This window comes from Drosophila persimilis, unplaced genomic scaffold (assembly GCF_003286085.1).
Source record: "Drosophila persimilis strain 14011-0111.01,24,50 unplaced genomic scaffold, DperRS2 tig00000000-arrow-pilon, whole genome shotgun sequence".
In the NCBI taxonomy this organism is placed as follows: domain Eukaryota; kingdom Metazoa; phylum Arthropoda; class Insecta; order Diptera; family Drosophilidae; genus Drosophila; species Drosophila persimilis.
Genome location: NW_020825288.1, coordinates 18,279,076 through 18,506,843, shown reverse-complemented (window position 1 = coordinate 18,506,843; position 227,768 = coordinate 18,279,076). Strand labels below are relative to the sequence as shown.

The 227,768-nt window shown below is 41.6% G+C and overlaps 29 protein-coding genes and 1 pseudogene across 44 annotated transcripts; 16 read left to right on the top strand and 14 right to left on the bottom strand.

Moving 5' to 3' along the window:
* Positions 1–4,686: 4,686 nt before the first annotated feature.
* On the top strand, positions 4,687–14,647 carry LOC6591611 (cadherin-86C). 3 transcript variants are annotated; one of them, XM_026992412.1, is made up of 11 exons: positions 4,687–5,349; positions 5,791–5,874; positions 5,932–6,057; positions 6,111–6,260; positions 6,351–6,465; positions 7,449–7,641; positions 7,728–9,054; positions 9,125–9,255; positions 11,266–11,356; positions 11,618–11,802; positions 11,869–14,647. In XM_026992412.1, exons 1-11 carry the CDS (start codon positions 4,687–4,689, stop codon positions 14,519–14,521), a joined length of 5,718 nt encoding a protein of 1,905 aa, XP_026848213.1. In that variant the 3' UTR covers positions 14,522–14,647. The 3 variants fall into 3 exon arrangements, with proteins under 3 accessions (XP_026848213.1, XP_026848219.1, XP_026848207.1); XM_026992418.1 differs by lacking the exons at positions 11,266–11,356; positions 11,869–14,647 and having other exon boundaries at positions 11,618–11,796; XM_026992406.1 differs by lacking the exons at positions 4,687–5,349; positions 5,791–5,874; positions 5,932–6,057; ... (3 more) ...; positions 7,728–9,054; positions 11,266–11,356 and having other exon boundaries at positions 9,168–9,255.
* Positions 14,648–16,683: 2,036 nt separating this feature from the next.
* Positions 16,684–20,991, top strand: LOC113566708 (protein midgut expression 1). Its single transcript, XM_026993525.1, has 3 exons — positions 16,684–16,763; positions 20,484–20,700; positions 20,767–20,991. Exons 1-2 carry the CDS (start codon positions 16,729–16,731, stop codon positions 20,677–20,679), a joined length of 231 nt encoding a protein of 76 aa, XP_026849326.1. The 5' UTR covers positions 16,684–16,728; the 3' UTR covers positions 20,680–20,700; positions 20,767–20,991.
* A 3,224-nt stretch (positions 20,992–24,215) lies between these two features.
* On the top strand, positions 24,216–26,268 carry LOC113565689 (formin-like protein 20). Its single transcript, XM_026988515.1, has 3 exons — positions 24,216–24,246; positions 24,319–24,915; positions 25,124–26,268. The coding sequence occupies exons 1-3, from the start codon at positions 24,216–24,218 to the stop codon at positions 26,266–26,268; spliced, it is 1,773 nt and encodes a 590-aa protein (XP_026844316.1).
* A 3,198-nt stretch (positions 26,269–29,466) lies between these two features.
* Positions 29,467–30,386, top strand: LOC6592004 (histone-lysine N-methyltransferase SETMAR). The gene is made up of 2 exons (XM_002016694.2): positions 29,467–30,144; positions 30,229–30,386. The coding sequence occupies exons 1-2, from the start codon at positions 29,475–29,477 to the stop codon at positions 30,384–30,386; spliced, it is 828 nt and encodes a 275-aa protein (XP_002016730.2). The 5' UTR covers positions 29,467–29,474.
* On the bottom strand, positions 30,305–31,260 carry LOC6591434 (lysophospholipase-like protein 1). The gene is made up of 3 exons (XM_002016693.2): positions 31,256–31,260; positions 30,427–31,150; positions 30,305–30,372 (listed from the first exon to the last, which is right to left on the bottom strand). The coding sequence occupies exon 2, from the start codon at positions 31,135–31,137 to the stop codon at positions 30,430–30,432; it is 708 nt and encodes a 235-aa protein (XP_002016729.2). The 5' UTR covers positions 31,138–31,150; positions 31,256–31,260; the 3' UTR covers positions 30,305–30,372; positions 30,427–30,429.
* Positions 31,261–32,318: 1,058 nt separating this feature from the next.
* On the top strand, positions 32,319–37,708 carry LOC6592092 (kelch-like ECH-associated protein 1). 3 transcript variants are annotated; one of them, XM_002016692.2, is made up of 6 exons: positions 32,319–32,342; positions 34,700–35,016; positions 35,091–35,348; positions 35,437–36,119; positions 36,184–36,389; positions 36,451–37,708. In XM_002016692.2, exons 2-6 carry the CDS (start codon positions 34,708–34,710, stop codon positions 37,230–37,232), a joined length of 2,238 nt encoding a protein of 745 aa, XP_002016728.1. In that variant the 5' UTR covers positions 32,319–32,342; positions 34,700–34,707; the 3' UTR covers positions 37,233–37,708. The 3 variants fall into 3 exon arrangements, with proteins under 3 accessions (XP_002016728.1, XP_026843357.1, XP_026843350.1); XM_026987556.1 differs by lacking the exon at positions 32,319–32,342 and adding an exon at positions 32,499–32,521; XM_026987549.1 differs by lacking the exon at positions 32,319–32,342 and adding an exon at positions 33,809–33,932.
* Positions 37,709–37,726: 18 nt separating this feature from the next.
* On the bottom strand, positions 37,727–38,669 carry LOC6592083 (28S ribosomal protein S11, mitochondrial). Its single transcript, XM_002016691.2, has 5 exons — positions 38,450–38,669; positions 38,260–38,390; positions 38,108–38,208; positions 37,960–38,025; positions 37,727–37,898 (listed from the first exon to the last, which is right to left on the bottom strand). The coding sequence occupies exons 1-5, from the start codon at positions 38,653–38,655 to the stop codon at positions 37,791–37,793; spliced, it is 612 nt and encodes a 203-aa protein (XP_002016727.1). The 5' UTR covers positions 38,656–38,669; the 3' UTR covers positions 37,727–37,790.
* A 152-nt stretch (positions 38,670–38,821) lies between these two features.
* LOC6592082 (guanine nucleotide-binding protein-like 3 homolog) lies at positions 38,822–40,903 on the top strand. Its single transcript, XM_002016690.2, has 5 exons — positions 38,822–38,874; positions 38,933–39,818; positions 39,884–40,134; positions 40,186–40,596; positions 40,668–40,903. The coding sequence occupies exons 1-5, from the start codon at positions 38,853–38,855 to the stop codon at positions 40,847–40,849; spliced, it is 1,752 nt and encodes a 583-aa protein (XP_002016726.1). The 5' UTR covers positions 38,822–38,852; the 3' UTR covers positions 40,850–40,903.
* A 1,075-nt stretch (positions 40,904–41,978) lies between these two features.
* Positions 41,979–58,535, bottom strand: LOC6591322 (mothers against decapentaplegic homolog 6). Of its 2 annotated transcripts, none has more exons than XM_026989788.1 (7): positions 57,378–58,535; positions 52,131–53,464; positions 44,916–44,972; positions 44,705–44,848; positions 43,153–43,371; positions 42,931–43,081; positions 41,979–42,869 (listed from the first exon to the last, which is right to left on the bottom strand). In XM_026989788.1, exons 2-7 carry the CDS (start codon positions 53,140–53,142, stop codon positions 42,704–42,706), a joined length of 1,749 nt encoding a protein of 582 aa, XP_026845589.1. In that variant the 5' UTR covers positions 53,143–53,464; positions 57,378–58,535; the 3' UTR covers positions 41,979–42,703. The 2 variants fall into 2 exon arrangements, with proteins under 2 accessions (XP_026845589.1, XP_026845585.1); XM_026989784.1 differs by having other exon boundaries at positions 44,705–44,854; positions 57,378–58,533.
* Positions 58,536–72,595: 14,060 nt separating this feature from the next.
* Positions 72,596–76,272, bottom strand: LOC6587360 (protein PAT1 homolog 1). 2 transcript variants are annotated; one of them, XM_026993788.1, is made up of 5 exons: positions 76,196–76,272; positions 75,153–75,909; positions 73,486–75,092; positions 73,168–73,413; positions 72,596–73,102 (listed from the first exon to the last, which is right to left on the bottom strand). In XM_026993788.1, exons 1-5 carry the CDS (start codon positions 76,232–76,234, stop codon positions 72,824–72,826), a joined length of 2,928 nt encoding a protein of 975 aa, XP_026849589.1. In that variant the 5' UTR covers positions 76,235–76,272; the 3' UTR covers positions 72,596–72,823. The 2 variants fall into 2 exon arrangements, with proteins under 2 accessions (XP_026849589.1, XP_026849585.1); XM_026993784.1 differs by having other exon boundaries at positions 73,486–75,909.
* Positions 76,273–77,618: 1,346 nt separating this feature from the next.
* On the top strand, positions 77,619–78,746 carry LOC6587363. Its single transcript, XM_002014159.2, has 2 exons — positions 77,619–78,038; positions 78,093–78,746. The coding sequence occupies exons 1-2, from the start codon at positions 77,643–77,645 to the stop codon at positions 78,654–78,656; spliced, it is 960 nt and encodes a 319-aa protein (XP_002014195.1). The 5' UTR covers positions 77,619–77,642; the 3' UTR covers positions 78,657–78,746.
* A 179-nt stretch (positions 78,747–78,925) lies between these two features.
* LOC6587356 (putative tRNA (cytidine(32)/guanosine(34)-2'-O)-methyltransferase 1) lies at positions 78,926–80,132 on the bottom strand. The gene is made up of 3 exons (XM_002014158.2): positions 79,886–80,132; positions 79,131–79,819; positions 78,926–79,076 (listed from the first exon to the last, which is right to left on the bottom strand). The coding sequence occupies exons 1-3, from the start codon at positions 80,004–80,006 to the stop codon at positions 78,972–78,974; spliced, it is 915 nt and encodes a 304-aa protein (XP_002014194.1). The 5' UTR covers positions 80,007–80,132; the 3' UTR covers positions 78,926–78,971.
* Positions 80,133–82,746: 2,614 nt separating this feature from the next.
* On the top strand, positions 82,747–88,452 carry LOC6587330. Its single transcript, XM_026988401.1, has 13 exons — positions 82,747–82,841; positions 83,435–83,570; positions 83,821–83,931; positions 84,560–84,719; positions 85,033–85,062; positions 85,615–85,780; positions 85,841–86,179; positions 86,243–87,079; positions 87,135–87,324; positions 87,389–87,521; positions 87,594–87,725; positions 87,973–88,114; positions 88,170–88,452. The coding sequence occupies exons 1-13, from the start codon at positions 82,747–82,749 to the stop codon at positions 88,399–88,401; spliced, it is 2,703 nt and encodes a 900-aa protein (XP_026844202.1). The 3' UTR covers positions 88,402–88,452.
* A 536-nt stretch (positions 88,453–88,988) lies between these two features.
* On the top strand, positions 88,989–91,361 carry LOC6587317 (peroxidase). The gene is made up of 5 exons (XM_026988351.1): positions 88,989–90,283; positions 90,351–90,690; positions 90,750–90,945; positions 91,006–91,111; positions 91,182–91,361. Exons 1-5 carry the CDS (start codon positions 88,989–88,991, stop codon positions 91,246–91,248), a joined length of 2,004 nt encoding a protein of 667 aa, XP_026844152.1. The 3' UTR covers positions 91,249–91,361.
* Positions 91,362–96,300: 4,939 nt separating this feature from the next.
* Positions 96,301–98,327, bottom strand: LOC6591610 (leucine-rich repeat extensin-like protein 3). The gene is made up of 3 exons (XM_002016695.2): positions 98,297–98,327; positions 97,622–98,224; positions 96,301–97,412 (listed from the first exon to the last, which is right to left on the bottom strand). The coding sequence occupies exons 1-3, from the start codon at positions 98,325–98,327 to the stop codon at positions 96,301–96,303; spliced, it is 1,746 nt and encodes a 581-aa protein (XP_002016731.2).
* A 976-nt stretch (positions 98,328–99,303) lies between these two features.
* On the bottom strand, positions 99,304–112,110 carry LOC6587318 (peroxidase). Of its 3 annotated transcripts, none has more exons than XM_026994663.1 (10): positions 112,024–112,110; positions 111,701–111,954; positions 102,130–102,284; positions 101,832–102,053; positions 101,569–101,780; positions 100,754–101,498; positions 100,179–100,335; positions 99,751–100,120; positions 99,579–99,684; positions 99,304–99,520 (listed from the first exon to the last, which is right to left on the bottom strand). In XM_026994663.1, the coding sequence occupies exons 2-10, from the start codon at positions 111,701–111,703 to the stop codon at positions 99,412–99,414; spliced, it is 2,079 nt and encodes a 692-aa protein (XP_026850464.1). In that variant the 5' UTR covers positions 111,704–111,954; positions 112,024–112,110; the 3' UTR covers positions 99,304–99,411. The 3 variants fall into 3 exon arrangements, with proteins under 3 accessions (XP_026850464.1, XP_026850465.1, XP_002014189.2); XM_026994664.1 differs by having other exon boundaries at positions 111,701–111,961; positions 112,024–112,034; XM_002014153.2 differs by having other exon boundaries at positions 111,701–112,110.
* Positions 105,691–107,358, top strand: LOC6587301 (adenylosuccinate lyase). Its single transcript, XM_002014152.2, has one exon. The coding sequence runs from the start codon at positions 105,842–105,844 to the stop codon at positions 107,285–107,287; it is 1,446 nt and encodes a 481-aa protein (XP_002014188.1). The 5' UTR covers positions 105,691–105,841; the 3' UTR covers positions 107,288–107,358.
* Positions 112,111–114,907: 2,797 nt separating the features above from the next.
* LOC6587307 (epidermal growth factor receptor kinase substrate 8) lies at positions 114,908–119,320 on the bottom strand. Of its 2 annotated transcripts, none has more exons than XM_002014151.2 (7): positions 119,159–119,320; positions 118,048–118,441; positions 117,933–117,977; positions 116,173–117,054; positions 115,718–116,099; positions 115,295–115,635; positions 114,908–115,220 (listed from the first exon to the last, which is right to left on the bottom strand). In XM_002014151.2, exons 2-7 carry the CDS (start codon positions 118,438–118,440, stop codon positions 115,113–115,115), a joined length of 2,151 nt encoding a protein of 716 aa, XP_002014187.1. In that variant the 5' UTR covers position 118,441; positions 119,159–119,320; the 3' UTR covers positions 114,908–115,112. The 2 variants fall into 2 exon arrangements, with proteins under 2 accessions (XP_002014187.1, XP_026840633.1); XM_026984832.1 differs by lacking the exon at positions 119,159–119,320 and adding an exon at positions 118,557–118,615.
* Positions 119,321–120,092: 772 nt separating this feature from the next.
* On the bottom strand, positions 120,093–124,512 carry LOC6587303 (peroxidase). Its single transcript, XM_002014150.2, has 11 exons — positions 124,226–124,512; positions 123,098–123,206; positions 122,514–122,844; positions 122,274–122,457; positions 121,961–122,145; positions 121,313–121,896; positions 121,114–121,261; positions 120,893–121,060; positions 120,683–120,800; positions 120,457–120,625; positions 120,093–120,261 (listed from the first exon to the last, which is right to left on the bottom strand). The coding sequence occupies exons 1-11, from the start codon at positions 124,311–124,313 to the stop codon at positions 120,228–120,230; spliced, it is 2,118 nt and encodes a 705-aa protein (XP_002014186.1). The 5' UTR covers positions 124,314–124,512; the 3' UTR covers positions 120,093–120,227.
* Positions 124,513–125,636: 1,124 nt separating this feature from the next.
* LOC6587296 (splicing factor 3A subunit 1) lies at positions 125,637–128,781 on the top strand. Of its 2 annotated transcripts, XM_026985096.1 has the most exons (7): positions 125,637–125,773; positions 125,893–126,057; positions 126,115–126,280; positions 126,340–127,814; positions 127,873–128,051; positions 128,319–128,489; positions 128,548–128,781. In XM_026985096.1, exons 1-7 carry the CDS (start codon positions 125,665–125,667, stop codon positions 128,647–128,649), a joined length of 2,367 nt encoding a protein of 788 aa, XP_026840897.1. In that variant the 5' UTR covers positions 125,637–125,664; the 3' UTR covers positions 128,650–128,781. The 2 variants fall into 2 exon arrangements, with proteins under 2 accessions (XP_026840897.1, XP_002014184.2); XM_002014148.2 differs by having other exon boundaries at positions 125,893–126,280.
* On the bottom strand, positions 128,739–131,364 carry LOC6588569 (xylulose kinase). 2 transcript variants are annotated; one of them, XM_002014147.2, is made up of 6 exons: positions 131,186–131,364; positions 130,699–130,820; positions 129,805–130,632; positions 129,532–129,753; positions 129,184–129,373; positions 128,739–129,131 (listed from the first exon to the last, which is right to left on the bottom strand). In XM_002014147.2, the coding sequence occupies exons 1-6, from the start codon at positions 131,240–131,242 to the stop codon at positions 128,898–128,900; spliced, it is 1,653 nt and encodes a 550-aa protein (XP_002014183.1). In that variant the 5' UTR covers positions 131,243–131,364; the 3' UTR covers positions 128,739–128,897. The 2 variants fall into 2 exon arrangements, with proteins under 2 accessions (XP_002014183.1, XP_026840911.1); XM_026985110.1 differs by lacking the exon at positions 131,186–131,364 and having other exon boundaries at positions 129,805–130,619; positions 130,699–130,750.
* A 1,341-nt stretch (positions 131,365–132,705) lies between these two features.
* On the top strand, positions 132,706–134,124 carry LOC6588563 (ER membrane protein complex subunit 2). The gene is made up of 4 exons (XM_002014146.2): positions 132,706–132,789; positions 132,980–133,388; positions 133,448–133,604; positions 133,664–134,124. Exons 1-4 carry the CDS (start codon positions 132,756–132,758, stop codon positions 133,943–133,945), a joined length of 882 nt encoding a protein of 293 aa, XP_002014182.1. The 5' UTR covers positions 132,706–132,755; the 3' UTR covers positions 133,946–134,124.
* Positions 134,125–134,896: 772 nt separating this feature from the next.
* On the bottom strand, positions 134,897–136,467 carry LOC6588595. 3 transcript variants are annotated; one of them, XM_026995004.1, is made up of 3 exons: positions 136,196–136,467; positions 135,706–136,131; positions 134,897–135,644 (listed from the first exon to the last, which is right to left on the bottom strand). In XM_026995004.1, exons 1-3 carry the CDS (start codon positions 136,237–136,239, stop codon positions 135,227–135,229), a joined length of 888 nt encoding a protein of 295 aa, XP_026850805.1. In that variant the 5' UTR covers positions 136,240–136,467; the 3' UTR covers positions 134,897–135,226. The 3 variants fall into 3 exon arrangements, with proteins under 3 accessions (XP_026850805.1, XP_026850803.1, XP_002014181.1); XM_026995002.1 differs by having other exon boundaries at positions 134,898–135,644; positions 135,703–136,131; positions 136,196–136,465; XM_002014145.2 differs by having other exon boundaries at positions 134,898–135,644; positions 135,703–136,128; positions 136,196–136,464.
* Positions 136,468–138,173: 1,706 nt separating this feature from the next.
* Positions 138,174–143,061, top strand: LOC6587896. Of its 2 annotated transcripts, none has more exons than XM_002014144.2 (3): positions 138,174–138,364; positions 142,276–142,322; positions 142,459–143,061. In XM_002014144.2, the coding sequence occupies exons 2-3, from the start codon at positions 142,310–142,312 to the stop codon at positions 142,728–142,730; spliced, it is 285 nt and encodes a 94-aa protein (XP_002014180.1). In that variant the 5' UTR covers positions 138,174–138,364; positions 142,276–142,309; the 3' UTR covers positions 142,731–143,061. The 2 variants fall into 2 exon arrangements, with proteins under 2 accessions (XP_002014180.1, XP_026850806.1); XM_026995005.1 differs by lacking the exon at positions 138,174–138,364 and adding an exon at positions 138,690–139,216.
* Positions 143,062–146,793: 3,732 nt separating this feature from the next.
* LOC6588553 (pheromone receptor transcription factor) lies at positions 146,794–149,032 on the bottom strand. The gene is made up of 3 exons (XM_026988247.1): positions 149,009–149,032; positions 146,971–148,523; positions 146,794–146,906 (listed from the first exon to the last, which is right to left on the bottom strand). Exons 1-2 carry the CDS (start codon positions 149,030–149,032, stop codon positions 148,179–148,181), a joined length of 369 nt encoding a protein of 122 aa, XP_026844048.1. The 3' UTR covers positions 146,794–146,906; positions 146,971–148,178.
* A 1,111-nt stretch (positions 149,033–150,143) lies between these two features.
* On the bottom strand, positions 150,144–152,410 carry LOC6588544. 2 transcript variants are annotated; one of them, XR_003409262.1, is made up of 5 exons: positions 151,775–152,410; positions 151,557–151,723; positions 151,023–151,498; positions 150,499–150,954; positions 150,144–150,438 (listed from the first exon to the last, which is right to left on the bottom strand). XR_003409262.1 is itself a non-coding variant. In XM_026994043.1 (2 exons), exons 1-2 carry the CDS (start codon positions 152,045–152,047, stop codon positions 151,652–151,654), a joined length of 345 nt encoding a protein of 114 aa, XP_026849844.1. In that variant the 5' UTR covers positions 152,048–152,410; the 3' UTR covers positions 151,557–151,651. The 2 variants fall into 2 exon arrangements, 1 of the variants encoding a protein (XP_026849844.1); XM_026994043.1 differs by lacking the exons at positions 150,144–150,438; positions 150,499–150,954; positions 151,023–151,498.
* A 334-nt stretch (positions 152,411–152,744) lies between these two features.
* On the top strand, positions 152,745–155,151 carry LOC6587279 (annotated as a pseudogene).
* Positions 155,152–155,723: 572 nt separating this feature from the next.
* Positions 155,724–156,385, top strand: LOC6588547. Its single transcript, XM_002014136.2, has 2 exons — positions 155,724–156,029; positions 156,097–156,385. Exons 1-2 carry the CDS (start codon positions 155,849–155,851, stop codon positions 156,252–156,254), a joined length of 339 nt encoding a protein of 112 aa, XP_002014172.1. The 5' UTR covers positions 155,724–155,848; the 3' UTR covers positions 156,255–156,385.
* Positions 156,386–160,960: 4,575 nt separating this feature from the next.
* On the bottom strand, positions 160,961–161,412 carry LOC6588189 (V-type proton ATPase subunit e 2). Its single transcript, XM_002014134.2, has one exon. The coding sequence runs from the start codon at positions 161,382–161,384 to the stop codon at positions 161,118–161,120; it is 267 nt and encodes an 88-aa protein (XP_002014170.1). The 5' UTR covers positions 161,385–161,412; the 3' UTR covers positions 160,961–161,117.
* A 35,903-nt stretch (positions 161,413–197,315) lies between these two features.
* On the top strand, positions 197,316–213,499 carry LOC6588271 (homeobox protein abdominal-B). Its single transcript, XM_026995444.1, is given in 7 exon segments — positions 197,316–197,777; positions 198,203–198,258; positions 206,221–206,389; positions 210,938–211,158; positions 211,255–211,462; positions 212,405–212,613; positions 212,686–213,499. Coding segments are annotated over 4 exon segments (981 nt in total). The 5' UTR covers positions 197,316–197,777; positions 198,203–198,258; positions 206,221–206,389; positions 210,938–210,945; the 3' UTR covers positions 213,037–213,499.
* The last annotated feature ends 14,269 nt before the right edge of the window (positions 213,500–227,768 follow it).

The window sequence follows — 227,768 nt, the reverse complement described above, 5'->3', positions numbered from 1 at the left end:
CGAAAAGGAGGCAAAAAAGGGCTGTCAGAGGTATAAAATCCCATATAACATCATATTTTGATCGTTTTTCATTTAAATGACCTATGTAGAAGCCCTGCACACTCGCTTTGCTCGCTCGATTTTTATATAGTGGGGAGATACTTATCTGTTGTCGGAGATCTGTTTAAAATAAGAGCAGAATACTCATTTAATAGAATCCTATATGGTCGTACATCAGAGTCGATAAAATCGTCAAACACCAAACAAAACCCACGAAATGGTATCTTACTGTTTGCCTAATAGCTCTGCGAATACTAATCAAATTCTAATGACAATATTGTGTATTTAAAGAATAACATTGATGGCACCGGAGTCAGCAAGTGCGTGGTCTCAAACTGGAGATACATCGTAAAAAGATTCTGTTCTTCGCTTTCATCTTTACTCTGCGTTTACTGTACTGTCCTTTGCCCTGTAGGTGCGGTGCGATGGAAGCTATGGAAAAAAGAGACCACAAAGAGAAACGTTGATAGCTAACCGCTTGGAGTTCTTGCAAAGAAACACATAGTTTTTCCGCGGCTTCGATTATAATGAGAAAATGTGTGGGAAAATTCTTACATCTTACTTATTTAGATGCATTTGAATTTTTTGCAGTTGGAAAAATGCATCTGCAATATTTATCTCGAGTTTATTCTCATTGGTTTCCTATGCGGTCCTTTTAAATACACACCCATATGCGATCTTCTGTTCGCTACAAATTCTTACCAACTTTATAGAATCAATTAATTTGAGGATATGGGGTAACGACTTGGCAACACTTCTACAACGACTTCGACACCTATCGAATTGTCAAATTCTATCTTGACCAGATCTAATCGAAAGAAATGTTAGGTTTATTATATAATAGCTACCATCGATCTGCAAGCTCGACCTAGCGACCGACCCCTGAAGCAAGCCTCCCTCAAATATTTCTACTTATAATTCATATATAACCCAACCAAATAAGATCAAAATTCGATTACTTAGCTTATACCTACCTATAAAACTGGCTAATCCGCACAGACATACATATTTATGTACATATGTAACTACTACGTACTTATAGTATGAAAAGAATTGTAATTGTACGATTTTTCAGTTTATTTCCTTGTAGGTTTCAGGTTAATTCAATTAGATATGTGGTGTACATGCAATGCATATTGCATGTTTATTTAACCTACCTAGGCGCACCCAAAAACACGCCCGCAGCTGCGACTACGTATGCAGATGTATATACATAAATATATGTACATATTTATGCTTGTAGGTACTGTGCAAAAATTGACTACAGACACATACATACAGATAGACTGGCGAACAAACTAAGCTAAGAGGCGCCCAGCAAAGGGGGTGAACGAGCAAGCAAGCCAAGTACCGGACCCAGACCCAGCCCCAGCCCCGGCCCCGGCCCCAGCCCCAGCCCCATTAAGACAAAAAACAGGAAAGGATAGACGGGCTTCCAGCATGGTGAAGGACGGTCGCATGGGTAACCGAACGAATCGCCAATAAAAAAAAAAAAAAAGTGATTACGAGTCTGCGATGCTGGCTGCCTATGAGGCTAGGCTTTTTGCTGTCTGGCAGCGAGGTCTATTGTCGTAAGCAGATTAGTTTGCCATCAGGTTCAACTTTATTTGCAACACAAATTTTCATTCTACTAGTATGTACTCGTAGTTGTGTGCTGCCTGAACGCAGTCAATGCAATGCCTGTTGCAGCCAGCCGAACCCGTATTCGAAAAAAGACAAAACATCCACAGCTCACGAATCTGCGTGCTAGGAGCAGCCATATCCCAACCAAGCCAGCCCAAAAAAACTGAACAACGCCCAAAATCTTGTTTCGGTCTCGACTGGACTCACGAACTGCAGCGCGCCTGCAACGGAGTGCAGACTAGACTATGACTAAGCTCAATATTGGTTTGGGGTCGAAGTTTACATACCCTTTAGCAAGGGTAGTTTATCTAAGAAATTCAATTGATATCATTCAACATATGCTTTTCGATTTTGTAAAGCAACTGTTTGATTTAATAAATCTATTAATTTTTGGTTCCTAATATATGTAGACCGTTTTTGTTGAGTATTACAACAAAATCCTTGAGTTGAATTAATAAGTTCATTTCTGAATGTGTGTGAACGATTCATCATAACTGTAACACTGTAAGGCGGTGGCTTATTTGCCGAATGGCTGACTGGAGTGGCCAGATTGTCCCAGTAGTTGGGACAAAAAACTGTCAGACTTCCGCGCCAAACGACCATGCCCATACGCGTATATGTGTGAAGAGAAATTCGGTCCAATGGCACAAATATTGTGTGCTGTGTTTTACAATTGTTGCGCAATATGAGAGCTGAACCAGTGAACGCGAATCGCGAATCGCGGCGCTCTACAGAGACGGCCCAGACGGAATTGGGAACTTGCTTTTGACTAGAAAATGAATGCATTACCGGGCATATGCTCATATACTTGTATGCTTGTACCCCCTGTGCACATACAAATTCGATATATATCCGAAGCCTTTCTAAGCCAAATGCGGGCAAAGGCAAACCGAATATATTGCAACACACTGCGAGCAAAAGCGAGGGTGTCGGGTAGCCAGAGCGCGCTTGCCTCGCCTCAGCTCTGTTAATCCGGTCTGTATGAGATTCGACTGACATAACTGGTCATTGGCTTGTAACTGCAGCTAAGGACTCGACGATGGCACTTAGATGCAGCTGCACAAACTGGAAATTGGCAAATACAGCTAGCACGAACAACAGACGATCGCTTGGACGGGACGATGCATAAAAAACCGGATTGGCAATAGCTCACCAGAGTGGCTTACAAAAAGTCTGAGTTTGCAGCTTAAGCAGCATCAGGCCAAGACAAGACAAAAAGGAGCTGCTGTCTCTTGGCTCTAATTACATCGAGAACTTTCCTGAGCGCTAAGGGCCTACAACTTCAGTTGATTTCTTATTAATAGTTGGCTTTAAGTTTCAGTGTAGATTTAGTTGGCTCGGACCAACACTCATCAGAGTGTAAGATCTCATTGTCATGTCGATTACGACAATTTGACAAGATCAAGTTATCTGCAATTTGCAATTATCTTTAAGTTATCATAATTTCAATGGAAATGGGCGGTATGATAGAATAATATTCGAATCCTCAGGCACAAATTTTGTACGTAATTGGTAATCCCACAACCCTAACCCAAGTTATAACACTAAAAGGGTTTGTATACCCTATTACTAGTACATTTTCGAGTACAAGTCTCGCTAGAAGAGATCTAGCGGGGTAGCGAGACTTCAGGAATTTTCAAGCGAAACCAGCACACAAAATACGGATACTTTAGTCTAGATTAGTGGTCGGCACGCATGCATTGCAGTGCGTTTGTGTGCGTGGAGTGGACAGCTGGCAAAACGGAACAGTACACGACGGAAATAAATATGTTATTGCTTTGCAGCTGCTGATCAGTGATCACTGATCACTTTTTCTATGGTCACGTCACAGGACCGTGCCCACCACTGCAGTCTCGGAGGTCTTGGCGTTACACGCGACGGACAGACAGACATGGTTATATCGACTCGACTTAGGTCTACACGAATCTAATATACTCCTATACCTTCTGAGTACAGGGTATAAAGAGTGATAGAAGACCTTTTCTTGATTTAAAGCTAGTCTGAAGGAAATTTTAATCAAATGAGCCGATTCAATTCGTATAGTATAAAATATCACCTCGAGAATTTATTCATGAATCAGACAGCCGTGTATTTAAGAATGTAAGTGCAAAATTGATTCAATTTTGGTACTTTAAAAGGATTACGAAAATTTGAAACTAAATTAGTTTTCGTATGCCTCAAACAAGAGGGCTAGCTGTGTTGGTATTGAAATGTTCATTCAAAATAATCAAGTGGATAGTAGCTCTGTTGAGGTTATTTATTAGTCTGCATATTTTAAATCGTGGATCCACTAGCCTTTATTGTTTTTTTGGGATCAGAAAAGAGCGTGGGAAAAGTTTTAAGCAAACTTAGTCTGATTGGAATTTTCAATAGTTGCTCTACCTCCTATAATTTCGAATATCTAGGCAATATAAGTATCTCCGATCCCATAAATTTAATATGCGTATTTCCAACCTGCTGTGCCGATATACGCCACGACAAAATATTAAAAAATATAACGTAAAAGTCTACATTTTTAATAGTTTTTTGCCATTTTCATAGTAAATGCGTTCGTAAGAGCTTTGAAGGCACAAATAAATTATGGTGGAGTTTTTTGTGTAAATACCGGTATCACAATCCTGATCAGCAAGAATAGAGGAGTCGATCTAGCGATTCCTTAACTTAAGGATTCTCAGCGACATTTTTAATTTAGTATTCTTTTATGTATATGCGGATCATGGACCATTATATCAAGCTATCTGATAATAAGAAGGAACGAAACAGATATGGTTGGGTGTGTTTGTGATGGAAGGAAATGTATTGGTTAGTTTGCTTGAAAGATATTGTTGATATTGTTTGTCTTCTAGCTTCTAGGGTATACATATAAGCTTCAGCGCGCTTAAGTTAGCTAAGGTAGCTTAATAATATTTTGAAAGATAACCAAAAGAAATTAATCGACCGTGAGATAACTATATTTTTTATTTTAAAAACAACACCTCAAAAAAAGGAAGACTGATTTTAAAGTTACCTGTTTTCATTACAGAAATGGCTTCCAATAGTAGCAGTCAATCTGTAAAGAACAAAACAGTCATACCGCTACGCCACATGGGAAAGGAAGAGAACGGCTTAACTTCAAATGCGGGACCGATACTCCAAAAGGAATGCTACTACTACACCCCAACTACCTCCCAGCAACATCAACAGATTCAACAAGGCTGGCAATCTCTATGGGCTTTTTTTGGGCCCTGGCTGAGTGCAATGACCGCCTATCGATTGCTGACAATCAGCCTTCTAATTGGTATTCTGTGTCCACATCACATTCAAGGCGTGGATCCTAAATTCGATCCTTCGACGCGCATGCGACTGGTGCTGGTACCGGCAGACGCGCAAGTAAACTCAGTTATCTACAGATTGCGTGCAACTGACGAGGAGTTCGACTATCCATTGACCTTTGAATTTGTGGGTGATGCATTTTCGTCCACCGTTAAAGTGGATTCGCTTCCATGCACCAAGTACAATTCGGTTTGCCAAGCAAACATCGTGCTTCAGCGTCGCTTGGAGCCTGGGCGCTATTACGACTTCCAGGTTTCAGTGAAGGACTCAAAAGGTGGCATGGCCACTCAATTGTGCTCAATTACAGCAACCAATTTTACCACACCTCATGACCTCATATTTCCACACAAGCCCGGTATTATAATGATACCTGAGGTGAGAATATTTGTAATATGTTATTTCATAGCTCTACTCAAAACGGATCAAATTCCAATTATAAATAATATCCTTCGATATGTTTCTTAATAGTGGTACAATATTGCTGAGACAGGGGATAAACGTGTCCGTCCGTCAACATTTTAATTCCATTTACTAGCTCTACAATATCCCCGAGCAAGACTTGTACTAAAATATCTGAATTATAAACCTCATATTATACCCTACCGGGTAAACCAGAGTACAAGTCGAAGACAGTACAAGCATAAATACATTTTATGGTCCATCCGTTTGTGACTAAGCCAGAAACTAGCAAATATCCAATGAGACGATCCTAAAATGAAGAGCACCATTATTACAACCAGAAGAAATAAGGGACCCGGACTTTGCTATTTTCATACACTCAAATTACAAACTATTGTTTTTCTGCTCTTTTCAAAGGATGCTAAACGCGGCACGGAATTAAATTACGTAATTGCGCGAAAGAATCCACTGTTTCAAAAACCAGTCTACCTCGAGTTATGGGTAAGTTTAATGTTAACAGATGCATTAGGCAGACATTCTGAGCTTTTTCCTCCCCAGGGTTCTCCGCTTTTTGCGATAAGACAAAAAATTGTATCGTCCGAAACAACAGAAGGTACAGTTTTTCTTTTGGGACCATTGGACTTCGAAAAGCAAGCCATGTACCATCTAACTATACTTGCCAATGTGAGTAAAAGCCAAATCGATTCGCTCCTTTGTTTAGCATTACCTTCGTATAGGATGCTTACGCCGAACCTGGCCAAGATAGTCGCAACATCGCTGGCATGGAAATTGTAGTCATCGTCCAGGATGTTCAAGACCAACCTCCTGTTTTCACTTCGGCGCCGCCAGTTACCAAACTGCCTACTGGCATTCTACCAGGCGATAAGGTACATTTTAGAGCTCTCCTATTAAGATATATATATATATATGTATATACATTTATGTATTAACAATCATTTGATTTGATTCAAACGAAGATATTGCAAGTACATGCGGAGGATGGCGACAAAGGAAACCCGCGGGAGATTCGATTTGGATTGGTCTCGGAAAACAACCCATTTACTTCGTTTTTTGACATCAATGACACAAGCGGTATATATCACCAGTACATATGGTTTTTCATATAATTATTATTTTAATTTGAGAACATTGGATACTCAGTTTGTTTAGGATAAAATTATAAAAAACAAAACAAAAAAGATTTTCGTCTTGCATAGATAGACTAGCTCCTCCGACTATCTGTGTCTCAGAGACTAAAAACCTTTTTCTGCATATGTGCGACATTCGAAGAACATAGGGCACAAGTAGGCAAGCAAAATAAATTGGACAAAAATCCAAAACCACAACAATGATTCTGTTCAAGCAAGAAAATAGCAGCAGCGCAACATCAGGTAACCGATATTAACATAACTACTGGGGAACACCAATAGGGGGAGCGAACGGCAACCCTCTTTGTAGTTAGACTCGTTAGATTACACAGACCATCTTCACCTCTTCTCTCTTTGTCTCACCACAACCAACTTTTCCCGACCATAGTAGTAATACCCGTTCGGGGCGGCCAAGTTCTTTGCCGCAATTCTACCCGCCTCTTCATTTCCCGCACCCATAACCCATCAATGGATCCACTGCAGTGGACTTCCTTGTTTCGTGCTAGTCCCGTAGCTACTCGACTCGAATCGTCTGTGCTTCCCAGTAGCAGTTTGATGGCTTTTGCTCTGAAGCCGCATTCGGAATGCTGCGGCAGGCTCTTGAATATAATGACAAGCCGTCTACCTCATCACCTTCTCGTCATCGATGTGCATGTGTGTACATATGTATGTACTCGTACTACCTTCATTGCAATGGGAAGCATATTTTTGTTGAACTGTCGTTTGTGGCGACCCTTCCATGAAGATCTTCAGTATACTTATTCATTGCAAGGTATATTTCGAATATAAGACCTGTGTCTATGTGGTAATAAATATTAGGATTTCAGCTCAACCCAGTAGCGGCATGGCCGAATACTTAATTACATTAGGCATCAAAATTTAGCTTTTTATTTACGCTTCTGTTTAATGAATTATGTTTTTTTGTAGGTGAAATATTTTTAATGCGACCTCTTGAAGATATTGCTTTTATAACGCATGTGGGTGATCCAGTACTGCTTACGGTAATTGCGGAAGAAGTTAAAGTTGGTCGTGACGAACCGCCAGCATTGGCATCTACTGTGCAATTGGCGTTCTTTCTGCCAGATCGTACCAATTCACCTCCATACTTCGAAAACGATCAGTAAGTATTCTTAGGCATCCACTGGAATTCCTCGAGGCCTTCCAACCTTTTCTTTATCTAACTCAATCGCTGTTTCTTTGCTGCAGCTACGTTTCGAGGGTAGACGAAAATGCACCGCAAGGCACAGCACTAATATTCGTTGACCCATATGTACCGCGCATCTATGACGACGACACTGGAAAAAATGGAGTTTTCTCGCTGACGTTGCTAAACAATAATGGAACATTTGAGATAACACCAAATGTAGCAGAGCGCAGTGCATCGTTTCTAGTGCGCGTACGAGATAATACACTGTTAGACTACGAAATGCGGCACTCTGTACAGTTTCAGGTGATGGCTCAGGAAGTGGGTCCGGCTACAAATCTCACAGCCGTTGTAAACGTCACCGTCTACATCAATGACGTTAATGATAATGCTCCCGTCTTTGACCAGCCCTCCTACACAGTGGAGCTTCCCGAGAATATGACAGTGGGAACTAAGGTGGTTCAAGTGCATGCCACTGACTTAGACTCGGGATTGGGTGGCAAAGTACGATATACTGCCATTCTGGGGTATCTAAATACATCTGTTAACCTCGATGCAGAGAATGGATTAATCACAATATCGACAAATAATCATGGCTATGATCGCGAGGTAATGCCGGAATATCACCTGTACGTAGAGGCTCGGGACATGGATGGTGAAGGTAATCGAGCACAAGTCCCTCTAATCATTAAGCTAATAGATGTTAACGATGAGACGCCAATATTTGACAAGGATCTGTATGAGTTTATTTTGACGCCGGATCTCTTGAGCTTCACCACCACGGCCGTAATTAATGCGGAAGACAAAGATGCAACGGCACCCAACAACGAAGTGCGGTACGAACTGATCAGTGGCAACTATGAAAACAAATTTAAGCTGGACAAGGTCACCGGGGAATTAACAATACAGGATAAGATTCACCTGCGGTCCATGACGGACGCCAGTGAACGAAGACTTCGGGATCCAAGTACATCTTCCAGTTCTGACGATGGCAACGAAGTGTTTATTTTAACTGCTCGTGCTTACGACCTAGGGGTGCCTGTGCGATTTTCGACAACAACAATTCGCATCTACCCACCTGAAAGTCGGAAGCGCATGGTGACTTTTGTGGTACCTGGTCACAACCCAGATAAGGCTAAAACTGAAGAAACGCTGTCTGCCATAACCGGCGGAAAGGTGTTAATTCACTCAATACGACCGCTGCGACCTGATGAGCCAGGTGCCAAAGACATTCCAGTAAATAATCCAGGTATCAAGGACCGAAGTGTCGTCACCGCTACAGTGCTATATGGCAGCACGTCATTAGTTGACATATCGGATATACAGCAGCGTCTGTCCCAGCACAATAATTCCTATGCAATTATGCCGCAAGACTCATTACAGACGAACGTAAGTTTTTGAAATGGTTGAACCAATGATTAGCCATACACTACCTTAATAGAATCTAACACCACTGCAGACTCAATATAAGGCTGAAAATAAGGTGCTGTTCTGGCTGCTTATACTTCTGGCCACACTGGTCGCATTTACCGTCCTCATCCTACTTCTTTGCTGCATATGCTCGTGGTGCCCTCTGTACGGTGCAGCAACGTAAGTAGCAAACTTGGAGACTATACAGGCTCTAACTTATTGAATTATATCATTTTATATGACGTGTTAAAGGCTTAGTCTCATGAGTTGACTTAACTTTACGGTATACATGTATATTGTATTAATGCGTTTTTACTGTTGACTGTCTCATTAGTTAAACAGTTTAAGTAGATAATAATAACGCTTAGATAATAAGGCCTAGGTTAGGTTAGGTTAAGGCGGTAGCCGGGAGGGGGGGATAAGAGCCTCCCGCCCCCAAGCTCACTTGGACCTATAAACAGGTCCGTTGTGTTGCCGCATGGGCATGTGCCCCTTCGCGTTGCCCGAACCGTGAGAGCATACTACTGCAGGTTAAGGGCAGTCCCATCCGGTGGCTTGCCTAAGGCCTAAGTTTTATTAAAATATATATGTATATAAAGAATCATTGTGCATTGATTTTATCACGACTTAATTTTAAAGCGATCATTCATATTAATGTTATAAAGTAATGTCTAACAAATAATATAGCTATGTCTGTCTATCCGTCCCTCCGTCCGTCCATCCACCCTTTTTTTTTTTGACGCCTAGTTCATTGAATCCAGTTTGTCTTCCAATTTTACTACGCTTCCTTCTGCGTCCGTAAAAGCCGAAAATCTCTGGCAACCAAAATTTTAAAAATAATAACATTGTATGACTATATCTACCAGATCGGATCATTATAATAGCCAGAATTAACAAATCAATTTGCCATGACTTCGCTACCCCTTCCACGCTACCGCTTACTCATTTTCTCTCACACATTCTTCCTCATGCATTGTGCGCCCTCTGGCGTAGGGGAGCAAGAAAGCCTGTTGGTGGAGAGAGATGGAGAGATGTAGCGGAAAAATGCAAACAGATAACCTATTTTACAATTTTTATAAAATAGTTCAGTAGGTGGAAAGGAGACAAACGAAATGCAATAATTAACACTGGTTGCACTCTTGTTTCCTCTGTTTTTACCTTCTCTCATGACAAGTTTGACCCAAATTTAGTTATATTGCGGTCTAAATTGGTGGTCCTACCACAACAGCTGTAATACTGGACAAAATTAGAAATCTCTAAAAGAGATACAAATAAAATTATACTGTAGATTATTAAAACTAGGCGTATCGTTACCTTCAAAGCTTCGGTGCAAAGAGAGCTAAGGTTTGAAATTTTGAAGGTTTGACTATAGAAAACATAAAAAGATATCAACTAAAAACAAGTCTTTATGAATGAATGTTTTTATTTATGCCAAGATAATTTTTCTAGATAGAATGACTCGTATTACTCGGGTCACCAAAAATTAAAATCGATTTAAGAACAGACGGTCAAAGAAAAAACAAAAAAAATGTTTAAGAGTATTTGACTAGAGTATTTGGAAAATTAAGTTTAATAACTCACAATCAAAATCGAATGAAACTGATTGATCTGGCAGCTTCGGTACCCGAAGCCAGACTTCGTTTTCTTGTATATGGAAATATGTATGTACATATGTGCACGGTACTCAAAGAGTGTAAGGGTGTATTGCGGCAGTGAAAATGTAATATGTAACGGCCAGAAGGAAACGTTTCTGATACCATATATAAAGTTCCGATTCAATACAGCCATGTTCTTCTGTCCGTCATAATGACCCTCGATCTCTGAGGCCAAGAAGCTACCAAGGACAAAGTTATCCGTTTTTGTTCCAATTCGACTTAGCTGTAAAAAAAAACTTTTAGTTTTAGATAGTCCAACCAACTGGATTGACAATTTATAGAAACCATTCGAATTGTTCCTCAATAAAGTTGGTTAGCACGAACGTTTTCTCGGCATTTGTGGTGATACCATAATTACATAATACATTTATTCGAATTAAAAAATCATATATTACTTCATTAGAGACTATGTGTTAAGTTCAACATCTTGTCTTAGATCAAATAGTGAAAAAGTATTTATACAATTCTGAGAGAAAGTTTTTAATAATCAACATCAAAACAATTCTATGTATTATCTTTTATTTTTCTCTTGTAGCAAAAGAATAGTTAATATCAGTAAAGCTGAAGACGATGTGCATCTAGTGCATAGGGAAATGGCAAATGGAAAACATACAAAATCTGTTCAGGTAGATTTTGATCTTTTTAGAATTCAATGGTAGTAGTTAACGTAAAGAAAACGCACTTACCAATGGCAAAATGTAAAAGCTCTCAATTGCAATTTCATGTTTTTTTTTACATTTTTTGATTTGAACTACGAGTATAAACAAAAATCGGTAAACAAAATCTGCACCTAATACGAGTGTAACTCATTCGAGTTAATAGAAAGCAGCAGTATTGAAATATATTATAGCACACTTATTAAAAAATTACTTTTGTATGATTTTCAGGTCGCAGAGTGGATGGGAAGACGCGATGCCTGGTCAGCGGAGAAGCCCCCGAATACCAGAACGAAACCTACCCGATGGGAGTTCCATGACGGTCGTGAACATCCTAGCGAAAACGTAGGGAGATTTCAGGACAACCGAGAGAAACATCATGTACAATCAGCTGAGGAGCAACAGGGACGCATTAGGTATTGACTTTAATATTCCGCGAAATGCTATCTATCATACATTAATATTGTTTATTCTGGTTTCAGAAAACAACGTACAGCCAAAGACGATCTTCATCTTAGTTTTCATAACTCTAGAACTAATCTTATTAATGACCGCGACGTATACATGGAAGACTTAGTTGAAAATCGAGATATAGTGGATGACATTACCCGAAACCGAGAAATTAAACAATTGGACTATGCGCAAAGACAGCGCTGTGAAACCGAAACCCACCAAATTGACGACGACTCTATGCGTAGACACGAAATAGATCGCGGTAGCGACATGGACTTCCCCGTTGCCCAAAACAGTATGAAGAGCAAACGCGAACTGTTTATAAAAGAAGGAAACGTGGAAATTCTTCAACTGATGACTAGAGATAAAATTCACGATGGTGCTGCACTAGACGATGACAACATATATGTAAACGTGCCACTAAAGCCCTTAGGAAACCTTTCACATCCACAGCTTCTAATGGTGGACAATACGGGTAAAGAGATTCTTATGCGGAGATTTATTGAAGAGCAACCAGATGGAAAGCAGATAATTCGAGAGCACTATCAAATAGTACCAGGAGCAACCTACATTCAATCCATGCCGAATGAAGTACAACAAGCCTCAAATTTAAAAGTCGATACGTATCCATTAGTAAAATCAGGGCCCAACAGTATTGTTTATTCTCAAATGGAACCGGAAGTAAAGGTCATACATACACAGCCAGAGCATGCTGTTGAAGCTAGTTCAAAGATGCGGCCTGCAATATCGAATCACTCTCTTACCCAGGAGCTGGAACAGTCTCTTAAGCAACAGAATTCCCTGCTGCGACAGATACTGCTCGAAAAGGACAAATTGGAGTCCGGCTATACACAGGAAGTGGCATTAGAAACACAGAGTCTGCCTGGTCAGTCGATGGCTATAGGTACGCAGACTGACTGTGATGCCGGGACGCAAACTGATACAGTTGCAAGCCATATCGCGCACACATCCGTCAGTTCACAAGCACATATGAAAACCAAGTCGTCGCAACGTCGTGCTCGAAGCGAAAATGACGAGTCCATGTCTGAGGATGGCTATGAATATGTGCGGTTTATTCCACCAAATAGCCCTGAAGGTACGTTCTGGATCAAGCGTCGTAGGACGAAAAAGCGCCGAAAACAGCCACGTAAAAGGATCGTGATGGTGGAGGAGGTAAAACGTAAAATCCGCACACCTATTAAAGAGGAAGAAGAGCTGCACGAGCGGAAGAGTCGAGTCCCACCAAAGAAACCAATGCGGGAGACCAAGACAAGTATACTGCGGAAACAGCTAAGCGACGAAAGCCGCAAAACTGACGCCACTTCCAATGGAGAATCGAAGGCAAGCGCGCATCTGAAATCAGATGTACTTATAGAGGTAACGGACTCATTCGACGAAAATAAAAGTACCAGAAACCACAGCACACGAAAGATTCTAGTTGATAAATATTACAAACATTCCGATGGGGAATTCGACGATGGCGAATTCGACGAAGGCGACGATACAGAGTATTCTTTTGACTCAGATGGAGATGAAATCGTAATCAGAACAAGTGCTGTAGTACCTTCACGAGGGCAAAAAAGCGATAAATTTGTAATGGAACCAAAAGAGAAACGAAACTATTCATTTTCTCCAGAAAATATGGGAGGCATAAAGCAGCAAAAGTATCCCCGTACACAGACACCAGTGGAGACAGTCCAGGAGGCACAATTAAATTCAATTCCGAGATTATCAAGAAGAGACAGCAAGAAGCGGGACAATAATCCCAGAAGACAAACCTCATCGGAGCCCCCGCACAACCGACTATCCGTTTCTAAGTTCGATTCGATAGCTATTGAAGACGATAATACTCCCCCAGCAGCCACATCATTGATTGATCGAAGCTATCAAAGTGAAGCCGAGTTAGGAAATCTTGAGGGGGCAAGAGAACGCAATGTGCCCAAGTATATGGAGTGGTACTACAATAAAAAAAAATCGTCTCTAAGCGGCCGTACCTCGACGGAGTCATCGAAATCTCAACCCACGAACAAAAAAAAGGGTGGTTCATCAGAAAAACGCGTTACAAAGACGCGTATCACCATCCAGAACCAAGATAGTGATTTCCATGATGATGGTGGAAAATATAAACCTGAGCCGGCTCCACGCAGATCCGCGCCGAAAGGCAGTCGTTTGCTTAAGGAGGACAGAGCTTTAAATAAGCAGCATAGACCAAAAAAAGAGACTTACACAAATCATCCACTACTGCAGCACTCTGAACATAGGTTTGAGCGTGAAAGTGCAATAGAAGTTCCAGCACAGCCTACCAAACTGCCCCACTACATGTACCCAGAAACTCCTCCGTATGCAGCAACAGCTTCAGACAAGGAGCTCTCAGCTCAAAGACAGCAGCCTAAGCCGTCCCCGATTAAAGAAAACGAAGTTAAAGTGACGAACTCGAAAATAAATCTTCTTAAACAAGGTCGTAGCCTCGCACATCAGACATCATCGCATGCACAAAAACAGTTAAATGCTTCGACGCTCGAGGATGACCATGATTCAGGCATAGCTATGAACTCCCTTTTGAACAGCCTGGGTCGTCGCAATCCGATTGCCGAAAAGAAAAGCGTATTCTCCATTGCCTACGACGATGTAAGTCGGGTCAAAAAGATTCCCTCAGGTGGCGAGTCGCCACAATACTCGTAATTCGAGCTCTGCGAATCGTTTAATGTAGCAATCAAATGTGATAGCCTCAAAGGCTCCTTACCTACAAATCATCGAACTAATACTAAATGCAATACTTGTTCACTACACAACAAATGCATACATTTGTTACCACATTCGTAGTCTATAGAATGTTAAAAATTATAAACTCGTTTTAGTTCAACGGAAATACATCCAGATCCGTATTACTTAGTCGCTTTCAGTACAATCATAAGAAAATAATTTTAGTAAAATGTTTTATTTAAGATAACTAACTATAGTAAAAGCTTGGAAAGTACCGTCCAAATGAATTCCATGTACATACTTATAGGCATATATTTTAAGGCATAATACTAATTAACTTTGACCATTAACTCATTGTAATTATAATACTTCATTCGTCGTTTATACCCTTGCAGAGGGTATTAAACATATTATAGAAGACAACTAAAGCTGCCATATTAAAAATTTCTTTCTGAAAGAATTTTATTTTTACCAACAAAACGGTATAAACTGTAGTTTCATGTGTAAATATAACTCTGCCAAATTTGATTATAGACGGATCAGTATGATGCAAACCTATCACAGCAATGATCGGTCAATAATTTTGTAAATTTTGTGAGAACCAAATTTCAGTTATATTAGTTACACATGTACATATGTATATTGCTTATTACGATGATCAATCGATAGCACATTTGGGCCAACATTTAAATAATTGACATTTAGGGCTTTCATCGCACTGGTTACAACTATAACGAGGGGGAACGTTGTGAGTTGCTGCTACGGCCGCGACTTCCTTCTATCCGTCTTGTTTGACGCCTAGTTCTCAGACTCTATAAGAGCTAGAGTAATGAAATTTTGAATCCAGACTCCTACAATGTCACACTGTATCAGGCTTGTTTTAAAATTTTGCCACTACCTTTTCCGTTCCATAAAGGACAAAAATCGATGGCACTCATAATTTTGAAGATACAAGAAAACCAAAAACAGAGAATAACCATATATAGCAGACTGCAGAATCTGAATCAGATCTGATTATTATTATAGACAAAATAAACATAATAATAAGAGTGGCTACGCAACGCCTTCCACGAGCTTACTCATTCTCTCTCTCCCTAAAACACTCTTCCCCTTGAAGTGTGTGCCTCTGGAGGAGGGAAGCCATACTGACAGAGTATCAGATATAAATATAGAGCCGCGGCCCTATCTGCGGATCACAACGTTCACCCTCCGGCTGGTTTTATTCATAGAATAGCACCATTTCCAATTTTCTTTACGTCGCGGCACACACGCACCTAAATACATACATATGTATGTAATTTTATGAGTGAGAGAATTTATACATTCATGAGGGCTCTGATTTTTACTTAATAAAAAACTTGCCGAATTTTGTTTGAAAACGGAAAATTTCTGCTCCCATTTTAAAACGGAAAGTTTTTCCTCATCGAAATTAAAAGTAAAGGGCTTTTTATACAACATAAAAATATACATATATGACTGAAAATATATGACTTGTTGATGCTTTGACATATATTTACACCATTCACAGGGCAATTTAGCTTCAGCCATTTTTATACCCGATACTCAAAATGAGTATTGGGGTTATATTAGATTAGATTATATTAGATATTTGTCTCTGAAATAATGGCTCAATGCAATAACAATTGGCGTTTTCATGCTAACAGCTGTATCGATATATCGGAATAAAGGCTCTGTAACACATTACAGAGGATTTTGAGTGCGTAATACCACTAACCATACAGTATACATACATACATACTGTATGGTTATACATACATGCATACTGTATGGTTAGTGCTAGAACATACTATATTGTGCGATTAGCACGAGATCAGAAAATTAAACATATCGATGACAAAATTTTGCGAGAACGGTAGAACCAAAAAACGAAAACGAAACGTTTTGACTGACAGCCCAAAGTTGCGTGAATATATTCTTGCCAGCGTTTCTTAGTTTCCATTGGTACGCTACTGAACGCAAAAATATCTACGAATCTGATTCGGCTGCTATAAAACATTCGATTGCTTGGCGTGCTATCGATATATTCCATACAATGTTGCAGCAACATTTTGGGTGTGTTTTAAGCAGCATGTTCCTAAGGGGAATCTTATCTTGTATCTTTCTAAATGCAGCTAACAAGTTCCTTGTCAATCTAATACAGACGCCTGTTTAAAACTCACCGAAAAATGTGCAAGTGCCTCGCCGGTAACGTAGCGTGTTGGTAAGTAACATACATATATACTGTACATGTTTGTAAAAAAAATTGCGTCTTTGTGAGTGAAATTAATATGTATCTGCAAATGTATTTATCTACTGCTGCATATAGATATACAGAAAGATACAGATACACAAAAGAAAAGGTCTGTAGAAAGTGTGTTGAAAGAAAAAGATCAATTGTGTTTTCGAGTAACTTGGATATGCAAGTAAGAACCATTCTGACAAACATTCATACATGCATATGTACATATGTATGTACATATATGTTTAATGTATAGAGGTACATATAACTATGGAGATATAAACAACCAGTATCTAAATATCAGACTGTGTATTTTCAAATTCTTTGTTGAATTATCCGCAGAAACAAAAAAGTCTTACTCTAAGGGACTTGTGTTTTGGCCAATCGTATGATAAAATTATGCGATCTTGGTTATTCAAACATCCATATTTACGCACATATGTACAAACATATTTATCTATATATGTACATACATACATCCAAATGTAAATGTGAATACGTATATGGACTGTGCAAAGCAAGATTGCTTCAAACTGGAGGGACAGAACTGATCATATCATGAATACCTATGTAGGTGTACACAAGTACATTTAAAGAAATATGTATACTGTGTGGTATTGGGGATGTTTAGTATTCTCGGTTTAATTCTTAAAAATTAAAAACATCATTGTCGAATTTACTGACAGCTCTCAACAACGCTTACTATTACAAAATGTAACTTAAATTTTGTCACACTTGTCGTAACCCCAGAATGGCGCTCTGTTGTCTTTTCTGACAAAAATAAATTTTATTTCGAAGCGCCAAAAGGCTAAACTCGATGCTCAAAGAGTATAGAAGTATATTAGTTTTGAATGTGTATAACACCCATAAAGAAGCGTTTCCAGCCCCCTAGACTATATACATATCAATATATTTATTCTTAAACAGCCTCAATAGCCGAATTATTCTGTATACATACATATGTAACTATTGCTGTCCCCAAAAATGAGCATAAATTGGACCGACTAACATACTCTAGTATGGGAGCTGCGCTTGGGGTCTTTAAACTTGAACAATATCTCCAATTCGGATGGATTTGGAAACTTTGTTACAGACCGACAGGCAGACAGGGCTCAATCGACTCGGATATTGATGCTGATCAAGAATATACATATGTATATACTTTATGGGGTCGGAAACGTTTCCTTCTGGACGTTACACAAATCCATTTACACCACAAATCTAATGACTCATATGGCTCCAAGCTGCCTGGCTCCAGACTGTCTCGACTCCAGACTGTCTCGACTCCAGACGTTCTTGTCCTTGGCTCCGCCTAGACGGAATGAAATCATTGTTTAGTTTTCTAGGCATATGATGCTCCCCAGAACTCGACACTGTGTTGGCAATGGCCAGTTTCACATTTCCCAGTGCAGCAGAACTCGGGGGTGAAAATTTCATTTGATAAAATTTTGTACGCAATTACAATAATGTATTACGTCATACATTCATACATATGTAGGTAAATATTTATATTCTCAAAAAGAAAACCCTTATTTAATATGACAGACCGGTACTTTATTTTACTTATTGCAATTTATCAGGACTATACTAGTATATTTTCACATGCTCAAACTAGCAGTACTGTTAATAAGAATCGCGATCTGACCCTGTACTCAGTTTCTATTTACATATCTACATACATACATATGTATTTAACTTTATGAAATGAGTCCAAGCACGCTAATAAATAGTGGGGGTGCCGGAATGAAAGTGGAGTATTTTTTCGAGTACTAGTCCCAATGGGAGACAGCTAACGGTGGGGAAAGTATCCTTCTCTTAGATTAAATAGATGGCATATGCCGGTCATAAAAACCTACCCCGTACTGGTAAGCCACACTGGGAGATAAAGAGGGCGCTTCCGAGTAAAATTGGAAATAGGTTTCTTCACTCTAACTATAAAATTGATCCAAATAATGAACCAATTTACAAAATTAAAAATGAAATAAATTACAAATCCTATTACTTTAGTTCTTATATTCTTTGAGATCCCGACCTCAATGATATTGAGACTGATCAAGAATACCTATATATGTACGTAGGCATATGGGGTCGAAAAACAAGCCTGTATTATCTCTTAAATAAATTTACAAGAATTTGTTACATGTATTATATAAATATGCCTGAATTATAGTATATATATTTTTTTGTCTGCATCTTGTGTCTGCTCTAGGGGAGCACCCTCCCTCCCTTTTCCTTCTAGCACGCAAAGAGAGCCCCACCACCAACAAATGTGAAATACACAAACAGTTTTGCGTATTTCACTTTATCTGTATCTGCGCTATCCAGCAAGCACTTTCATAAAAAAATACTTCTATGTATGGCGAATACTTTATACATACATATATAGATAGGTATACGTGTGTGTACATAATAACGACACTATGAAACCCCACATTTCCACTTTGAACCGAACTGACGTTTTTGAAAATTGGGCCTTTAAAATAGTTAAATCATTTTTTTTTAATTTTTTAAATCTGATATTTGTGTACGGTTTTTTCAGAGGTAGTGCTTTTCTCAAATAGCATAAGTATCTGGTTGCATTGAACTTTGCTTTGAAGCCTAAAAAAAACCCTTCTATTTGGTTTGCCTAGTGTTAGAGATGTTTTTAAACCATCCAGAGGCCTCAATTAGAGTGACAGATTCGGCATGGTCACCCCGCTGCCCAGGTCGTCGAAGGCGATTCCTCCGAGTATACGATGTCGCCTTCCCAGAAGGTTGGGACTTTGCAGAGGTTGTGCGGGGAACTCCCCATTTCTTACTAGTTGGAAAGTTCAATGCACTATCTCGCGTACGAATCTGCCTGTGGCCTTGCCGGATTTAGAGATGCAGTGAGTTTGATCCCAGTTATCTTACATTTACGTAAGAATAACACCAGTTCGGCTTTCTGAGGGTTCTGATCGGTTCTGCCGATTTAATGATTATTCAAAATGAAGATTCCAGAAGTTTACTGATTGTTGGCAGGAACTTGCCCATTACCAGTGTCACTAGGTCGTCCCCGTAGGCCGTGACCTTGTATCCACTGGTCCTCAGCTGAGCTGAGAGAGTAGAAGGTCATTGAGGAACTGATTCCACCGAAGTGGGGATGTAAGTCCTCCCTGTGGAGTACCTCTTGTGGCCTTTTTCCGTGATGGTGAGATACCTAAGTTAGCATTTATCGTTCTGTTCCTAAGTACGCTTTTCAGCCATCTGGATACCACCGAGCCACTGCTTCGGCTCCCTTGTACTACTTGATGGTCTTCATGGCGGTAGTTGACGTTGGAGATCTATCCTTCACGACTTGTAGCCTGCCAGCCACGTTCGTTGGTTCTTCGCAGCGTCCGCCTTTATCTTCTGCACTGAATCAGCAGCTAGTAGACCTGAAGAGCCCTGGATACCTCAAGGGGATGCTTAAGCGGATGGACGTTATGCTACCCGACTTTTAAAGAATCCCATACATCATAGCATCTTCTGTTGGCAATCATGCCGCATGGAGGATTTACAAAATTTGATTTAGAACGCTCCACTGTGCTAATCCACTTCTCACATAGAAAATTATAGGGATAATAGGGCCCTAACACCATACAGCGCAGTGTGTATGTACAGTCAAATCGTGAGTTTGGCGGGCACGGAGTATTATTTATAAATAACTTGTATATATATAGTTGTATTTCTTTGTCGTTTCAGCTGCTTTAATTGCGCCCTTAGTGTGCTAATATCAATCATCAGTACATTTCTAATCGTTTTCATTGTGGTCGGCTTGGTTGTGTACTTTGTTTACTACCACGAAAAGGAGGATGATGTCTCTAAACTCAAAGACACGGTCACCGATAACTTCCAGTCAGGCATTGACAAAATAAAAAATGTTCTAAGCAAGACATAAGCTTGCGTATAAAAATAAGTGGTAAATATTTTGATTTGTATTTAATCAGTGGCTCACACAATTTACGAATATGCAATTTTTTTCTAGAATATGCCACCAACCACCTACTGAAGCGAAAAGCCGAAAACCAAAATGATGATAATCAAGCATTTCCAGTACCAGTACAAATAAACAGTTCACCATTTCATTGGTCCCGAATCTCTATATACAATCATGTTCCAATAGATATATATATATATATGTAAAACACAACTATTTATACCCTTTTAAATACAGAAAAATTAAATTCAAATCAAATGGTGTAAAATAAAACGAAGTCTTTCTGTGTATCCTTGAAGGTCGACCATAACTCGAACTGTGAGATAAGTAAATGAATTGAGTAACTTATGAGTAGGCTATTTTAAAGCAGATTCAATCCTGCGTCATCAAACCAGGGAAAACAGGAAAGACTGCTAAAAAGTTAAATTAAAAAAAAAAAATACAATAAAAAGACCCTCGAATATCTATTCAGTCACCTTTAGTAACATTGCATGGAAGAACGACTTCCAGTTATGAAAATTAATAACACGAATGATATAACAAAATAAATCCAAATCTAGAAACGCTTGTAAATCAGTAATTCTTAAAATATTTTCCAAAAAATATGAATAGCTCAGCTTATGCTAAATTCTTGTATTATTATTAGAAGGCCTTATTGCATTTCGACCATATATTAATTTTGTTACCCTAGGATTATATTGAAGATCATTGTACGTTCAGGATTATAATAAGTTTAAACACTTTGGTAACCCATTCCTCACCAAATGTTAAGATCTCTCTCTATAGAGACCAGGGCATTCACATACAATACGATGTATTCCGAGCGTTGCATGTTTGAGAGACCTTTGTCACACTATTGAAAGCATTGTATTCAGTTCAACTCTTCTCGAAGTACAAATACGAATTTTATAAGAAGTTTCGGATTCGTAGACTAAGCTACAAAAGTTTTTAGAATTAATTGACTCTGCATCAGAAAACTTTCTTATGCACTGTGCATGGGACACTGTATTCCTGTCAGTACCTCTGTTCCATATAGATCTCACAAGAAATGACCAGTCCCCTGGTCCATCAAGCTAGAGCTCAAGACCTTGTTATAGCTAGATTTAACCGTAGGTCGCCCTGTATCGGGAGCCACGCCGTTAAAAGACACACTTACTTAGTTCCTTCATCCCACAACCAATTTATGTGGTAACACCTAAGATTAGGGGTTTTTCAGAGCATGTCTTAAGCTCGGCCATATTACGACTAGAGCAGGGGGCACCTCGAGCAGGATGTGGCTCTTTACTACATATGGTAACTTCTTATTTTTTCAAAGTAGAAACTATATTTACTTATCGTAGATAGGTATTATATTAAGCTTTTAACAATATGTAAAAAATGTAAGATAAGTGGGTTTATTGTGAAATGAAAATTAATTATTCCCAAACAGACGGTGGCATAGGTATTTTGACATTTTATAAAATGTAAAAAAAAAAACAAAAACGAATGGAACGAACTAACTTTTTATGATGAATCAGCAAAATATATATCCTCCCTTTGCCTCTATCACCTTTTGCAGACGTCTCGGAACTGACTCCAACTCGGAACTAAGCTGTGGATATAAGCCAGCAGAATTTCTCTCCAGAGTGATTTCACCTCTCAGATTTTATTCTCACGGTTCCTTGTCAAATTTGGAGTCCGGTTTCTTTTTATATAAGACCAGAGATTCTCGATAATGTTTAAGTCTGGGCTCTGGGGCGGCTAGTCCAAAGTATTAACCCCAATGTCCTTAAAGAATTGGGTAAGGACTTTAGCTTTATGACACGGGGCGTTGTCCTGTTGGAAGGCAAATGACTCCCCAATAAAATTCTCTCCAGAGGAGAAAGGGTGATTGTTTAGCACTTCCAAATATTTGTCTTTATTCGTGCTACCATCAACAGGAACTAAATTTCGCAAGCCATTGTAGGCGACGCATCCATAAAACATTATGGTCCCACCTCCATGGATCGCTCTTACTCATATAGGTGCCACTTTTTTGCGACGTTCTTTTAGGTTTCTTACGAAAACTTTTTTGAATAAATAAAATAAAATAATAAAATTTTTGGCAAACTCAAGGCGCTTTAACTTATTGCGCTGTGTTATTTGCAGTATAGCTCTAGTAATATATGTTCCAAAATCAGTTTCCTTAAGACGTCTACGTATTGTCCGTTCGCTGACATCAAAATTTCCTGTTCCCTTCAAGTCATTGGCAACCGATCGAGGAGTTTTTAAGACATCCTGCTTAAATTGCCGCAAACTAAAAGAGTCTACCTTGGCAGTTGTTTTTCGTGGTCTGTCACAACGTGTAGCGTTTTTTGCAGTGTTGTTTTTTTTTAATTTGTTTTTTTGATAGCAGATTGTCTGACGTGAAATATACTATAATCTACTGATATTTTGTACTGAAATACCAGAGTTGAACTTCACTATTATTTAATTTTTAAGAGATTCACTGAATTCCTTTCGGTTACACATATTTCACAAATTATTGAACGAAAACTATTTTTATCAGCATTTACAATCTCTAAACTGAGATTATCCGTAATAATGGTTTCGCTTTCTATCAAAAGCAGATCAATGCAAATTAATTGAAGTTCTGACAAAACACTTTTGCCCAGCCAAGATCAGATTACGAATGAGAATAAGAAGCATGTTAAGAAAACGCAAAATGCAACTACGAAGATTATTACGAATTTATGTACTTAGCGGTAAGTCAGATAAGAGAGCTGTAACACGTAGCAATCCGTCAAAATTCAAAGCTAAACGTTGCGTAGAGTTTGTCAAAATACTTATGCCGACGTGTGTATGTACGAATGCATATAACTTATTAATTGATTTATTGTTTAGGGTTCCATTTTGACACCAATTTTTTCGGCCCATTCACTTGAATGATACCAAGATAAAATAAGTCATTCAGCAGAACACCCGAAGCGTTCTCTTACGCAATATTCGTGGATAGCATAGCGAAGGCAGAAAACATTTACACTTTCGTTGACTTTGGGTTCGCGGTTCTATTCGTGTTAATCATATGTAGGCGCGCGACTCCAAGTGTGAACAAGTTTATTGAAATACATAGCTAATTAAGAGACAAAGGGTTCTCTGCAAATTTTTCTCTTTTCAGGCCAGATTGTTGGAACGAGTCGTAAAGTTGAACAATAGCCAACAATGAATATGTTCTTGAAAACATACATAAATATAAACGGACAAACATACTGATGTATTAAATACTTCAGAGACGGTCCACATTTTGAATCGACTAAAATTTACATAAGTTAAAAGAATATCAAAAGATAGCATTCGACCAAGTTTGCATTTTTTTCTAGAGATTTGCGATGGAAATTTCTCAATGGACATGATATAACGGTTCTAGTGAATCTAGATTAATGAAAGTGATTTAAACAAAGTATTCATAAAACGTAATGACCCCATATGGTATAAAAGTGATAGATTAAGCAGGGAAAGGTAGCAGATGCGTTTTAACCATGAAGCTGTTCACAACGGTTTTCTGCCTAAGTAAGTGATTCACCGATAGACACCCAGCTCATCCAGCTCTAACAAAACAAACCAAAAATACTTAATTTCCAGGCTTGGCCTTCAGCCTGGCCAGTGCAAAGAAAGTGGTTCAAGAGACCGGAAGACTCATCACGATCCAATCCCCAGCACCGGCACCGGCACCACCTCCACAGCAGAGTGTTATTTATAAGCTTCCTCCGCAGCATTATTACCCGCCGCCCCCACAGCACTGCAACTGTCCGCCTGGCCCGCCCGGACCCCCAGGGCCTCCAGGGGCGCAAGGGCCTGCTGGCCAACCAGGTGCAAAAGGTCATAAAGGTGAAAAAGGTGATCGAGGGGAAAAGGGGGAGAAAGGGCACTATGGAATGCCGGGACCTCCAGGACTACCAGGGCCAATAGGACCACCTGGCCCTAGCAAGTACCGTGGCGACCATGAACATCACCATCACCACCACCCACCGCCAGGACCTCCTCCTCCCCCTCCTCCCCCACCACCGCCGCCACCGCCGCCACCACCACATCACCATCACCACCCACATCCCCCAATAATACCGCCGCCACCAATAATAATTCCCATTCCGTCACTGCCACTGCCACCGCCTCACAAAGGAGGCCATCATCATCACCACAAGGGATCTAAAGGACCCCCTGGACCCCCAGGGCCCCCAGGTGAGCTACTGAAAGCACACTGAAGTGCATACATAATTACTTAGAAGAGAAAACATGAGAATTAAGTAGCTCGAGATACCTTTACTCTCTGGAAAATCCAATCAGGCTTTTATATAGTCACATTATCAGTTAGAAATTGTATCGTCTATGCAATTATTTTCTTAATTTGTTCAAGTACTAATAATATTTAATCTCGTATTATCTACAGGAACGGGACCGCCTGGACCTCCAGGACCTCCAGGAAATTCCCATCATCATCATCCACATCCTCACCCCCCCCAACCACCACCGCCGCCACCGTATCCATACCCACCGACGGTACCATACCCTACACCACCGCAAATTCCATGGTTTCCAGTTCCTGTACCAGTACCCTGGCCCTCAAAGGGTCACAAAGGTGACAAAGGGCATTATCACCATTATCCTCCATCGGATGGTCACCACAAGGGTGGACATCATCATAACAACCACAACAAAGGTGATCATCATCATCATCATCATCATCCACCTTCCCATTGGCCACATTATCCCCACAAGGGAGGACATAACGGTCAACACCCTCCCCCGCCGTATGGAGGTGGACACAAGGGTGATCCACACGATCCACAGCATGGAGGGCACAAAGGTGGCCCACACGATCCACAGCATGGAGGGCACAAAGGTGGCCCACACGATCCACAGCATGGAGGGCACAAGGGAGATCATCACCACTCTTCTTACCCGCCGAACAATCACCACAACCCCGGAAATGGAGGACATAATCATAACCATCCTAATTCACCATCTCACCCGCAACCTGATCCACACAATCCTTATCACGGAGAATCCCATGAGCATCATCATCATAACAACCTTGTAGGTCCCGATCAGGACCACAACGGAGGTGAAGAACAATTCCCGCGTGATGGTCTGGATGTAGATGCTGAAGTAGAGGTAGAGGAAGAGGAAGAGGGCGTTGAGAACATTATTGACGAAAGTATTCAGGACTCTGCTGAGACCGAAGAATCTATGCACGTCGAACCGACTGAATTTCAACAGTATTCCGAGAATACTAGCTATATCAGTTATGAAAACAATACACTGGACATAAACGATGGAGCTGCCTCTATGGAGGAAGGAATGGAAGAGATTAGTGAGGATGAAAACGGAAGTGCACCAAACAATGTTGAAACAGACGGAGACGATGAGGTGTTAGTAGAGAATCAAATAGAGATTGAAAACTTGAATGACGATAACCAGTCTTCAGAGACTGATCCTGTGCAGGAGCGAGCCAACAAACGACCAATTATCTTAGCTATTGGAACCCCACGAAATCCATTTCACCTGTACGCATATGATCACTACAACTCATGAGCCACCAGACAAGACGAAGGTTACCGAAAATAAATATTATAACTGAAATTAACACATGAAAAATTTCCGTGCCTTGAATTTCTACCATATTTGAGGTGTATTTTGGTCAAAAATACTTAGATCAGCTAAATTTAACTTTTATTGATGAAGGAAGGACCCCGCATTGCCAATGCTAAAATCCTTCGTTGCAGGACGAATTTCGTTGGGGTCGTCCAAAATCATTTGCTCTGCCATAAAATATCGCCGCCATAAATATGCTGTCCTCGAATGAGATAGAGATAGAGACATCCTTGGGCATTGGCATAACTTCCAACTGTCACTGTTACCTTAAGTCATACTGCAGCCGTGAAAGAGGGGCTTAATAGTCCCAGCTTTCCCCGCTGAAATCACATACAGAATGTAACTCTGGATCGTGCATAGTTGATCCGTCGTCAGCAGGGACTCAGAATATCAACATTGTAGTATTGCGAGGGATGGTACAGTCATCTGCTGGGCTGTTTCGGAGTTCAGTAGAGCGACCTCCATGCTTTCCGCTGGCCTCAGCATAGCCCTCATCCTCTTCAGTGCCTTTCCATCGACCTCATCCGTTTTCAAACAGTGTGGTTTTTGGAATCTCTTTCCTCGGTTCCATAGGTGTCGCTGTGGACTTTTGGCCTCCTCCTTGGGAGTTTCCGTCTCTAGAAGAAACCGAAGTCATTTCCTAGCAGCCCCGCAAACAGCGCGCTGAAACAGACCGACGGACAGACAGAGACCGCAATATTTTGTGCGTTACAAATTTCTGCCAAATGTTAATATACCTTCAAGAGTATGCAAGCATTCAGAGCTTCAAAACTATCAGAAAAAGGAGGTGCAATGAATTCATAAAAAAAATTAATTTAATATACATATTTCTTTACTATTTGAGTACCAGTCCTCGTAAAAAATGGTTGATATGTATTGTAAAATGTAGAATGGAAATATTGATGGCATATTCTTTGCCTGGAGTTTACAAATGAGAACAATCGTGAAGGCAATATTTAATAAAATCGATATATTAAAAACCATTTTGAAGCCATCGACTCGATGAAATTGTACCAGGCTCTCATAATATGATGGTATGCTTCCTGTACGAATCCATGTGCATGTGCCGCCGATTCCTGCCAATCGTTCAGCGACTTCGATTTGGACCCGATTGTATGTATGTATACTCTTATTGGGTCTGTCTGTGTTTTGAAGCGGACTTCTCTAGAACCTGCGCACTGACCATAATATGTATTTTGTAATCCGAACTCTCTCAGGTCTCAGTGTAACATAATAAGGAACAGAAAAAAAAAGTGAGAGCACAAGAGAGCTTTTTCTTCTTTCACCTGACACTTATAATAGCTGGTATGACAGGGATGGTTTTATTTAATTTCAAATTTAACCTATCCCAATACAGTAGACACTGTCGTTTTTGTGTTCTCAGCGCCTGGTAAGAGCTCAACTAAGTTTTCTTCATGACAAAGTCACACTACTTATCACGCAATATGGAACTTATATGGAACGATTATTATTATTGTATATTCGGATTATTGTATTATAATTAAAATGCATTTTTTTTAGAATTGTGTACAACTGGTTAAACCTGTCGTAAAATGTATATTTATATTATATTTTGTTAACCTTTGCGAAGGAATAGTGTTTTAAGCTGAGTTTTGCAAAAAACCTTCTCAACCCCCAGAGTTTTTGTAAAGAAAACTTTCAAAATTGTTTATGATTCCTTAATTGAAGAAAAAACATTGAATGTTATATTTTCCCATTGCATGAAGAAATTAGATATGTGGAGTTAGCTTTAAAGCTGCTTATTAGGTTGCCCTTGCGCTTATAGTCTCTGAGAACTAGGTGTTAAAAAGACGGACAGACACTCACTTTTGCATTCGAAAGATTCATATTTCCCAGGTGGAAATTCTTAATCAACTTTTCCCACGTATTGTGAAGCTCTAACTATTGTACAACCATGCCGCAATAAATGTTTCTAACTTAAAAAAATTTTCTTTAAAATATAATTAATTTCATGATTAATGACGGGAATATGAGGCGGCGCATATTAAGACATTAAAATGTCTTCTTCCCGATATTATCCACATTTGAAAGGATAGTTGGGCGCGAATGTAGTCTACCCATGGATAGAACAACTAACCATATAGTATATAGATGTGCCAGTGCATACTTCGAAAGCGTCACACGTCGAACTCCCAGAACTACATAGGTCCTAGGGACTCTTTTCGTTTTCTTTGTGATTTCTGATCTAATTTCTGGACAATTGCCTCCAGCATATTTGAATGTATGGGTACACAAGCAATCTCACCAGAACCAAAATTTGAGTTTGTAAATTGTAAATATGAAATGAAGATTAATAACCTACTAGATGGGTATCCCATTTCACTACCTACCAGATGGGTACCCATTTCACTAGCTTCTAGACGACTACCCATATCACTAGTTCGGGGGTAAACGATGTGGTGTCGCTGGTCCCCATGTCGTAGGACATTGCGGGTAAAAATGGAAATGATGAAAAGCATTGTTAAGAGTTAGTAAAGAAAGTACCCCTGGTCTGATAGGGAGTGGTGATATCACCACTTCCGAACCAGTTCCCAATACTGCTGGGAGAAAACAGAAATTAGCATCAGCATCAGATCTCTAAAAACGAAAAAAGCATACAACACACATGTTTTTTTGGAAACATATTGCGTGTGTACTAACACATGCAAAGAGGTTCTCTCTGCGCTCTCTCATGATGACGCGTCAGCACCCGAACGCCAGAGCCGAAGTGTCTGGGGTATTCGAACTGGTAACCCAGCGTGTGACACTTTCTGGTATGAACTGGCAAATCTATATACTGTATACCATATACAACGAACTAGAGCAAAATTCGAATTATTTACATGTCTTTCTCACAAGATTCCGTGATGTTCGTATATCCATCATATGCATACATACATACATTCCATACAGTTGCGCGCCCTTTAAGAATATTTAACCCGTTCTATCGGACAATTCTACGATAGTGCCATCGATGGTTTTGCAGCCCTAATGACCAGCTGCTCTAAATTCATCACAAGACATTTCGAAAAATTTTTAAACAAATTCGACAAAAAAGCTAATATTGTAAAAAAAGTATAGACAGAAGACTGAATTTATTGTTCCTTCTTATTGGGATCCGTACTATTTTAATGGCACAATCTCGAATGGTAGTGAATGACGACTATGAACACCCAGATTATCTAGAATATATTCTAGAATCCGTTCTGATGCCCAGTGATGAAAGCTTAGATTTCAATCTGTTAAGGAACGATTACAACTCTGTGCTTTTACACAAATGTCAATGCGATAAAGGCGGTTGTGCAAATAACGAAAGATGCTTACACGGAGGTGCTTATGAGTACTGTCCAGATGGAAAAGAATTGATTCAAAGGCAGACTAACGAAAAAGGCAATATCCCAATTGTGGAGTGCAATTCCTTCTGTGAGTGTCGGATAGATTTTTGCACTAATCGACTTGTGCAGTACGGTCCAAGAGCAAATTTGGAAGTATTTAATTCTCCGACTTACAAATCAAAAGGTGTCCGCACGAAAGTAAGCATTCCTTGTGGTGCCTTCATCTGCGAATATGCAGGGGAAATTCTAACTATTTCTGAGGCCAAACGACGCATAGTTACCAACAAAAAACTGGGATCAATGAATTATGTGTTAATACTCAACGAATACACTAAGACCGATGACTGCTATAAAGATAAACGACAAGTCACCATTATAGATCCTTCTCGACGTGGAAATATTGGACGCTATATTAACCACAGCTGTGACCCCAATTGTCAGATAACAGCGGTACGAATAGATTGTCCCATACCAAAAATATGTGAGTTTTATTAACTTTGTACAAGTTACCGGAACATTGTCGTTTTATATATTTATATGTATGTACATATGTACATTTTTAAAGGTGTTTTCGCAGCACGCAACATTCTTGCTCAAGAAGAACTGTGCTTTCATTACGGTGGAGAAGATCGATACGTAGAAGATCAAGCAAGTGATAGCAAGGCTTGCCTCTGCACTGCTGATAGTTGTGCTGGTTTTATGCCAAATTCTGAAATAATATAGATTATTAAGAGATAATATTTAAAAAAATTCACCGACTTACCCCTCACAGTTTATTTTGTACATTGTTTTCAAGCGGAGGTAGCTTTTCAAGTATCCAAGACTCAAGGTCAAGAAGCGACGATTTTTTCAGTTCATGAAGTGTATTTTTCATTGGTTGGAATGTACCATTGACTCCTAATATTTGAAGAGATTTAAAAGTCTCCAGGCCCCACTCAAGCGGTACTAAGGTATCGCCCTCACCATGAAACATTCGGAGCTCTGGAAGATGGTGATGTGAGCGCGACTGCAGGGATTCATAAACGATGGAGCTACGATTGAGAAAAGAAGAGTGGGCAAAGACACCCGCAAGTCCAGCATTCAAATGGTAGCCCGTATGCAAGGCTAACGCACCGCCCATTGAAAAACCGCCCACAATGATGCGGCTAGTTGGTATGCCTGCTGAAACCTCTTCTTCGATAAGTTGATGAACGATTTCGTAACACTGGGACATGCTCCTTTTACTTTCCTGTGCCGCAATGTTGACCGAGCGTCGATCGAACCAAACATTGGACTCCTGGCCGTTTAACGGCGTATACTTTTGCATTGGTGCTGTTGGATATACGATTTTTATGTGCGGGTATTCTAAATTCCGACCCAACAAAAAGCGAACCCATTCCAGTATCCCCGGACCAGTGTCACCGGAGCCATGGAAAAATATTACGGATGCGCTCTGTTTGCTCGTTGCATTTATCGTCGTTAAGGCGGGTCTCATCTTTACTTCGGGGCTATAGATCAAACAACAAATAATAATAATAATAAATTTGTGTGGCCCTCAGACATATACCGAAATATACATCACAAATTTTAAAATATACCGTAAATATACTGACATTATTATTTGTATGAGAGTTCCATTATATTCCTCGTTTTTGATATTCGGTTTAATATTATTAGCTAGCTAGAACCCTCATCTCTTAAAACATAATTTTATCTTATTGATGAATCAATTTCATACAAGACTGTTTATCTTTATGTCCTCATTGTTTATAAAATATGTTTGAAGCGTTATGCTGCGTCTTAAAATATACTGGAAAATAATCAAATATACGGTCAGACCCTCAGATATTCTCTTTTCAAAATGTACCTTAAATATACCGAAGGAAACGAAACAGGATAAAAACGTGTTTTGCGTGGTTCATGAACGAACAAAAAATAACTATTATATTGAACGAACTGAATAAGTTCACTTTAACCCATTGCCGAATAGAAAATACACATAAAATTATATGGAATATTACACCTGGTATTTTTCTAAGCAGTTTATAAAAATTCTATGGGATTTCACTTATTGTCGTTTGTCCATCGTCCTCCTCCAGCATAAAAAAAGCAGTTTTAAATGAAGACTTAAGCATAATTAATTTGTAAGAAAAACACAAGTAAACGCAAATATGAGTAACAACTGCCAGAACGCAAAATGCCCTTTAAGGAGCTGCTTTAATTGCGCAAAAAGTGAGCAAAAGAGAACAAGTGAGCAAAAAGAATAAGTGAGCTAAAAAGAACAGTTTGGATGGAACATGTTCAGTTGCTCACTTAAGTAAACAACTTTTTTTTGTTCACTCACCCATGAGCAACACAACACTATTCTGGATACTAATACTATACCTAAAGCTCCGTTAAGATAGTAAAATCCTTTGTTTTTGTAGAAAATATATAGACTTTTTATGCTTTTGCGCTTCCGCTGCTCCAAACATTGCTAGTCATAATTATTGTCATTTTTCCTTTTTTTAAGAAGTTGTTTTGTTGTTTACAAAATGGTACAAAATATTATTTTTGTGTGTGATTGGAGGTTTCTCGTTGTGAGTTTGGTTTAAGTTTTGGTTCATTTTGCAGCCCTATAAAAACACATGTAAGTTGATGTTTTCCAACACCTTTCAGCCTGTTTACACTTAATATTTTAATGGAAATTGTGAGTGGCAGGTGCGAATTTATGAATTTATATTCATAAACATTGTGAGTGGATTTAATGTGAACAAATGAAGTAGAAAACTTGGTTTAAACGGTGCATTCCATACTGGAACAACCTAAAAGAGACCTGAAAAGTTTATTGATGAAACTACAGAAACAAAAGGCTGTGTGTCATTCATACTCATCAGCATGTGTGTACCAATCTAATGCAAAAGTTTACTTGCCAGAACTTATATTTAACCGACAGCTGTTGAGTAGACGGCAATACAATTCATTTATATAAAACCAAAGTTCAACAGTACCCTTCCAAACACGCGCTGATTACGTTATTTGTATATCACCTACACCAATGCATACCAATGCATGTATATTTATGTATATGTATGGTTGAGTTTGAACGAGTTTTGCCTCCTCACAATGATTCGGCAGTAATTCACACTGTTTTTCCCTTTATCATTGCCTAATAAACATACATACACTGCATACACATATATGTACAATTGAATATAAAAGTATGATTATAGTGGAAGTTGTAACGATTAAAAGATAAACAACTAAAATAAATACATATGTACATACCTATTCCGCATCAAGGGGTTTCCCGTACTCCTGACATCCAAATTTACAGTCAGTCCTGGTTTTCCTTTTAATTTGAACATGAATACATATATGCACATACATACATACATATGGACTTGTGAAGACCTGTAGGGTTTTTCTTAGCTTGAAAAGTAAGGAATAGGAATAGGAAAGATTGCTAATGACAAACATGTTTGTACAGTTACATATACATATGTATATCTAGGATTCCACCAACAATGGTGTTATTTTATACTATTCCATGTACTGACATACATATATCAGAGGGATATTCAAATAGACTTCTGGTAAAATTAGTCAGTAAAAAAATTCGTCAGTTGTAAAAGTATCGTATAAAATAAGAAATATCAGAATTGATATCGTTCCTTCTGGAATTCAGACCTAACACAGTTCATTCATAGCAAGAATTCTTATCTCATTGTAGTGAAAATGAGTTTTTATGAGCACACATATGCATTTTTCGAAAAGAACAATACACCTGAAAGTCACCGAGCAACTCATGTAAGCATGATAATGCTTTTAGTAAATCTGGTAGATAACTTAGGTTTGTTTTCATAAAGAGAGCCCCTCACTAGGTGAACGGACTTCCACAAATCAGTTGACTTACTCTCCCTCTGCGTGTCGTACGCATTTTCGCGAATCAAATAATTTCGCTAGCGTGGGGCTCTCGTTTTCAAACAGCTAAGCTGAACGATAATAGCCTCAGCGTACTCGGAGTTAGGTTTCTTCACTTTCAGTTAAATTTCTGACACCTAATCAGTGACCAATATGCATATTGTGTGGCTTACTTAAGTCGATTTTATATACGTATCTGTGATCACTCGTATTAGAGGATCTACTGTCTTAGGCAATATATCGTGACAGTTCCTCAAGTGTTTGAAAAAGAGTCTCGTCATCCCTATCAGTGCCAAATGCAAATGCAGTATGAAAACTGTATACCCGACCGTTTTCCGGCCCAGATGACCTCCCCGATGCATAATATGTGCACCCGTCAACCAGAAGGTTCGTTTCTTAGGATTTCTATACTACACTGCTGAGTAATTTTTCTCGCGCTGTTTTTGGTAAAAAAAAAAAAAAAAACTGAGCATGACTCTTCAAATCACGAATCAAGCTCTCTTACCTACAGTCTAAAACCGTCGCAATGATTGGCAAAAATGTTCCAACAAATTCTTGATTGTGTACAGTGGAGACCCAAAAAGTAGAACTGCACCTGCTTTTATCATGAAATTAAGCTTTTGCAATTTGAATTATTACGTGTGTTTTTTCTGTGGATATTCATTAGCAATTATCTTCTAAAAGTCGACAGTAGGATGTTGCTTAGCAGATAACTGCAAAACTAGTTTGCGTTTAATATCAAAAAAACGGCTAGTAATATTATGTGTGTGTTTTGTTTGGTCACGTAAGAAGAAACAAAAAACAATGCGGTTTTGCGGTATGTGATGGTTATCTGTTTGCGAAGGTTATCCGACCCGTATCATCAGGATAATGTAGCAATAACCCCTGACCAATCTAGGTAAAAAAGTATTCTTATTTAAAAATGGGAAGATTTCTAAAAAGTATCATCTTGTACTGTACGCCAATTTAAACAAGATAAGATAACATGTACATCCATACATACATTTGTATGCAGCTTTAGCTTATTAGCTATGTATATGTATGTGTGTACTATACAGTCAACCAACTCATAGGGCACGACATAGAGCCTTGCCTGAATATTATTGTGAATGAATTTGGTTTTACCGCTCTAATATTGGTCCTCTGGTTTTCAGAGACTGAGATGAACAACCATTCCGAACGTTGTTCCATCTCAACCGCATGCGGACGGTTCGAGTCGGTCTCCCCCATAGATGACCACGATGCAACGGACGATGACATGACATTTTGCATGTCAAACTACGCCAAGGAAGCTCTAAAGATGATGTTCATGATGCGCTCACACGGCATGCTCACAGATGTCGTGCTGGAGGTAAAAAAGGAGCTCTTTCCCGCCCACAAAGTAGTGTTGTCCGCAGCATCGCCTTATTTCAAAGCTATGTTTACTGGTGGTCTGAAGGAGTCAGAGATGTCGCGCGTGCAGCTTCAGGGGGTAAGCTAATATCAACGGTTAACCTCAATTTGTTGGTTTAATAGATGAACAGTTTGCCCCTTTCGTTTTTGTAGGTTTGTCCCACAGCAATGTCGCGAATTTTGTATTTTATGTACACCGGACAAATTCGAGTAACCGAAGTAACTGTTTGCCAACTGCTGCCTGCAGCGACCATGTTCCAAGTGCCAAATGTAATTGATGCATGCTGTGCCTTCTTAGAAAGACAATTGGACCCAACAAACGCTATCGGCATTGCAAACTTTGCGGAACAGCACGGGTGTGTGGAGCTTCAAAAGAAAGCCAACATATTTATTGAAAGGAACTTCACTCAGGTGAGTAATACCACTGTCAATAGTGTTAGAGTAAAGAATATTGAGTACTGAACAACATTTCCCCAATAACATGGCTTGTTTGACCTAGGTCTGTCAAGAGGAGGAATTTCTACAGCTTTCGGCATATCAACTCATTGCCCTCATTCGAAGAGACGAGTTAAACGTGCAGGAGGAACGCGAGGTTTACAATGCTGTTCTTAAGTGGGTAAAGTACGACGAAGACAATCGGCACTGCAAGATGGAACACATATTGGGAGCCGTCCGATGCCAGTTCCTAACGCCCAACTTCCTCAAGGAGCAAATGAAGAATTGCGATGTGCTACGCAAAGTCCCGGCGTGTCGCGAGTATCTTGCAAAGATCTTCAAAGACCTAACGCTGCACAAGTGCCCTGGAGTAAAGGAGCGTACACCGAACACGACGCGTATGATATTCGTCGCGGGCGGTTTCTTTCGACACTCTCTGGACATACTGGAGGCTTATAATGTGGACGACAAGACGTGGACTACATTGCCGAACTTGCGGATTCCACGATCCGGCCTTGGCGCAGCATTTCTTAAGGGAAAGTTCTATGCAGTCGGTGGCCGAAACAACAACATGTGCTCATCCTACGACTCCGACTGGGTAGATCGTTATAGTGCCATCAGCGAGACTTGGCGTCCGTGCTCGCCAATGTCCGTACCGCGTCATCGTGTGGGTGTAGCAGTTATGGACGAGCTGATGTATGCTGTGGGGGGCTCCGCAGGCATGGAGTATCATAACACAGTGGAATAGTGCGTATAAAATGATGATGTTCAATACCAGATTATGCTTAGCCAAAGTCTTAATTATTTGCAGCTATGACCCAGACCTCGATCGATGGACGCTTGTTCAGCCAATGCATTCGAAACGGTTGGGTGTGGGCGTAGTAGTAGTCAATCGCCTGCTTTATGCGATCGGCGGTTTCGATGGTAACGAGCGATTGACCAGTGTTGAATGTTATCATCCGGAAAACAACGAATGGAGTTTCTTGCCGCCTCTGCAAACCGGTCGCAGTGGAGCGGGTAAATTGAACGATTCTATTTATAATCTGTATTTCTGTTATGATCGGCTCTGTGTTTTTAGGTGTGGCTGCTATTAATCAGTTCATTTACGTAGTTGGTGGCTTTGATGGTACTCGGCAATTGGCCACCGTAGAACGCTATGATACCGAAAATGAGACCTGGGATATGGTTGCACCCATACAAATTGCCCGCAGTGCACTATCCCTAACACCTCTCGATGGAAAACTGTACGCTATTGGTGGTTTCGATGGCAATAACTTTTTATCCATCGTTGAGGTATACGATCCTCGCACAAACACGTGGGTAAAGGGTACGCCGCTGAAGTCGGGTCGGTCTGGTCACGCGTCGGCTGTTATTTATCAACCTGCATGTGCCAATTCATTTATGGACTACGAGGAAAGCGAGACGCCAAGGCGGGATGGCAGTAACGACGACACGGAAAGGGACTTATCACGAGATCCATGCGGAAGTCAAAGTCCGCACTTTGCAGAGAACACACCCATGCAATTCCATACGTCATTTGGAATGAGCGGTTGTCACAATTGTGAGTCGGAAATAGAAGTCACAAAAGCCGTCGCTGCAGAAACGCCAGACTATCGAAATTCCGGTATTGACAAACAGGAGCAACGGAAACCAATATTCTGGGGACCAATAAAACAGTGTAAATCTCGGGGAAAGTCACCGGCGCCTTGGCCAGACCCTGGAGGTACGACAACAACATCCTCGCCCATTAAGGATGATAAAACGAGAACGAGATGTATACTCAGTCCAGTACGTACAGCAGCGAAAGCTTTACACAACACAATTGAAGGGCGACTTCGTAAGCTCGCAGCAGCCACATGACAATGAGAATCCGAACCGCATAGCCAAAACCAAAATCAATATTCATTGTACAAAGATAATTTTGTATCACTTAGAATTCCATTTTGAAAAGCATTCCATTGAAACATTGAGTATGCGCGGATTCAGGTATGGTATGTAGTTTTTTGCATATTAATGAGTGCACAAGACTATTCACACATATGTTCGCTAAGTGATATTTATGTTTTATGGCATCCATAACATTAACGGCGTATGGCAGCCCATTGTTTTAAGATTGATTAGGATTTTTAACTAAGCTATAATACCGTATTTTATACATTTGTATGTTTAATGGCCTAGTTTAATTTTACATATATGTACATATGTATGTACAAGTTACGAAAAAAAAAACATCCTCCCATTACAATTAATAGACAAGGTTAACAATGTACATTTAATAAAAAAGCACTCCACAATGAAATGGAGTTTGAAACCATGGTACCGCATGGCACAATGCATTCATTAATTATATCTTGTTATGGATTTTTAGACATTTTAAGTTTATTTCGTGTGCATACATAAGCTTTTAGCGGCTTTAAGTTATAGGCTTCTTTGCTTTCGAGGTCGCGGTGGATTCCATGAAACTGGTGTGTTATCGGTAATAGATACTATATTTAATCCACCCATTTGCAGCCCTTTAATAGCCGACTGCAATCATAAAGCAATAATTTATTTGATTATGTATGATAGGTGGAATGTGCAAGCCTACCATTCGTCCAGGTCCGAGGCCACGAACCTTCACTCGAATCGTTTTCCAACCCAATTCAATTGCTTTCTGCAATCAAAAATGTAGTAAAATACATACATGTAAGTTTGTAGAAATGTATATCTAGCTAAGAATATGCCACACAACTCACTGCGCTTATGCTTACGGCCGTCGCTTGTGCCGCAATGTTCGTCCCCTTCCTGGTATTTTTAAATCCTTCTATACCGCAAGAACGTATTAGCCTAGGTACACCTAAAATACGAATTATATCATTTATAATTATATATATCTATTAAATCATGCCTTTGTAGTCCGTCACTGATATTATTGTGTTGTTTGGAGAAACGCGGATGTTGCAAACGGGCAGCTCGTTGAAGGGCATTCCATTAAATAGTTGAGTGGCTATGGCTGCATCGGGAAAGAACTTGGACTTTCTATAAAAACGACCAAATATTATTCAGTTGTTATTTATTTCGAAATGCGTGGCTCGTACCGGTTAATAAGTGTATCAATATCCACAGACTTTTCGCCAACAGTTCCCTCGTCCTTAGCGGGCAGCGACGCCAACATTTCCTTGCGGTCTTCTGCCTTTCTGGAGCACACGCTTGTGTGAATGCTTGAAGTACTTAATGGCATTTGTACGGGCAAATTAACTCGCTTAGCATAGCGAACGGCATTTAAAATCGCTTTAATATACATTTTTATAAAATCTCAACAAACATATGTTCTCAGTTACGTCATTTCCAGTGTGACCAGTTCAACACGGAATTATCGACACTGTCGATAAAAATGCTGGAAAACTAGAAAGAAATATTTTGTTGTCGATGTATATTGTGAGTGGCAAAATCATAACACGTGCTGGAAACCAATCTAAGTTGTAGTTAATTGTTAATGAAATGGCTCTAAAACGATTGAAGAGTAAGTAATTTGCTATTCGTAAAGATTAAAGATCATCTCATGATCTGTGGTATTGCAGCTAAAAAATCAAAGCGATTGACTGGTCGTCTTAAGCACAAAATCGATAAAAAGGTACGCGAGCACAACAGGAAGGAGCGTCGCGATGCAAAGAAAAATCCAAAAAAAGGCAGCAAAAAACAGAAGCTCATTCAGATACCGAATATCTGCCCATTTAAGGATGACATACTGAAGGAAGTTGAGGAGGCCAAACAACGGCAAGAAGCCGAACGGCAAGCGCGCCGCGATGCTTTCAAATTAGAACGAGAGCAAAATAAATTCAAGTCCCTGGAATCTATGGTAGAAGATGCAGACATGCGGAGCACAGTCCATGGAGCTATGCACGAAGACGGTTCGGTCGATGACAATCAGAAAAAGTATAAGAATGCAGTCACAAAGGAGCAGTCTCTGAAGCAATATTTTAAAGAATTCCGTAAGGTCATTGAAAATGCCGACGTTGTCCTGGAAGTAGTGGATGCTCGTGATCCCCTCGGAACGCGCTGCACCGAAGTAGAACGCGCCGTTCGAGGAGCCCCTGGCAACAAACGCCTTGTACTTATACTAAACAAGGCGGATCTAGTGCCTAGGGAAAATCTAGATAACTGGATTAAGTACTTCAGGCGTGTAGGTCCAGTGACTGCGTTTAAAGCTTCTACACAAGATCAGGCGTCACGTTTAGGTCGCCGAAAACTTCACGACATGAAATCCGCTAAAGCCATGCAGGGATCGGTGTGCATTGGAGCTGAGCTACTAATGTCGATGCTGGGCAATTACTGCCGAAACAAAGGCATCAAGACATCGATACGAGTGGGAGTTGTTGGAATCCCAAATGTGGGAAAGAGCTCAATAATCAATTCGCTGACCCGAGGAAGATCGTGCATGGTGGGCAGTACCCCAGGTGTGACTAAGTAAGTCTCCTGTCTAATTATTATTTGTATTCAATTTAATTTACATTGGTCTTCGAAAACTAAAGGGCCATGCAGGAAGTAGAACTTGATTCAAAGATCAAACTAATCGATTGTCCGGGGATTGTATTTACGAGCGGAGCTGAAAGTTCACATGCAGTGCTCAAGAACGCCCAGCGCGTGGGCGATGTAAAAGATCCATTCACAATTGCGGAAAGCGTTTTAAGACGAGCCAGCAAAGAGTATTTCTGCTCTATGTATGATATTACAAGCTACGACACCTTTGAAGAATTCTTTGCAAAGAAGGCTGCTAGAATGGGTGAGTGCGTTGAATTTGTAGCCTATTGCTAACTAACTGTCCCCTCCTTAGGAAAATTCTTAAAAAAAGGAGTGCCTGATGTTGTGGCAGCTGCGCGCAGCGTGCTCAATGACTGGAACACTGGCAAAATAAAATATTGCACACAACCTCCCGAAGTAGTCGAGCCGCAAAGTGTCCACATTAGTGCCTCGATAGTACACGCCGAGGCCCGCGAGTTTGATGTTGATAACTTTGAGTCCATGGAGACAGATATACTAGAGCAATGCACTGTAAAAACAGATGAAGCTATGGAGATCGCATGCACAGGTTCTCTGGAGATTAGGAAACCTCGCGAAGAAGATGATACGGCGACTAATATTTCACCAAATCTAGTTATCAACGAGAAGGACAAGTCGTTGAGAACTCGTAAAAGAAAATTGGGTGATGAAAAAGAAAAACCAGACCCCGTACTGCTTTTAGAAGGTAATTATTATCTTACCACCACTTATAGTAACTTTAAAATATTAATTTTGTATATAAAATCTTGTTTTCAGAAAATCAATCGCTCAACAAATCTATAAAAGAAGTGCAAAAACGAAAGAAGAAGCAGAATGTGCGTAATGAGAAGAAAATTTCAAAAATTACAGATGTTCTGGATAACTTCAGCCTGGGTTCGGGTTCATCTACTTCAAAAGCAGATAAATATGATTTCGATAAGGATTATGTAATTGAATAAATTATCTGCACTATCCGATATAATAAATCAGACTATGATCTGGGTGACATTTTATTCCTCCAGTGCACTGACTTTCACTGAAAATGATTTCTTACACTCCATCGTTTTCAAAACAAATAAGGCAAGTTTTTCATTGAAAAACCGTCGAGTTTTTTAAATAAATTGAAGTTGCAATATGTTATGTTAAAACTTAACAGTATAACTGCTGTGATTATATATTTGATCATATTTATATCTATAGTACATCTGTCTCATTCCAATTTGAAGGAAAGTGGAAAAATCAGCTGTTATTTTACTTTTTCTATTATACAATTTGTTAGACTCGTGTCTTAAACTATTTACATTTAAATGAAGACCATTGTTTTGAAGTTACTGGTTCTTTGAAACAATGAAATGTTTAAATCAAACTATGATAATAATTATCAGGAGTGGCAGGCATTTCTAGAGTCTAATTGACTGCCATATGGTTCGGTTCGGTAGATTTACACAGATAAAATACTAAACCTAGCGCACGGATTTTTTTTAATGCCACACCCAATGCTCATATTTGCATTTCTGAGATCTAGAAATGCAACTGAAACTGGCGACATTTAAACAAAAATAGACGAATAGATCAAATCCCAAACTGAAATTTTTGTATGCCCAATTTGATATAAAATTGGTCGGATGATTGTGATAAACACTAGGATGCCTCTCCACCATATCCATCTTTATCTTTGCAAGCAAATCTCTCTAATCATTTTTCGAAATTCGTCGGATCGGACCTCTATTTGTATACATATATGTAGCTGGCAAAGAACAATTTATCAAAAAACAAGTCTTCTTTGTTTATATAGAATCGCATCAAGCGTTCACGTTTCCATTTTTCCGTAACAGCCTGATAGCCTGTTTGAAAGGTTCCGATTTACTTTCGTTGAAATTTAAGGGTATATAAACTTCGACGTGACGAGGTGGTGAAGTGTGCCTTTGTCGGGGAGCTATGAAAAATAAAAACCGTCAAAATATCAACATAAAAAAATAAAAATGTTTGAACTTGACGTTTGCTAGCTCCAAAGCAATTCTATCCGTATGCGCCAAAATTTGGGATTACTAACTAATGTGTAACGTAATAAGCATATGCACGTTTGTGTAAACATTTCTACTGAACCTTTTTATATTTGAATAATGATTGATCTCATTTGATTGGGATAGATTGGGGTTCAATGTGGGTATATACATTTGGTGCTCAGGATCGGATCCATATTCATATTTAGTTAAATTTAATGGGCGCAAATATCGTACACGTGTATACATGCATGTCTATATAATTTAAATATTTATATATGTATGCCACATCTACTCGCATAGTCCTACCTATGCGTCTGTACATACTATGTGTGTATATTTAGAGTGAATCACAGTATTTAAATTTTAGCTATATATGTTTAACAATCATTACTAGATATTTACTTAAATTCAAGCTCCCGCACATCTCCTCCCTTAATGCGAATCTAATGATGAATAGCTTAATTTCAATGTGCCTATTTGTAGTTAATTGAAACATTAAGTAAGTAGCTATTTATGTAAACATTTTAAATGATTTCTTTGCAGTCCTTTGTGGTTCCAAATTATTGGTTGTTTGATGGCTTATCGGCAGCTCGGTATACGCAGTTCCAAGCTCTTTGTTCCCGTGGTTGGATCTGTAACCAACCAAACTTTACTACACAGAGTGGTCAACAACTTTTGCACTTTGCGCAGCAGTTGGCGCGAGCGTTGGAAGTCTCTCTCTCTCCGCCAGAAACTCTGTTGGTCAGAGCAAAGAGGCGAGGGCGCTGCTGGTGAAATTACTGCCGTAAGGGCCAGCAGCAAGTATTGTCACCGCAGGTGGCTGAAATGCACCTCCAGCCAGCAGGGACAGCCCATAATATCCTGCCGTTTGTATGTATGACCCCAGCCCTTGACGAAACTTATTTTCATGCTAAACCGGTCGATAGGTCCCAATGGATGATTATGAGACCGTTTTGTGATTAACAGTTGAGCCCTATAATAAAAAAGATTTAGAACTTCGTTTATCTAGATGATGGCATCCAATTTATTCGAACCTGTTAGTTTCGAAGGCCTTCAGACAATATCCAGGCATTACTTTGCAGACACGGTCCAGATGTTCGGCTAGTGTCGGAGAGTCTACAAAGATTGGCACGTTGCCTCGATTGTAAATCCAAACATCGCCGCTTTCAAGGCTCAATGTAACTCCTGAAATGTAAGTAGAAACATTTTCATTTGAAGAGTCGACGTACAACTATTTCTAATTTCTAATTTTTTACCTAGCCCGACTTTTTGTCGTGTATTTTGGACAGCGTCAGAGTGAGGTCCCCTGCCCACGGCAGTTAGCTCGCGAAGGCACATGCTATCTCCACCACTGTCCACAACCCCATCTGTGTAGATATTGACAGTTGTCTTTCTAGCGTGAAAGAACTCTCCAACGCGATGGGACAGCTCCCAATAGGCAATTTGGCACCAGCCCTTGGTGTTGACTGTGTCACCTGAAAAATAAGAGAGACAGCAATTAAATTAAATTTATTTCATTATCGAAGTGGTCTGAATTTCTACAAATTTTACATTTTTGCCACGGTAAATAAAATTATGCACGGTTTTGGTTTTTTGGGAGCCTGTGTAAAAGAGACTCTACATTTCGTTTAGACAAAAAAAAAGGGCCTTTGCTAAGATTCGGCTTCAATTTGACACTGAATAGAAACAAATTGATTAGATTGGCGAGAAAACATAGATACATTAACAATATTAGTCGGAAATGCCTTTTATTCATAGAGCTTGGCTGGTACTTAGCTCAATCGAAAATAGGGCTGTCTTACCCTAGTTTCGCACTTGTTCGGAACATACTATTATTTATACAGATGCATAAATTCAAAGGACCAATAACTGATCAAATAGAAAGCCCCGATCTGCAAAGGTAGCCATAGGGTCGGCGCACTGTACTGATATTCTCCGAGAAAGAGTACAATACCCTCGGCAACGGTATAATAATGGTTTAGATTTTGTTTATTTCTATTTTTAACTAGCATGTCAAAACCAAATCGTCGTAAAACCGCAACTTAACGGTCCATTTAAGTGTAATAGTTTTCCGTCATTTTGTCGCCAGTACAAGTACAATACCATACAAAATCAAATACACATTTAACATAACCATACACATGTACATACATACATACATGTTTGTACACACAGACACTGCAATTCTGGCCAGTTTCACTGTTCCATCGTCCGAAGACGTCGTCGGGTGGGCACTGAATGCCATGAAATGAATGATATCATAGCCCCATTGACGTGGATATACAGGGGCGCCAAGTCATTCCCGTGCCCCGCACTTAGATCGTTGTAAGCAGGCGCAAAGATTGTTGTTGGAGGGGTTCGGCGCCATCGGCACCGCCATTACCGCCAACTCACCTCGCTCCGCCGATCAGTCGCATTCGTTGGTGTTTGTTTTTCGCTCATTATTTATTTTCATTTCGCTTTTGCTGTTTTCGCTTAAAAGTTAATATCAATATAGAAAGTGACGACCTGACGCGGCAGCCTGGCGCCACGAACAACTTGTCCTCTGTCGCGACCGGCGTCCCAATCACACGCACGCGAGCGCAGATGTTTCGGGTAATCTCTGTCGGCATGTATTTATGTGTGTGCCTACATACATGCATGCATGCATGCATACATATATACATTGTCGTACATACATATGCGAGCAAACTCACTCTCAAATTTAAATAATCGAAAACGCTCTCTCTCACGCTCTCAAAAAGAAGAGCGCCCCACGATAAGAGCGCCCCGTGCTCTAGTGTCGTAATGGCCAAAAAAAAGTCTCACCTTTTCCTTCAGTAGTAAAAGACTCTATACTTGGGCCAAGAAACTGCGATTCCGATTGCTTGATGGTGCTCGAAAAGCTGTTGCTGTGTACGCTCCACGTGGCCGCTGCTGACTTTTCGTCGTTTTGGGAGTAGTCTCCTTCGTCTGAATCTTAAAGGGCAGGGCGAAACTCTAAATTGTTGTCGACTAAGTCGCTGCTACTCGTACTCACCTGCATCTTTCAGTCGCAATATTTTGTTGGAACGTTGGTATGGCGGAAGTGAGGACTCTGAAATTGTATTAAGACAAGACACAATGCATGTTACTATGGATGTTACTATCTTCATAGCTACATACATATGTACATATGTATGTACATACACGTAACGTAGATAGTGTATATAATGGTTGTATGTATGTGTCTTAAGATTAAGATTATCTTCCCATGGGAACAACAATTTGAGCACTCGTAATATCAAATATACAGGTATGTAGGTTTTATTTACAGCTGCAAGGGGACGAGGAAGAATTCGTTACTAAGAGTACCAGCAATCGATATATCATCCTTATCAACATCTCTCTCTCTCGATACCATAAATAATAAATAGTTAAAGGATCTCCGATAAATATATATTTTACATATGTACATATGTATGTAATTAGGTCTTCCTACAGTCGGAAAAATGCATGTGGCTGAACAAGAATCGCTGTATGTAAATATGTATGTATTTCCGTGGATATTTCAACCGAGGCCAAAAAATTAAAAGTCAATAAAAACACATTTCCATATATTTACTTTTGTCCCGATATTATTATTATTTCTAAACTGATTGAAGCTCAGTTAATTTTACCAATTGGCATACATTTTCATTGCCTTTGATCGGAAAACCTATTCAAATGGCAAAAGTTTACTTTTTAGGTATTTGTATAGTCATGTTTTCATTTACTATTTTCTCCTATAAGAAAAATTATTCCTGATAATAGTTGTTCCTCATAGCATCTCTTAAAAGCCACCTAAGTTATTTCTTAAGGGGATATGAAGTGATATAGTAAACTAATTTCTTGTGTAAACACTCGATAGAAAGCTACATTATTCCTCTTTTGAAATAAATTAACTTCTTTGGAATATTTTATGCTGTTCCGTTTCGCAGATTATTCCATTTTACTAGATTAAGCCAAAGCCGACCTCTATTTTGCGTACGCTCGCGACCACATGTTTATTGCTATCATTATAGAAGTTAAAAATGAGATGAACCCCATCTTTTGTACTAAACGTAAAGCTAATAAAAAAGTAAATCGAACCGACTAAAAAAACCTGAGGAAAATGTTTGTTTTCGTTATTCATTGTACAGCTTCGACTCACGAAACTAGTTTTGGTTTCTTGTTTAAGATTATTTTCAATTAAATTCAATAAAATAATCGTACTAACAAATCGTGTAACTGCAGAAGTGCAAAACCAAAATCGAAAATCCTTTTATATAGATTTTTGAATAATTTGTAGCTACTCAAAGCTTTGGGTATACAACGTAGATGCGAGTCTTTGGGACGGGTCGTGTGATGAGATCATGGTTCCCAAACCTAATACATACTAGTTTTCTTATATTCGTTCAGTTCAGCAAACCAAGCAGAAAACAGCAACAGCAAAATTAACAAAAACAATACACAACCGAAACAAAACTCAAGCGTAGGCAAGCCAAACATCAGCCTCTCGAAATAAAAATAAATAATCTTTTCCTATCGGGCAGCAGCATGGGGGACATTTTATTGGCCCAGAAATCGTTTGATGTGCTGCGGTCATCGTCGGCGTTGAATTCAATCTGGCTTACATTCTAGCTTGTTTTTATTCTTTCTCCTTTTAAGAAGAATGGAATGGTCGAGTAATGTTTAATTTATTATATTAATACTCGAAATGATCGATAATCCACTTATCAGTAAGTATGATATGAGATGGGGCTAAAGAAACTACATAAATATAAAGGAGAATAATGATTATTCAGTAATTAAATATTTATAAAAGTCTCTGGAATAAATGGAAAACTCGTCGACATTGTTTCGAACAGAAATAACCATGGATATGGAAATAAGCATGGATTTTTTGCTTCCCTCTCTTCGACTCGTCTCCATTCGGCACTCACTGAATCCCAACCCTAACTTGTGGACGACTTCATCAAAAAATAATAATTCTTTAAAATGGAAAGTCAGGAATACATAAAAAGCTAACGAAAAATACCAATGTCCTTGTTTTCAAACGAATCCTTAAATTGGTATTCACTTTTATAATTGTACGCAATCGGAATTGCAAAATCGTCCTAGAAGATTAGGTCGTCAGCATACAGAAAGTGCTCGCCATTAGACGGTAAGAGGATTTCCTCTTAAATTTGTCATTAAGTACCGGATACCTAACTATGTATATAATAACAAAAAACATCCCCTTTTTTGTGCGGTTTCCGACTTTTATAGCGTTCATCCGTCATACTCTCCCAACCAACCCCGTTTATCACAGATCCATTCAAAACAGTTCGTTTCTTTAATCATTTACACTACAAGTTTCGTTGAGTTTGGACCATTGCCGCTTTTTATATCCGATACTCAAAATGAGTATTGGGGTATATTCGATTTGTGGTGAATATGGATGTGTGTAACGTTCAGAAGGAATCGGTTCCGACCCCATATATATATTCTTGATCAGCATCAATAGCCGAGTCGATTGAGCCCTGTCTGTCTGTCCGTCCGTCCGTCTGTCCGTCCCTATCAGCGCCTATTGCTCAAAGACTACAAGAGCTAGAGCAACGACATTTTATATCCGGACTTCTGTGATATATCACTGTTACAAATATATTTCAAAACTTTGCCCCGCCCCCACAAAAGGCGAAAATCTGTGGCATCCACAATTTCAGAGAGAAAACAGAAAACGCCGAATTGTAGAGGATGACTATATCTTCTAAAATGCAAAATCTGAACCAGATCGTATAGTTATTATAGCCAGAATGAAGAAAACAATTTCATTCTTTCTCGCTCTGTCTCTCTCTAACACAAAGGTTTCATGGTTTTGCCTATTGCAAAATGTGAGTTCAAGGATCTCAGAAACTGTAAGAGCTAGAGAAACCAAGTTTGGTATCCACACTTCTGTGATATCGGACCTTGACCGTTTTGTGTCAAAATTTCGCTACATCCCCCTTCCGCCCCCGCAAAAGACGAAAATCTGCTGGCCGCCGACCGTAAGAAGACGCCACCGTAAAGCTTTGGTGCTAATATCGGTACGTACCGACTAAATAAACTGTCTTGTAATATCTTATTCCATTTTGAACCTATATATATACACGTTAAATTTTTGCGAATCTTCCAGTTTTTTCCGGAAAGCGCACGTAATTGTTAAGAACGACACAAACACAAATATGATATGTCGCTTTCATGCACTTTTGGCCGATATGAATATAATTGCCCGATTAGATAAACATTCGAATTCGGCCGGTTGAGAAATACATATGTATATATGCTTGCTTGTACATATGTACATACGTTCCAAATTAAACGAACATTTTTGGAGCAATCGAATGTGAATGAACGTGCGAAGACATCGTAGCTTCTTTTTAAGATTAAACTACGGTACGTACGTATTTTTCTATAAGATGAAAATCCGTCTTATTTCTACCTTTCTACCACTGCAATGTGTACGATTGCCCATGTGCTGACGATCGTAGCAGCCAATATCAGATCGATCTGGTCAAAACTCATACTACACAATTAAATACATATGTACGATTTGCAAAGGTACGTACATGTATGTATGTATATACATACATATTTATGTACGTAGACGATGACATTTTAAACTTTATGTAGTAGCAAATGCTTCCTTCCGCCAGTTATAAACATGAAAAAAACGTCATTCATTAAAGAAACCCATCTCTAGTTCAATGTTTAATCAATGTATGTACACATGTACATATGTATGTATGGATATGTACATGAACATGCAAATATGTACGCATGTAGGCGAATACATACATAGTTGCATACATAGAATACATAGTTGCATGCGTGCATGTGCATATGTACGTATGTATGTGTGTTTTGTATAAAAGCGTTAGTTGTGCATGAGCGTGCTAAAAATAAAAACAAACAAATCAGAAAATACATTTGTATGAATGCATATGTATGTACATACATATGTATACATAGTGCGAGTGGGATTTCTAAGCAATGCCCCAACTGCCCCACACATATGCATGTGTGTACATATGTACAGTATGTCAAGAAACTCTTTACACACTGAAATTAAATTAAATTTTTTGACTTTGGATAAGAAAATAATGGCCTTTGGTTCAAATTTATCAAATTTTTTTAAGTCATAACCATTCAGGGATTAATTATAAAGTAGTTAGTGAAAAAAGAATAACAAAACTATAAATAGGTAACTTACAAAACAACAAAAACAATGATTACTCATTTTTGACACTGTCAAGAAACTCTTTACACAAAATATTTTCATTTTTTAAATTCAAAATTCTTCGTAATTATTTAATATATTTAACTTATTTTAATATTTGGTATGTCCTCCCTTAGCATTGACTACATGCTGGAGCCGTTTTTTCATCGAATTTATCAGTTTTTGTAGGTCATACTCAAAGGGAATCTTTTGCCACTCTTCCAGTATGAATTCTTTTAGCTGATTGCGGTTTTTGGGCTGTCTTTTCCCACTTTCTTCTTGAAGTAGGCCCACAAATTTTCAATGGGGCTAAGATCGGGGCTCTGGGGTGGTGTATCAATAACTTTTCCACAGTTGTAAAGCACCCAAGCTCTCACATTGGACTCTATGTTTGGGATCATTGTCTTGATAAAACTTGAATTTGGCCATATTGTCCGTAATGAGCCCAAATTTCTCCGCACTGCTTTTTAAATTTGTTTTTAAAATTTGGAGGTACTGTTTGGCATCGATTTTGTTCTCAATAAATGCAATATTTCCCACTCCTCGGCTAGAGATGCACCCCCAAATCATAACCGCAAGTTTTCCAAACTTTACAGTCGGAAAGATGTTTCGGTTATCTAAAGCTATTAACGGCTTGCGCCATACTCTGGGTGGATCATCATTGTAATAAAGCATCATTTTTGTTTCGTCGCAATATATGACGTCATCCCAATACTCTGCCGGCTTACTGATCATGTTAACAGCGAAAGTGAAGCGCTTTTCCACATTGACCGACGAAAGCAGCGGTTTTTTTCGTGCCACTCTGGAAGAGTATTCATGGCGTAGAATAACCTGGCGTGCTGTTTCGTGTGAAACAACCAAGCCAAGTTCTTCGTCAAGTTCCTTGGCCAGAGTCCTGACCGATATTTGCGGATTCGGATTAACTTTCCTCATGATTACGCGGTCTGCCCGTCTGTCTATCTTCCTTTTACGGCCACCTCCAGATTTTGTTTCCAGTCTCCCTTCGTTCTTCGCGCGACTTAGGACATTGTAAATTGTTTTCCTTGATACTGAAAACATGTCTACCATGTCTGCAACAGATTTGCCCAACTGGTGATTATAGTAAATCATTTGGACAACGTCAAACCTTAGTCTTTTGCCAGGCATTTTAAAAATTTCAGAAAGTTAGTCTGTAGATGTCCACCGGTCAAAATTTCGCAACCAAATCAAAGTCAATGCAAAAATAGAGCAGCACTGAGCAACCCCAAAAGCATAGATTACGGTAAAGTCCCGTTTTTTCTAAGAAGGAGATCAAAACAGAGCTCGAAAACGAAATGTGTAAAGAGTTTCTTGACAGTGTCAAAAATGAGTAATCATTGTTTTTGTTGTTTTGTAAGTTACCTATTTATAGTTTTGTTATTCTTTTTTCACTAACTACTTTATAATTAATCCCTGAATGGTTATGACTTAAAAAAATTTGATAAATTTGAACCAAAGGCCATTATTTTCTTATCCAAAGTCAAAAAATTTAATTTATTTTCAGTGTGTAAAGAGTTTCTTGACATACTGTATGTACATAGTTCGAGTAAAAGTACGCGTAAGAGTGTCGTATCGGGCAACGTTTACGCTAGCGGCGACGACTGATTATTTCCTGGCGCCAGTTTCTAAATTTACACAAATTATTTTCAAAAGAATTTTGTCGTGGCGCTTCCACGCATCCACTTCGCCTTCGCGTTCGTACTCTCCTCGCCAACACATTCACACATGTACACTGTGCCACAGCTCTCTAGAGAGCACATGATAAACCGCAAAAAAACCGTACACAAACGCAAAAGAGAGGTTGGTTGGATTGGATCGCGAGAGTGTGTATGTCATGTCTGGGAAAAGAGTCAAGGCGCGCCAAGAGCGCAGGAACTTGAAATTCAATTTTCTTTGAGAGCACTTCAATACAACGCCGGACCGGTTACACTACATGCATAAGCTCATACATATGTACATATACGTACACATGCATGTATGTTTGGCGCCACCAAATACACAGAATACACACGCAATACAGGCAGTATGAAAATTTTAAATACAGTCGAACCTCAAGGGACAAACAAAAGTTCGTTTTACGGAAATATCGAAGCTCGTAATTCGTAAAAAGAAATTGTTTTTACGTTTATTTTACTTTAATATAAGTCGTCATTTTTGTTTGCGTTTGATTTTTCCACTTTTCCATCTTAACGAAAACTTCAACGCTGTTAAGGGAAGCAAATACATTTTTTTTTTAAATTTATCCAACTATCCTACACTTGCCGCAAACTCTTAGCCCCAATGCTACTGCGAATTCATTTCCCTTCTCTCTCATACGCCTCGAAATTTTGCTTGCTATCACCTCTACCTCTATAGCAACAACAATCTGAGAACTGATGTAAACAGAACTAGTGGGGACATTATGTTTAACGATTTTTAACGTCACATTCATAGCACGGAATTTCCCCAAACACATGTTTCGTTATAAGGAGACCGAGACGTTTGAATTACGGGCATAGCAAAAAATCGTAGTAAAGAAATATTCGCTATAAGGAAATTCCTTATAAGGAGATCAAAACGTACTGAAAATTTAACGAAATTGCAGTGCTCCTGAAATAAATTCGCTACATAAAAATTTCGCTGTACGGAATTACGTAATAAAGAAGTTCGACCGTAGTAGAGAATAGATTGGGTCAAAACATTGTTTTAAATTGTTCAAATTGATCGCGAATCGCTTTTGTGGTAAATTTATGTTTGTTTAATTTAAAAAGAATGTCCGTTCTCGTTACTTGGTATTTTTTGGTGCCATGCTCTAGTAGAACAGGGGTAAAGGCCGAATGAATTTCTCAGAAACAATGCATATATGCAGTTTAGCCCGTTAAATTAATCTCACACATATGTAAATATTCGTCTAACCTGACCTAACGCCTAGTGAGCGACCCCTCTTAGGTAGATTGTGGGGAATCGAACAATCGCATTCTTAGGCTCTTTAATCCTCCAACAGCTGTTGGTCAATCCTACCTGTGTCGTTGAAGTGGATTATGCGATACCAGTGCAGTGGATTGCAACATGTGTAAACGCAGTCTCGTGCGCTGGGACAGGCGGGCAGGCGTTTTAGCTCCATGCCGTTCCTGAGGCTGGACCAAAAGAAGAGTCGACACGCGTTCAAGTGCTGCTCGGCTGACGAGGTGCTGCACTTGATCAGAATGCACTGCAAGACGGTCGGCGGGGTGGCAATTACGGCGTCCATGTTTGATTTTTTCGAGGGATGATCCACGCGACTTTTGACGGCACGCAAAAGCTCCGACTGTTGCTTTGGCTTCAGCAGCTTCATCAAGGCATCGAAGTCTTTTCGAATGCGATGCTGGGGATGAGGGTGCGATGGTTTTGTGAATGGAATTGTGTTCTCGCGGCTCCAGCAAGTCGAGCCACTGCTGGCCTCCGCTGCATGGCCACCGCTGCCACAGCAGTTGCGAAACATATTCGCCGCAGTCGTTCGAAAGGTCGTCGCACTCACTGATGCCACGGAACGAGGCGACGTTGAGGTCTGATGGTGCATTTGATCGTTTTCGTCGATCAACATATCGTCGCCAGAGCTTGCGCAGCTGCATCCAGGTTTGGTATAGCTGAAGTCCGACTCTTCTGTGGCACTGAGCGCGGTTGGTGGTGATCCCACAGTATCCGCACGTGGTACTAACTGTTGTGTGAAGTTTAGTGGTGGACGGGGGAGGCGGGAGTTGTTGGCGTTGGGGCTGCCGCTGTTGTTCTGGCAGTAAGGGCCGCAGCAGTCTGTCGCGTAGGGAATCGAATTGTATGGTGGCGGGGGCGTTTGTCGCATCGGTAAGGAGGCTTCCTCGCAAAAGAAGCTGCTGCTGCCAAACGAGGAACCCCGCAGCATCTGAGGGCGGTGTCGATGTGGAGGGGGCGGCGGCTGTGGTGGCTGTGTGGGTCCTGGCACCCCATCGCACGCACCCGGATTGTTTTTTGACGCATAACGCCATAGTTCTTTCTTCTTTTCGTTTGGGAATATCATGGAGGGACATACAGTTTTTTGGTAGCATCGATCTTATCGTATGCGCATTATTTGAATTGACTAACTTGTTTCGCGGACTCGATATAGCCGGCTAGTCACGGTAGTTTGCGGTAGTTTGCGAAGTGCAATGGGAAATGGGTGGGGCTCCTACGTGAATCGCGCACTTGGCGGGGCTCAGCTGGACTTTGACTTGAACGTTTACGTTTCGATTCTAGATTTCCTGAATATATAGTATGTATGTACTGTTCTGGTACTCTTTGTGTCAATCGGTGGCGATGATGATATGTCCTCAGTGGTTTTGATATGTAGTAAAGTGTGCACTCTGTAAGAGAAAGAGTATTCTGATTAGTCACTATTATCCAATTGTTCACCTGTAAAATTAGTCTAAGAATTGTATTTATGTACTCATACATCTACAGATATGATCGAATATTGACTAGAATCTACATACACTACTGGCCAAAATAATAAGTACATCGGTGTCGTGCTAGTTTGTTATGGAATAGCTCGAATGTTTGTAAGTGTATGGATGCCAATTGTTTATATTTGGAAAGGTTACAGTCTTGCCAATTATTTAAATCAAAAATTAAAGTAGGGAACCATCTTAATAAAATTCTATTCATACATTTTTGCAGAATGGGCATTTTTGGTCTGGCCAAAATAATAAGTACACTGGTGTTATTTATATATTTGAAAGGATTGGATAAGGATTTGGTCAAAGGATTGTTGTTTTTTATTGAGTTCCTTCATATTTAAGTACATGAGAGTCAAAAAAAATTCTTTAGATAGGCCGTACTCCTGAAGAAAGGAAGTTTTCCATAAGTCTTCAAAAAGAAAGGAAAATTCTCCGGGAAAATGGCGAAAAGTCTTGGACGATTGGCATTTTTGGTTCAGAATACTTTCAAATCTAAAGTGCTTATTGAAAATCGAGGATGGAAGAAGAAATCTTTACAAACAACGGACACCCGCATCATCAGTCTTGCAAAAAAGGATCAGTTCATGTCTTCCAAGGCCAAATACGCTCAAATTGGGAAAGAAAAATCAGGTCTGATGGTTCGTCGGAGACTTCAATATATAGACCTAACAGCACGTATAGTCCGAAAAGTTACCTTACTCCGAGTAAAAATTTTGAAGATGAGGCAAAAAGTCGTTGAAAATCAATTGGCATGGTCTGGGTCAGATGGGTCTTAAAAGTGGAATAATATATTATTGAGAGACGAAACAAAAATAAATCCTTTTGATAATGACTCCAAAAGATGTATACAAGGACCCAAAGGCAAAGAATTCGACTTCCGGTACACAAAGAAAACGGTTAAGAACGGAGGCTGATGTATAGGTATCTGAGGATATTTTTCTTGGCATGGCGTTGAGCCGGTACATCACACAACTAATCATGTGATCCAATTCGGGTATAAAAACATATTGACAGACATTATACAACCTAGTGCTGTGGAAAACATGCCCTTGAGATGGGTCTTTCTACCAGAAAATGACCCAAAGCACACCTCAAAGGTGGTGAATGCTTGGTTTACGGGAAAAAATGTAAACGTTATGGCTTGGCTAAGTCAGTCTCCTGACTTAAACCCATTTAAAAACCTTTGGGGTGACTTAAAACGTCGAATTGCTAAAAATGCTTTTCGAGAAGAAAAAGAATTGTGGAGAATTTGTGCAAAAACGTGGTGTGGGATTCCAGTGGAGACTTGCCGCAAACTTATTGCTAGTATGCCAAGAAGAATGGCCGAAATCATCCAAAATAAGTGTGGCTATATAGGATAATATTAAAAGATTATAAATTATAAGAAAAAAGTGTAAAAATTTTGATACGCTTTTAGTTTTTCGCTTTGGAGAATTGCTGTACTTATTATTTTGGCCAGCCCTTATTTATGATTTTAAGGTTTAATCGATCATAAAATATATATTTGAAATGAAAAATGCTTATGATAAACATTTTTAGAGTCTATTGTAGGTTAGATAACTGAAAGTAAATTTGAATTTTTAATTATGTTTACTAGAAAAGTTTTATAGGACGTGAAAGAAAGCTCATAAGCGTGTACTTATTATTTTGGCCAGTAGTGTATGTATGTACATATATACATGTATGTATGTAAATTTGTACAATGTGGTTCCAAACTCTTCGGGCGAATCGCATTCGTATGAGTAATGCACAGACAATAGGGTCAGGCGACGCGACGCTGATGCATGTGCAGAGCAGATCTGTGCGAGGAGCAACAAATTGACATCCGAAATGTTCGCGCTGTGTGTGTGGCCCCCGTACGACCATTTCCATTTTGTTGTTGGCATTTCTTGGGCTCCTTACACTATGCAACAAAACTAAACTTTTTTTCTGCTGTGGAAAAAACCAAATTTTTTAAAAGAAATTGGGCTTTAAAATTGTTTAATAATTTTATTTATTTTTTAGGTTGGGTTTTTGTTGGGTTTTAAACACGATCAGTTTTTTGTGTATTTTAATTCTATAATTTATACTTTAAAAACTCGGGATAAGTTAAAACAAATTAATTCCTTGTGTTTTCATACTTTTCTTGTAGGGGTACATTAATTAGGCATCGTTTAAGGTGTCGTTTTTAATCGTTAAATCGATGGATAAACTGTTAAGTTGCAGCCGTTTAACAAAACTTTAACTAAAACCAGAAACAAAAATTATTTAACAATTTTAAAGTCCCAAATCTATAAAAAAAAAGTTGGTTTGGTTCACAGCGCAAATTTGGTGTTGCATAGTGTTATCGACGACAGAAGTGGCGCCGCCGGCATTACGGCACTCGCGTTCATACACACACACACAAACAAAAAAACAAAAAAAAAACACACACACACACAGTTGCTTACAGAATGAATTTACTTGCTTGCGTGCAGCAGTCGAATGTAGAGGCACGGAAAGCAAGACGAGAGAGACGAGAAAAGAGAAGCAGCCAGGCGGCAGAGGCAGAGCTGGCGCCAGGGCGCCACTGACGTAATAAAAGAAATAATAGACATCGTCGGAGTGGCGCCCACCAATATAAGCTTATATCAGGCATACACAGACACAAACACAGATACAGCCAGAGCCAACGACGGTTGGTTTGTCAGCCGGTTTGACAAGTTGAAGAATCAACAATATTTAAGGTTGAGGCTCTCGAACGTGGTCAGAAAATCATCCAGAGAGCGGAACGTACAGGCATGAGCGACGGCGAGAGCATACATGTGCATGCATACACACACATACATATGTATGTATTTTTTTCCTTGATTGTGTTTGAGTGCGGAACCAATACAGACTCGAATTCTTCTGAAAATTCATCGGGTAAAAGAATTTAGGAATTAAAAAAAAGAAAAAAACAGCTTTCCGGCGACAGGGTCTGTGTGCATTGGGCTCAGTGGGAGAGGGTATCTTTTCTGCAGAAAATATCTACATACATACATACATATGTACATATGTATATGTATGCATGTGCTAATCTTCATTTGCCAAAGATCACGATTAAAGTACATTTGCACACATCCACAAGTGTATTGTCACTGTAAATTCACTTCAATCTACTTGTTTCAGGGATCGGACTAAAAATACACATATGTATGTACATACATATGTATATGTATACATACATACATGAACATTATGCTCAGTATTCACATTCACAAAAAAGATACCAAAACAAACAAATTGTATACATATGTATGTATAGCAAATCTTTTAAGACTTCCAACCGAATTCAACAACAGACAAAGAGGTAGAATAATCAATACTTGACGAAATATTGCTTAGAAGTTGAGTTGTCCAGCACATTGGATAATAAACAATATCTTTTCCTTTTGTTTGAAACTTTGCACAGACATCCTCTTTTTTTGCTGCAGACAGCAAAAATTATAGCTGACATGGGAAGATTTGGTCAAAAATAAGGCTTTATTTAAGAACCGTAGAACATCGATCGTGCTAAAGTCTACATATGTATGTACTTATAAATACATATGTATATGTTTGACGGCCGGCACGTTTTAATACCCTTGCAGATCGATTGTTTCTGTGGCAGCTGTATGATATAGGGGCCCGATCTGGGGTCTTTCGACTAAGGTTCGAAGGGTTATTCCCATTTCAGCCATATATGTACATATGTACATGTTTTAATTATTGAAATAACACAAGTACATTCATACATACATGCCTACATTTATTTATACTTGATAGGATCAACATATTGATTGGAAAAAAGAAGAAAACGGATGTGTAAATGGGTACTTACAGTTTAAATAATTTGTATCCACTTTATCGTATCCTTGGATTTGTAGATTTCTTGGATTTTTAGAAGATATGTGTATTATATGCATAGATATGTTTAATAATATACACATATATTCTTGATATGTTTGATATGTGGACGAAAACTTTATTTCGGAATTTACATGACTAAAGAAGAAGGGATTTATTTAGTTTAGTCGATATTGTTCACACTTTGGTCTTTTATATTATTAATAGTCACATATTCAAATGATATTGACAAAATCTCTAAGACCCACCCCCTTTTATTTTCGCGAACGAAGGTTGCTTGCTGTAATGTGTTATGTAAGTAGTCTCCGCGGTGTCAGCGTTTAAAACAGAAGCTACTCAAATACAATATACCCTTATAGTTCATGGGTACTGGGTGTATAAATCGAACTCATAGAAGAAATACAAAATGGTCCACTGTAAAACACTCTCTTGACATTAGCACAATTTTTGTTAAGCAAAGTCGTGTACAGCAGTGCTTGGTTATAGTTTTATTGATTTATTGATTTTTAATTGGCGAAATCAATGAACTGCTGTATGTATGATATGTGTAAATTAAACAACCGGGGATCGATCTTGTGGGCAGGCACTAGATAGCCGATTCGATTCCAATCAACCGACACGGGTGCGTATGGAGTATTTTCTACATTTCACAGCTAACACAAGCAAAATATTTAGTTGGTGGTTGGCTTTGAATCATTTTCACTTTAATTAATTACATTTACAATGGGGCCAACTCGAAGCGGCCTTTTACATGGTTGCTCCACCTTTCACTTCATTTTCATTTTTCATTTGATGCAGCTGACAAACCGTTCTCGCCAAAAAAAATTCGAAAATGAAATTGGAAAATAAACGCGTTTGCAACAAAACCGAACCACGTTAGTCAATACTTGTCCGCGGCCGAAAAATTTGTGAGATGTTTCGCCGTTTCCATTAAGAACTACCGTAGAATGGGTACAATCTCACGACTTGATTCGCGCACACGTCCGACTTTGTTTGAGTCCAGTGAAGATATTTTTGTGGGAAGTATCAACGGAAATTTCTGAATTCAGAAAAAAGTTCGTTTGTTGTGTTGTGTTGTTGGCTGCGGCGAAAAAATTTGTGAGACGAGACTTGGTAGTGGGTGGGTTCATGAACAATCCTATTGAAGAGAGACGATTTTTCCCAATTGATAGCAAACAGTGTTAAACATTTAAAACTCCTATTGGAGGGATATTTCATTTACCCTGTTTATTTGAAAGGGTATTGGATTTATCACAACGTATCGCAATTGGTATTGAAATTTTTCAAAATCCTATTGGGTTTTATATAAAGAGCGGATGGCTCATTTTTGCGCAGGGTTTGGAGCTTGGTATCGATATATCGATATCGGCGTGATATTTTTGTCGACGATTGTATCACAAATTTATATGTTTAGAAAGTATCGTTGCTTAAAACTGATCGCAATCTTTGCATTGTATAGTTGTCAAGACAAGTGTAAAATCATCAAACTTTCGCGCATATATTGCGACTGGACATATAAATGACGAAAGCCTCTATTTAAGAAAGCACATTGCCCTTTCCGTTGCCGAAGCTGTCGATAAGATCATACAGGAAGCCCGCGTGAACTACATTTTATAAATATAACTTAGAACTACAAGTCAAATAATCCACCAATGTCTTAGGTCTTGAATACTGAAATGTTGGACTGTGCATAGCAAAATTATCAGAACCACAAATATTGGTGACAGAAATATAAGTCAAGAAGGAGCTGAGAGCTGGATTGTACCTGCTTAACAAAAGAGGCAAAACAAACGCCTATTGGGTATCTAAGAAGGATGAGGTTGTTTTCATTGCTGGCACTCAAATATTTAACACCCAATCCAGTCGTACTGGTGTTTTAATATTGATAAATTAGATATTGCGATATTTAAATTTTAGCAAATTTAATACATTTGATAAATACGATATTTTGGTATTGTAAATGTTCACTCCAGTGAACGAACTGAGTTCACCTTAACCCACTTAATCCACCATTCAAAAATTCGATTGAAAACGCTCAACAATTTGAGTAAAGCCGCGGAAAATACTGGTTTTTCTTTCTCAGCACTTGATTGGAAATCATTCTTGACTTAGATACGAAGGAACTGAGCTCACATTAACCCACTTAATCCGCCATTAAAAACATATATTAAAAACTCTCAACAATTTGAGTAAAGCAGCGGATAAATACTGGTTTTTCTTTCTCTGCCTCTCTCTCGATTTAACACATAATTTTATCCGATTGATGATTAATTTTCTGCATGGCTGATTTATTTTAAGGACTCCACTACACTCTAAAATACGGATTAAGCAAAAAAGGGTCAAAGCATAAAACAAGCACAAATTTTCCTTGTTACCTTGCAACACCACATTTCTGCTGTGAACCACCGCTGTGAGTATTGGGGTATATTAGATTTGTGGTAAAAGTGGATGTGTGTAACGTCCAGAAGGAATCGTTTCCGACCCCATAAAGTATATATATTCTTGATCAGCATCAATAGCCGAGTCGATTGAGCCATGTCTGTCTGTCTGTCTGTCTGTCTGTCTGTCCGTCTGTCCGTCCCCTTCAGCGCCTAGTGCTCAAAGACTATAAGAGCTAGAGCAACGATGTTTTGGATCCAGACTTCTGTGATATGTCACTGCTACAAGAATATTTCAAAACTTTGCCCCGCCCACTTCCGCCCCCACAAAGGGCGAAAATCTGTGGCATCCACAATTTCGACGATACGAGAAAACTAAAAACGCAGAATCGTAGAAGATAACAATATCTTCTAGAGTGCAATCTGATGCAATACGATCTGAACCAGATCGTATAATTATTATAGCCAGAATCAAGAAAACAAGTTCATTCTTTCTCGCTCTATCTCTCTCTAACACACAGGTTTAATGGTCGGTTTTGCCAATTTATCTTGAGATATCGGACCTTGACCGTTTCTCGTCAAAATTTCGCCACACCCCCTTCCGCCCCCGCAAAGGAAGAAAATCTGGGGCATCCACAAATATCAGAGACTATTAACGCTAGAGTAACAAAATTTGGTATCCGCACTTCTGTTAGATCTCGCTATAAAACGTATATCTCAAAATTTCGCCAATTATATATATATATGTATCCTATTTTTACTATGAATAAAAAAAAAACCAAGATATTCGGCACTTATCCGTTTCTATGTATAAATTATTTACATATGTAGTTTTTTTATGATATTTAATTTGACACTTTCCGTTCTCACTGCTAGAGGGATAGCGTAGTAATGCTAACCTTATTCTAAATTCTCAAGATATTATAAATATAAGAAGGGCATGTTAGGACTTGCCCTAAAAGATAGGGATCAACACATAGACGGACTTAATATATACTTTATACTTATTCATTTGTTAAGTTATTTATCTCTATGAAAAGACGGCAGGAAGGAATCTAAGAACCAATAAAAAAACCTTTTACCTTTACCCCTTTACTACGGGAAATTATTTTCTTTATTTTGGCTCATATTGATACGATCGCCCGATTTTTGATAGTTTAAGGAAAAAGGTTTAATGTTTATGATGGACGGACGAACAGACTCTGAGTATCGGTACAGCAAACAGGCTGTTTGAAAAACTGAAAACATTCATTCTGGCTTCAAAATTATGCGATCTAGACTCGAGTTGGTTGGAGTAAAGGAAGAATTGCCAAAGTAATATTAGTCATACCGAGTATTTAAGAAAATTGCTTAACACTTCTGGTGTTATATGTACATATATATACATATGTATTTATGTATGTATGAATTGGTCTGAATATGATAGATTTTGTCATTGGATAAGCTTCAACTTACCACCTGGATTACTCGACATTTTGTTTGTATTATCTTTTTATTATACAAAAAAGTTATGGCTCGTCGTAGTCGCCCGGAATTTTATTTTGGCGGGTGTTGCAGGGGGCTTGACCCCTAGTTTGCTTATATTATTTTCCAACAGATTTTTATAAATGCAATAGCGTGTTTGCCTTTTTTGAAACAAGGTGGATTTGAGCGTGTATTTTGCTGCAACGCGTGCTGTATTACACGAACGTGTCCGGTGGCATGTTTCTAAATGAACTAGCCGCCAGCCGTGTAAGTTAACGTACCCAATTCCATTGAGCTCTTATACGAGTTGTAAACAATCTTTGGTTTTCCAAAACGAAAACAATTTCAATCTTGGGCCTCCGCCTAATTGATTTCTAAGATGTACAATCTCAAGCGCCCCCGCCGCAATCCCATTCTTTGACACTCGCCTAAATGGAAAACCAATGTTTGCCCACACCCGGCTTCTCATAAACAATCTCACTCCCGGCTTTCTGCAGATCCTGCACTTTAGGCCTTTTACAGTTCTCTCTTTGGATGACGAAATCTAATACTCGGGATGGCGAAATCAATTGAAATGTTTATAGAAAAACGATTCCCGAAAGGGATCAACGATGCAAAGATCAGAAAGTTCAAATCAGTCTTGATCCAGCAGCGACACCGCAAAGTCTAGCTAAATATTAAGATCGCGCAATCCCTTGGCCCGGAATTCCTTTGTGACCCTCTACTTAAATCTATATCAGTGAAGTTCGAAGTAAAATAAAAACTTTTTAAAAACACAATCCGCTACCGCAGTTGTTTAATTGGCGCCCAACGTGGGGCGACGTTGTCTAAAAAGCACCGAATGATAAAAGTGTTGCGTCGTGCCGAAACCCGAAGGACAATTAATTAATGGAATAAATCCTTCAAAATTAAAAACGCGGAGTGACTGTGTGATATAGATAAAAAAAAGTGAGATAAAAAGGAAACAAACCGGAGCTTAGGGTGTGCAAAAACAAATACAAATACAAATACAAATACAAATACAAATACAAATACAAATACAACGCAAAATACAAATAAAACAAAAAGCTAATCAAGGCAATTCGTAAATACAAAAAAAACCAAAGAAACCCAAAGTTTTTAAAAAAACAAAACCAACAAAACCGACAAAACCAAAATACAAAGAAAGTGAAACGATCAGCGAAGCCAAAGAAGGAAGACCCCCAGAAGACCCAGCTGAGCAAAGAAATTTAAGAAGGAAGACCCGTTCGAAGATCTGCCAAACTAAGAAGGACGACCCCTACCGGATATTTCGTGAGCAAGAGTTGTATTAATAAATATATAAGTTCAATTAGGATATATAAGATTATAAAAACTAACATATAAGAAAAATTAAAAGTGGATCAGCTAACTTTAGATTTTGAAAAACTAAAAATGATTAACTCTCAAGCAAGGACCGATCTCACAGCAGATCTGGTCAAACAATTGATAGCACTTCAAATTTCACAAGTACAAGAGCAAATTGTAAATTTAAAACAACAAATAGAAACTAAATCCGATCAGGTATCGGATTATCAGGCAGAAACAATAGACGAGACAATAAGAGACGACACCACATTGAAGGTAATAGAATCCCTACCAATTTTTAATGGTGGATTAAACCAATATGTAGGATGGAGGGAAGCTGCAGAAACTGCAGTGAAGTTATATAAGAAAGGAAGTAAGCAATATTATATTGCATTAACAATTTTGAGAAACAAAATAACAGGACCAGCACATGACGCACTGACCAACCACGGGACAGTTCTAAATTTTGATGCCATACTTTCACGGCTTGACTTTGTTTACAGTGACAAGAGACCTATTTACATAATAGAACAGGAATTAAGCGTTCTCCGACAAGGGAACCTTTCAATTATAGATTTCTATAACGAGGTTAACAAGAAAATGACCTTGTTAATAAATAAGACAATAATGACTCACGGAAAGGACAGTGAGATCACCAAGGAATCAAATAAAAAAATTAGAGACAATGCCTTACGCATTTTTGTCACTGGCCTAAACGGCGGCATTGCTGAAATCCTATTTTCATTGAATCCCCCAGATTTACCGAATGCCTTAGCAAAGGTACAGGAATTGCAATCTAATAACATTCGGGCCCAATTTGCCTACCAATTCAGCGGTCCCAGAAATTCAGGGAATAATAATTTTAATACCTTAAGATTCAACCAACGACAACCTAGGACTAACAGTTCACCATTCGACCAAAAAAGGGATTTGCAGAGGAATAACATGTCTTGGGGACAACCCTATTTCTTGGGTAATAGACAACAAAATCAGGCCCCAGAACCAATGGAGGTAGACGAATCTATACAAATCCGGAACCGACAGAACAGCAATCAATTCAGGGGAAATAATAACAATAGAAATTATCGGGAGAATACTAACGGTTATTTTAGGAGAAATAATAACAATTATAGCCAAGCCCAGCATTTTAGGGCAAACGTAGTCCCGAATAATCAGTCTAACGACAATCCAGCGCAGAAACGAAAACTAAACGAAATGTCGGAACAACCGGCTAATAAAGCAATGAGGATAAATAACATTGAGGAGGATCATTTTTTAGATCAGCCCCCGAAGTAGGTCTGCCCTACCTAAAAAGAGTAGACAAAAAAATAAACAGAGAATTAAAAGTTTTGATAGATACGGGAGCAACTTCCTGTTATATAAAAAAAGGAATTTACGACAATAAAAATGAATTACCAATCTATAAGAAAGTTGCTACAGTGAATGGGTTTTCAATAATTAAATATTTCCATAATATAACAATTTTCAACACAAAGCAAGTGTTTTATGAAATAGATGGAATGGAGGCAGATTTACTAATAGGATTTAACCTATTAAAGAAAATCGGAGCGGTTATTGATACAGGAAAGGGGACTTTAAGTTATAAAGACAATGAGGAGAAACTAATATATGACGAGGTCCTTTCTTTAAACAAATTAACCTTTATAGAAGGAAAAACCATCCTTCCGTTGAAGGAATATATAATAAAAAAATATTTTGAAGAAGAAAAAGAAATGAAAAGCGATTCAGTAAAGGTAGAAGGAAGTTTATATAGCTTGGGATCAAAAAATCCTGAGCACGCCGACGAAGAATTATCCGTCAATAGTTTGGGATTCAAATATCCTGAGCCCGCCGTCGTTGAATTATCCGACATCCAAAGTTTTAATAGTTTGGGATTAAAATATCCTGAGCACGCCGTCGTTGAATTATCCGACACTAAAAGTTCGAATAGTTTGGGATTAAAGAATCCTGAACACGCCGTCGTTGAATTATCCGACAATAAACAATTTAAAAGTTTGGGATGCAAAAATCCTGAACGCGCCGTCGTAGAAATATCCGACATTCAAAATTATGCAAATTCTGAATTGAAAAAAATGAAATTGTATAACACAATAACCTACAAAGAGGACAATTTAGAAAATCTCAGAGAGAAAATGGTATCTATCATCGAAGAAGACCATGCCAATATAAATTTACAGTTACCGTTCAGAACGGATATAAAAGGAGAGATTAACACTGAACACGATAGACCGGTATATGGCAAGCAGTATCCATACGCTTATTCGGTTAACGATTTCGTTAATAACGAAATAAGTAAAATGTTAGATGAAGGTATAATCAGACCTAGTAAAAGCCCATATAATTCACCGGTAATAGTAGTACCAAAGAAGGGAGTAAATGAGGACGGAACTCCTAAGCATAGATTAGTAATAGACTTTAAGAAACTTAATGAAAACACTATACCGGATAGATACCCTATGCAAGATCCTTCAGTAATCCTTGCCAATTTAGGTAAAGCGAAATATTTCTCGGCCATTGACTTAGAGTCAGGTTTCTATCAGATTTTAATGAGGGAATCAGATATTGAAAAAACATCTTTTTCCATAAATAACGGCAAATATGAATTTCTAAGAATGCCTATGGGATTGACGAACGCTCCCAGAATTTTCCAAAGGGCAATGGACGATATACTTAGAGAACAAGTTGGGAAAACTTGTCACGTTTATATGGACGATATAATAATATTTTCAAAAACTATAGAACAACATTATAAAGATCTAATTCATATAATTCAGATATTGCAAAACGCTAACATGAAAATTTCACTTGAAAAGTCTAAATTCTTTCAATTGGAAACCAAATTTCTGGGATACATTGTTTCCCAAAATATCATTAAAACAGATCCAGACAAAATCTCCACAATACAAAACTATCCAATTCCTAAAAATATCAGAGAGCTACGTAGCTTCTTAGGACTAACAGGGTATTACAGAAAATTTGTCCGAAATTATGCCACAATTGCCAAACCTTTAACAAAATATCTGAGCGGAGTAAATGGGAAAGTTTCACGAAGGGCATCCAAGAAAGCATTAATACAGCTGGATGAACCAGCAATTGGAGCATTTAATAATTTAAAGGACAGTTTAATAGCACATATTGAATTAGTACAACCAGATTACAATAAAAAATTCACATTAACCACAGATGCATCGGACATAGCAATAGGTGCAGTTTTGTCGCAAGATGGGAATCCCATAACATTTATTTCTAAAACTTTAAGTAAAACCGAGCAATTATATGCTACTAATAAAAAAGAATTATTAGCTATTGTATGGGCATTAAAAAATTTGCGAAATTATTTATACGGAGTGAGTGGAATTGAAATACATACAGATCACCAACCTTTGTCCTTTGCAATGTCGCAAAAAAATCCAAATGTTGAAATGAAACGTTGGTATTACTTCATAGAAAGTTTCACACCAAAAATCATTTATAAGCCAGGCTCAACTAACGTAGTAGCGGACGCGTTATCTCGGATTAAAATAAATCATATGACAGATAGTGATGTCGACCAGACAGAATCAGAATCAGACATAAATACTCAGCATTCAGCAGAGAGTAGTTTCGAAAACGTCATTCAAGAGACTAGCAAGCCTCTAAACCAATTTAAACAGCAGCTACTATTAGCGCAAGGGAGATTCACAGTTCATGAGTTAGTAAGAGTTTATGAAAATACCCGACATATTATTGAATTTGATACGGTTGACAATCTGCTAATCATTTTAAAAGAATTTATTCAGCCTCACTTAACCACAGGAATACACTGCACTTTAGAAGATTTATACCTTATCCAAAATAAGCTAAAGGAAAACTTCATAAATAAATTTCTCTTCACAAGAAAGTTCCTCCAAGATGTAGTAAATTCAGAAGATAAAGCTATAATTATAGAAGAAACACATTGCAGAGCCCATAGAGGACTAGACGAAAATTACAAACAAATAACTAAGCTGTATTATTGGCCAAACCTGCACAAAAAATTAAAAGAATATATAAAAAATTGTGAGATCTGTAACAAAAACAAATATCGGAGACACCCTGTAAAAATTCCAATTGGGGAAGCTCCCATTCCAGCAAAAGAAGGAGATCAATTACACTTAGACATATACTATGCCCAAAACCTAACATTCATAACTTGTATAGATTCTTATTCCAAATACTTGGTGGTCAAGGAAATTCAAAGTAAATTAAACATTGAAAATAAGGTAATGGAAATTTTACAACACTTTCCGTTAGCAACATCATTAATGACTGACAACGAACCAAGCTTTACTTCAGCACAATTTAGATCATTCATACAAAGAAGTAACTTAACTATTTATTATGCTGATCCCAGACACAGCACCTCAAATGGTCAGGTAGAAAGGGTACATTCCACACTAACAGAAATAGCGCGGTGCATCAAGGATGAACTAAATCTAACAGATTATTCAGAAATAATAATAAGGGCGGCACTGAAATATAACCTGACGATACATTCAACGACCAATCAAATGCCATATGACATATTGTATAACAAAATAGAACACAAACATAATCCAATATTACTTAAGGAAGCTCAGACCAAAATGCTTAAGATACATAACAAAGATAGAAGAGAAAAAGATTATAAAATAGGAGAAGTAGTCTATGAAAAGAAATTCGGGGAAAGAAATAAACTTCAATCCCGATACAAAAAGCAGGTAGTTAAGGAAAATCGACCGAATAAAATTATAATCAACAATAGAAACAGAATTATACATAAAGATAACATCAAATATTAAATATTTTTTCCAGAAAATGTATGCGAATATACTAATACTGACTTTTGTTATATTGACGACTGCGGAAGTAATTGACTATACGCATAGTGACTATCTATTGCTCAAAGACGACAGAGACGTTTACACTTATGAAACATACGCTGAACTTTTCCATATTACTAATTTGAGTTTTTATAGAGAGATAATTGATAAAGAATCCAAATATGTCAACAAATCAATTAATTCAGACGATGAGTGGGAAATATCAATGGACTTAAGTCTATTAAAATTAATGATTTCAGAATTAGTTCCAAAACGGAAAGAAAGGGGAATAAATGAATTAGGTACCATTTGGAAATGGATAGCAGGCAGCCCTGATCATGACGACTTTTTGAAAATACAAAATAAAGTAAATGAATTAACTGAAAATAATAATAAACAATTTGTAATAAATTCCAAATTTTTCAAAGAAATTGAATTGCTATCAAATTCATTAAAGAATGTCATCTTCAATGAAGAAACGATACTGAGAAAGCATCGTTTAAAATTAATAACTTTTGACCTACTAAATTTAGTTGATACCATAACCCTCTTAAAAGTAAACATTTTCAATACAAAAATTTTAAATAAAAACGAAATAGAGGACATTTATAAGCATGAAAAACATAATGTTGAACTGTCTGATCTGTTGGACATTGCAACGGTTAAAATAATTCGAAATGCAGATTTAATAATCATTTACATAAAATATCCTCAAATTAAAGATATTTGCAAGTTTTACCATGCAAGAGCCATCTCACAAAATGATGGAATGTTAGTTATAAGTGAAAAAGTTTGTGAATGTAAGGAGAAATACTATTTAATGAATAATTTTAAAAGTGAAACTTTTAACAATTACGCACAAATAAATTTAAAGAGTACCTGTTTCACCAATTTACTTAATGGCTTTAAAGCCAACTGCACTAAAAAAAGGGAAAAAAAACAAAGAAATAGACATCATTCAGGATGGTGCCATATTAGTTTCAGGCAAAAATATCGTAGACAATACTACTTTGTTAGGATCGTATCTCCTTATATTCAACAACACAATTGTAATAAATAATATAAGCCACATAAATGATAAGGGTAAAATTCTAAAATATATATCGCATCATAGATATAGCGATTTTGAATTAGTTGATTATATACAATCAAATGATAAGCAATTTTCTTTTGATAATGTTAATATTTTAAATCCCCTTATAACATTAGGTAATACGGCCTTACCATTAACAACATTATTTTTAATCATTTTGATATTGTTAATGTTATTTTACTTCTGCTATAAATTAACCAAATTTGTACTTATTAAATCAATAAGAATACCGTCAGAAGAAATAGTGGAAAGCAACATTCAAATACTGTCAGAAGAAATTAGAGCTCTATCAGAACTTCAAAATGTATCGGGACGAAACATTTAAGAATGGGGGGAGTTAACGTACCCAATTCCATTGAGCTCTTATACGAGTTGTAAACAATCTTTGGTTTTCCAAAACGAAAACAATTTCAATCTTGGGCCTCCGCCTAATTGATTTCTAAGATGTACAATCTCAAGCGCCCCCGCCGCAATCCCATTCTTTGACACTCGCCTAAATGGAAAACCAATGTTTGCCCACACCCGGCTTCTCATAAACAATCTCACTCCCGGCTTTCTGCAGATCCTGCACTTTAGGCCTTTTACAGTTCTCTCTTTGGATGACGAAATCTAATACTCGGGATGGCGAAATCAATTGAAATGTTTATAGAAAAACGATTCCCGAAAGGGATCAACGATGCAAAGATCAGAAAGTTCAAATCAGTCTTGATCCAGCAGCGACACCGCAAAGTCTAGCTAAATATTAAGATCGCGCAATCCCTTGGCCCGGAATTCCTTTGTGACCCTCTACTTAAATCTATATCAGTGAAGTTCGAAGTAAAATAAAAACTTTTTAAAAACACAATCCGCTACCGCAGTTGTTTAATTTGTACGAAGACATCCTTTTATACTAACGGGTACGGGTATTGTAGTGCGCACTTGGGAACGACTGCGCAGGGACTTACGCACAGACGGCGCGCCGCGGCGGCACAGAAGAACCATTGGACACACATTTACACTTGTTGTTGGCGACACTAGGCGTCTAGCCGCTGAAATCTATCTGCGAGCCATTTTGTCTGGCGCAGAGAGATGGCGACAGCGAGCCACCGGGAACCCTACAGACGGGCGACGGGCGACTGGCGTCTAAAGTTAGCTCACCACATACGACTCTACTCCCGGGGTCTCGGTACTCGATGTCTCGGTATCCCCCTTTGGCAATTGTAATCAGTTCGCATATTTAAATGTCTGTTCTGTAAATATGATCGCATGATTGATTTTGGTTGATTTAAAATTGTGTGGAATTTAGAGACCATCCTTGTGCACGTATTCCTATGTAAATATATGTACATATGTATCGGCCCAGCAATCAGAATCATACATTCAATAGCTTAGGAACCCTCCGCCGAGCTCCTGGCGTCCTCCCCCGTCCCTTTGACTGGTGGTGTCATCAATAAAGGCGATAGACAAGCCATAACTCGTCATCATAGACGCGACGACTATTTTCGCATCTAATTGTAAAAGCAACGGCATGGCATTTGTCGCGACAACGGTGGCAATAAGGGGCCCGGCGCCCAATGTCGCTCACTTGGCCTGTTTGCAAATCAAAGTTCAGGGTATCCGCATCCGTTGTCCTGTACAAACTTCGGCACTGTCTGTTCTCGTCCTGCCGCATGCTGTCGAAGACCAGGCGGCGGACGACCGGTCGCCACAATCGTCTGCTAAGTCTAGTCTAGCCTCCTCTGGATACTGGAATCTGACTGTGTGCGTGGGCCAACCCTCCGCCAAGTTGTCGTCTTGGTGACCGTCGCCGTCGTTTTGGCGTCGCCGACTCAGAAAATTTCGAGCGCGCTGCCGCCACTTGTTACGCACTTTGGCGCCTCCTCAAAGCAAAGCAAAATGTGCCGGGAACGGGAACGTTGGCGCTTGATTCTGCGCCAAAGCCCGAAGCCCAGACAGACACTAAACACATGTACATATGTATACCGCTATACATATGTATGTATGTCAGCTTGTATATACATTACTATTTTCTCAACAGTGCGATTCTAATGTTTCATTAGACGGTACGGTTTTATATACATACATATATGTACCATATATACCTACCATATATGGTACTAGTAAGTTCATGACTAGCAATGCAAGTGTATTTTGTATTCGTGTAGATTTAACATGCGGAAGCAAACGATTTCATGATGAAAACCAACAACCGAGTTCGTTTTTCTGTCGATAGCTTTAGATATGTACACTTGCCGACCGATCCTTTATATGCTACTTTAATCCGATTCTTCTTGAATTTTTTACCTGAGTTACGAGTGCTATGTGCAAATTGGGTCAAACATTATAATATTTATTTGTACCGGCAGCGATTGTCCGCTCTTATGCCCGGCAATATAAATGTTCACAAGTTACGATGATTCATTGGCGGCTGGCCCGAACAATATCCCTAACATTACAAAATAATTGGTATGTGAAAAGCAGATAACTGTATTGCTGTGGTGGTAAGCTTTCTGAACTGGATTAATTATTTTACAGACTTTTAAAGTTTTATGTTTTTAAGCTTGAACGTTAAATTCCAGAGGGAATAATCTCCGACCCTATTCCGGATCAGGATGACAAGAAGAGTCGAATAGCATTGTCCGTTCCTAGTCCCTCAGTTCTGAAGCTACGAGTATCCTACATTTCCGGTAGGCATATACATATAAATGTACATGGATACATACATATACATATGCCTACAAATACGTACATGAGTCGGAGCCGCCAAGAAGGATAACTCTAAAATATATACATACATACATATGTAGTTGCTAAAACGGTGAAAGTGTATGTTTTATTGGTTAATTATATCATGATATAACGATGAGAGGAGAGTCAACCACGACGGGGAAACTTATTGTTTCATTTGGGCTTTACAAATTATATCAACAAGATACGGCAGCCTGGTAAATAAGATCTCTATTTATGATTCTGTCCCTTCAGTTTTTTCGTACATAAATACGATGTAGCGATGAAAATGAGAAAGTCATAGTGATTTATGAAATGGTATGATCTGTTTAATATATTATCTTCGGAAAGATATACATACATAGTTTGTGGTCTTTCAATCAGTGAACATATTTAATTTATGAAATTTGAGGGTTTGGATTGCATTTGATAAATACAATTTACTCTACAAGGTTTATTGTATACGCCTAGTAGTCATTTGACCCTGATTTATTTTCTTTAAACAGACATTTATGCTCTGGTATGTAATTCTACTCCCGATAAAAAAGTAGATCAAAGCTAGAATTTAAATTAACGACAAAATTTAAATAAAATACACACAAATGATTAAAAAACAATAATTTGATTATATTTAAACCAAATAAAATAATCCCAATAACTAGGGATTCGTACAACAAATATTTATCCGCGGCATTTAGATACCCATACAGAAGGATAATATAATTGAAGTGTTTGCGATTTAAATTGGTTCGATTAATTTCTTCTGCCTATTTTGTTTATTCTTTTACATTTAGTCAAAGTCAAAATGTATCACAATTTGGATCATTCTGCGCAGCAGCCACATTATCGGACGCATAATTCACATTGCTAATGATGTAATGCACTTTTGTGCTGCATGTTTTCTTTAAAGAGGGTGGGTTCACACAAATTTGATTCAATGAAACCCAAAATATTGTTTGAAGAAACTTTATAAAACCGATATTTACAAATACCAGAAACTAAGTATGTAATTATTTATGATTACTTGTTTACATTTTACGAGTATATGAGTATGCATGAGCGCCGGTGCTTAAAAATGTATAAACGTAGTTAGCTAAATTAATTTTCACTTCCTGTCGAGGGTTATGAACCATTGTTGTCAACTACCACTACCACTTCTGCTCTTCCATGAATGAAAAAAGGAAACGTTTCGAATTGGATTTGATTAATTATCATAAATGTCTGCAGAAAATGGTGAAGGGAACAAGTTTTGCTTAACAAATACAAATGATATACAAGTATGTACAATGAGAAAGACTTTCATACTGTATTATTATATAAAAAACACAAAAACATATTTCTCTCTTTTACAGTTACACACATTTTAAATAAAGAGCTTTTAGAATCCAAGAGACTCTTATCAAATCAAAGTTTATTGAAGGTTGAGTACGTTCCCAATTTTCTTTGCGAGATTTGAAATACCCTGTAGCACTATTCTTATTTTTTTTCACTTTGTATAGTACCATAAAAGTAAACGCGATTGTAAATATGTAAGTAATTGGATACATAATTTTTGCAAATATATGCATAATTAAGAAATAAGCATAAACTTCTTTAAAAAATAGTAGACAAATTAATCGATTTGATGCCTGGCCTCAGTTATCAATGCTAGAAGGGCATCGAGTTTTAGGTCTTTAAAATTTTCAAAATGGTCCATTAGCGGTTGAATCGCATCTGACTCAATGGCTGCGGAGATAGTCTGATTCTGTATGGTTCGGGTGAGGCAAGACGCTACCTGCGCAAGAAACTTGCGCCATTCCTGCCTATTTGCGTCGCTAAGCGTTGGGTCAATTTTGGACACGTATATTTCTTGGGCACGAAGTATCAAGGCAACAAGCGATAAGATCCCAAACTGAAAATTAAATTTTGTACATTTTTTACTCGTGTGTCGCGGGTTTGACAATATTGTAAACTTACGCGACTGCAGAAAATTCCCGTTAGCTTATTGTCGTTCAGCGTGATTGCCGCTGAAATGGTGACGACTGTTTCAAAGCTGGCTTTGCTGATGTGCTTTTTGAATTCTGGGTACAAAGCATAGAGAACGCCCTCAGGATCGTCTTTGTCCTTCTTAACAACAGTCTGTAGCGAGCAGAAGACTCCACTCCACACTGTCCAGCATACACTATGCTCAGTAAGAAACGGCATAACGCGACGTAAAAGTATCTGCATCATATAAATGACGATAACTAAAATATTGGATACATCGTATTACGTATTGAGATATATGTAACTTACCTTGCCTTTGCGCACATTCATCATAGCTACGACCTTGTCAAAAGCCAAACCTGACTTTAGTTTATTTACCAGGGCATCAGTCGTCTCTATTTCGTAGTTGAATTTATTATTCAGCTGTGGATTGATACTTTGTGGATTAGATGCTTCGGCGGCTCGCTCCTCAGGTGTTTTGTTTGCCATCTCAAGCTGCTCTAGAGCTGCAATTCGTTCGGCCTCCTTCTTTTTCTTTAGAACAATCGTGGCCATAACGTCTGTATTTTCCAGGTCCTCTAGTTTCAGTAGATAGCGATACAGCGTTTCTATCAGCAATAAAATGTGACGTGATTTGCGCATACTACTGGGTGTGATATCACAACAAGCACTTGGTAGAAGTGGTGTCCCGGCGTTAGACTTTGCATTTACCCCGCTCATTGTGCTCATTGATGAAGTGGCCGAGCTTCCTGCTATATCCCCGAGGCTAGCCTCACCGCCCATGATGTCAGCGTCAATAATTTTACGTGGAGCTGTCACACTGCCATATTGCAATTTACCAAGCGAATTCTCGAACTTCAGAGGCGAGAAAATGTATCCCGGTAAAGTGTTGTTGGTCCCTCCACTTCCACTTACTGCATTATTTGTGCTGACACCCGTGCTGCAAGTGTTCGTGTTTTCCGAGTTCCGCCGCTCGCGGTTCTGTCCATGTCCGTTGCGTGTGCCGTTTTTGTTGCCCAACTGAACGAGTATAAGTTGTGCATGGCCTCTGGGTTGCGTTAAAGGATGGTTCAACTGGTTGTCTTTGTGGGCCTGACTGTGTCGCACCTGACCATTCTGCAGGGCCTTGCGCTCTCTATAGACCGTGTAGTAGTAGTCATCAATGTAGGGGGTGTCTGTATTCAGCTGTGATAACTGTATACCGATCAACCAGTGCTTGTCCCGTGTGCTCATTAGATTTGCATATTCGTCGTATTCATCCTGCGGAAGGTTCCCAGATGCGTCTGGACGTCTATTTAGCTGTTGCTGCTGTAGTTGTTGCTTTTGACGCTGATCGCTAGGGACAGATCCGCCCCGACTTTGCTGGAGCTGGCGCGCAACGACCGCATTTTGCTGAAGAAGCGGATGGTTTTGTTGGATCTCCTGCACGAGGCGCATGTTGAACATATTGAACATTGAGTTTTGCTGCTGGTTGAGCAAATTGTTGGCTGCCTGCAAAGGATGTGGGGGCATTCGTGACTGTGGGTGTTGGAGTGGATGCGCAGGCTGCATAAAGGCCGCCGGATGCAAGCCAGCAGCTCGCATTGCATTGAAACTTGGATGCATTGCAAAGTTGTTTAGGGCTGTGGGCAGATGTGGGGTTGGCAGTGGACGCTGATTGCCGGCTAGAGGAAAGTTTGGGGGCAAGGCACAGGCACCGTGTTGTTGGAGCAGTGGATACTGTTGCAATTGGGGCATACTTCCTGGCAAACCTGGTGGGTAGATGAACCCAGGCGGCACCCGATTTCCTGCCAAACCATTCAGTTGTTGTTGCGATTGGGGATTTGGCAACATCTCGGGTAACGGATGGGGGCCATGGAATCCCAAATTTGTCCTTGGTGGCGAGATTTGCGGCGCTGTCAAGAATCCAGGGGGCACTGCAATTAATTTCGTTATAGCATGTGCTGGTGTGTGCAAATGATTTTGTATATGCTCACCTTTGTTTTGTGGTTTAGGTTGCTGCTGCTGTTGCTGTTGCAGCGGTATTGTTGATGGTAGCACATGCTGCCGGTTAGCCAGGCTAAATTCATCAAACGCTTTCCGATCTTTTGGTTGCTGTTGCTGTTGCAGCTTCGGTATTGCTTGCTGAATGATTAAATTGCGTTCAATATCCTCAAGGGTCGAGATTTTAGGACCAGCTTGAGGATGCATATGATGTAATGCTAAATTTGCATTGGCCTCTTGCTGGATTTTCATCTGCGTTTGCGGCCTAAACGCACTGCGAAAGCCTTCCTGAAATAACGGTTGGTTATTCGGAAACGGCGGCGACGCCCATACAGCAGAGTCCAAGTTAATGCGATTGCTAAGGTTTCCCACTTCGCTATCGAGAAAAGAGGAAATGTCGACATCATCTAACTTCATGGAAGACAGATTCAGCTCCAAGTCTGCGTCTTCCATATTTCGTGTGCCAGGAAAAGGTGCGTTGAATGGCGCAGGTGTTGAGCCACTCGACGAGGGAGCTGATGAAAGCACATTCGTTTGTCTGGGCACGCCGTTGCCACCGGCTGAAAATCCCCCGAATGCACTTCTATCAGCGAAACCACCTCTCTTGCGAACTTTGTCGCCATTTCCGCCAAGGCGCACCAGCGTTTCATGAGCTTCTTCCCAATCTCCATTTATTGCAGACCCAAAGGTTTCATCGTTGAGCGCATCATATTCTTCTTCTCCAATGCGCCCATCGCCACCTTCGTCCTCCTGTGTGTACAATTAAATAAATACATGCATTTATTGTGGGCAGGCATAGACACAATCATCAAATCAATCCATCGGCCTGCATGGCATGGCATTTATGCTGTTGTTGTACAATATAAACACGTCCATTTTATACATTTGGCCGATAGCCTCTCTACGTTAAAATATGTGTAAGGGCGATGTATATTCACACGACGATGCCCTTTAGGACATTTGAGCAAAATAATAATAGCTCCTTTCTTTTTCTATTGAAACATAATTAATATTAACAGTTAAGGCCAATGCTCACCGGTATAGTTGTGTCGAATCCGAAAAACGAGTTATCCATTGCGAAAAAAAACTACTATTTTGTAAAAAATTATCATGACTTGTCAGTGAAGCAGTGTGATAGCGGACTCATCAATACAGTATACGGTCTGACCCTCAGAAATATACCGTAAATATACTGACAAATTACTTGTATTCAAGTTTCATTTGATTTTCGGTTGAATATTCCGAGCTAGCCAGGACCTTCAACTCTGAACTCATAAGTTCACCCGATTGACAACTCCATTTCCTACAAGACTGGTCAACTTTAGGTTATCATCTTTATTCGATTTATTATAAAATAAGGTTTAAGCAAAAACGATCAACAATTTACATCACATTAATTTATTTACGTAGTAACTGCAAGCTAACTACTCGTTTGCTACATATAAACAACATTTTTATGAAATTAACATGTCGACGTTTTTTTTTAAATTGGTTTGTGTAAGCCCCATGAAAGCGCCAGTGTGAAATGCCTCCATTATCCACAAATTGGTCATGCTATTTTTTTCGACATTTTTAAAAAAATTGGCATTCTAATGACAAACGATCAGGAATGCGCTGCTGATCACGAATTTGTATTCGACGTGGCCTGGGACACGGCATTTCTACACGATTCCACTTTGGTGCATTGGAAAAGAGGGTGAGTCTTAAAAGATACTGGAAAATTCTTTAAAAATACTAGAAAATACTATGAAAAGTATACAATTTTGAAAGGTGTGTGCATGGGCAGAGTGACCAAAGGCGCGCCACAAGACAGTGTAAAAAAATACTTTTCTTGAAATTTGGCATTATGTGATGCTTAAAATATTGACGATAAAAAAAAATAGTTGACAAGACTAGTAATTAAATAATTATATTATTGAGAGGAGTGCTTAAAAAACTTAACTTATTTCGCCCAGAACTCTGATAGACTCAGAAAAATACCAACAATATATAAAAAATATCTGGAATCAGTTGCTGAAATTAAGGCGCTAGGAAAAGTTAAGGTCAAGACAGAATAAAAAGCTTTTTTATTTATCAATAAGTCGGTATCTGGTTTTTGCTTCATTTAATTGGAAGCCAGGAGAATTATATTGCAAAAATAGAAACACGGAAGTGCTATCAACATTACTTTTTAATTATTTCAAATTTCCATGCAGTATATACATATGTCCTACTGTTCGCCTGGCTAGGCGACGCGAAAAAATATGGTCGACTTTTTTCTACCACCATATTTAATACATTTTTCTAGTCGGCAGCTTTCCCGGTATTATTATACTAAATAATTAATAATTTAATAAATGCAATTGCAAATTATTTTGTGGAGTACCCTTAAGAAATGAAGCAGTTCCGACTCTTTGAACCAGCTGCTGGAACAAACGCATACAAACTGGTTCTTTTTTGCTTCAGAAAGACGCAACGCCAAGAATAATTTGATTAATTTAACAATGAAACGGAAAACAAGCGAGATTTGGTGCTTTTTCCGAGCGGTGGACGACACATTTGCCCTTTGCAACATCTGCAAAGCCAAGCTCTCTTACAAAACAACCACCACCAATTTAAGCAAACATATGAATAGAATGCATCCGACATCATCGCTGTCCCAAAGTCATAAATATAAATATAAATATCAATCACAGTCAAGTGTTGTTGATCGGAATAAGGGAAAGCCACGAAACCCCGCTCAGGAAGTAGTCTTGCTAGACTTTGTGAAGAAGCATCCTCGATTGCTACAACTCCCTTCTTGGGAAACACGTAATGCCGCAGAATCTTTATGGGAACAACTGGCATTAGAGTTGAACAGAAATGGCCCACCACGAAAAGATGTGGCTACATGGAAGAAGGTAAGCGTTTAATTGTTTGAATGCCAAGTTATGAATAGCTTTTTTATATTCTAGGCGTTGAAAGACTGGAAAAGGTTCATTCTTAAGAAAGTGGAGAAAAACGAATTGCTTAATCTGCCTTTTGAAACGAGCCTCAGTTCTTCTGAGGAAACTATAGCAACGCTATGTCGTATACACGATGATGTTAGTCAATTGATTTTGAAAGTACCAGACGATGATGACATGCATGATAACTCAAATACCGAATATGATGTGGAAGATGTGGTGCCAGAGGAGGATCCCAGCGCCTTGCACAGTGCATCCGAATACATCTATGAGCCAGAGGATTGCAAGATCGATATAGACCCGCTTTACCTGCAAGCAGGCAAAAAAGCAACAGTGACAGGAAGAACAACCGAAGAGCACAGCTTGCTGGAAAAATTAAGCAGCAGCATTGGTTTGGTCAACGACGCCACCAACAGTGTCCATCTGGCGCTCAGTGAGTTTTGCGGTATGTTAAAGGAAAAATTGTTAGAAGATAAACGTCACCACTTAGCGATGGAACAGTTGACGGCGGAAAAAATTGAGTTAAAAAAAAAGCTTCTAGAAATTGAGCAGAAGAAACTTTCACTAAAATGACTGGACTTGTAATAAATTGATAGTATACTAAAGAAATAGATTGTATAAAACTGTTAAGTGATTTTGAATTAAGACCCCATTTAAATGAAATTTAATGTTGTTTCTCATAGCGTATAGCAGAACATTTTTTTAAGAGATCACAACTGGTGTCTGAAGCACTTATTAGAAGCTGAGCATGGCTATTCATCCATATTCAGATTATATGGTTATTATGGTTGGTCAATACAATTAATGGATGATATAATGACACCCAATACATACAACATATATAATTTTGAGACTTGGAGTAACAAGATCAATTCCGAGACCTTATATTTATTGACGAGACGTATGATTGATTTTCAGTTCTTCATATGATCCCTTAAATTCCTGTGGGTAAATTTCGTCGCTCATAATACCGTCATAGTCATATTTAATATCCTGTTGGAGTACAATATTAAAGCCAAATATAAAAATTCAACGATTATTCCTTACGTCCTGAAGTTCGCCCGAAGCATCCGACTCGTCCTCAGAGTGGTTATTAGGACCATCTAAGTCACCACAAGCGATAAATGGCACAAGGCGCCGGTTCACATCGGACCCTGTTTTTTGTGCAAGCACGCGTATATCATCTCGTGCCGTGTTAATGACTTGTGGAATATAGCCAGGAGGCAAACAGAAATCAGAACAAACCACAAACGATTCAATGCTCGATGAACGCGAACTTGGAGGCTTGTAGATATCAAACTTATTAAAAAATATTTTCATCTGTGTGCTAAGCAGACCGGTGGCATTGCCTTGAAATATTTTAGCCACGAATGACCCCCCGGATTCAAGTACCACAGTGGCGATACTTAGTGCAGATACCAGAAGTTGGTGTTGCATGTACTCGTCCATTTCATGCACACCTGTAACGTCCGGAGCGCCGTCACAAACGACGAGCTGCGCCTTTTCTTCGCCATCAGCACTAAAATGACTTATTATAGCTTCGGCTGTGCTCTCTTTTGTAATGTCCCCTTGCAATTGGAGAACACCTCGTATAGGTGCCATGGCCTGTAAATCCACTGCAATGATTTTGGTTGCCGACTTTTCTGCATCGTTTTGGCACGTATCGTACAGCTTGCGAGATAGTACCTGCGACCAGCTTCCAGGAGCTGCACACAAATCGACAGCGCGACGCACACCTGAATAAATATAGGGCTATCAGTGAATCTGCTTTTATGAAGATAGCTTAAACAGCAATGAGATACCATTTAGTATTCCATAGGCGTCATGAATGTGCAACAGTTTAAAAGCACTTCGTGCACGCCAGCCCTCTTCCTTTGCTTGACGGTAATAAATATCCCGTTTATCTTTTGATGTTTTACCCATGTTAATTTAACGTGTGACAGCGTAATTAATTAATTTTTTTACTTTAATCAATCCATGCTATCCGTGAGTAGCGTGGGATTAATTGCCCGTCCTTTTAAAGGTGGAAATTGCCAAGTCAAAGAATAGAAAATGTTCGAGTACTGTTTATAGTTTTACATCAATTTCGTCGAAGAAGTCTATTAGTGTTTGGTGCTGATGTTTTCTTTTTCAAAGAATTTGTAATTATCATTATACTTTCTTAGAGATGGAATGAAAATTATACACGAGGCGTTATCGATACTATCGCATGTATCGCATATGTTACTAGGAACTACATGCATTTTGGCGAGTGTGTGCCTATCAAATGCGTTACCACTAAGCAGTCTGTTGATTCTTTTAGCGTCAATGGCTTTAAGCTTAGTTTTATTTAGGAATCACGGTTTTTTTTCAGCAGCTTCAACGTTTTTAAATTTGTCACCGTTTTTGTTCATATAAGCCCAATGCCAGCGCCTGTGTAAAAAACCTCCGTTATCCCTATGATATATCCATATATGATCTCTTTGTGAAGAATTGTAAATGCCGGGCTCCAACCGCAGCAGCTCGAACCCCAGGGTCTCCAACCAGCAGTGTTCCCCCAAGTTACACAACACAATCAAAGTCAGCGAGATGAAATAACCAATAAGCTGAAGTGGGAAGAGAAGATGCCGCCATCGTCACCATCGAAGAAAACAAATACCTCTGAAAGCAAGCAAGTCGATTATGGAGGAAGATGAGGGCTTGATTCTAGTCATTCAACATAATTTAGTTCCATAGTTTGAAAGATCACTTTAAAAAAATAGCCCAATGAAGAACAAAATTTAATTGCAATCTTCGTCCGCCGAAATTTAATTGTTGTTCTCACCACCAACGATAAGCCATCGGCATTATAAGTAAGGCAATTAAGCCACTTAGCTTTGAATCTGTTGCAGCTTCCCAACGTGCTATGACGCCAGCCCCGACCTCTTCTAGTCTGCCCCATGATGGAACAGAGCAGCGCTCTATCTCTATTTATTTATATTTCTAGCGAAAAAGTTTCGCTAAATTGGACAACTGTTCTTTTACCCGTCGTCTCTACTTCTACTTTTAGCCAACGATAAAATCGTGTTCAAAAGTTCAATTCTAAGATCTGTTTTAATCTTGACCATTATATGCGCCTCTTCACCCGTAGCCGTTCGCAGACATCAACATTCAGAGTGTGTCTTCTCGGATAGCTCGGTTCCATCCATGACGCCTCTTATAGTAAGGTTCTTCGAGTTTCGCCTCAACTGGTAAACGAGAATTGGGCAGTTCGTAGTATGAGTCAGTCCTTGCCCCTCTGGACGGCTCGTTTTAGTTTAACAAATTTGTCTCGGGTATCTCTAGTCCCAACTCTTTGATATGCCCTTGTTCCTATGATGATTTCCGCTCCATGGACATGGATGAGATGGATATTTTTGACCCGTTCGGCTGCTGATGCAAAAGCATCTTCCGTTGAATACTCCTTGCTCTTGGGTTCTTGTCATTCGATAACCACTATCACTAACCATACAGTATATATGTAGATGTGCCAGTTCATACAACGAAAGTGTCACACACCGGCTTGCGCTATCCGTACCCCAGAGTGACGTCATCATGAGAGAGAGAGCGCAGAGAGAACATCTTTGCATGGGTTAGTACACACGCAATATGTTTCGACAAAAATATGTGATTGTATGTTTTTTCAGATTTTTTAAACTCTCTCAGGTCTGATCTGTTTTGCCACCAGCATGTTTTAGTGTATGGGTGCACATGCATTCTCACGTACTTTGCGTGTGTGTGTTTACTATTGCTGGCCGCTAGAACTGAAATTTGAGTTTGGTTCTTGTTTCGGGTCTTTTGATGGACTGACCTACCGCCACAAAATAAATGAAGAATGGGCAGGGGGTGGGGGTATGGTACACTAGGGCGCGGGAAACAAAATAAAAGCTGTTATTTGTTTGATTTATACCACAAAATATACTGTATGGTTAGTGCCACTATTCACCTAAGTTTGTACAGTATGCACTTTTGTTAGATGGCATATCAATAGCGATGTTTCACAGGTCAATGTTTGACGCTTCCTCGTACGTTTTTCTCTGCATCAGAACCGTTGCGCGGACATTACCTAAGTCATTGATACCGTATGATACCTATATAACCTTTAACGTTTATTTATTAACCACCCAGCATTGTTTACCGAGTGAATTTTACAGTTGTAGGACAGCAGATTTCAAGCCATATTTATTTATGCAAGTCGTTACGTCGTTACTTTTTTCATAACTCCATTGCTTCTACCGATTCAATACCCGACTCAAAAATAGAGCGAATCGGAGTATTGGTCGGATAATAAACAGCAGCTAAAAATTTTTTTTCTCCGCATACGAATATTATTTATGCTTTGACCGGTGAAAATTGTCGTCGATCTGAGTTCTAGGCTTAGTTATTGAATTTCAAATTTGGTTGCGCTCCTCATCATCAAACACATAAATCATCTATTTCAATATAATTCTCAATAACCTGAGTCTGCCAGTGTAAACGCATATTTTGCGTCAATGTGCTATTCCGATATCATTATGCAAACGCGCCAGTGTAAAAAGGCATATGTAGGTATCGGATTATTATCCGTTATTCGATTGTTCGTTTGTTCATGAACAGCCGAGCATTGTTTGCCGCGTGAATTTTAAAGTTGTAGGGCAGCAGATTTAAAGACATATTTATTTAAGCAATGCATAAATTTAATTTATACCAAGTAAAAGAGACTTGTTTTGAAGACTCTGAATATGTTACAATGTCGAAAGTGATTTGTCCTCGGAACTTGATGTAAGAACATACTTATAATTACTATTTACTAAGATGTACATATGTTAATATAAATGGGAAAGTAACGGCCATCCTGTTCTGAATGGCGCTTTGTGCAGATTTACAAGTCTGTTGATCTACTGGAAGTACCGAATTTTCAATTTGGCGTCGTCAAGAAGCATGGCCTTAGTGTGGTGTGTGTGTGACTGCTATTACACCTAATTTCGTACAGATACAGTATGTATATATGTATGTATCTATCAACCAAGCAGATCCGTATGTATTCCATGTTTATGTATGTAGATATGTATGAATTATGAAAATACATAAATGCATATTAAAATATATTAATTAATATAGGTACACATCGTGATAATATAACGGAAAGTTGAAGTAAGGAACTTCAAATGCAGACTTTATAATTAGATAGTAAGATAATAAATAGCAAAATATATAAACATAATATTAAAATGTTATATACCACCACTGATGATGATCAATAATACGTGTATATATACATACATATGTATGTATACTTGATGGGGTCGGAAACACTCCTATTGGCTTTTAACGGGTGTTAAAACACATTTCCAACATATGTATGTATCTTTCAGAGAATCCGAAATTTTCATACAACTTTTGAAAATAGAGACAGATGAGTACTTTTCGAAGTTATCCGAGACGTCTTCAAATTTGTTAAGCAGCGCCGTCTGTTGTATGAAATCGAATAACACTGAAATATCCAAAAAGGTAATCACGAGATTGAGTCTAGCAATGGTATACCCAGGGGTGGAAAAAGGGGGGGATTTTTCATATGCATATTTTTAAAAAAATTGTTTTTGCGTAATTTCTTTGATATAATTTTTCGAATCAATCCTAAATATATATAACATCATATTACGCTTAAAAATAAGGCATGGTAATAAATTCGCCCCCCTTCGCGAAATCCTTGGAGTCGAGATTTCATATATTTAAACAAATTTAACAAATTTCGATTTAGGGTTTCCAGCGCCTTAACAAAATTATATTCCGCTCGCCTTGCTACAACAGTGCTTTTTTAGATGCTGTTTTGGAACGTAGTTTGTATTCTATTCGAAACCAACACTATTCTGTAAGTATCTTGGTATCTCACTTGATAACTATCCGTATCTGTAAGTCAAGCCATCATATTTAACACAATAGTCGTATGCTTGCAGAAGTTACATAACTTTTTAGCAGATAAAAGCAAAACTAAAGTATTTTTGATCTCATAACGCAACAATAAAATCAACAGTTTTAGCCCGATTCGACATCGTTTAGAGGTGCCGACTTGAGGTCAAAGTTGAAAAATACGATATTTGGCAAATGGTTCCTATGACAGCTATACTATATATCGCTCTGATCGGATTGCATTTTTGAAACTCATCTTTTTTATCAGTATTTCGTTATAGTTTTGAATAAGTGTAACAGCACGTTCGGCTCTATCATTAAACACTCTTAAATGTTAGCTAACAATAAATATTAAATAATAAACCGATCAAAAAATGTATCAGAACTAGTCACAAAATCAGATAGTATCTTTGTAATCTCTTTGTAAACGTTGGCAAATCTTTTTCTTTCAAAATTAGGAGTTTCGCAGAAGTTTCGACATTTTGCACATTAGTCTAAAAAACTGAATGTTAACTATTTATTGTTGTCTTAAATATGAACAAATCGAGCTGAACTTTTAATGATCATAATTTCTGTTTTTCTTTTCTTAGTTTGCTTGCAAAGACCTTTTATATTATGAGTCCCTGGATTCTAGACTGAAGACTACTAAAGGAACTGTCCTTTCTCAATCGCTGTTGTGCTTGGCTTTGTTTATGACACGGGATAACAAAGCGGCAAAGCAGAAATTAAAGAATTTAAAGGATATGATTGGTATAAACAAAAATATATATAATTTGTTTCGATGTATGAAGCGTGTAGACCACGGGTTTGTAAGCAGTCCATCAACAATAAGCATCACTTCTCAGCGAGACTCGAGTCGAGCAGCGTTGTTATTGGATTCTCGCTCTCGAGTCTCGTTCGCGTCCAGCCTTTTTTTCAGTTGTCTGCTTGTGCCAAAAAATGTTAAATTCTTGCTCGATTTAATATTTCCCTATCTGATTGCCAAACTTATAGACCTATCATTGACTATGGTGTTCTTAATTTTCTAAATATTTATGTATATATCATTTTGTTTTTTATTCAGATCGCTTGCCCTCTACAGATAAAACCAGTGGTAAGTGGAATACCAGAGTAAATGTTTCAGATCACCGATTAAAAGCTTACATTTTTAAATTTGTTTATGTTTTTCTTTGATACTGTTGGCGAAGGCAGTTGGAGAGGTAGAACGGTATAAATTAGAAAAGTCTGAGAACTAAGTCACGAGATGCACGAAACCAAAAAGGTCTATTTACTAGTAATCTAAGCAACACTCAAACCTCTTAGATATAATATTGAATATTTCTTCTAAACTTATAAACAAAAAAATAAAATAAATAACGATAGTGGGTAACAGAGATTGCTACAATAACTTCAATTTTCCAAAAGACGGGCGGATAGTCTGGGAGCGGGACGCCCTATTGAATGTGCACAATGAATTATTGAAAGTCGGTTTTAATGTTTTAAAGACCATGAGTTATTAGATGAGTTAACTTACGGCCAATAGCTTTTTGACATTAATATTGAAAATTTGAATGGAAATCTGCAAGAGTATATTTCACTACAGCTACCGAAATGCATAATTTGTTATATTTGTTTTTCTAAATATTTGAATATATCTTTGTTATAGAAATTTCATCTTTTTGGTCGCTTTTACAAAAGTACGAGAAAGAAATAAACCAAGAAACTCGAAATGTCCAATATACCAGGAAACCAATGATCAAGTCATTTGTGCCTTTCAATGGATTTGGTGGTAGCAAGAAAATACCATTTGCTAGCAGCGCATGTGAATATAAGTAAGTGAAAGCATGGTTTGAACAGATTTAATAACAATTACCAATTCCATATTTGTATAGACGAACGATGAACGGCCCTGCTGGGGTATTCGCAAGGGTCAACATCCCCAAAGGAAAAATTATTCTGGTGGATACCCCTGTCTACTTTCAGTTCAGTGCACCTTTCCTTAACTGTGAAATGTGTGGAGTGCACCAAGAACTGGTTTTTCACACGTGTAGCAGATGTCGCTACAAAACTTATTGCACACAGACATGTATGGAATTAGACTGGGAGATACATCAAACTGAATGTTATGGATATAAAATAGGCCTGATACCAATGCTGGAAACAACACAGCTGTTTCGATGTTTTCTTCAAGCTGCAAAGTATTTGAATCAGGCCATATTGAAACATGGTAGGTGCGTATATTACGGAATAGTTTGTATTGCGATTTAAATGATATTTTATAATCCTGCCAACAGAATATTGAACGATCCCCTTTTCGCTTGGAACTTTATATTAGAGTACGTAATCGAAGACGATAAAGGGGATTCGATTATTTCCGAACTTTTGGCGACCCAACTAGACTACAAGCAGTTAACCTCGGAAAAGTATCACGAAGTGATATCGACAGCATTCCGTCTGTCGGTTTTTATCTTTAATGACACGAACATTATAGGCACATACTTTAGTCTGCTGCTTATTAAAAAAATCAGTGTCATACATCTAATGGCTGCGATTCTCATGCGGTTAGGTGCACACATTTTATTAAAATCGCAAGTGGCCGAGCTGCACTATCCAAAAACTGAAAACATAAGTTCACAAAACGATGATAATCTCGTAAACGATACAGTATTTCCATCAATAAGCGACCGTACATCTGAAAATGCGTTCAGCTATTACGGAATCGATGGTCCGTCTGATTTCGCAGACTGTTACAATGACGTACGCAAACGTTCGTTGTCAAATGGGAATCTTACTGAAGCAAGAAACCAGTTTCCACCAAAGGATAATCCAATGTCTCAGTTCACGAATAGGCTGCTTAATTTATCTTTATCGCATGATAAAATTGAGTCCGCTGAAAATCTCTTCAATGCGGAAATTCGAAATTCAAAGGAAACAACGGAGATTCTTGATAACTTGAACAGTTCGAAGCGTTGCCGATTGGTCACAAAAATAGCTAAATATTTTCATCAGTTCATTGACGATTATTTTGGACAAGCGGATAATTATTGCAGCCACTACCAACAGAAATCCACTCTTTGTTCGACTTTGAAGGCCTTAAAACAGAGCATTACGACGGGGAACATTAAGGTTATGTAAGTATATTAAATATGTAAATAAATAAATGTAAATATATTATACATTGCTCAGATCTCTGTCAAGGGGCCAGCTTATAGGGGTAACATCTACGAATATAGTGGCTGGCGAGGAGTTAATTTTAGGGCCATACATTTTAAGGCCTCTGGCTAAGAGTCTCGTATTGAATCAGTCCTATTCCCATGCCTTCAACATTTCAAGTGAAGGTGCGTCAGATGCGAAGACAGCGTTCCAATGGGAAATTGTGAGTGATTTATTACCATGTCCCCCTAATCTTAAACTATTTATATTTATTTTGAGCCTTTTAGTCTGAATTATTTCGGACAGCCAGAACCAAAGGCGCACAGTTTTATGCCGAAAACAACGAGCTTTTCCAAAAACATATGTCATTTATTTCTGAAATCGAAACTCAAATGTTTGCTGTGGAGTCTTCTCAGCTGGGTATGTATTCCATTATTTTAACATGTAAACAAAAGTTCAAAAATGTGATATATTTTATTTTCTATATTTCAGATATTAAAGTACAAAAGAGTCTAGCTATTTTGCACGGTACATACAATGCTTTTTCTGCTTTGCATTTTACATCAGGAAGTGGTCTACGTTTACGTGGAGGGCTAAAACTTGCCAATTTTCTAGCATCGAACGGTTTGTACTTTTTATTATGAGTGTATCTGGATTCTGAAAATTCCGTCCCCTTGATCCGCAACAAGAACTGAATCTAGTCATGTCCGTCTGTCTATAAGATTTGTGTCTTTGTGTCAGTGGACTCTTTAGACTAGAAACTGTTTTACTGTCTGCTAGTCATATTATCTTATTCATCATATTTTAGTCCAAGTGTCTTTCCGACGTATATCCTTTTGTTATAATTACTTTTCTCATACTATCAACACAGGGTTTTTAGAGCATGCCAGTGATGTTATAATGCTCATAGTTGATTCTATTGGGGAAGAAGATGTCTATTTGGATGAAGCAGGTATTTATCGAAGTATCTTCGCTATAATCCGAAAGATTATCGAACAGTACATTGAAAATATGTAAGTGTCAAATAAATAAATGATGTAAAAGTCTCTTAAATGTGTCTGTTCACAGCATGGATGCTTGTGTGGATGTGGATCGAGACTATCCAAACATGTTATTGGCCATCTGCTTTTGGATTATAGAAAGACAACAAATAAAGTACGATTCATTACTGGAGGATGAAGAGGCTTTTGCTTTGTACTTGGAATACAGTGCACACTATTACAAATGGAAGACAATAATAAATTCGTATATTTTAATGCCACCTCGCTTAAGAAAATATTTGTTAGACTCTAGTGTTTAAGTTACCCTTCACCAAAGTTATTTTTGACTTAGAAATACGTGTGTTTGAATCAAATATTGTGGCTTTAATTAAAATTCAGTAAATAACTACAGTTTGTGGTTAATAACATTAACCTATCTATTATTAAAAATGAATTGAATTACATTTAATTAAATATTTTAAACTAATGATTTTATGTTTATTAAATACAGCCTAAACGCTAAACAATACTTGGTCAACTAGAAACTAATATTTATCATTTGCTTCATGCTACATAAGATAGATGAAAAATGCATTGTTCTTTTTTTACCAACGTTATTAAGAGGAAAAAATAATCGGAAAACTCATTGGTCATTGGACACGTTTCATTTCGGTTTAATACGTTTACGAATTCGTTCTGCCCCCCACCCACCGTTAAAAACCTTCGAATATGATCATGATTCATATCTCTGTGCGTTCTTTAATCTTAACCATCTTTTGAAGAATTTTCAACTGCACGTACTGAAGTAATGAAGATCGTGCGCGAAATCAAAACAAAGGTATCATCGGTGTTCTATATATAGAGCTGTAGCCCAAGGGGCTGCATTGCGTTTTCTGCAGTTGTAGCAATGAGAGGCTCAAAGTTAATTTTAAAAGTTCTTGCCGTGTTCGGTGTTCTGGCAATTGCCGACAAAAGTACAGCTACCACGAGCTGTCCGTACGCGAATAGTGATAAACTCGAGCTGTATCCAGCTTCAAAATCGAAGAGAAGCTCAGAAAGTTTTCGTTTCGAAGTTCGGCCTGCGGTCAGTGGCTCTAACTTGGACTTGTTGCTGAAGGAGTATTTACCGAAATACAATACAAATTCGGACTCTAGTCCCAGCAGTTGGCTGGACTTGTCGGGTTCTTCGCAGCCCGTAAGGTGTGGCATACCGCCTTTGAATTGCCTTAATGATACGATCAACTTGCACTACCGAAGCATTGATGGATCATGCAACAGCCTACTTTACCCGGAATTCGGAATTGCTGTCTCTAGATACAGGCGCCTACTGCCACCCAAATATGGGAAGCCAGTTCAGGCCTTACCGAATGCGCGGCTTATCTCTCTTTCACTGTATGGAGAGCATACGAGAAACGACAATTTCAGGACCATGGCGGCCATGCAGTGGGGCCAGTACGTTGCTCACGATATCAGTCAGCTGACGACCAAGGGTGCACCGAAAGACTGCTGTGCTGAGCCTCACCACCATCGCTGCCAGCCGATCGCTCTACCGCGCGGTGGACCCATCGCGTACAACACAGGAAAAACTTGCCTCCACTTTGCTAACAGCGTGTCGGACGCTGATGCCATTTGCCCGAAGGACCGTGCGCCATATCCCGAGAAGCTTACACTTTCTACAGCCTATCTGGATCTATCATCTGTGTATGGAAATTCTCTACATCAGAGCCGTAGGGTGCGTTTATTCAAGGGAGGTCGGCTTCGCACCAGCTATATAAATGGTCAGCACTGGTTACCCGTGAGTCAGAACTTTGAAGGTGAATGCGGCTCCAGGAATGAGTGCTACAGCATGCCAGATAGACGGAACCGATTCTCACCCACCATTGCACTTCTGCAGACGCTTTTGGTGCGGGAACATAATCGACTGGTCGAAAACCTGGCGCTTCTTAATCCGCACTATAGCGATGAGCGTCTTTACCAGGAAGCTCGCAAGATCAGTATTGCGCAGTTCCAGAAGATTACATTTAACGATTGGCTGCCCTTATATCTGGGACGTACGTACACTTATCTCAACGGTCTCATCTATCCGGTAGACCCTACTGAGTATGTCAATGACTACGACGAAACCGTCAATGCTGGTGCTTATGCCGAGTTCGCTGCGGCCGCTTTCCGCTACGCGCATACCCAGATTCCCGGCTGGTTTTCGTAAGTTCTGTTCTAGCAGTTTGCATATTGAGTTTACATATCAACAGAGGTTTTTTGGCACTTTCAGACTTGTTGCCCCCAATCGCAGTTCCAACCAGACTCTGCGCTTAAGTGATTATTTCGAGCGATCTGAGACCATTCGATTGTTGGACTCCAGTGATAACTTTGATGCATTGTTAAGAGGTTTGGCTACGCAACTTCATAAACGTTCGGATGGGAATATCGATCCTGAGATCAAGCACTTCTTCAATCGAAAGGACTTCGAGGAGTACGGTTCTGATCTGAAGTCATTGGATATTCAACGTGCCCGAGACTTTGGGTTAGCCTCCTACAACGATGTCCGCGAGTTCTGCGGACTGCGTCGAGCCGTCGATTGGCCGGATTTCACTGCCGAGATACCGAGAGAGGTTTGTAATATAATTCCTCACGTATGGCTTACATAAGGAAATGTTCCATTGCTATGTAGAAAATCGCGTTGTTGAAAAAGCTGTACGCAACACCCGATGATGTGGAGTTGAGTGTCGGTGGCTCCTTGGAGTTCCACGTTCCGGAAGCTCTTTTCGGGCCGACTCTGTTGTGTATTATTGGCAAGCAATTTCTAAACACGCGTCGTGGCGATCGATTCTTTTTTGAACGAGATCACACTGGTGGTTTTTCACGCAGTAAGTGAGAGCTAATGTTTATAAAAAATCATTTTTTTAAATCAGAAATTTTTCACGCAGCGCAACTGGCGGAGATTCGTAAGGCAAGTTTGGCAAGTTTGTTCTGCAACAATGCGAATTATTTGCGCGACATTCAGCCGAATGTATTCGTATTCCCAAACGTATAGTAAGTGATCAGCGGGCCTATAACAAGTTGTGCTTTAATAACCATCATACCTGTTTATTCCTCTTTTTAGTAACATGCTCGTCAATTGCAATGAGATCCCTCAAGTTGATCTTAGCAAATGGCAAGATACCCAATAGCAAGAAACTGAACCAAAGTTCTACTATATTCTACATTCTATAAAAACGATTTAGCTTTTATGTACTTTTGTTATATTTGTTATATTTTGAACAAAGTAGGACTGCCGCACATAAATATAATTACTGGAATAGAAACAATAAACTTTACGACTGCAAACGATCATCTAGTTTTTATTCGTGAAACAAAATATCGAATTGCGTGTGAAGAAAAGCCACTTCTAAATATACATAAGTAAGTATCTAATCGAATTGTTTTTGGGGAAATAAATCAGCTTAATTATTTGTACTAACTTCAAAAGTCGGGCATAAATGCAAGTAGTTTTTTAAGTACATAGTACATACTTATGTATCGATGTGTATACATATGTCTAGCCCGTTTTTATAGACGGAAAATTCCTTTTTAATACGTACTATCAATTTGGCGTTGAGTTGTCGTACACGATTCGAACATCTAGTCTACTTTCCAGATCTTTCGGCATTTCCGTCTCGACGGACACTGACACTTCTGACCCCGATTCTTGAGTTTTCGAGTCAGTTCTATTTGCTGTTGCGAAGGGTACTATGGTCTGCTTGAACATACCATCTGTCGTTAATTCTGCACTATCAGGGACTGATAGGAGCTCCAATGATGTAGTTTTGGGAATATCATCTCCATTTGAAGGGCTGTCTGTTGTGATTGCTGCTTCTGACATTTCTGTCTGAGTGGAAGTGTTCTCCACGTCATCTTTTGTCTCTGTTGTCAACCGCACTATGTCATCTAAGCCATCATCCGAATCGTTGGAAAGTTCAGGAACGGAAGTAGCCCCGGTTACATCTGCTGTCTGCGTTGTTAGACTATCGATTTCGATTGGTGTCGCTTCAGTATTGGTTAAAGGTAGAATCGGCACTTCGCTTTCTTCGTTTTCTGTAGGAATATTGGGAAGCAGAGTTGTTTCTTCTAGTGGAATCTGTGTGGTAGCCATAGTAGTCTCTAAATTCTTTTCGATGTCAGCAGCCATCGTGGTGCTTTTAGTGTGGCTATCGCTATCCGCAACATTATTCATTAGGAATGACTGTTGTTGTGGTTTTAGGCTTATTTCTCCCGTCTTATATGGCTCGATGGGCACCTTTTTACTTGGCAGATTTATAGACAAGACAGTTTGTCTGTCGCTTAAATCTTTAATTGTATTGCCTATGTTGTGCGTCGACTGCTGGCTGGTAGATTGCACTTGTCTGATACTCGTGTTGGGACTATTAATTACAGTTGCCAGACTGGAATTCATGATACTAGAAGACTTAATGGACGTGGTCTCTGATTGGCCATTTGTTTGATTTGTGGCACTTGCGCTTCCTGAGTTTTCTATGATCTCCGGGCTACTGCTTCCAGAGTTCGAAGGCACCTGAATGATCAACACATTTGTTTTAGATTTTTTGGGACTTGACTGGGATGTTGAAAGCTTAACTTGTTTACTTACCGTGCTCTTGTGATTGATTATTTTCCGCTTTGAATTTAAGGCACCAGTGGGGCTTTTAAAAGTCGTCTGTTTGCGGTTGTGTTTTTTGTCTTTCTTGATCCACTGCACTGAAGGTGGTTGGTTCCCGCCACTGAAACTAACACTCGGAGTTTTCATTGCATCTAAAGGTGATATCATTGGTCGCGGTGTCTTATGTCGGTTTGTTTTGCGAATGTTCTTATGAATAACATTGCCATGTTTCTGAGACCAATGTGTACGTGTCGGCAGACTTGGTGATTCAATTTTAGCTGGATGTGCCCGAACCGGAGACGATGGTTCTTGCAGTTTGGCCGATGGTACAAAAACTACTGTTGGGGGATTCTTTCTGAGATGCGTTGAATATTTTCTAGTAAGTCCTTGCGGACCAGTTGGTCCAGTTGGTCCTGCTTTTCCTTTCCTGCCACGTAGCCCACTGTCTCCGCGTTCACCCTTTTCACCAGAAACGCCTTCCACACCAGGTGGGCCGGCAGGACCGGGGGGCCCAGGAGGTCCTGGACTTCCTGGTGGGCATTGGCAATAGCCGCCATAGTAAATGGAGGACGACGTTGGTGGAGGGGGTACTGGTCTATAATAATATAGGTCGTAGCTGGCATGCTGTCGTTTCGCCTTCGGGGTATTACGCGTCCTAGTGGCCCAATTCGAGTTTATAGACCACGATCCCCCACAGTAAGGGGACACCGCTAAAATATATGTAAAATATGTGTAAGAGAACAAAAATATTTCCTTTGTTTATCACAGATTTTTGTTCGACTAACCTGATATTAGCAGAACTGCGAGCAGCCTCATGCTAAAGCCCAATGTTGACGAGTGTAGACCGGTTAGAACGAGAACTCATCTTATATAGCTTATGGGTGTGGACTCATTTAAACAGTTGGCTTGATAGTGGGTTAATTAAGAAGACGTAAAATTTAAATCGCTGTCGGCCAAACGATCTCATATAGATTTCTAAAGCTTATAATTTTGATCAACTAGGGTATTTAGTATATTACTGTTCATTACCCAATCGCAAGATTATGGGTAAATGGTCATCATCTATGTAAACATGAAGTACTTAAAGTAGTCAGTTCGAACTTCTTTTAATTAAACTACTATACTGATATTTTATTTCCAATTTATTGTTTTTCATCATGCATTTATTTATATTCAAAACTAGGTCCATTCGCTTATAGTTTCCACTTGGTCTTTGTTCTCTTATACCTATTGTTTTCTTTTCTCTGTTCGAAAGAAGCTCGACCATAGAGGGAACAATATATCTTATCTGCGTTTAAATTTGAATACTTATATGTATTTTAGTATGTAAAAAAAAACATTCATTGGAATTGACTTTAATTAGAGAAATTCACTAGGTTCCACCCAAAATTCTTTGAGGTAAATAAGTTTTGGATTAATCATATTCAGAGTATTGTATATCTGGCGCTTACTGTCTGGAGGAGCTTCAGATTACTTTTGTACCTTGTAAAAAGTTATAAACATTGTCCAGAAGTTGCAGCTCGAAGAAAGAAGCGATTTTGACTCCAGAAATTACTATATATTTTATATTCTTTACCAGCATTAACAGCTAGGTCAATTTACGCATGTTCGTCTTTCTGCATACTTCTCTGGTTTTGTGGAATTTAACGGTAAAATGCGGCATTCAGATGTTTGCTGAAATGGCTGCACCTCAACCATTTAAAGGATGTCCAATTAATGCACCTATACAAAAATACAACACAAGAAATTAATTTATTTCGACTTTTCCGAGTTTTCAAAGTCAAAACTTTCAACAGAAATATAGAGCAAGAAATTATCAAATTTGAGTTTGGACTTTTAATATTTTCCATAAAAAATAAATTGTAAGGCCCCAAATCTATCATAAAAAGTCGGTTTGGTTCACAGCGGAAATGCGGTGTTGCATAAAATATAATTTAAAATACGAAGCAATAAATTCTTATAGAGGCCGTCTGTTTGTCAGGACGTCTTGCTTGACGCCTAGTTCTCAGAGACTATTAAAGCCATTGAAACCAAATTTTGTATACAGACTCCTGTGATATCACACTGCTACAACAGTTTTAAAATTTTCCCCCACCCCCTTGCGCTCCCACAAAGGACAAATGTTTGGCATACAAAATTACCATATTAGGCAGACTGCCGAATCTGGAAAAGGAACAAATGCAATTTTATTTGACTACGCAACGCCTTGCATGCTCTAACTCTGCGCTTAATCTTCCTCTTTCTAACACGCTCTTCCTCGTTCAGTGTGCATTATCTGGCGAAAGGGAGCGAAATTAAAACGGCTAGTTTTGGAGTGAGAATAAAAACAGATGCAGATGTAAAAAAATGAAAAGAAAAATGGTAACAGATAAAATTAAATATATACAAATCTCCCAAACGGTATGAAACGGTTTATACAAATTTTGTATGCTACAAAATCGATTCGTCAATTTTGCGAACAGCGATACCAAACGGATCGGAATAAAGGGAAGCCACGAAACCCCGCTCAGGAAGTAGTCTTGTTAGACTTTGGGAAGAAGCATCCTCGATTGCAACAACTCCCTTCTTGGGAAACATGTAAGGCCGCAGAATCTTTATGGGATCTCCTGGCATTATAATTGAACAGAAATGGCCCATCAAGAAAAGATGTATGTAAATGGAAGAAGGTGAGCATTTAATTATTTGTATGACAAGTTACGAATCGCGTTGAAAGACTGGAAAAGGTTCATCCAGAAAAGTGGAGAAAAATGTAATGCTTAATATGCCATTGGAGACGAGCCTCATGTCATTTTGGGACTTATATTTATTGGAGACAGCTATGATTGATTCTTGATTAGGGTATTCCTGTAAATATTGCTGGTTACGATCAAACCAGCATTGCGTGATGTGATACAATAGAAAATTAAGGTATAGAACGGCTTAAAATATTTTTAATGCGCTGTTGTTTTGGCATTAAAATTCACTGGTCTTCGTATCAAATTCATCCTTTACTGAATTTTTGCGGATTTACAAGTCTGTCGAATCTTCTACCCATTTTGATACATAACGTAATTTCTCCCTCTAATTATCTCTAAAACCGGGCTCCTGTGGCATTTGGTTCTCTTTGAAATAATCATGCAGGCTATTGTTTTTTTTCGGGCTTATATTTATATATCCATTCGTCACCTGTGTAGATATTGTATACAGTTTTTAAGTCCCCACGATCGTATTTTTAGATCTTTTTCTTACACCAATCGACACGAATCGCTTATTGGCCGATTTCTAAATTGTGTGGGATCCATCGAAAACATAGCTCCTTTTTTTTACAACGAGTTGATCAGGGAAAAAAATTTCAAGCTGTTATAATGCAACTGACCCCTTATATATTCTCTTGTAAAAGTTTGCATTTATTTAAATAATTTGTAAGAAATTAGTCCTGGGACATAACAGCGCTTTTCAGAGTGAAATAAAGCCCGCGGGCGTTATTACATCTCAAAACCACCAACATCTGTTGAGCCCAACCAAAGAGAGTCAGTCGAAAATGCAAAAAAGAAATGCACCCAGTATGCAAAAATATTTATTTTCGGTAACCTTCGTCTTGTCGGGTGGCTCATGAGTTGTAGTGATCATATGCGTACAGGTGAAATGGATTTCGTGGGGTTCCAATAGCTAAGATAATTGGTCGTTTGTTGGCTCGCTCCTGCACAGGATCAGTCTCTGAAGACTGGTTATCGTCATTCAAGTTTTCAATCTCTATTTGATTCTCTACTAACACCTCATCGTCTCCGTCTGTTTCAACATTGTTTGGTGCACTTCCGTTTTCATCCTCACTAATCTCTTCCATTCCTTCCTCCATGGAGGCAGCTCCATCGTTTATGTCCAGTGTGTTGTTTTCATAACTGATATAGCTAGTATTCTCGGAATACTGTTGAAATTCAGTCGGTTCGACGTGCATAGATTCTTCGGTCTCAGCAGAGTCCTGAATACTTTCGTCAATAATGTTCTCAACGCCCTCTTCCTCTTCCTCTACCTTTACTTCAGCATCTACATCCAGACCATCACGCGGGAATTGTTCTTCACCTCCGTTGTGGTCCTGATCGGGACCTATAAGGTTGTTATGATGATGATGCTCATGGGATTCTCCGTGATAAGGATTGTGTGGATCAGGTTGCGGGTGAGATGGTGAATTAGGATGGTTATGATTATGTCCTCCATTTCCGGGGTTGTGGTGATTGTTCGGCGGGTAAGAAGAGTGGTGATGATCTCCCTTGTGCCCTCCATGCTGTGGATCGTGTGGGCCACCTTTGTGCCCTCCATGCTGTGGATCGTGTGGGCCACCTTTGTGTCCACCTCCATACGGCGGGGGAGGGTGGTGACCTTTATGTCCTCCCTTGTGGGGATAATGTGGCCAATGGGATGGTGGATGATGATGATGATGATGATGATGATCACCTTTGTTGTGGTTGTTATGATGATGTCCACCCTTGTGGTGACCATCCGATGGAGGATAATGGTGATAATGCCCTTTGTCACCTTTGTGCCCCTTTGAGGGCCAGGGTACTGGTACAGGAACTGGAAACCATGGAATTTGCGGTGGTGTAGGGTATGGTACCGTCGGTGGGTAAGGATACGGTGGCGGCGGTGGTGGTTGGGGGGGGTGAGGATGTGGATGATGATGATGGGAATTTCCTGGAGGTCCTGGAGGTCCAGGCGGTCCCGTTCCTGTAGATAATACGAGATTAAATATTATTAGTACTTGGACAAATTAAGAAAATAATTGCATAGACGATACAATTTCTAACTGATAATGTGACTATATAAAAGTCTGATTGGATTTTCCAGAGAGTAAAGGAATCTCGAGCTACTTAATTCTCATGTTTTCTCTTCTAAGTAATTATGTATGCACTTCAGTGTGCATTTCAGTAGCTCACCTGGGGGCCCTGGGGGTCCAGGGGGTCCTTTAGATCCCTTGTGGTGATGATGATGGCCTCCTTTGTGAGGCGGTGGCAGTGGCAGTGACGGAATGGGAATTATTATTGGTGGTGGCGGTATTATTGGGGGATGTGGGTGGTGATGGTGATGTGGTGGTGGCGGCGGTGGCGGCGGTGGAGGGGGAGGAGGGGGAGGAGGAGGTCCTGGCGGTGGGTGGTGGTGATGGTGATGGTCATGGTCGCCGCGGTACTTGCTGGGGCCAGGTGGTCCTATTGGCCCTGGTAGTCCTGGAGGTCCCGGCATTCCATAGTGCCCTTTCTCCCCCTTTTCCCCTCGATCACCTTTTTCACCTTTATGACCTTTTGCACCTGGTTGGCCAGCAGGCCCTTGCGCCCCTGGAGGCCCTGGGGGTCCGGGCGGGCCAGGCGGACAGTTGCAGTGCTGTGGGGGCGGCGGGTAATAATGCTGCGGAGGAAGCTTATAAATAACACTCTGCTGTGGAGGTGGTGCCGGTGCCGGTGCCGGTGCTGGGGACTGGATCGTGATTAGTCTTCCGGTCTCTTGAACCACTTTCTTTGCACTGGCCAGGCTGAAGGCCAAGCCTGGAAATTAAGTATTTTTGTTTTGTTTTGTTAGAGCTGGATGAGCTGGGTGTCTATCGGTGAATCACTTACTTAGGCAGAAAACCGTTGTGAACAGCTTCATGGTTAAAACGCATCTGCTACCTTTCCCTGCCTAATCTATCACTTTTATACCATATAGGGTGATTACCTTTTATGAATACTTTGTTTAAATCACTTTCATTAATCTAGATTCACTAGAACCGTTGTATCATGTCCATTCAGAAATCTCCATCGCAAATCTCTAGAAAAAAATGCAAACTTGGTCAAATGCTGTCTTTTGATATTCTTTTAACTTATGTAAATTTTTGTCGATTCAAAATGTGGACCGCCTCTGAAGTATTTAATACATCAGTATGTTTATCCGTTTATATTTATGTATGTTTTGAAGAACATATTCATTGTTGGCTATTGTTCGACTTTACGACTCGTTCCAACAGTCTGGCCTGAAAAGAGACAAATTTGCAGAGAACCAACCCTTTGTCTCTTAATTAGCTATGTATTTCAATAAACTTGTTCACACTTGGAGTCGCGCGAGTCACTTGACCCAAAGTCAACGAAAGTGTAAAGGTTTTTTGCCTTCACTATCCACGAATATTGCGTAAGAGAACGCTTCGGGTGTCATGTGAATGAATCATTCAAGTGATCTCCGTTTTAATCTAGCCTTAACGTGGTATGGGGCTCTAGCTTGGTGGACCAACCTCCTCCATCTTCCTATGCATGCGCATGGGAAAGGTTTCTAGTGCTGTGCTGCATTGCCATGGTTGCCCCTAATCAATGTTCCGTTTTGCCTGCTGTCTACCCACACAAATGCACTAAAAAACCTGTGAAAATATGCGGGCCGATTCCTAATATAAACCAAAAACTAAAACTACCGGAAACGACTTCGGTATCTGCTGGGCAAGGGAACTCCATACGATGAGGAGCTCCATACCAGGAGCTTTTGACAATAGGTCATACGAGGCGATTCATAACGCTCAGAAATAACCCGGGGCCTGCGGAATGCAATGGAGCTTTAAAGAAAAAACATCAATTAAATGGTAAATGTTTTATTTCTGTACAGCAATTGGGGGATATAATACAGGGCGATCAGTTTAATGATCATTATACTGATTAGGCTAAAGGTGTTTTTTACATTGAACTAGTAACAAAAAGATCCAAGAAACAGATCATTTTCTTCCATACTGAACTGATGGGTCTCCTGTGGCATATGGCTTTTGATCAATCCACTTGGTGAGGTCGACTTGTTGAATATTTGTGCACGGCATAATAGGATTCCTGATCAAATATTTACTTTAATGAGTGACCTGAGTTCATTTTCTGAAGTTCTACTTACGATCCGGAAACCGTCCTGAATGCTTCAGGCTGCATTGAAGCAATATGATTTCCATTATCGCACAGCAAGCGAGCCATACTTGCCTTACGAATCTCGACCAGTTGATCTAAAAAGAATAATCAGTTGTAATTTAATGCATGGATTAAGTCTATGTGAGAGACTGATTAAATACCATGAGTGAAGCCGGTGATCTTATCACCGTTCTCGAAGAAAAATCGATCACCAACGCGAGTTCGGTAAAATTGTTCGGTGAGGATGCACAAGAATGTGGGACCTGCCAAAGCTCCTGCAACATGGGCCTCCAGTGAGCCTCCCACCGTCAGGTCAACGTCCTCGTGGCTATCGTATAGTGACTTAAGTTTTTCAATTATGGGGGGGCTGATCAAATCGGAGTAGTCCTGCCACGAATGAGCGCGCCTCAACCCACAGAATTCTCTCATATCGTTGTATGAGGCAAGACCATGATCACGATTGCGTTGTATGTCCAATGATCGCAGGTCGGAACCAAAAGGCATGTTTCGGCGGAACAGGAAATGCTTGATCTATATTAAGGAATTCAGCTACATCAGTGCCTTGCTTCGTTGGTGAATGCGTACTTACCTGTCTATCGAAGTTAATATCTGTCAATTCTTCGGGCTGTGTGGCATGGCCTCTGGTAAGAGAGTCAAAATTGTCACCGACTTCAATGATGCCGGGACGATTGAACCAATCGCTCAGGGTCAGTGAGCCGAGAACTGTTCTCATCTCTGACAAAAGGCTGGAAGCAACATTATCCAATCATTTAGTTACGCGAGTAAGTTAATTTAATAAGAATATATTTCGTATATGGCATAATTTTATGAATTTTAGTTTCTTTTCAATAAAAGTATATACATATTTTCACAGACACCGATGGTTCTATGGATGCCTAGACTGTTTCACCCGACATCAGCTTTTTTACTGCATGGTGCGCATCAATTTGGGGTATAGAGTCATGAGCTGGGAGTCCGCTGGTAGCCACTTGTTCGGTCATAAATCGTTTTCAAAGATTTACACAAACCTTATTTTTTGTGTATCGCTCATAAACCATAGTTAGGTTTTGGCTGTTTTCGCGATTTAAAAATCGCTTTATATAATACTTAAGCTTCGAGAACATACATATGTATCTACAAAGAAATGGAGAAAGCTGTACTTACTCTAATCTGCCTTCAATCTGCGAATGGAAATATCTAAAGGCAGCTGTTGCGTGCTCATTGAGAACTGAGGGATCAATATTTAAATCAAAATCATTGACATAGCTGCCACTCGGGGCCTTGTAGATCAGGCGATTCTTTAACATATTCTCGCCTCCCAGGAAAATCGGCAACCACTCATAGTAGCTTATTTGCTGATATTGGGCTATATTGATTTTGCGGGCCTCCTGGAAAAGGGTGCGGTCATCATAGTGGGGATTAAGTGCTGCCAAAGCATCTGCTATTCGATTGTGCTCGCGCAGAAGAACTGTTTGCAGTATCGCCAGGCCGGGATTTTGATTGACACGTACATCTCCGGACCTGTAGCAGACCTCGCTGGCATCAACTGCATCGCAATCCCCGGTGACGTTGCGGGAGAGTGGCAGCCATTTGCCTCCATTTCGCTCCTCTACAATCATGCGACCCCCTTGGAACTCTCGAATATCGCTGTTCTGCTGTATTGAGTTGCCATAGACTAGCGAGAGATCAAGATATGATGTGACCACGGTCAGTTGCTCTGCAGGTCCACCGGCGTACTGGCAGCTTGAGTCGCGATCTGTGAGAGTTCGGACAAAGTTGAGGCACTCAGTGCCCACCTGGGAGTATGCCGGATCATGTGGTGGTACGATGATGGCGAAGCAAGTCTTATGCGCCGTGTCTAGACCAATAAGGCGGCCATCATCTGTGCAGCACCGCGTCGGATGCTTCTCTGCAGGGGAGGAGAGTCAATTTGGAATTTGGAATTTGGAATTGCCTGTAATCGTGAGCTACCCACTTACTGGATTGAGTGCCACCCGCTTGCATGCTCATGTCATGCGTCATTATTTGGCCCCATTGCATATTGTGGAGCGTGAATTCCGGATCAGGTACGTCCTGCTCTCCGAATGCCACCAACGAGACTAGGCGAGCGCTGGGCAGTTCGTCTCCAGTAACCGATCGAGTAGGTGCTGATATGCCGTCAGCGTATTTAGGTGTCAAAAGGCGACCATACCTAGGGAAAAAATGTGACAGTCTGACGAAAGTCGGCGCGGCGAGGTATTACCTAGTGTTTGCGACTCCTAGTCCGGGTTGCTCCAAATGGTTGCAGGATCCGTCCAGAGTACGGTATGCTGTTTTCTCACAAACTGCAGGGGATTGAGCGCATGACACTTGCCCCGGAGTTGGAAAACTGTAGCCATAGGCAGTAACGGGGGGGTTAGCTGCCGGTCCAAATGGGGTTTGTGGAGCGGGTGAAGTAGTTCCTGTTGCACTTGGTAGTCCATTCCTGCATATAAATCACATACATACTCGTAAGTCCGAAAAATGGAAAGCCGGTACTAGCTACGGCACCGGGAACTTACCCAATTATGTACGGAGCTGAACCTTGAAGATAGCTGAATCCGTGGAAATTGGGATAGGACGGTTGGTTGTGCACAATATGGTAGCCCGTAGAAACTTTGAGCCCCAGCGTGTTGCAGGAGAATCCCAAAAGGGTCAAAATCAGAGCAGTGTCCATCTTGAATGAGAATAGCGATATTTCAGAATATGAATCAGGGTGCCGGATAATTTGTCCTTCATCGGTCTTCGCTTCTCTGTGGTTTATTGATGGTTGTCATCTGACAATGTGTGTCAAAATGGCAATACTTTATCGGTTGTAAATGTAAACATCCTCTGTTGCCCTGGAAACCTAAATAAAGCTTCGATTTGGCTTCGACACTTCGAGTGACTAGAAGATCATGCATACATTGTTTATGTCTCATAGCAGTCCCCTGCTAGTCTTGGTGTGCACCTGTGGCCGACGAGGTGATTGGAGTCTAGCACCGACATCGTGGACACATTCATGTTCACCGACCACTCGGAGCAAGTGAACTATAAGTGGAACGCTTTGCATTTTTTTGCCGCGCATTGCCAACCAGTTGTGGGGAACCTTTGCATTGAGTCCGCGATCGATCTGGACTCCTACTCCTGTAGCCAGGTACGGTCGCAACAGGTTTCGTCACCATTTCGGTGCGCATTCATTATTATTTATTGCGACATTTTAGACCTAGTACGAGCACAAACATGTTCATTTCATTGCGGAGACTGAGACTGAAAGTCTGAGCTGGTACTCATACTCGTACTCGTATCAAGTCCCAAGCACAATGGAATCAATTCAGATTCGTGCTCAGACTACAAGCGTGAAAAGTCTCATAATTGTTTTTATGGTAACTGCATATTTGACCAATTTGCAAGCTACTTATGTAAACAGACTGAATTGACAGTAATAGTTGGCTTTACATAATGAATTTGTCTGCGCACAGCCTCCGAATTCGTTCTGCGGACTCAGCGACTCCCCGCAACCTCCCAGCCCTACGGCCGCATGCACCACGATTCGCAACCTTTTGTAGAAAAGGCCAGCTGCATGCAAATGCGCAGATATTCGATGCCGTGGCAGAAACAAAGGCAAACCCTGTAAATGTTTTAATTGCATGTTGCACAGAACAATGGACCAGCCAGCACCACCAGTGTGATCGGAACAACTTTAATTCAAATTCGTGCCAGTTCGCAATGAGTCTTGTACCCTCTCGGTCTGGTTTAATGTCGCAGTTCCAGGAAACTAACAAGAGCTGCGCCAGTTGTGGATTTGTTATTTTGAACTGGGTCACTGCATGATTGAAAGTGCCGATTGACCGGCCTGACTTGAGTTTCTAACTCCACTCTAATGTTACCCGTTTGTAGACAAACCACAGCAAGTACTTGAATTTAAATTGCAACTCGAGGCGGACCCGCGAAGGCTCTCTGCAGCCGTTGGTCAGGGCCGTCCGTACAAATGTGTGGGGCTTTATAAATATTTATGTACATGTGTACAAAAGTCAATCACGAATTATTTGCAAATATAAATATCTGATCATGGTATCGAGCTACACATACAGCCGAAAGAAAGAGCTATTCTGAAAGAATTAAATTCCATTTATTCAGTCATGGTATCATTCTGTATTCTTTCCAAATGACATGTAATTTGTAGCATATAATTTATACACGCAAGTTTATGCTACTTAGCTCTTTGCCCCAAAAAACTTTCTATCATTGAAATCTCAGGCCTAGCCCAATACACGGTTGATTTTGGTCACAGCAACAAAAGTATTGGGACAATTCGAGCAAATTTTTTACAACCTTAACGACTTCTAATTAAAAACGAATTCATATCCAGATCTTTTTGGTGATCATTAAAGTGTAAATAGTCATTGAGACGCGGTGAGAAATGGACGACGAAATGATTGATTTATTGGCAGACTACTGTTTGAGTTTACCGGCTGCCATATGAAGGCACCAACGGTGGGGTACAACATTATTGCAGTCTGATTACAGGCATACAAAACTACGTGGTGCGCACACAAATCAAAAACATTCCGATTGGTCTGGCCGATAGAGTAACAAGCACTAATTGAAATGGCCATTTAAAATGAAAGTGTCCCAAGCGTCAAGCACCTTAAAGTCGTGCACATCAGAAGCAGTTGCTCTGGTATTTCATGTTGCCTCAAAGTGTAGTAACCACCACGCAACTTCTGAAACCTGCGCGTTAATTACAAAATATTTCTACTTTTTGAGCTTGAAATCAAATTTATGCAAGGCAATGGCAGCATTTTCTCAAAACGATGTCAATATGCAATTTCATAGCCAAAAGTCTCATGTTGATTGCGTAATATATTGAAGCCGGTACTCAGTACTCCGTGCTCTATACTCTAGAGTCACATGATCAAAGCTCTCGGGCCCATGCACACAACTTCGATGCATACGCTTCTGATAAGTAGCCGTAGGGGGGAGAGCCAGATCATATGCCACGTCCCCGCTTAGACGGAGCCAAGCTTTTTTTCATTGCAAATTTGGAAGCTATTTGGATATTTTCACACATGCCAAATAAGCCCCTCAACCGCCTTAGCGGTCTTATGTTTAGATGCGCCGCACTAATTGATTCTTTACTGTCTTGTGCCGAATTCATTGAACCAGTTTGAATCCAACAAACTGCCATTTTTGTCTGCTATTATTTTGGTGTTGTGGACTAATACTGCCATTCAGCGCAAGCCATTTTATCGTTTCAGAACGTTCAATCTTTCATATTCAAGAATATTTGATATTTTTTGAACACATAATGAAATTAATATAATAATAACTATTCATTCAAATTTGAACCCGATAACATTTGGCGCATATTCTGTCACTGTCGGTGGCATTAGGCAGCACTTTTTCCGGAAACGCGTTAGCGTTTCTAAGTAACAAGTAACATAGAAACATCTATACGCAGGTTTTTTTGAATCTTTGCTATCTCAAATCGTGCTTCCGTGCATCATTTATTCCAATGGATTGCATTTAAAGCCTTACCGGCTTTCCTTGAACCAGTAGGCAACAATGAGTTCCATTCCATTCTTTTAAATTATGTACCTAGTACTAATGTACTAATCTCAGAGAGATTAGTTGGAAAAAACTCTCTGTTTGATGATGACCATTAGTATGATGTCACTGATTTGTTTGGCTCAAAGAAAATCTTTATATAAAATTAACGAAAATTATACAAATGGCCATGCTCAGTTGACAAGCAACATGTCTTCAAATACCAGCACTGCGACTGTTTTTTTGTTGAACATTTTGGCTTAAAGCCGTGTTTTAGTCAAATATTAATATTATTAATATTTGCCGCCATTTACCTCAAATAGTTGAAACTATTTAAATAGAGGGGGCTTAAGTGGGCTAAGTTCGTTTTTTCACCAGTATATTTACGGTATATTTTTAAAATGAGACGGTATATTATCGTATATTCCTGAGTATCGGACGGTATATTTTATCAATGAATCCGAAAAATTATATTATTAATGGAAAATTTACATTTGTTAATGTAAATTCAAGAAATTCGGAACTTAATATAAATGCAATTTCATCTCTATTTCAGCGCAAAGTTTATTCAAGTGGCAAAGCGAGCACTCCGCACGTGTGCGTATTGCGTATTTCCAACCACCTGTGACTTCGACGACACGTAAATTGAGAGTTAGCAACTAAACTGCTTTGATAATTTACATTAAAAAGAACAAATCTAAGAAAATGGGAAGCCAATACGAAGGATACAAGTCTCCCCTGAGTACACGGTATGCCAGCCAGGAAATGCAGTTTCTGTTCAGCGACCAATACAAGTTCTCGACATGGCGCAAGCTGTGGGTATTTCTGGCAAAAGCTGAGTGCTCGCTGGGTCTGGAGATAAGTGAGGCGCAGATAAGCGAAATGGAGAAGGAAATATATAACATCGATTTCGATGCAGTGGCTGAGGAGGAGCGTCTCACAAGGCATGACGTTATGGCGCACGTCCATATCTTCGCCAAGCAGTGTCCTACAGCCGCTCCCGTCATTCATTTGGGGGCTACCTCGTGCTTTGTGGGCGACAACACGGACCTCATTGTTCTTCGGGACGCGCTTCAGTTGCTGCTGCCTCGTATCGCTTCTGTGGTGTCGCAGTTGAAGCAATTTGCAGAAACCTACAAGGACCAACCCACGCTTGGATTTACACATCTGCAGCCAGCGCAGTTGACCACTGTGGGCAAGCGCGCTTGCCTTTGGATTCAGGACTTGCTAATGGATGAACGAGCGCTGTCTCGTTGTCAGCAGGACCTGCGATTCCGTGGAGTGAAGGGTACCACCGGCACCCAGGCCTCATTTCTTCAATTATTTAACGGCGACGGTAAGAAGGTGAAACAGCTGGATCAATTGGTTACCGAGCTGGCCGGATTTAAAAAGGCATATGCAGTCACAGGTCAAACCTATACTAGGAAAGTAGACGTGGAAGTTGTGGCTGCCCTCTCCAGTCTTGGCACTAGCATTCACAAAATGTGTTCTGATCTGCGCATCCTGGCTTCGCGAAAGGAGCTTGAGGAGCCATTTGAAAGCACGCAAATTGGGTCTTCTGCTATGCCGTACAAGCGGAACCCCATGCGCTCGGAACGCTGCTGCGCATTGGCCCGTCACCTCATAACCCTGTTTAGCAACGCTGCCAACACACACGCAACGCAATGGCTGGAGCGCACTCTGGACGATTCTGCCAACAGGCGAATTACCTTGTCCGAGGCATTTTTGTCCGCGGATGCCGCCCTTCTCACGTTGCTTAATATTTCTCAGGGTCTAGTGGTTTATCCCAAGGTTATTGAACGACACATTTCCCAAGAGTTGCCCTTCATGTCAACGGAAAACATAATAATGGCCATGGTTAAGGCTGGCGGCGATCGCCAGATTTGCCATGAGAAGATTCGAGTCCTCTCGCAAGAAGCCGGAGCCCAAGTCAAGCAGCATGGAAAAGATAACGATTTGGTGGACCGTGTACGCAAGGATCCCTACTTTGCGCCTATACTTAATCAGCTCGACAATATACTGGATGCGCGGACATTTATTGGACGGGCTAGCGATCAGGTAGAAGAGTTCGTTGCGGAAGAAGTGGAGCCTGTGCTGGCTCGCTACGCTGACGCCTTGAAGACTGTTAAAGACGTTAAACTGAATATCTAACCCACTGTTTGTTACCCTGTTATCAATCTCGTAGTTTGAACTACAAAAATAAATGAATGCCTTTAATCAAACTAGTGAGTATTGCCTAACAACGCCAGCATCCAATGTAATGTCGGCGCGTCTAAGCTTATCGCTGCATTCTATGGGTCGAGATCTCTGGCAGTTAGACCCCCAGCGTGATTTATATTTCTTCTTGCCTCTGCGCCTGCTGGTAGCTTATTTACAATTAAAAACCGCAAAACTAAAACCCGGCACCCGTATACGAGGTGACGTTCTTGATCCAATGCAGTAAAGATTGTAATTTTTGCCTTAGCCTTTCGCCACTCAGCCTGACATATCACGACTGCAGTGCTCCACGGACGAGAATCGGTTTCCTTTACTTTTCATTATGTACCTACATATATTCATATTCATTTATACATAGTACATATGTATATTCGTCTAGGGGTTATGCAGCTGAAAACGAGTATGGCGTGAAACTTAAACATTTACTAAACGTCTATAAAGTCATGCGAACTGTTCGTATAACACAGTGTACAATTATTAGATGCAATATTAGGTGAAATGACAACTTCAACGTAGTATGGTAAAGACGCTCTGTGGCATGAAAATACTAGCCGCTAACATGTTTCTTGATTAAAGGCATTGGCAAATTAGTTATTTTTTGCATTACGCGTGTAAATTCTGTGGCGGTTTCAATAGATCTATCCCCGATATATGTATGTATAAAGCATGTGTGCATAAAATATAATAAATACATACATATGTACGCTTTTGATGCACCAAAAAGATAGAAAACAAAAAATTTCCCAGGTTTTTTTTTATTCGATTGAATTTTGTATTAGCTCAATGTTTAGTACAAAAGAGGGCGTTTACGACCCCATAAAGTATATATATTCTTGATCAGCATCAATAGCCGAGTCGATAGAGCCATGTCTGTCTCTCCGTCCGTCTCTATGAGCGTCCCTCTATTGATATTTTTAAAATTGAATTAAGTACCAGTACCACCTCACATTTTCCTATAAATCACTTCATAATTCCTTAAAAAACAATTTAGCTTTCTTTTAAGAGAGACTTTGAGAAAAAACTGTTATTAAGAATCATCTTTATTATAGGAGAAGATAGTAAGGGAAAACAATTTATAAAATAATAATAAATACAGTTTACAAGTACATACATTGAAGAATGGTAAATGTACATTAATACATTAATACTTGAAGGGTATGCAAAGATATTAGCTTCCTTACTGATTTCCATTTGTGTATGTACATGTACATATGTATATTCGTGATCTTATGTTACGATACCCTTGTCTTACAGTTTTCCTTTGCTTTGAATAATAAGTATCAAAAGTGAATTGTAAAAATTGCCTATACAGGCAGCTACATCCACTTGCGGTGAGACCAACCCACACTTCTTACTTCACTTCAATTGTTTCGTACAATTACATTTGAGGTAATTATGATGGTCTGTCTTCGCGCAACTGCGGCGTCCGGTGACAATGCCAACCAGAGCAGAGCCAACACGCAGGAGGGGGAATGTACAGCGGATGTATAACGGAAGCAAGCGAAGAAAACAGATGTGCACGCGAGACAAGAAGTCACGTCTATGCGGAAGGATATTGACATTTCGGGTCAGTTTTCTGAAATTTCATGTGGCCATGTCTTGTTGGGAATTCCCTTTGCAATGGCAGCGCCCTCCCAGTCAATAGCCTGGGTTATCCATCGTCTGAACCCTTTTTGGAACGATTTGTTGTCGTAGTCTGTAGAGGAAGCCATCCCGAAAAAAAAGCTAGCCATGAAATGTGTGATTGGATCAAGTTGAATTAAAATGTCTCTAACAGCTCGTGTGGCGCTACGAACGTCTCATGAATCAGCCGCCACGAACGGTTTTCGACTAAGTGAAGTTGTAATCGAGACCAATTATGGACGGATCGGATAATGTTGTTACCGCTAGTCGCAACCGACAGTAGCCGTTGACCGTTTTGTAGACTTTGCTGTGGCCAACAGCACGTGGGGCATAACGAAGACCTTGACTTTGACACTGAATCCATACGTTAAACAGCACTGAAAGTGAAACTCCTAAACTGGTTGGACCCGAGTCGTCATTCGCTTTCTTCAGCTTACATTTAGTTCGGTTCGTGCTTAGAGTTCGACAACTGCAGCTTGGTGTGAATAAAGAGTGAATGGTATTACCAATATTGAATATATTTGTATGAATTGGACAAATAAAAGTGTTTTGCATGGGACAAAATAATATTAAACAGAAGGAGGATTTGCTAAATGCAGAATCCCATCCCACCAAAAATGGGACTAATTATTTGTAGTAGTAATATTTGATTTGAAATTCAATTAAGCCAAGTCAATTTCAGTTGAATTTTATTTTTATATTATTGATTGTAAAAAAAGAAATAAATCCGCAAATACCGCAGTAGCTTTTAAGATAACTAGCCAATCAATCCTGGAAAGATTCCTTAATCAGAATAGATGCTGAATGTGTTAAAAGCCAGTAGCTGGAAAATACATTCCACACATTTTTCAGTTAATTAATGATGCAATTATTTGATTATTTCAAGCTATTCATTAATTGGTTGCGCCCCTGGCGTGGTTCTTGAACACAAAGCACCCACCACCTGGCATGTGCAAAGCTCACGCGCCGGCCTGTCTGGTCTGCATGGCCTGCATGGCTTAAGCAGTGCAATGCAATTTGTTGCAACGGCTTTGATTTGCAACCAATCCTATACCATGAGCTCTCGGTGCTACGGTTACGATTATCCAGTTCATCTCTGCGCCCACTTCTCTTGATGTGAAATTGCTAGTTTACACCCGGGCTAATGTGGCATGCCATTTCTCAAATTATTTTCAAGCATTTAAGCGTATTTAAGCCACATTTGCGCTTTCGCATTTTTCGACAATACCGCAACAAAACCTCTCCTAACCTTCTCTCTACTTTCCCAATTAGTTGCGGAAAGGCAATAAGACACCAGAAGTACGTTACGCTGAATCCAATTTCATAATTGGACAGGTGTGTTCGGCGCTCATTATTGGGGTCCCGCCATGCATCTTAAGCTGGATCATACTTCAGATATATTTATGTATGTTGGGTGTGTGATTGCAAGGGATCAACTATGAATGACGGATATGTCAGAAACTTGCTATAGTGCCTGAACATTATGTATACTGACATAATTTACATACTTGTAGTCCAAAGACCTATCGTGGCTCCTCTGGGGTTTTCAATTAAAAGGCAACACCAGAAATTAATGTTAAAACCAAGTGAATGGCAAGTCGTCAAAGTTGTGGGTAAGCGCATATACACACACTCGTATACACATTCGTATTGATGTATAAACTTTTACATTAATATTGGCTCGGGTTTACATAACAGGCTTAAGATTCCGAATGAGAGAGAAAGTAAAGCTTTAAAACTAGGCGTACAGACAAAATTTAACGTTCATGGCATAAGCAGACGAAACCTGATTGATAGAATTAAACGTGGTCTGTCCGAATTGAATGTCGAATAAATCACTCGAATATTTCAGTGTCTCTGTGCACTTATTCAAACAATGCTCTAAATCTGAAGTCACCTCCACAGACTCTGAATGATGGGCGTGGCGTAACCAAGTCGTCGGCATTATTTGTGATCACTTCAAAGCGCACTTTTTGGGAGGGAAGGGGCTGGACTGAGGCGAACGATGTGGCTTTATTGGATTGAAAGCCTTTGCCGATAAACCAGCCACGGAAACCTGAAGGTCACTCGCTTGGAATACCAAAATAGTTAGGTTTAATAAAAAGATTTGTAACTTTCAACGCAATTGTTTGGCTCCGGTGGCAGAAGTTGCCTGCTGGTAGCGTTGAGTGGATTTTCAAGCAACATTTGACCGTAATTTATATTTAAATAAGCAACTGCTAGCGAAGAAACCGGTATCTGCAATGCGAGTACATTGTGGGACTGTACAGCTTGATAATTAGCTCATTTAAGGACAACCATTAACGAATAAACATAGCAAAATACCGCTAAAGCTAATTCGTTTTAAAGTGTTCGCTTTCATGTGTCTGAAAGATACGATTACCTGTACTTAATGCGATCGTATGTACATATGTATAGGAGTGTGTACATAGTAGTACAACCGTGTGACATATTGACAGATGCGATGCAGGCAATCGAAGACAAATAAACCAAAAATGGTCGTTTCAAATTTACAGACATCGAACAGCTTAGCAAGCAACTGGTCTAAATCCGTAAGATTTATTTCAAACCGAGTTTAATCGTTTTTGTTTCAGTTTTCGGTCACTTTATTGCTTTTGATTGAGAATTGAATATGTATGAATACATATGTATGTATATGCACCTTAACATTTTTAATTTTTGGTTTCGGCACTCGTTTCCATATTTCGTTCTAATCGCACTCACCATGGGTTTTCCTTTTATCCTTTCTCCAATCAGCTTTCTCCAACCGGCTTGTTTTAGAAGATTATGTTTCGAGTTCTTTCACTTGTGTAGTTTGCCACACTAACGTTCGAGCTCAAGCATATTCCTTCAGAGGTATTTGAACACTGTTTTTACAATTCACAAGTCGGGTGTTTCGAGTGCGCAACCGCGAATTCCACGGTAAGCTGAGCAGAGCAGGCTATTGCAGATTATGTTGGTTTTGTTTTCCTCAATTACTATTGGCTCGGATACAATTCACACATTAATTATCAACTACCTCTCGTCACAGTTATACTTATGCACACCTGCCCATCAGCAGGGGAGGGAGCCTAGCGCTAATCCGTTGACTGGACGTTGACGATGGCTTGTGGCGTTGAACCAGATCGGTTGGTTGGTTGGTTAACTGTGGCAAGGCCCAGGGCGAACTAACTGCGCTGCTGATGGTTTTGGGCCTTTTATAACGAATCCGAATCCGAATCTGAATCCACACCAGCAGCAACAGCAGCAGCAGCAGCAGCAGCAGCAGAAGCAGCGTCGACGCCACCAGCTTCAGTGGCGCTGGCGGCGGACTGTGCTTGTGCGACCGTACATATGCTTGGGCCTGGACTAGTCGAGAGCAGGCACTGCGGCGGAGTGGCTCACCTGTGGCTTCGAGTACGGGAACCAGTGTGTAAATCAAAAAGTCTGCTTACTTTTTGCTCTGCTCCAGTTTGAACATACAATGTAGTGAGCCCCAGACCGCGGTATTGAAAAGACTGACTTATGCTTTATGTAATTTATGTTTTTGGCTAGGATTCGCATAGCGATGTCTGTCACAGTGTGCTTAGCGCCATTGGCTGTCAGTATTACCAAGCGACAGACGATCCCACAAACACAGGAGCACTCATGCGAGCCTCTGACCTTTTTAAGTGCCTACTTTTGTAACGCGACTCATCGTATGGGACGCCAGCTGTGACCTAGGGAGATTTTCTTTCGAAAACATTACAAAACCTCTTGTTGCTGCTGGCTCTGCGTGACCGTCGTTTGGCTAATTATTTTCATTAATTAAACATTTGGACTGTCCTCGGTCCTAATGCACAGCACTTTTCAATTCAATTGCAATGACAATAACCGGGACACAGCATTTCGTGGGATTGCAAAGGCCGCAGGTCCTCAACACAACATACATTATACATATGTACGTATTCTTTAGCCCGGGAATTGAACAGATCGGTGTTTTCGGTGGAAAGTCACTTAAATTACTAGATACGAGTATTTGGATAAATGATTTGTCATATCAGACCGTTGTTTCTTTTGTTCCATACCTACTATGTATTCGGTGCACAAATTCTTCGCAAGTCTGGCCGTGAAAGTTTATCATCCCAGAAGTAAACCAAATTTGGTTCTTGCAGATCTTAAAAACGCCGAGATCCAAGAACTGTTACGACTGTACATCACGGCTACAGTATGGCTATATCGATGCTGGGATGCCAGATGGGATGCAAAGTACTGTTTGCCTACCTTGTTTTTTTTTTTAAGTCACAAGCAAACAATTACTAAAGACATATTTGGCGTCGCAACGTTAGGTAAGAAATCTGGTATAGCACTCGCAACTTGTTTCAGTCGGTAAAAATAAATTTGATAGTAATTGAATCAATTTGATCATTTATTAAACCCTGAATAACCTGTGGACCGGATTGAACGCTGAAAATGAATTTTGGCAAAAAGCGCGCAATTACAAATTAATTCGTTATAATTGGCAAGCCTACCACAGATCCCAGAAAACAATTGAACAGCAGCGCGGCTGCAACTGGACAAACTCGAATAACTCTCTCTTTCTTGACATGCCAAATGCCGATTTTATACTTCAGATACCTACATGTGTTCTGGCAACCGGTTGAGCCTTGAAACATGCGACTTAGCCCATTCCCAAGTGAATCAGCGACCAGAGAGCGTATCTTTTTGCTTAGACAGATGAGTGGCAAACTGCTTGCATGAGAAGCATCGCATTCCTCGAGCAACACTTCCTTCTAAATCAAATTTAATAAAGTAAGGCTGACAATTTTTTGATGAAAGTTTGAACAGCTTTTCTTTAAACCCATTCACTTTTCAAATGTAATTTTTTTAAATTACTCACAGTCAGCCTATTCTTCCAAAATAAAAGTGTGTCTTGTTTAAATATGAGCTCTTCAGGTCTGTGAGAACTCGGCGGACGGAAGGGGGCACAAAATTATGCACAGACAAAATAAGTACTTCAGTTTCCCAGATCTAACTATTCCCATATCACATATACATACATATATCATCAAACATACATATACATTTACATATGGTACTTCACGCTTGCTTCTGCCTGTTACGATTAATAGATACAAAATGCAAAAATACAATGCAAATAAAAAACCAGGATAGTCGGGTAAGACTTCTATGTATGTATGTATGTATGTATGTATATTTGTATGTATATAGTGAACAGAACAAACTCCGCCGATTGTCCCATCTGGGTCAACAAAATGCAAAACGAGTGACTAATTACTTTAGAAACCGGTTTTCATTATATTCCTGTAATGATAAAAGTTCCGAACATAAGCCGAACATGAACGGAATATGAATACCAGTGCATACAAAAATACATGCATATGTATAAAAAGTTCCGGCTCGTTTAAATATTTTTCATTATTTAAATAAAGCTTTGAAAAAACTATGAAAAAAAATATTGTTTTCTTATATTATATGTACATACAGACAAGAAAATTATGAAAAATACTTCCCGTATTTTTAAACTAATATTTAATTAAAGTATTAAATACACATACGTATATTATTTATTTTGTTTATTAATTAGTTGCTGCAGATCAATCATCCGGTTTTTAAACTGTTGGAGGTTTGTTGGAAAACTGTGCAGCTCAAAGCGAATTGCGAGCATCTTCAGTACCAGACTGAGTTGACCGATTGTTTTGAATGGAACACTAAATAGCAATTCCATTCTGTCGGTTGAGACTTCCGTACATACATAGATACATATGTATGTCCATATTTACAATGTTTCACGAAGACTGCTTAAAAGCGCAGGCTAACTACATAGATGCTTCTCCAAGGATGATGATGGTGTAAAAATACAGATAGATAGATACTGGTAGGTGTGTAAATATGTGCCTACATACGTACATATATATGTATGCAGGTGAAGTTTTTATAAACTCACTCAACTTTGGATGGACAAAGTTATCTTTAATGCATTTTTGTTCTAAAATATTTTAATGGTTTTTAATAAACATTGATTTTTAAAAGTAGATGGAAGTTTGCTATGCATAAATAAATAAATGGCACGTCTAGAGCGTTTCTGAGCACCGGATCAGGTTACTTTCGCTGTGCACCAAGGCTATTCCAATCAAAACAACTATGTATGGCAATATTAGAAGACTTCGTTGGGGTTGACGTTGCCATTGCCGTTGGATTGGTCAGCCTTTTGACGAGCACGAGCCAGCTTGGCAGATAGCTCTGACGAGCGAATGGTTTTGTACTGCAATGGAATGGACAGAGAAGAATACTGAATAAGGTGGGCTCAGAGGGGGCGGGAGTGGCGGACATGCTCACCTCGCAGAAATTCTTCTGCAGCACGATCTGCGATATCAGACGGCGACTCTCTCGCTGCCCGAAGTAGCTTTCGATGGTGTGAGGTGAGAGAGCGAAGATCTCCTCGCCGCTGAGGGAGTGCAGACGCTTGATTATATTATCGGAGAAGCCCTTGCCTCGCAGCCATTCCTCCACCTCTCTGGGCTTGGAGTGCTGGGTAATGAAGATTTCCGGAGTCTTCAGGATTTCGAGGTCCTTACGACGCTGCCTCTGCTGCAGCATAAGGCGCAGTTCATCGTTCACATCGTCCTGCATCATGTAGGCCTCATCAGCGGCATCGCAGTCGTTGCGAGCACGCATCGCTGGAAGGCGAGACAGAGACAGAGACAGAGCACTGACTTTAAGTAAATGCTAGGAGAACGGAATGTTTATATTAGGGCTTACCTGCCAGTGCTCCTGCCGCGGCCATGTTGCGCTTTAGGGTGCCACTTGGAGTGGTGGGCTGGCTTTCTCCCGCCGGCGGCATTGGTGGGGGAACGGGAACATTGGGCATGGAATACGATCGCGGCATTACCTTGACGCTGCCCGCTTGCTGCTCCAGGTCTGTTGGTGGCGCATATAAGGCCATGGTATTGCGGTACACGGGATTGTTGGCTTCACTAGACTCGTTCTCCTGCAGCGACAAAGAGGCCAATGACTCTGAGTCGCGGCCGTTCGAATTAACGCCGTGCTCAAAGTTATACGGCGTAAGCACGGTGTTAGGCACGTATCCAATACTTCCGTAGGAGTTGCGAGCCTTCCACCAATTGCGGGAGTCATCAATTATCTGTGAACGGCGTTGCAGGAGTTTGTTGACTCACATAGACTGAGGTAAAACTAAGGGGTATTCAATTGCATACCTCCAAGTATTCGCCTTTTGTTACTTTCAGCTCCTTGTCGTTGGTAGCCGACTTGTTGTACGCGACCTCCGCGATCTTAACATTGCGGCTTTCTAAACGATTCAGCCAGGTGCGATTACCACCCGGACTCGGAGGCAGGGGTATCGGTGAGGGCGTTGATGTTTTCTTTAGTGCGGGCGCAAGGTACTGCACCTCCTCGTCCACAACCCAGTCCGGCGACCAGTCGTCGTAGAAAATAGGGTGGTACGAGCTCTTGTGGTCCTTAAACTGATCTTTCGGCACCGTCCAGTTGGGTCCCAGACTGTGCCACAACTGCTTCTCGTTGGAGTCCAACGTCCCGCTGAGGAACGCAATAGTTTCGCGACGCAGCAGCGGATTAACGACGCCTTCTGGCAAATTGGCGTCTACATAGATGTCGTTGCAGACAGTCACAATGGTTTGAAGAGAAATGAAAACATTGTGGATCGGATCCGAGCTCTTTGTGAAGTGGTTTTGCAGCTTGACAGAGTAAATAAGAGCTAGCTTCACTTTGGCCAGGATGTCGTGGAACTCGCTTTCAATGGGTGGACGCGACCGCAGTACGAGCAGACCTTCTCCGTGGGGATTGTGCTGCTCCTTGCGCAACTTGAGCTCGGTTAGAGCCTCGGCCGCGTAGTGGAGCCTCGCCATGAACCGCTCAATGTCCTCAAAGCAATGATTAATCACCTGGACGTCCCGTTCGGTTTGCTCGCGATCCAGCGCATTCTTCTCGGCAGCAATCCCGGCCACGGCCGCCGCAATTCCGTACTGGTCCTTGGGTTGCTGGTTAACGGGTCGGTCAGGCTTGGGCAAGCGAATGGGTGTTTTGTTACGGTCGATCGAGACGGGCGTACCTTTGCTCAGCTACAATTTATTTATTTATTTAATTAACAATTATCTGCTAGTAATGGTTTAAGATACTAAAAGAACTAACGATTAATACACAGGAGGAGGATCAAAAGATTTTACAAATTTGCTAAGTTCTTTCAGGGGATTGTAAATATTAAGTGCTATAATCTAAAGGGTAGTTCAGGGGATAAGGTATGGAAAAGGGAATTATAATTATGGCCGGTTATGCTGGGCGCAGTTGGACCTACATACGAGTAAGCGGATAGGCCGAAAAGAACGGGTAGGTCCAAATGGAACCGCAAAGTCACTCTGATCCAAAGAAGTCTAGGAGTCCACATTTCCGAGATGGAGCGTGTGCACGAACATTACCCCAATACATATTCTGCGATGGTGCAATAAAGTGACCTGCCTAGATGTAGCCTAGATCGGTTGGTTAGGGGCGGGGTATGATGAACGCTAATACACCCTTAGCTTTATTAACTGTTGCGGATATATAGCTGTTAAAGCACAATTTGTGATCAAATAGGAATGATACAGATACAGTTATTTGTGGAACAAATGTATTAAGGACGGAATAAATAGTATTATAAAACTAGTCAAGAAGTCTGCATTGTAATTGCATTGTAATTGCATTAATTTGGACAGGAGAGATATCCTTAAACCCATTGATGAAACCATTGTGGAATCATTAGATGGCAGCCAAGAAAGAAATGGTAAAGTTATGGTGGATGTCGCTCATGACAATAATCTGATCAGCGCACCATAAAGAAGATACAACAGTATAAATGTAATTCCATGGATATGAATGGGAACATCTCAGATGAGAAATCCGTTTGGCAATAGGAAAATGTCCTTTTAAGAAAATGTCGACTGTCAGAGCGTACTATGCTTACCGTTCGCAGATCTTCCACCAAGTTTACAGAGCTGACATCAGCCACCTTAAGCAGATGCGGAATATGAAAGATTATTAAGAGATTCGACGGACGTTCTAGGACGATCAGTGCTCACCTGAAAAATGTGCATCTCCGTATTGCCTAGCGAGATACCAGGAACCGAAAATATCAAAATGTTGTTGTATGCCTCCTGCGGATCCTCGCTAATAAACGCTGTGGGTTCCGTGATCAGGCTGCCAGGGAAGTTCTCAATCTCCTTCATTTCGCTGTCTAGCATCACTAGCCACTGGCCGTTGAAGCTCATAAACATCTTGTGAGGCCAAATGCCCCCCGTCTTGTCCAGTTCAATAAGCAGTTTCATCTTCTCCTTTGGCTGCTTCGTTTCCGCCTCATTTTTGAGCTTAAAAGTGGCTAAGTGCTCCAATGCATAGGTAGGCTTTATCTCATCATAGTCCTCATTCGGAAGAGCCTTGGATGGGACTCCATTTTCATAGCCGTTACGTGGCATCCTGTAGAAAATACAATAGAATGTAGATTCCAATGAAATGCACAGGCTGAGTAAGCCACTTATATGTATATTCTCTATTATATTATAACTGCATGCCTATCTTTTTGGATATTTACCCATTCATAAGTGATATGGGCCGGAAATATTTCAAGGTTCTGTAGCCTGCTTTGACCATTTCGCCGAAGTGCGACAATGCAATGCGAAATCAAAGCTTAAGAGGAGCTATTGTAAATGAAAGATCGCTCTTTGCTAGCTTATTTATATATACATGAGTATATACAACATATGTATGTATATACTCTGCACATATTGAAGGGTATATTCATATGGTTCACTTGTGCTCCGATTAGATAAGAGAAACTCAGCACCACCTTCTCGAATGGCTTTGTACCTTGCTGAATTGCTATACATTTGCCGCTATCACACTCGCCAGGAAATTCCTGGCGCATGAAGCAATCTTTAATGAAAGCAAATTACATAAAGACCCGAAAAGAAGTAGTAAATCGTCATAGTTTTGTTATTGTGATTATGGTCCAATTAGTAAAAGCTGCAGATTTATTGCTTCTACTGGTATGACATCAGATCCTCAAGATACTAAGCAAACAATGGTATCGCAAAAAGCGGTTTGCTGGGTCAAAGCGGTCTTCGGCCAATACTCTGGATCTTGATTTACGAGTCAAGATACGAGTACTGGAACGCGAGACGAGCAGTTGGTTACCTTGTGCTTCACACGATTTTCTACGATGCTCCTGGCCAAACTTCCACTTTCGACCCGCTGCGAATCAAATTCAAACTCAAACTAACTGGTAACGGCAGGGCCCACACCAACGCTTCGCCGTAATATCAGCTGGCTCCCATGCACACCGTCCCGTATATTAATTGATTGCCTGAAATTGCTTCAGTTGTGTGTATGTTCGAGATTCGAGACCAGCTAGGGCAAAAGCAAAAGTACGTTTTATCTCTGCGTTCGCTTGTGCCGCGATTGTGTTGTGTATCGCTTGATACACATTGGCACTATTGGCAATCTTATCAGCTCCGACCGTTCCTGCTGAAAAATAACAGAAATAGCTGTGTATTTGCCTACAACCACGGAGAGCTCGCCGTTTGATATTTCTGTTGGATGTGGGTCCCAGTATCGGCCGCACAAGGTGATCGCATCAAACGGTCAGCAGTCGTCCCCGAAACCCAAAGCACCCAATCAACGAGTCAGTGTTAGATAAGCAGGTGTTGGTGTTAGAAATCGCTTCTACGAATTCCTTTTAAACATTTGTAGCATATCTTCAAAAAGACAGAAAGGTCTGCACCCCCGTCTGTATAAAACATGGTATATTTTCAATACATATAAATCAACGTATTTTAATTGATTAGTAAAAGCCATATCTTCCATTAGTGTTCAAAAATAAACACATATATATCTGAAGAATTCAATATGCGAATTTTCAGTATTAATCATTCATATAACAGCTTTCCATCTCGACATTTTCTAGCATATGAACATTGTCTTATGACAACTTTTCAGGCATGTTTGTTGAGATCTTGCAAATTATTCTGTAAATTTTTACTACTCGTATTGTTTTAAAAAAAAACCCACAACATATTAAAAAAATGGGCCTGAAAAGCTAACAATTGAAATATGGAAGTATGACCTTAGATTTTAGATATAGGTCCTGTTTCATACGTATAGGTCCATTAAAAGTATCAAAATACATAGTTCATGATTATACGAGCTTAGTAACAACATCTTAAATCATCCGGATGCTCGGGGGCAACTCTTTTTGTGCCATCCGTTAGACCACATTGTCGCAATCGATCAGTAGATTGCTGTGAAGAAAAAAAGAAAGAAAGTCTATTATTAGGCGTAGGTAATTACTGCAGGCCAGCTTATCACAAGGGTACTCAAGTAGATATCAAATTAAATCAAAGTTCGCATAATGCTATGACTCAGCTCATAAAACAGGTGACAAAGGCGCTGCTATAGTGAGCCCCTTGAGCAGCGCGAAGTCACCATACACTGACCTTGCGGAAGGCAACTGGAAGATGTTCTGCGGCGTGGCCCTCAATTCAGAGTTGAGGCACAAGAGCTTGCTCCCGTTCATGTAACGATACTCCTCCAACAACGAAGCGGCCCAGGGCGGGAGATCTGGTTCTTGCAGATGTCGCTGGTGCACCTTCGCAAATTGCTCGGCTTAAATGAGAACTCATGGATTAAAGTAAAAAAACAAAGGATTATATGATAGCTTACAAAGTATGCAGCTGAAGGTGGCACCGACAGTTCCGTTCAAAGGCCGCTCTGCAATACCGCCCACAATTAGGTCCACGTCAGTCCAGCTAGCATATATGTTTTTTAGCTTATCCAACACCTTTCAATGAACAGTAGATTGATTTTTTACTATAGGGGTTACTATGGGTTGCAACATATGTCCTTTGACAAATAATAGACAAAAAGTCCTACATTTTTGGGTATAAATTGTTCGAAATCACTCCAGTCTGTCACTTGTTTAATGTGGCTGCACAGTTCCAAGTATTTATAATAGGGTTGGAGACCGTGGTCCCTGCCTCGCTGAACATCGAAGGCTAGAATATCAGCATGTGTTGGTTTCGTGCTCTCGTGCCAAACGACCTGCAAAGCGACAATGCTTAGAGCGTTGCATCGATTGAGAAATTATACCTTACATCACCCGCATATGAGGAATCCATTTTCATGGCACGCTGATTGAGTACACTATAAAGGATTTCGTCTAGCTTTTTTGCCGTGTACTGAAGTCGGGGTCTGAAAATTTCATCTTTCAGCACGAAAAGGTTAGTTGGAGGCAGCACTTTGCTGAAAATGAAAGATTTGTAACGCAGTCAGTCATATAGTGAAGCAACTTACTTTCGAACATAGTCATCGTCACCATTTTTGACCAGGTTATGGAGCTCGTTGGGTAGCATCGAGAAGTAGAAGCGGCTGGCAGCCACTCCGAACTCGTTAGATATCTCAGGAGCGTTTTGGCGACTGATTGGTGGAGACGTAGCCAGTACCTCTGAGGCCAGTCGCGATCCGAGCACTTCCGGCAGCCACTCCCTCATGATCACGCGTCGGTAGATATCCACATTCACGGTCTTGGCCGACTGAAAAAGCTGCTCATCGCTCCAGTCTGGATTTCGCACCAGCAGCTCGGCGGCAAGGCGGTTATGGTTGCGCATGAAGATTGTGTAAACCAATATGGAGTAAGGATTGCTGTTAACCCGAGAGTCGCCTGCCGCAAAACATGTTGCATTTGCACTTGCCCCCCATGCACAGAACGAGTGTCCCTCGTCGTCCGTATCGGCGGTCATTGGCAGAAGGTCATTTAGGTGTGAACCATTGGATGTTGACTTCAGTGTTCCGCGAACGAATGTTCTCATCTTCCTCTCGGCTATAGGCGTGAAGCCATATAGTTGGGACAAATCCAAGTATGCTGTGGCCTGGTTTAGCTATTGGCGGATAGAAATTAAAACATCAATCATACATGCGAGCCAAGGATCTAAGTGTACCCACCTGTTCAGCGCCGCCAAAGTTGCAAGTCGGTCCGACCGCAAGGGCGCTCCTTACATAATTTAGACAGTTTGGCCTGCCGTAATTCCCGCTGACCTGGGATATAATTGGCGCACAGGCCGGATGATTGTGTCTTGGTTGAAGTTTATTTTGATCACGGTTACAACACTCTATCGGAGATCCATTGCCTGCGAAAATATAAATCCTCAAATGAAATACTCTTTAGATTATGTTGAAACTTGTAAATTCTTCCGTCTAGAATTAGACTAAGAAGTTGACTATAAAATATGGCAAATTGCCCTTGGTATTAACTTACTCATAGATTGTGAAACGGGCTTGCTAAGATCGTGTTCCACAAACTGCGCCCATTGCGCTATTCCCAAATTAAGGTCTCCATTTGCTTGGTCGCGCGCCTTCTGTTTCACCTTCTGAATGTTGTCGGGTTCATAAAGTCCCATACTAATAGACCATGCAGCCGGCAATCGATCCTCGGTAAAAATCTGGGAGCATCAAAGTCTATAAGTGAACCCATTGCTATCCAACTTTTAAAACGTACCTCATAGAATCCGTTCTTGTAGTGGTGGACAAGCAGCCTCCTGTATGCATGATGACCGTACCTTTTGCTTTTCAGCAGCTTAAGACATTCGGATCGAAGAACGCTTCCTTCAGGGAGTGGCTTGTTTTCCAGATATGTTCGACACTCGTCACCTTCAATCTCATGGGGCAGACACTGGGTGTTATAGACGAACAGACTAGACTTGAGGATCTTTAGGGCAATTTCGCTGTCTTCCTTTGATGCGTTGTTGGGCAATGTGTCCAGAAGCTGCACATGTGAGAGACTTCCGTTTCGGACAGTAATATCTGATCTGAGAAGATTTTCCTCCAGTCTGAAATGACAAGTCGAGAATTGACGTATTTATTATTACACCCTTGAGTGATATCAATGGATTTAAGATGCCCTTTCTGTGCGTTCCAAGTTTCTGGTTAACATATAAATTGTTGGAAATATTGTATTATCTTTGGGAACTATCACAGTTATTTGATAGCGATTCTGGTGACAGGGCCAGCCAGCCGTCTCGGTCAGGGTATGTAGAAAAAATCGTATTTAGCTGATTAAATATCGTATGCATTTTTACGAACCTTTTTTGTCTGTTGATCGAGTCCAAGCCTGAACTTACGAGCTCCTGCCATTTTTCCGATGAAAGCCCGTCTAAGTGCGCTTGTACATCCGGCCTTAGAGCTTGTCGTGCTAAAAAATTAAGACTCGAACATATTATAACATAGGTTTCGGCTTGTAATTTGATATTGTAAATCAACCTGTAAATTATAATAGCCATGCACCTATTTTCCTAAGTGAACTAAGTGCAAGAGAAAAATTAAAAAAAAAACGCGGTTAAGCGGATTCAGAATGTTAGAATTATGTTCTAGTGCAGAGTATTCCTTCCATAAATTAAATGATAAATGATCTCCTTTTAAGAATAGAATACGTACGAATGGATTTAGAATTTGTCTAATACGTGTATTAAAACGCGCTAAGTGAATTTGAGTACAGTTTTGTATTTCAGATGTAGACCGGTGATAAATAGGAAATATTATAAAGATATAACAACTCGTTTTGTTTTTTGTTTGTATGTTTTTTGTGGTATGAAAATTGTACCGCTTTCATAAAGAAAATTCCATCTTGTACAGATTTCAACTCATCGCACATTTTCAGTCACGACCTCATGTCAAATTTAACACGTCAGGAGAGCCGACTTCATTCCCATGTGTGAATCTGTTTTAAGTGGAACTGAGATACTTACATAGATCTTTGTTTACAGAATTGACACGAACGAAGAATACTTGATCATTAGCAATCAGTTCAATTGATAAACTGAGGAAGTTCTTTTTCGGCTTAACCTTTTATTGGAATATTTTCCTTCGTTTGCTCGAAACTTGTACTTCGCATCAAAGTTAGCATCGGCTAGTATAACTTTACAAAAATGTAGTTTGTAAATTTTCTTAATAAGCGTCACAGAAATCATCAAAGTAAGACCTAAGTTCGAATGTAGTACACCTATAGGGTCGAAGTCCCTTATTTTGCTTTTTGTATTATTTTATAGTATTAATTGATTAATCGAATACAAAGTAAATATATTACATTTTACATATATTTTAAAGACTAGAGAAGTTTAAGTTCTAGAATACTAAACATACACTTTACAATATTAAAGCTTTTTGGGTTTCAGAAATCGTTTTTGATAATGTTTCTCAAGTTCTTGGACTTACGATGTGTGAGCTCCAACCGATTAGTCAAAGAAGATGCTGACGTGCCTATTACAACAGTCAGCATGCAAAGGTAGATGATTAGGCACATTTCACTGCTGTTCTTTGTTTGAGAATATGGATTCCTTAAAAACAAAAATGGGATTTTATGTGATTCACAGATGCGCCTACATAAACGCGGATCAACACATATATAAATGTAATTTAAGTCACGTAGCAAGTGACTGATAAGGAAGTAGCGCGAACTGCGTTTCAGAAGAAGCTACTCAGAGCTGTTCTGATAACTTGATTGGGACGTCAACGGTTGAGAGCAGCTCATAGACGACTACTGAATACATGAAAATTTCTACAAGCTCGAACCGCTGAACCGATCATTTATCAGGCGCAATGAGCGTCATAATCAGACTGGGAGCGAATTCTCTCTCGGCAATAACAAGTCGACTTGCGAGTGTAAGACACCAGCGTGGGCACTTAGTAGAAAATTGTTTAAATTCAATAAAGCTCTGCAAAGTAAACACCCCTATAGCTGCTAGCAACACCATACTTGTAGCACTAAAGTATCTGATCTTATGGATCAGAACATTTTTTCTCAAATATTTCTCTCATACTCGGTACATTTTTCCCAGAAATGGCTCCTATTTCTAGTGAGAATCGTCGAACTTCCCAATGGTGTAACACTGTGATGACCGCGCCTGGTTAGGATTTATATTGTTTCACCCAAAGTTTTAATGTTGTATACGATGGAAGTTGGGCTGAATCCGTTTGAAAGCAGGTCATATGTCACATTTGTTTAAATTATGACAATTTAAAGGCCGTCAAACTAAAGAAATTTAGCCAACCAGTATGTCAATCTAATAAGATACCGATGAATAACAGGAAAATCGGAAAATAAATTTAGTTGGGAACAATTTTGGGCATTGAATAAAATTCGGTTGCAGCCGGTTGTTCAAAGACAAAACTTATAACCGATTAATTTCACAAAAAATCAACGGATGGGCGAGAGCAAGCCGATTAGAAAGTTTCAGTGCAGAAAGTGCAGTTAAATAAAGGCCGATAATATAGAATTTTTATAATTGATTAATTTTATTAATTTATATCGAGATCATCAACATGTCCCGCAAGTATAGATTTATCCAATATTGTTGGTACTAGAACGACGCCAGTAATAGTCACCAATCGACAATTCATAAAAATTGTGCATTAAAACTTTTCATTAAACATTTTGAACAAAACACAGCTTAATGCGCTGCAGTGCCTGCACATCTGGTCACACTGTGCCGCTGGCGAAATATATGACAAGCGACTACCATCGATAGTGGAACCGATGTTTAAAAAACAGATTGCTATCGACTTTCTGCCACCTCTAATCTTCTCACGAAGAAGCATATTTTCATCCATAAATTTTATCATTTTATCAATAAAATAAGGAGTTTTCAAGTGCAATGCCAACTCTAGATGTCGACGCTACCGACGAGCAGTTCGGAAATGATCAATCGAAGCCAATGTCCGGACCAATTATTGGCATAATATACCCGCCGCCAGAAGTTAGAAGCATCCTTTACAAAACAATATAATTTTTCTATTTATGCTTGTTTTAGTGTACATTTGTAGACGTTATTGCCAATATAGTTTGTTTTCCACATACTCAGTAAGAAAAGTTTAAAAATTAGATATCGTTGACAAGACCGCAAGCTTTGTAGCACGCAATGGACCTGAGTTTGAGGCACGCATCCGGCAAAATGAGCTGGGGAACCCAAAGTTCAACTTTCTGAACGGTGGAGATCCCTATCATGCCTACTACAGGCACAAGGTGAACGAGTTTCGAGAGGGAAATGGTACGCGAAAGACAGCAATAAATTGCGATGTGTTATTCTATGCCAATACTATTTCAGATGCCGGCATAACAGCCGTCAAACAACTAACCGCGGTCACAAGTGCTGCCCAGCAGCGGCAGCAGGAACTTTTGAAGCAAGTTGTGGAGCAGCAATTTGTACCCAAGGAGCCTCCACAAGAGTTTGAGTTTATTGCTGATCCTCCTTCGATTTCGGCATTGGACTTGTGAGTGACTTTGGACATAGAATCAGTGGCCCACTACTTAGTAATTGAATCTCTTTCAGAGACATTGTGAAGCTAACTGCTCAGTTTGTGGCCCGCAATGGGCGACAGTTTCTTACCAATCTGATGAGTCGGGAGCAGCGAAACTTTCAATTTGATTTTTTGAGACCGCAGCACTCGCTCTTTCAGTACTTCACCAAGTTATTGGAGCAGTATACGAAAGTGCTCATACCACCCAAGGATTTACTCGGAAAACTTCGCACAGAAAGCGCCCCAGGGCGTAGCAGCATGAACCAGGTACTGGAGCAGGTTAAATACCGCGCCAACTGGCAACGCCACCAGGAGGCGCAACGCCGTCGTGAAGAGGAAAAAATTGAGAGAGAACGTGTAGCATACGCCCAGATTGACTGGCATGATTTTGTGGTTGTAGAGACCGTGGACTATCAACCATTCGAGTCAGGCAACTTTCCCCCGCCTACCAATCCAGATGAGGTCGGTGCCAGAGTCCTCATGGAAGAGCGCCTTATGGAAGAGGAGGGGGATATAGAAATGCAAATCGAATCCGACGAAGAAGACGACTCTCAGGTGGCTAGCCATTTGGAGAGTGGCCTCAAGCTGTCGCAAATGGAGAACAGAGTGGGCATCCAAATGAAGAATGTTTCATCATACAGCCAGCCAGTTGGCGCCAAACGGGACAATACTCAGGTGCAGGACATGGACGAAGCGTCGAGTGACGAGGACACGCCGGTGGCCAAACTGCAGCCCACGGTGGCCCCCATGTTGCCGCCTACACACGACAAGGTTGTGGTCAAGAAGTATGACCCCAAGGCCACCCAACCCAAGGCAGCCCCCTTGCCCACGGATGAGTACCTTATTTCTCCAATTACTGGCGAAAAGATCCCGGCATCCAAGGTGTCGGAGCACATGCGCATTGGTCTACTGGATCCGCGATGGGTGGAGCAGCGGGACAAGCACACTGTCGAGAAAATCAACCAGGACAATGTCTTCGCTGCAGGTACTGCCATCGAGGCAAGCCTGAAGCAGTTGGCAGAGAGGCGTACCGATATTTTTGGTGTTGGCGACGAGGAAACAGTTATTGGAAAAAAACTTGGCGAAGAAGAGACCAAAAAGGATGATCGCGTTACCTGGGACGGCCACACATCCAGTGTTGAGGCAGCTACTAGAGCGGCGCGTGCCAACATCACTCTGGAGGACCAAATCCATCAAATACACAAGGTTAAGGGACTGCTGCCAGATGAGGAAAAGGAAAAGATTGGCCCTAAGCCTGTCGGAAATAAAGCCACGCTATCGGCTCCGCCACAGCCGTCTTCCAAGCCCCAACACATCCATGGCCAGAGTCAGCATCATCAAGGCGGTGGCCACCACGCTCACCACAATCTGCACCACCATCATCCGCCACAGCAGCACCAATCTACACCGCAGCACCAGACACACCAGCATCCATCCCATCACCACCAGCAGTCCCAGGCGCAGGCTAATCCGGTCATGATGATGCAATTGCGACCTCTTATGATGCGTATGCAGTAAAATATATCCAACTAGAATTCCTGAATTTTAACGTGTTTCTCTTGCAGAAACTCCATTTGGCCCTGGCACTGGAGGCTATATGAACATGCAGTCCACTGGAGGACCCCCGCAAATCTCACCAGCACCGCCAGTCGATCTAATGTCCGTGGAGGAAGAGCCGCCCACAAAGAAATTGCGCTCCGAGGACAATCTAATCCCGGAAGCGGAGTTCATTTCCACGCACAAGGTCAGCTACCGACCGTTTTATTTAATATTTTTACTTGGCCACATGCAATCCATTTGCTTTTTTGGTCAGCACCAACTGTCGAATCCTAAAAAATGATGCACTGCTTTATCTGTGCAAACGCTCATTTTCTTGCTGCAAAAAGTATACTTATATGCCATAGTTTGTGTTAAGAACTTCGGTCCCCAAAGCTAGCCTTCCTTTTATGTTTTCACTGGACAGTCCAATCGATAATAATTCCTTTTGTGTTCCTTTTCCGCGCACTTGCAGAGCCCCGTCACCATCCAGGTTCTTGTGCCGAACTCGGATAAGTCCGAGTGGAAGCTAAACGGACAGATGATCGCTGTAACACTAGCACTCACTGACCCTATCGCAAACCTCAAGGCGAAGCTGCAAGATGAAACAGGCATGCCTCCGGCCAAGCAAAAAATCTTCTACGAGGTAAGCGTTGGGTTTTTGTATATTGGCTAGACGGAATTATACAAGAATCGATTTTCAGGGAATGTTCTTCAAAGACAGCAATTCGATGGCGTTCTACAATCTGCTAAACGGGATGACAGTGCATTTGCAGGTGAAGGAACGCGGTGGCCGCAAGAAGTAAGCCGAGTTGGAGACAAAATGGGACGAATAGGTCCCAGCTCAGCATGGCCGTGTGCAGAGTGCTGTGCTCCATATGTAGAAATTTATCAGTTATGGTTTCGCATAAATTTTTAATAAATTCTCGATCACAGAATTTTGTTAATTGCACTTTAGTTCTACTTATTAGTGTCAGGTGGAATATAAAAGTAAAGAGTAAGTCGGAAATGCTTTGGAGTATAAAATGTGGCCTTGGGTTCTTTGTTCCGTGGCTCACAGGATTCCGCTTTGCAGGATGTGGGCCATGGCCTTGTATCGCTCGAGCATTGGTGCGTAAATTGATTCGCTATCCTTGTGTGGTTCGCAAACAAGCTGCAGATTGTTGGACGTTAGGCTGAGGACATGGTCGCGATAACTGAGGGCAGGAACAGTTTGATCAAGCTCATGCCGATACAGAGCATAGGATGCTCTGTAGGCGGCTCCCATTAGGGCAGCCTCACTCTCGTTCTGAAAAATGGTAATTTCGATTACACGAATGCTAAGTGTAGTGCGAACTTACCTGAATATGGACGGGCGCGTTGAACACGTCAGCGATTACTTGGAGAATAGACTTGTTTATGGACGCTCCTCCAGTAGCAAGGACTTTTGTGTTTGTTCCAAACTGGAATCCCATGTCTTCGGCCACAGCTCGATGATGAAGCATTTGGCCCTCGATTAAGGCACGAATTTCGATTTGAGGTGAGCTAAATCTGTTCAATCAGAAAGAATTGGTAAGACACATGCTTAGAATACAGTATATGTAAGCCTGGTACCCAGAGTTAGTTATTGCAATGTCAAAACATAACGACCCACGGATAGCTATCAAGATGACAGAGGCTTCCAGCTAATAAAATATTCAATGACTTACTTTATTACACCCTTGGAAGCATCCGGGGAGTTGGGCAAACAATCCTTATTCCATCGCAATGTGCCCTTTGCCTTGGGAATAATTTCCATGTCGTTGAAATGCACGGCCATATTGCCGAAGTTTCCGCGCGGTGTCGATTCAAGAAGCTCGTTGAACTTCACCCAATCCCCTCCAGCCTCCACATTGTTCATAGCCTCACGGACCAAAGAGCCATTTCTAAAACTGGATGAGCAAATGTAAGTGTGTCGTTATCCTTCCACAATGCCGGCCTACCATAACAGTCCCATGAACTCGTCCGTCTGCGTTGGATGACACAACACATGGCCCTCCTCCCAGTTGGGGGGCTTCTCAAAACTCATCATTAAAGTGTCGCTAGTGCCAAGGGATACGCTTAACCAGTCATTGTCCACTAGCATTCCTGCCAAGGCCGAGGGATTATCTCCGGTGCAAGCGACGACTTGGCATGACGCCGGAAAGCAGAAGCGCTTCACAAAATATTCTGAAACGCCGCCAAGGACAGTATTGGCACTGACCGCCTGACCGAGACGCTCATCCAGGTCAGGTGCACACGCATTTAAGCAGGCCTTGGACCAGGCTTTTTCGCGGATGTCCAGCAGGTTCATGCCGGAGCCATCGCTGAAGTCGATCGGTGCCACACTTCCCAAAAAGAGTGAGGCCAAAAAGCTGCTGACCAGTGAGATTCGTTGGGCATCCTCGTAGGCATGAGTGCGCTGCTGGTAGATCTTACGTATCTGCGGTCCAGTAAATCGCTCGTAGCACTTGGAGCCCGTCAGCTGAACCATCTGGGTGTGCCCCCCAATGGCAGTCTCCATCTCCAGGCATTGCTTAGTGGTTGACGCATCCATCCAAATGGGCGTGCGGTTGACCACAAATGCCGAGTCATCGATTTGTGCGTGGAGAAACTTTTCGGGATCAAGGCTTTGCAAAGCTGAAATTCCGTGCTTTGACCAGTACAAGGAACCATGCTGCTGTCCCGCAGCAGAAATGGCTGCAACAGTGCTTAAATCAGCCTCCTGCATCACCAAACGGTCCAAGACAATGTCCACGGCCTTCACCCACATCACTGGCTGCACAAAGAATCTGATGAATAAGGTCGTGTATAGGAGTTTAGGACACTCAGGTTTAGGTGCTTAGGCCTGGACGTACTCATGTTTGTTGGGTCCGGGGCTGACTCCACCACTGGTTCGAAACTCCGGCAAGTCGCTGTCGAACTTCACCTCGGCTGAGGCAACCACTGTCAGGCTGGAGTTTAGCAGAATAGCTTTCAGCTGAAAATAGTTGTAGGGCACACCTTAAAAGTAACGATCAAGCACAGCTACTTGGATTCTAAGGTCAAGTAAGTGTCAAAGATTGCGTCATTTTATATGACTTTCCATTGATTTGGGTGGTTAACCGGTGGCATCTGGGTCTGGCATAAAAATACATACGCTTATAGCAAAATTATTGCGGCTAATAGATAAGAAAGGCTGTGGATCATTGATAAGAAGTGCCTCAATGAGATTCGTGTGCCGTGTTTGTTGTATGACCTCTCTCAATAACACGCACTTGGTTGAAGCTGAAGGCGTAAGCAGGCGGAATAGAAGCAACGCCTCTGCAACGAAAAATACAACGTAGGCAGTTGCGGATGTTTTACCTTCTGTGTACTCAAGTCGAAGCCCAGAAAAGTGCGCTGTAATTGTGGAGGCCCCATTGTATTATCTTCCCTTTCGGATTGGTTACGTCTATTGCCTTGTAATGGACGGCTCGTTCACATCCAACATGCGGAAGTCGCCCGCTTTGTGGCCAAAAGAATTTTTAATAAACCTGAAATTTTGAATGTGCTGCTTTATAAACAACTGGGGATGATAGCTACGCGATAGACATGCATACGATGCTTCTTCAATTATATCGATGATCGTGTTTTACACCACAGTGTGACCAAAGACGTGTCAATACGAATATCACCGCTGAAGCTGCTTTTATTTTGATTGCTGACTGCTCACATACTATTTTGATTTCGTTTTCATCAGAAATTTAGTAGGAATTTATCGTTTCATTACTGTCTTTCAGCAGATTGATTACAATTCCATACTTCAGCTTGTCCTCTCGCTCTATATGTCCATTATATATTAATTTTGTGCCTAAAAGGATATTGCTTGTTTATTGGATTGGAGATCGACTGCTCAAGGAAGCCGCCAGCAGTGGCGGTCGACTAGAAGCGTGGGAAGCAGGAGGAGCAAGGCGGAAAAAGGAGATGCCGAAGATTGACAGGCTTGAGGTTAGGGGAGGAGCCACGATGTTCAGGGCGATAACGGGTCAGTTCGCGTAAAATCTCAGTGGAGCTGAGTGGCAAGGTAGTGGCGTCGGATGCGTTGGGTGCAGGATGCAGCTGGCACCAGATCCGGGTGGTGCGGCGGACTAAGGCAAGCGTCGAGATCGATTGCCACGCCCGGAGTAGCCCTAGGCGGAACAGCTTAGCTTAGCGAGCGGCGCTTGGAGAGGACTCAAGCTGAATACCATTGTGTTAAGTTACATTGCGTAAATAGCAACTAATAGGAACAAATAAAGATACGAATACATGTGCAATTAACCTCGTGCGTGTACTGACAATTGTCACCGAAGCACATTATACATTATATTTTAACTGACCCAAAAATTTCCAAAGGAAATTTAAAAAATTGTCTTACATAAGGCTTTTACACTGTGGATAGAGCCGAAGATTAACCCTTTACAATGAATTATGAAGCGTTACATGCGTAAAAGGCAAACAATAAACTTACAATGGTACCACGCTATAATCAGTGCTTATCATCAGAGCGTGCCTGGCGCACTTCCAATAATAAATATTATTAGTACTAAACCAATAATAAAATGCGAGAAATATCATTCTGATTAACCCACTTAAGAACAGTAGGTATTTAAATTTACCCACTAAAATGGTGAAACTTAAAGATTTCTCGCGCAGTTCTGGTGAAAGATATCGTTGTCATTGTTTTGTAAGTGCATCTGCAAGGAAAATTTACAAACAGTATTATTTTCTGTGGTTTAGATTAAGTTGTTCATTCGTTTAAATGGAGGTGTCTTAAAGGTGGCTTAGGTGGGTTAAACTGCGATTTACAGCACTTGTTTTTTTCGTTTTTTACAACACTTGTTTTTCTGAACTCAAATTTTAACATAATTGACATAAATTAAAGTAAAAGAAAGATAAAGCCGTGTTAGTAAAAATGTCCCTGAACTATGAGGAAATGAGCTGGTCAGGTAAAGTTTTTGCTGTTCCATTTAGCTTACGGGCGTATTTGACTAAAATTAAATTAAGCATGTGTCCCTTTCTATCTGCATGTGTACGTATGTACAAAAGAAAATACATATGTATGTATGCAGATGCATATGCGAATATTTAAATTAAATAAGCTGGAAAAGCATATTAAAAACTTATCCATTTTTTCAGATGTGCGAGACCAGTTTAGAAAGTGGCGCGAGGAAACCGGACGTCATAGCGAGGAGGTTGTCCAGCTTTGGGTCGCGGTACTCGAAGACAAAGTCCATAAAACTGGCAATGAGCGTCATCTGATTCTGGAGCAGGTAATAATAGCGGCACTGGACACGGCGCAATTCGACATTGCCACTAAGTGCACCAAGCAGCTGAGCCTGGAGTTTCCTGGTAGCTTGCGCGTTATGAAGTTCAAAGCGATGCGGTATGAAGCACTTGAACAATATGACGAGGCCGATGACGTTCTGGATGCCATAATAGCCAAAGATGAGACAAATGCTGCGCCCCGGAAAAGGAAGATTGCTATACTGAAGGCGCGTGGTCGTCGAGTTGAAGCCATCAAAGAACTAAACGACTATCTAAAAAAGTACAAATTTCTTTATAATCCCTTGGAGAGGAATTCCCGCTAATTTCTCCTTTTCGCAGGTTTATGTCGGATCAAGAAGCATGGCACGAGCTATGCAGCATGTACCTGGCCGAGGGCGAGTACGGAAAGGCAGCATTTTGCATGGAGGAAGTTTTGTTGCACAATCCTCATAGCCATTTAATACATCAAAGACTCGCAGAGATACGCTACACTATGGTGAGTTAGTTCTATAATTCTAATGAAAACAGAGGGACAATTCGTTTTTCTCCTTGCAGGGTGGCGTTGAAAATGTTGAAGCAGCTCGTACGTACTATTCGCAGGCTCTAAAGTTGAATCCTCACAATTTGCGTGCCCTATATGGCCTTTATTTGAGTTGCAACTTTTTGGCCAATTCTAAAACAGTAAGTTCCAAGCGCAAAGAGTCGCACAAGTTGGCACAGTGGGCCCTGGAACAAGTTTCGTCCCATACCGCCAAGCAGTCTTCAATCAAAAACAATGAGAAATTAATTCTCTCGTTGGAGGCAGCATTAGGAAACATGGAAATAAAGTCAAATTGACCCAAAGATGCACTTATTGGTAACTTCATTTGTGCAACATCTGTCTAAAAATTCCAAATATTCTCAAAAATAACATTTCAATTTCTGATTCTGAACAATTAGCATATAAAAATATTTAAAAAAAAAGCCTGGTGTAAATTAGAACATAATCAAGCACTGCATCCGAGTAAGTATTTTTTCATGCTCAGTTATTCAGTAGTTCTGCGCATCGCATCAATCTTTAAATTGACTGCGTGAAGATAGTTCGGAAATAAACTGTGCAGAAAGATGAGAAAAATTGTATTTCAACTTCTTTGTTCCTCTTTTATTCATATAGGAACCAACATATGGCTTGCTTGTACACAATAGTACTTCTATCTTTTTGGGCTGAAGATTTGAATACCTTTGCATGTTAATCGCTTCGGTTTCAGCTTTATTATAGAATATACACAACTCATTCCACTCCGTCTTGTAATCACATGTTTGATGAGAGGAGTTTTGCGAGTCTTACTGAAAGTGAGTGAGCTGTGGGGGGAGAGCGGACTGGGACGCGAGCACTTTGAGAAGTTACCGCACAAGACTGGGATTTAGGATCTCGAATTTTTATTTCAATTTGAAACAAACTTGATCTGGTGTGATACCACTAGCTATCAAGAATGTTTACTTATTTACAGTCGGAATGTTTCGACGGTTACTCTTCTGTCTATTGCAGACATTGCCACGAATTTAATATACATATGTACCTCTGTGTTCTTTGTTCATGTGACAGTTACATACTTTATTTTTTGTATAATGACTGTGGTTTCGGAATAAATATATATTTCGTGTGAATATTAAGGATATATGTACATCCATATGTGCGTTTATGGTGCCGGAGACGCTGTTTCTGTAAGGCGAAAAGAAAACCATTCATAACAGGTGCTGATTTGACGTCGTCTTTATTATAATATTTGTACAATGAATAAAAATAAGACAAATGATTGTGAATGTAGAGCTCATGAATGTCATTCATGAAGAACACTTACTTTACTGATGTTCAGTCGCTGCATTGTAAAAATGTATTTTATGACGCTAGGTTTCTTTTTTAGCATACAGTAATTATTTGCATTAGCATAAGTGTACATATTTAGTTAATGACAATTATCATATACCTGTACACATGTGCATCCATTGTTAGGAAGGTGCAATGCAGGGCTGCAGCATTCTGGGGAAGAAGAGCATCGCTAATAATTCCATGGATGGCCAAATATCATAGGCTAACAAATGCATATGACCTTTGCCGAACCATTTGTTGATGTTATGTTAGTTTGTGGACGAGCCGTTTCCATACATCTGTTCGCTTCGAGCTCCATCAAGACCATGCGGCTTTGTGGATGGTTTGAGCCGGAAGAGATTCTTGAATGCGAGTGTCGGTGTGGAAATTTTCCCACTGCCTGTGTGGCTCGTTGAGTCTTGGCATTGCCCTTGGGAAGGGGAAAAGAGAACAGCAGGGCTACGGTTCCCGTTGTTCTGGGTGACGGAAACCGGCACCGGCACACCGTCAAGATATTTAAGATTGGGTAATACTTGAAGAATATAGTCGCGCCCGACATCTATTTCGGCACCCTGATTGGCAACGGCGGTGCGGATGTTGCCCATGCACGACAGTTGTTCCAGCGCCGGGCAGTTGCGTTCGATCCGGTGTATCCAGTCGGTATTGGAGATATCGCAGTTGTTGATCCTAAAAGATAGTGACAACAGTGTCAGTGTGATCATTATAATCGATGCAGATGACTTACCACAATATATTTAGGCTTGGTAGATAAGGAAGAGTGTTCAAGTCCAAATTCATATTTCTGTCCAAAATCAGTGTGTCCAGGTTTTCGAAGAAGGAGAGAAATTTCAGATCGCGAAAGTCATTATGACTGAGATCTAGACACTTGGTCTGTGCTGCGAACTTGTCTGCAAGTCGCCTTGGAATGCTTCTCAGATTTTCGTAGGCCAACGAAATGCGGCCATTGTCTTCGAGTAAACAGTCTGTAAAGGAAACGTCGTCGTCGCTGGCGCAGCTGCTATTTGACACGTTCCCGCTGAAAGAATACGGGTTTGGCGAAATCATCTTCCGCTCGTTGTAGTAGTCGTAGCTGTGGGGCAGGCTCAAGCTTTCTAGCGATTGAATATCGGCACAGTTCCGGAGCACCTCGGTCAAGCAAGTATGTGCGTTGCTACTTCAGGGTGTGAGACCAAGATACAGAAATCATTTGCTTCGCTAGACGTGCAGGGACCACCTACCTGTCTTCAGAGTTGGACCGTTCAGATGTCGCTGCTCGAGACATAACTATATTTGATACTTACAACAGGGAACTGTACAATACGTTTATATACATATGTATGTATGTATATGCTTGTGTGTTCTGATTACGATGTTATTCTTTGCTTGGGATTCGGGACCCGGACCTCATTATGCGTCTTCCGAGAGCTCCCTGGTGGTTTTCGTTTTGGTCCAATGATGGGGGCAGTCGAAGGGAAAATGATAATTCATTCGCGCTCCGCGCAGATAATCTTAGCCTCTCCGCTCAGAGTTTATTATTTAAATACATACTTGTGTGTACTTGAACATATATGTGTATGTAAGAATGTACATATGTATGCAAAGAGAGCTGTCATCACAGCGCACTGGAAGTACAATCAGATCAGACAGTATGGCAAGTATCACTCAATACACAGGCACATGGAGAACTGTATATGTATTTATGTCGAGATTAACAAAATAAAGCACAGAGAACAGCACCTATTGTTTTCTCTTTGTGGATGCTGTTACCCTGCACAAGCTATTTCGGCTGGGCTGGGTATAATATTAGGGTAGGCGTATGCTCAATTGAGCTCAATTACTCTTTGACAGTGACAACAACCTGCCCTACATTTGACAGTTGTAATGTGTAAATTTAACCCAACAACGGATGGTAGCTTCTTGGCAGAAGGTTTTGATACCCACACAGATCGATCGTTCTACATATGTCAGTTATTAATATTTTTCACATTACTTTAATTTGGCAATTAATTTGTTAAAAGGCAAAAAGCAACAAGAAAAAAAAAAAGAATGAAACGATTCTAGGTACTTAAAGTGGACGGGAGTATATTAAATTCGTTAAAGTGTACTGATGTATATGTAACAGAGGAACCTATTTTCCATTCCGAACCCCTTAAGTAATAAGTTATAAATATTTTTATAGTCTTATAATTATTTAATGTACCAGAGTGCTGACTGTGGCTGCGATTGGAACCTTATTATGATAAGAATGGGGAACAAATTTTCCGTGGCTGACTCCCACGTATATGACTGCATACATACAGAGTACCTTGTAGAATTGTGTCGCGGCACGTGTGCTACGGATCACAACGTAACGTTAGGTCTTTTTAAAACGATATTATGTGGAAAAGTGTCGAACAAATAAGAACAATTTTAAGATTCTTAAGCTATGTGAAAAACTAGGCATTACCTCTAAAAGAACATACAAAAAATATAAAATCTTTAAAAGAGTCGGTTTGGTTGGTGGAATTTTGTTCGATTTTGTTGTTTAGTGTAATTCATACTGCTTAGAGTGTGGATTGGATCAGTTTTAAAATGCTTTCGACTCGTTTCGAAATTTGAAAAATACAGCATATTGAGTGCAATGTTTGTAAGTAAGAGCCTTGATAACGAATTCTTGGAGGATCGGAAAGTCTTCCATGAATTTAAGTAGGTATTATACATACATATATACATATGTACGTGTTTAAAATATTCAACATTTTTCACAAGTGGTTCCTATGGCTGCTAAATGATTCTGACACTGAGGTCCAGTGGTCTGGACCTATGTACATATATACACTCGGCTCTTCATGCTGATCAATTTCTATATATGTACATGCCATATGGAGCCAGAGATTCTAGTATATATTCTTTACTACCTCTTGTACTACCTCTTGCACGGTTTCAGCTATTACTTATGTATAATATTTCGAATATTTATACAGCCGTAAAGTGCGATGAAAGACTAATTCAAAGAAAAATATTCGCATCTAAAAGCATATTCCGTTCAAAGATGAGAGAAACGAATTGGGTAGTTGTAGTTGCCACCGCTTTGGTTATTGCGAGCAGCAGCAAAAAGCACAGCACAATAGTGTGAGGCGAGGGCGAGCCCCCCTCTCGGGCCGGTGGAGCTCGCTCCGGCGGCTCCCGTTGCTACTGTTGGCGCTGCGGCGGAATGTAGACGGAGCGGTATCGGCAGTCTGGTTTCATACATGGACTTTAATAGTTCGTCGCGGGCAAACTCGGCAAGAGCTTGCAAGATCGACAGCTACGTCCGCTGTACGCCGGTGGCAGAGAGTGTGTTTTTGTCTGTTTTGTGTGACTAATGCGCAATCCGCAATCGGTGCTGTGCTTGGCCTCGCTGATGAGCTTTAAAATCAATCAAGGCGGTAATAACAAAAACACGTCGAGCTTTACATCTTTACATGCAGTTGAGCACCATCGACTTTTAAAAATAAAAGTGGCAGAAAGAATAGTGTGTTGTATTGGTTGTAAATGATTACCATAACATTGACACACTCGTATTCGTCGGTTGCTAGTGGCGCCACTTTCCTACAGTTGAACAATCGATTAGCATGAGGCCTTCATTGACTCATTGACACTGAATGTATTGATTAATTGACAACATACGATGTACGATCTATGTGCATACATACGGACATACATATGTATGTATGTATGTACAAGTTTGCGCGTATGTACATCAATTAACCGAATGAGGTCTTTCCACTCTTATCTTTAGGCGGCGCGTGTGGCGTGTACCTCCAGTGAATTTGTCGTGTCTAGTGTAATGTGTAGTATTTGTACTTGTGGCTAGGCTACCCAACACCCAATACCCAACCATTCGACCTTTGTCCTTTGTTTCTGTGTTTCGAGCACAGTGGATATTGGCCTGCACTGCACTCTGATTCTGATGTGACTAATAATTGAACTGGTGAAATGTGGCTCAGAGTCCTACAGTATATATTTTTCATCTATATCCAAGTGTCACAGTGCACCCGAGATATGACATCTGTAATTGTGTATGGCAAAGCTCTTCTGTTCGCTGGAACATAATACTGTACCAGCGCGTAGTGGAACTGGCGTCTGCCAAAAGCTCGCAATCAGCTGAGTGGTCTATGAGTTCATTGATTAAAGTGTTGAGCTGACGCTGTCGTTTCTTTCTTTGCGAATCTTATCAGGGAGCAGTAGCAGCTAAAATGAAAAAAGCCCATTACAGGCACCGAGAGGCACTCATGTGTGTGAGTTTCTTATATGGCATTATCTTTATATTATTGGAAAACGATCGAAAGTATTTGTAAGCATCGTATTTTTTGAAAGGAATTAATTACAGGGCATTGCATTGTACAAAAGCTCGATGGCTGGAACAAAGTCCAGAATATGTGTTTTGTGTTGTCGAGTAAAAATAAATAAAATTGCTTATCTGTTTGGTTCGAACATCAGCTGTTTATGATCGATCTTTAAAGATTTGATGGCGAGCAAGTTAACATTTTGGGAATGAAATAAGAATTCGTTTTTGTATGCTTTCGTTATGTTGGCATTCAAGATCCAAGGCAAAGCACATCGTTAAATGCTAATTTTGCACTATGACCTTCGTATGTTATTTTGAAGTTCGAGAACTTGGTGAAAAATGCAAAAATGGCATTAAAAAACGAAGGTAACATTCCACTATTTTGTATATACCCATCGTTTTTTTAGTAGAAAGGGTATATTGTGTACTGACAGCTTTGGCCTTCGAAAGAATCAGGCTTTTAATATTTAAACATGGGTTTGCGGCAGTTATAATTATGTATAAAAGATATTATATAGGTTACATTAATCAGAAGCTCACAAACATACTGACTGAGTTGTGGGTATAAAGTAGAGCCGCGGCGCTTGAAGCCCTTAAAAACAAGTTATTTACTAAGTAGTAGTAATATTAATAGTAATAGTAATAGTAATACGTAGAAACCGCCATATAGCAGGAAAACAGAAATCTGATCAGCAGATGAAAACAAAATCTGTATATTGTTCCGATGTTGACTTTGCATCCAAATAGAATTTGTTTTTTATGAAAGTATTGGAAGTGGATGACGTTAAACTGTGTGTCCAGTATAAGGACATTTCATTTCCTTCTCACTTGCAATCCGATCTCAATTACTTTCAGTCATGGTGTTGTGATAACTTTTTACACCTTAACGCCTCGAAATGCAAAGTTATGAAATTTCACCTTTGTTGGCTCCCTATACTCTATTTGGTGGTTCTCTTGAGAGAATCACCCTGGTGGATGATCTTGGGGTTAAAGTTAAAGATAAAGTTTTCTGAACACATTTCTACCATGGTAACCATGGCCAAGGGAGTGATTGGGTTTATAAAGAGGTGGTCAAAGGAATCTGACGACTCCTATATAACAAAGACTCTCTATACCTTTCTTGTTCGCTCTAGAAGATATAATCATCATCTACAATTCTGCGTTTTCTATTTTTTCGTATCTTTGAAATTGTGGATGCCACAGATTTTCTGCTTTTGTGGTGAAATTTACTTGAAATAGTGACATATCACAGAAGTCCGGATATAATATGTCGTTGCTCTAGCATTTATAGTCTTTGAGCACTAGGCGATTATATAGACGAACAGACGGATAAACGGACTCAATCGACTCGAGGGCTCAATCGACTCGGCTATTGATGCTGATCAAGAATATATGTATGTACTTTATGGGGTCGGAAACGATTCCTTCTGGACGTTACACACATCCATTTTCACCACAAATGTAATATAACTCTATACTCATTTTCAGTATCCTTCCCTTAGGCTGTTTTATATTTATATATATTTTTATGAATACAATATACCGTTGTATAGTGTATAGGGTGTACACAAAGTCAGGTGGTGTCTTCCTACCTACGTGAGTGAGTAAACTGCAAAAGCATTTTAACCGTCCAAAGTCTATGTGGCTCATTCATGTACTGCCTTCGGTACAGGCACTTCTCCAATCGGCAGTAACTTGTTCATTGGAGACAATTGGACGGTGAAGGACAGGGTTACATTTAACTTCAATACAGTTTCGCATAGTCGGTGCTTTTTGGGTAAAGCTTTCAGTAGTTGATAGTGTGCCGGAATTTCTAATGAGATGGACGAAGTTCAGCTGGAACGTGTGAGTTGTCGCTTGTCATGGCTATCAACTCACTGCGACTGAGACTGACTGAGGTTATCGGGCAGTACATTTCTCGAAATATTTTTCATGATATTGTTGTGAGATATACATATGTACATTGAAGGGCTTACCCAGGATTTCTCGAAGGGAGAAAGGTTGGGCACATTTTTTTCCGTTAATTATCGTTTATCTTAAGCTGGCTTGTCACCAATTAGATACAAAAAAAAACCATTGTACAGCGTTACATACATATATACCTCTCACTACTACTGCATGATTTTCCAAAAGATACGTACATATATTGCTGGTCTCCCTCTCTTGAATTGAAATGTTGTGCACTCAGCATGCCGAAAAACTGAAATGATATTGCTGTTAAGTCTTCATTCTTTCCAATATATTGGAAGACAGACCCATAGTATCTGTGGTACTATGTTATTTCTATGTACATGGTATCTCATGTTCAATTCCGAGCAGAAATTGAAGCGTTCGCATCGATAAAAATTACATTTTCAATATCAGTAGGATTATTTTGTTCTTCAAATCGTTGCTCTCTTGTAATATTTTGGCACGATGTAAAAGGTGTGTTTAATCTGTTTGATTGTTTGTATATAATTCATAATTATTTCAAATAATAAGTAATAATTAAATAACTAAGAAAAGTTTTCGCAACTACAATTTCAAATCAACTGGTCGCCTGATTTTTTAAAAGCTGGTCAACAATAACTGGTCATGCTGCAACTTTTTCCGTAGAGAAATGTACGGAAGATCAATTCTTTGTGTTGATTAACCATTTTTTTGGGTTATCGAATCAAGGGTAATCCAGACTTTGCAGACATTTCCTCACATCTAATGGGATCTTTTCGTTTACAGCTAACAAACCGCCAACCAGCTTACAACAACCAAAGTTCGTTTTTTCATAGCTATGCGAAAAACATAAAGCTCATCAAAATCTAGTTCAACGTACCTGTGAGGATTAAGATCCATTTCAAATGCATTCATTCATTAATAGCTATAGGTTTTGCATGTGAAGCATGCAAGTTTAAAAAGAAAACCAACTATTCAATAATTGTACGTACATTGTACCTAACTACACCACTCTATATTAAAGCAGCGCAACTCTTTTCAAGCAAAAATATTTGTAACGGTACTTTTGTATAATTTCAGACTCTAATCAATATCACCAGGTCAACGAGGCATAATGACTGGATCAGGTAAATATTTAATTTTTAACATAAATGTATTAATTACACAAAATTAGGATCTGCTAGAATATTAAAAGCCTTGGTCACCGAAATAGCCTACCTTTCTGGTTAATCACTAGCACCATTTTTTTTTTTTTATTTGCAGTCCACGACCCGAAATGGAGCCTGGAGCGACGCGAGTCGTCGGGACATTTGGTTTGGCGCAAGGAGTCGCCAGAATCGAAAGTGCGCTTTCGGTTTGATGTCGAGGTCCTGGAGTTTGAAAAGCATCCACACGAAGAGTTTGAGGAAAAAGAAGATCACTTCTCAATCTCAAATCTTTCAACGACAATTGCTTTCTGCGCCACATGTGTCGCCGTTGTAGCCGCAACTGTGTTTCTACCCTGGTATCTTATGGAGAGAGTTGGTTCAATATGAAAGCTTTCGGTAAAGGGCTTAAATACATTTATGTACTATATGTACATACATCCGATCCGTGACGGTATTAAATAGACTTTTGTGTATATGCAACGTAGATTTTAAATTAGCTTAAAGTGTAAATAGTGCAGTGTAAATATGACTATACGAAGAAAGAGCGTTTTTGAAAATGATGTGACTTATGTATATCAGTTTTGAAATCAGGATTATAGGATCTGATCTACAAATTCTCATAAGTTTATTTGAGGTGTAGCTAATGTCAGATCAAATGCTGTTGCAGGAGATCACGAAGACAATGTAATAAATAAACAAAATACATACTTGCCTTTAACTGCAGCCTTTTGATATTGTGTCTTAGCACGCACAGAAAATATTTCGTATGCACAATTCTGCGGATCCCTTTATTCCGAGGTGGAACTAGTTGAAGTTGGCAGCAGCAACCAATTAGACCGTAGGAATCGTTCATCCCTCGGGTACGGGAACAATCACAATCATCCCCCGCATCGACAGCATCCCTTTCACAACGCTCCTGGGGAGGGTAGGGTTGATGGCGTAATGCTATCTCGGCGGCTTAATTAATTTTCTTATGGTTTATGGCAACGCTAAAAGAGCACATGTACATCCAATAAAATGTTACGCTATTAATTCATTGGGTGTCGTTTGTAAAAATGGCGGAACGGCACGAAAGAAATGAACGAAAGATGTTAACAACCAACCGCGTCTCCCAATAAACAAACAGCTGCTTCTTTTTAGAGTTAATTGGAATCTAGACATTTATCGAACGACTGTAATGCTGAAACTATAAGTATTTTTCAGCTTAGAGAGTATAGGAGTATTCAATTCGTGTAATTGTATGTTTGAGACCCATAAAGCACATATAATTACAGTTCATACAGTTCGTACTCTCCGGGTTGAGAATATGAAAACAGAGAGTATTTTAACTATATAGAGAGACTTTTTTTCTAAAGGATTTATGTGTTGCTCTAAACAACTTCGTGACAAGACAGACTATTTCTAATATAATCCGGCATGATACAATTAATAGTCAGACTACTTAATCTAGATTCGTCTCAATATGCATATATAGAAATTCTTGCAAAGGTGAGAGCCATGTCTTGTGTCTTGTGTCCGTCTTGTGAGTATCAAAAACTCTCTTATTCGTTATCAATATCCTGTTGAAGAATACATTTAATCTGGAATATGAAAGCAATGTATTTAATAAGTCGACATACATATTTTTGCCATTTGCCATATGCCAGCGCCAAAGAGTACCTCAGTAAAATTAATCGTGATGTTGTGTATTTTGTCATACATTTATTTCTTATCAGCTTTTAGTCTCTAGTACCGATAGCACAAAGAACAATTTCAGGGCATAACTTCCAAAGAAAGTTGATAATGGTGCAAAATGATTAGTTTACGTTTAAAATAGCTCGTTGAAACGAACTATCTAAGGAAGAGCAGATCAAAATCAAAACTTTGACTGATTGTGGCGTCAAAGTCGGTGTTATTGATAAAACAATAAAGAGGCAACAAAGTGGGTCATAAAGGGTTCGCAAGAGTTTGAAAGAGTCCGAAAAAATATGCTCAGAAGAGGAGGTTGGTGATGCACAAATATCAGCTCAAAGAGTATAGGGTTATAGCCAAATAGTTCCCAATTAATAGATTAAGCCAGCCGTAGCCTATCCAGCCGTTCTCTCTTGCCTTTATATCGCGCCTTTCTTTCTTTCCTCCGATCTCGCTCTCTCGATCGATCGCGCAGGGAACTCGGCCCGACCGCCCTTGAAACAACAAATTTTAAACAGAACAATTATCGCCTTTCATATACAAATATGTCGCAAACTACGCTGCTGAAAAAGCTCAGTGGCTCAACAGTTATATTACGTATATTTTTGGTGAAAGTGGATGTGTGTAACACCCCGAAGGAAGCGTTTCCGACCCCATGTCGGGCATGTCTGTCTGTCCGTCTGCATGAGCGCCTATATCTTAGAGGCTCAGACACTATCACACTGTTACATGTGTATTTCAAAAATTCGATCTGCCCCCTTCAGCACCCACAAGGACGAAAATCTCTGGCATCCACAATCTCGAAGATACGGGAAAACCGAAAACGGACAACCATAGAGAATGGCGATCAGATCGGATCTTCTCCACTTCTCCACTGTGAGATACGATGTCAACAGTTATCCCATCGAAATTTTATACCTTTCTGGGACATACTGTGTACGACGTGTATGATGGCTAAGTGTTCTAGCCATCTTTTTCTGAGAGCTTGACAAAAGTAGAACAGGTGCTCTACCATTTACGATATACAAACTATATGAAAGAAGATTACCGGATATCTTAATGGGCAGGCACGTGTGACTCGAAAAAACGTTCCGAATGAGTTTCTCTTAAATGAAAACGACAAAACAACAAAAATATGCCGGACGGTAAAGAATAGGTAAAACGGTTAAGCGTAGTTTACAGAGAGAAAAATTTCCAGATAAGCGCGAGATCTCTAATATTTTTAGAAAGAGTTTTGGGGAGTCGGAAACGACCTTATAAATATGAAAATATAAATACATCCGACACTCATTCTGCATCTATTAATTCTCATCCATGCGAAGTGTAGTGTCTTGGTCTGCGTCAGAGGCCGAATTGATTTGGCTTATCTAGACTGGACAGCAATGAGTGAATTTGGATCTTGATAACACTTTGGCGCAGATGAGTGAGACGACGACGGGTGGATTTGGTGAGCCCAGCGTCGTACTCGACGGCCGTAAGCGATAAAAGCTGGAACCATGATAAGATTCCCCTAACTGTTGCTGCATATGAATATTCCATCTTTGAGCTAGTACCCGCTAGATACTCGAATCGTGGTCTTATTTTGGGTTTGGGTTTTTGTTTTTTATTTGCACTCTTTCTTTATATCTATACGATCATGTTGATCCCTGGAAACCTGTGAATGTGAATCAGTTTATTGTTTGCGCCAGCCGGGTGAGGACGTCTGCGGAGCAAGATTTCTATACGACCAAGATACATATGTAGGTAGAAAGAGAGCTCGGTGGTGGTAGTGAAGCGCTCGAGATCAACATTGCGATCTCGTTTGAGATTCAAACGCTGTGCTGTGCGATTGATCAGCGGGTAAACCCGACCTAGTCTGCCGTCTGATCTCCACTGGAGCTGACGCTATACCTGGTGAAGTTCTACATACATACATCTGTACATATATTAAAGGCAAGGCGAAAACTTGCAGTTGTTGATTAAAGCCCGTCTCTTGGGGGCATAGAATATAAGCAATCGAAAAAAGAAAACAAACAAAGCCCCAACGTGACACAGAGTCCGAGAAAAGCAAAGAACCTGTTTCGAATCTGTCTAAATGTAAGTCGCCCAAGGTCGATCACTCGGTCTTTTAAGAGTTTTTAAAAATGTTTGACGGTGAAAAAGTCACCCAAAGATGGAGTCTGAATCACTGATCTTAACGATTAAATAGAAAACAGCACGTGACGGACGACTCGAGAGGTAAACAAAATCCGAAAAGTAGCAGCAAGAAATGAGCAGAGGCAAGTCCAGACTCACGAAACTTTTAGTACCCTGGCTATCATCGTTCTATCGATCGATTTAAATTAAATGCAATACTAATTATCAGAATTGGGAGTTGAACCTTAAAGATTTGCGAAGACTAGCCTCAATAACATTCTTTGAAAAGTATTAAATTAAAAATTATATCCTACATTTATTAAAGGGGTGTTGAAAAAAACTATACTTTTCCATACGGTCAAAGAAATTTAGGCAACTTATGGCAACTGCAAGACACACACTTGAAGCCACCATTAAATCGTCTGTTTACATACACCTTGGGAGACAATCGATTGGGGTCCGATCTAGAAGATCGTTTTCACATCTCCCCGGGCCAATTGGCGAGACGAATTATCGTTAGCATGCTAAGCGATGCCAATTAGTGCCAGGCTTCGCATATTTTCCCTCTTGGGCTTCCTTAGAATTCATATCCAGATTTCGCTGGACCAATAAGTATCATCTACCCTTCCCAATTCCTAATAATACATTTGAGACTTCCACTACATTGTCTGTAATAAGGGTAATATTTTTTGACAGACGGCAGTTAAGAAGTTGAACTCATTGTTCGATGCTGTTGAAATTCTCGTCGCCATGTGCTCGTCCTTCGTTTCGTTGTATCTGAAAGGGGATCCATCGATCGATTAGGGCCTTATACTGATTCTCTATGGATTTTCTTACTTACTTCTTCAGAAAGAACCAGCGCTGCTACCACCTTGCTCTTGTCCACCCAGTTGACCTGCACCTCCCCACTCCTTCTCCAGTTCCCTAAATGCGAAGGTTGGGCTTTGTTGCATTTATTCGAGACTTTCCATTAAGTCATCCATCTGCTTTTGCAGACATTCCTCCTCCCTTCTTTTGGTTTCAGCCGCTCTTCTTCTCCTCTCATTCTGCTTTACATTTCTTTCAGCTTTTTGCGATTTGGTCAAATGTCTATAACGATTCCTTTCGTAGATTGGTCCCGCGCTGTGCATCGGGGCCCAGAATTCCACACATTCTTCGGGACAGAGCTGAACCAATTCTCTGCCCAGGTCCCGGTAGTCTGTGCGGGTGGGTTCCAACAGGTTGAGGACGCCATCGCACACCAATCGGATTTCTACCCTCGACATCTCCATTCCGAAGTGTTTCCATTTTTGCACATTTTCAAAACGTTTTTGGAGATCAGGGCTCGACATAAATACTTCCAGCATTTTTGGTCTTGTCAGGCGGCCATTGCCAGCCGCCATTACGTTGCACAGCGGTGACTACGGTGGGCGAAAGTTGGCGGGAACGGCACTCTGTACTGAGGCGAAGAGTTGAGCTGTGCCGCCGCCTGCTGATGCCTGCTCAAGGACATCAAAGATGCTGCTGTTGTTGTCCCTGACTGCTCTGTGGCTGCGGTGACATGTTGTGGTATTGGGGAGCTTACATGTGCCGGCGACATTATCTGCTGCTCTGGTTCTACCGTGGTTGAGGCCGCCTTCTGACTACTGGTTATATTGGCAAACGGATCAAACTATTCCGCCTGCACCTGCACCTGCGATTGACCGTAAGTCGGCAGATTCTGCTGAAATTGTTTTTGTGCTGTTGCCACTGGCGGTTGCGGCTGCAACCACTAGTTGCTGTTGCGTTGGCTGTGGTTGCTGCTGCTGTTGGCCCATTGCCTGACCAAACATGCTCAATTGTTGCTGGTGCTGCTGCTGTGCAACGGGTGGCCAGCGCACAGCGGTGGCTGTATGGTCTGCGGCTGGCCGCCGCTGATGGGCTGAATGTGAACGGTGCTGCCGTCGGGGAGGTGGTGCTGCTGGTGATGCTGTTGCGAAGCTGGCATCCTGGGACCAACAACGGGGCTGGGTGGTGGTACCATTCCCTGTATGCTAGCTTGTGTGTTCACCTGTTGCTGCTGCTGGGCGTTCACCTGTTGCTGCTGCTGTTGTGCTCCCAGACTGCTCTGTGGCTGCTCATGGGAGGTTGCTGCTCCAGCTGCTGCTGCTGTTGGAGTGGCATCTGCTGCTGGGCGTTCACCTGTTGCTGTTCACTGAGCGGGGAGGTGAGCGAGATAGACACGATCTGGACCACGGTGCCAGACAGCGTTATCAGCGACCCACTGACCCACTGGTTGGCTGCGGCCGACTGCTGCATCAGCGGCTGCATCTGAGGCGCCTGATGTTGTTGTTGTTGCTGCTGCTCTGCCGTCGGATTGGTCTTCACCTCCTGTTGCGGGTGGGACTGATCGGCGGTTCGCGGCTCGTTCTCCGGCTGAAATGGCTGGTACGATTGAGTTACGAAGTTATGACCTTCGGCTATGTTATTATTATGTTACATTATGCTAATTATATTGTATTTATTATATATGATGTATATTACTTGGGTTTTATATTAGAATTAGATTAATGGATATAAATTGGTTTCTTTTAGATAATTTATGATTCGGTCGATTTCAGTTTTAGTTGGGTTAGAAAGAAATGTGAGCGAATTAATGTTAGAGCATTGAATATATTGCATTGTATTATATGCAAATATACATTAAACATAAATAAATAATAATATAATATATAATAATCGAGAATTATATTTAATAGAAAATATATATATTTTGGGTTAATTTTGGTGTTCATTTTGTTCTTACGCACGTTCTTACGTTAAATTTAACGAATTTATATAGCAAAAAAACAAACTTTTTAGTTCCTTTAATAGGAAGTCTTATACTTTTTATTCTTATACTCAAAAAAAGATCGAGTTACGTCATGCGTGAGGCGCATTCGCATGAACTGGATGGAGGCATGATCAACTTGATCTCGAACCTCCAGATATACGATGAGCCGCACGATAAGTGGGATAGGCGCGGAGCCATCAAGTGGAAGGTGGAAGCTGCAATAGCAGCTTTTTACTTGGATGGATCCAACTTTCAGGTTTTGCATCTTAAACTTGCCCTGGGATCGCAGAATGTCATGGGCAGTGATGCTATAAACGAAAGTGTCTCCATGGTGCTGGTTAGCATATGGCAACATGGATATGGCCCGCGATTGATGGCCATCATCTCCGACGGATGCCCCAATTTGTTGGCAAATGTAAACGCCGCCCTTGAGTACCCTGTGCTATGGGATGTCCTTCACCTGCGCAAACTTTTGCCGGAACAGTACGGCGTGGTCGATCAACGGCTTGATCAACTGTACGGGCTGCACTTCACAGGCGACGATTGGCGGCACGCGATATATCCGTCTGTTCATGACGAGCAGGAGGAAATACGGGACTGGCTAGCCAGGGAGGTGGAACAGGTCCAAAAGTTAGTTGAACGTGTCTGCACGTACCCGGTGACATATTTCACCACGTTGTCCTGCTTCAACAGCCTCAACCTGGAGCTGTGTGGCGCGCCCTGAACGAAGTGGTCAAGCACATCGAAGTTGTGGAACTACGTGAACTACGACTGGCACGACGGAAATGGCAACTCGCAATCCTGATCCGATCTTTCATGGATAGGCGCCAACCTTTTTTTTTTTAAATATATATATGTATATATTTTTTTCTTATATTTTTATTTTTAGTTTTTTTTTAATATTTACTTTATTTTAATATTTCCCTTTTTTGTTTTTTTTTTAATATTCACTTTTTTCCCTTTTTTTTGGTTATTTTATTTTTATTTTATAGGTCCAGCGGATACTGACGAATACCTGGAAAAAGGGAAGTACAAATTCGACGATTAATATTACATTTATTGTTAATAACTTCATACTTTCAGACACCCCAGACGGTTGATGCCCCGCCCTGAAAGTAAATATAGTGGATTAGACCTATTGGGGATACCACTTAAAAAAAAACGCACCAAAAACTCGACCTCTTGGGTGGTGTGGAATGAGTTTATTTCCATAAATAAATAAATCTTAAATATAAAATAAATATATCCTTAAATACGTGTTTCTTGTTTCATATCAATGGACTGTTTATCCGGACTATACTCCGCTAAAAACTTTACTGTTTTTTCATGAACAGGATAGCCAGGAGTTGCCTCAGGGAATATATTGGTGGACTTTCGCTTTTCCATAACCATGTAGAAGGCGTTTCAGTGTTGCCATCGGGCTTGACTTCTTCCGTGCTTATTTGTTTGGGTTTCGTTTCCTTGTCCGCGTACTTTGCAAAGGCGTAGAATGTAACCGGAAAAAAGAACTTTCCCATTCTGTCAATGGTCAAGAATTATGTGTCAATGTGTCATACAATTGGTGGTACTTATACTTACTTTGCCTATTCATGCTGAAACTTCTCGGGCGAATCATCCTCTTCCGCTTTTGGGCATGCTGAGCAACTTGTCCTTCGTTCGTTGGGGACAAGCGCGTACCTTAAACTGGTGTCGCCTTCGGACCTTGGGTCCTTGTAGAAGGAATTGTGGTAGTGGTAGCCTGGCATACTCATCCATAGTCTTTTGCTCCATCTTCATCCGCAGCTTGGTCGCGTTGCACCTCAGATGCAATATCCGGCAGGTTCTCTATTGCCTTTTTAAAGTGTTTAAAAGGGAGTGCTTGACGGCGTGCTTCCCTGCGAGGAAAATATCAGTATGCAGTGATTTAAAATTATTTTTGGCTATGATTACTGCTTATTTAATTTCTTCGATGGAGCCATTAAAGCTCGATTTTTGGCTCGGTGCGCGAAAATATCCGAGGCAAGGCCATCGCAGAGCAGGGCGGCCGATGCAAAGCTGTAGGAAGATGGAGTAGGATATTGTTAGTTTAGGAATTTGGGCAGATATCGTGTCTTTTCACTCACCTTGTTGACGGGACACTGAAAGTCTGCTGGCCGCTTGCAACAGTCGACCTCATCGTAGCCATTGTCTCAGTTGTCACAGGTGGTACCATCGCAGACCAGAGCCCTCGCCTGACTATCAGCTGAACTCCCGCCAATTTAAATTATCTGGCCGGATAGACGCCGTAGTTCTCCTTGTCCTCCAGTAGCATCAGATGCTTGGGGCACGAGCAGACGTCGTGAGTACTGCGTACTGCTGGCTATGCAGATGTGGAAACAATTTGGGCGACTGTGCCATGTGATTGCGCAGCACTTTCGCATCCGGTGTCCACACGGCACTGATGTTGGTGAACTGCGGCAGGCGCTGCAGCTCCACGGAACGACGCTCTCCGTTGACAGTGATCGTCTCCAGTCCGGTCTTGTCGTCCAGACAGTACACAAATCCCCCCTAGGCGGCAATGTTGTTCACCTGCGTGATGTGCATGGAAACAAAGGTTTTTCTGTAGAGAGGGAACAGGAGATTACATGTTTCCAGAGGTGTCCAATATGGTTGCTTACTTGTTCTTCCCATTGATGTCTATAACTTCGATACGCATGGTATTTTGGACTGTTGGTCCAGGGCCAGCGCCGTGACTCCGTCCAGCTCCACACGCTCATTGCCATCGACTCGGGCCCGATGGCTGCCGACTTCTGTCGAGAAGAGCATGCACGGTAATGTTGCGAGGCTAAAAGAGGCAACGTTTTAGAACACAGCTGAATAGGAGAGAGAGCTTCACCTGGGCACGGATATTCTTGCCGGACACCGGCAGCGGCACATTCGGGCAGTCTGTCGTAGCTGGGGGGATGTAGGGCAAGTCCTTGGCGAGGCTGCGGCTCTGGCCCGTCTTGATCAATGTCCCCGGTGCTCCAGTACACGGAGTCCTAGCAGACAACCAGTATCCGACGCTTCTTGTCGCGTCTCGTCTCCTGGTCGAATATGAACTCCCGGCCATGGTTGCTGGTTGGATCCGTCCATTGTGGCGCGGCGTATGGAGTCTGCCCATGTACATGTACCCCCACGACGCGGCTCGAGGACGAGGGAACGCGGCTTCTCCAACCCTTTCCACAAGAGCACGCGCCGACTGCTGCCATCCAGGCGGGCGACCTCGATGAGACGAACCTCCGCATCGGACCAGTAGATGCGGCTGGTCAGTCCAGTAGATGCACCGCTCCGCCACCTACACGTTTAGGGCGTACGCATCGCCCACATCCTGAAGGGTATCCCCTCGCTGTACTCGGTCGAGATGCGGCCCAATGTGCTTCTGGCGCGAGAACAGCAGAAAGGCGGCAGGCACAGGTACAGGCAGAGGTGAAGCAGGCCCCATTCCACATAGACGCACCAGACGCCAGAATCCTGAAGACGCCGGTGTCCAGATGCCGTTTTAAGACGAACAGCTGTTTCACCACCATCCACTAAGAATTCGTCTTCAGAGGGTTGAGACAGGGCGGAGTAGTGGGCAGTGTGACCGCGGATTTATCGATAAAAATATACCGTCCGACCCTCAGAAATATACCGAAACATACCGCCTCATTTTCAAAATATACCGTAAATATGGAGAGATTCACAACACTGATGTATTGCACTAGATCTGGCAACTCTAATTATTAGCAGTTGTTTTGGTCTAAGAGCAGGTTTTTAATGAGATGGTTTTTATTATACCGTGCCGATTAAATAGTTAGACATTTTGGAAACTGAAAATTCGTGCAATGAAATGCACAAACAGTGCGCGCGGCATGAAATTCAATGTAACCGGACAGTGCTTGAGTCAGCTGGTAGCCATTATCCGGGCATCGAGGGATGTGATGTGCGCTGCAAGAATCCCTTGGCACACGGAAGATGAGCATCGATCCACAAGTTGATTGGATAGGGGGGCACGCTGTGCCTGGTCTCCAATCTGTTTGTGGTGGCCACCTTTTCCATCGACTGGCAGAATGCAGGCAAGCTCTACATGAATCTATGCTTCCTGATTGCCTGCATTGGGTTAGTCCACTTAGGGTCACAGATCCTTTCGTCCCACAGGAGTCTCATGTATGCTCTGTTTTTCTCTCTCTCTCTTCAGGATCCCGTAAGGATATTGTCTGTCGCAAGGATGGCACTCTTCGCCATTCAGAGCCCACCGCCGGAGAGAATCTCTCCTGCATTGTGATCTTTGTGCTGGTGTATTAATTCCTTACGGCCGGAATGGTCTGGTTTGTGTTCCTCACCTATGCCTGGCACTGGCGCGACATGGGTCATGTCCAAGATCGCATAGACAAGAAGGGCTCGAACTTTCATTTGGTTGCTTGGTCGCTGCCTCTGGTGCTGACCACCACCACAATGGCCTTTTGCGAGGTGGATGGCAATAGTATGGTCGGCATCTGCTTTGTGAGCTACATTAATCATGCGCGCTGGCCTGCTGATAAGACCGCCGAGGAGTGGGCTGAAAGCTTCAGGGAGTTTATAATGTGAGCATTTAGAGAAGTTATATATCTTTTGATCCTTATATTAATCTGTTTCATTCCTTTACCTTTCTTTTAGGTGCAAAACATCTTCGTTATCAAGGAGAAGAGCTCTTGACGCATTGAGAATCGTCCCAACGTGGGGTCCTTCACAGCAAATGCTGTGCCTCTTCAGCTTGCTTTGCTGCAAAGCTGCATCTGCTCAATGAACATCAGGCAGCATCTTCTGCCACGGCACAAGTGGATAGATCAATTAGATCAGCCAGTCGCCCAATTAACGATCAGCCGGGGATCATTCGACTGCAGCAGCGTCTATATTTCGAAAATATATATCTCTGTATAAATTTTTGGCGGTCCTGGAAAGGACCCATTTTGGCGCCTATCTAGGGTTGACCGCATCAGTTTGGGAGTGTCCATCTCTGACACTGCCACCACTATGACCACAAATCTGTATGGATTTCTTTCGAACTCCGCATAGCTCCACGTCCGTGCTATTGGGCCTGTGCAAGTTGGTGAAAGGTGTCGCCGGGTAGGAGCAGACACGACCCAACAGTATTTTACCTTGCATGCGTTGCACTTTCAACTTCCACGTCCTGCGGTCCCTATTCAAAGGGACATGAAGCTCATCGGGGCTCAGCACAAACGGGTCAGTCTGGTAGAGCTGATGGTTGTAAATTATGACTGCCCTGCAATATGTAATTTAAAGCATTGATCAGCTGCTCCTCACTCCACAGGCTTGCAAAGGGCAAAATTTTGTAAATTTTCAAATTTATGAGGAAGATGACCGGTAATTTTTGGTGAAATTCCAACTGGAACAGATGGAACCACCCAACCCAACTCTCATCACTATATACATACTTACATTTTTGTAAATTTACAAACTTGAAAGAACAAGACTTCTGTCCATGGGAGGAGGGTAAGTCTGCTCCCGCGAAATTTATCCTTGCTTGGTGGAGTCATTCATGGCTGAGTCCGGCTCCACCTGAGAATTTTAAATACTTTTACAATAAATACAAATACATATACCCATAAGCAGGATCTTCTGGATCGGTACCGTTGTTGATGGCGGAAGAGACAGGGGCAGCAGCAGCGACGACACTTCCTGACTTAGCTTTCTTGCCTTTCTTTTCGGCTCGAACGCTGGTTTTGTGACAATTATATAGTTTCTGCGCCCAATTCTTCATTTTTCGCACAAATGTCTGCTATCTTCTGATGTCAATAATTATAACGATGTTGTTAAGAAAATATTCGGCTACAAGAGAACAGACCATCCGTTTCTCTCTTGGCCTTGGCATCACCTGCTATGCTCTACTGTCCGTAGATACATAGGTCAAAGTTATCAGCGTCGCTGCTGAAGTAGTAGAAATAAAGTTGTGTGGACTGCGCGTAGTCGTGATCCCGTAGGTGATCAGGTCCGTGCGTCGGTGTCTGATTCCGCGTCGGTATCCGTTGTTTCCGCTTTGCTAGATAGGTAGATATAGGTATTAGGTATAGTAGAGTACAAGTATATTTAAAAACATCGCCCCGCCAACTTCAGCCCCCACAAAGGACGAAAATTTGTGGCACTCACAAGTTTAAGGATACGAGAAAGCTAAAACAAGCAGAATCGTACAAAATTACCATATCTTTTTGACTGCAGAATCTGAACCAGATCGTATTGTTATTATAGCCAGAATGAAGAAAACAAACAACATTTTCTCTCGCTCTGTCTCTCTCTAACACACAGGTTTCATGGTCGGCTTTGCCTATTGCAAAATGTGAGTTCAAGGATCTCAGAGACTATAAGAGCTAGAGCAACCAAATTTGGTATAAACACTCCTGTGATATCGGACTTTGACAAGTTAGTTTAAAAATATCGCCCCCGCAAATGACGAAAATCTGGGGAATCTCAGAGACTATTAAGGCTAGAGTAACCACACACTCCTGTTAGATCTCACTATAAAACGTATATTTCAAAATTTGAAAAATTGGAATTCCGTCCGTCCGTACAATTCTTTCCTGCATTTTTCCGCGGCCATCGCTAGCAAAATCGATTCAATAGTATTGAAATAATGTTTTAATAAAATAAATATATACTATAATATATTAATAAATTATCAAATAAACGTAATACAATAATTATATTAATGTTAATTAATTGATTGATATTAATTAATAATAGTATATTACGTGAAGTTTTATGTGGTGTGGTGCGGTTGTTGTCTCGTATGTTTTTAGAACACTCGATAGTTGCGTGTGGTGTCTACTAGGCTGACTTGACTACGGCTGCAAAGCCAAATTTCAACTGTGGAAAAAGCGAATCGGGCGCTCGCAAAATCAAAAACTTCAAAACAATTTCGAGCCGATAAAATCGAAGTGCAAGTGAAGTGAAGATGGATAGCCTCAAGAAGCAGCATACGGCGTCGGTTCAGGCCAAGAAGCAGCAACAGAAACTACAGTTGAAGCTGCAACTGGTAAAGGTTGCCAAAACGGAGAGCCTCAAGGAGCAGCCGTGGCCGTCTGGCCAGCAGCCGCTGGCACTACATCCAACGGCAAGCTCACCAGCAGCAACAAGTGTGTAATTAAATGCAGTTCTTTGCAAGGAGCAATATTTTATCATGGTTTCTTTTCCTTATTTTAGATTTTGGAGACAACGGCTATGAAGTCATTCTCGAAGTCAACGACAGCTGGGTATACCTGATACAGTGTCCAGGCCTCCTGCTGCGGCATCTCCGGCCTCGAGCAACAATCAGTCAGCGCAGGCTCCTGCGCCGGCAAAGTGTGGGAGGAGGAAATTAACATATATATAACGTTGCTGCTGGTTCCCCGACTCACCGCCCCTTCTGCCCAATATTCTACCTTTTTTGAACCTTCCAAAAAGTGCCATTTGTGGATGAGGAGTTAAAGAAATGAATAAACTATTTAAAGCGGCCGGAATTGTTTGAGGGAAAAATAAGCTTCGTATCGCACTTGACATATTTTCAGAATGCAAATTTGTTCATCTGCTCAATGAGTATTATCTCCCTCATATGGTAAGTGTTCTTCTGCACCGTCTCCACCTCCTGATCCAGCTGCTTCGACAAATTATAGTTAATAACTACATATTTGCATATTATTCATATTATATAACATTATATATATTTTCGAATTTGTATTTGTATGGTAAATAACATGGCGAAGCATCTCATCACGGACAATACGTTGAACTATTTAAAAGGCCAAACGAATTGGGAATTTAAATTAAAAAATGTTCCAGAGTTAGACAACTCGATGCTTTAAAAACTTATAATATACATAGCGACAGATTGCAGTGCTTGGGCAAAGCCCTTGCCCCAAAAGTGGAAAAAATCATGTTGCATTCAGCGAACCTTCACCCACAAGAGGAGCTTCGGCGGTGCCCTCTACATTACTTGGCCCGTGTGGGCTCCCCCATCTACGCTAACACCTGTGCCAACTGACAAAAAGACCATTTTGCCTTTAAGGTATATTTGGCAAAGCGTTGAATTTTCTGGGCCGTGTTTTCTTTTCAAAGCAATTTCCCAATGGGCGGAATTGAATTACCCCATTTGTGAACATGCATGTGCACCAGTAACAATTAACGTTAGCGTGTAGTCTCCCTGAATTCAATTGAGCGAAAAGTGTTGAGTAAGTACTGAGATATGAAAGTGTATACAGAGAGGAATAGACTCACTGCATCGGCCAGATCGATCTTCAGGAAAGTCACGCGCTCCTGCTCAACATAAGCATTCCTGTAATTAATATAACATCCAGTTTTCAGTCTTTGAGGTCCATTCGACTGGCAGGGGCAAGGGGTGTTGAATGTTTAATAACGGCACGAATTCGGATGGTCGCGGGGGGTCGCAATAGACGTGCGAGAGGTGAGTGATAAGATCCAGACTAGTCAAAGGGAAGGGGACCGAATCACCCGTGTCCTAATGCAAGCGAGGATTCGAGGAGAGCGCGTCACAGACAAGAGAGAAAGGCGCAGAGGCTGCTGCCGTGTGCGAGAATATATATGTATATTCCCTTTCTTCCCTTTCGCTGTGGCCATGATGGACACACGTATGTCGGTATGATATGAAAATGGTCGACTCTCAGCCAACTCAATGACGAACTTTTGTCGGACTCAAAGAGAGCAGGAGGCTAACAGATCGGAAAGAAGTAGCATACGCCAAAACAAGCAGTACGAGGAGTCAGTAGCGTAGGCTAAGAAGCAGTGCAAGCAGTACATACCATGTGACACAATATATATTGCAGCAATCCAGGCGGACTACATCGCACCCCCAAAATTCATCACACCAGGAGATATGTAATCTCAATCTCAGCAAAGAGGTCGAATAGAATGTTAACCCGAAGAAACAGGTAGGACGGAGCCGGCAATGATGGCGGGACTAAAAACCAGAAGAAAACCATCAGAAGCGAAATCTGAACACAAAGGAGCCCAGGTTTCTAATTAAACGCGGACAGGAAATGCTAATAAGGGTGGAAATGGAAACCGAAGATGCAGCCAACACACTGATAAAAGAAACATCAAGAAGTACCATCTATGTGTAAACAGACCCCAGCGTGAAGAAACAAAAACAGAAAAAACACTTCCTTACTAAAAAAAGGACTGATTAGACAACGGGATGACGATATAAGAGCTACGGTATGAGCACCAAAGAAATAGAAATTTTGCATGAAATTTCCTCTTTAAAAGTTTTGGCATATGTATAATGTTCATGCATTGTCAAATAGGATGAGCCGATTCTTTATTTGAATTGAAACTCATGTGAAACAATGGAACAATGCGGCTGAGCCGATGAAGGTGGTGGCTACGGAGTAAGTGCCTACCAAGAGTTGGAGGATGTGTATGCATATGTACTTTCTAGATTTTAAGGCTGCAACTAACGTTCTTATATACGAAAAATGATTCTTCCAAGAAAAGCCTGTAAAGGACGCCAAGCAAAATTAGCTAAGGCAAGCATAAACTCAGTGGTTGAGTAGCTTCATAAAGAGACGAATTTTGAGCGTTAGCTCAATATGAAACATATTTCAAAGCCAAAAGCAGTGAGGTGCAAAAGTGTGAGGACCTGAGACATTTAAAGAGGTGGATAGGCTGCACAGATATTTGACGACATTTTGACATTTTATAGCGAGTTCTCTATGAGTTTCAGACTGCCGAACATTCTAGAAGCCCATATGGAAAGATTGGTTTTTACGATTTAAAGCGGCACTTAGAAGCTGTTACCTCACTCTCGATCGTAATGCAGCACTCCTGGACCATGAAGTTGGGATCGTCCATCTTAAATGGGATTCTCAAAGCTCGAGGAGACCTGCTTTTGTTAAATAGCTGTCATTTGAACATGGTAAATGGAGCATTATGCCACAACCAAAATGAGCTGGAAGACATGTAGAATTTCATAGGAAATCTCCGAAGCCAGTACCATAAAAAATCACATTATATGCAGAGGAAGTCCATGCAGCCCTAAATGGTAATATCGGATAGAGGAATTTTGGGAGACTACATCAAAATGTTTCTGCGTTTTTGGTTTTCTCGTATCTTTAAAATTGTGGATCCCACAGATTTGCGTCCTTTGTGCTGGCGGAAGGGGATGTGGCGAAGTTTTGAATCACAGAAGTCTGGATACAACATGTCGGTGCTCTAGCAGTTATAGTGTCTGAGCACTGGGCCTCATCAGCCTATATTCCAAAGACTGTACGAGTGTATAATAGATACAGTTATGTAAGTAACTATTAATCTGTAAAGCTCATACAATAATAAAACTGTACAAAAATATCTTCGAAATTATTTGACTTATTTGCATAAAATGTCAAATATTGTTCATAATTAATTTTGTTTCGACTTAAAGCATATTCCGGCCCAATGGAAGCTATAAAAGATCATCTCTGTGAGATAAAAAAACTAGTTAAATACCTAAATGCTGCTTCCATGTCAAGTCAAATGTGGAAACAATGGAACACCACTCTGAATGATTCTCCCCCTATGCGCTGTATGGGTAAGATAATTATATTGATCAGACTCATGGCCGACCAATTTCGTGAGTGTTTTGGTAGTCAAAGCAACCAGATGGCCGACCTTTCCAGAATTTTAGCGAAATGTATGTCGTCATCAAAATGTTTTCCATCATCCTTACAACTTTGTTTTTTAGGCACCGGACAAATTAAGAGACTTTATCTAAAAGTGCCTTGGGGTCAGTCGGAAATGCGGAATAGAGGAGTTGTGGACCCAAGTTTTATAGTTGCAGTTAGTGCAATATTTTCAGAGCTGGAGGGCGTCATCAAAGACTATTTTATGTTGGCCCACATGAAAGCAGAACACGGTAAAACGCAAAAGTCCGACCATTACAATGTGCCCTCAGATAGCCGCGACAATTTGGCCGACTCAGCTGAAAAGACACCATATCACAAACTGAATTCAGATAAACTTAAACTCAGGGAATCATGTCCAACAATAGAGCTTGGCAGAGTGACAGCTAAGTTAAGAAATTTCGAGTTGAAAAGGGAATTAGAACAGCTTGACCATAAGCTAATGATTCTTAAGGAACATACATTGACCCGAAAGGCGCTTCTTATTCAGCATGCGACCGAAATAAGGTTAAAAAATCAGCAGGATCTCGTTTTGAAGCTAAGCAGTGGCCTTTCAGAGGAAAAACTAAAATTACAAGCTGCACTCAAAGAAAACTCAAGACTACTGGAAGTACAACAAACATGCTACCAAAATTGTTTAACCCCCCCACAACCTCCTCAGATGCAGGAATGCCACAAATTTAGGCTCGCAGAAGACAGTCAGTCAGTGCAATCAACCCAGACTGAAAATAATAGCCACCTTAGTCCTGATATTGCGGCATCAGCACAACCAAATAAGTACGAAAGTACGAATACTACAACGCGAGAAGCCCAACACGGGGCGATACAATGCCAAGTCGAATCCGATCCTGAACTGTCAAAATCATCATATCAAAAGCAAAAGGCAGCAGTAAATGAAAGTGGCAATACCTGTACAAAGAACTCAACGACAACAGGATCGTGTCTATGTCGCATAAAAAAGAAAACTGTAGTGGAGCCGCACCCAGGAACAACGTTTGGCCAACGCCGCCACAAACTGCTTCGCTGGTGTCAGGAGAAAACTAAGCCTTATGGCATACCCATGTATGAGTTCTCCATTTCCTGGCAGAGCGGCCACGCACTTTGTGCGATCATTCATTCCTACCGCCCAAACCTGATTGACACCAAGTACATTAAATGTAAGAATCGGCTGGAGACGCTGGAGTACGGCGTAATGGTCGCTCAATCACTGGGAGTTCGTAGCAACATTGATTTTGTGTCTTTGTGTCTACAGAAAATACCCGAAAATATAATGGTTTTCCAGTTTGTAGCGGAGTTATACAACTGCTTGGAAGAGTCAGCCAACTTTCGCAGATCCAGCAGATAAAAGCAAATAATTTCAACGAATATTCGAAATCAGACTTTGTGATGAACAAAAAAATAATAAATCAGGTCAATAAAAGATCATTTATAATTTAATCACCATTCGGGTCGCCGAAATTGTTAGCTCATTCAGTACAGTACATCAATACCAGGCGCCTATTTAAACCATTCATATTTGTCCACTTGAAAATATATGTGAAGATATTTCAGTAGCGGAGAGAGTGTATCGTTTTAAGGATCCGATTCCGAATGAATGAAGGAGTTGGGCCAGTAGCTCATGATGGCGTAGATTACCTTTTGATCAGCCCGCGGCCCCACCAAAGGATTCATTTGCATTAGAAAAGTAATCAGCCAGACGAGATAGCAGCAGGCAGCTGTGAGTACGACACAGCATCGGATAACTCCTCTGTCCTTGAATCGCATGGCCACAAACCACCCAACCAAGGCAAAGAGCAGCCAGAACACGGTGAAGACCGATAATGTAATATATTTATCCATTCCGGAGATTTTTCCCAGATATGCTTCCGAATTCTGACAAGTTTCTCTTTCGCTCTGACACGAGCTGCCTACTCTCAGCTCACTCTTACGTATATTCTCTGAGCTTGCTTGTGTGCAATCCCAATTTGGGTGCCTGCACTCATCAACTTTTATGATTGCGAACGTTTCGATATTTTATGGCAGCCAGTGGATGCTGCATGCGCAGTGGAGCGCAAAGGTAGTAAAAGAAAACTGTATACATTTTCCGAGTGCTGGCATCAATGGAGCAACCCATAAAACTGCTGCACGCATCCTGACTAAGCGCAAAATCCGTTTTACGAGAGCTGATGGCTCTCCAGCCATGTGGCTGATGGGGTGGCTGTGCTGCGCCTTCTCCCCTATCCGAGTCCTGATGATGCCATAAGTGCTCTGGCGCGACTCATAAAATGGCGGCTCTGCAATGGCACTGGCAATGGCAATGCATTGTGGTGTAGGGGCGCCGCGCCCAGTGCCTGTAATCGAGTTTTCCCAAAGTAGCAATAAATGTTAATGGCGACATCGAATTTTCCATTTTCTCACAATAAGTATCTAGACGTCCGGTGCCACGCTGCCCTGCTAGCGCTTATCTCGCGGTGGTGAAGTGCTTGCAGGAGGCCATCTTTAATTCCATTACAGATCTGACCGCAACGGGAACGACGGCTTTGCAAAATCCGTTTACATTTTGGGAAACAGTAGCAATAGTTAGCTGCTGGACATCCAAACTTCACACCTCGACACCTCAACCAGAAATTTAAAACTACGACTACAACGATGTGTTGCTCTTTCCAGTTTCAGATCAATTGCAGATCGTAAATCACGTCCAGAGATTTTCTGAGTCGCAAGCAAATGCAAATTAAGCAAAATGTGTGATTTCCCTTTTAAACACCATCGGCACTTAAGAAGACCCGGACCTAAGCAGACGCAGACCCAATTCTGGGACACCGCGCTATCTGTTCCGGTGTCGGTTTGTCTTTAAATTTCTTTGACAACAGACCGTCAAAATATTTGGACTCCTCGTAGCCCTTTAGAGGCGTGACAGAGAAAAAGACGTGAATAATATTTCCTGGTAGCACTACGGGCGGTTATATCACATGTATTGTTCAGCAAAGTCCCGACGAAATAAACCATTTACTCGTTTTGAGTAATTTTCGTTCTTTAAATTATTAGCAACGCTTCCAGTTCCTTAGTTCTCTGTTATTAATCTGCATAAATAGCAGGTCGAAAATGGCTATTTCGTCTATCGTATCGTCGTAAATCTCACAGACTATGCTAAAGCAGCCTGCAGGCAAATCAAACCTGAACAAGGTTTAAATATTGAAAATATATTTAATAAAGATAATATAAGATTAAGAAAATTCTGTTATTGACTGGACCACATGGATAGACTTTAGATCGTTAGTATACTTTCATATAATTGTGACCATCCAAGAACCGATTAGCAACAGTTGACTTGGCTGGTTCCTTCATCTTCATATTATTCGTACCTATATTTTCATTTTTTCAACAATGAAAAGGTCTGAGAAGATAAACTGGGAAGTAGATCGGTAATACAACAGAAACCGCCTTATACTAGGCCAATAGAAACAAAATTACTATAGTATTTTGTATTTTTATTTATTTATTTTCAATTATAACGCGACAAGTATTCCAGACAATTGGTATTTGGCTTAACAGTGTTTTAGTACTCGTAAATGTTCTAAAAGCAAAATTATAATTATACCCATGCTAAAATACGGATGAGCCATAGTTTGACCAAGAAAAGTATTTCTTTAAGGCATAAGTTCGATAGTAAGGCATGCCTTTTTCACATCGAAGAGTTAATCTATTTTCTGTAATTATTTGATCGATTTGATTGTGTTTAAATGTATGTACATACATATATACTTTTATAGATTACTTTCGCACATTCAATCATTTTATTGTCGCTTAAGAGGGCGGATAGATTAAGAGAAGCTCGGAAAACAGATTTATATACACATATGTATACGTATACGTGCATATACATAAGTATGCACTTAAGTATGTACATTTTTCCCCCAAGCTTGGTTGGACACAGTGGCCGCATTTAGTTTTAGTTGCACCTTACAAGAACAATTTGGCTATGCCGAACGACTCTAGCACGCGTTATTTGTCCAGTCACTTAGCAGTCTTAGCACTATTTAAGGAAGTGCCATGCGGGCCCTGAAACACAAGTTGGGAACACATTTCACAGGTAAATATCTGGGGAGATGGTCCATCTCTATGGGCTGTGACGATGTCGTTGTGTCTTCCCCCGCTTTTAAACCATGTAGAACTTCCAGTCGAGTCAAAACGTGCTGGGAGCAAACACAAGCGGAGCACTAGCACCCGGCCTTTGTTGTCTTAGCCACAGATCTATAATCAGTTGACTGACCTGGACGGCTTGCCGCAGAATTTGGTTTGAAACTTTCCTTAATGCGGTTGTTACTTTCAGTTTCATGTACTTATTCAGTACTACAGGGTACTGTACTACAGTCTTGACTGTTATTGTTATTTATTGCGGGCCAAGTGAATTGAAAGTTTTTAGCTTCTGGGCTGTATTCTTAGTTTTCTTTTAAAATGTTCTTGCAAAATTGCGATAATAATGAATTTATGTGATATAGTGAAAAATGGTATGCTTAAAAATAGCTCGATCGTCGCCTATATGATAAAGGATCTGTACAAATTGGGAGCCAGATAGCTTAGAAATTGGGGGACTAGTGTGCACTCAGTCATTCGAACATGGCCATACCATACTGCCTGCTATTTACTCCTTGATTCCTTTTGAATATTTTCCATTTTACTTTGAGAACTCTCGTTTTCGTTAGAGATAAAACTGATTTCGGGAGGTCCTTTTGTCTGGATAACATTCACGATTTTTAATGATCATACTGTGCAGTAAATACAGCCAACAGTTATATAGGCGTCCACCCAAAAAGTTCCTTTTCCGAAAACTGAGTTTGCGCACAATAAAATTCATCCATCGATTGCGATTGATTTTTACACGGGGATGAACACGAAGCGTTGCGTGTAGCTGTCGGTCACAGGGGCAGGGGCGAGAGCGAGAGCAAGAGCAAGAGCAGGCAAGTAACAGTAACTGGCCCTGCAAAGTGGCCCTAGCTGGATTCCATTTCCATCTGGGCTAAAACGAGCACTGCGCAGATACAGATAGAGATGGGTCCACTGTGGGGCGTCATTGGTCGGTGGTTGATTTCTGTCCCTGCGCGTCAGAACTTCGAAGGCGTATATGTATGTGTATCTGGAACGGTTCTGCAACCCAACCCCCACAGACAAGCACGCACAAACACATACACTCGTATATTCGATACCCGAAATCGAAGAATATCGAATTTGTCAGGGTCTGAGGGTGTGGGTGCTAGGCCGTGAGGGTGCGGGTGAGACATGTAAAGATATATATCCGTCATATATCTAAGCAGTATGTCCATTGAAACCCCTCCCTCCCTCTCTTTCCCCACGACGCGTCGGCTTATTTATTTGTTTATCTACTATTTATGATCCCGAGACCAAAGACGAGACTGTGCGTATATCTTCCTGGTGCGCTGACTTTTGTCGCACATGCTCGGGGTTCGGTTCCCTCCCCGCTCGTCACGGTCGCCCCGTTGTTGCTGATACCGCTCCTGTCCTATTGGCATTGCTGTCGCCCTAGCTCTGGACTCTGGTGACGTGACTCTTGGCGTCGGCGTCGTCAGCCGTCTTGTGTTGTGCTGTTCATGTCGCAGAGCGCGAGAGTTCAGGCCTTGTGACTGCGATTCCTGGAAACTAACAGCGATTCACAGACAGCGGAGAACTCGCACAGTCGAATGACGTTCCGCACCATAGCTCCAACTCCACTGGCTCTAATACTAGTCCGCCGTCGCGCGCTTTGTCGAAAGTGTTAAAATAATAAACCAACAACAACAGCAGTCGACACCACGCCAACTATAGAACTATAACAATCGTAATAGTCTCACTCAAAGTACAGACTATTCTTCCATTAACAAAATTTAATGTGCCATACGTACCGCGCCAATCTTTAACTCTGTTCAGACACACTTGCTGACACTGTGTACTTTAAATTATAACGCCATCAAATTGAATCTACTTCAGGCAGTCAATCTCGCTTTTATTCATAATTGCGGCTATTAGACGATATCGATATCGAGCTACTGTTTCTCTACTCTTTCTCAGCCGACGGAAAGTCGTCTTCGTTTCCCAGCCTTGTGTGGCTGAGTGTTTGTGAAAATCTCGGGCCCTTGCGTCGGGTCGGGCGTCGGTAATAAATATTGTGCAATAAATATGCCTATGTGTGTATGGAGCCTACTTGCGGTGTGAGACTTGCTTTGGTAAGAATGATAATATGGCTTTACGCCATAACTAGAGGAGACAATCGTATACAAAATATGTTTATGTAAATGTATTATCGGCTCTTTTTGATCAAAAATGTACATTAGTTAGGGGGAGCTAGCTCTGTGTGATGCCCATGTACATAAATGAAGATAAATTTAACTTAAATTTTAATTTTAAAAAAATTTAAGATTTAAGATAAATGTTGTGGTTTATTTTGTATACCCTATACCCTATACCCAAAATACTCAAAGAGTTTTGTGCAGATGTGTGCCACAGCCAGAAGCAAGAGTTTCCGACCCCATAAAGAATTCTCACGTTTTTAACATGCGTATTTCCGGATTAGGGAATATAAAACGAGAGTTACTTTTACTATTTACTATATAAGCCAAGTAAATTAAACTCAGTGCTCTCTTTCTCTATTTTTCCCCTATCTCTCATGACAATGGGCCCATAATTTCATAAGCTTTGATCTGAAAACTTATTAAAATAAACAAATTATCATTTTTTAGGTATTTTCATAGTCATGTGTTGCTTTACTATTTTCTCCCATAAGAAAGATGATTTTTGTTAAAAGTTTTTTCGCAAAGTCGATTTAAAAAGCCAACTAAGTTGTTCGTTAAAGAAATATTAAGTAGTTCATGGGAGAGTGTAAGGTGGTGATATAGTAAAAAAAAAACACATATGAACAAAATCGTACGTTCGCGACTGGTACGACTGGTACCAATATATAGATTATTATTACTCGATAGAAACCTATATTAATCCTATTTTTAAATAAATTAGCTGCTTTAGAATAATCTGTTCCAGGCCAAAGTCAACTTTTATTTTGCGTACGGGGAAAATGTTTGTTTTCTATCTTTTTTGTGCATCAAAAGCGTACGATAGCGACTCGCGGAAATGCCCATATGTATATTTAAAAAAATGTCCAAATGAATATTATTTTTTTTTTTAATATTTACAGCCGTGCTCCGGTTACCGTAAATCGCAAAAATGCGTGTTTGCTTTTAGCCAATCGTAAGATTTTTACGATTTAAAACCGGTTTCTAATGCACTTACGATTTAAAATTGCTCTTTAAACATATATATAAAAGTGTATGAGCGAGAAAAATATATAAACAATATATTCTATTCCTAAATACTCGAATTTTTCGTTTTCTTTTGATTTCATGGAATATTAAACTAAAATATTTTAATTTCCAAAAGAAAAACACATTTTTAAATGTTAATGTTAATGTTTTCGAATATCGTAGTCGCAAAAAATTGCGATATGTAGCCCGTTTCAGCCTGGATCATCATTTAACATAATTTTTGTTTTTGTGTACATCTTTACGTACCATAAGTATGAAAATGATTGAAAGATTGGCTCCGAGGGCTGAAACTTTTCATTGCAGATCAATGTTTCTATGAATAATATAAGATTAGTCATTTGGAAAAAGGTCTTTCTCACTATATTCTGCAGTGCCGTCCTATATATGTTATATGTACATATGCTCTTCTTCAAAGAAATAGGTGAGGATAGGAACATAAGCGAGTATACTCGTATTGACACTATTATGTAGAGACCATTTTTGATCAGCTTGCTTCTACCAATCGAAATCGTACACGAGCATTCATGAATTTAATTTGCAAAGAAGATGTCTCTGGTAGCCTCTCAAGAATCTGAAACTGTGCCCCCGTAAAGAACGACAATGTTATCATTGCAGTGCTTTACGAGTATATCTTTTTAAGTTGACTGCACTATCTGGGTATGCGTGTTACTATTCAAAGCAATCTCTGTGGCACGTCACTCTGGAAGAAGGACAAACAGATTTCCGGTCCCCATTTTCGGTTTATGGTTGGCGTAAAATGGCATTTGAGCAAATTCCCACGACTTCCGATGGGCCACGGAGTGCAGTACGAGATCACGTCGGACCATAAAAGTCCACAGCCTGAGCCTGGAGCTCATAACGGAAAACGAAATGGCGGCTTTAAGGATTGCCGCCGCTTAAATAAATTCATTCTTCATTTCCACCCACCCCCTCCGACTGCGGACGGACACGGTATCTTTTTAACCACCAACTGGCGCAGCGCTTCCACCACCTTACCTGGCTTCTATGTGTGCGTGTAACTCGTCTCGCCACATTGTTGCCGCTCACATACATAGATACGCAACGAATTTTCATTGCTTCTTCTCCACGATGGGCGTGGCTTGTTGTGCAAAGTAATGGCGCGCGGAGTACTGCAGCGTGACAAATAACTGCGTATTTGTGCTTCAAGACCCTTGCAGATGTGTGGTATTATAGTTTTGCCCGGATTTTTGCAACGGCTTGCAGAGTAGAAACAATTTCCGAAACGAAAGAGTAGAAAAGTAATAAATTCTTGTGGTCTGGAACACACATATTTATGGTTTCAAAGCTCAATAACTCCAAAAGCTTCTTTATTATAGATTTAGAACGCTCCGAAAGGGTATATTGATTCGCAGAAGGTGGGATTTCCGACCCCAAAAATTATGTTTTCTTTATCAGCATCCAATAATCCATCTGTCCGAGGTATGACGGCCCTCCAGTGATGCCAGCATTGGGGCGCGCAGGTATCTCCTCCTTGCCCTTGAGAGAGCCGGACAGTTGCAGATGAGATGTTCCAGGGTTTCGATAGCCCCAGGTTCAAGTCAGCCGTTGGCATGTCCGGATTTTGCCTCTGCAGCAGCTTCAGTGCTCGCTCCCCCTGGACAGCAATGGGGAAGAGCACCTTCGCCTTTGGTATGGACGGGATCAGCTCCCTGTCTATCCCCTCTAGCTTGGCCCCCTCCCACAGAGCTTCCAGTAGGGGCACCTTCTGCACCAGCCACTGCCGCGTTGGGTCGTCATTACATTTGAGGATTTTGACCCCGTTCAGCCATTCCGGCTCCATCGAACGTGGGCATGGGAGCGCTGGGGTCCTCCTCCATTCGCGAGAATAGTGCCTCGACTAACTTCCACTGCGCCGCCGTCATCTTCCCGTTCTCGTCGCTGCGGTCGATCAAGGCCACAATGAGATGTCTCTTGGACACCTCGCTCATGGCCTTCTGGCCCCCGGCTGGGGGTGGCCACCTTGGGACCGCGTTGCCGCTTGCTCGCCGGAGTGTCATTGGCAGCACTCTCGATCGAGCTTTGCCTCTTGGTGGCCAACATCTCCTCCACCTTGTTGGCGAATCCACCGTTTGTTGCCTTCATCTGGGGCAGCTGCGCGTAGTGTTCGCGGCCCTCCTGTACCCGTTGCCTATATCCGCCTTGCCCTGGAGCCGGCTCAGTAACTTGAGGGCCGCCTTATACTGAGCTTTTGCCTTCATCCCCTCCCTGGAACACTTCGGCCCTTCCCTACGCAGGGAGCTGGTACCTGGTTCCGGCGAGCGGAGAAGGCTTTCCTCTTCGGTCTTGCTAATGGATAGCACGCTCTCCGGGTCCGAGTCTGTGTCGACAGCGGCACCCACGCGGCTCACCCTGCAACGCGTCGTTTTTGTGGCAGTAGTATTACAACTGACATGGCCTGCTCCCGCCATGCCCGAGGTGTGACCGCTGGCGACACGCAGAGAGGATTGCTCCTCCCCGTGCCTTGCTCCTTATCAGCCTCCATATTTGGCCCGAAGGTCCATACCGGTTAATGTTTTTCGGGGGGACCACCCCCTAGCGTTTTATGCCTGGCCGCCAGGCACCTCTAGCCATGGCCTTGGTTCAGTTCCCCCGACTTTAGATCGGGAAGACGTTGGACCATAACCTTAGCTAGACACTGCATTACCCCGGGCAGGGCAAGCGACAGTGCCTCGCCCGGGATAACGCAGAGTCCATTGCCCAGCCGGCCAGCCCTCGTGGAGGGTTCAGCTAGAGGGTTTTGCCAGCAAATTTTGGCCCAAAAAATAGATGACACACGACGTCCGTCATGGCTTTTTCTGTTAATGTTTTTGTTGTTTTTTCGATGTTCGCGCCATTTTACATTTTAGAAATATACCGAAATACGTCACAATTTTCAAATTCTACCGTAAATATACTGAAGAATTACTCCATCATATTCCATCGTTTTGATATTCGGTTGAATATTACCAGCTAGCTGAGACCCTCAGCTCTGAGCTCATAATTTTATCCGATTATTAAATCAAATTTCTACAAGACTGTTTAAATTTTAAGCTTTCATCTTTGTTGCATTTCTTATAAAAACAATTTTAAGGTCAACCGGTCAACAACAATTTCCACTAAATTCATTTCTTGACATGGTAATTACATGTCAACTACACAGTTGCTACATAATAACTACATTTTCATGTAAATACCAAAGACGACACCTGAAGGCGAAATGTGTACGTTTCAGAAATATTTTGGCCGTTTTTTTCCCATATGAGCCCCATGGAAGCGCCAGTGTGAAAAACCTCCGTTATCCACTTTTTTACATGCCTTTTTTTCCGACATTTTTGAAAAAATTGAGATTTTTATGGCAAACGACCAGGAGGTCGATGCTGATGATCACGAATTCGATTCGATGTGGCCCTGGGACATGACTCTAAGTGGCATTTCTACACGGTTTCTACATGCAATGTAGGATGTAAAATTTGAAATCTACAAAATAGTACTACATAATACATAATTTCTACATACGTTTTGAGTCTTCGAGTTTTCGGCCGCTCTTTGGCGCTACACATAAGTTTAAATATACATAGCTGTTTTATATATTTCACCTTTTGTCAGAGATGCAAGAAACGAATTAGCTAACAAAAGCTTGCTGCTATTATTATAGATATGTATGCTGAAAGTATAAGAGTCCATGGAGTTGCACCAAATGGGCGGGGCCAAAATCCATGATGGCTGCCAATTTATTGATTTTATGTGTTCATTCATTCAATTTAAACGTATTTATGTATTGAATTGAACTACAAGAATATTGTGTGTTGTTTGCCCTTGAGAGGGATCTATCTGGATGGATTATTGTTAAACTGTTTTTGGATGAGAATCGTAATCTATGTGTTATCAAGCAAATGTTGGCAGTTGAAGAAAACTATCCCTAGGTTATTTTTGAGTTGGTTTCCGCATCATCGCAACAATAAATGCTAATCAGATATTTAATTTTCCCGGCATATGCATATGATATGTATTTATTCAATACTTGAATAGGAACGCCAAAAATTCTCCGATTTTTTTTTTTTGACAAAATGGTATATTTTATTTGTGTAATGCTTGTAGCCAGTGGGATCTATTATTGTATATTATTCCACTGAGAGAAAAAATTATATAGTAAACTAAATATAACTAAATATTTCAAATAGAAACATAGTCAAATTAAATAGAATTCACTTTGACTAAAATTACGTACATATTGTAAATTTGTAGGATATAAATCTAATTAAAACATGAAAATATTTATTATGAAATATATTTTTTGAAATGAAATATTTTCATGTTAATATCAAAATGTAATTGAAAACACTTTCATTTTAATATTTTCAATCTCGGCGCAAATATAATGCCATAAATATTATATTATATTACTTAGATATTATTATACTATTGCTTAGTGTGCATATTATTTCTTTATGTTATTTAACAAACCAAGTCTTAAAAGTCTACGGACATATATATGTACATTCATATGTATTAATGTATAGCTTGGAATCAGGCCTGTCAAATTTATTTTCAAATTAAACTCTATATTTCTACAGCTCAAAAAATCCAATCCTCTCCCCTTTAGAATGCTCATTTATACTAGCAGAGAACTCCGTCTGTGTAATTTTCAATATTCTTCATGTATGTATTTTACAGTTTTCTAGAAATGTAAGATTCTTTCAAAATATGACCACTTTGTTTTTCGTGTGGATACTCATATGTTTGAAGTATGTAGATTTATTAACATGTTAAAATATGATTTTATGTTTTATTTTTTTATTTTATGCCACAACCATCATAACGTTTCCTTATAAACTTGACATAGACATAGACATAGACATATGTATGTACATATGTCTATTTTTCCAGTTCAGGCTTCACGTACATTTAGTTGCGACCTTGGCGAAGAACGACCTGGGCGTCATTCATTATGGCGATCAAATCGAGCGTAACATTACGCAAGAAAGGGTGCGATTGCCTCAGGGAAGCAGTTGTGTCCTTGAACATAATGCACTTACAATAAAGGTCTGGTTTCTAGAACCATTTCATTTTATCCGAAGAAAAGAGTTGAGGGCCCTGGGCCCTGGGTCCCCTATGTAGATCACCACCGAGCTATGTGTTCAAGGTCAGGGAGAACTATGCGTTGCTGCCCCGGGCAGTGCAGATGATTCAAATCAGTGCGGCTTTTGAGCTCAGAGGTAACCAACACGTGTTCTGCGCGATCGTCGGTCAAATTGCCATTCGTGTCCGGGCCAGAAAATCCGCACCACTGGCATCAGAGCAATTGGGAGATGTTCTCAGCAAGTTCCGACGGCGCTGCTCCGCGTGGTATAAGTGTCTATACCGGCTTCAGTTTCTGCTCCGTCGAATATGAAATCTAAACGGATTTGGAGCGTCCTCGTAAACCCTAATCGTCTTCGAGGTGCAGCACAGTCCGGCCAGGGATGCGGTCTGGCATCAGAACTGGACCCGTAAGTACGTGAACTCGTAAAAGACGGATACTGCGGCGGCGGGCAATTCACATTCAGCTGAGAAGCGACCATGTCCCACCCCCAGACTCGGAGCTCGCCTCAAGAAATGTCTCCTTACAATGTTAGGAGCGCTTTTGTCTGCCAATGCCAGAGAAATTCGTAGAAATAAACGGAAACGTAGAAATTCCAGTAAGGAGCAAATTTATTGCAAGCGACGGACTTTACGAAAATGTCAATTTCGTTTTTATGGCCTCAAATGTTTGAGAAGAGAAGCTTATGCGAATGGCTGTCACAAAGTGGATTTTCCCCTCCCCGAGCCTTTAGTTGGTTTTTGGGCCTGGAGACTGTGTTGCCGATTCACAGATGGCTGGATGTGGAAACCCGCCAGATAGACGGTTTGTTTCCTTTCTATGTAAACTAAGTTTTTCGATCAAAATGTATCTTCTTATTCGTAGTTTCTTCAAGCAGCTACCTAAGCGCATCTCATTCATTGTTCAGTAATTACGGGCCGGGCCACAAACAAAAGTTCTTGAATACTCCTACATTCTTAGAAACAAACGCCACAGGCTTGGGGTCCAATCCAAGGCCTTAAAATACGGTGCCGTGCAACCCCGCGTTGCACTCTCATGCCCAGGCATTTAAAGTGAATCTTTTGATGGCGGATCAATGAGATTTATATAATGAGCTTCGCGTTGTAGACTACTCAGGCCGGAGTCCATAAAATGCCAGTCGCTTAATGCCACCGCCATTTGCTTTCGTTTCGTTTCGTCTCGACTTGGCTCGGTGCAGCTCAAACGGGAACGAGTTCAACCCAAGGCTTGCATGCCATGCCCGAATCCACATCCAAAACGAAAGGCAGTGTAGTGCGGTGCACAGAAATGAAAAGAAATCTGATATGATTCGGCGTCCGTAAAAAGAATAAAGAGGGACCCTCTTTTTTACGGCCACCGAGACGTTGAGATTGTGAAACAGAATTTACCATTTTGGATGCAGTGTTTTGTGTTTTTCATGCTCTTCGACTGTTCATGTGTGAGTGTGTGAGTGTGTGAGTGTATTTGTGTGTATCTCCCTCCATGCTCCGCGCCATTCTCCATTCTCCATTGCAATCAAATCGAATCCATTCCCATCCGGGGCTCAGACCCAGAACGAGAGGTTTTGCCTTTGTGGCCGTACTTTTTAACAAGTTTTATGGGATGTCATGTGTCAAATGGAAAGGAGAATTTATGACTTTGTAATTGAACGCAAGGCGCGGGCTGGTCCAGCTGAGGCGGTGGCGCGAATGCCGCGCCCTTCGCCACTCAAGGTCCACGGCTTTCAGGCACCGGGCTCGGCCACCTTTTGCCGTTTTGGAGCCCACGAACGAATGGCCGCGGCTATGCTGTTGCGAGCCCTGTAGCTCTCATTTACATAAATTATAGCCTCCTTTTGTATACGAGTATCTTGACTTATCATGAGCCGACTCATTCTCTTCTCCGCCCAAGCCTACGTGTCTAGTCCTGGGGTTCTGTGCTGTGGCTGTAGCTGGGGCTGTGGCCAACCCGTTTCAACGTTTTCACAGCAGGTCGCAATTTCCGATTTCAGGGCAAGTGCACTGCTCAAGAGTAAAGTGTAGTGCAGCAGTTAAAAGTCAACCTCTTTGTCTAATATTGATACCTTTGCGATCCCATCGACAAAGGGGACACCATAACACACGCATCTTCTCTGTATAAAAAATGGCTTCCAATGGCTCCCTGTTCTTTTTCAAGATGGAAGTAAATATGGTAAATGTTATAATTCTGCAATGAAAATAATTAGAGTTGTAGTCATTAACAATTTATTTGGCTCTTTGTGCCGGGCTCCTATTGGCACAGTTCATAGAAAAAAGCCTCATCATTGGGAGCTTATAAGTGCATCCACATGTATGTCTCAGCCCTCGTAGCCAGCACGGAATAAGGAGCGAATTTCAGATTCGTCGCCTTTGGCTTTCGCCTAGCCTAACAGATCAGATCGTAAACTCTCTGTGAATACTGTGTGTGAATTAGTGAGTGTTTATTCACTCCTGTCAGCCTGTCTGCCTGTCTATCGGGCTTTGTTATGCAAATTCAAGCACTGCGATGGGGCTGGGGGCTCACGCGATTTCTGGGGCACATCGATTCACATTCGTTGCATTGATTCTTAAATGTCGTTTGCATGAAAATGGAATCAGCCATCAAATTAAGTTTATGTCTCAATTAGCTTGGATAGTCAATAATATTTCCCTGCGCGAACAGGCAACAGCAATTTGGCTACAATACCAGCGGACTCCATAAAATTACAGGCCCTAGACCTACAGCCACATAAAGCTGCTTCAAGTGAGTGTATAATGAAGGGGCGGCAGCGAAACAGCTCTAGTGGCAGTCAGTCAAGCCAGTGGCAGAGCTATAAGCGACTACTTCTGACGTCCGATTGTAAAAAACTGTTATAGCCAATTAAACAAAATAATAAAACTCTGCACTGCTCTTAGAACTGTTGTTGTTTTCTCGACTTTAGCCTGCTGCAAAGAGGGACAACTGCAAGGCCCTACAGTCGCCCACCAGGCGTATGCGCAATGCCGGAGGCGGTTTTATCCCTGGTAGGACGCTGCTTCCGCTCGATTTGCCAGGACATTTTGTCAGTGCCTCCCGTTCGCGTCTTTGTTGCCAGCGTTGTTCCCCTTCCCTTCCGCCATCGCGATTTTAATGCTGATGAGTCTGATGGAGCCGATGAAGTTGTGCATCACTTTTATGGCAGTGGCAAAGAACGACGACAGCGGAAATTACATTTTTCGGCAACATTAAAATGGCTCCGGCCAGCTGATGTCAAATGCATTGCATGAATTTTAGAACTTGTCTCCTTCCCATAGCCGCACACCCAAGGCGGGGAAAAACAAATTATAATAAAACCTTTTGAATTTTATAGCGCGCTTACCAAAAAAAAAGAAATACAAAATGTGATTTGCATACCAAATTTAATGGGCTGATGGATAGAAAGAAGAGCAGAGCTCGTCACAGGCACATGACAGAAGTGAAGTATGATGATATTGAAGCAGACGTTGAAGGTGCCATTAAAATCCTATATGAATGAAAGATAGGTTTCAATCTTGAGCCCAATATGATCAGAGCATTGTGGTTTTATAAGGTTTATCTAAGTACAAAGCTAAGTACTAAGTACTAACTACTAAGCTTATCAAAATCGATTTGATTTCGGAAGTCGAAGAAAAATGTTAACTCCAGTTATCGCCAGGGGCTTGAATTTGTATTAGTGCTTAGAGATGCGTATATGGATTTAGTTTTTGTCAATTGTATTGATACTGAATATATTTTCCATTAGTAAGATTGGCTATTAGTCTGCTAGTCCGCAGGACCAAGCCCATTATCTTATGCAGTTCTCTGTGTATGTGCGTCTAAATAAATAATTTCGAATGTCTAGCGCGGAGAATGAGAGCCAAGCCCTGTGCCCGCCTGCGCCAGCAACTGTAGAGGCCATAAATTTCGCCTGTCAGTCTCTTTATGTCCCAAAACTCCACAATCAGTAGAGCCCAATGGCCAATGGCCGATGGCCGATGCCCAAGGCCCTGGCCACCCTAGCCCTAGCCCTAGCCCTTCTGGGTGTCCTGCGACCGGCAGCGCAACTCAAAGGAAAACAACGATAATTTATAAGTCGTAAAATGTTTGCCTTCTCCTGGCACCGTCAAGAAAACGCGACGAAAATGGAATGCGAAAATGCCGGCTACAATTTCCTAAATGTATCGCCTCGCCCAGCCCAGCCCAGGCCGATTAGCAGTCGAGGGCGAGGACACGGAACAGTAGCTCTCCGCAGTCATTCCTCCCCTTCTGGCCGCTGCGACTCTTTCGACACACAAAAATGTCCGCGCAAGATGGCTGACTGCCCTGCTCCGCCTTCACCTCCTCCACGGGTCCTGTCCGGTTCTGTCTTTTGGGGAGGTTTATTTTGTCGCCAAAAATATCAAATTGTTGACGAACGACGAACGTCGAAGGACATATTCAGCAAATTGCAAATCATTTTCAAGCTCACTGAATCGAATCTTGAATTATTGGATCGTAATTTGCCATCTAAAGTGATGCTTAAATGAATGGCCTAAATTGCAAATGCCTCATAATAACAGTTTGCCAATATATGAGATTTAAGATACACTTGGATTTATTTCATACTGATTTAAACTTCATCTGTATTCTAATGTCGTAGACACGGTACTGGGAATATTTATAATTATAGTTCATCAGTTGCACTTAGATTTCGTTGAATCATAGGCCAGATTATGTGGCATATGAGCTAAGCGTCCTTTTAAGGATCTGACAGAGACACGCGCATTAAAATATAGTGTATTTTATTTTTAAATCAGGTGTTCGGTGTGTATTCCTTTTCCCATCCTTGTCCCATTATTGTTGTGTGTGCCTTGCTCTGCCGAGAAAGCCAAACCTCGGCCGGTTTCGAGAGTTTACCGAGAGCGAAAGAGTCGAAAGCCGACAGCCCACAGATTTCACTCGCTGCAGAAGAGCGCACACAGTGGTGATTTCGTATGTGCCTCACTCTCTCACACACACACCCAGAAGCCAACACACACAGAGGCAAACGGAGGAGACCAGCCCAATATGCGCACACTGTACTGTGTGTGTGTGTGTGTGTGTATACGTCTTGTCTTTAATGCTGTTGTTCTGGTTTTGGCGCTTGGCTTTGGCGTTTTTTACGGTGCGCCGCCCGAGTATTTACCACTTTACAATGGAGTTTTAGTACCTCGAGTCGTCATTGTCGTCGTCATCATCGTCGCATAAAGTCGAAATTAAAAGCGCGGAGTGTCGTCCATAAAGTGCTCCACTCCGACTCCATTTCCACTACTGCCGACTAGGGATAATCTTGCTCAATCGCAGTAATTAATACGATTTGCGATCGGAAATCAAGACCACGCTTCGCAGTGAATTGTTGCAAGTCCGCGGTGTCCATAAATGGTTCAATGATGCCACACGTACACGTACAGTCTTAGTCGTAGACATTTACAATTACATTCAACTGGAAAAGTGTGGAAAAGAGTGATAACTGTTCTGATTTACTAAAGTGCTATATGAAACATGAGGAAACTCGGCTGTCAACTCATGGAGAAAAACTGAAAATTACTCCCAATACAATTTCAGCTTACTCGGAGATAATTATTACCCACAAGCCGGTAAGGATTCACTAATTAGACAATTCAAAAGAAAAGTAAACTGGGAGCTGGTGCATCAAAGAGTTAGCTCTTCGATGAGAAACTGCAAGAATGTGTAGTCATATTTTTAAGTGCGTTACACGAAGGACAAAATCATATTGTGAATACTTTAAATGCTATTTACTTGACTTAAATCTCCTTACTATAAAGATAAAGCTGTCCAACTTAAGTTGTCTGGCAGAAAAGGTATTTTTCAAGAGAAATGAAAGAAAAGACAAAGTCCAATTGCATGCTGCTTAGTCAGTACTTGGGCCAATCCAACTTCATCCTTTTAAGAAACGGCAACAGTCAGGAAAAAAAAATCCGATCAGGATAGCGCAGGAAGCGCTTCCTTCAATTTCCCGATCAGCAGTCGAGTCGAGTATTATGCCTTGTACCCGTATCATATGCACTGTTCGACTTTATATTCAATACAAAATCGAAAGAATCGTGTAATTATTGTCTTGGCTGCATTTGCAAGAAATAAATATTTTTTATGGTAGTCGTAAATATATAATATACTGAAAATTGATTTAAAAGAATAGCAATCAAATCAAATAGTAACACTTTCCACTGTTTCCCACTTGGCTACCCAATTCGAAAAGAGTTTCCATTCGATGAACGTTCCGCTCGACGGCACAGACAGAAACTTGTACTATTATTATTTGGACGGCTTTGACATTTGATCAATTTGGAGACCACATGCCACTGCCCCCGGCACTAATTAGGCAGGCTAAAACGTTCAGGCGCTCAGTTAATTACGCTTGGACCAATTGGCAGTAGGGGGCGGCTCGCGTCGGCCATTTACGACTATCTCAATAAAATAAATGCATTATACTGGCAGTAAAACAATAAATGTATGAAACGCCTAACGCAGAGATAGACAGATGAGAGAGCGAGATCGAGAGCAAAAGAACACAACATACATAGTACATACGAATACGATGGCAATAAATATTTACAGCCAAGCAAACACTTGCTCAAATTAAGTACTCGTTAAATTGAAATTGAATGGCGGACGGACCACCGAGAGCGAGAAGTGGCCGGCGGCGAGTGACCACCAAATTGATAAAAAGATGAATTGAATCATAAAGATGGCCGCTCTCACAGCTTTCGACATCTTGGAGTCCAAGTGCAAGGCCCTCACAGCTTATAATTGCCCTTAGGCGTAATGCAAATGCCAGTTTTGTGTCGCTCTTCGCCAATTCCATTTCTAGTGCCATATTTTGTTTGCTGTACAGCAGCTGTATCTGGTTTTAATGGCCTTTATGCCCCAGCAAAATGAGCCGCAGCCGCATTGCGCAGTTTCCGTTTCCATTTCCCTGCACAGATACAGGACTCAGAGCCCGAAGTCCTGAATCCTGTGCCCTGACAGATGCCGGGCCTGAGCCTGTGGCATTTTGTTTGATTAACTTTCGGATTTTGTAAAATTATAATGGGTCCCTGATGTGTGTGTGTGGGTGGGACCACGACGGCATTCGGTCTGAAAATGGCGCTGTTTACCCCTCACGTTCGGGGGTGGCTGGGCTACTCGGCTGCCAAACGAATTAAGCTCGTAAAAGTCCGAAGAAACGCAGGGGCGCAGGGTTCTTGGGCTTCGTTTGGGGCTTTGGGGATGATGCTCCTGCTTCTGCTTCCGCTTCCGCTTCTGAGGCTCGTAAAACGTGGAAGGGGAAACGTCCATAAAAATCGCAACCCCCAGCAGAGGAAAAGGGCTCTGCATTAGCATTCTACGAAAGAAACTTTTGCCTTCAAGCCCCAAAAGCCACACCATTCTGAAACGTGTGTGGGTGTTATGTAATACACACGTGTCCATGTTGACAGAGGTGGCACAGGCACCGAAGGAGTGGCGTGGCGCGTGTTCTGGTCGGTTTGCATTCTGATTCTGATTCTGATTCTGATTATTCGAACACATTCAGATGACTTCCTTTGTGTTTGTTTGTTCGGCATGCGCAAATTTTCATCCAATCAAATCTCCGTCAGCTATTACAAATTGGAAAGTTACAATTCCCAATTGAATCTAGCTCTAGCGAACTAGATTATAAGTCTTCTTTTTCCTCCATGCATGTAGATACGAGTATTGTATCTCTTGTCAACGGATTATCCTACTTGTAACTACTGGTAAATATCACGATCGAACGCTCGCTGCCAGAAACTGTGGCAGTCCGGGCCAGGGCAATAAGGGCAGGCGAAATATCGGATCTAGCTCCACGTACGTTTTCGGAGGACTCCAGTCGCAACTCTCTCAGATATCACAAATGCCCAAAAAGGCGGAGTAGAAGGAAAACGGCTCTACCTCGTGGACTCGTGCTCTCTGCCGCTGACAGTGGAGCTGGCTGGACTAACTAACACTGGCTCAGGGAGGCAGACCAAAGAGAGAACACAGCGAGAGAGCAGTAAAATGGCTGCGAATAAGAGTGGAAGGCCAAAGAAGGGGTGAGAAGCCAGAAACGGAACAGCAGCAGGGGAGTGGGGGTTTAATTTTATTTTAGAGATACACGAACGCAAGAGATACACACCATCAGATGCAGACACACACACGTATGTGAGTGCGAGCGCGATAGATGGCTGCCTGAGAGCAGAGGAGCACGAATGCTGACTGTCCGACTGTCTGAGCATGCGAAGGAGCAAGCGAGAGGGAGGGTTGAACTGAGCCGCCGAGAGCCAACCGACGAAAACCACAAAGAGCCAAGCGAGGGAAAAGCCAACGCAGAGAAGAAGGCGCAGAAGAGAGAGAGAGAGAGAGAGAGACGCGAGAGTGGAGCGGAGGCGCAGCAGCAAACGGAAAACACATTTTCCAGCCTCGTCGACTTTTTACTACGGATTTTATGGCATTTGGTCGTAAACTTCTTGTTAGTGTACAGCGGATCACAGCGCGCGAGAGCGGAGACGGAGCACAGGCCCAAATCGCCATTGAGTGTCCAACAAAACAAGAACAACAAATCCACGAGAAAGCCCCCACTCGCCCTCCGTTGCCTGCCGTTGCGAATAATAGCCCCCGATTAAAGTGATATTTACCCATTGTGAAGTGTCGCGGCTGAAGATGCTCTTCGAAACTAGACAAGCTCAGGCAAAGTGAGGAGTCGCTGGACCCCCTCCTCTTCGATCGGTGTACCGCAGGCACTTCCGACTCGGCTAAATTGTAAGCTTGTGGCCAGCAAGTCACACGGAACACAGACAGGCAGAAACACAGAAAGAGCGAATAAATCCGTCAGCTAAAATCACGTAAGTCAGGCCCAATCGATGGGCTGCAGCTGCTTCCCGACAAGTGTCCATGCCAAGTGTGTCAAATTTGAATAATTACGAGTATTTAAACTGATCCAAGGCTGCCCTGCCTACGAGAAGGTGTTAACTCTACAAGATTTCAAGGTGTCGAATACGTGGACTGTCCAGCTGAGCCTGAAACCAAATTCTATTGGTGATGTCTGTCTTGAACTGTCTGTTGAAAGTTGCATAACAGAAATGAGCAATGCTAGGTCTTTCCTGGGTTCGTGTATTCACATCGAATGCTGAAACTAGAGTTGTTCAGAGTTGTTCCATCTGGTAATATATGTACATATGTACTTATTTTTTGAATTGTGGGAAACGTGGCCTATTTAGATACCCCGTCACTTCGGTTGTATTGCAACCAAATAACTTCAAAGAATATATTTGAAATTCAAAATTATTGTCAAAATAATCTGGAAACTGGAAAAGACAGTTTTAAAATTTGAATAAATGGTGTGTACAGTTATGTATTAAAATATAACAAAACAATAAGCTTCACCAATATTTATAAATGTACCTAGCATGTGCTTTTCCATCAAATTAAAATAGATTAATCTTATCTTCATCTGACTACAAAATATATTCCCAATTTGGACGTGAAAAATTCACCTTCGGGAAATTGACTCGGTTTCTAAAATGTTTTCTTACCAAATAATAACAAAATAATTGATTTTGATCTCAAAGGAAAGATATAGGAAAAACTTTGTTTCTTATAGCTATAGATGGATTTACTCTTGATTGGATGAAAATAAGAAAAACTCTTAAATCAATATTTGTTCGTATCGTCTACATATTGCTCTTATAAAATACTCAAGATAGTATATTTAAAATTTTAAATAAAAAAGTAGCAGCTAAATATTGCCATTTCCATGGAAAAGTCAACGGTGACCAAATAACTGAAAGCTAATATAAACCCATTCCCATATATTTTTGTTCCGATATGATTTTTCCCGATTATATGAATAATTTAACCAATTGTCATATAGTTTTATTAACTTTGATCTTTAAATCTAGTAAAATAAGAAGAGGTTAAATTTTTCGGTAATTTGTTTTTTATTTATATTTGTATTCATGTTTTCCTTACTATTTTCTCTAAATAGAGATAGTTTACTGTGTAAATACTAGATAGAAACTTACATTAATCTTCTTTTACATTTTTCGAATCGCCTAAAAAAACGTGGGGAAAATGTTTGTTTTCTACCTTTTTTTGTACATTAAAAGTGGTATAACGTAGGTTCGCGAACCGCGGAGTGGCCGTATACGATATAAGGTTTTATATAAAACATAAAACATATTTAAGACCGTTTGCGAAGCCCCTGGGTCTCGCTCAATATTTCCATTTTCATAAGTTTTATTCTACCAATACAATATTTTAAAGTTACATACTTTATAATATTGATGTACTATAAAATATTTAGGTATTCATTAAAAAAAAAAAAACAATTACTCAAGCTATGAGCATATGTATACATATGTATGTACTTCAGAAAAATAGAACACTTTCTGGCTTCCCAAACTAAAGTGATATAAAAAAACATAAAATCTAGGAATGCTTCTGGAAATACCCCTCCAAAAATTAATAGTTCCTTCAGACGCATACAGTCACACATTGTTCTCTCTGGAACTGGAGTGCGGGACGGGACTGTGTGCTTTTATCCCGTGCACACTTCATTACCGATCAGGTGTTAAGTGCATTCCGACCCGCTAAGGACCTTTGCCTTTTCGCCGTTTGCTCGTTTTATGGAGGAATCTCCTCAATTGAGCGCCATGCCATCGTTGATGGCGCACTTAATAGCGCAACCACTCAATGAATGCCCTGCCCAGCCCAGCCTAGCCCGTTGCCGTTGCCGTTTTCCGGCTTGCTCTTATTCCGTTTTGTGTGCTTGAATGGATTTATGAGAGGTACTAAAGTCATTAGCGCCAGTCACAGTCATCGGCCATCAAACAGCGCCATCGACATCGTCCTACATTGCGTGCGGTTTTGGCATTCGTTACCTCGCACATCTCACATCTCACATCGCACCTCGGAGGGGAGCTCGAATGGACGTAATTGCGGCAATAATTTCATAAATATTCTTAATCGCAATGCACTTGGCTCACTTTTACGGTCTGGCGTTTAGGACGTCCTGGCCTGCCCCAGGCCCCATAAGTCTAACTGCAGTTGAACGAGTTGATTAAAAAGCAATGAAAAAAACGACACAACGGGTTTTAAGCAGCTTGTATCTTGCATCTGCTTCATGTCTGGCTGCTCGAAATTTTGTGTATCGGCCGCCGTCGGTCGACATGCGTAGAACAACGGCTCTGCGCAGCCCCATCGGCGGCCATGATGGCTTGGCCTGTCCCGTCCATGTATGCACGTGGTTGTGTTTATACTGCCGTTGTGCGTGTGAGTACACTGAAAATAATGAAATTAAAAAACGAACGTTAAAATCGGTAGTTCTTGCTTATATAGTCATAGTCTCTGAGATCTAGGCGCTGATCAAGACGGGCGGACAGACGGACAAACAGACACGGATATATCGACTCGTCTATTAATGATGTTCAAGAATATATGTATAAAGTTTTCGCTGTAAAAAGCTAAGGTGCATTTGGAAAAATACAGCTACAGGCCACTCAAAAAGATGAAATTTATTAAAGCCACAATCATGAGGCTACTAGTATGAATTACTTACTTAATTTTTCTTTTCATTTGACTTCTTTTTTTTCCACTGTAAACACATCTGTATACTTTCTGAGCGTGCGTATAAGACTCTCTTTCTCTCTCTCTCTCTCTCTCTCCCCATACGCATTGGCGTATATATCTCCGCCAGAGGGCGCAATTTACATTGTATAGTTACAGTCAATTTTCTGCAGGTGGCGCACCCTGGTAATAGCGGCCTCTATGAAATTTTGACAAGACTTTGACTTATACCCGATACTCAAAATGAGTATATTCGATTTGTGGTGTCCAGAAAGAAGAGTTCCCGACCCCATAAAGGAGCCATAGCCGAGTCGAGCCCTGTCCGTATGTCCGTCTGTCCGTCCGTCCGTCCCTATCAGCGCCTAGTGCTCAAAGACTATAAGAGCTAGAGCAACGACATTTTGTATCAAGACTTCTGTGATAGTCACTGGTTACAAGAATATTTCAAAACTTCGCCCCACCCCCTTCCGCCCCCGCAAAGGGCGAAAATCTGCGGCATCCTAGAGGATGACTAGAGTTCTAGAGTGTAAAATCTGAACCAGATCGTATAATTATTATAGCCGGAATCAAGAAAACGATTTCTTTCTTTCCCGCTCTGTCCCTCTCGAACACACAGGTTTCATGGTCGTGATATCGGACCTTGACCGTTTCGTGTCAAAATTTCGCCACACCCTCTTCCGCCCCCAAAAAGGACGAAAATCTGTGGCATCCACAAATCTCAGAGACCATTAAGGCTAGAGTAACCAAATTGCTGAATCTGGATCAGATCGGATAATTTGTATCAAATCAATTTGCAGTGGCTACGCAGCGCCCGACGTTTCGCTCAGACTAATTTTCTGTCTCTCTCGCACGCACTCGTTGTCGGGTCGTTATTAAACGAATATTCATTCGCGGCGTCTGCCGGAGGAGAGCCATACTGACTAAGTATCGGGTATAAATGTAGAGTTGTGGTCTAAGCAGCAACTCACAACGTGCCCCCTCGTTTTTGTTTTTTATTTACTTTTGAGGGTATTTATTTAAGATTTTTATTGAAATTGTATGCTTGTATATATATGTATATATATATTAGATATATTCTTGATCAGCATCAATAGCTGAGTCGATATAGGAATGTCTGTTTGTATGTCTTGTTTATGTATGTACATATGTATGTGCCTAGTTCTCAGAGACAATAAGAGCTAGAGCCACCAAATTTTGGTGTGATAACACTGAATCAAGTTTGTTGCAAAATTTTGCCACTCCTCTTTCCACCAATGTGCTGGTGTTGGTGTGCTATTAAAAAAAAGACAGAAGTAAAAAAAAAGTTGAAAGAAAAATGGAAACGGCTCAATCGATTTGAATGAATTTTTCTTTGTTTTTTTTTTTAATTGCAAGTTTCTTTTGCGATTAGCGATACCAAACGACATAAAAAATACATTGTATAAATTGCATTAATAAGTTCATTGCTGAAGATGAATCTTTCTTATTTAGTGATTATAACGTAGTCCTCAGATTGACAATCATCTGGAAAATTATTAAATACACATTTTCAAAGCAGAAGTAGCCTCACTTATAGTATCAGTATCCCATTTGTTGAAGTTTTGTTTTACTTAGTTAAAGAGGACAATCTGGGACAGTTTAATTGGGGAGGTAAAATAGAGCGCAGATAAAGGAAAACTGGAGATTGTGGATGGAGCAACGACAAACAAAGGGACATCATTCACATCATTGGTTGACAAAAGCGCTCGGCCCGCCCCGCCCCGTCCAGCCTCCTCCTTCATCCAACTGTTTGTTTTTATCTTCGGACAATTTCGACTGCAATTGTTGGAGAGTTTGAGCCGCTCGTTGGTGCCCCAGCGCTTATTCCGCCAGTCCCCTCGGGACATGTCTTCTGCTTCAACAACTGTTTTTCTTGCTGCTGGTGTCGGAGCGAAGGAGGGCATACAGAGTTATGCTATCCAGCGGGAGTTACTCGGGATTGTCGATTTGAACCGTGTTGTGGGAATAGAATGCATGTGAGTGGCGTGGCTCCAAGGAAGAGGGCCGTACCGGGTGTGCACGTACAGAAGAAATTCGACTTCCAAGAAGTTCTGCAGCGTGGCAACAACTTTGCTTTGCCTCCCATCGGTGCGTTGCGTTGCGTTGCTCCTCGCTTTGCTGCTTGGCTCGCGAATATTTCCATTTCCATTTGCCGCAAATTGAATTCCCAGGGAAACTCGGCCGTTGTCAGTTTCGTGGAAGTGACAGAATCGCTCAGCCGGCGACTGCTCCGCATTTGCCCCAAGGCTCTGTCCGCAGTCCGTCTGCCTCTGACTCTGACTTCCGCTGCGGCCACATATGGCACACCGTCCGTGAGGTGTTCTTCTTGTCGACTTCTCGATGCTTGGATGTTTGTATGTACGTTTGTATGTATGAATATATGTATGTATGGCATCGGCTGGCTATATTCTCATTCATCCAACTCATACCTTTTTTGCAAAGCTTCGAAAGTTGTAAAAGTTTCTAAAATCATTTAGATATATCAAAAAAGATTCAAGTGGACGGAATCAGCCCAATCGGTCAAAAGAAATCAAATTTGAAAGTACTACTTGAGAAAGTAGAAGACATGTATTTTCTCAGTTTTGAAACATAAACATGCTATGAGCTTCCAACGCCGAAGTTGGTTGGTTTTTATCTTTATTTTTTCCATCAAGCTTCTTGTGTTGTACCTATTTGCAGTCTGGTGGGATTGTCTAAATGTTGGCATCTGGGTTTTGATGGTCCGGACCTTCAGCTCTCCCCTATTGTTGGGAGAGCCAATTTATTTTATGTCCCGAGGCACAAAAATAATCATGTCTGTCTAATTTTGTTTACATTCAAAAATGTGCATGCGTTAGTGTTTCCATGTCACTCCATCTGTATTTTTGGTGTGCGGGTGGGGCTGGGGCTGGGGCTAAATTTAGAGTGCGGCTGTTGTTAGAAGAACACACTCTCCGGATATTATATATTTACAATGAGCAAGAGATACAGCCGTCGCGCCGCAAAATGAAAGTTACGCAATCGAATGGGGGAAACGCAAAATCAGAGTTTCAAGCGAATGGTGGTTGGAGTCCTTGGGCCATTTCGCGCTTTAATCCCATCACCCGAACCCACCGAGCCACCACCGCCTAGCACAGTCCTCGTTCTCGTTCTCGTCAACGTCCGCGTCCTGGGTCCTCGTCCTGGGTCCCAGAAAGAGAAACCCTCGTCGACGGGGTGTGTCTGTGTGGTTGGGAGATGCGTGAGGCTTGTTTTAAAATTGCGTGTTTTCTTTGGGCAAATATCGCAGTTGGAGGCGGAGACGGAGACGGGGACGGGGACGGACCCGGAATGGAGCTGGAGGTCGGAATTGGAATTGAAATTGGGCGCCTGGCTGGGTGGGTTGCGTGTGGAAGTGATTACGGAAAAGGGGCGAAGGGTCTTGGGCAAGGAACGAACCCCTTTGCCTTTACGAAAAGCATTCCCGGGTGTCTGCGGCAAATTAAATCGTTTTTCATTTTCTGGGAATCGGAATGCAAATAATTTGAAACAAAAGTTGCTGGCACAAAATGGTGGCAATTAAAATGTTTAATGAAATTTGGCAAAAGCGGCGTTTTGCCGTTTTGCAGCAAGGAATTTCGAAGGCTTTCAGCTATTTTAATTATCTTGGCGTTTGTTTAATGGCTCTCTAACCCCACGACAGCTCGATGAAAAGGAAGAAGAGAGCCAGGAGGCCTCGTCCATATGCAAGTCGACCGGTCGCCAGCTGTTCCAACCAGCTAAAAGAATGGCTCCGCTTCGTTCCTGGAGTGGGCCGCCAATACTACCGCCAATGCGGTTTCCGAGCCATTGCCATCGCAATCGCAGTCGTGAAATCGGATTGCGTGTAGCTATAAATCTGTGATTTTAATGCACGTTATTAAATTGCAAGTAGTGTCGGTCTCAGTCTTAGTCTCAGCCCCAAACTCACTCTCAGTCTCAGCCACAATCTCAGCCGCAGCCACAGGCTCAGCCACAGTCCCATGCCCAGGCCAATAAAATGCAATTAATATGTTCCGCCAACCTGCAACAAAGTTCGCCTCGCATCGAGTGACTTGAAAGCTCGCCCAAACCGCTCCACGGATATCGCGATGGAGGTCTGGCTGGGGCGAGTGCGGCAGCTAGGGCAACCTTGTCCAAGATCTTGTCTCCCGGCTGCCCAAGGGAGTGTATTGGCGTCTCGGCTCCGACTCCATTTTGCTCACTTCGATTAAGTGCGAGCTCAGAATTTGCATTGTTAATTCAGCACCAGCGATGTTATGGCTGATATCCGTCGATGTGGAGTTACACACGCCCACCTTCCCTCGGCTGCACTGGCAAGGTAAGCCTCGCTCCCCTCCCCTCCCCTCCCCTCCCCTCGACTCGCCCAGCGTCGGACCCCGGTTCGTTATCGGCCGGCGAAAACAAGTCACGTCGCCTAATTTATGCGACGGCAACAGCTAAAATATTCGAAAAACGTGTCTTTCGATTTTTAATGGCCGCGCATAAATTTCAACATTAAGACTCGTAATAACTTCATTACACGAACTATAATTCTGTTTCTGTTTCTGTTTGTGTTTCTCTTGGTTTGGTTAATTTTTCGCTTTCTGTAGCCGCTTGAAATGTCAACTTTGGACTCAATGCTGAGCCGATTATGATATTCAGACGGCAAAGACGGTGCCGTCTTGCAACAAGTGTTGTAAGGGACTTAACTCTTAGGGAACTGAATGAATCAGCCAAGCCAATCGCTACAGAGTGGTTAATTACGAAGTCCCAAATACGATAACGATTCTATGGCATATGTATAAGATATTCTATATTGGTTAATACATACATATGTATATACGATTAGCGTGACATGCCACGTTTCGCTGTGGCGCACGTTCTGGGGTTGCACGGATAAGAAATGAGAATAACTCATTTGATTGATTGACTGAATAATATCTCGAGTTTGGCACTGATCTGAGCCAAATCGGACCAGCCATTCTCAAGTGATGTAACATATATGCACATAGATATTTGATTTCGATCTTATATTTTTCTATATAAGACTTGAAACGAAATGTGCTTAGACGTAATACTTCTTATGATTAATTCCACTTGGAGACTATAATTGCAATAATTGCGTTGACAATAAAAAAGGATTACTTTTAAGTATATTCAGGCATTCCTGTTCTACGAGTATATGCAACTTTTCAGTTTAGTTGGGTTTATTTTTTAGTTGTGTCTCCGTCTCCGTCTTCGAAGCTCTTCTCATGAATAAGCAAGGAGGAATTTTATATGGAAATATGTGTGTATGTACGAGCGTACACGTGAGTTTAGCTCGGGACTTAGGCGTAATCCCCGCCGCCTCAGCTGCCCCCCCTCCCCGCCTATGAGTCATGGTCCCTTCCCAGCTCCGAGTTGGCTGCCACAAATCTCATTTCGTATGCGTGTCCGCCATCGCTCGGTGATGATGATGGCGCTGGAGAGGCAAGCGACGACAACAACAATGCGGAGGTGTTGATAGAATAACGCAGGGCGTGAATTTTTAGTCGAAATATTATACTCGCATCCAACGCAAGCTCAGACACGTACGGAGCCCTGGGGTTATACATATTTAAGCCCCATAAAGGAAGGAAAGGTAAAGGAGTGGAGAATTACAGTGGCTCTGAAACCCTGCCCCGGCCCCGGCTCCTGCTCCTGCTCCTGCCACTCCCCGATCCGAGCCCACAATCAGTGGAGAAACTGCTAGCTGGGGTCTGAGATAAATGCACATATTAAATTTGAAACGTATTTGGAATTTTTGATGAGGATGGGAGCGAGAACGAATTCGGGTTGGTGGTGAGACGTCCTCAGATGGCAATGGCGGCATGTGGCCGTGGCAGGCAGGGGTTAAAGCCACTTTCGATGCGCTCGCATATTGCCATAGTTTGGGTTGGTTTGTTGTTGCCATTTGCCATTTTCCTCTCGGGTTGTCGCTGCCATTTCCGTTTCTGTTGATGTTTCTGTTTCTGTTTCTGTAGCTGTTTTTGTCGCTGATGCACATGTTCGCATGTGGAAGCGAGCATTGAACCGAGCCAAGCCAAGTGTATCCATGAGATATAGACGACGAGGCTGGGCCCGCGATTGCCTGCCCCCATTTCGTGCCCTGCCTCTTCATTCCTCCTCAATTCGTTGTGGTGGCTCAGCGGCTTGATTGGGAGTAGACTGTCCGCCAGTCTGTCCCAGTATCTGTATCTGCAGGCTGGCCATCGTGTGGGCACTCAACCCACTTGGCGGCGCGACTGGAACTCATCTCGAATGCGCGCCCCTTATCCGATCCATTATTTCGATGGATTTATAGGCATGAAGGTTGGGCAGCCACTCTTCACTCTCCACTCTCTACTCTCCACTCCGTCTGTGTTTGTGTACGATTTTTTATGCCTTTTTGCTGGCTGAGGTGGCCTCTTGTCGTTTTTCTGGTGTTCTGTTATCTCTTCTTTAAACTTTTTCATGCCTCGGATAGGACACATTCCATTACATCCATTCGATGTTTCTGTGCTTATTAGTTGGTCTTTAGTGCTGCTGATCTCATCAAAATGAAATTGTGCTGCGGGGAGCTGGGGCCTGGACACAATTCGAAATTTTCTTGTTCAATTTAAACGTTGCAGGAAGGCAAGGGACTATTTTAGAAAGTTTTATAAGCTGAACCCGAACACACAAAAAAAATCAGTTTGTGCATCTCTTGGCTCAGCGTCCTCATGCCCATCCCCATGACCGGTTCCTATTCCTTGTAGTCAATGTCAATACACCCTCAATGTGTTGCTCTAATTTCATTGTTCACGGTCTTTGTTTGAGTTTTGAATATGCAGAGACAGAGACAGATACAGAGACAGAGACGGCGACCCGTTCTGTGTGTGGAAAGGGTTCGGTTCGACTCGGTTCGTCCAACCGTCGCCATCATAAATCAGTCCAGCATCGAGGGGCAATATGCGTAGATATGCAATAAAAACATAAAACGAATTCTCTAAGCCAGAACGGGACCATAAGACGCAAGAGGATGCTAGACGGAAAATTTGAATCTCAGCTCCGAGCCGTGGTCCCTCGGTCCCCGCTCCCTGGGAGCTCCCTGGTAGCTGCACTGATACCGTTTTCAGTTTGACGCACGGACGGCTTTCTTTTATGGCCTCTGCGCGTTAACTGGACGCAAATAGACCTCGGCGGGGAGTCGGGGCGACCGGGCAGGGGTCGGGTTCGACTTGCTTGACATTTCTGTTGTATAAATATACAAATTCATATTTTGATTTGGTGCGCGTGCAAGCCGTGTTCCTAGCCTAGTTCCTGCAAGAACCTCAAATATTTCGGACGGCTTTCGCCCATCCAATGGATACAGAATGCAGATACCGGGACCACAGGGTAGCCTTTGTCACTGCCAGATAGAGAACCAGGTCCAGCGACGGTCCCATAAAACGCTTTTATACGTATATTGTTGGAGGCGAGCGGGCGGACGACAATGCGTCTCCTCCTCGTTAGCGGCGGATGGGAATGGAATGGCTGCATCTGGCAGATGCATACGAGTATGCAAATGCAAATGAAAAGCAGATATGTATAGGCATAGATATACAGAGAGGCATATTTAAATGCCGCGCGTCGACTGGTTATGCTCGGCCACAGTCCGACGCTGCGCCCGCGGCGCATTCCAAAGTGCCCTATAAAAGTGTCACACTTTATATGGCCCCAGTCGGAGCCTCGTCGACTGGGTAATGGCGATGCCAGGCCCCTGACTAATGAGTTTCCCTCCGCGCCGATCCCGATACCGCCGACACTGCCAGGCTTTGGCTAGCATTTTAGAAAATTTGTGGCATTCGATATTTTTGCGAATGCAGCGGACCTTTCTGGCGAAGAAACTGCAGCTTAGCCTCTCCACGGACACGAACAAATAACGTACGGCTCTCTTGCCGAAGCGCCAAAGTCATTAAATCGATTCAATTGCATTCAGCGACCGGGTACTGTTTATTTGGCCAGGATTGTTTCCATAAACATTGGCCGATTATATTTACAAAACCTTGCATTTCAGTCTCTGTGCGTGCAGCACGGCAAGGAGACAAAGGAACTCGTTTACCTACTGCAATATTGTTTTACTGTCAAGAATCGGATGTTTACACAAAATATAAAAAGTCAAATTCACGAGTTCATATGATACACAATTCAACATTTCCATTTGTGGGGGTGGCAGACGCAGACGGACTCGTAGAATCGATTGTAGCTACAAGTGTCGAGATCGTCCGAGAAGCTCCCATCGATTGCTGCCTTCCTGACCCTCTGACCGTGCAGAGTATCTGGGGCACAGGGTGATTCCGATTCCGATTCCGATTCCGACCAGCGTTTCGGGCCGGCCACTCGATGCCACGTGCAATAAATCCAGAGACCATAATCAGGATTTATGGTTGCTGTTTCTGTTACTGCTGCCTCTTTCGGCGGCGGTGCCTCAAACATTTTTATGATGTCTCTGCAGTATTTATGAGTGAACGATGTTGCAGGGAGAGTGGAGCAGGAGGGTCGCTTAGCAGCCACTGATATTACGCGGCGGGCATAAAATTCGAATAATTTGCAACAGGTGATAATTGTTTTACAATATGTTCGGGCATGTATGCCTTTGGGTATGGGGGCTATTGACGGGGGCGCCGACCAAGTGGATTTATGAGTAGGTTTATTTATTTGTGGGGGCTCGTAATCATCTCGATTACTCTGTATGAATGGGACAGGAATGGAATCAATGAACAGGTGGAATCTATTAATTGAGTTCAGCTTTTCTGGTGAACTTTATGTGTAATTACTTTGTAGATTATTTCCATTAATTGGTGGAATAAACACTCGCGGTATTTCGCGGTTCGCAGCTCAAATATTGATTGATTGCTGAACTGCTGGACTGGCTGGCTGATTGATGGATGGGCTGGCATTGGAAATGGGAAATGGCAAAGGCCTGCCGCCAGAGCGTGCAATTAAAAAACTTTATGATTTGTTGTGATTTCTGTAATTGGCATTTTTACGAGGGCTACCTGACGATGCGGATTCCATTCGGAATCGAAGCGTTGTCCAGCGCCGCGCATATTCCTATTCGTATGCAGTATTCAGTGCGGCTTTTATTGGCTTGCAATTAATTAACCATTGTTAATAGTTTGTCTGGCCCGACCGCGGCCCGAATGACTGCCAAAGGTGTCATAACTCACGTAATAAACGCCACACAGCCTGCTCGGCCTCGGCTTTGTCACACTGGCTCGCTTAGCTCTCCCCCATGTTTGCTTCTGTGGCTCTGGCTCTGGCTCTGGCTCTCTGTGGTACGCGACTGGTGCCACAATGGGGAAGGCAGCGTCAGCGGCAGTGGCAGCGGCAGAGGACCTGACTATCTCCTGCCTAGCCCGGCCCATAATTCACTCGCTCAAAACACTCGAATGGCCTCGCACTCGTAAAAGCGGGGCAGCGGGCGGGAAAAGAGTTTTACAATCGTTTAAAAACTCGTCAAAAAATTAGACCTTAAAATATTGTATTTGCGTTTTGGCGTTTGACGAGCGTCGCAGCGCGGCGGATTCCCCGTCAATAGACAACACCACGACCGCCACCCACACACACACACACATACACGCGCACAAATCCCACAGAGCATTCATTGCCACACCCACACCCACACCCACCGCTGGGTCCAATCGTGAGGGGGAGAGAAGCCAGCTTTTATGAGCCAACAAAATATTTTTTATAATAGCAATAATTCCATCAGGCACTCAAGGCGCGGGCGGTGAGGCTAACAGTAAAAGCGATCTGATTTGATTTGTTGTTTGTGTACTTTCGGAGCTCTGCTCGCTATTGTTCGGCTCGACATTTCGATTGTGATTCATCGAAATCGTCATCGTGATCGGCATCGGCATCGGCGACAATTAAAAAGCGTTTACTTTTTATTACCCGTATGTACATATTTTTGCGCGGTGCATTTGCCTCTCACTCAGAAAGTGGGCAGGGCCCATTTCATCCCCAGTCAGCCATTGGTCTTGCCTCTCTCTCGCGCACGCGACCCGAGTGCGACCAGAGCGATCGGGCGATCGTTGGCTCGTTCGCACTTACGTTACGCTCCAGTCGTTGCTCGTTAAGCGAGCAGCATGGCCGTGGTGAGTTTGTTGAGTTTCGTGCACACTCATGGCGGCTGCTCTGCGACTGCGAGAAAGGCGGGGCAGCCATGGCGTGACTCCAGGGTTTGTGAATGCTGCAGCTGCTGCAGTTCGCCCGCTGCTTGCGGATACTTTTGGATGAAAGTGGACTCGGGCAAATTGAAATGTACTCAGGGAAGGGGAGTTCTGTAAGTGATCGAGAAACTCATCTCATGGATCGTGGAGGCCCAACTGATTCCAATATTATTCAAGAAAGTAGTCAACAGAAAATCATTGAAATGTGAAGATGATTAGTTTATTACATGATTTATAATCGTAGGTAACGCATTGTAATTGATGTTCTGTTTTATGTGTCTTAAACCCCAGCTATTATAGGTACGTAATATGTATGTATGTGGCTTTCCTTACTTGTTTGAGCGGTGCTTGGGGATGATAATATAATATCCGATTTTGCGGATAGGCGGATCCTAACGGAGAGGAAATGCATGTGCTCTAACACAAAGACTTAGAATGAAAGGATTTTGCCTCTGCACTTCAGAGAATGACATTGCTCCCCACCAGACACTGCTGCCACGAATGCAGTTAACTCGTGCAGATTCTAGAGCGGCTCCATCTCCACGTGACTCACACTGTTTGATGCAGTTTTAACGAGCTTCGCTTTGCAACTAAATGCACAGTCCTAGGCGCCTTAAGCACTTCACAATTAATTTTATTAGCACTTAAGCTTAAGATTAAGAGGAAGGAGCGCTGCGGGCGACTCTATATCGCTGGAATATAATTAACGTAATATGAATAATAAAATAAATTGCTCAGCAGCAGTCACGCAGCTGAGCAGAAACGCTTGCCAAATGCAAATTTCAGCTGAGATCTGAATATACTTAACCTCAGTGTGACCTTTGCCCCAACACACACGCACCTCAGTCAAAAGTAGGGAAGAGCGCCAAGTCGGGTATGAACTGGCTTCCCCGTACCCCGACCGCTACCCCTGCCTCCACCCTGTACAGTCCCGCAGCCGCGACTCTGCTGATGGCGGTGGTGGTGAGGGAACGCAGGGCGCACCAGTGCTGCACTCCGCCAAAAGTTAATGGACCGTGCATGTTTTTCCCTCAGCCGTGGCGCTTAGGTTAGCATTATTTATGACGGATAGAAAACTGCCATTCCTCCAGCTTGGCCCTTTCCGTCCCGGCTCATCTCCATCTCCAGTTCCCTTTCGACATTTTCGCTATTGGCTGCCGCCGCATATTTCGTAAATGTCCGTAAATTGGCACTCGCAATTATTGGTCCACTTTATTTAGCTGAGATGGAGATGTATGCATCCCAAAGAAATGTTTGTGTCCTGCAGCTGACATGCCTTTTGGTTAATCTCGGGTCTTAGACGCACCCACAGCTCCCCGTGCATCTGTAGTGAGCAGAGGAGTGTGACATTGGATCAGTTCTAGGACTCTCCCTCTTCCCAAAGTGGAAGCAGCCCTAATTAAACCAGCACAAAAAGCCGAGGCGCGGGTAACCAGCGTTGGACGCTGTTGGACTTCTCATTTTTGGTTTCTTTAATAAAAATAATTACTCGCTTTTTTTTTTTGTGTGCTGCTTCTTTGGGTTTGGTTTTTTTGTGGCTCAAAGCCGCAATTTTGAAGCGTTTTATGACCGAGTTTTTGTTTCGTGAGTGTGTGTACACTGTGCAGCCCCCTGCCGCTGCCCCGCTGCCCCGCTGCTTTCGCTTCTTCCTCCGTTGACTGCCATTTTCAAGCCCAGCGCTTTCCCACTGTCCGCCGTCCGCCGTCCGTCGTCAGTTGCTGCTTGCTTCTTGCTGGTTGTCGGTCTCGGCGGCCTGACCGCCAGATTGCCATCTAAATGGCGTTTTTGCTTCTTCTTTCTAGCTGCTTGGCTTAATAATTTTCGGTTTTCTGTGCCGCAGCCGTGCTTTCAATTTATGAAACACGCTTACTTCCTTTCCGACCCCCTTTCCGAGGACGGACCATAACCCTCACCATCACTCACTTCAGCGCATTCTCGTCCAAAACTCGCTGCTCGTTACGCGCTCATCTTGTTCGCTTGCGCCAGGGCCAGGTGGGGCAAGGAAAGGCCAGGTATGGAGCATAGGTAATCGCAATCAGCGGCAGTGGCGTCTCCAAGGCCGCTGGTTGAGGGACGGGGCAGCGGTAGAGGGCTGCGGACTGCGGCAACGCGCCGCTGATCAGCGTCCGCGTTTGTGCCCATGGCCAGCCTCAGTCTCAGCCGCAGCTTCAGCTTCAGGTTCAGGTTCAGCCTTCTCCACTCGCCAGCTGGTGCTGGTTGGCCAATTACACACAACACTTAGCCAAGATTTTTCTACAATTTTGCTTGCTTTTAGCTTTTTTGTTTTTTTTTCTCTCGCCTCGGCAGCAGTTAATTGCACAAGTTGCTGTGGCTGACGGGTATTTTTAATTGTATTTTCCAGGTTTTTAATTAAAGCTCAACTTGATTTTCAGTTTAGTTGCAATTTCAGAGCTGCTTTTTGTTTTCGCACTTGACTCGAAACAGGTTCGGCTGTGATTGGCAGCCCAGAGCTGGCCAAACGGGTTTCAAAGCGAATCAGGATGCCGAAGATGTTTTATGATTTCCCCAGCAAATTACAGGCACTTGCATGGCCCCGCAAGAGGATGGGGCCGCTGGTGGTACTCGGCTTTTATCCAGCGGTTGGAACCTGTAATTGCCACCAGATACTGACTCCATTTAGAAATCAAATTCAGTCAATCTGCGTCCACTTTCTCGTCCACCTGCAGACATGGAGAACACGGCTACCGCTCCTATGCAAATCGCTTTCTGGCCCATTTTTGAACTTTCGACTGAATGGGCACGGCCACGGCCACGAAACAGTTTCCAAGTTTTCCACGATTTCATGGAATTTCCCTGCGACTTTTCACGCAGCGTTTGCCAGACTCTGTCAGCCAACCGCAAAGTACGCCGAGATGTGCAAAGTTTGCCCTCGGCTAAAATGTTACTGCTGGGATACTTGGGCCCTGGGCACGCATGTGTTTGTGTGCTGTGAAATGGCCGCACTCACACAGATACCCGTACACACACACATACGCGGGGCCACAACAAAATGTTATAATTAAAATATAGGGAAGAAACACGGAGAGCAGGCCAGGCGAATACTCGTATTTTTCGTGGACTTTGTCGGCTGGCTTTGTGTGGAGATGAGCCCCCTGCCGACGCCCCTGGATCCCAATCCCAATCCCACCGCCTGCGATCCCAGATCGCATTTGGAACGTTCACTTGTTCGCGTCTTTGTGTCTCTTTCAGTCCCTCCGTCCGGCCTGTCCGCTCCATCCGCCAGGCAATAAAACCCAAAATAATACTATGTAAAAAATGTTTAGTGTGTTTCTCTTCTTGGACGTCCGTCCCTCGGTACCCCGGTCCCCCGGTCCGCCGTCCAATGGCCCTCATGCTACTGCTAGCGGTATATGAACAGCGATGACTGCGACTCGCGACTCGCGATCGCGTTCGTGGTCGTTGTCGTTGTCGTTGTCGTGCTCGGGCCCGGAGACCGGAGCTCGAAGATCGGAGACAGACCGCTCTCGCTCCGGCTCTGGCGCTCGGGAATCGCGCCATTCGCGTTCGCGCTCGGTTCGCCAGTCTGCCTTTTCAGATTTCGTTTCAGTTGGCGTTTCGTCTAAACAACAAAATATTGAATTTAATTTTTTTAGTGTTAGTTGCTCTCTAACAATTTCGGAGTCGTTATCGCATGCGCGTTCGCGTCCGCGCCTCAGTTTAGCTTTCTGCGGCCGCCGCCTGCTCCTCTGTCATTTCCCTGCCTTCGGCTCTTCGGACCGACTGCCATCAAGTGTGTGCTGATCCCAATCCAAAATCCCGAGTCCCGAGTCCCGATTCGATTCGATTCCCATTCCGCCTTCGATCCAACCGCTGATCGCTGATCGCTGATCGCTGATCGGGCTCGATGGGCCTCGATTGGTCCAGGCCGAGTACGAGTGTGTGCGGGTCGTTCATAAATTATGTCGTACGCTTTTATACCAAAAACGGCTGTCCAGTTCCAGTGGCCATAAATTTGGGAATTTAAAGTTTTACATGTTTAAAAGTTCATTACTTCGTGATTCGAGCAAACAACACAAATATAGCTGCATCGAATTTATTCCGGATCGTTTACGACGCCCTGCCCCTGCCCCTGCCCTGTGCTCTTCCACGGATTATACGAGTGCGTTGATTTAACCGTTCGTCAGCCCATAATTAGAAAAGATTTGGAGAACATTATAATTATCGTTATCAGAGTGCGCCCTATCCCCCCCCCCGGCACTCGGGTCGACCCGAGAGACATATGTATCATTGGGCTTCAAGCGCTTGGAATTATTATAAAACCAAAGGTTCGAGAACGTTGCGTAATTGACTCATCTACTCGCATCTGTATAAACGATTTCCAGGACGCACATTGTCCTCTGCAACGTGTTTTACAAGATTAAATACATTCGGAGGTAAAAAGCCATTTTGCAGCAGGCTGCTTTCCGGAAAGGCTGCCAAGTATTAACATTATTATTTAACATTCTGTACTGATAATTACATATCTGAGAACCATTCCCTAAATGTTCCTAAATCAATTGCATAATTTTCGTCTGGCTCTTTCAGATTTGACTTTCCCCACTGAAGCGTTCGCCAAATTGTGTTGATTTCAAAAAAAGCTGGTAAGCATAAGTGGATATAACATAAATACATAAGTCGAATCTGGCCCTTAGCTTGATAATTGAATCAATAATTGCGAGTAAACGGTGAAACAGTTCCCGTCGGAACTGCTCGGCTCCAAAAGCGTGGCGGTGCAAGCACCCGAGCCCAGCCGAGATGCTCGAATTACCTTTTTGATTTTTATGGCCAAAACAATTCGATTTCAGGCTGGGGCCAGTGTCGGGGGAACATTATTGTAACATAAAGTGCCTGGCCCCTGCCCCACGCGGTCACCCAGGGTCGTCCGCCCAGATCCAGATCCAGATCCGGGCCAGCGTGCAGGGCGTTAAAATGTCCAGGCTGGCGAGTCGAGCGGTATTAAAAATGGCAATAAATAAAGTAAAGTACGGCGAGTACATGATTTCCCTGTTAAGATCCCACACAGGACCGCGCCAAGGACTGGGCGGGAGTGGGAGTGGGAATGGGAATGGGAATGTCATTGGATCTGGCATAGCAGTGGCGCGGGGGCAGTGTCCAAGCGGGCCAATTGTGGTAAATCGGAAGTTAAAGACGGCAATAAAACGGTGCAATAAAAATCTATGAATGACACATTAAATCAATTGCCAAAAATCACAAAAGCGTAGAAAAAGTCGCTTATGAGTGGATTTGCCCACGGACAGGGGCCACAGACGGAGACGGGAAAGGGGGCGACGACCACTTGGGTGGTGGCCAATGAAGAATTCATTTGAAAGTTGAAGTGATTTATTTTATGGGCGTGAGAAATTGAACAAGCGGGCTAATTACTCGCCGATCGGCTGGGCGAGCGGACTCATCTGAGGCATCCGAGGCGTCGGAGGCATCTAAGGAATGACTGCCGCGACGCGACCCACCCGAACTGATGCCAGATGCAGATGCAGATCAGGGTCAAAGTCAGGTGCATCCTCGATTAAGCGATGCATTTCAGAATTTTGACATTTACAACTCCATTCCCATTGTTTCACAGACTTTCCCAAGTGAACTCGATATCGAGCCGGTTCATGTGAATGTAGCTTATCCGAAAATTTTAACGACTTTCCTCTGAACAAAGGGAAAATCGTGCACAACAAGAAAAGCAGCCAAGTTCCACTTATGAAGTCATAAAATGGAAAAACACGTTGGTTACTTTTATCGGTGGCGCAAATCGGAATCGGGACTGCTCCTGCTCCTGCTCCTGCTCCTGGACCCGGACTGGTCCTAGACCAGGCCAGGCCTCTGCCGCCTTCTGTCATACGCCATCGCGTCCTACGATCAGCAGATCAGCAGATCGGCAGAAGGGCAGGGCAGGCAGAAGGTCGGGCAGGTGAGCTGCTTTCACCGGACAGTCGTAGTGGAGTAGGAGTGGCAGAGTGGCTGAGAGGCAGAGAGGTAGAGAGGTAGAGGTACTATCCGTTGGTGGCCATTTTCGATGACTTCATTCGCTTCTGCTGTTGCCTGGCCTGCTGGCGTTTCACCTTTCTCCCCTCTGAGCGTAGCATGTGCATCCGTCAGATACCCGCACTGCCTCATTGCCTCATTGCCTCACTGCCTGTGTATAAAACCCATAAAATATGTGCACGTCAACGCGCGTCGTGCTGCCTTTTGTGCAGCCATTATTAAATTTCTGATTGTGGCTTTCTACTCACATGTCTTTTGCTCTTCGCCCCGTCTGTCCCGCGGACTGCGGACCAGCAAACAACGGACAAACGGACCAACGGACCGGTTCAACTTGTTATCTCGCCCGTTCCCCTCTGATGGCTAATCGAGCAGCGCTCGGGGCTCGGTCTCCGACGGGAAACTGTGTCTTTTCTCCCTATTTTTGAGCTACAGTGGATATGAAGGAGGAATATGACTTCCACTTCGACCCATTGTGCGCCATCTATGGGAATTCGTTCCTTCTCCTCCGTTTGCCTTAGTGGTAGAGCTGATCGGGCTCTCGGGCACGGGAACCCAAATGAAAAAAAAAAAAATAGCTGGAGTCCGAGTCCCAGCCCTGTTAGTCAGCTGAAATTCCATGAAAACAGAGACACAGACATAGTTAGTTGGGCGGGGGCAGACGGACATTTTTAGGCATATCACGTAGCGCATTTAGAGTTCCGATGACTGGTGCAGGGTTCAGGTTCAGCTCAGGGTCCGGCTCTGGGCTGCAGCCACCGGCTCCGGCAACCTGCAGCTGGGTTTGAGCGGAGACATCAATAAAACCTTGAATTTATAATTCAATTAATAATATCATTGGAGCAGCGCATCTGAGAATACTCGCCTGCGGAGTGGCGTGGGTTCGTGAGTCAAACCACAGATACAGATAGGGCCTGTCTCTGCCTCCACTCGATGGAATGACTTGTCTGAATCGTATCTACAGATACTTACAATTCTATACCCAAGAAACGAAAAAGCGAGCGCTGTCGGGTGGCAGGGTGTAGTGTGGAGAGCTGTAGAGTACGGAGTGTGGGGCGGAAGACAGGGCACAAAGTAAATTGAGAACTCATTGAGTGCAGCCAACGACCCAAGAGGGATCGATATTCCTCAACACAAACAAATACGCCAGGCAGACTGCCACCCCCCAACCCCAACCCTGGCCTGGCCCCTCTGTTGTACGAGTATGTGAGCTTGTGTTTGTGTTTGTGTTTGTGCTTGTGTACAGCCGCCGACAACGTCAGCAAAAGTGTTTTCAAACTCGGCTACCCTCCTGGTCTCCTTTTGGGGTGGTTCGTGCTGGTGCTCGTGCTCGTGTGCCGCCCCAAATCGTTGTCCTCCCTGGCTCTCCTCTCCTTACTCAAACTCTCTCTCTCTCTCCCTCTCTCTCTTTCTTTTACTTTCTCTCTCTCTGTCTAACTCTAGCTGTATACATTTTTACTTTTATCCTTGAATGCTTTTGACTTTGCTTATCGCGACTGCCTGCCATTTGCGGGGGTGGCTTTCGTTGGCTCTTGCCTCCAGCGGCGTCAGCGGAAGGGATGCGTGGGTGGCTGTCAGGGTTGCGGGCCCAGCGACAGAGCCCGTTGATATATCCAAACTGAAATTAACCTTTGGCAAGGCGGGGATGGGAAGGGGAAGGGCCTGCGCACGCTATTTGAATAAATATTTTGCTGACTTTGGCAGGAGAGGAGGAGGTGGTTGGAAGAGGTTGGGAATTCGGTGGAGGGGTGCTTTTTAGCCATGTAACTATTCTATGTGGAAATTATGCTTATGTAAATGAGCCAGTCGCCTTTGTGCTGGCTCCTTGAACCCAGAGACGGCGCAAGAAAGATAAATGAAGGAGAGCGGAGCAAATTCCCAGAAGAAACCGACAATGTAACCAACTTTCCATCCCCAGCCGGGCTAGATGCCAATGTGGAGACAGGGAATACGAAGAGGTCAGAGGGAACAGGGAAGAGGGAATGGAGAACTGGAATAGGAATAGGGAGAAAAGAAATTGATGATTTCATTTATTTTTGGACAAAGTGAGTTTTATGTCTGAGCCTCGGCTTAGCGTTAGGGGGAAGTTAGGCCTGGCTAAAATCTATTCTAAATTCAATTTTGCCGAAAACTGTAAAGCTGTACAAATTATTGTCCCTAAAACCGTTGGGGAATACAGGACCCTGACATAGAATCTGACACTAATTCTGATTCCACTTCCGACCCGCGCAATTATCCCTAGTAGGAGTCTCCGCTTGATTTTCACGAGTTCTATGACAATTAATCTGGCATGAAATTCAGCTCTGCATTCGACTGCTCGCCTTTTATCACAGCACAAGAGTGTGGGGATGCGAGTGTACGCGGATGGAGATGAGGATGGGGATGGGGATGGGGATGGGGATGAGCTGAGACGCCATGAAATGGCCTAACGACACCATAACTCTCGTCGTGTTTGCTGGAATTTTAACTGGTGGCCAATTTAATGCCCATAAACATGGTATTAACACCTTATTGGAGTCGAGTCGAGTGGAGTGGAGTGGAGTGGGGCAGAGCAATTAACACATTGGCCCACTGGTCATAAAGCAAGTCAAACAACGAGCCAGGTCGCTTAGTGGCCAAGGTGCCAGTCAATGAATCAAATGAAAGCGAATTGCAAATCAATTAGAGCTCATTCAAAGCTCTCAAATTTAAACAGCCAGAATCCAGCCTGAGAACCTCGAAGCAATCCGCGATTTGTATGCTAGTGGAGGGAAAAGAAATGCCATAAAAGAGGTGGTTCAAGTTCAGGTGGACCCGCCACTTAATTCGTCTTCGTTTTCGAACAAAACAGCGATGTTCAGACAAGACAAGTGAGGACTCTTGGCAGCGGTGACTTACTGATTTGACTGCAAATTTATCTACTTTTACGGCCGCTTTGCCAGTCCCTTCCACGTGTAGAAGTATAATTAAGTTTATGATGTCCCGAAGGTCGTTGGCTGTTATGGGGAACGACGGATGAATATGGTTGCTGTTCTGCAATGGAAGGTGAAAGTAATGCTCGAATTTGTGACCCAATAACCAGCTGGCTCCATTGACAAAAGCAGGGCCCAGCAACTGAAACAGACACGGGCGAACAGACTTGACACGGCGCCTCCTAGTTTCCGTGGAGTTAATTCCGAACATAAAAGCCCCACTCCGCCAGACCTGCATGGCACTGCGCTCCACTGCTCCACTGCCATTCCGTTCCATTCTGCACCACCTCGGATTGCTGCCGACTCCCCATAAAGTGGCCAAAAGTGTTGCTTTAATTTCAGGGTGTTTATTTTACTTTTATTACAATATATAATGCAATCTACATACAATTTCACTCGTCACATACAACTCACTCAAAGAGTTGTGTCTGTCCGCCCGTCAGTTCGGCCGTCTGTTTGTCGTAAAACGCTTTGCTGGCAATAAAAGGCAGTTAACTAGTTAGATTTATTGTACTAAAATATGGCTTAAGTACAACATCCAACAACAGACACGGCACTTTCTCAGGTACTTAAACTTGTATGAATGGGAGGCACGATAAACGATGAACGATGAACGATAAACCACGGGCCACTGTATTGCACGGATGTGTGTATCTCTGCTAATATTGGCTGCCATCCGACTTCTTTGCATTTTGCATACAGACCATTGGGCTACACCTTACTATGCTCAAGGGGATGAGAATACCTATCAGCAAGGTATCCTCTTTCAGCTGTACTTAACCTGCTTGAAGTTCGGCGGCACACCTCGACCTTGGCCCCTTTTAAAGGGGCCATCCAATCATCTTAAGAGGGTTGGCCACCTCTAATCCCAAAAGTGTTCTACCGCACATGGTCAGCGAGATCAGGTTTGAGTGAGTTTTTATAGTCCAGAACAATAAACCAGAAGCTGCCTTAAGTAGTTCATAAATGGGGAATCTACATTCATCTACGATGCATTCAATTGGGATTGAATAGTTGAGTATTCAAAGCAAAATTCACACAGAAGTGTAGGCCAGACTGAAGCACTGAGAGCTCTTTCGATCTTTCACATTACGGACAACCTTCGACAAATTCCCATTGGCAAGAAGTAGCGTTAGATGATATGTGAATGCACAATCAATTACTAGTCCTGCGGACAATGGGATCTGTCATTTTGTGTACATAATTAAACAAAGCCATTTCGAATCATAAATTGTGGCACAATGGAAGCGGGCCAGACGATGTTGCCAAAAATGGAAACGCAACAAATGTTGAGCAAGCCAGAGGGAGAAATGTCGTAAAGGGAGATGGGGAGGGAGAGACGATCACTCTTGTCGAGGACCTAGGGGCGGTGGCCATGTTCAGGCGACACGACTGCTCGGGTATCTCACGGATGGCGGTGGTAGTAGGGCGCTGCATCTGCATCTGACATCTCTCCACAAAACGTCTCGCATGGAAGCTGTCAGCACGATACGAGTATGTATTTCATTTGCTGCCTCCTTTCTGCTCGCCATCCGTGCTCGTTCTTTGTTCTAAATATGGCTCGTCGAGTGTGTCTGTGTGCATTTTGTATCTTTCAGTCGGATTATTATGGCGGCTGTTGCCCAATTTCTGGCTTGCTCTTTTCGTAGAAATCCAAAAGCAAAGGCCAGTCACCGGCACAGAACACGTTTTAATGATCTGTCGAAAACAGGAATGAGAGAACTTGTTTGCTGGCCTCCCCTGGAAAACTTCGAAAACGCAGAAAACTGTTCATCGACAGTTCTGGTTCTGTGGAGCTTAGACTTTCGGAATCGGAGCGGAGTCTCCTATCTCTGATCCGTCTTTGGTTACCTCCGCGACCGCCACTCTTTACACGGAAAACGGTCCAGGCCAAAGGGTTCCGAGAATGAAGAAATTCAAGGCAATTAAAGGCTCCGCGCGATGGAGAGACGTATCATAATTAGCTGGGAGAAAGATCATTAAAGATCGCACGACGGTACGCCTATAGAGAGAGGGAGAGGGATTGGGAAAGGGATAGGGAGAGGGAGAGGTGCGTCAACGAGCTTGGCTGTGTCTAATTGGATAACATGAATTTCATTTTATCTCATTTAATTCTCCGCAGCATCTGAGACCCGAGAATCCGGGAACCCGAAATTTCTGTCTGGCTGTTTGTTTTTTTTTTTTCTTTTCTTTTTTATGGTGGCAGTGGCGTGGCCACCGGGCAGAGCCAATGAACTTCTCTCTCACCATATTTCTTTCTCCTCTTTGGACATATTGCATGTGAATTTGTTTGGAATGATTATATTTTGTGGTAGGTTTATTGTTGTCTGAATTTAAATTTCGGCTCGGCTAGACCTGGCCTGGGACTGGGACGATTTCACATGATGAAGCCATAAGCCGCCATCGCGACCATAAACCTATTTGAATATTAATTTTGTTAATTAACTTATTCAAATTTGGGAATCGTTAAAAATTGAAGAAATTCTTTTTATGGCTCTGCGTTTTTCCTCAAGAGACAGAGGAAAAAAAAGGAGAATGAAAGACTTTGTCTTGGTGACAAAAACACAAATTACTCACGATAATTGTGACACCCAATAAACTTGCGAGTATCTTCCCACAACGGTGTGAGCGAGCTGGAGGATTAGCTGATCCCAGAAAAATAAACTACACGAAAGCAATTTGAATGACACATGATCTTCAATCAGTTGAGAAAGTTTCTGATACCGGTTGGACACTCTATGCTGACCCCAAGTACACGTACGATTTTCAAGAATCTTCATACAACCTAGACGTTGGCCCAGCGGCCCAAGAATTAGGATCTCAACTCCTATTCTGCAGATCTCTGCTGCCAAAGGTATACGAAAGTATGAGGAATTTTCAGCCCAAGCGAGTGGCGATCAAAGCAAACGGGAAACTCTTGAGCCGCACATGGAGCTATCCGAAATGTAGTTGGGCATGAAAATACAAATGGTCGTGTGTAGGAATTGACTTTGACCCTGATACCGCCTTCGGGAAGTCAGTGAGGGGCAGCAACAGCAGCATGTTGCACAATGCAAATGCGAAACGAGGAAACAGATTTTACGACGTGTTTGACGGCTGTCTGTCGTTATTGCCTTGTCTGCTTGCCTCAACCCCGGCCAGGTCCCGGCGCTCACTTCCGTGCTGGCACTGCGGGGAATCGCAGTAAGTGCGCGCGGCATCCTTCATCCTTCATCCTTCATCCGGCTCTCCGCTGACTGCACCGTGAACGTTTCTGTTTCCTGGTTGGCTGTTGAGTTGCCTTGCATCATTACCTGAGCGGTGTCAAATGCAAACAAGCCGTTTGCGCCGGCCATAAAGGCGAAAGATGACGACAGCTCGAGCTGGCACTTCCTCTCCATCGTCCCTTTCCTTGCAGGACAACCATGAGCTACCACAACAGACATCTTCCCTTATACAACAAATTCCTCTCTTATCGATGGAGCTTGTTATTACAGGACGTCACGGACTTAAGGGAATCACTGATGCATTTTAGTAATAAGAGTTCCGTACATATTGTATGTTAATTAATAAGTTTTTGGACACCATACTTTGGATATAAGTCTGATGATATGATATTTTTATATGGTCTGTTTTCCATTTCAGTTCTAAGCTGCGTGCAGAAGAATACAAACCACGCCCGAGGCACAGTCTCCGCTGCACTCACGAACCGCAGAAACAGCACAAGTCACAGCGGTGGCGTCCGGCCATAACCATCTCGTTGCGCCCACAGCGACGAGTATCTCCCCCTCCAGCGGCAATTCCCATCCCACAGGTGAGACTATTCTACTATACTACCATTTCCCCAAATAGTAATGTTATACCCAATGTAACCGCACTGTTTCCTTGCATAAGGCTCGTATATATGTCGGAAACGATTAGATCGATTAGACTCGGAATTCGGTCTGAAACAAATTCTATGTGAGGATGACTTTTTCGTTCATACAGATATTACAATCAACAACGATTCAAATTTTAGTTTCTTACATTTGATGATTTTTCCCCAATTCGACGTATCCGTCCCTATATAGTATTGTGGAACCAGTTTCTTCTATGTTTCGAATCCCGATTTTCACCCAGGAGTTAAATTTATCAATGTCCGGGTTTAGCCAGAGATTAGTAGCTTCATTTGTTTGGGATGTCAAACAAAACATATACATATATAAGAAAGGTGATTAAATAGTCGAATTCAGGTAGGAGAATTGGATGCATCTTGAGACATACATATGTACATATGTGCCTCTATTGGGTTCCGTTTTAAAATTGATTTCAAAGATAGGGTGTGCACTAGATTCCGTAACGTTAGTCTCGAGTAATTGTTGCCGAAGTAGGCTGCGAGTTTGGCTGCGTTCTGTCCTCAAACCGGCTCTGGGCACTTGCATCCTTTTTATGATTTGTTAACATTTCCCTGCCATTGTCCCATGCTTGTACCTTCTTTTTCCAATGGCAATGGCCATAAAATTCCCATAATTGTCCGCTGCTGCGTTAAGTTTGGACGGAGACCCGTAGATACAGCGGCGACGGGGTTGTTTGTAATTGTGATCTCAATTTGGCTGCTGTCATAATTTTCCGAGTGAGCCCGCGCACGAATTTGTTTGCTTTGCTCATTATCATTAATTAGCGCGAAGGAAAACTTTACGAACCCCACCCCTTCCTGTTCCTTCCCATTGAAATAGTAGACGACTCCCTCCCCAAGCACTACTTTGCTGCTGCTGCTGCTGCTGCTGCTTCTGCTCTTGGGGCGGCCGCAAGTCGCAATCGATACAAAAAAAACAACATCGCGAGCCAACAACAACTACAGTACATCTACAATGTATGTGGCCCGACCCCTTCGGACAAATCTGGGCCATAGATGGCGCTGCGGCTCGCGATATATTCAAATCAGCCCCCAAGCAGACTGGGCGCAAGAGAGAACGCTCCTGAGCGTGGAGTCGGAGATGGTATGGTGTAGAGCGAGTGACAGGCAGCAAAGAGCAAGGGCGTGCACACGTACACTGTACGTGTGGCTTTGGGCAGTGTGCGTGCATGTGTGTGTGCTGGCATGCGTCTGCCCGCCAGGCACCTGCTGAGCTCTGAGTAGTGGACACTGAACACTGAACACTGTCCGCTGCTAGTGGACGGACAATCTTCAGACGTACATATATTCGTAGCCGCAGCTCCAACAGACTTGTTCTCGCCTGTGTCAGAGCATTGCTGCTGGGGTCCCAGATTCCGTGCTCTCTTCAGCGTGCACCCACACAGCGGCAGCGTTGGATCCACATACACACTGTACACACTGTACACTGTACGTGAGCATAATGCGCCAGAAGAGAGCGCAGAAAGAACCACCACCAGCGCCAGCGCGAGCGCCTGCGCCTGCGCGGACTCTCTTGTACGTAACGGCACGGACGGCCGACGGTGTTCATGTTCACATCTTGACTTTTCTGACTCTTACGGCGCGTCACCCGTCGACGAGAGAGAGAGAGAGTCGAGTCGAAGTGAGACAAGACGAGTCTCCACCGTTGCCGCTGCCGCGTCGCTGCTGCTGTTTCTGGTTCTGTTTTGCTGCTGCCGCAGACGTCGTCGCATTGTAAATTTGTGCTTCGCTCTGTACGGTTGGAAGGCGTGCGGGCGTCCAAGCAACAACAACAGCAGCAACAAAGAGCGATAGAAACAGAAACGAAACGAAACGGCAACAGCGACAGCAAAGCAGCCACCGAGGACCTGGACTTGGGTGTTTCGTATTCGTATTCGGTTCCATTCAGTTCCGAGAGCTGTTCTCGCGCGGCTCGAAAATAAGTTGAGCGTTTTGGAAATCGCACCTCGGTAATCGAAAATCGCAGATCGCAGTCACAAATGTCCAACCTGAACAGCCGACATCGAAACACAACACCAGCGATGGGAATAAAAAATAGCAACATTTTGGTTAGCTGTTGCAAGCGTTGTGTTTAATTGTTTGTTTTGGTCGTAAAATCGGATTTTATGACCGGCAGCATAAAAAGCTAGCCCAAACAACCAACAACCAACAGCCAACGGCCAACTGCCAACCGCCTACAGTACGCACTGCAAATGAGTCCGCGATTTGTGCCGGCATGAACTAGCAGAGCACCAAGAGCCGAAAGCGTCCGCTATTACAAGGTTTTATTATTTATTAAATTGAAAGACAACAGCCGGACGATAAGTGAGAAGTGCCCGAGAAAATCGGAAAAAACTGAAGCAAAATCACCTGAAACAAACGTGAAACAAGTCGGAAAACCCAATTTGAAAATACTGCTCCACTTTTTGAGCACCACGAACACCCTGTGCGCTTTCACATCATCCGTGTCTCTTTGGCTTTCGATCGAATCAACTTCCGCCCCCTGCCCAGCCCAACGAAATACGTTACTCTGACGTCGACTCTCTTCGACCCGCTCTTTACTGAGGACGCGCGTGTGTGTGCGTGTCGAGTGCGTGCATGAGTCGGGGGTCTCGTCTGTGTGTGTTTGTTAGTTGCGTGTGCGGTACGCTAAAACTATTGGAAAACGGTTTGATTGAAAATTAAAATCGAATCGAAGCAGAGCGAATCTAATCGAATTGAGAGTGTAAAATACATCGACTAGAAATATATCAACAGTGCAACGTGGAAAAAAGAGATAAAGATTGGGTCGGTGGGTCGAGTCGATCGTACCACAAAGCCCGACTCGCACACCACCAGCTTCAGCCCCATCCACACACGTTCTGTGTGTGTGCCGGCCGTGCTTTTCGTTGCAACCGCTTGACTGAAACGCGTTCAAGATAACCATAAATATTCCACCCCTCCCCCAAACCCCAACCATCCCGCTGGCGTGCGCTCTCTACGACCCCCACGATGTCTCGGCAGTCGGGTCGCACGCCGCTGCCGGGGCGTGGTGGGGGCATCACACACACCCTCACCCACACGCCCACGCCCACCCGCATCCGCATCCGCATCCGCATCCTGCCATGCAGCACCACCATCAGCAACAGCAGCAACAACAACAGCAGCAACAGCAGCAGCAGCAGCAGCAGCAACAACAGCAGCACCTGCAAGAGCAGGAGCAGCTACAGCAGTCCTCGCAGCATCTGCATCAACTGCATCATCACGCGCACCACCACCTGCCTCAGCCCCAGCCTCTCCACACCGCCAGTCTCCACCAGAGCGCGCATTCCCACCTGCAGCAGCACTCGGTTGTCTCCTCCGCGTCGGTTGCGTTGTCCACTCCATCATCTGTGCTGCAACAGCAACAGCAACAGCAGACTACGCCCACTACACATTCCACGCCCACGCATGCCGTCATGTACGAGGATCCCCCACCTGTGCCAATCGCCGCCGTGCAGCAGCAGACGGCTCTCCAGCATCTTCCCGCTCCTCAACAACAACAACAACAACAACAACAGCACCAACAGCAGCAACAACAACAACAACAGCAGCAGCAACAACAGTTGGCAACAACACCGGTGGCTGTCACTCTCAGCCCTGCCCAGACACCCACTGGAAGCTCCGCCCAACAGCATCAACAGCAACAGCCCCAACAGCATCTCACATCTCCCCACCATCAGCAAATGCCCCAGCAGCAGCAGCAGACACCGAACAGCGTACCCAGTGGCGCCTCGTCAGGTCTCCAACAGCAGCAGCAGCAGCAGCAGCAGCAGCAGAATGCTGTGGTCACATCTGGGCAGGCCCAAATTGTGGCGCCGAGCACGGCGAGCGTTTCTCCCTCCAGTGTTAGTTCCCAGAAGGAAGGTGAGCAGAGCCCGAACATATCCTTTAAAATTTTCGTCCAGAATTGGAGCCGTCCACATATCTATGGTGCCGAGTGGGTAGTACTAAATTATAAGCCAAATTTAGATACCCCTTTATAAGTTGCATCTGATCTGGGTTTTAAGAATTGTCGGTTTCTGATGAAGTCATTATATGTATCCCCGTCCCATAGTTGATAAGAGGGCCACCATTGACCTTTGATATGGACTGTCATTGAACAGACTGCGATTGAATTCAATCTTGCATGAAGACCGATACCGAATTCTCACATGCTGTTCTGCCAACAATCATTCTAGAGCTCTCAATAGCAAACTTTTGGGAATTGGAAACAATACCAATTATTAAGAAATTCTGCCATTTAGAAATGTTTTGATAGAGAAACTATAATAGAACTAGTTGTTGGTTGTAATTGACATTTATCAAATTCCCATTCTGTTGTTGATTTAGAAATATATGGTTTCGAATGTGGTTGAGATCAAGATCTAGATCTAATCGAAGAATCCTAATTTGTAATATGAAAATTGTCCCACTTGGGAATATTCGAATTGAATCAAATGTAATAATATGCACTTGCTCTGTTTTCAGACATCAATATGTCCATCCAATTAGCGCCACTTCATATACCCGCAATCCGGCCCGGTCCTGGCTTCGAGACGGATGCCTCGGTGGCTGTTAAGCGGCACGCGGCCCCCTGGCCCTACAACGACGACGGCTTCAACCAGTACCACGCCTCTGCCTCGCAATACTATATGGAACAGCGCGACCGCAAGCCCATGTTCCCCTACTACCCAGATACCCAGTTTCAGGTGAGTGCTCGAGGTCTCCGTCTCGTAAACAACTCATTGCCAACTTCTTATCGTCGCTTTTCCTCCCATCCTCCCATGCCGCTTGCCCCCCTGCAGCCATACTGGGCCAACTACCGTGATCAGCCGACCTCCGCCGCAGCAGCGGCCTACATGAGCGCCAGCGACGACCGCCATGTGACGGTGAGCGCGGCGGCTGCGGCGCGACAGTCGGTGGAGGGAACCTCGCAGTCCAGCTACGAAACGCCCACCTACTCGTCCCCAGGGGGACTGCGCGGATACCCGGGCGAGGCGTACTCGAGCACAGGTACGTACCCTGGCATATCCAAATGCACACAGATTTTCCATGCCACGTTCTTGTTGTTGTCGGTGTGGCTGTCGCTGTCGCTGTCGGAATGGCAAATTGCGAAACTGCAAGTTTGCCGTTCAATTAGCGCACTGCAAAATACCTCATAAATTAATGCCGACTGTTTGGTTTGCGTTACGCCTCAAAGTGGGTGTGAAAGTCGGAAGAACCTAGGAGGTATGCTCGAGGCCGTGCCCCAAGCATTGACTATCTACAATGTTTGTGCTTGATGATCGTACACCCCTCGCCAATCAAATCTGTATAAATATGTGTTTGGAATGATTCCAGGCCTAAAGACCTAAAGAGACGCTACTATCTTCTTTCTACAGCTAGAACAAAAATTCGTTCAACTGGAAAACGGGATGAAATAAATCTTGAAAATCTTGTATTTGTTATCGAACAAATAAATTATGTTTAACAAATATTTGCGCTTCGTAAGAAAATGTTTCATAACATACAAAAGTAATCATATTCCGTACAAAGCAGACAATTCGGCTTAAACGACCACCTTAGTGATCCGCATCTAAAGTTTAAATACCCTTTTTAATGGTTATTATTATTATTTGGTCTAGATCAAGTATTTGAATATCACATCTGGTCTGCTTCATTTGAGTACAGTACTCAATGAGCAGGAACGAATGCATTCAACAGTTCGGATGTGAATGGGCCTCTTGCCAATTCAGTTCGACGAACTCGCTTTCCGTACCGCACCAATAAAGAGCCCATAAACGCTGAATTGAATAATTTTGTATTACGCTAATTGCTAAACAATTTTCCTAATTGCTCTATAAATTTAACGATCTGATATGGGGATATGGCAACAACGACAACCGCAATTGTTGGACCACCCGCACCTAGTCAATGGAAAAAATATTGAATGAAATTTCTCTGTTTATTCAATAGGAGCCTCCGGAGGCGTATCGGTGGGAGCTGTGGGTCCTTGCACGCCGACCTTGCACGAGTGGACCGGCGCGGTGTCGGTGCGGAAAAAGCGAAAGCCCTACTCGAAATTCCAGACGTTGGAGCTGGAGAAGGAGTTCCTGTTCAACGCGTACGTGTCTAAGCAAAAGCGCTGGGAGCTGGCCAGAAACTTGCAGTTGACCGAGCGCCAGGTGAGTGCCCATGCAGAGATGGTTGGAGGTTCAAATGCTCATTCATTGGACTCTCTTGCTCTTTGTTTACAGGTCAAGATATGGTTCCAGAATCGACGCATGAAGAACAAGAAGAACTCGCAGCGCCAGGCTAATCAGCAGAACAACAACAACAACTCCAGCAGCAATCACAACCACTCGCAGACGGCTCAGCAGCACCACAACAACCATCACCTGAACCTCGGTCTGAGCATGGGCCACCACGCCACCAAGATGCACCAGTGACCTTTGGACAACAGCAGCGCCGGCACCATGGGCTTCCCCACCTACTAGCAGTTAGCCAACCCGAGTCCGAACCCCCACATGAATCCCAATCCGAACCCGGCTCTCGAACCGAACGCCCATCTAATCAAGAACGAGCTGGCCTTGGACTTTCCATGTTAGCCGACATGTTAGACTCGGCCAACTTTGAGGAAATTCGGTAAAATCTACAAAACACCTGAGCTCTTTTTAGCCAGGACGGCAAGGGAAGGGAAGGGACGGGAAGCGATCTGGGTCTGGGTGTGGAGAAGGTGTAGAGAAGCCCTGGAATGAGCTGGCGTCGCTGTTTACCAAAGCAGGGCGGCCCCAAGGAAATGAAAAGATAATACCTTAAATGAAATGCATATAATTAATAAGTCAGTTCTTAGAGATCCATTAATGAGCAGACACAGCTGTCAAGAACGACACAACCATTCAGAACAGATACCCATTTGCAGATAGACGATAACGGCAGCTTAGTTCAGTAGTTGAATATAGATATGAGCAGGTAGCGAGGTGCAGCAGGCGGTATACATAGATGGAGATGCAGAAAAAGATACACTTAAAATTTGCAATTTGTATGGAAATATATATATGTATGAACGTGTATGTATGTATTTCTATCAAGGCTCTCATTAACCTAAGCGAGCATTATGAATTTTCAGATCTATAAATATGAATATACTTAAACATCAGTGAATATTACCCCTATAAATTACGAATAACAAGCGTTCGAGTAGTAGATTTTACCATATTTATCTTTGTAAGTGCAGCTAGATTGCAGCTGAATTAGGTTGAGCACATCTTAGACCCAGAAAATGTTCTTGAAACAAGCAAAAATTGTTTAACAATTGTCAGTCGCCTCACCCATCAATCCCTTCACCCCACTACACGGACACACACACATTCACACTCTCAGTCAAACACTTGCCCATACCCAGATAGATTATGGCCACAATTTAGGATCAATTTTGTCGTATAATGTTCGTTGTGTCGTGTCCCTTGATACCTTCTAAGTTCCTGTACATAAACTAAGACATTGAGAACTACTATATGAAAAGCATACACAAGAATATTAAATGTGTATAATGAAATTCGGATTCGATTTTAGCAAATGGTAACCTCGTAAGATTTCGATGTGTGCATGTTTACTATATAGTTGAAGTCGCTTTCGATCCAACGTAACTTTAAAGCAAAGAAAACTACTCGTAAAGCTAAAGAAACAAAAAGGAAACTTAAGAGAAAAGAAGAATACAATTTACTGAAGTAAGCAAGTGTGACAGCGGAGGCCAGGACCCACAGATTTGATATGGAGATGGAGGGGGCGCAGTCGAGGAGGAAGTAAATTAGCATACAGTAACAGCTACTTATATAACTAAATATAGTACTATAATACACGTACATATGCACACATATATTTTCATGTGTATCGACTCCGCTTGATCCTGATATTAAGTCTAAGTTTAGTTGTGTTGTGTAATTATCGATTTTTGTTAATGTTTTGCCCCGAGCATTATATTCGTATGCTTAACCTAAACCTAAACCTATACCGATACCTATACCTTTACCTATGTACGCCTCTCATTAGATATGTATAATTATTCCTATACATACTTGATGAAGATGATTTCACAAACTGCTTTATATTCATGTTCTTGTATTATTATTTCAAAACCCTCGATAAGTTGTAGTCTAAAGTCGGTTATGTTTATGATTATGTTCGATTATAGTTTGTTTAGTGAATTTTAATATAGAATTAGCAATTCTCTTTTTTAAAAAGTTAATTATTGTGAATAAAATACAACAAGTTGCAAAAGTGCAAAATATACACACAATTCAAAAGTATGTTAACCCTGCCGAAATATTGTACTTATCCGCATTACCCAATTCCGTTTTTATTATTTTTCCTGATTTCTTTTTCTACCACTTGTCTTTCGGTAAGTACACCGCAGAGGACCTCGGCCTCGGCCTCGATGTTGACTCAGCGAGAACAACCTCTCAGCATCGAATTTATTCATAGACATCATGCTCTTACACGTACAGAATTTAAATCGAACTACATACTGCACATGAGGAAATCAGGACAATTTCGGCACACCCTTAGTCAAGAATGCCACAAGAAGCTTGCTGATTCGGCGACCTTATGTTGTTTGCTTTCCTTTAGTTCCTTTTTTTAATTTTCCTTGCTTTCACTGAGTTTCCTTACAGTCTCGTTTCTCTTCTCGCTTTGGTAACTTAATAAATACAGCGCTTAAATAAAATAAATCTAGAATTAATAGTCTTGTTTTCAAATATGTCATAAGATTAAATAAATTATTATGTAACTGTGTTTCCTGAACTCTTATCTTTTGTATAAATATGATTTACACAAATTGCAGGCAAATTGACAAATTACGCCAGGAGAGATCGAAGATTATACTTTTCGTTGGCTTACAGGAAACTTTATCTAAATTTTGGTCGATATGTTTCCTTCCTTTACTGCTATACCTAATAGATTTATATCCATGTAAATACTTTTGGATTTGAAGATTTTCACACAATATCTAAACGAGTCGAGCAATGACCTGTTTTTTCACCGAGTTTTCTTATGGCGGTTACATGCATTTATGATATGATTTTTTCAGACAAAATCGCATTGAGTTACGCTAAAGCACTCAAAATAAAAACGAGAGGGAACTTTGTGAGTTGCTGCTGCGACCGCCACTCTACGCAATAGTGGCTCACCTCCGGCATTGAACGAAAAAGATTGCGTTCGAGAGAGACAGAAAATCAGTCTGAACGTGTCGTCGGGCGCAGCGTAGCAACCGAAAATTGATTTGTATCTTTTGGCTATAATAAAAATATGGTCATTCTCTATGATATTATATATTCAAAATTGTGAGTGCCACATATTTTCGTATTTTGTGAGAGCGGAAAGGGATGGGGTTGCTCTAGCTCTAATAGTCTTTGCGATCTTTATATGACACAGATTTTCGTCCTTTGCTTGGGCGGAGAAAAGTGGGGCTAAATTTTGAAATACACTTGCGCAGGCTCGATATCACAGGAGTATGGATACCAAAGATGGTTGCTCTAGCTCTTATATTATCAGAGATCTAGGCGTCCACTTTTAGCGATAGGCAAAGCCGACCATGAAACGTGCCATGTTTTGAAATAAACTTGTAACAGTGACATATCATAGAAGTCTGGATAAAAAATGTCGTTTTTGTAGTTCTTATTGTCTTTGAGCACTAGGCACTCATAGGGACGGACGGACGGACAGACGGACATGGCTCTATCGACTCGGCTATTGATGCTGATCAATAATATAGTATATACTTTACGCGGTCGGAAACTCATCCACTTTCACCAGAAATCTAATATATCCCTATACTCTTTGACTTTATACTTTATACCTGTGACTCTACTTTATACCCGAAAGTCAGCCAGTGATTTCTACGTAACTATGACTGCCGCATTCTCTCTCTCTCTCTCTATCTTTCTTTTGGTATCGCTTATCATAGTTAATGAAGGAATCGATTTGTTGGTTAATGTGAAGGGTGATTGTAATCTGTCCACGTATCTTTTCTAGCAGTAGTCATGAGAGATGGGTAAAACATAGACAGAAAGTTTAGTTTATCATATTTTCACATAATTACCTATTTGATTCGAATTATAGAATATATTTTGCACATCTTTTTTCTCAATTCTCACACCAGCACAGCCGTTTTATCTCGTTCTCCTCTTCCAGGGTGCGTACACTGCATGAGTAAGATTGTGTGAGCGATATATAGAGAGAGAATGTTGTTCCCTCATTTTTTCCTGTTGGCTCAATGATTCTGCGCTTTTAGTTTTTTCATATCTTTAAAGTAACGAATGCCACAGATTTTCGCCCTTGTGGGGGCGGTACTCACAAGAGTCTGCACACAATATTTGGTTGCTTTAACTCTCATAGTCTCTGAAATCTAGGCACTTATTGATGCTGATTAAGAATAGTGTCGGAAACATGTAACGAACCTAAAAGGGTTCGATACAATCCTTCGCCCGACGTATTATAAACATAAGAATCCACTGCTAAATTACAACGCCTCACACAAACCCCGCATATACATATTATTTACCAACATCCCCCTCCACACTTAGCCACCGATCGACACGCGAAGACTCCATAACCCTGACCAAACACACCAGGTCACGCGGACTTCCCCCACTCCAGACCAACCAACTAAGAATTAAAAAGTGCTATAATATTCATAATAAAGTGTCTAATCATCAGAACAATATCCAAATGCGTAAGTTCATTCCAACTAGCCGAGGCACCGACACTACCCCACCCCAAGTCCACGCACACCGTTTAATATACACGACGAGCAGCGCTCATCTCAGCCCCGATCCACCCACTCTAAGATAGGCCAACCCCGACGTCTCCCTCAAAGCTCCATCTACTTCTACAAATTTCTTGTGGATTGACCCCTGGACGTGACTGAGCTTACCGCAGCCTGAAATAGGTCCTTCACAAACACTTCCTTCTGGGTACAATGTACAATGTACATATATCTAAAATCTTCGAATACTGAGTATACAGAATATATAATGAACATTAATTTATATATTTTCTTCGACCAGGTGGAGTAAGAGTCTGCTACTAAGGTGCTCTTCGTAAGGTGGTCTTTTGAGCGAAGAGGGACTTCTTGGAGAAGCATGGGCCATTACCCAGGAAATACTCGCAAAACTTGATGCGGCAGCCGATTTGAAGAGGCCGATTTGGAATTTCAAATATTGGCATTTCCCCTCTTTCGGTGGCTCACAGTGGAAGACCTAAGCATTTCCATTTGGATGAGTTTTCCAGTCAATATCTTAATGGATATCCCACTTACCTCTCAAAACCACTTAGTTCCGTGATGCATGGCTACAGGTCCCAAAAGGTAAAATCATAGATCAAAGAGAAAGGAAAGGCTCAGATGGCTCAAAAGTCTTTTAATAGTATATCCTTTGCATAAAATAGATATAAAAACAATTCATCGCACAAGTTGACGTTATCCTGCTGAAGCTTCTAGTTACATAAGGCACTTTGATAATTGTCTTTATATTTTATAATTTTGACTGCCAGGCTTTTATTTAAATCAGAAGTCCATCAATGAATTATTTGTATTTTTGTGGCTTGCTGTGTACTAATTATTCGCGGTAAAGGCAAAGACAATATATTGTTCGTATATAAAAATCGTGTAGATTTTTTTTTATCATTTTGATCACTTATTTTTGTTTTTCGATCCTTAACCTTTTCCGTAACAAACTGTCTTAGAGCCAATTGGAACTAGTTAGGTACCATCGTCCGATACCGCCGATTGCTAGATCGACTGGGCTTGGCATTTGGTTCCAGAATATATATACCTTACGTGGTCGGAGATGATTCCTTCTGACCAATTTTATAATAAAAAAAGGCAAATTAAGGAAGAGTTCATTAATTAAAAATATTGTAATGATACCCAAGATGCTCACAAATAATCTGAAAAAGCTCTTGATTTAGCTTTTTACAATGTTTTAGTAAGCTTTGGGCCTTCTGTTTCCGTTTAAAATGAGTTTGACCAAATTTACAGAGCTAAAATAGGCGTATCCAAGGTAGTATAATAGTATCAATCAATAGTATAATAGCAATAGTATCAATTTCTCAATTAAATATATAAAAGAATGATGTATTTACACAAAATCTAAACTACTCCGCCACTTGGGTGGAAGAGACCACTAGGATTGCAGTTCAATATTGCAATATAATGTTTGTATTTGTAATTACCTTTCCATTCCATCCTAAAAGCAACACATGAAAACTCTCGTGTTTGTTTAAACTTTATTCAACCCCTAAAATGGGGTTGGAAGCAAATCTGAACCCGCGTTGTAAATGTACCCGGGAGATACATATAATTGTATAATGTATGTACATGTATAGGACTGATAACAAACCTTCTTGCAAATATGTATCCACAAGAATTTGAATAAGCTTTCATCGATGCAGAGGGAAGTTTTACAGTACCAGAGAAGGGTGGTATATATAAACATTGGCATTCTCAAAGGCTCACAGATTGGGTGGTTATGTGTTCGGTTCAGCTCGGTTCAGATGGTTTTTACCTTATGTATAGTGAACGCAGATGCCTTCACCCATCAAACTGGAGTGGGTGTCTTCTCTTCTTTTGGATGGATTGGGGATGAACTGAGTGGGTGGCAGGGTTTGCGTCTGACGAAACAAACAACCACCGAACTTAGAATTGTAGTTGTTTTCAACTATTTTCAAAGATGCTCTTTTTGAAATTTGAAATAAAAGCTATTTTAGTCAGGGTGGCTTATTAAAAAAATTTTTAAACGATGTCTGCTGTTTTACACGCTGGTGGAGCATTCTAGAACTGGCCTAAAATGGTTTATGTGTTCATACAATGTATGTATATTATGCATTTTGTATCGGTTAAAAAGTGCTATCTATGAAAAATAAAGTAGAGGGCAGTAAGTATCCGTAGATCTGGTTAGATAGAAAAACCGACAAGGCAAAATGTTTGGCTAAATAGGTATCTGAATTAATTATATTTAATATATCTAAATACATATGAGCCCAAAATGGTGGAGGTCATTAAAAGAAATGATTTACAATAAGGTACATATGTACATACATATGTATGAACAAATCACAGAACCCTATAGTTTCATAATTTTAAATGCATTTCTTAGATTAATATCTGCAAAGAATGCGAGCTCTTACTTGCCCAGACCTTCACTTCCTTCCTTCAGAAGACATGGGACTTACATGGGCCTTTCCGCCTGACTAAAATCTTTAACTTTCTTAAGCTAATTAAGTCTGAAATACATATATAATCTTTGTTGTTAAGCAGAAGCATTCGTTATAGGATATTAAAATTGATATTTTATTGAATGAAATTATGATAGAAATGTTCTGGATGTAAATGTTGTCTTATAAGTCGGCGGATCTGTACTGCAATAAAGTTAAAAACGACTGTTATTTACTTTTTCGTAAATATCCGGGAGTTTATCGAGTCGATGAATATCTTTTACCTTTCTTCAGAATTGAAGTTGGTTTTGAGAATATTCTTAGCTGAAATATTCTCAGACTCATTGCAATCATTTCGAGGGGTCCAAATCTAATTCGCGGCATATGCTGGGTAGGGTAATGATTAAAAGTTTTCGAAGATTAGATGGCAAAGAATATGTACCTAATTCAACACAATTCGATCTGGTAATCAAAAGATAAGCGTGCGAGAGATGCCTGGCATCTGAACCCCAGCGAACGGTTGTACATATGTACATACATATTTATATATGTAGTAGTGCTGATGCCGCTGGTAATGGTGGTGCGAAGACGGGGGTAGAAGTTAATGGGGAACGGGGAATCAGGGATGAGCGAAATGTAGAAAGAATAACAATCAAATGATTACACCAACAACCACCGCGATGGGAAACTGGAATCCAAAATTGACTCGTTGCCATCGTCAGGTTCAGTCTTAACCCCTGCCCCGGCCACAGCGTCAACGGCAGCGAGAGATTACGGCGTCGACGGACTGGCAGGGACTTGTTTGGCACATAAAGATACAAATGTATCTGCGGCAGACAGCAAATGGCGTATATAAAATGATTGGACATGTGTCAGTGTATGCGCGCTCTGTGTCTTTGGTTGTGTGTGTGTGTGTGTGTGTGTGTGTGTATGTGAGCCACAGCTCGGGTGGTTGTTTTGCTGCCGATGGCCAGCGAGAGCAAGAGAGAAGGTTGCGTGTGGGAGGGAGAGGCCAGATACACGCGCGTTTTATTGCCGCTGCTCCTCTTGCTTGGCTTTTCATCTTTTGGCATTGGGTCGCTGCTGGTGCTGCCTCTCTGCTCATTGCTCTCCGCTCGCTGCCTCTCCCGCTCCTATTACCGTGGCGTTGTGTTCTCGAAAGTGTTGCCATCGGCTCTGCCTCTGCCGCAGTCCACTCGCTGCTGCTGAGGGTTTACGACCTTCTTGTTGGTGTGCCATGCCCGCCTCGCATCCTCGTCCTTGTCCTCGAGCACATCTCAGAGAAGCACGCAAGCGAACTGAAGGCGACGACGGCACAACCACCGCCAACGACACCTTTACCCTACCCCTGCCCCGGCCCAGGCCACGGCCGCAGACCGGGGACCGGGGACGCGACTCGGCCTGTATCTATACTCGTATCTGTATCTGTAGCTGGCTGCGACCGACGATGTTGGCTTCTCCATATTCTCATTCTCATTCCCATTCCCATTCCCATATTCTCATTCCCGTTCGAGTTCTCGTTCGCCGTTTCTGTTGCTCTGCGCTTCACGTCGTTCACGTCTCGTCTCGTCTGGTCTCGCCTCGCCTCGCATCGTCCGACGCCGGCGCGCTGCCGCTGCCTCAGTCTCTGCTGCGACGAGTACCACTGCAACTGAACTGAACCGCCGCCTTGTGTCAAAGTGAACAGCAAATATTATTTTTTGGACACTTTGCTATCAGGTCGACGCCGCGTCGCCCAGAGCCAGGAGGCGTCCTGCTCCTCGATTGATATCAGCCCAAGCCGAGGCAGCCAAAGTCGATTTAGAGTGTCTGCTCCTGCTGCAGCACAAGCTCCAGCTCCAGCTCCAGCTCCAGGTGGTGGTGGCGGTCCCTCTGCCTGGTTCCGTACCCGTATCCATTGTCCGCAGTGACAGCTCAGTCTTTTGTGCCAGTTGTCGCATTCGGGGCTTGGACCTGCCATGGCTGCCATCGGTCCATTGTCTGCGGCGGCCATTCAAACGGAGAGTGGTTCCAATTGTGTATAATTGAAATCGGGAAAGAACTCGACACAAAACAAAATGAGAGAAATAAAGGAGGAAAAGGAAAAAACTGGTTGTAAATCAACTCGAGCCGGTTCGGGGTCGTTTCTTGCCAAAAATAACAGAATTAATTATAATAATGACAAAGAACAAGCGCTTCGACCTCGCCCCGATTCCGATTCCGATTCCGATCCCGACTCCGTCTACACCACCATCTCCATCTCCATCCTCGTGTCCGTGACTTTAGATGGCCCCCGCCGAGCGCGTTCGGGGGCTAATTGTGAATGTGGATTACAATTTCGCGTGTGCGTCCCCATCCGAGGCCGAGGCAAAGAAAGAAAAGCCAGAAAAATGAATTTAAAAATATTTCTTCCTGGGAGTGCTTTGCTCTTGCTTTGCGCTCTGTGGTCAGCCGTTCCCGTTCTGCAGTGGAAGCCGCAGTGGAAGTGGAATCGGAGACGGAGACTCGCTCCAGGCCCCTTCCTGGACGAGAATATCGCGCTTGGCCGGCCTCTCGTGTGCGCTGGGCGTGACTTCAATTAAAGTGATTTGTAGCCTCCGTTTTTGACATTCGAGACATATATAGTAAGCCTGATTCATGGCGCAAGCAAATTATTTTCGTACACGGTCCTCGACCCAACAAAGTTTCTAAGTCACGCACTGACCGACGAAATCGTCTCTAAGGGGGTCGATTGAATTGGGGACCCCTACTGGTGAGTACATCTGAAAAATTACCACGCTTTTAGCATAGTCCTTAGATGAACCTGCCTGTGTTGCTTGCAGTCATCCCAAGGGAACAAGTATCCGTTTTTATTTTGTCAAATTATACTTATTTATTCGTGTGGATCTAGCTCAATCTTTGATCATTTACTATATATACGTTTTCCATATTCCAATTACCAATCAACATTATAATTTGCAAATTTTGAAATTATCGAAATCGTGCGAAAGTCCATCGCATACGTTTTTGTTTTATTTCAAAGATTTAACTAACGATTTAAAACTAAGATGTTCAAATTATGTAGAGCTTAGAGATTTAAACAAGTATGAAGAGCGCTGGGCGGCACGTAAATTTTTTTACACCTTTCTGATACCATCCACCAGGAGTTTCATATTTTTGTATACCATACAAAATGCAATTATGATCAAGTATCATTTGATCATTTTACTTTTAATGGAGTCCAACATCAGTGAGAACAGCGAAATTACGCGATAGACCATACGAACGAATCTCACAAGATAACGAGATTGTGCAATCGCGAAAAACAATCACAAGAGCCACGAGAGCCACGAGATGAACGAAATCATCAACGAAAATCGAGCATTTACATCCGATTAGTTTTTGCTTTTGCCGAGTCAGCTAGTATGCGAGTCTTAAAGAAGGGTTCACTAAAGCAATGAAATTCGTTACGTTTATTCGTATATAGAATGATTATGGATTGGTAGTTTCTAGCAGCATAGTTTCTCCATAATATAAGCTATAATTTGTATCGGTAAAAACTGGTTAAAATGGTATTTGATTATCTCATTACAGTCGAATAGTTTGTCGTTCGCAGAATTTGAAAGAGTGCGAAAAAAATGATTTAGTTCTGATAAATCTGGACGTGTGATAAAATTTACAACATATATGTATGCTATTATTCGCCTATTGCGCCAAGTGGTAAGATGAGGTTCAACTATTTATAGATAGTATCTTGGACTTTGAGACCCGTTTAAAATGAGGATTTCGCCTTTTTATTTATAAAATACAAAGCGAATATATTGCCAACACAATGAACTAGCTATGAAAATAGAAGATTCAGTTTAATCTGGATATGGACGGATTCAGAAGAAATCCTGTATTATAGGCCGACCTGTCATGTCCCACTTCGCCGTAGGAATAATATTTGATTATTGTGCAGGTAGAAAACGTTACAAAGGGTTATACTCGTACGGATGCTCAACATTATTTATGGGAGTGCAAGCTGTGGCTGAGATGCTTCCCATGAAGCCCGAAGCGAAGTAGCAGGGATTGACGTGACGCAAATTGCGACCAAAATCCGGACACAGGACGCTGGTGGATTATGCTGATGACGATCCGGGTCAATTCAGCTCAGCCCATCCGCCGGCGAAAGCGTGAAGGCGGGTCCTTTATGGCCATCATAAAGTGTTTACAGCAGCTCGGACTTCCAAATATTTTGCCTGGAACAAAGGACAGTCTGAGACCGTAGAGAATGCACAGCAGGAGATCAGAAGATCGGGTTGTACCTCCCGTTACGAGAAACTATATCGCTGTGCGATGATGTAACTGTAACATATGGCACATCCTGCCCTCTCCGACGAACCGATGAATACATAAAAGGCATAATTGATGACGTGTAGAATTGTGTTCTGTTACAATTTAATTGCCTCTTTTCGAAAGGCAAGAATTCATCCACCCACGAGTTGGGCAAATAGAGCGTGCTGAGACCATTTCCAAACCCTCCCCAAATGGCGACAGAAATTAATGGGAATATGTTTCAGAAGAACATAAATACGATAATGTACATATCCGTGTATCTACACACATTCTGACACGCAGACATGGAAGCACTCATGTCCCCGCCGCCTACTCCCATTCAAATTCTGAGCCAGAGCATCCATGGACAGCCGCGCGATATGGCGGCATATGAATTCTGTTCCCGAGAGCCGTCTTATCAGTTCCCTGGTCGGGCGCGGGTGAGCTCAGCTTAAAATAATGTAATTTATTCCGTCACTTTCATAAAAAGAAACCAAACTCTCGTCAACAAAGCAAGACATTATCGCCGCATAATTAATGCCACATGTTGTGCAGTGCAACAGCAGATGGGGGCCGTTGCAGCGAGACAATAAAATGGGGGCCCGCTCTCGTCTTTGAGGTAGAATGTCGCCGTTGACGCCTAGTCCTCGACACCGAGAAAATATCAAAAAAGGCATTCGAATTTTAATTGCCTGACTAGGACGACGCGGCCAACGGCCCAGGGCCTTTCCACATTGAGCGCTCGTCATTTGCATAAATTTATCCAAATGGAAATCAGCGACGGAAAAGCCTGCTCCGCACCTTCGCTCTACCCACTCCCCTGTCCCCAATCCAATTCCATGTCCCAAAACGCAGTCCATCTCACTCCACCGCTCTAACGAAGCCACAGCCTTTTCCATGTCCGCTTTATCTTCCACTTTCGCCAGCCATGCGCATGCGCCGCTCTGCCAGCAGGGGCCATTATGAAATGGGCGGAGCTAAAGTCGTTGCCTCCGGCTCCACGTCCACGTCCACGTCCATGGCTGTGGCTGTGGTGAGTTTCAAACTCGCCCCTGCTGCTACGGCAGAATGTTGTGGAAAGGAGACAGAGCTGTCAAACAGGCGGCGAGAGGAAAAGGGACACAAGCGAGGGATGAGCGTCTAGGTATCAAATATCCACGACAGTTTTTTCGGTTCTGGGAACGTCGAGAGCCGCATACTTTGGAACAGATTGACTTGCATTTCGTGTGAAAATGATTCCAATTGGTTTCTGCTTGCTTTATGTTTCTATTCTGTCCATCTTTACACTTAAGGTTAAATCTGACACCTGCAAATGTTACTGAAATGATTGGGAACTTACATACAGTGACGGTACCTCCGACGTATTTCCATCAATCGACGGTGTCAGAAGATGCAAGTTTTATTGTAAACGCCATTGGCACTAATTTCCGTAGTCATCGGACCCTAGATATATGTAACACAAAAACTAAAGTTTCAACTGTTGTTTTTGACAAAAATTTCGCTTAAATTCGGAATTTCGCGGACAAAAATTATGATTCGATCTTCAAAAATTTTTCAATAATACAGGACTTAGTGTAAAATGTTGGGTGTATAAGATACATAAATGTATACCTTAATTTTGATTTAATTTTTTTGAGGGCTGGCAAACAAATTCGATTTTTAAACATTTCTGCAATGCCACTGAAATTTAAGTTGTAATATTAGAATAAATTCAGTTTTTATTGTTTATTGTTTGAGTCGAAATGCTTTAATTTCATAACCAGCATTTAATGAAATACTGTTTGGAAAGAGTGTGTGTGAGAGAGACAGTAAATGAGTAAGCAGCTAGCTAATGATCCGATCTGATTCAGATTCTGCAGTCTGAAAGATATGGTCATTTCCGCTTTTGATTTTCTGGTATTTTTTAAATTGCCACAGACAAAAGTTCTTTGTAAGGAAGGAGGAGGCCGTGGCAGTTTGAAGCAAACTTGATTCAGTGCGCTATCGCAGAAGTCTAGATAGTCTAGCCTTTATAGTCTATGACAGAAGAACAGGCGGAAAAACAGACATGTCTCTATCGACTCGGCTACTCAATTTTCTATAATTTATATAAATCCATTACCACCGAGTCGATATTAATTAGAAAGAAATCTGAAGCTGAACCATTCGGTAGCCACCAAGTCTCTGTGAGACGAAATTTTTGTTTCTGGAGATATTAAAAACAACAAAAATATATCTTAAGGTAGTATCAGTCTTTTTGTTTGTTTTATAGGGTAAATAGAATTTTTATTAATTTTAAACTAAATCAAATGATGCATTGAAACATTCCAATCGCGGCTAGGGTGTTCTGAACAGGTTTCTAAATAGACTAAGACCATGTATAAGTAGTCAGCAACTAACTGATATGTTTTCAATGGTAACAGGAGAAAGTGAGAAAATTCTTAATGGCTTAAGCGCTGTCTGAATAAAAGTTAATAAACTATTTTATTTCTGAAGTAGTATATTTTTGAAGTATACTTTTAAAAATATACTTTATAACAACATGCATTAACAACCACTGACGAGCTCAAGGCATCGCTATACCGCCCGAGATGCTAACAAAAACTGGTGGTCAAAAGGTCAAATTTAACTGTGTCCATTAAAGGTGACCACTTGATCGATGTTTTTAAAAAAATTTGTCTGAATACATGGTAAAGGACCAAATTAACTTATAAAAACCTTACATTTGAAAATCTGTTGTTCTTTTTTTAAGTTATTCAATGTTTACATGTATATATATATGTGCATATGTACTTATATATGAACGTTCATGGCTGCTATGCATGCATATGTAACCGTTGTTTCAAGATGGCCATTGGTAATATTGCAAAGCAGGGATGCCACTACAGCCTTTTTTATACACGATACTTAAAAAAAGTGTAGGGGTAGATTGGATTTGTGGGAAGAGTGGATGTGAGTGGCATCTACATTTTTAAAGATACGAGAAAACTAAAAACGCAGAACCATATAGAATGAACGTATCTTTCAGATTGCCGATCGGAACATTATTATAGCTCTCACACAATCTGCATCCTGCATTGTGTGCTCTAACTGCGACTCACAACGTTTCTGCAGGTTTCGGATAGATTTTAAGAAAATCATTATATACACCAAAATCTTTATTTTTGTACAATCTCTGCGTTGCCGCCATGACTTAAAATTTATTTTTTTTTTGTTTTTCTTCCATGATTATTATTTAGCTTTGTAGTCCCTTAACAAGGATATGAAATAATAATACCTATCATTCTATCACAGAAGCCGTACATTTCTGCTGAGGTTTAAGCGAAAAAAATCATTAATAATGATTAAGTCTAAGTTTTATCAAATTACACAAGAATAATGATTATCGTTGAAGAAAAAAGTACAAAATTGTAATATTAAAATTCAAGTATATAACCTATAATGATTACGGTGCCTGGTATATGAATTGGCAAGATTTGCCCCAATTTTTCGGTCATTGCCATGGTCGAATGCCGAAATGGAGCTTTTTGTTTTTCCAAGTCAGTTCCGATTACGTCGGTATATGCTTTAAAATGTATATATAATAAAAGAAACATATTTTTAAATGATGCTCACAAATGCGTCATAGTCATATGAAATGGGAGAAGATAACCAGGATGACTGTATAATTAACAATGCAATATATGAGCCGAATCCCTATTTCCCGGAAAAAAACATATGTATGTCCCAGGTTGCGGTCCTTTTTTAATATTATCATCATCCTTCTTTCATGTTTTTTCGGAGGTGAAAATCAGATTTTAGTCCCACTGTGCGGCGACTCTACACGTAACTTACACCCCCGCTTAGCGACCTCTGGCGCTGCTGTTTTCCCTAG

Coding starts and splice junctions, on each gene's coding strand:
- LOC6592092 (XM_026987549.1), top strand. CDS start 33,842: ATGCAAATGCAGTATGAAAACTGTATACCCGACCGTTTTCCGGCCCAG. Junction 33,933..34,699: donor GTGCACCCGTCAACCAGAAG/GTTCGTTTCTTA, acceptor TCTGGTTTTCAG/AGACTGAGATGAACAACCAT. Junction 35,349..35,436: donor TTGAAAGGAACTTCACTCAG/GTGAGTAATACC, acceptor TGTTTGACCTAG/GTCTGTCAAGAGGAGGAATT.
- LOC6591611 (XM_026992412.1), top strand. CDS start 4,687: ATGGCTTCCAATAGTAGCAGTCAATCTGTAAAGAACAAAACAGTCATA. Junction 6,261..6,350: donor GCATTCTACCAGGCGATAAG/GTACATTTTAGA, acceptor ATTCAAACGAAG/ATATTGCAAGTACATGCGGA. Junction 6,466..7,448: donor TGACATCAATGACACAAGCG/GTATATATCACC, acceptor GTTTTTTTGTAG/GTGAAATATTTTTAATGCGA.
- LOC6588553 (XM_026988247.1), bottom strand. CDS start 149,032: ATGCGAATGCGCCTCACGCATGAC. Junction 148,524..149,008: donor GAATGCGCCTCACGCATGAC/GTAACTCGATCT, acceptor CAGCCATTTCAG/CCGGAGAACGAGCCGCGAAC.
- LOC6591610 (XM_002016695.2), bottom strand. CDS start 98,327: ATGAAGCTGTTCACAACGGTTTTCTGCCTAA. Junction 98,225..98,296: donor CACAACGGTTTTCTGCCTAA/GTAAGTGATTCA, acceptor CTTAATTTCCAG/GCTTGGCCTTCAGCCTGGCC. Junction 97,413..97,621: donor TGGACCCCCAGGGCCCCCAG/GTGAGCTACTGA, acceptor TATTATCTACAG/GAACGGGACCGCCTGGACCT.
- LOC6587317 (XM_026988351.1), top strand. CDS start 88,989: ATGAGAGGCTCAAAGTTAATTTTAAAAGTTCTTGCCGTGTTCGGTGTT. Junction 90,284..90,350: donor CAGATTCCCGGCTGGTTTTC/GTAAGTTCTGTT, acceptor TGGCACTTTCAG/ACTTGTTGCCCCCAATCGCA. Junction 91,112..91,181: donor TTCGTATTCCCAAACGTATA/GTAAGTGATCAG, acceptor TCCTCTTTTTAG/TAACATGCTCGTCAATTGCA.
- LOC6587318 (XM_002014153.2), bottom strand. Junction 101,499..101,568: donor AGCGGGTGGCACTCAATCCA/GTAAGTGGGTAG, acceptor CCTCCCCTGCAG/AGAAGCATCCGACGCGGTGC. Junction 100,121..100,178: donor ATATTAACTTCGATAGACAG/GTAAGTACGCAT, acceptor TCCTTAATATAG/ATCAAGCATTTCCTGTTCCG.
- LOC6587303 (XM_002014150.2), bottom strand. CDS start 124,313: ATGTGCCTAATCATCTACCTTTGCATGCTGACTGTTGTAATAGGCACG. Junction 121,061..121,113: donor ATTCCTCATATGCGGGTGAT/GTAAGGTATAAT, acceptor GTCGCTTTGCAG/GTCGTTTGGCACGAGAGCAC. Junction 120,262..120,456: donor TTCCAGTTGCCTTCCGCAAG/GTCAGTGTATGG, acceptor TTTTCTTCACAG/CAATCTACTGATCGATTGCG.
- LOC6591434 (XM_002016693.2), bottom strand. CDS start 31,137: ATGAGACCCGCCTTAACGACGATAAATGCAACGAGCAAACAGAGCGCA.
- LOC113565689 (XM_026988515.1), top strand. CDS start 24,216: ATGAAGCTGTTCACAACGGTTTTCTGCCTAA. Junction 24,247..24,318: donor CACAACGGTTTTCTGCCTAA/GTAAGTGATTCA, acceptor CTTAATTTCCAG/GCTTGGCCTTCAGCCTGGCC. Junction 24,916..25,123: donor TGGACCCCCAGGGCCCCCAG/GTGAGCTACTGA, acceptor TATTATCTACAG/GAACGGGACCGCCTGGACCT.
- LOC6587330 (XM_026988401.1), top strand. CDS start 82,747: ATGCATAAATTTAATTTATACCAAGTAAAAGAGACTTGTTTTGAAGAC. Junction 82,842..83,434: donor ATTTGTCCTCGGAACTTGAT/GTAAGAACATAC, acceptor TGTATCTTTCAG/AGAATCCGAAATTTTCATAC. Junction 84,720..85,032: donor GAATTTAAAGGATATGATTG/GTATAAACAAAA, acceptor TTTTTTATTCAG/ATCGCTTGCCCTCTACAGAT.
- LOC6587356 (XM_002014158.2), bottom strand. CDS start 80,006: ATGGGTAAAACATCAAAAGATAAACGGGATATTTATTACCGTCAAGCA. Junction 79,820..79,885: donor CGCCTATGGAATACTAAATG/GTATCTCATTGC, acceptor ATATTTATTCAG/GTGTGCGTCGCGCTGTCGAT. Junction 79,077..79,130: donor CTTCGGGCGAACTTCAGGAC/GTAAGGAATAAT, acceptor GTACTCCAACAG/GATATTAAATATGACTATGA.
- LOC6587301 (XM_002014152.2), top strand. CDS start 105,842: ATGGGAAGCCAATACGAAGGATACAAGTCTCCCCTGAGTACACGGTAT.
- LOC6592082 (XM_002016690.2), top strand. CDS start 38,853: ATGGCTCTAAAACGATTGAAGA. Junction 38,875..38,932: donor GGCTCTAAAACGATTGAAGA/GTAAGTAATTTG, acceptor GTGGTATTGCAG/CTAAAAAATCAAAGCGATTG. Junction 39,819..39,883: donor AGTACCCCAGGTGTGACTAA/GTAAGTCTCCTG, acceptor CGAAAACTAAAG/GGCCATGCAGGAAGTAGAAC.
- LOC6587363 (XM_002014159.2), top strand. CDS start 77,643: ATGAAACGGAAAACAAGCGAGATTTGGTGCTTTTTCCGAGCGGTGGAC. Junction 78,039..78,092: donor ATGTGGCTACATGGAAGAAG/GTAAGCGTTTAA, acceptor TTTATATTCTAG/GCGTTGAAAGACTGGAAAAG.
- LOC6588547 (XM_002014136.2), top strand. CDS start 155,849: ATGGATAGCCTCAAGAAGCAGCATACGGCGTCGGTTCAGGCCAAGAAG. Junction 156,030..156,096: donor AAGCTCACCAGCAGCAACAA/GTGTGTAATTAA, acceptor TCCTTATTTTAG/ATTTTGGAGACAACGGCTAT.
- LOC6587296 (XM_002014148.2), top strand. CDS start 125,665: ATGCCAACTCTAGATGTCGACGCTACCGACGAGCAGTTCGGAAATGAT. Junction 126,281..126,339: donor TCGATTTCGGCATTGGACTT/GTGAGTGACTTT, acceptor AATCTCTTTCAG/AGACATTGTGAAGCTAACTG. Junction 127,815..127,872: donor ATTGCGACCTCTTATGATGC/GTATGCAGTAAA, acceptor TTTCTCTTGCAG/AAACTCCATTTGGCCCTGGC.
- LOC6587307 (XM_026984832.1), bottom strand. CDS start 118,615: ATGGTCAAAGCAGGCTACAGAACCTTGAAATATTTCCGGCCCATATCA. Junction 118,442..118,556: donor CCCATATCACTTATGAATGG/GTAAATATCCAA, acceptor TATTTTCTACAG/GATGCCACGTAACGGCTATG. Junction 117,978..118,047: donor CGGAGATGCACATTTTTCAG/GTGAGCACTGAT, acceptor CATCTGCTTAAG/GTGGCTGATGTCAGCTCTGT.
- LOC6591322 (XM_026989784.1), bottom strand. CDS start 53,142: ATGATATTCCCAAACGAAAAGAAGAAAGAACTATGGCGTTATGCGTCA. Junction 43,372..44,704: donor TTTTACTACTGAAGGAAAAG/GTGAGACTTTTT, acceptor CTTATTTTTCAG/GTGACACAGTCAACACCAAG. Junction 43,082..43,152: donor ACGACAAAAAGTCGGGCTAG/GTAAAAAATTAG, acceptor CTTACATTTCAG/GAGTTACATTGAGCCTTGAA.
- LOC6588563 (XM_002014146.2), top strand. CDS start 132,756: ATGTCCCTGAACTATGAGGAAATGAGCTGGTCAG. Junction 133,389..133,447: donor CTAAACGACTATCTAAAAAA/GTACAAATTTCT, acceptor TCCTTTTCGCAG/GTTTATGTCGGATCAAGAAG. Junction 133,605..133,663: donor CAGAGATACGCTACACTATG/GTGAGTTAGTTC, acceptor TTCTCCTTGCAG/GGTGGCGTTGAAAATGTTGA.
- LOC6588595 (XM_026995002.1), bottom strand. CDS start 136,239: ATGTCTCGAGCAGCGACATCTGAACGGTCCAACTCTGAAGACAG. Junction 136,132..136,195: donor CGGTCCAACTCTGAAGACAG/GTAGGTGGTCCC, acceptor CACACCCTGAAG/TAGCAACGCACATACTTGCT. Junction 135,645..135,702: donor CCAAGCCTAAATATATTGTG/GTAAGTCATCTG, acceptor ACTATCTTTTAG/GATCAACAACTGCGATATCT.
- LOC6588544 (XM_026994043.1), bottom strand. CDS start 152,047: ATGTACATGGGCAGACTCCATACGCCGCGCCACAATGGACGGATCCAA. Junction 151,724..151,774: donor GCAAGAATATCCGTGCCCAG/GTGAAGCTCTCT, acceptor TGCCTCTTTTAG/CCTCGCAACATTACCGTGCA.
- LOC6588569 (XM_002014147.2), bottom strand. CDS start 131,242: ATGGGGCCTCCACAATTACAGCGCACTTTTCTGGGCTTCGACTTGAGT. Junction 129,374..129,531: donor GCTTCCAAGGGTGTAATAAA/GTAAGTCATTGA, acceptor CTGATTGAACAG/ATTTAGCTCACCTCAAATCG. Junction 129,132..129,183: donor ACGCGCCCGTCCATATTCAG/GTAAGTTCGCAC, acceptor ACCATTTTTCAG/AACGAGAGTGAGGCTGCCCT.
- LOC6592004 (XM_002016694.2), top strand. CDS start 29,475: ATGGTAGTGAATGACGACTATGAACACCCAGATTATCTAGAATATATT. Junction 30,145..30,228: donor TTGTCCCATACCAAAAATAT/GTGAGTTTTATT, acceptor ACATTTTTAAAG/GTGTTTTCGCAGCACGCAAC.
- LOC6592083 (XM_002016691.2), bottom strand. CDS start 38,655: ATGTATATTAAAGCGATTTTAAATGCCGTTCGCTATGCTAAGCGAGTT. Junction 38,026..38,107: donor CGGCCGTAAGCATAAGCGCA/GTGAGTTGTGTG, acceptor TTTTGATTGCAG/AAAGCAATTGAATTGGGTTG. Junction 37,899..37,959: donor GCCTCGGACCTGGACGAATG/GTAGGCTTGCAC, acceptor TTATGATTGCAG/TCGGCTATTAAAGGGCTGCA.
- LOC113566708 (XM_026993525.1), top strand. CDS start 16,729: ATGTGCAAGTGCCTCGCCGGTAACGTAGCGTGTTG. Junction 16,764..20,483: donor GCCGGTAACGTAGCGTGTTG/GTAAGTAACATA, acceptor TTGTCGTTTCAG/CTGCTTTAATTGCGCCCTTA.
- LOC6587360 (XM_026993784.1), bottom strand. CDS start 76,234: ATGGATAACTCGTTTTTCGGATTCGACACAACTATACCG. Junction 73,414..73,485: donor TGAATGTGCGCAAAGGCAAG/GTAAGTTACATA, acceptor TATATGATGCAG/ATACTTTTACGTCGCGTTAT. Junction 73,103..73,167: donor CGGGAATTTTCTGCAGTCGC/GTAAGTTTACAA, acceptor TTTAATTTTCAG/TTTGGGATCTTATCGCTTGT.
- LOC6588189 (XM_002014134.2), bottom strand. CDS start 161,384: ATGGATAAATATATTACATTATCGGTCTTCACCGTGTTCTGGCTGCTC.